This window comes from Streptopelia decaocto (assembly GCF_964273445.1).
Source record: "Streptopelia decaocto genome assembly, chromosome: 6".
Classification (NCBI taxonomy): Eukaryota; Metazoa; Chordata; class Aves; order Columbiformes; family Columbidae; genus Streptopelia; species Streptopelia decaocto.
The window spans coordinates 16,102,254-16,366,222 of NC_138660.1; the positions used below are offsets into that span (position 1 = coordinate 16,102,254).

Genomic DNA, 263,969 nt, shown 5'->3' on the forward strand with positions numbered 1-263,969 from the left:
AACGGGTTACTGCATGCCTTGGATACGTGCTTGTGTACCAGAGGAAGACTAACAAACGTTGCACTGTTGCTTGCATGGAATTATTGCCGATTTTTTTCATTTCTTTTTTCACTCCCAGGAGTGTTTTCTATTCATATTGTCTCTATAAGAATATTTAATCCTGCTTTGTTTAAATCAGTTTTTAAAAGAGGAAATGCTGAAAGCAAATACTTCTTAACTTTAGTACCTCCAGGTCGGGCTCGGTTTCTCGGGGCTGTATCCAGCACCCCCTCCTGCGAGCAGCGGCGGCCCCGCGGTGCCTCCCCGCGGGGCAGCGATGGGGGAAGCAGCGCGGCACCTGCTCGCCGCTACCCCCGTCTCTTTGTTTGCCAAGAGCTCCTTTGTTTCCCGGAAGGCCGGTGCGGAGCTGCTGCAGGGCCCGCTGAACACGGCAGGTCCCAGGTTTGCCGAGCAGGGGCCGGTAGCCCAGGCCCCGCTGCTGCCATGGGCTGGTTCCCGCAGCCGGTTCCCCGCGCCCCGGGAGAGATGTTGGCACCTGAGGCGGCCGAACCTGCGGCGGGGCTGAACTTTGCATCCTCAGGACACAGCTGCGCCAGCTCCTCTCAGATAAGCGGGACAGCCCGGCGAGGCCCGTGTCCGCAGACACCGCGGCGCCGCTCCGTGTATATAAACACCAATACAGGTACCTCACACCGACCGGCGCCGCCCCGCCTCAGCCCGCCCGTGAGGGCAGGTACGGTCAGCTGGAGCTGTCACCGGGCGCGAACCCCTCCCCGCTCCATGCCCGCAACGGGCAGCCGCCGTGGCCCTTCGGCGCGCCCCCCCCGCCCCATCCCCCGCCCCATTCCCCGCCGGGCTGCACCGGAGCGCGACGCCCGGGGCCCGTGCGGGGAAGCGACGGCCTCTCGTCTGGGCCAGCCACGCCCTTCCGCCCCGCCCACCCCGCCGTCGCCCCGTGGATTCGCGGGCGGCATGTGTACACACACGCGATCCAGCCAATAGCGCGGGGAGGGCGCCTGACCTCACGCGACGCGGCGGCCAATGGGCGCACCTGGCTGCCAGACGCCGCCAAGCTTGTGCGGGGGAGAGGGACTCGGTCAGAGCACGGCGCGGCGGCGGCGTGAGGCGGCGAGCGGGGCCGGGGCCGGGCCCGGGGGGTGGCGGCGGCTGCCGAGCTGGAGCCGGGGCTCGCGGACTGGCCCTGGTGGGCTCCCGTCTCCGGGGCCTCCTCGCGAGCGGCGGGTGCGCGGCGCCGGCCCGGCCGAGAGGCGTCGTCGGCGCGCGGGGCCGGGCGGAGCGGCTGGCTCCCTGCCGCGCGCCTGCCGAGGGACCGTCGCCGTCTCGTCGCCTCAGCGCCGCTCTCTAGGCCCGGCCTGCGCTGCCGCGCTCCCTCGCCCTCTTCTCTCGCCGCTGCCGGGCTTGCAGGTGAGCGGGGACCCGGGGGGCGGAGCGGGCGGGCGCCGTGGGACCGTGAGGAAGGGGCAGCGCGTTTCTTCCCGGCGAGCTGGGGCGCCGCTTTCCCCGCCCCGCACCCAGCGGCGTTTAACGGGCGCCGTGTGGCGACTCGGGTCTGTCGCCGGCCCCCGCCCTCGCCGTGCCGCGCGCGGGGCGGGCGGGGGATGCGGCGGCGGCTGCGGGCGCCTCCCGCGCCCCGGGAGGGAGCCGAGCCGCTGCCTGACACCTGCGGCGGCCGCGGGGCGGCGGCGTGCCCGGCTGGCGGTGACAGCCGCCCTGCGCGCCGCCGGTCACCCGCTCCTCCATTGTGGGGAGCGCGCCGGGCCTGAGCCGGCGCCGCCGCGGGTGTGCGAGGGGGCGGCCCCGGCTGCTGCCGCGGGGGCGCTGGGGCGGGAGGTAAAGTTCAGGAAGGGGCCGGGAGGCTCGCGGCCGCGCAGAGTGTGGCTGGGACTTGATAGCGTGGGGGTTGTGACTCACGGCTTCGCCGGGGGAGGGTTCGTCCGACAGCAATAACAACAAAACTTAATGGAATGCCTCTTCCTGCACCCGCCGAGTTACAGGCCTTACCTGGCTTCCAGCCGTAAAAGGATTCAACGGCAGAGGTGAATCCAAATATAAACACTGTCTTTCGAATTGAGACTACAAACAGTAGGAGGAAAATACGGAATAAGGAAACATCCCTGAAAGGTGGAAGAAAACCGCATCTGAAAGCGTGCTCCCTCGTCGAGTAAAGGCGGGATGCTGAGCCATATGTCAGAGCTTGTGCTGTTTTCCTCTCTGGAAAGGAATTTGGTTTTCATTTTCTCTCTAAATTTTTGAATTGACAGATAAAGTTAATAGTTTAAATTGATATACTGTGTAAAATTAAAAAAAAATTACTTGCTCAGTATTCATCATTTGGAAATCACTTATTTTCATTAGTACTTCTAACAGCTGATAGACTTTTTTTCAGCTACTATCACTGCTGTAGCTTAATTTTACTGACAAAACAGAACAAAACATTGGAGCTTGTGTGATGTTGGAACTAATTGCAACTTGGTATAATCTTTGATTAAAAATAATTTTATGCTAGTACAAAATTATGTTATTAAAAGAGAAATGAATACTTTTTTCTCTATGTCTTTACCCATCCCGAATAAATTTTAGTTCATTTGAATATATTATATCCTGTCTTATATACAAAGTGTATAATTTGTATACATGGGGAAAGACTCATGACAGATGACTGGTGTTATAGAACAAATGCAGAACTGTATTTCACAGCCCATATTTGTGCCAGTGCTATGTGTACTCAAAGATGTTTTGTACATAGTGAAGTACTGAATTTCAGGAACTTCTGTTCAAAATAGCATATTGGGTGCTAGCTACAGCACTTTGAAGAAACATGGAAGAGTAAGGAGAAGTTTGTGTTCTAGAAAAGACTTGGCAGGAGAGGTGGTCATAAGAGGAAATAAAGGACAGATTTTTCTCCTTTGAAAACTTTCTTGTTGTGAAGTGGGCCTAGTGCGTCTAGAAGAGAAAGGAGTTAAATGATTTAGTTCTATACTAAGGAAAGAACTGAAAATTATTAAATATTAGCAATATTGTCTCATGGGAGAATTTAAGAGTGATCTTATTTCACTGTCAAATCATTGGGCTTTCTTTTAACCACTTCCTGTTTATACAGAAATCACTGTTATAACACAATGAAAAGAAACAAAACCGTTTGACTTGTACTATATTGATGTAATTAATTTTACAGAAAACATGCACCACTGATAGGAATGCTCTTTATTGCTGCAGAGGGTTCTGACTGGCAACCTCACTGTTCAAAGTGATAAAGTACAGTTTTCAGTACAGCATCTTGACAGCAGCTACCCAGTGTAAAGGTGACAGGCCAGACAATTCAGCTGGGCAAAAGGCACAGTGCTGTTTGCAAGGGATGTCAATACTGCAGCAGGATTCTTGATCTTTGTCTGCTCTTGCATATGTTGGACACTACTGTAGGGGCCAAACATCTTGGTGTGGTAATAGCACACATATTACATCAAAGCTGTTAGTATAAATGCCTGTTGCGGGAGCTGAAAGACTAGGTATATGCTAGGAAATACTGTAAAAAGGTGCAGATGCAGTAGGGAGTGACAGTTTTACAACTTCCTGGTTTGATTCTTCATGTGCTTTTTGTAACATCCAGTAGTAGAATGAAAGTATTTGTCCCCGCTGTTTTTTGCCAGAGGGTGGGGCAGTAGTAAGGGATCTTATAGTTTCATTAATGGAACTTTTTTTCTGCTTTGTTTGATTTTCTTTGTGCAGTGATAGTTTCCAATACAGGTCTTTACAGGCTGTTTAAGTTTACTTTTATACTTTCCAATAGTAATGGCATAAAAATCAATCTAAACAAATCAAACTATATGCATATGATAGTTCAGTTTGCAGTCTACTATGTATTATAATACATGCTAATAATGTGTATCCTAATAAATGCATTAGTGGAATCTGTAACAAAAGCACAACTTTCTAGAATATTATATTTCTACTGAAATACGGAATAGTAATGAAATGAAAAGGTATGATGTTTGGAAATAACTTCTCCTAGATCTGCTATTCACTTAGTACTGTTAAAGAAATTCTTTGCCTTTCAGAACACACTTTCCAAAATCTACAGCATCCTGAAGCCACTTTAGAGAATATTTGTCTTTACTGAAACCTATAAAAATGTTTAGATTTTTGCAGCACTAACTTGGTGAGAGTGATTTATCCAGCTCACATTTAGTACTGGCTGCCACAATAGAGACTGCAACTAAGCTGGAAAAAGGTTAGCATTTGTTTTTGTTGGTATGCTTGGTTGTGAACTGCAGCAATACTGGTGTTGGCACATTTCATATTTTTCTGACTTAGTGACAACGTTTAAAAGAGAGGTAGAAGACAACTTGATATTGTTAACTTCCCAAATTGCTTCAGTGTGGATTGCGGAGGGGGCTCCCTTAGATGTATCTTTGAAGGCACTATCCAGAATTGTCATGGCACTGTGATCTTCCTGGTTTAGAGTCCTCAAGTTATTTTATAGACATAAACAGTCATGTTTTCCACAAAACTTCTAAATATGCTGGTAGTTAACATAGCTTCTAGAAATAATCCATTTTATAAAGGTGATGTTCCTTTTCTTTTGACTGGTTTTACATTATTTCAATGAGTGGGACATGCCCTGATGATCAGGTTTTATACTAACAGTAGTAAGAGGCAGCAGTCATGGTGGTTGAGATTATGCTTCTCCTGTTCTAGATAGCTGATTCTTTCCCAACAGTGAATGGAGTGCCTGTGTCCCAAATGTGATTTTTTTTCTAACTTCTATAGACCATTTGTGAATGTAAGTCTGGTCTTGCAGCTTTTTTTTTTTTTTTTTTTCTGTGGAAGTTAGGGCATGCTCCCCTGTTTGGCAAGTCAGGTTTCTCCTGTTTCATCAGGTTCCTGTTGCTGCCAGGTTTGTCTCAGTTTGGGCGGGAATAGCAAATGATTCAGTTCTGCCTTACAAGCTCTTTAGTTCTTTTGTTCAACAGAGTCCCTTACTAACCCTCTGTCAGGTGACTATGGTCTGTCAGGGTGCATGAAAAGGTTGCTTTGATAGGAACTCATAATCCGTTTCCCCATGGTAGGTGTTAGCAGGTACGTTCTGTGTGAATAAGTCTACCATTTTCATTCACTGCGTTGTTATTGGGGATTTCAGCCCAAGATGTAAGTGGAAAAGATCAAGAAAAATAAGGTAATGTGTTCAGAATGAAATTGGCAGGGTGCTACAGGTAAACACTGTCTTTAAGGCTATGAACTTTTTGTGAAGTTGTATAGTTGAATTTTCAACGTGGTAGCAGCTATTATAAAGATATTTGTGGGAATTAAAAGTCTTAAAGCAAATGTACCAGTATTTGCTCATTAAGGCTTGTGAATGCCAAAGCACTAAAATACTAAAAGTCACCTGTGAACCGTAACAGTCATCCAAGTATTAAACTTTTCCCACATGAGCAATACTTGTAATTATTAGAATAACTGCAATTGACCTGTAATAGAAAGTATAGCAATAACATGACCACTAATTATGAATGAGATTAGGAACTGCAAGTGAAAGTGAGCTTATATCCCCAGAGTGAAATCAAAAACCTTTGCATGCGTGGACTCTCCATTTATTGTAAGGAAAGGGGTAACTTTCACCTTCATTATAAACTTGACCTTGAGAGTGGAGAAATACATTTTTGCTCTCTTAAATGTGCAATCCAGTTGTTGTGAGCTTCAGTTTATTTAAAATTCACCTTGCAATTGCAAATACATTTAAACAATTTTTAGAAATCAATAGCTTCATCCATACAACTGATAAAATTTTAAGCTGTGTATTGATTCTTTATAACAACAGGCCTCTGCTGTCTGTCAAAACCAAATTATTCATCCTCCTTCTTGCCGTAAAAGGAACTGGTAAAGCTGTGATCTGAACACAAAACAGCCCACTTCTTCCTTATGGATTTTTAGAGCGTGCACGCGCCCTGGTGAACTCTTCAAAAGTATGGAGTAGTCTTCATACATACAAACCATATCCAACCTTTTGTCACATTTCAACCCATAAGTAAATTTTCAAAAGATCATACTTTTTTATTTTTTTTCAAAAAACAAGTCATGATGGGGTTCTGTAAATTAGACTAAACTGATCAAACAGCTTGCTAAATCTGAAGGGTTTGTCCTGTGCACAGCCCTAGATGGTCATCTGACCTGTCAGTGGGTTGCAGCATTTGGAGAAGTTTCTTATTCCTCCTTTTAACCCCATTGTTACTATTCTGACAGTATTCGAACTAAACTGGTTCACCAAGGGGGTCAGGTAAAAATGGGAAGGAATGGAAAATAGAAGTAAGGGCAAAGTGGAAGATCTCTCTTAGCAATGATAGCAGAGGTAGGATCTTGTATCAGTGCAACTTGTTTCATGGAATTGTACCCCTTAGGTAATTTTGTGTGTTGTAATCAGTACTTTAGAGCTTGTGTATCACTAGAAACATCCCTTTCTGCCTTTGTACTGAATTATAACTAAAGAAGTATGAAATTTTCTGTAACCTTTATTCTTCAGTGAATACTGTCATCGTCTTCAATCCATACAAGAGTAAATAATGGCTTTAAACTAGAAAAAAGCTTATAGCAAATTGTAAGAAAAATGAGGGAAATAGTTATTAAGTCTCTCTCCATCATCAAGTTCCTTTTCCCTGTATAACTTGGTGATCTTTAATTAAATGCTAACACAAAATTATCTTCAGTTCATTGGATGTTAAGATCCTTTCAGCCGCAGGGTGTAGACAAAAATGTACCTTGGCAGGATGATTAAACTGTTCTGTGTATTTGTCAATGTACTGATACTCTGGAAATCTTAAAAACTGAAAATTAAAACTCATTACAAGACCAGATTAATATCTAGAGCTTTCTCTGATGTATCATACAGTATATGAGCTGGTGGTAGCAAGAAGCTTGTTTGAAGTCTCAGTAGTCAAAAATATGCTCTTTTCAGCTGAGCTTCATTGAAAGAGGAGCTAATGTATAATTGGCAATGCACAAAGACTGTCTTCCCAAAATATTTTCAATTCATTCATATAGATCACTAAATTTTTTTCAAAAGTCAATCCACTGCTAAAATGAAATTTCCTAAGGCAAAAATATGTTTGTGAAAATAGAGTGTGCTCTTTACTCTGAAAGGAAAGTTGTACCTGCTTCTTTCCACTGAAGCAGTAGACTCTTAAATGTTTTGCCCTGTACAGTCGCCAGCTATGGAAAAAACCCTGGGCTAGAAACCCACTTAGAGAACAAAAGATGAGTTTCTAGAATAAATTGTCTACTGAAAGATCTGCAGTTAAATTTCTGTTAATTCCAAATGTACCCGTGCTGATAAAAGTTGTCTAATAAAACTCAAAAAGAAATTTTAGATCATACTTTTTAAAGTGCTGCATGTTATCCACTGTTTTGCTGTCAAGCCCTACGTACCTTATCTTGAATGACAGTAAGCTGGTTTGGGGAATTAAAAGAGCCTTCAAAGGTTCAAGTGCTTGGGAATTATTCCACATGTTTAATGTAGCGTCCTCCTTATTTGAGCAATAAGGGACATGCTTCACCACACTGATTTTTGAATAAGCTGTGAGTGCTGCTCCTATTCTTAGACGTTTAGTTTACCACTAGTACTCGCGTGACACTGGGCTTGTCTAAGAGTGTGTCTGAGAAACTGAGTCCCTTGAGGGAGGAATATATAGTTCCAGGTTGGTGGGATTTGGGTCTTGGCACTGTCAGGACTGGACAAGCAGGAGAACTTGAGGCTCAACAGTGGAGCTAAGCTCATGGAGACTTTGGACACCTGCATCTCAGGGAGAGTTTGATTACAGCTTTGGATTTTCTTCCTGTGTTGTGTGTTCTTGTCACTTGTACATCTACTCAGACCTATTTTCATCCCCAGAGATTCAAGATATTCAGTAGTCTACATCAACAGTGCTCTTACTAGTCATAATGTGTACAACAGTGAGAGTAAATATAGTAAGTAGTGGAAGTAATGGGGACGTAGCATTTGGGATCAAGTCCAAGAGTGTTGAAAGGGAACCAATGCCTTTGTTGCCTCAATATATGCTGCATGAGGCTCTTAAAGGGTCCTTTCCCCTGACGTGCTGTTAGCAAACCACAGTAAATGTTGGTTGTTCCTTATATAGTTTAAGTGATAGAGTTTATACTAATTGAGCTTGCATATAGGCCTTATCTGCTTTTCCAGGATTTTTTAGTGTAAACTTGAGTCATAATTACTGCTGTTGTCAGGAGGTGTCGGTTAATTTTTTCTGATGATACAGTGGCATTTTGCACAATCACAGCAACCTAGGAGAACCTGGTTAATTGTAGATACTTATTTGGTTTTGTTCCTTCTCATTTCTTGTGTGTCAGGTTGTTCCTCCAACCCACAGCCTTTCCAGTTAGGTTCAGGTGGTTATATCTTCCATTTTCATCTTGATTTAAAGCAGTCATGCTCATTTTGGTTTTGTGTCATGTAGCGGTGAAAACTGTACTTTGGATTCATAAGTTGCAGTCTTTTAAGTCATGGAAAAAAAGTAAATGATGAAGCTTTTAAAATTTTGTTTGAAACTCCCACTATCATTTAGCAGTCAAGTCACTTAGATTTTCTTCTTTGGTTTCTCTAATCACCTTGTCTATTATCTACTAGGGCTTTCATGAAGGCATACAGTTGTTCACAGTAAAAACTGGAAAAAAAATTGTAGTACCTGCAAGACCTCATCATGTACATCATGGTGAGAGTTCCTTTCAAATGTTTCCTAAGAGCTACTTTCTAATATTATTTTAAAAATAAAAATTACTGTTTGGTAGCTGAAGATGGTGACTTATTTCCCACTCTGTGTGTCAGACTCATTGGTTGGCTTTTGGAGTTCTTCAGTAAGTGACAAGCTGGATGTTATATGGGCATGGGTATTTCTGTCTTATGCAGTTTGTAGGCGAAGTTTATTTCTTGTATACATAAATAACTGATAAAACTGGGAGTAAGTCATCTGGAGAGGGCTCAGGAAAAAAGTTGACAAATCAATGGAATCTTCTTATAGAGGTGCAAAATCTGTAATTTAAATTTCAGATATTTGATAACAAAGTTGTATTTCTGTTTCTTGGGGTACCAATAAATTAATCTGACTAGTACATTAGTACATACAGATATTTTCACTAAAATTGGTCCTTTTAATCTCAATTGCTTCAAAAAGGAGTTGGATATTTAAATGTTTTTTAGGAACAAGATGGGGAAACACTTCTTGGGAGCAGGTGGATTTCTGATAAGTACTTTGTAATTTTGAAATTTTACTGGTCTGAAAACTGAGACACAGTGAAGCAACATAATGTGTAACAGGTGGTCTAATACGTGTAGATGCTGTACGTAAATTAGTGGCTTAAAACCGAGCTTGTACTGATTAATAAGGAATCTTTTTGTCACTGCTGTCTTCTGAAATCAGCCTTGTAGTGCCATAGCTGTAAAGTTAGTATTATGGAGAGGTGTCTGAAGAATATAAACTAGTTTCTGGTGGAAAGGCTGGTGTTACACGGGTTTCTTTTTCTTGAAATCGATGACACTTCATTTCCTCTTATCTGACCCACTTACTTGGAATAATTTTCACTTTGCACAACTCCTGATCAAGTAAATGAAAAAACACTCCTTGGTGATGATAAAAATCATTCTAGTATACTAAATTATGTCTACATTTTTTTCTATGTTCCTTGAAGACTTTTCATCATAACAGTTTAGGTGAATGTCCAATAGTGGTCTTAATTTGTAGATGTTTAATACCGATGTAATACCTGCCTTAATGACACTTTCTGTTGTGAAGTGGAAGTGGGAGAATCTTTGTGTGGTGCTGGTCTGCATGAAGGTTTGATATGTGAAGTACGATAAGAATTTGAGAAAGCTAAAGAAAACCAGGATAGGTTTGGTAAAGCTTAATTTTCAGGGACAGAAAATAGACTGTTATGGTACGGGGCTTTATTCTTTTTTACTATTAGGTTTTAGCCAATATATGTATCTTAAAGGGATAATTTAAAAATAATACTTTGGACCATAGAAAATAAACCTATGAAGGCATATGATCTTTTTCTGCAGATAACTGTTTTCTGTTTTGCATTGTTTCTTGTACTGGGATTCAGCTTCAGTATCGCTGAAAGATCAGAATATATCTGTCTTTTAACCTGTAATGAGAACAGGTAAGGATAAACACTCCTGTACTGTTTTGTTGTACCTAGAGCTTGATTATCTGGGCTTTTGTAAATTTAATGCCTAAACTGGCTTTTTAATGTCATTGGCATAAGTGATTAACAACATATGTTCGAGAAGAAACTACAGCTCAAAGTTTACAAAGTCAGATGGTTCAGTTGGCTCACTGTACTGTACAGTATTTGACCAAAAGGCAAAATTGTGGGAGTGCATTATAAACCAAGGCTTAGGTTATGAAGAGACAACCTTAGTTCTGATAAAGCAATCTTTGCATCTTGTGCTTCGGGCTCTAAACCTGTCTTTATGCAGCTTCATTTCAGCAGAAACCAGCTAAAGAACAAAAAGGTTGAGGTTTATGTTTCTCTATCTGTGTGGTGCAAGCTGTCAAACAGCAATTAGGAATGAAGAGAATCTCTATTTTGAGGCCATCTGTGTAGGTTCTTTTGTCTGAACCTGACAAGAGGTCATGGCAGATGGTGGGGTCACAAAGTCTGGCTTCTTGAGCTTGACAAAATGTGTTCATAAAGCTGGAAGAATACCAACTGTTCGGACTGGCTGAAGAGCATTGTAGCAAAGGACTGTGATAGTTTATGGACAATAGCTTCTGGACCACTAAACTTGACAGCAAAGCACTTAGTCAAAGATGAAACTAGTTTGCTTATCTGTAAACGGGTTAAAACTGCTTAGCAAATGTGTTCTTAACTGTGTTGTATTTGAGTAAAATACTTGTAAAACCTCTTAAAGCAAGAGAGGGAGGTCAAACTGCACCGTGAATTTTGTCTAGAGCTCCAGAGGATGTATTTGGACAGTTTGTGTGGAAGGAGGAGGAAGCTAGAAAAATAAAAGCCACATAGATCATAATTTTCAGACCCAATGCAAGTTTCGGTATTTGCTCTGAGTAATGACCACTGTAGCTTTATGGCTTTTCTGTGGCTCTTCTTCAGGTTTCAGGATTGCTACACAGATCCAGTAGCCCCTTTCCCCCAGCGTGTAAATAGATATCTCTTTGTAGTATCTTCTCTGAAGGCAGAGAAAAATGCTTCTTATTTTCTTGGATGTTTTGAAACTAAAACTTACAAGTTTTTATGGGAGAAAGTCTTAGCAAGCAGAATTGTGTAGTGTCCTCCACATGCTGGAGTAGCTGCTTAATTATGAATGCAATAAATTGAGGGACAAAGGAAGATAAATACAGCTCATTCAACAGGAAATGAAGAACACCTCTAAGTTGAATAAAATGTTTTTCCACTAACTCTGATAAGAGTGTAATTAATACATCTCAATAACCAAGAAATCTATTGAAACATCCTAGAATTGAAAATTCTTCTGGATTGTGCACTACTGTAGTGATGGTAGAGTTCCCCATTAGCTACACACACTACTGAAACAATTTTTGGCACTTTCCTAGAAGGGAGGTGAAGACACTGGCCATTCTCAAACTTTGTGTAGGTTAAAATACAGTGGAAAAGGCATTAATTGCACCCTACTTTTGTAGTTGGTGAGTTCTGCTGTAAATGTTTGTGACTCATATATGTTAACTAATTCACACATCTTCCGAAAGATTTTGCTGAATTGATTCCACACTTGAAAGTGTGAGCAGCTCTCCCTCTCTTATATATCCAAGTGCAATTTAGATGTCTTCTCTAGTCCATTTATTAACAGCAAGTAGTACTTGTAAAGTACTTTTGAACTACTTAAATGCTTTGTCAAGCTAATTCTGTCTTTAAAGTTGTTTGTGTTGCGTGCATTGATTTGTAAGTTGTTTTCTTCTGTTTTCGGTCTTCTGGAAGCTTTGATTTTAAAAAGAAGTCACTTTATATTTTTCAGTATATACCAAGGTGTTTGTCTTTTCCTGGAATTCTAATATAATAATTCTAATTACATGGCAATAATAAAAAGCCTGTAAATATTAAAAATATGAGTTTGAGCTGCAATTTTTTTCCTGGGTACATTTCATAGTTTATACACAGCAAACATTAATCCAGGAAAAATCATTGCATCACTGCATTTCCTACTTTTTATCAAGATCTTTGGATGTCTGCAGAGATGGAATTAGCAGCTTTCTCTGTTGTTGGAGGCTGAAGACATGATGTAGAGAATTAATTCACTTTGAGATTTTAGAGTTAATCTGCATTAGATGCAAATAATTGCATGGTTTTAATTACAAGACTTTAGTAATGTAAGTTTATAGAATCATAGAATAGATTGGCTTGGAAGAGACCTTCAAAGATCATCTTGTCCAACCCCCCTGCAATGAACAGGGACATCTTCAACTAGATCTTAGAAAGTTTGGCCGTATGTAAAGGTTATATAAAATTACATCTCTGCCTATTCCAAGAATATACATTTCTAGTATCTGCACAGAACCTGACTCTTGTGGTGATTGATTTTATCAAAAAGTAGGAAAAAAAAATCTGTCCTCTGGAAATGCAGGGTTTCAGATAGAGAGGTAACTGAAAATATATTTTAACTACAATCTTTTATTAACTTTCTTACAGGATGTTCATTTTAAAGATTCTGTGAAGATGAAAAGTGATATCTTATGGTTTTACGGAATTTGAAGCAACATTGTCTGACATGACGGCAAAAAATGTAAGTATAATTCTACAACATGTACTACTTTTTATATTGGCATGCTATCAGTCACCTCTGTCTTTCAGAATTTGAAGGTCTTTGTGTTTGATTTCTTATATTTGTCCATACAAGAAATCAAACACAAGGACCTTCATATTCAAAAATCTTGTCCGTTTTTTGTATACCACAAATGCATATCCCATCCTCTTCTGCAGTATTTTGGTAAATTTAAACTGATTAGAAACTCTTTAAGGATGTGGAGTTTACTCAGCTGTAGGTCAGGTTTATAACTGGGGCAATGCTTTATGCTGTTTCCTTCCTGATCCTTGTGGATCCCTTCAAACTGGAGATATTCTGTGATTCCTCTAACATTGCTCGAGACTTATCAAGTAGCTTCTCATTTTGTTGAAGCATCTCACCTTCACACCAGAGTAAAATCCTACTGAGTTTGAGTCAAGAAAGAACAGAAAGGCAGCATATTTCTTTACTAATGTTGGTACACTTCTTGGTTTCTAGAAGACTGAGCACCTTCCTGTTTGTTCATCTCCTGCATTAACAAGCCTGTAGTGTGGTGTCTAGAGGATCTATATTTGACTCCCCTATTCTGAGTTCTGAGAAAGCTTATGAAATGTCTAACATCCTGACCTTAATTTTCTTCCTAATTAGCTGTGCTTCCTGAGGTACACAATTTGTAGAGACTACAGTTCTGATTGAGCTTTGTGGTCAGTGAGTGACTTTGGGCCCTGGGCAGTTTACCTGTTGGCTGCCTCTGATAGGGCATCCTGCAGTCTAATTAAACCTGAACAGGTTTAGGAACGAACATGACTAAAGAAATACCCCAGAATAAAAAAGCACCAATATGAATCAATAGGGAAATGAAGGAGCTGAAGGTTCAGTTGTGAACAAGTTGCAGTACTGTCTTTGAAGATGTTCATGGGAATCATAATTCTTATCCTTTCTCTTGTAATGAGTTAAGACCCTTACATCTAACACTTGATATTTATTGCTGTGGCTCCTCTGTTCCTTCTCTGAATTGAAATTATCTTCTATTTGTGTTCTTCTATTTCTTGCAGAGGCAAGGGTCCTAGGAAGAAGATGATACTGTTACCTATTGTGCAAAGGCAGCAGTAGTATGATCCAAGAGTGCTGGCTCTTCCTCTTGACTTTGCAGTTGTAATGCCCTTTCAACACTATATGCTATGCAATTTACTAACCTTTCAAACCTCTATTTTAAAGATCTGCTCAAGAATATATTTTCAGTATAAGGAATCACAGTGACCTCTTACCACATGAGCTTTCCTTGCTGCCCAGGCACCTGGGGGGAACCATAGTAGAATGCTGCTGTTTTCCATATGGACCTGCTACCAAAACGCGATAAGAGACAGTTCTGCGTGTGTTTTCATGTCTTCCTCCTTTTTCCTCTGCTCAAATCGAGGAGTTCCCATTCACGTCCTCCCCAGCCCTGCTACATTGCCTCTGCACCGCTGCCATCTGTGGGGGAAAATGGAAAACAGAGAGGAAAATATGAGAGACTTGCTCTCTTTCAGAAGCAACTTCTGTCTACAACAACCAAAGCACTTGGGTGTGGCAGGAAAGAGCAAGTCTGATACAGACAACGTTTGACATAAATTGATGAACTAAATTGAGCATTCTTAGGGACTTGTTTACAGAAGCACATAACTTAGCTCATTTAGGCAGTTTTTTATGATCAGGGTAGTACAGCAACAATTATGTTGCTCCTGATGGTGAAAAAAATCTTAATAAAAGTATTTTCAAAAGAGTCTGTCACAATGCTGTGCACAGATTTTCTCCTTCAAAGATTTCTTGCTGAATACAAGCTTTCTAGTGGAACCAAGTGATTGGATGCTTCTAATAGGGATTTTTGTTGTTCTTGAATAGCTTTAGTGTTTTGTTACTACCATTTAATTTGCCTGCTATCAAATGATTCCCTAATTTGATATGACTAAAATTCTACAAGCAGCCCGAGCATATGTTCTCTTATTACTACATACATCTGTAAAATAAGGCAAATATTTGATTCTTGATTGAATGATTGGTTTTTCTTAACTTGGATACCTGAAACCTTTGTCCCAATTATTTACAGAAGTATTCAAATTTTATATTTTAAAAAGAGGTTTTGGATTATTTGGTTTAATTGCCTACTGAAGATCTCAGTTCCTCAGTGTTTATCACATCTTCCGTCTTGGAAGCAAAAGGAAACGCGTTGTTGAACAGAGGTTACCAAGGCGGTGTAAGCATAACGCTCTGAAACTGCAGAATACCTTCTCATTGCTGGCTGTTGCTGGGCCTGTCCCTGCTCAGCTGGGATCTGAGGGATTTGCCGTCTCTTCCCTCCCTCATCCAGGAACAGTGGTCTTGCGTTTTTCTATACAAACTCCACCTTCCTGTGCTTTGTGTACATGCCAAAATCTGAGATGCACCATTCTGTATATGATTTAAGTTCTCCATGTCTCTGGTGATTTACCCTTGGGGTAAATCAGGTTATCTCTCAAGACTAGGGAATGTATTTAAAATGCATCAATAGTCACATCTCCTCAGACCTGTAGGCCGTGCAGCTTAGTACTGAGAATACTGAACATCAGGCAGATTTCTGTTGTGTTATTGGTGGCAGCTGCTCTGTTTGACTTGGAGGGGACAGTGGCATACACTGTAATATCTAGAATGTCCTGCTTGGGTCATGTATAGAACCCTATCAGAATATTGAGGGGGTTTTTTAGGTAAGAACTTAGTTAAAATTAGAGTTTGTCTTGGATCCTTTGCTTTGAATCTCATGCTCTTGTTAGACTCTACTATCCATAGGATTATAATGTTTCAGAAATGCAGAACAGATTAATTTCATAATACTGTTAGTTGCATACTAAAAAACATAGAAAGTTTTATCATATTTTAAGACTTCAAAAATGTTTTGTTCAGGTTGGTGTGACTTCCACAAATGGAGACTTGAAAGGATTTATAGATCAGAACCAGAGTCCAACAAAAGGTAAGAGAATTCTATTTGTATACATAGAAAAGAAGCATACATTAAGACATTTCACTTTTCTTTTTCACATTCCTTTTTTAGATGAACTCCAATCTTTTATTATACTATGAAATCTGTTGTGTAATTGTGGTTTTACTGGGTTTAATTTTGAAAAATGCTGGACTGTTCTAGGTAAACCCACTGCTCTGCTGGTTTGCCTAATAACAGCAGAGTGCAGCCTGGATCTTTGAGGATGCTGTTTCAAACTGCAGGAGAATGCCTTGAAACACCTAACAAATCAGCTGTTGCTCTTTCTGTACTCATATACCTGCAGTCTCATTCTGTAAAATTAGTATCGCTGGATATAGTTAATGTAGGGGAAATTTTCTGGCTTTTTCACACTAAAAATGCATAATCAAAATGATTAATCATTTGACCCTTGTACTCTAAAATTACTTTCTCTGCTTTTTTTTCATTCACAGGCTTAACTTTCAAAATCTCTTTTCTCACCAAGTTTCTCCCCTGAACCATCTGGAGCAGTTACTCTGTTGCTGCTGTTGGAGTGTGCTTTTGATCAGACTCCATTTATCTTTCCCACTACGATATGTAGTGTCTATGCACTATTACCTTTGGATATTTTCCAAGTTTATTTTGCTAGAGACATTAATGCTCACAGGCCACTTAGGTATTGCTGTCTAATCTGTAAGTCTTTAAATACTGCTGCGTCACTTCTGCAGATTTTTAAATCTGAATTACCATTCCTAAATAGGTTGACAGGTTGTTTGGTTTATTTGTGGGTTCAGTTTTCTTATTGCTTTTTTGTTTCCTGTCCTTGTTATTGAATGCTGTGACTTTCTTGCTGTAGCTTTTTTTGATTCAGGCTATTTAGAATACTTCCAGTATTTTTTTTTATTCCTTGTACTGATGATGTCTGGGAAAAAGAAGCATTTGTAGTACCCAGTGTATCTAAATACAATACAGATTTACTAAGGAATTTCATCTTTTAAATGTGATGATTGCAGAATCAAAAGCACATACATGCCAATTTGTGTTCCTCATAAAAAGACTTGCTACCTAATTCTGAAGGGAACTAGATTTTTCTTTCTAGGTGCACCTAGAAGAAACATCACAGTGCTCAGCAGAGCATTAAGTCGGAATGTTGTTCACTTTGTTTGGTGAACAATTCCCATTCACCAGACAATTTACTTTCCTACATTTATTGCCTTTAACTCATAGGTAGCAGGCCTTTTTGGCTAAAGCATCTCCATTTGGAGCTTGTTTCTTCTGCTTGAAATGAATACTCACAGGATCTGGAAGGGAATGCCACATATGGATGGCTCTTGACTAATGGCCAGGCTACTCATCTAATGCCAGGGACCACTTGCTGTGAGGATGGTCATCAGGTACAATATATTAAGTAGTCCACACAGCACAGTCAGGATATCTCCTTTCTGAAAGTCATTTTCATTCACATTCTCAGTCCTTGACATGGTAGATTCTTATTGTTACAGTTGAAATTGTTCAGTTGTGGCAAGCTGGGCCGACTATGCTTCCTTTCCTTATCTGAAAGTACAGACTGGTGATTAAAATTATTCCTCTAGGAGACCTGCATTTTAATTCTCCCAGACAGAAAAAAATTGGCCCTGGTTCTCATTCTTTAGTAAATGAATACTCTTGGGTTACTGGATGCAAAAGGGGGGCTTCCTCTCATGTTTTGGAGAACAGAGATGATTTTTGCTGTTCTTAGCCTTGGGGACAGACCTGTATGTATCTGTTAGGCAAGTGTTCTTCTGAAGTTTTATCAGGGGTCCGTGTTTGGAGATACTCCTGGTGTGTCCCTTGCTAATAAGACTGACACACTCCTGGGTGTAGGCAGAACTTTGGTGCCTAATAAAGTTACTTGACAACAGCTAAGGCACTCCATTATTTAGGCAAAATCCTGGTTTAAGTGGCAAGATGCCTTTGTGGAGTTGCCCCATTCTGTTAACATTAAGTATAATAGTTCAAGTTAGTTCTCAAATGGGTATAATTAGGTTTGTGAATGAGTTAGATAGTGACAGTTCAGGTGTGGTTTTGGGGTGATTGTTTCAAGCTGTGAATGAATTAAATCAGACACACTGTAGCATTCATGTTGAAAAGTTGTACCTGTAATCAGAAGAATTTCAAATTTCACCTGGGAGAGAATCCCAGTCAATAAATTAAGCACTTGCAGTTTTGTAATCTTGTTCATATATATCACAGAAATGGAAAATCAAATATTTTCCTGCTGATTCCAAGTAGAGGGCACATCTGTATTGCCACTTGGTCACTTGTCCCATAAAGCCACCTCACCTGCCCTCTGTGCATCCACATGGATGTCTGTGGCTGTGAGCACTCCTTTCTAGGTTAAGGAGTAGTCTCAAAGCTACCTGATCTGCTGAATGTTGGAGATGCCTAGGTATGAAGCTGTGTAATATAATAAAGGTTTGCAATCAGACATTACTTGCAAAATCATTTTAGTATTCAAAGCCGCAGCTGCTTCTCAGCTGTAAATTCAGTGAGTTGTAGTGCCATTAGGTGAGCACTCCAACACACCTGAAATGAGTTAATTTGTTACCTTTTGCAATGCCAGGTAAAGGGACAGCTTGTCCTGAAGATTCTTTTGAACAAAATGACATATGTAAAGAACTCCAAATTTGAGAGCAACTGCAGATTTAAAAGATTTCTACTTGATGTGTGCAGTTGTGCAGAACAAGCTGAGGTGTGGTGGGCTGGGGCAGAGGAGCCATTGCTGCCCACCCTGCCAGCCACCCACCAGGGGAGGGCAGAACGGGACCTGCAGCCATACCGCTCCTGCTCTGGTAAAGCACCCTGTCCCTGGCACCAAGCAGTGTTGCTGCTGTGGGCTTTGTGCCTTGGCTTTGCTCCCATGGGGTACTGACATTTCTTGCCTCAAGACTCTGTAGCTTGAGCAAATTTCAACTCACTATGTTTCCAGGTGCTGCTGCCTTGGTTGTACTGCAGTGTGGGACTGGCTGAATTAAAATTGTCCGTCGGAATTTAGGAATATCAGCGTGAATGACAATATTTACAACTGCACAGATGTGCAAAAAGAGGCTTCGTTCGGGCAGGTTTGGGACCGCGCGTATGTGCTGCCCCGCGGGCGCCCCCCTGCAGCCTGGCCAAGCCCGTATTAGTGCCTGGCAGCGGAGTGGGCTGGCTGGGCAGCAGACAGTCTGCACAGCGTTATGGCAGACGGGCAGCTGAAATGTGCAGGCTGTGCATGGTATGGCAGAGGGTTGTGCTGCCGTCCAGGGGAACCTCCGCAGGCTGGAGAAATTCATCACTGCACCAGTGCAGGCTGTGGTGACTGGCTCTGCAGAAAGGGACCTGGGGGTGCTGGTAGGGAGTGAACTGACCATGAGCCAGCGATGGGCGCTAATGGTGCTCTGGGCTGCATGGGAGGAGTGTCTGACAGGAGGACAAGCCCCGCCACTCAGCCCTGGTGAGGCCCTGGGGTGCTGTGTCCTAAGAGACACAGACTCCATGGAGAGGGTCCAGCCAAGGGCCGTTGAGATCATGAAGGGACTGGAACATCTCTCACAGGAAAGGCTGAGAGAGCCAGGAGTGTTGTCTGAAGAAGAGAAGGCTCAGGGACGAACTTACCAATGTATATAAATACCTGAAGGGAAGGTGCATAGAGGATGGAGCCATGGGTTTTTCAGTGGTGCCCAGAGGCAAAGGACAGAGACTGAAATACAGGAGGTTTTGTCTGAACATCAGGAAACAGGTTTTTTTACTGTGAGAGTGACTGGCCACTGATACAGGTTGCCCAGGGAGATTGTGGAGTCTCCATCCTTGCAGATATTCAAAAGCCATCTGGGCATTGTTCTGCCAGCCTGCTTTGGCTGACCCTGCTTGAGCAGGCAGGTTGGACAAGATGACATCCAGAGGTCCCTCCCAACTGTTCTGTGTACAGATTCTTGTAACTTTGCTTGTTAAGTATGTATTTTACCAAGAATAGTTTGTTTAGGTTGGGAGGTGGTTTTTAGGTATGATTTAATGTTTTCATAAACTTAAAAAGTTGGGGTTTGATCAGAATTATTACAATTATGACAAAAACAACAGCAAAATCAGTACAAATGATCAGGAAGTCTTGTTTTTTTGGAAGAAAAATTCTTAACAGACTTTGAGCCAGAAACTCCCAATGAGAATTAGTTTCTCAAAAAAAACAAGACATCTCCTGTAACAAGGTTGTTTCTTTCAAAAATCATAGCTGCTGGTAGGAATAAGGAATAATACATCTGATATAAATGGAAAAAAATCTAGTAAGGATTAACTTGTATTTGATAGGTTGCATTTTTAATTGAACTGTTTCCAAGGTCTTGTTTTGGCATGCTTTACCTTATTTTAAAAGTACTTGACATACATGACCTGCAAGTAAGCGGTATTCCCAAAAGTAAATCAGATCAATTAAATACACAGAGAAGTCACCTGGACCATAAGCTTAATTTTCAATCGATAATGACTGAAAATTTAACTGTAAATTTGTAAATGCCTGTTTAAAAAAAAAAAAGTTATAGAGGTTTCTGAAACCATATTTTGTTATTTTTCATGGGGAATACTAGTGTGTAAAAAAATGAGTTTATTTCACAAGTTAACCACTCTGTTTGCCTCCTAAACAAATTCTACTGGCTGACTCAGTGTCTCTGTATCTGAGTGAAGACACTGGGTGCTGATCCACTTCTGTCTGTGAACAGTGAGCTGACAGTTATTAAACAGGGTGTGGAAGAAAGAAGCAATAGTTTTGAACTGGTTGGCTATGAGTGACATACTTGATTCTCATCTTAAAATGTATAATGTGGACTAACACAACAGTTTTGGTGAATTGCACTGTCCTTAGTTATTATTTTTTTATTTCTATATTCTTAAATTCTGTGAATGTACATGGTATTCTCTGCTCATTGCTGTGGAGGGAAAAGGGGGTCCAGCCCTGGACCACCAGTCTTGCACCAGGCTCCATGAGGGAGGATTCCTTAAGCAGATCCAAATTGCTTTGGGTGGGAATCTTAGATTTTAATACAACTTCACACTGAACTTTCTTTCAACATGTATTTTTATGTGCAGTACATAATTTTTACTAAGTCCTGGTAGGACTGATGGTTTAGAAAGTTCTCAATACACAGGACTGCCGTGTGCCTTCACTGGACCCTGGAACAGACTGAGCCAAAAAATAGCCCCTGATCCCCCTCGCCGAAGGAAAAGAGGGCAGGTTCACTGCATAGCTTGTGAGTGGGAATGAGCACTGGTCATGAGGTCTGCACAAACCAGTTTTAGTGTCAGTGTACTGAATATCTGACCAGGGCCTTAGGGGGATGATTGCTTGGGAGTTCATTGTGTGCTTGAAGAGATCTGCTAAAATGACCAAGACAACAGAATCAATGGGTTATTGATGGGCCCACACTTGGTACTTTGAGATTCTTACAGCTGTTAACTCCTATATATTTGTCTCAAAATGAACAGTAGAAGACTGAAAATGTACTGGTCAGTATAAGCCTGAAGTACACTGAAATATCATCTGCTCAGTTTTGCTTTTTCTTTTCTACAGATCTCTGATTTCATATATTTCTAGATATGTATGTACTTCTACAGACCTTATGGAATTTTAAAAGTTAGGTTTATAGCCTACTAAGTTTGTGCAATAAACAAATGAAGAAATGTAGCAAGAAAATATATGTATATTAATAGCATGTTAATAATTCAGTTTTTCTATGTGCTTTTATAATATTGTGTCCTGCTCTTGGAGATCAATTCATGTTTTAGCATAATAGAAGAGCCAGAGGAAACATCACATGTTATTGCAAAATACCCTAGTGGACTTCCGATACTTCACAACTCTGAACTGGGTTTTTTACCATCGGTTACCATCAGGTGTAGGCTGTATTATTTAAAATGGCTGTTTGTTGATACACTTTAAAAATGTGTGACTTTCCTTCAGAGCTCTGAATATGAAATCCAAATTACCAACACTTCCCTGGTGTTTTGTCTAAAAATTCAAATACTTGTTTTATGGATATACACATTTTGTATGACCCCAGCTGGTTCATCTGTGCTTCCCATCAGCTATGGTTTCCTTCAAACCAGCTGTGACAGATTCTATAGATTCTCCAGTTTACATTGTTTCTGATTATCTTTGCAACTAAGCTGCAGACCTAGCAGATTTGGTTATACAATTAAAAAAAAAATCACTAAAACTTCTTTAGCTTCATATTTGTATAGGAGTCCATGCTGTTTGTGTGAAGTTAAGCTATTTAGAGTACCACATAACGATTTAAAGTTAGTCTTGTGAAGTGGTTAGTTACTGTGTGCGTGTAAGCTAAGCACACAAGTACATAAACATGAATAACTTTGTTTTGTGACTGCCTGAAGCTGAACGTCATTTAAATTGAATTCTTCTCTCTGTGTGCAAGTACAACTATTTTGCAAATGCCAGAAAGAATAATAGTTATGTAGTATTCATTTTTTTCTAAATATGAAAGAAGAGCATTGCTGTTTTTTCTCCATGAGAAGCAACAACAGTGGTGACTGAGGGATGGAAAAATAATTCATGTAGAAGAAAAGTGCTTTTGTTCTAAGAGAAATAAGATAAATATATATATGTCCACTGACAGATTTTTATTTGGAATTTGCATCAGTGAAAAGCATGCTCAGTTTGTGGCGGTTTTGTATATATTGCAGTCAAAGCCTCTCTCTGAGAGCTGTGAGCAGGTTTCTTTCCCATGTGCTAGGTTTTCCATTGGTAAAATGGGAATAATGATGCTGACCTCCTTTGTGCTTTAAAAGTACTGCTGAGAAACATTATATAAGAATTGAGTATTATTATACAAATCATTCTAGTCTGATCCATCTCTGCTGACCTTTTTCATCCATGCAGTAAGATTACCGTGACTAGGAGGCTGACGGGTCTCATTGTGCTCAGCTTATCACTGTACACACTGCTGGTTTTCAGTGAAACAGTGTAATCTTTTTTTGTCCCCAAATGATGGCTGTTATTAAGATGTGGAATTTGATCATATTTAAAGCCTTTACAACTGCTATATGATAAAGTATAAGTAATTAGTTTGGTGAACACTGCTTTTTGAACACAGAAATCTGTTGAATATTTTTTAGGTGATCTAGAAACAATGTGACATCTACTTCCTCCTCCTGCTTTTTCTATGCTGTTTTATAAATAAGACTTGAAGAGATTGTTCCTGTTGATGCTTGTTGTTTTGTAACACTACCTTGCCAACAAAACATTAGAAATTACTAGTTCCTCAGCAAACAAAGGTGCGCTAACCTCAAAAATTGGTGTAACATACAGCTGGTCATCTGAGCAAACAAGTGCCTGCTCTCTGAGCCAGTTGTAGTTGGGTTTGGTGGTGCTCTCATTGCGCTGTGACAGGGCCTGCCAGCACCAGGTCTGCCCGTGACAGCTGTGTCCCTCGGACTCGGCTGCCCTGGGGCGAGGGCTGCAGGATGGGATGCTTTTGGAAGTTGGACTTCTCTGTTTCGAGGAGGGTGGTGACTCTGACTGCTAAATGTGTCTCTTCAGGTTGGGGTTCCGATGTGAGCTGTTTGGAAATGCATTAACTTTTTGCAGCAACTAACAGAACCAACTGTCGTGTTTGCTATGAAGAGAAATGGGAAGGTGGTGTTTCTACCATTCAATATTTGGAGAAGTTGAGGTCACATGAGTATCTGGACTATGACACTATTTTTGAAAAGAAACAAACAAACAGGAGGGAGGGAATGTTTTATTTGTAACTGATAAAACATTTTGTTTACAATTTTTTCAACTGTTGACAAACAAACAAAATGACCTCTTATTGTGAAAAAAATGGTTACTCTTCTGTCCACAGTGGATGACAGAGACTTCACTCAAAAACAGGTCCCTTTCCATCCTGTCTATGTTTAAAAGTTGGCACATTCACATACGTGTATTTAACCATAAAGAAATATAAAAGGAAGGATGAGGGCAGGGAAATGTTTATTTGAAAACTTAAACAACTCTTAAGATCATTTTGACACTGCTGCTGCCAAATGGGGATTTGTGTAAGGATTAGAATATGAGGATCTCCTTTACTGACAGTAACTCTAGCCAGAAAGACTTTTAAAGGTGTCATATGGAAGTGACTGTCTTTTTAAAAACTAGATCAAGTAATTTGAACAACCTTGTATTTACTGAAGTTGTCCTGTTGGTGACCATGTACATTAATCTAGGAAGCCTTTTAAATTAAGTGCAGCAGTAGCTCTTAATTAGTGTTTTTTCCAGGGCTGCTACAATGAATCTGGTGGTTGTGTGCGGCTTTGGCCATGGGTATTGTATTCTTAAGCTACAGTTTTCAGAGAGCCTGCATGTGTCTGCATGTCTATATACATACATATGTATGTTAAAAACTATTGCCCAGTGAAAATAGATTACAATCTACATGCCATGTGTTGAGAAAGGAGCAAACACTGTGCACAGCGATTGATGTGTATGTTTGACTGTGTGGCACAGTGGGTCTGACATGTCTCCATCTGGCACTGAGAAACGTGATGTGACGGTGCCTTGGGCCAGGAAGTGTCGCTGGGGACAACTCGGTGAGGTGGCTCTCTGGTAAGGGAACTGTAAGCCAAGAGCTGACATTTCTGAATTTCACTGCACTTTGCCTCTCACCTTATGTTGTTGGCACCAGAGAAAGTAACTTATTTCTTTTCTCTGGTAAGAAGAGGGACAAAGAGAAATAGTTTGAGAGCTGATCTCAGAGAAAAGGGGGTCAAAAGTTGCAGCTGCAGCAGAAAAGAGTAAAAATTCTACAGCAGTACTGGGAAGTGATGGGAACATCACTGATGACAACAGCCTGCAATGACAGGGGAGACTAGGTTTTGATGAGAATATGCCAGCACAGTTTAGAAAATCCTGGGCAAAATTCTGTGGCGGAAGTAAAATTGACAAGTAACTGGCCAGTTTTGAGAACTATTTTGAGCTCAAAATGTGAACACAGTGTATGTAAATCATGAATTACTGTTGTCTTGTGCACTCTGGCACTACCTCACGAAAAGTGTTTCCTAATAGAGCGAGGATTTACTGGGGGGGGTGGGGTTACAAGTGCATAGGTCTTATAAGTTCTTTTTTTCTGGGTGAGTTAGGTAACTGAATAAATTATTCAATTTATTGAATAAAGAATAAGCAAGCTTCTTCTGAAGATATTCTCAGATACAGATCTGCCTTTTGAAAAATTAATGTTAAGTAGTAGTGTTACTCAGATGCCAAAGGAATTTGCACAGAATGTTAGAACATCCTTGTCTCAACTTGTAAATATTTCTCATATCTCTTTGCATATGTCTACATCTTTTCTACTTCTGTGCTGTAGCTACAGAAGATCCTTTAAGTATTCTTTTTCTCTCAATTGCATTGCTTTTGCTTTGTATTACAGAGACATTACACTGAATTTGATTTTCCAGTTACCTCATGGCATAATATAGGTGTACTGAAATAAGAAAAGACAACAGTTCAGGACCAACTGAGAAAAGAAAAGTGGGCAGTGGAGAAGAACAGGTTATATGGGAAAAGACCAGAGAACAGAGATGTCAGACACCCCTGAGTCAGCTTGGGGCCATCTGGGCTGGGCTGAGTGTTGGCCAGGTCCTGTGGTAGGAGGACAGGGCAGGGCAGGGGTGAACTCTGGGCTCTGCGCTCTTCTGAAGGAACCTGTCACCTCAGATGCCTCCGTTTTCTGTTGGCTAGTGTTGGAGAGCATCAGTAGCTCTTCAGGAGCCAGTCCTTGTCCTGACAGCTCATGAGCACAGCTAGGCCCAAGATGACTGCACTGTGAGGCAGTGGTGGCTCTTCCTTATATTTGCCTCCAGACCCACCACTGTTCGTCTCCATTTTGAATAAATGGGGGGAGGCATTTGACTGATTGATTCCCAGCTCTCTTGCTTTGAAACTGTCATAGAAACAGGAGCTGCTGCCGCCACAGCGTCCATAGATAAGTGTGTTCACCACTTTGAGTGGCTTGTGTGCACCACTTTGAACACTTGTGGGCTAATGGTAGTGCTGTATGACAGTTTTGATTAAGACATTAAGTCTGAATAATCAAGGCCACAAGATAGGATGTGGAATAGAGGAGGAGCAGCAGCATTTGTGAGGCTCTCAGCGTAGAGGATGAGTTAGATCCGTAAGCAATCCAGGATCACAAAAACGGTGAATATCTTGGGATGAGAACATGCTGGGATGGCTGCCTTTATCTTGATGTCCAGTGTCCTGCTCCGTTACTTTAGCTAAAGCTGTAGAAGTGTCAGTTTAGTCCATCTGCTCAGCAATGGGCTGTGATATGCTTACTTCACTGGTGTTTGTAGAATACTTCAGGATAGTCAGATGAGGAATGATTGATACAATATTTTGTATACATGTATACAATATTTTTGTACACATGGTTATGATTATAAATGGAATTTGTATGCTGACTTTAATTTGAACTTTTAATGCTGAGGTATGGCAGGCTGTGTGTTCGTTGTCTTAGGCAAGAAGAAATTGTTTCTGGAAATAAAATACTAACATGTAATTTTAAAGGTGAACTAATGAAGGTGTAGTTTTGTGATGTGTCCTTGTGATGCCTGCTAAAAAGTCAGGAGGCTGCTATGTGAGAGTGTTGTTTGTATAAGACAAAAAAGCTAACCTGATTCCAAAATGTTAAAATGATGTGAGAATTAGCCAAAGCATTTTTCATAGGTAATAGGCAGTAATTTAAAACTCTCTTTTTACTGCTCTTTTTAGGTAATATTTCAATAATCACATTACCAGTTTCCAGCACCAACTCCCCAACTAAGATTTTGCCAAAAACCTTAGGACCAGTCAATGTGAATGTTGGACCCCAAATGGTAAGTTTTGTAACTTTGCTAATGCTAACTTGTAACTAGCTGTGCCACTTCCTGCTGATGTGCTAGGGACACATGACAAACAAGGTTGTGAGCTGTGCTGGGAACTTGCTGCTTGCTGCCGCAGCTGCAGGGCTGCGGTAGAGGCAGCTGGAGGGTCACGGTGAGTTTGGGGGGCCAGCAACGGCCCTGAGAGGCACCTGGGGGACAGCTGTCTTCTGGCTTGAGTGGCATTGAAACAACTTTGCCAGTTGACATTTTACCCATTACTCAAAAGTATACTAAGAAAAATAAATCTCATAAAGTATGTTATTGATACTCTCTGAATATTTTGAGTCATGTTCTCACCACTAAATCTTCAGCGTTGCCAGAGAGTAAATGTCTTGATGTGTCCCTAGAGATTTAACTTGTTGAAACTACTCTTCTTAAAACTGTCTTTTCCTGTGGATGGTAACTGTGTATGAGCATATATCGCCGTTCCAGGGATTTTAGATCTGATTTTGAGAAAAATTTTATTTTCTTTTTGTAGGCAATACAGTGAACTGGTTCTAGTAACCTGATGCCTCCTTGCCAAGCACTTAGTCTGAGTACAAGAACCATTTGATAGTTTTATAAATAATTGTGGTGGGTCCTTCTCACATCAGCAGTAATCACTGTTCTTCAATGGCTTTGATTCTGGTTGGACAGACAGGCCCAGCATTACAGCCACCCCCCAGCTGCTTTCTCCCTACCTGCAGCACTAGGCACTGCCTGGCTACCAGACAGTCGTGTTCCTCGGTGCATCAGTACTGATGCAAGTACTGCTGGAGCATGTCCTGTAGCATTCCACTGGAGTAGTTCTACTACAACATATGTATTTTGTGAGTGCAATAAATAATAGCCAAGAACAGGGGAGAGCAGTCAGTTAATGCAGTACCTACTCTTACGAGTGACTTCTCAGGGCCCTGCTTTTGGTTTAAATGAACCCTAGTTCATAGTTTAGGTGCTATAGCAGGTAGCAGTGCTAGAGCTACTGCATGGTGTGGACACGTATTATTTTATTTTATTTATTTTATTATTATTTTATTTTATTCTGCTGCTTTACAAAGATAGATCTGTATTGAGAAAACTTTTTTTTTATTGAAGAGCCATTAACACAGGCCTCCTAAGACATCCAGCATATGGCTGTGTTGTGTGCCAGACCATTGAAAAGTGAATGCTCACAAGTTCTCAGTAGTGGAAATGTTTGCACTCCTTTTGCATCACATCTGCACTAGAAAAATCCTGCTGCCTTGAGGGGCTTTTGCCTTTATTTAACCACTGTAGGTTACAGCCCTGTGGCTGCACCAGGTCCTTCAAACCAGCACACGGTCCTGGGGTCGGTGGGTGGGCTGCTGGCTGAGCAGTGACCATGGGGCTGGATCCCTTGGGGTACGGCTGTGCAAACAGTGAAATCAGCACCGTCTGCGGGCTGCATTCGGAAGTACGGGTGTGTGTTACAGTTGCTTTAGATTCAGTCCGTAGGTGTAAATCTAACAGCATAAGTATTACTGATAAAATGTTTGTGCTTAATTACAAGGATTTAACACATCCTACAGCTGCTCTATTTCCTAAATTAGGATGAGGTTTTATTTTTCTGGTCTATACTATGCACTGCATTTATGTGATTACTTCAGGCACACTGCAAAAATGTTTGCTGTTAAGATGGAATTAATCCTTTGCAAACACTCAGTGTAAGACTTCTTGTGAACGCAAACACTCAATAGTAAATGTAAAAGCGACACAAAAAAACCCCCACTGATTTGTACAGGTGTGACATCTGTGTCCCTGCAGCCCTGAAAGTGCAGCTGTGGCAGCAGCTGTGGGCAGAGGCTGCTGTGCAGGTGCAGGGGTCAGTCTGGGGAGCGGCAGCCGGGTGCCCCACTAGGTGGCACCAGGGGACAGAGGACATGGGACAGGCTGCTCTGGAAACAACCCAACTGATTGTGCCACCTCAGTTTGTTACTGCGGTCATCACAAGAAAATTGTGAGGAGATTGAACATAAAATACTCTTTTGATCAGTGATTTAGAGCAATGTGAAACCTCAGGGAGGGGGGATGTGGTGAAACACCATTTCAGCATGCAAAATGTTTAAAATCTTTTCTCCCTGACATGCGTCCACCATACGCTGACAGAATCGTATGCATATTGCAAATAAATGTTATTATAGTGTTGCAAGAAATGGATATAAAAAGTTGCTGGATTGATGTGTAATTGAAATATTGCATTACTGATTCTCACATACCACTGTAACATCAGTGCTGAACTTGAGCTTTAAAAAATTAATCATTCTGTCACAAAATGTTTCTGGCTTTAAGCCAATGTAGCAGTAAGTTGATGGAAGTCGATACCCTTCCTGTGCCTGCCTGCTGTGTGTAGAGCAGCCAGCCAGGGATCTTTTGTTCTTCAGTATCAATCAGAAAATATCTAACTTGTACCTGTGTTTTGGTTTTCCTAAATTTCTGTTTTCACTTGTTTCTGTCAAGCTATCCAGTTGCAAAAATAAATAAGATAAATTTATGTCTTTAAGATAAAAAATACATACCTGTCATCACAGTGTGGTTTCGGAAGGGATGTGAAATAATGCTCAGTGAGCTAAGGCAATGGGAAATTCTGCAGAGAGCATTTTTTGTACTTGTTTATACAATATTGATGGATACCAAATGAAGTATCTACCCTATACTTACATGGGTGTTGGGTGTTAAATTGTAAAAGAAACTACGAAGTTTAATACAGTAGGTATTCAAAATGTCACTAACAAATGGAGTGAAGTGAAACAACGTTGAAAAAAAAAAAGGCAAAAGGCATTGTCTAGGAAGCTTTTGTTTGAATCTTCCTATAACGGAATCAAAATAATTTAACTTGTGTTTTATTTTAATGATTAACTAATTCATACTGTTTCATTTTTAAATACTAAGTTCCTTATGGGACCTACTTTAAAGAATGAACTTAGATGTGATTTAAAAGTTGAGATCAAGTGTCTTAGTGGTAACAACCATTGTACATACGTACAGTTCACCAGGTTTGAATAAATGTAAATTCTGTCTGTACTGTACAGACTTTACATTTAACTCCTTAGGTACAATGTTGTACTATTAGCTTGCTGGAATGCCTTGAGATCTTGTGAATGCTAGAAACAGCAGGGAGTATTTTGCCTTTGGGGCCAAAGAGAGAAAATTGCAAGAGACAAATCCATTGGAAAGCAGGCTTTATTTATTACAGTGATCAATAGATTGCTTAGACCCTACTCTTTCAAATAAACAATTAGATGGATACAGATGCAGATCTGCCATACCTAGTAATTATTTCTGGTTTTCTAGATCTTGTCCATATGAATAATACAATAATATGGTACAAAAAGTCGAAAAATTCACAGCATTGTAATTACTTTAATGTGTGAAGAACTTCTGATGACATCTCTTGTGTGTATTTTGACTGCAACTTGCATCTGGTACAGAACTGTTATTTTTTCTCAGTACCATGGTTAATATGAATTTTGGGCTGTGGTAACCTCTGTTTTCTTTAAAGAGCTGTGTTTTTATTTCTAAATGTCATAGATCATAAGCACATCACAAAGACTGACCAATTCAGGGAGTGTTCTGATTGGAAGTCCGTATAACCAAGCTCCAACAATGGTCACACAGACACACATAACAGAAGCTTCTGGCTGGGTCCCAGGGTAAGATTTTTGTTTTATTTAAAGATGAGGATCTGTTCTGATTTTTTTTCCTTTATTTACACTGCTGTATCTATATGTTGGGTTACAGCTTCCAGTTCTTGCACAACTAAAAGGAGCGTGCTCTCTGGCCTATTATGCATTTTCAATGTCTGGAGCACGTCAGTGCAGAAGTACAAGCACCAGTCACAGTCACTGCCAACAAACAAAATTAAAACAGATTGTGAAGTTTCTTTGTGAAGTTGGAGATTCACAAATTCATGAGTCCTGTTAAAAGCAACCTATATTTTTTTAAGTTCATGGTATATCCAAGTAGCTTTGCTGTTGAGCATATCAGTGGGTGCCAACAGGGTAGGGACTGTCAAAAACATTTCATGAGGCATTTAAGAATAAATCTCTTATAGAAAATTTAAAATGTAATAAATGTTGTATTTTTATTACTATTTTACAGTAGCGACTAGTTTTCTTGGGGTTCTGAGGTACTCCAGAGTAACATGACTATCTTGTTCTCTTCTAAGGAAATCTGGTCTTTACAGTATTTCATTTTTTTTTAAATACCAGTACTGCTGAGCTATCTCAAGACACCTGTAGTGCTTTGTCTCTGAAAATTACAAAGTAATTTGTTTCTGTATCTGTGTGAATTTTTCTAAACAGGTGATCAATGTCATTAGTACCTTTTCAGTTTTAGAGATGGGAAAATGGAGCATATAGGACATGGCAGAAATGGGAGTATAATGTTTATACCTTGACTTTCTTCTTTCTGTGCTGTAAACAAGGACTGTCATAGGCTTTTACTTCCCAGTCAATATATTCCCACCATAGAGTGAATTTTTAATGATTATGTGTTTATCTCCTCAAATACCTTTTGAATCCCCTTAGTTCTGATTTTATTTGAAAAAGGAGTTGTCAAATATTACTTTGTTTCTGCAAATTTTGTGAAATGTGGAGGCCAGGCAGAAGTTCTTTCAGTGCCCAGAGGAGGCAAAAGCTGTAGTGTCTGTTCACAGCTTGCTACACCAGAGAATCAGAGCCCATTAGCCTTCTTAAACTTCATCCAAACCCAGGTGATGGAGATGCCCAGAGAGAAGCATAGTTGCAGTGCATCAACCACCCATCAAGGAGAAGCACCATCTCTCTGTTTGCATACTGGCAAAACTCTAGGCACAGTATTTCCAATGAGACTAACTATTGTTTTGCTGATAAAAAGGAGCAAGATGTTCTCCAAACTGACTGATCAGTGTTGATCCCTGCAGAAGTGCATACAATAGCTCGTATTTTCATCTGAAGATCAGAGGTGAGGAAGGGTCTGTGGTGTTGCTGAACTGAAGTGGCAAACCCTTGCTGAAAACAGTTCTAGAGGACTGCATGTCCAGACTCCTTGCTTCATCCATGGTTTACTCGTCTTCACTGATTCCAAATTGTTTCCAAAATCAAATGAGACGAGAGCATGTTCATTCACAGAGCTCCATACAACCTGTACCAGCCTGGCACGCTGAGCAGGGACAGCCAACTGTCCCCTCACCGCTGGGCCCCGCCCTCGTGGCTGCTTTCAGACCCCCGCGGCACAGCTGGAGCTGGTAAGGACCATGGACAGAGTCACAGATCCCCTGCTGCTGCCGAGAGCTGCCCATCGCCCAGCCAAACACATGCCGCTTGCCATCGGTTTTGTTCAGCGCCCTTCATAACGTCAGGTTTTTAGCTGCGTAAGTATCTGCTGTGAACCCTGGTTTTGAAACTGCAGGGTGACAACGTGAAGTAATTTACCAATGGCTCTCAAGCAATGTGCGTTGTATTGGCTGCAAGAATAAAATACAAGTTTGGAATGCAACTTCTGAAGTCTGCTTGCTGCAGCTAATAGACAGACCAACACAGAACCTAGCAGTGATTGGTGACTGCTACTCCTATGTGAAGTTCATGTCCACTGCTGCTTCAGAGTATCTCTCTTCAGCTCTGTATGCATCGGCTCTCATGTGAACTTGTTTAGTGTTTTTTGTTTAAAGATATGAAAACATTCAATGTCCTGAAATGTAGGATATAGCTTATGTGCTGTTTAAAGGCATTTTTCGTCCACATGGAGGAATTTTAAATAGGAATTTTTCAAAGGAGCTCAGCATCTCCTTTTTGATGGGATTTGGTTATTTAGGTCACATCAGCACTTTCTGTAGTTCCAGATGAAGTGGCTTCCCTAAAATCACACATGCAAAGCATGGTACAATTGAGACTAGAACACATCTGGCAGTGAGCTCAGATAACCTCCAAAGTCCGAACCACCTTCTCTGCAAGTTTGTCAAGCTGTGTGTGTGTGCGCTATTTTCTCCTTTCAGTAAACATGTAACAGCAAGCATTAATACCCAGCTAGGCCCCAAATACATTTCTTTTTTTTGGTCTGGATATATAATATTATTTTAATCTAAGTTTGAATTGTCTTTTCTTAGGGACAGAAAGCGGACTCGAGAATTTATAGAATCAGACTTTTCAGAAAGGTGAGTATTATTGAACGGTCATACCTGTTTTACTTCTTCAAATCTACCCTTCAGAGAGATTGGTTGCCAGTTCCCACTTTCAGCAGTTTTCACTCCTCCACGTAAAAGCCGTCTTGTATGTTATTCCTTGTAGTTATAATTGATTACTCTTTATTACTTCCTGAAAAATACATTTGCTGTTACTGATGAGTGGGAGCTGTGAAAAACAAACACATCTTCAGAAACAGGGTTGTTCTGCTTTTCTGTGTGACAAATACTTGTAAATAGATGATCTTTTCTTTGCTTCCAAAATTTCATTGAATGCATTCAAGGTGGTTTTATTTGTTTACCTATCAGGAGTTACGTTGAATAACTACATAGGAATTAGAAATGATAGTGTTTCTTTTAAACCTTCTGGTGTTCCTCTCCGCTCTTCCTTTTCTTCTGTCTTTCTTTCCAGTGTTCAGTTTTCTTAAATACATTCAAAATTTTGAAAAGCATTCTTGTATTTTAATGTTTTCCTTAGCTTGTTGACAGAACTAAGCCTTTTTCTGTAACATAATCAATCTCCCTGAAACATATTATCAAAGCAACTTGTAAAACAGTAATTTAAAACAAAACGAAACACAGAGCTAAGCTTTTTAAAGGCTTCTGTTAAAATATGCATCCAATTCTAGCTTGTGTGATAAAACAAATTGCTCCTGTTGTTTTCCATTGCCATTATGTAAGCTCCTGCTTTTCTGGAGAAAGAAAGTGACCTTGCTAGTTATTAACTCTGGCACCATAAAAACTAGTGAATATGTACTTACTCTCAGTATTAACTATATGATGGCACAGATATTAAACTTGGTGGCTAGGAGAAATAAGGTACCTTCTGCTTTTTTGTAAACAGAGATGTCTGAGTCTTTCTATTTTAAGCACAAACATGAGAGTTCCCTGGAAATCTGGCTTCCAGGCACATAAACACCCTGTGAGATTTTCCCCCCTCCCCTTTTTTTGGTTGCTCTTTTGCGAAACTACCTAGAGATCAATTAAAAATCAAGTTTCTTTAAGCATCTGCCGAGTAGCAAAGGGGAAGGGGCACCAGTATTGTTTTGTAAAAAACAAGAAACTGATTCCAAAAAGCAGAACAGTTTTATTTTTCGTTTAGGTAGTACATAGTGTCATGAGTCCTGATTCTCGTTGCAAAAGGCAGACATTTTGCTGTGGAACAAAGTAGCTTATTAACATTCAGTGTATTAAAATAATCGGTTTTGTCCTTCCAGTAAGAGAAGCAAAAAAGGAGATAAAAATGGGAAAGGCCTGAGGCATTTTTCAATGAAAGTGTGTGAAAAAGTTCAACGCAAAGGAACGACTTCATACAATGAAGTTGCTGATGAGCTGGTATCAGAATTCACAAATTCTACTAGCCACCCAGCTACAGATTCGGTAAGCAAATACGTGTTGAAATTTGTTATACCATTGTAAAATTGTCTGGTTTATCATGGAGTTCTGTCCCTCCAGTTTCTGCGCTGTCCTGCCACACTCCATACTTACCTTCACTTACTTAAGTACTACCCAAATATAAAGACTTACCCATTGAAATTTAAAAATACAGAATTAAAATGAAGAATTGAACTCCCTCTAAATTATACACAAAACAGAGAAGTCTGTGAAAATAATTCTCTTTTAAAAAAGGCTACTCTTGTACCCACCGTATGTGGTCTTGTCAGGCTTTTCAACTGTAACAGACCTGCCATGGAGGGAATTTGCTGTCCCGAGGCTTCAGGCAGACCTGAAGCTTCCATGTGCAACCAGACGTGCTCAGGTGGTGCCCAGGTAGCAACACAGGTGAGGGCACGATGTTTAACGCCACCAACTTGGACTGCAACCTTGGGGTTTTCATCTTCTACATATCTAGGATGTGCTCAGTGTTTTTTTTACCTCTTTGAATTCTTCTGTGGTAATTAATGCTCCACTGTTTTCTTAGCAGGCTTATGATCAGAAGAATATTAGACGGAGAGTTTACGATGCCCTTAATGTCCTGATGGCAATGAACATAATTTCAAAGGAGAAGAAGGAAATCAGATGGATCGGCCTTCCTACAAACTCTGCTCAGGAATGTCAGAATCTAGAGGTAAAGTGAAGTAGGTGGGGAATTCTGTACAGGTCACAGGTTGTGGTACTGGAGCTGCTCTACTTCAGACCAGACATTTTTCTCAATTTGAACCGGATTGGGTTTGATTCTTGCACACTATGAAAATGCAACTTTTGATATTTGAATAAACTGAAAGGATATGTTTATATATGCTTAGTTCAGTTCTGTTTAGCATACATTACATGAAGTTAAAAAAAAGCCTGTTTACCTTCCAAAATGGACATTCATCAATTCAAGGATTATTTTTAAGATTAAAGTCTGTAGTAGCCTGAATTAACCAGAAGAAAATAAAAATAATTTATGGTGCCGTTATGCTTACAAAATGGCATACATTTGAAAGCAGACCAATTTTCTATGTACGTCTGTACTTGGAAGTGCCATTCAAAGGAAATTAAACTCAGAAATAATTCCTGCTAGGATGTCAAATAGTAGTTATGAACTGACAGGGGAAAATGAAGTTTTACTTATTGGTTATTTCCATTGTTTTTCCAGCAGGCTAAGAGTTACTGTGTTTTTGCAGGGATGCCAGAATTTATGTGCACAAATGTTTGTCCTTCAGGCCAAATGCTCTATAAATAACAAGCGCAAGTTACTGTATTTACTGCAGAGTGCTGTAATGACTGTAAATACATCTTAATATGTATTACATTTGTGATACTTGTGACAGTAAATATCTCAAAAGGTAGGTGGGAGGCCTCTCCAGCACAGAATAATTTTTTGTGCAGGTTCATTTACATCAATTTTCTTTCTAACTGTGGTAAAAAAAAGCTTTTACTCCCCTTGTCCATTACAGCAACTTGGAAAATACATCCACCCAAGGAGTGAGCATATGTTCAATCATCATACTCTGGGAGTCTTTTTTTAAAAAGATTATGGATAAATTTTACATGCATTCATGTGAATGCATTATCTTTAGTATAGGTTATTGTTACAAATACAGAACTTGAATTTCATTGTGTCATCTACCACGATCATGGGCAGTTCACTGTTTCAGGCTCTAATTACATACGCACAAAATGGAAGCCAGGCATATTTCCTTAAAATGTTGCTTCATATGACGTAATAGAAGAGAATAGAAAATAAAGCTGCATTTTCATGGTTTCAAAATCAAAATTAATTTTGCTTTTAAAGCTGTATAAAGTGACAACTCTTCTTACAGTGTAATTTTATAATAAGATTACCAGGACAAAAATGAGAAATCAGTACAAAAACCTTGTTATATAGAAGCCATGTCTAAATTATATCTGTACTGTTTATTGGTTTTAAGAGTTACATATTTGACCTAGCAAAAAAAGTCATCTACTGTGCTCTGAAGGAAGCATTTTAAACATTTAAGTGTGTGGGGAGGGGAACCACCACAAAGCAACATTGTAAATAAAATAGGGGGGTTTAGGCCAGCTAAGTTTTAAAAGACTGCATCATATAGTTTCAGTGGTTGAATGAAAAGGTAATTATAAGAGCTTAAAATTTTGGGGAGCACTGATAAAGTGCTGGCACCAACAGGATGATGAGGAAAAATACTTTTTAAACGTTATGACTACTGTCTAATTCTTTAGTGTTGCCCCAGAACACTATTGGAAATCCTGTTGGTTGGCTGCATCTGCAGTGTCAGTAGGCACCTACTGACAGGACTGTTGCTGTCCCAGACACTGCAGACTTAGGTTGAAGATGGCTTCGCCCCCTAAACTGGCATTAACAACACTGTTGCAAGAAACTGATTCTGTGCTTATGTACAAAATGTTGCCTCTGCCCCCTTTTTGTTGCTGAAATCTTGTAAGTTTAACTGTATCTCAATGAGTAGTCCAAACAAAAAATGGAGGTCACTGGAAAGATGCAGGTGCTGATCCTGAGCCTGGTCTCCACACCTTGGTGTCTGGTAGCTTACAGCTGGAAGGGGACGTGCAGCGGAGGGCAGAAACAGGGAGAAACAAACAAAAAAAGACAAACATCACACACAAAAACAACCAGACAAAACCCCCCACACCAAACAGACAAACAAAAACATCCACAAAAGCAACCAACCAACACCAACCGCACAACCCAAAGCAGCTCCTCAAGCAAGTATTTAGTTTGGTGCTAATCAGCACTCAGCGCACAATACAAAAGAGGAATGGGTGAGCAAATAATACAGTCTCTTGTAATAATTGCATCTTTGCTGAAGTTAAAAATTGTTGACAAAGAAAGCAATTACAGTTTGCCAGACCTGTTTTATGGAGAAACTCATGTGAATATGCAATTAATCTGTTTGAAAAAATAATAAAACATACGACGAATGGGTAGGGTCAAAAAGACTTGTTTTATTTACTTACCATGCTATGGAATTCACCACCATTTACAATGCAAGCACGGTGTTCTGCACTGGTGCTAGCACACTGGTCTAGCTCTAAAGCCTGTGCAGTTTGACACAATGGAACATACAAGGTAACTAAGTAGTTATTTTGATGCATTTACATTTATTTTTTAAGATAGAAAAACAGAAGCGGATTGAAAGAATAAAACAGAAGAGAGCCCAACTACAAGAACTGCTGCTGCAGGTATATTTAATTTTAATTATTTTTATAATAGAAATCATCAAGTGCAGATCTGACACATTAGAACTTCTGAAGTTCTTTCTAGATTTGTTTAGCAGCTGTGATATACTATGGAGAAAGGTTTCACACTGGTGACCTTTCTAGATTCTAGTAGGGGGACCTCTTACCCTCACTTTCTGGTTCGTTTTTACCTCTTGTCAAACAGCATGCTGCATCTGCATGCCACCAGGTTCTGTGAGTGTCTGCTGAAGCTTGGTCAACATTAGTAGCAATGGGAGCAACTAACTCCTGAGTCCCTTTGTTGACTCCAGGTCCCCCCAGAGTTCCCTTCTCTACGTAGTTCTTAATGGAAAATGTCTCTTAAGTTTGTGTGTAACTCGTGTTTCTGGTGAGCTTTGCTAGTGCAAAGAGGAGGTCAGGCCACAATTTACTTTTTTACGGAAAATTACTGGAGGTATTGAGAGTTAGTAAATAAGAGTTATGTAGTTCCACTTGCTGGAAACATTGGTGTCTTTTACTGTCAGTGATCATTCTTTCTTTCTACAGCAAATAGCATTCAAAAATTTGGTACAAAGAAATCAGCAAAACGAACAACAAAATCAAGGCCCTCCAGCTTTGAACTCAACAATACAGCTGCCTTTCTTAATAGTCAACACTAGCAAAAGAACAGTTATAGACTGCAGCATATCAAGTGATAAGTGAGTATTTATGGAATCAATTTTTAGAATTCTATTTCTTTTGTGGACTGGAATTTTTCTTTGAACAAATGAGATAAGTTTTTCTAGTTTACTAATTATGTGTTTAAATTTGCTACTGTGACTTCAGGGGGGTGTTTTGTTTTGGTTTTTTGATATTTAATGCAACTGCAGTAGTGATAGGAATAAGCTTATCAACATTGCTTTACAGCCACTAGTTAAAACAGGCTGCCTTCCATTGTTGTAAAAGGTACTTGAGACTGACATTTCAAAGAGCATTTACTGCACAGAAGAGATAACTGAATCAAGTTAGATACTAGGACAGCACTAACTTTTAGTAAAGCCATGTGCTAGTGCTTCTGAATTCCTATTCCTCATATGCCATAAATGTATTTAGTCAGAAACACAAGGTGATTCATGTGATACAAAAGTAACATCCTAGAGGTGATAACAACTTTGAAAGTGTCTTTTAATAGCAAAAAGGTTATACCTAGCTCTTACAAGGGAAAAAAGGAAGGAAATTATATAGACATTTGAAATCTTGTCTTTGCAAGCAAATTGCTAATAATTGCACTCTTATCTTAATCTGAAGATCTTCCACTTAGGTACTTCTGGGTGCTTGTGGTGTTCATCCTGTGAAAATGTGGCTAAAAGTATGAGACACTGTTATGTTAACTCCAAATCAGATCACAACTAGTTTATTAGCTGAAAATAGCTGGCTTTGCTTTAATACTGTAGATTATACAGATTTCACTCTATGGCATACAAATCCCATACTGAACTTCAAGTCAATTAATAGACTGTCTCCAGTAAGCTAAGCACCAACATGGAAAAAAGCAATACTATTAAAAGTTGAATTTTTGTAGAAAATTAGACTGAAGTCAAATACATTCTGTGACAAAACATTTGAACATTCCCATCAGCACTGCAGTTCAGTAAGTTGGGAACTTTAGGATCAATATTGATTCGGCTTAACTATACTCTTTTATAGGCATGCTATTTAGTTTTTACTGCACTTTTGAACAGTGCTCTATATTTAGGTTTGAAGTTGTTAAGAAGGTGGACAATTTAATACTGAAACTTCAGAACTGCTGCTTTGAAGTTGTCAGAGATTAAACTGGCATTTGGGATCTAGAGAAGTGTAACATGCTTCTAAGATCTCAAATTGTAAGAAAACACTACTACTAGAAATAAGCACACCAAAGTTATTTAAGTTGTTGATATTTCAGTTTATATAACTGAGCTTCAGTATTACTGTCATCTGGAGATCATTAAGTGTACCACCCAAATTAAACAAGCTTTCCACTGCGGTTTTTATTCGTGCAACTGATTAGTGGCAGCAGCGATATACAGATAGTGCCAGAAACTGCTAGTGTTTAAACCACTGCTACATTGATCTGCTAAATAAGGCAGTTGGCAAAAGTGGTTACTCAGTTTGGAGAATTCACATTCTCTAGTATGTTGGAGAGTGTTTGCGCTGCCTAATCCCATCACTGGTCAAGTGGAGTGCTTGCCCTTCAGTTGCTTTCAACCTCAGTTAATAACTCACTGTTGTAATGGGCTTCCGTTTGCCTTTCTTCTGAAAAACAGTTATATAAACCATTGATTAGTCAGTATCTCTGATACAACAGCAGAAAGTCCCGTGAACAGATAAGCTCACAGCATTAGCCACTCAAATTTTATTTACAGAGGATCCTCCAGAACAAAATACTTGCTTGGAAAAAAAAGGTACATATCAGGGGGATTTAGCATCATGAGGAACATAAGCTTGTGTTTTCTAAGTTTTTTCCTATGCAAGAACAGGCTTTATTCAGCCAAAACAGAATGAAATTTCTCATGTGTGAAACAGAGAGGTTATTGGGCAAGTTTTGTTTAGAGTTTGAGAAGGCAGAGAGTGCCAAGCAACATACTGGGAATGACATTTCTGAAGCTGGAGTGAAGCACAGTCTTCAGAGAAGAATGAAGAAGTTAAAAATTATATTGAAAAGCTGAGGAACCTGAACAGAAAAAATGAATTTAGTGTATATGATGCTTCTATATAAATGCTCTAGGTCTTAAGAAAAGAAAGAAAAGGAAACAGAATACCTAGTTTTAAACACACATTCAGACAGAATAGAAGTATCAGAAATTAGAACATCTCTAACAGGAAATGCAGGTGATCTCGCCATTGGAGATACAATGCTATACATTACAGGAAACATGTAGGAAGTAGACCCTTGCACCCTTAGAGAAAGAATTACCTGCAAGAGCAGAAAATCTAGATTAAATTCATTGTTGATCAAATTTGCACTTAGCATGGGAAAGGGACGGGAACATTACCCAAACTTTGCATACACAGCACTGGCCTCTGGACGTAGCTTTAACAAAAGTTGATTTATCTGCGACAGCCAAAATAATGCTGCAAATTGTTAGGAAAAAAAAAAAAAAGGTAAGAAAGACCTACAATGTAAAACCAGGTATGTGCAGTCTTTTATATCTAGAATATTATATGCTGTCTTGTTCTTGGAAAGGGTATAGCATAATCAGGAGAGACACACAGGAGGGTATCAAGAAAGCCTGAAGGTATGAAAAGGCTTTCACAGAAGGACCACATGGACTCTTTGGCCTAGAAAGAAGACCCACTAGTGAGTTATCTTTTAAAGATCGTACCTCACGGATGGGTTGCTTTTCCAGGGATAAAGGTTTTGTCAGTAGAAAATGAGGTACTGAGAACTGGCTTGATATTGTAATCCGTGTACTAGTGCTGTCCAGGCTTTTAATAGCCTGTGATCACAGCATAAGGCCAGTCTAGATGCCTTCTTAAAGCTATATTAAGTTTATGTCACTATTTCCATTTTTATATGCAATGAAACACATTTTGAGAGCCCTGCAGCAGGAACGGTAGGTTGCAAACATACAGAACTCTGAACAGACTGCATTGCTAGCTGCATGCAAAAAAAGCCAAGTTCTACCAAGGTAAATAGGTCAGTTCACAGGAGGAGTGTTGCACAGTAGAAAAGAAGTGAAATGTAAAAGAAAGAAAAACAAAATAGTGATTTTGGTGACAGGGGTGCAGGTAACCTTTAAAAGTATTGGATTTAGTACAAGAGAAGGTTCATGTTCAGTAAGGCCTCCCTCTCCCCTTTGAATCTATTTAATGAGGTTGAAAATGTTAGACTTTCTTCCTGCAGTGGTGAAGTTACTTTAATTGAGAACGTGCCATTTTCAATCCTGCAGGCCTGCCAGTCACAGAAACAGAAGAGGAAAAGCAGTTGATTTTTTTTTCTTTTTTTGAGGACCCTTCACAGATAATGAATAATCTAGACACTAACCTCAGTGCGTTCCAAAAAAACAATAGAAGAAATATAGGCGAAAAAAGGCATAGTTGTGCTCTTTTCAAAACCATCTCACTTTGACTTTTTACATGCAGATTTGAATACCTCTTTAATTTCGACAACACTTTTGAGATTCACGATGACAGTGAGGTGCTGAAGAGAATGGGAATGTCCTTTGGGCTTGAGGCAGGCAAATGTTCAGCTGAGGACCTAAGAACTGCAAAGTCACTGGTGCCAAAAGCTTTAGAAGGCTACATCACAGGTAAGTTAGAGGAGACTTTTAAATATTGTTCCTGATCAAATCCATAATGTTAGTTAACAGAACAAAATTAATGATACTAACCTCCATAGGTGTGTGACATTTGAAATTTATGGGAGCCAGTAGGGTTTGTACAAAAATGAGTTATTTTAAAGTTAGTTTTGGAAGAACTATCACAGTTGTCCTGTAAACTTAATTAACACTGATTTATAACAACGAACTTCTGAGGGCGCTGCATTATGAAGAAGTTATTTCTTAAATAACTAAATTGACACTAAGAACAGATTTTCATGGGTTAGTATTAATTTTTAATAACTGTGGATGTGTGGAGGGGCAAACTGGAAGAAGGCAGCTCTTGCCAAGTTAGGGAAGAAAAGGAAAGAAAACGAGCATCTTGAAGTGGTTGAGTGTAATCCATAGGTGACCCAGCTGCGTTTGCACGTTACTCGCCTGAGGCAGGGTGAGCTCTGCTGGGAATTCTCCGCATCTCTGTCCAGGCAGACACGCCTCAGTGTACTCTCAGTCCGTGAGTGGTGAGCTCCACCATTGGGTGGTGGTACCCAATGAATTACTGAATACAGACCTTCATTTTTGAGACAAGTTGCCCTGACTTCTCTACTAACTAGGCTTTGGTCTTGTTTAAATTACAGTAGTATAAAACTGTGTCTTTCACAAAGGGAGGTTGGAAACTTTGACTTAATATTGGAAATGTTGGAAATATTTGACTTAATTTTTTAAAAACTTTCCTAAAGTTGACTCTCTTCTGTGGGCAACATTTAATCTTCAGGATATTTTAAATGCAGGGTTTATATTGGAAATAATATTTTGTTTTGGTAAGAAAAATATAGTTAAGTAGTCAGGAAACTGGACATGTTGGTTTGTGTTCTTGATTTTACTATGTGAGGGAATTAAGAATGAAACAGTTGCTTAACATTCATTATGTCAAAACACTGCTGGATATACATCAGAATTTAGTTACATTCACTGAAATTAGTACATTTTAAATACCTTAACATTTCAAACTACATCAAATGTGCTTATGTTTATCAACACTTGTTTGTGTTTTCCTGGTCACCTTGTCCCATGGGTTTTAAAACTAAGATTGCATATTTTAATTTCAGTCAATTTTGAAATTACACACCAAGTCTTTATAGGGCTGCACTGGTGCCAAAAAGAGAGGCTGGAAGACATCTTGATTTGTTCCTTGCAAGTTCATTCAACTAAAATGATTTACAACGTGATTTACTAACAATATAAAAAAGGGGAAAGGAGCAGAACCCACATCTCTCAATAGTGTTGCGATCTTCAAGTCACTTCATTGCTCCCATGTATCGAGGAGCAAACTAAGATTTCTATTTCATTTTAAATCTGCATTTATCTTCAGAGAAAAGGGTTTCCTTACATTTGCAATAGAACCCTGTGTCATTACATTATTACTGAGTAAAACCAGCTTTTAAAGATTAAGCAATAAAACTACATGGCTAAACTAGTGATTAGTAGTTCCTTTTAGTTTCTTTTGAAAAAAATTCAGCCACACCAATGTACTGCTGCTGGGGTTTTTTACTGAAAGCATTAAAGGCAAAACAACTGTGATGTTCCTGTGCAAGAGAGAAACAACTATTTATAGTACTTTGTTTCAAGGAAAATAGACAAAACCAGGTTCTAAGGTTGCATATTCTTCAGGAATGTTGTGATTAGGGTTATCTCCCTAGTTAGCAGACCAGCAGCCAGAAAGCTACCCAGAATATTCATCATAAGAAATGTATTGATTTTATTTTTTACTCAAAATGCATGGAGGCAAGTAATGTACTCTTCAGATATGGGTTACATCCAGCTGGTTCAGCCTCTGAAAGAAACGAGTCCAGAAGTATTGTTACTAGAGTATGTACATTTATTTTGAAGTTTTCTTCTCTCTGTTGCTTCCAACTTAATCTACATTTAAGAGTATGAATTGCATGGTAGATGTTCCTAGTGGTAGTAGCTGACAAATAAGAGAAACAGATTTAAATATTTGGCACAATATTTGAAAAGCCAGCATTTGCCTGGTTACATATTTTCGGTTAAGTATAACTCCTCATTTTAACCTTGGCAATCTTTATACACTGCATCTTACACTGCAAGAGTAGTGAAATGGAAGGCTCATCACCAGGTGTTAGAATTCATAGTTACCTTCACAGCTCTCCTGATAGCACTTCTAAGTCCATTAGCTTCCATTACTACCATACAAGGAAAGCAAATCAAGGTCTCTTATTTATTCACTGAGTAATTTTTTCAAAATTAAGATTAAAGTTCTCCCACACTTGCTGACTTCATTAACTCCACTGCTGTAGAAACCAGTCCTGTTCTAATATGTCTTAAGTAGGTAATTTCCTGTACAATGTTAGTCTGACTGTAGCCTAGTCATCTTTTTAGCAGATAGTTAATGACTTCCAAGCACTAACAACAGTTTGTATTGTAATGCTTGCCAACAGGACTGGAAAACAGTTGAAAGAATCCAAGACTAAACCAGTTCAGTAAAAGAAATTTAAAGTTGACAGAAAATCTTGGACCATCTCAGCTTTTAAAAAAGTAACTTGTGGTTGCATTAAACCTACCAAATAATTTGCTTGGAACTGCTGAACCGGTGTGTGCATCAGCACCTTACTAGTGGATTTTCTTTCCAGGAGGATCATGTGTTTTAGCCACTCTTCAAGTGCCCTAATTTGATAAAAATAGTGTCTTCTAGGCATTCTATAGGTTTCATGATGCCTTACCAAAAAAGTGTTAGGTTTTCTTAAAATAAATATTAAGTACTATATTGATATGATCCTCAGGTATCTGACTGCCGTCAAAATCAGCAGAAGCTTAGGCATATTAATACCATAAACAAAATTATATCTATGTAAAATGATGTTTGTAACACATTTTTCTGTTGCTCCATTCTCATAGTTGATGCAGACTTCTAAAACTGACATGATTTGATCTTGTTTCCCAGAAGGGAGCAGGAGTACAGAACACAGCAGCTTAACTATAACTTATACTAAAAGTTAACATTAGAGCGTTGCTTTAGCTAAATCGGTAATTCAGAAAAAAGTGATGGACACACAACAGACTGCACTGCAACCACAAGACTTGCCAGCTCTTACCATGGAAGGAGCAATGTTATTTCTAAGCACCAGATTAAGATGCCATCCCAGGGTCATACTCCTATTTACACATTGCTACCCATTTCTTCATTTTGACACAGTTACTTTCCTCTGCCCTCTTAATAAGCTGGTTCAGGATACAAAACTGCAGGCTCTTTATCTAGCAGATGAGTTTCTGATGATTTAGCATGTAGAACTATCTAGCTAAGGACTCAAACTAGAACAGTTCAAGTGTAAAGGAGGGCGGAAAGAAATATGGAACTGATTGAGATAAGCATAAACTCTAGTAGAACCATATCCAAGGAACATCCTGTGCCTTTTAAGCCATGCATATATAACCAGTATTTAATGCCAAACCAAGTCCTGCCTTCATCAGCTGAGTCTTCACTCCTAGAAAGGAGACTACAGATGACAAAAAGCAGGAAATAAAAGTCCTGAGGCACTAATAGGTGCAGTAACACCATCCCATTTGTGTGTATCCCACTAGGGCAGTGGGCAGAGAAAGTGGTGCAGTTTAGGACCTCTAGATTACACCACTTGTTATTTGTCCCTGCATGAAGAAGTGCTCTGTGATCTACCTGCATAACAAGCCTGGACTGGAAAGCAGGCTGGAGTTGGAACTGAAGAGATAAAGTATCCATTGAATGAATGCGCTCGTTCAGCTATCATCAGTAATCCTGTGCAGCACTTCCACTTTTGCATTAATGACTCAAGGCTAGTGTGGGTATTCCTTTACAGCCTTCTCATGTGAAGTACAAATCTCTACCAAGTATATCTCCTACAAGAAAAGTCTAGTTCATAACACGGATGCCACTCTTCAATTGGACTGTACCACCTTTGGAAGTTTTTCCAAGCTGCTGCCCCTGGTTCATCAGTGTAGCTGTTAGTAATTGCTCTGCTCTGCTAGAAGTAGTAAGGCTTCTCATTGTAGGCAGCCTTCTATTTTGACAGTCCTTTCCAGACAGCAAATGGCTTCTTAAACTCCCCAGCTTCCACAAACTTCCTCTTTGCCCTGGGTCCTCAGAGCCCTCTGCAAAATAAAATTTAGAAATGTAGGGCAACTAAAGTATAAAGCAGGGATGTGCATCTATGAACCTTCTTTCTGCCTTATGTGTAAAATCCACACTTTAGCTTGCTCTTCGAAAAAAACCAAAACACAACTGATTAGCTATTATCCCAAAATGCTAATAAAAGACGAGATTACTAGCAGTGACTTGTTATGCTTCTGGAATATTAAGCATGTACATACAGGTACACCCCTTCAAAAGACCAGGAAACAACACTGATACATCTCTAATCCACTTCATTAACATAAATACAACACAGACATTCCACCTGGTTTGGCCTCCTCCTGTGAAGACAGGAGACTGTCAGAACATGTTCTCTGTAAAAACAAACCCATATTTAGGGCAATCTTAATGAAAGCCATCCAGCTATGTCCATATTCAATTATTCTCATCTATTCCAGCCTCATAGATCACCCTAAAGCTGCCAGTATCTAGTGATTTGTGCCATGTTCAAAGCCTCTGCTAACAAGTCTCCACAGCACAAAACAAAGTAGCCTGTGAATCCCCATGGACAATGAGCCAATTTACGTGGCTGTGACAACCTCCTTAAAACAGTCCCTGTGCTAGGCATACACTGTCAAGAGAATACAAAGTTTAAGATTGTAGAAGGAAGAAAAACTTAAGTAACTACTGTAAACGCAATTATGCTGTCTTCTAGATATGTCTGCAGGATTTTCATGGATTAACCAAGGGTTACTTTCAAGCTCAGCACAAGCAGTTTCTCAGTTAGAGGTAGCAGGAGGCACTTCGGATGCTAAGTCAAGGTAAATAAAAATCTTTTTTTTTTATTCAACGATAGCAACATATGCTTGTGGTACTTTCAGTAACATCACTATTTCATACCCTTTACATGCAGGAAATGAGATGTTTTCTATTATCGTTAATTTTTGATTTTGAAAAAGTCTCTTATTCTGTCTTCCTTGATAATTATATTTAAAAGGTCAAATCAATATGCTTTGAGTTTTGAACACACTAGCTCTTTTGTATCTGTGTTTCAAAAGAACAGAATCACTTCCAAGCCTCTATTATTAAAAGCAGAGTTTTTCTGATTAACCTTGAGTTCCAGCCTGGGCATGAACTACAAACAGATAATTACATATGGGAAAAAGCCTGACAGTATAATACTTCCGAAGACTACAAAAGAATATTCAGTGTCCAAATGCACTACTGCCTAAGCTTTCATGAAAGATGTTTAGTCCACAGAGTCTAATAATAATTTTAAATTAAAAACTAACCAGCAAACAACCACCACCACCAAAAACCCAATCGAGGAAAAAACCCTCAACAACCATATGTTGCTCGGAATTTACACGTACCTTAAAAAATGGAAGGAAAGATTATTCTGGAACAGGTTCTTCGTCATGGCATTTAATAGCTTAATTTAATATTCCAAACATTTCTGTGTATTGACAAAAGTGTGATGGTTTCATTCTTTAAGCTTTCTTCAGCTTGAGCAATTCTACTAGTACCAAAAAAAAAGCCACACAATAACCTTTATGCAACTTTCCAATATTTTAGCAGTTTTCATGACTATTAGCTGTGTTACATGTAAGTCTTTTGGATTTTTCCTTGGTAGTAGCATTTACTTAACTAAAGGAAAAGCTGAGGCCAAAAAGAAAGCTTAAAACTTAATGAGAAATCCTCTAAACTTCAACATTTCTGTTGTTTTGATAGTGAGAATCCAGGGTTGTGTCTGGATGCTGAAGTGGCCTTAGCAACCGGGCAGATTCTTGCCCCTAGCAGCCAACAGTCCAGCAGCGCAACGTCACGCTACTCTGAGTCACGGGGAGAGACGCCATGCTCGTTCAATGATGAAGATGAAGAGGATGAAGATGAGGATTCTTCCTCCCCAGAATAAGGACAGTAGAAAATGGAATATACAAAATGCTGCTCATAAGTATTCTGAACAGGAGCTCCTGTTCGGATTTTACTTAAGTTTCTTGCCTTGGTTTCCACTGTATTCAGTGAAGCAAAATGGAAGCTTCAAAGCAGATTCATCCACAGCTGAAACTGAAAACTTTTTGTAACTGAACACAGAGCGACATGCAGACACAGAGCAAAGTGGGTTTTTATCAGCTCTAACCAAGGAAAAGAACAAAGGCCCTGGAGATTTGGCAAAGTAAACATCAAGTTCACATTTTCCATTTTGGGACATTCTGTCTCAAGTCTGTCTTGCCCTTACCTTTACCAGATGGTGAAGAAAACAGAGTCAGTCAACAAATGCCAATTCTTGCATTGTCTTTTGGCTGTGCTACCTTTAGAAAAAGGGAGAGAGAGCACACGAGAATGTGCTAAAATAGCTATTTAAAACTACCTTATATGAAAATTGTTCTAGGGAAAAGGGGCTGTTAGAATGTTTGCTTTTTTCTGTTCAACTTGCTGTATAGAAGATTCTTAAAGTAATATAAATTGCAAGTGATTAAATGAATCTCGAAATAGTCTAAATCCATTTTAGATACTCTAAAACACTAGGTATGTCTCTTTTGAAAGGTTCATATGTTCATTTATACTGCAGATCTAATTTATTATAAATAAGTGATTATTCTTAGCCATTATTAAACTGTCAGGATAAAAACAGCAGTATTCTCTGCACCAGCTTTTTTCAAGGAAAAAAAAGTTCAAAAATTGTATTTCTATATCATCGTGTATTCAGTATAGCTTCTCCTTTACTGTTCTAACTCTGTAATCCCTTTGATTTTATAGCATGTGTTGTTTTTTTTAAGAAGGCCTTTCTGTTCAGGATCTCAGGCAGCATGCTTTCAAGTGGTATTTTCAAATTCAGGGTGGGCAGGTCACATAACTCTCAAAGTCATAGGTTGAGGCTCTTACGAAAAAAATTACATTTCAACAACCCATCATTTCATGTTTGCATTCTTGTCAGCTTGGATTATGATAAACTAACTTGCTTCAGATGAACCCCTGTGGCACTCACCTTGATGTGCCTTTGAAAAACAGTAGTGTCCAAACCACTTCTTCAAATAATTTGTGGCAAAAATTGCACAACGAGAATCCCATTTGAACTGTTAAATTAGCCTTGCAACAGGAGGCTCCGTGTTCTGTAGTTAACATCACAGCCAATCATAAAGACCTTTAAAAAAAACAAACAAAAAAACAACCCAAAACCAAAGCAAAATACACTGTAGATGTACTCTTGCCATGGTGTTCTAACATCCAGTATTTTAACTAGTCTTGAAGTTAACTATTTTAATTAGGCAAATCCAGTTTAAAATAGTGATATTTCTTTTTAGTTTCTATACTGCATGTAAGTAGTTGACCTGCTGCTAAGTACCAGTGTGTTCGCTCTCAGAGGTCCGTGATGTTGGCTCTGTTATTTAGGTACGAGATCAGGCAGCGCTAATACTGTTATTTGCTTGAGCCGTGTACCCCTGGAGTGCTGTGGCCGTTCCTCCAGCGCAGTGTGGGGTACGTCCACGGGCAGTTTTACAGACAAACCTGCGCTCAGGCAGCAAGCCTGAGCTAGTGAGGTGAGCTGAGGCTCCAGCTGGAGGGCGCCCTGGCTGTTGCGCAGGAGTCAGCACACGCCTGGCTACCTATGGGACAGGTAAAACCGTGAGGAGTATACAAGCACACCTGCATGATTGCATTGAAAATTTAGAAACTTTTCACAGGTAGTTGGAACTCCTGCATTTGAGAGACAGGGCAGCACCATTATTTAGGTCCAGCTCTTGACTGAGCAAGTAGAGTCATCTTACACAAACAAGTTTCAAATGCACAAATTAAAAGAATTCTTACATGCCTACCGTGTTACTCACCCTCTGGGCAAGACTGTTAAGACTGTCCTGTGCTCACAGGCAACACCAGACTAAGGGATTTACACCACCTCACTTCAACCAAATCTGTAACACTACCTCTATAGGAAGAAAAGCTTTACAAATACAAAATAATAAATAATATTCTTGCTGAGTCAGTGCACTTGATTGATGTGGCTTACTTGTGAAATAAGAGGAGGAGAAGGTAACAGATTGTCCAGGCATATTACTATGGAATTATCAGCTTCATGAATGACATTTCATTTAAACAGATCATTGCTTTATTCTTAAAAACCCATTGTTTTCTTAAAAACTTTTCATCAGCATGTACTGGAGAAGGCAGATCAAAAATACCTGATACATGCAGGATCCTAAGGAACTCTTAAAGAGGGGAGTATTTTTAAAGTTATTATTTCCCCCTCCCCACCACATTAGGGGCACATTTAACTTTATACCTTCTTCAATAATAATATAGGAGCACATAACGTTTATTTAGACAGTTGAACCAACTCTTTAAGTTATTTTTCTGAAACTATGAAGTTGAATACAAAGGATAAAACAAGTTAGAACATTTCAAAGATACTTCAAAAGGAAATTATTTCCTTGGGATTCTTTGTGCCAAGTTCCAGTTGAGAATGAAGTGCAACTAAAGCACTGTAGTCTTGGGGTTACATTAAATTATGGGAACCAGGAGAATTTTAGGCCCTAAGCAGCCATGGTGGCTGGTGTATGATCTCAGGCAAGCCCTTCAATTATTCTTGTTGATCTTAGGTGACATATTGAAAGAATAAAACCAACAGGTACATGCAAGACCTCACAAAATGCAGCCGCTGCATCTGAATTGAGCTCTCACCAACTATGAGCAAAGGGACTGAGAATATTAAGCAACCACACAGCTCCCACTAAGCTAACGGCAGCAGCAGCAGGTACTTGCCGCAATTAAACGCTCATCAGCACGACTGGTTTTCCCATTCTCTGTTCAGTTACCATCAGCCCCTCGTGTCTCGTGCAACACTCGACATCCATTGGTATGAAACAGGTAGCAACTGGTACTAGATGGTATCTCTTCTTACAAGACAAAGTTCACATTTACATGCAGGTCATGTTTCTGAGTCTTGGAACACTATTCCATGCTTATACATTCAGAAGGCACCTGGCTGCAAGCAATGTAATACTGTGTGTAAATGCTTTACGTATATTGCAGTAAACAGCTTCATTTCTGGACTGACTTTATAGTGCCTGAAAAATCTAAATTTGACTTGGAAAAACATGTCAGCAGCACAAACTAGACAAAAAAAAAAAATTGATTGGGAGACTGCATTTTTCTGTTCTGTGGAAATCTGACATAATGTTTGTGGATTCGGGTATTTAAAATTGTACTAAGGTGTGCCAGTCTTCTCCTTTCAACTCTGGAATTAATGGCAATAATCCACCCAGTCTAAGAAAGTGTGTATATTTAAAAACTAATACCAGTTTAACTGAAGGCAGGATTTTAACTAACTTCATTAAACCTGGTACATGCCACACTGTAGACAACTCCATTTTGGCCAAGGGTTTTGGTTAGTTTGTTGAACTATAGCTTGAAAATACTCCACATCCTTTTGAGCTGCTGGAAACTGCTGAGTAAGCAGAACACCCCCAGAAGGACTTGTGCTGGTCAGCCAAGTCAGCCTCAAGTAACATCATGTAAAAAGGCCTAATAACCACATCTTAATTTTTAAGAAAAAGACCAAACCAACCAACAAGTTCATACATAAAATGCTTGAGTTTAGAATTCTACAGGTAAAGTTTTAAACATCAAGTGCTCGCTCTTCTGACCATATCCACCGTTTTAATTTAAGCACACAGCTGAAACTTAATCACATTTGAACACTGGGAAATACTCATTTTTATAATTAACTGGCTCTGTTCAGCTGAAAATATCCAGGCAGTTTATGGAGAAGACTGTCCTTTCGGGCAGTTAAAGGCATTTGGGGTTTGGATTCATTTAAAAACAAAGCTAGTAACCACAGGCTATGGTATATAGTAAACAAACAAAACAAGTTATTTTCTGACCAACCCAGCTAATTTATATCTTTTCATTACAAGACTCTCTCAGGGACATAAGTATTTTAAATAACCAGATAGAAAGAAGCTGAGAAAAGACTATATGAGCATTTTAAAGTTTTTATTTAAAATGTTCTAGTAATAGTCATACTTTGAGGTGCCATCCTTCTGCTTTACTACAAGCTTAATTAGTTTTAAAGAAATAAATGCTGCAGTTGAGTTACTCCAAGGCCCGGTCTAAACCTTCAGCCCGGGAAACGGTGCCTCTTGCAGCGTTACTGGTGGCCAGGGAAGAGGCTAAAGACTGTTCGTCTGTTTATGGAGTTTGGGTTTTATTTTAAATATGCTACTTCTTGAATTCTGACTTATGTCTAGAGGCAATATGCTAATAAATCATTTATAATTTCTGATTATCACAGATCTACTCTTGCAAGCATGTTAACAGCTCTAAATACTTATTTTTCCGCTGGCAGGTGTTCATATAACCAAATCCTGATACCATGAAAATTCCTGAAACTCTCATGCCTGAGACTTAACCAAGTTCCCAGATCAGCTGGTGCTGACGGTTCGGTGAGGAAACGCTCATAGAAGCAGCCCCAAAGTAACGACGGAAGGCGCTGGTTATTGCAGCTGCTCAGAGAGTGCATATTCATTATACATCTTTAATACTCCTGCCTTGTCTGGCCTACCCCAAAGATCAGCCAAAACCAACATTTCTTTTTGCTTACCTCTTTTTTGACAGTACCCAAGAATCCAACATTTAGGATATCCGCCTAAGCTGCAGGACACAAAAAATCCTTGCTCAAAATTGTGCAGAAGAAACACCTAACCGTCCAAATGCCAGGAGAAAGCCCTCACTTAGGAACAATAAGGAGCGAATGAATAACTTAATTTTTCCTTTCTCCAATAAGAGAAGCGGGCTGGCCTGGATCAGCTCAGGGTCTCTGTAAGAGGGCCGTGATTCCAAGCAGATACAGCAACCTCCCAGCAGCCCAGATGTGCAGCTCTTAGTATTGGCTACAGTAAGTGGCAACTACTTCATCTTCTGACTTCTCTAAATGCTGTTCTTAAATACCCAGTGCTTTCCAGGCCTAGGCAGTTTAGATATATCAACACCATGGGATAGCAGGATGCAGCTATGTAAAACTTCAATCCAGTTGTAGATATAAATCAAATTCATCTATGCAGTATATAGGAAGCTTTTTCCAAGACAAAATGGGTCTCTAAGTGTGAGTTCTTTTTAGCCTATTCTTATTATCCAGGCTGAAACAGAAATGAATCCCTAGCACTGTCTGGTTCTTGTGCCTTCCATGCAGCAGCAATGACACACCCGTAAGACCAAGGCAGCTCTAGAGGAAAAAACCACCACATATCCGGAGCCCTTCCCATTGACATCTTTAGGTCACATACAATTATTCTGAACAGCCACAAATGTTAAAACATTGACCATAAAAGATTAAGTCCACAAAATTGGTCTCTTTTTTTTTTGGTGGGTTTGTTAAATCCCCAATGTAAATTTAGCAATTAGTAGATTTGGTTACACTAATGAGAGATGAAGTGGATCTCCCAGAATTTCCCTCAAAAATCACCAGCTGAATCACAACCCATCACACAAGTTTCTGGCACACTCCCTGGTCCCTAAAGCCAGGCTGTATATATGAAAAATACTTCAGAGATTATATGCAAATGTTACGACACTGTATCTCACAAGCACCTACTGTGAAAAAATTAATCGTATTTTGAACCAACCTGTAAGCACACGGGTGTGAGTTCATCGTCATTCCTCAGCTCCTGGCTGCAGATAACGCCCTGGGCCCCCGTGGTGTCAGCAGTAACCCGTGCAGGCACCGTTTGTACACACTGCAAATCTGCTGCCGCTTCTGCCTGGTCTGGCAAGAGCCGGACCCCTGGCACGGAGCTGGCGCTGACGCGCGTGCGGCAAGACGGCAGGTCCAGCCGTCCATCTGTCCCCCCGCCACAGCAGCACTTTTTAAAATCTATACTCAGCATGGAAGCAAGTTCCTTTTTGTATTTAAAATGCAGAAACCACTTGAAGGTCCATTAACTTTTAGATTAATGGAGACTTTTTTTTTTTTTTAAGAGAACACAGAGAAAGCTACTTTATGACCTTGTTCAATGCTGAACTCAAAGGAGGGTTTGTAAATGTGGTAGGTGGGAAGAAAATAAGCACTGACAAATCCATTTTATGAGGATGCTAACTATATGGGATTGGAAGTTTAAATTAATTTTTTAATCCACTCTTATTCTCCCCCTCCCCCAACATACGTATTGGCACAAAGGGTCACACAAACACTTTGGCAGAAATTCTTCTCCCTTGTGCTTAACTCCCGAGTCTTTGGGAACGTCAAAGTTGCCCATTCATCTTTTAAACAACTTCCTGCATATTTTTGAGTTCTCCATAGATTAGTTTATAATTTAAAGGAAAGCAAAGTTTTATTTTTGCAGAAACACTGCTATTAAGCTACGCTGATTTTGTTTGTCCTGATCAAATAGTGTTAATTTCTACTACCACACTGTACATGGCTAGGAGTAGTGTAAAAAAGAATGTGGTAGTATTATATGTGCTTTAAACACTGACAAAGGTATAAAGAAAAATACATATACAAAGTTTTAATTTCCTAATAGGAACACTGGCATTAGCAAATAGTATATTTGAACGAATAGGAAATATTACTTTGAAGTAGCAGACACTTTGTAAATAAAAACTTGTTATTTTTATAATGGAAATTTTATAGAAGAAGCTATTTCTGTACACTCAGTTGATCCAATGTTTACTGAAAATGCTGCAAGTGTGAACTGTACATGGCAAAATGGGGGTGGGGAGCAGACAACGCTGACTGAAGTGAAAACTATGTACGCCCGGGAGAAAAACATCCAGCGGCCTGTGAGCAGGCATGTAAAACTTCATTGTACAAGAACTGAATAAAAGAATTTCAAGGCAACAGGATTGGGCTTGTGTTTGCAAAAAACATTGTGGAAAAAAGGCTGCTGAGAGTAAATGTTGACAGTATGTGTACCTCAGTACAAAAAAATAAATCCAACAACGGAATCTCCTACTTTTTGATTTAATGTCCAGAAAATATTGCATTCCTTGGTGTTTTGAAAAGAAATATAAAAATCTAGCACTTGCAGCCTCATTTGTTAGTTTACCGCTCTGAGAAACTTACTACATCATTACCCAGGGAAAGATGCTGGACTTCTGAAATCGTTACATTTTAACACAGTAACTCACAAAATGTTTAGGAATCTTACTGTCCCTATCTCAGCAAGACACGCACCCCATCTATACCTAAGAGAGGCCTCTGAAGAGCCAATCGATGTCACATCAAATCAAATGCACGTTTCACACAGGCTCTCTCATTCCGTTTCCTCAAAAGCCTGATGTCCTGCTACTGAAGAGGGGAGGGAGTTGAGAGCGTCTCCTCTGTGTGCCTCCCCCCTGTCCTGTGGACACCCTTCAAACACCTATGGGCTCTGAACTTACAGCCTTCCAACCGCCTTCCCATGTTTCGGTAGCAAGAATCCAAACAATAAGAACTATGGGGGCACTAAATACAGCCCCTCTTCATCATCTGTGTTGGTTTTCCAACTCTATGAAATATAAAAATGCCAAGTAATTTCACAGTGCTTGTTTTTCCCCACATGCACAGAAGACCCATGACTAAATATTTTGAATCTCAAGCCAACTGAAAGTAAAGGTTAAAAGACAATAGGAAACCACTTGGAGAACTGTAAATTATTTCTTGTGTAATAAATAGAAACTCCAGCACAGACCCCTTTCATTTAAAATGCATTGGCATATTTGGGAGGGCATTTTCATTAATAGATTTGGCAGATTCTAGTTAGCCCCAAATAACTATCTAAAACCTTGTTATGTGGGTTTTTTATGGGCAAGAAACACATCTGAAGGAATGAGAGGGTACAGACCTTATGTCAGTAATAAGGATGTCACTTATTTAAAATAAATTAAATTAAATTTTGTGTCGGTGCTACATAAGTTGCTACCAGGAGGATTCTGCAATACTGAGCTATGGTGAAACTGTCTGGAATAAATATTCTCCTCTAAAAAATCCAAAAGGACACTGTTTTGGTTTAAGTTACTTTGTTTCTTTGTGCTGTGTTTTTACCTGGTGATTCTGGTTAGAATTCCTTTGCCTGTCCAGTATGATAGCATCAAACACATAACTTTTTCTTCACATAACTCCGTATGTTTTCTACAATAAGAAATCAAGCAATGGTAACTGCTGCAGCATTGGGGTGCTCTGTGCTAACAATAACACCAGAAACATTAAGACAACAAGAAATCTTTTCCTTGGTTAAAAAAATAGCCTTTAAAATTCTATTTTGCTGAATTACAGACATTCTCTTAGAAAGCAAAAGGACCTCAAAACATTCAGGGAAACTAGAAACCCACCAAATTTGTGTAGGTTTATTATTCATTAAACTTTGTCTCAAGCCCAAGTGTAGGACAGGAGATAAATGTGCACACTAGTTCATTGTTCAGCCCGCTGTCACGAGTAACGTCCCTGGGTGCGTGTGACTCGTGTAGGTTGCTCCTGAGCGCGGCTCAGCGGTGCTGCCCTGCTCCCCGGCTTCTGCTTAGTACCAAATTGCTATTCCTTGTTCTTACTGGGTATCATTTAAAAGGCTCAAAAACCTAACACCACTGGGATTGTCGCCTTGCTGAAACCACCGTTCAAGGGTAACAAAACACAGCAAACCATTCCTATATATTTCACAGGATAAACAGTACTTCTGTCACAATGGCTAAAACAAGTCTGTCATAGTGAAAAAAACAAGTTGCTGAAGGGTCTGCATTCCTGCCTGCGAGCTCTTAGAGCTGCCACCCAGACAACAGATTGCAGGCTTGATCTTGCACACTGCGAGAATCCCTCAGCAGTCACACAGAGAACTCACAGACCCACGAACCATAACTGAAAGCCATTGTCCCTGGCGTGGCTGCGCAGGCAGTGACATAAAAACCTGCAACAATGAGATGACATCAAAAGGAAGAAGTGCTGGCAAGCAGAAGGGTTCATGTTCTTCCAGCATAAGGCAGCAGACAGAGCTACAAAATCGCAAAATTAGCTAAGCACCATTGTTTTACGATACATGAAACCATGAGACCAATACTCCTTTGGTTCAAATGACCTGTGCTAACCCAGGTTTTCATCATTATGACCTTAAAGTCCAGGTTATGCAGCAATGACAATACACAAATATTACACATAATTAATCTATCAGAATTAATTGTACATAATTTTTAAAATATTAAATAAAAATCCTGTTTAATACCATAGTAGGTAAAAAGCAGCAGACTACACCTTTCCAGCAGCTGCTGGTATAAACAAGTTATTTTTAATAAATAAGCACCACAAAGACAGATTTCTTGGCACACATAGGAATTAAAAAACATTTCAAATGAGTAAACCACACAAATGATGGGAAAACGTCGTAGCATTTACCTGCACAAAATTTAAGCCTCCGGCCTTCCAAAATAAAATTAAACAGCACTCAGAGCTCTGTAACAAGACTGGGCTGAGGGCACGGACAAGAACAAGCTCCTGCAAGGTAAGGCCGGGTGTGAACTCACCACAGCCACCTCACACACTGCAGTTGCCCATGTTGCACCCTACAGAAAGCTGCTCTGGGATAAAGGTGAGGGTTGTCGGCTTCTTTTAAGGGAAAAAAAAAAAAATAAGTGGAGCTTCCACTGTTGCCAGCATGTTTTAAGGCCACTCCTTAGTTAAGTATCAGAAAAAGAGGGGTTTGCATGTTCATGTCTGTTGTTAATAGACAGTTCTTGTGGTTTACATGTACTGTCACAGAACAACTTATGACCAGGCCAACCATATTATTCTCCTCTCCGAAAGCTGCATCCCTTTCTTTGGGATACATCGTGTATTTGGTTCTCCATGCTTTGTTGGTGTTCAGCGGTACGTGCTCACCAGCTCAGTCTGCTTTTTACAGCACCCGCTGCCCCAGAGCTCTGCAGGCTGACCGGGACCATGGACACACACAGAGGCAGCACAGGCTGCTGCCCCGGGCAGGCACGACACCTGCGCCGCACTGCAAACACGTGATACCGACACTCTCCTAGCACTTCCCAAGCTGGCTTTTTGCGCTCATTTCCCAGAAAGCACGGTCACATTTTGAGGTTTCACACCTGCCTTATCACTTACTTTGCACATCTTCCCCCACACCCGCAGACAATATGGTGGAAGCACACCACGTGGAACCATGGGCTGACCGCCTTCTCCTCTTTACAGCTCTACTAGACGCACACAGGCCCAGGCCTGCTCAGCCCCTCTGGGTGACCGAGGTGGCTGTTTGTCCCAGCCCGGGCCCAGCTGCCCGCCGCGGCCTGCCCGCTGTCCCCTTCCGCCCCCGCCACCTGCGCTCCCGCTCTGGAGGGCCCCTCGCACCCTCCACAACAGCCCACGGCCACTGCGCCAGAGCTGCCCCAAGCCCGCGCCTGCGCGGGAGCTCCTGCCCGGCCCAGCGGCCGGGGCACCCAAGGGTGGGTTTAACGTGTGGTTTTTTACCTTTTTTGGAGTCCGAGGTAACTTCTATTAAAAGTCAAGACAAAGGAGCGGTGGAGGAGGCTGCAGTGCGGTCTCTCGTCTCTCCAAGTGCTGGCGAGGCTGCCTGGGGGGAGCACCACTGCTGCCACAGCTGAGCACAATTGTGACTGAGTTTTGCAGTAACAAGAGACTTACTTGCATAGAACCCTCCTTATATGGGATTTAAATAGAACCAAAACCAGATGGCAAATAAAAGCTAAATCAGCCTTTTTACAAACATTCTAGATTTTTAAAGAATTTGGAATTAACAAAGCTTGACTGGAAACACCTCGTCACCTCACTGAATGCCTTAAAACCCATTTCACAGCAGCCTGCAACAGCAGAGCCCCCTCGCACAAGGGTCAGGTGTGTCTTTCTCCAGGTGATTTCAGCTGCCACTGATGGGGGGGGAAGAGTCAATTTTTATTACAAAATAACTAACAAAAAGTGGTCAAAATCCAGGGTTTCCAATAGATGCTTTAACCTATTCTCCTTTGAAAGCCTTCCACAGCAGTGCCTGAGAGTGGTCCCTGCATGGACTCCCTGACTGCATTTATGAAATCCGGGGCCTCTCACCATGAGGAAGAAATATTGTTACTTCAAAATTCAGAGTAATACAGAATAATTGACAGAATACATTAATATGAAATGTGTGAAATCTACATGGTATTAATTGGGTAAAAAATAAGTGATTCAGCTATACACCTAAATCTAATAGGCAGTGAACCTCACAAAATGAAAAACCTTAACTGCTTTAAATACATTGCAGAGTCAAAAAATACAAGCAGCTCTGGAGAATCTGCAGACAAACACTTCAAGATGGGAAAAGATTTCAGTGCTTGCAAAACAGCCTTTGAGGGAGACCTCTTTTTTTTTTTAGTTATAATAATCTTAACACTAAGATAACATTTCACATTACCATAACGAAGTAATTAAATATTATTACGAGTAAATTAACAAAATTGTAGAAGCAGCTGCTACACCTATCTGTAACAAGCTAACTTTGTATGAGATGTAGATGAGTACAGCTGCTGGCAGTCCGGCTAGCCCTTCTGATGCAAGCCCCTGGAAAGCCCAGGATTTTCATTGTTATTATTACTTTAGAACCTTCTCACCTTTGATATTTTCTCATCATCTCATCAGCATGACTAAAGGCAAGTTGGAAATATTCTAGGCGTATAAACTTTATTCATGTTCTGTCAAGATCATACCTACAGTTTTCTGACATCAGGCAATATAGTAAGACTATTAAATTAAGATTGAATGAGATAGATCTATCCTGTCTAGGGCCATCGCCAAGTAACTGAGTCAACTATATCAGAGCATTTATCAGATCAGTATCTGTTGGTCTTTGAGCAGCAAATGACCGGCAGAAGCTTTTCTCCCCGCAGACATCTCATCAGGTTTGTACCTTAACTGAGGACCCTTCCAGCCCATGTAACTGTGTGATTGTGTGTGTTCATAAATAATTGCAGAGTCCAAAGAATCCTTGCCAGACTCAGACATAGGTCTCATTAATTCATTCATAGAGGAGTACCCCTATTTCAAAACTTTGGAAAAATTTATCCATCAAATGGTATATTTTAGGACTAATAAACCATTCACAGTTAAAGCAAATATACTGCACTAAAAGAATTACAGCCAAATATGCCCGCTCTTATTGCTAATGGATATAATCCCACAAACTGGGAGTTTTTTCTTGTTTCTATTCAACTAGTTAAACTTGTGTTAGAAAAAAATATTAAAATATCAGTTGTAGTAAGAAAAAACAACAACAATAACAACAACAAAACAAACCACAAAACCAGAAGACTGCCCTGACCAGTGGTCAGACTTAAAACATACAAAAACTGAAGGTAAGTAGCCCACACTCTGTTCTCAATGCTGCCCAACGTGGTGAGGAGGTACAAGGGCATGGAAACAGAATGGGCCAAGAGACAAGGCTAACCAAGGGAGTCCGGCTTCATGGGTACAGGATGGACACACACCACAACAACAATACACACTGATGAGCTTTTGAAGGTGATACTACCTATTTCCAGAATTATTTTTTTCCTTCTCAACGTTTTTGTAACTCCATAAAGAAGGTAAAATACTAAATAAATTGGATACCTAGGCATGTGTTTCCATTCTGCGCTGAAGCAATGAAACAGTGCTTCAAAAGAGGGCAAACACGAGCACTGTGCTCTGCTCAGTGCTCAACAGGGCACACCAGTGTTCGACAGAAGAGCAATGGCTGCTCCCACGTGCACAAACGGCAGAGACTTCTACACTTGTCTCCACAAACTCCCATTGCTCACTATTAATCACCAGCAGCTTTTCAGTCAGCAGAAGAGCTATTATACGTTCTTAACTTTGCATGATTTTCACTGTGCTATATATGTTTGTTCTTAGGAGGAGCTTGGTAAGCAGGAAAACATAGAATCCATCTTCTGTGATCCAGAACAAGTTAAGGAGCCTTTTGCCTGAGCTCCCTGCAGACACGAACAATGTGAAACCTCTGACAAGCGCAGGCAGGCGACCCCAGCTCAGCAGACAGCAGGAACATGAACTCAAGGGGCAAAGACATCTCACGATTCCAACAGCCATTCATGTCCTAGGGAGATTTCAGAGAGCTCTCTTGTCGTGTTTTAAGTCATGGCTGCATTTCTGTTTGTCAGAGTGCATTTGCTAGTTGCACAGCCGAGGTTCTATATGCAAGTCAGCCTACAGCAGTTTCCAGTAATGGCAGCTTATGCAATTTTTGACCTACTTTAACGCATTGGGGCACTTGGAAACACGAGATCCACTGCAGCAGCTTTCTGCTTGACTGTGTTACACTGCAGCGGGAAGCAAGTCTTTAGACAAATACACCGATCCACTCAAATAGAGGTGACAAACAGACTTTGATTTTCAAGGTATGTGTCAAACCATTAGGAGCATCACCATACCTATTAGCTGGGGAGCTAAACACAACTACTAAAGGCAAGATAGCAAATAGAAGTATTCCCACCATTCATGAGAACTAATCTTTGAACAGCAGGAGAAGTAGCAAGAAAAAACTGGGATGATTATTCCTTAATTTTCTTTCACTCACATGAGAAACAGGACTCTGATACGGTGATTTTAAAAGTTATAAGACACATTCCACAATGTGTACCTTTCAAATTTGTAATCCAGTTAAGGTGCCGACCACAGTTATTTGAGTGTGCCCACAGACACTTGTCACCGCAAAGTTCAAGATCTACAGAGCGCCTTTTTTCAGAACAATTCTGGAAAGGTTTTGGGTTTTTTTTTGTCCTCCCCTTGTGCTGTTATTTAGACATTAGGAAACTTTCAAGCATGGCTGAAGAAACACAGTATACACCATCATCTGACTTGTATGTGTGGTTTGTGTTCCCCTGGTCAAAACAACTCTCTATTCTGATCTAGAGGTTTTATCACCTCCTCTGTCTTCTTTGGTCATTCTATATCCCACACTAATGGAATAGTGCTCTCTCAGGTTAAAATAATCTATAGAGACTTAGATATGATTTTGACATTAAAATCTCATGTACTTGATACCATACAATCTTGATAACTGATGGCTAATTTAACCCTATAGCACTTTTCCCATGCAGACAAAATAATTAAGTCCTTGTTTCTTTAATACATAGTTATCACTCTTTCCCTGCCATTCCAGTATAGTTTGTACCTTACTACTACACTGCCCCTAATGATCTTTCTTCTATTAATACTATTTTTATGAAATGCCTTGGCTTTAAGTGCAGATGTTAATGCTACAAGTAAACCCTTAAAACTACAGGCATTTTGGCATACGAATTTGGGGTCAGTTTACTTCTGTGTCACATTAAAGGGTTTTTATGTAATGAAGGCTGTTCTTCACTGTGTTGTGGTTTTGTATCATTTAGGATAACCAATAAAATTAAGAAGTGTTTCAGACTTCACCTGTAGGTTAATGCATCACCTTGAACCTCAGTGCAAACCCTTCTATGCCTACCAGCTTCACTCTCATCTTTCATTTGAAAATGGTTTAAGTGATAGAAGTCTCTATCTGTTCTACCCAACCCACAGAAGCATTACAAACTTTCCCTGCCCAGTCTACACTACATACTCCCTCCTTTTGTTAAGAGCTATTATGTTACCTTTGGGAAAAAGGTCTCCTCAATCCACAAGCATACAGAGCTACCAACCTAGATTGAGGGAACTACCTACAGGAACATTTCCCCTCTTTCAAAACTTACATTCTTCTGCCACACAACCTCCTTTCTCTTCCACAGCACAAGGGTCAAAAGTCTAAAGATGAGACCATGCTATGATGAACCTGAAGGTCTTGTCAACGCGACCACACTCCTCCAGTTCAGTATCAGGAGACAGTACTTGCTCTCAGCATGCAACATGTACATCAATGCACCATCCGCTGAAAGGACATATATATAAAACATTAAGTGAAGTAACCAAGATGCTCCAACCACCTGGAGCAATTTATCTGAATTCAGCTTTACTTTTTCAGAGGTAGATTTTTTTCTCTTCTTTTCTTACAAAGTCAAGAACCCGATTCGGATCAACAATTTTGTTTCACTTCCTTTAGCAGCTATCTTCTCTGTACTTTACGGGCTCATTACGCTGGGCTTTAGTCACCTGAAATGCTGAGGGTGGGGGACCAGGGGAGAAGTCTCAGAAAGCTCCTAACTTTACACCTGTGGCTATAGTTGGCTTTAACTGAATAGCTCAGTGCATTATTGAGCAGTTTGCTTAGGGATTTGTAGGGAACCAGAGGACAAATACTAAGCTGCTACTATACCTACTATCTCAAAAGAAGGCAGAGCCACGTGTGCAACTTTTCTTAAGGTTACAAATCATAGTCTACTCTGTGGATTTGTTTTAAACAAACATTTAAACCCATTAGGCTGAAATTTACTACCACTTGTAAGTAATGTTTAAAGTAAGCAATTTCTAAACCCAAACACATTTTGAGAGAAACTTAGAAAATTACAGATTCTTTACTAATTCTAGGCTAACCTCTCCCTAAAAGCCAAAAGGAACAAAAAGAAGTTAGGAGTTAACCAAAAACCATTCCTTACACTAAAACTCACCCAAGCTCTGATGCATTATGCTGCTTCTCATTCACAAGAACACTTAAAAAGTTCAGACAACTTGGTACTAAGTAACAGCCATTAAAATACTTAAAGTGTTAAGTAAATGCACCTCTCCCATTTGTAATTAGGAGTGAAGTGGCAGTTTCTGAAGTTAGAATCTACAGCCACAGCAGGTTTAAGATACCTTCTTAGGGACAATAAACCCTGGAGGAGTTACCACTGTAGGGGCTCTCTTGTGTCAGAAAAATAGAAGTAGCATTAATATGCTCACAAGTCACAAAATATTTAGGCACTTGAAGGACACATTTTTAGTTCATACAACTGTAAAGCCAATTTAAAAGATTATAATCCTCTCTAATGCATAATACACACACCTAAATATACTTTCTTAAATTAACCATGGGATTACATTTTTTGTTTCAAATACTTTGATACCTATCAGCCCTTTTAACGAATTGTTGCCAAATGCAGATTAAACTCTTAGCAATTCCCTTCAGTTAATGCAAAATCAAAATGAGGCGCTGCTTCCACAGCTACCTGCAATACTCACTGTTCAGAGTCGCACCACATAAAAAGATTCAAGTGCATGCTAGCAAACATAACTTTGCAATTCCCATTATTGGCTTCTTCAGTTGCTTGCCTGAGACAAAAAAAGTTTTACTTTTAGTCATGAATTATTAGAGCTGCTTGATCCAAACAAACTACGCACTGATATGCAAGCTTCTGATGACTCTACCGTTGCACTGATTTTGCATTAAGAATCAGAGTCACCAAACTAACAGACTTCAAATCATAATAACCTGCATCTTCAGCTTAGCTTTCCTCTGATTTTCTTCTCTCCCATTTAGACAGGAAGAAAAACCGTAGAAAGTGTCCTATAGAGGAACTCTGTACTAACAAAACAATGACAGTTAACTGCATATATTTTAACTAAAGGGCAACTGAACTACTGTAAAATCAAGTCTCTACAATGGGATCTTTGTCTAAAGCAACACTCACTTCATAGTCAGGTAAGTTCTAAGGTAAAAGAGGAGTCACATTTTTTGGGGTGTAGCCCAACACCTGTAACCAAACAGCCATCAGGATACAGACTCATTATGTGAAACAGCTGAGGTTAAAAGTTACTTCAACTATTTATCCCCCCAGCAGAGCTAATGCAACTAAAGCTTCCAATAAAGAGCAATATTCTTCAAAAGAAACAGGTAGAAAGCACAGTGGCCTCAGTGCACTTCCAAGTTTGCAACAACCAGTAGCAAAGGGAGACTAGAGTTCTACCTGTTGTAGGTGGACTTTCTTCTACTCTCAACAGGTACACAGCTAGATCTGACCTACAGGCAAAACTGAACTGTTGTTTCTGAACACACTTATGCCTTCAATATTCTATTAATACAATGCCAAAAAAACCCTATACGTCTAAATTAAAGACTTTTCATGGTACATGGTGTTTAAACAGAATGATTTCTTCTATACGAGAAAAAGCACTAGTTTTCAGGTATACTGACTAGAAACATATTAACATAAATTCATTAATGGGCTTCAGTAATTTTATGGTAGATTCAGCATGAATACTGACATGTTTTAACAAAGTGCCTAACTAGCAAGAAGATCAATGTTTCACTAGCAGGGAAATCACAGCTCTGAATAATTGCAAGAAGATAAACTTAACACTGAAGCTTCAATTATTCTGAAGTTTGGAAATCTATACTGAGAGCTGCCCACATACTCTTACTAGATGAATCTAGTATTTTTCAGTTCAGCCTTAAATTATAAATTAAGATATTTTTCTCCATCACAGGAAATCCATCTCATTTTGCAAGAAGACCAAAGTGTACTCTCTGTTTAAGTATGCAAAACTTCATGGTCAGCCTCAAACTCTATGTGCCTCATATCATCCAAAAGTTATGATGAATAAGCTTCACAGAGAGGTAGAAAAAAAATCCTGAAATAGGAAAATTTCAAGTTTAGTGCCAGGTTTCTGAAAATATTGCATTTAAAAACACTGTAGGAAATCAGTCAGCAGGGCTTGGTGCAGAGAAACATATTTTTCCTTTCCAAATCTCATACTGAGAGGGAGGCAGGGTGCAGAGGATAAAAAAAACCACAAACACAACAAAACACAACCCCCAGCTCTTGTCTTTGTACAGATTCACAACTCCTTTGGTCTACAACTCTTCCTTTTACTCTACATTTGCATCCAGACTTTTTCTTTTCTCTCTGTACTGCATGGGTGCTACTGAAGACATTTCAGTACAAAAGGAAAGGATGACTCTGTTTTTATTACTACTGTCCTAGAAGCAGCATGGTGCCCAGCAGGAAGGAACTGCAGGTCAGCGCTAAATGTCATCTATTCTCAAGGGATTATGTGATGTACTACGTGATCAGTGTAAATAAAACCTTCAGCTAATTTTGTCCTAACAGTCCTATTAACCCTGTGTGTGTGTTCATGTGTGGGGTGGCAGCGGGGCAGGGGCTCTGGCAAAGAGAAGGAGGTACCTCAGCTGAATTGGATGTAAGTAGGTTTTCATGGTGGTACGAAGCAACATCTGCAACCTCTGGAAATTCCACAATGTTTAGAAGTCCTTGTTCCAAACTCAAAGACAGTAAAAGTTATCCAATAAGACAAAGAAGTATTTACCAGTATAAAAGTTAAAACTCTTCAGGTTTCTGGTAAAGAGCTAGTAAATTTAATCTTTAATCATAATTTAAAATTAAGTCCAAGGAACCTTTACTGTAAATTTCACATAAAGAAAATAAATAATTTTATCACATCCTAATAGTCAATACACCTGTTTATAAATAACTACTAGATCATTTATTTACTCAAATGCTTAAGATACAGAAATAAAAATAAGGAAATAGTTCAATTTAATTCAATAGTTTAACACTAGACTCGTTACCCACATATATTTTGCATGCTAATTTTGATAACTGAACCCTTTCAAATTTTCTTCCCCCCGCCCCCCCAACTGATAATCCCTGTACGATTAAATTTAAAAAACCACACTTCTACGAAATCTAAGGAGAACAGGAGTTTATTGAGTTCTACCTGTCTGTAAAGTGCTGGTGAAGAGTTGCCATTTCATGCTTTGTCTATATAGATAAGTCGAAAGAGAAATCGTTGCAAAAATCAGCTCATTTGAAAACTGAGTGTTTCTCCAGAACTTCTTACCATTCCTAAGTGAACACAAACGTGAATTTTTTTTACATTAAGCTAGTCCTTTTCATTTTCAGATGCAACATCTACACTTTAAGTTCCCTCAGGACTATTAAAATACTTTCAGGCAGTATTAATATACAGAGAAGCAATTAGTCATATCTTCAAGAACCCAGGTATCCCAGCTCTAAAAGTGCATGATTTAAAACATTAGTAATGGAATATTTTGAAATAATATTCTTATTCAGTATTAATGCATGCTATTATTACAAAAGTACCCATTGCATATTGTAAGGAACAACAATTTTTCTTTTGTAGACAACAACAAAAAAGCATGCTGAGTGGTAACAGATCGGTACAAACCTATTTTTAATGAGGTTCAACACACTGTTTAAGTCCCATTAGGAGCAGCTTCTTCCAACTGTGCACCAGTGTGAGCTTGCACGCTTGTTGAAATTTTGCACTGATGTGCCTTACACTGGCCTCAAATATTTTCAAAGCATTAAGGGCATTAAGACTGGATCTTGAATTTTAGTAATCATTCAATTAATTCGTTTAAATAAAATATTAAAAAACACTGTAAGAATTAGGCATAAAAGCATGTCAACTAACAAATTTAGGCCTAATGAGCAGAACATACAGGTATTTACACAAATGCTGATTTGCTGTGGTCTTTAATATTAAGAAGGCATCGGAATGTGGACCATGCGCTAAAAAAAAAAAAAAAAAGACCAAACCAAACAAAAATCCTTGGGAAGAGCAATATAAACCCCATATCAGCGGGACTGCAGACGTTATAACCCAATACAATGGCTCAACTTGCTTTAATGCGAGTAGCAGTCATATATAAACCAGTCATTTGTAGTCATTTTAGCAACTGATTAATAAAAATACTTAAACTGCAAGTAATCCACTCCAAGTCACTAGGATATTTCTATAAAGCAGTTGATGACATCCATTTTCTACATAGATGATAAGAAAATACAAAGAATATCGAAGATGAAAGAGCAGACGAAGACATGAAGCATGTTAAAATGATGCAACGAAACAGATTATATAAATTAAACAGGAATGTTTAATCAGGACAATCCTTTATAATTTTTTTTAACAGGTTCTCCAGGAAATGTTTTAATTGGAAAATGAAAGCCTATTCACACAGTGAGGCTGTTTCTTTCAAGCAGCTCAGTTACACAACTGTTACCAGAACCCTAAACAATTTAAATTGTTGTATATTGATATTTCTGAACTAAATGTTTTAAAATATTGTTTAGATTTTATTTGTGCTCCACATATTGCAAGCAATTAACAACACGAAGAAAGATTCAATTCCTCAGCTAGAATACCAAACTCTATACCAAGTATTACATGTACACAATACTTGCACAGTGACAAGCACAAGAAAGTACTAGTTGAGAACTTACTTTCAGAAATCCATACTAAGTCTTAAAATCCATTTGAATTCTCCCATGCCATCCAGTCTACAATTTAAGGCATCTCCACACAGCCATCCATCCACCCACCCATTCCCATACACACAATTTACGTTGGAGGTGTTTACTCTTACAGAAGAATCACTATGTCAATCAGGTACCATTTATTATTTATACCTATAACTGTGTCAGCATTGAGATATGACAGTTAAACCAGTGTTAAATCAATACAATATTTACATAGCACAGCACATTAAGCTTCAGACACTCACTTGGGGGATAAAACCACATTTTAGAGCAGGACAAAGGTCACCATTATAATGTGTTTGAAAACAGCTATTTACAGGTCCCTATGACATAACTATAGTCTGTACACTGTTCCAACGGGGCAGGCAGAAGCAGGATAGGCAGTTATTTTGAGGGATTTTAAACATACGATTTGGAAGCATATTATTATGCTACCCTGAACGCCATAAACCACCTTAACATTCTCCAAGGTGGTCTCATATCCTAGAATGGCAGGTCCAGCTGATACAAAACAGACAACACAATATTTACTTTGAGGAGAATGTTTTACTCCTGCTATTCAGTCATCTGAACTTTGAAGGCAATTCGTCCCAGAAACTTGTCACGATCATCTTCATTTTTTAAATTAGGTGAGCCCAGGATCTTACACTCAATTGCTATTTCTTCTTTGGTACTGTTGGAGTTAATTGCTAGTTGAACAGCCACTAGAGGCTGTAAATAGTGAGCCTAGTAAACAGAAAGATGAGGAAAATGTTTGAGATACCAGAGTAAGTTAGCATTTAAATTAACATTTAATCCATCAGAACAGTTAAGAAAAAAGCTAATTAAGAACCCCAACTTCCAAAGCCCCATCTGACTCGGGTAAACATTTTTTTTTCCAAGTCAGACAGTCAGGTATGCATTCTGCATACTATTTCTTAATTAATACATTCAACATAAATTAAGTCACACACAGTATCTTCAAGAGGCATATGACTTTAACCCTTTAACCCTTTCTGGGTCCAATTTTTCTAGGAACTTCTACTTGAAACAGTCTCTGATATTACATTCTTCTTTCCTATCCACTCCATGTCTCTTCTGTTTGTTTTGTTCTGTTTTTGAACTGCTAATTTAAGTGGTGTTTTGCCAAAAGCATTATTCAACAAATACCAGTAAACTAGCTTCCCTTCTACCTATCCCATTTACTTGTTCAGCAACAACCTATTCTAAAATACATTATCTGTACGATAGCTTTATACAAAAACCTTTCCTTGAACATTCTGACAGTATCCTGGTGAATCATACTTGGTGGAACAATTACAAGTCTTGATTCTATTCCCTGTAACAAAAATTAAAATTTAAGAATGAATGCAAAATCAATTTTGCTTTTGTCAACCCAATATTATTTCTCAAGTCAAATTCAATTAGGAACTTGAATTCTCTTGTACAGTGCCTATGAATTAAATAAGAGCTTATTTATTACACCCTGCTAAAGCAGCATTTCATTCAATATTCATAAAGTATTTCTGTAATTTGTTTATAGTTTTTAGGTTAATACTGCTGACTGCCAATTAAGCAAAATTACTTATTTTCTTGGTCGAAATTCATATTAGCCAGCAGACTAAATATGAAAACAACAGAATTATGTAAGTATAAGGCTTAAATTTTAATTGAACAAAATTTTGGGCTAGATGCTTTTTTCTCACTAAGAGACTCCTTAATACAATTCTGTTATTTTTAGGCTATGTTCTCTACTTCTCTGCCAAAGCAAGCAATACAGAATACTTAAAGTCTCATTTACAAAGAATAATGGCATGAAAGCTGATGTGCTAAAATCTTTAATGTAAAGTACTGCTAAGAACTAGACTGAAGTAACTACTTTCCTTAGATGGCAATTCTACTAGATTAGAAATCCTCCTGTGCACCTATAAACTTCAAACCAGGAGGGGTGAATGCAGCTAGGTCAGTCACCCTCAAAATTCTCCAGTTGCTAGGGTGCTACCACATTTGAGGTACTGAGTTTTCTAAAAATCAGAAATAAAAATCTCGTGTTTCCTCCGAGAAGTCATCTCATCGCCATCATTTTCCAAATAGGTAAACAAATTTCTGTCTTTGAAGACACATGGACTTTTTCTCAATATAATATATGAGAGGAGGGGAGAAGATAATCAGCGTCCTCATTAAGCATTACAGATGATCTAAAAAGGTAACATTCCCTAAGTTAAGAGAGCTGGGTGCATTGTACTGAGCAGCAACAAGCAAATAACCATTCTGGTTACCGAACTGTAGATGTAAGTACATTTATGGCTCCTATCTTGGCACAAGAGCAGCAAGATTAGTTGAGTCCTCTTAACTCCTTTTTAGAATAAAGTAATGAAACAATTCCACACTGATTTAATACAAAAATTCTGTTGTACAGCCAAGAAATCAATCTAGTCTCTTGAGAACTGGTCAAATACATCAGTCTCTCAGAACTCTCTCCACAGGCTCTTCTTTTTCACATTATGCTAATGTTATGAGAATTGAGCATCACATAAGCAAGAATCCTTCAATCCACAGCCCCTATTCCACATGGCAAAGTGAACATGAAAGGACATTGAACCAAAATCTAAAAAAGTGAAGTTTTTCCTTAACCACCTAAGTCAAGCAAGGAATAGCACTGAGTTTTGCCTGATTATGTTACTCTCCTTTCATAATCTTCTGTCAGTACAGCAGCAAGACAGGAAATCTGTCAGGAAAGTTCTTCATCCCATCTTTGGTACAAACTACCTCCTGATGTCTCCAGGTCTGCTGATGCTGTACCCTGCATTTCTTAGGGAAGCAGTGCTCTCTTTCCCCATTCTTTCATTCCAAGAAGGGGATAGAGTATGTACTGACTCTGCCTGTTGGAGGCACAGGTTGAGCCTTTCTCTAATCTTTTATGTCTAAGAAAATGGATGGTTTACCAATTCAAAAAGTCTGCAACAAAATGGAAAACACAAAACTACCCATAGGAAACATGAAAGCAAATGTTGAAGAACAACAAACTCCTTCCTCGTTAGTAAAAGCCTTGAAAGGATAAAAAAAGGTTATGTGAACTGCTGCAAGTAAGTATGGAAAAATAACTGAGAAACAAATAATTTAGTACAAAAATCACTCTGGGGAAATTACAAGCCACCACTGTGGTACACTATAGATCTAATAGATGTACATGTTTAAAAAGTACTTCTCTCTTCAATGGTGAATAGTGAAGATGTTTATTAGACTAAATAACTTGGTCAATAAGAGGCAATGTAATTTTATATTTGACAGAAGGTAGAGATTTTCCCTGTGTAGTTATCACTAGTTGATGCAAGAAAAAAAATAACTAAATTCAAGTTTGAAAATAGATTTGAGTCTTAATTTTACATATTCTGTGTCCACAAAGTAATGAGCTTTTTTTTAAAAAAAACAACACTTAAGTGTTACCTAATTGAAGAACACTTATGTTAGAATACAATGAGGATAGATGGCACACAAAAAGAAAAACAAACATAAGAAAAAAAAGTAAAAACCCCTATATCTATCTGTTATAATACCTTGAAGTGCTTCTTCATAAAACAGAACAAATAGATAACATGGCCATAGAGTCACAAAGGAATATAATCAACAACACCATCATGAATTAAACTATACATAAACCCCAATGATTAACTATTACAAACTGTATTGTAATCCAAAGAACCAGTTTACTTTTCCTCCCTTTCCCTGCATTCCAAAAGATTCCGAAAAGATATCAGCAACCAAAAGCAGCAGGTGCCCTTAATACTGCTAGCATACAGCCTCCTCTTCACTATGACAATGCCCAGTTTATTTCCTTGTGTCTAGTAAAGCACATCTCTAATCTCATCAAGCACGGTGAAATTTCTGCAGTGTAATACTCCTCATGAGTACTTCATTACAAAGTTCAAACTTCAAAATCAATCTGATATTAGGAAGTGTAAACAGAAACAAATCATTTTCAAAATGAAGACCATCATTAAAGCATACTTACATGCAAGCTTTTCCCATAGTATGGAAAGTACATTAAGTCAATCAAGCCTTCAGGAGGAAAATAATTTATCTCAACCCTGCCTTCTTCCTGTGATTGGAGATAGCAACAAAATTAAAAGTTAACACCTGCTTGATAAAAATGAATACAAAATTAGAATTGTAACCCAACGATAAAGTGCAAGATCCCTAAAAAAAGGCAACTGAGTTACAAACTTATAGAACACCTTCCAAACCAGATTTATTTTTGACAAACAGTTACATGCTACATACATCTGCTACAGTAAAGATTATTACCAACAGTATTTAAATTAGTAATCAAGTCAAGACAGCTTGGCTTCACATTTCCCTTACGAGTCAAAGGAGAGGGGGGAAAAGGATACTCATTGCAATGAATAATTTAACAACAACCAAAAAGTCTCTTCTGTATAAGCTAAAATCCCATGTATCCACAAGCAAACCTGTATAGTTGGTGAAGTAACAGCACATCTTCATTTAAGTTAAAGCTGAATTTCTGTTTAAAGCCAGGTTTTTAAGCCTCTCAAATTCAGAACAATACAACTAGGAACTATAGCCCCTGCCTGCAACAGTGTACTGTTCACAACATTTGTTCAGCTAGCCTTGGAATACAGGCTACCTAAAGGGAAACCCAAGTTTAAAATGGTGATGTTACTAGAGTTTCTGTGTGCCATCCCACCTTAGAGGAACAATATACATATGCATGCCATATCACTAGACTTATACTCCCTAGCCATTTAATCCCAAATCTTGTAATAAGAAGCAGCTACCTACAAAGTTGCTGCCAGAATTCTGACTAAGGAGGCACCCAATCTGTAAGATATACAAAATACGTATATAAGATTGAGTTGTCCCAGACACAGGCTGTCAGCATAGCGATACACAGACACATCTCCCTATATACAATATTCCTCAGGACTGTATATCTCAAAGTATGGAAAATTACCACAAATTCAAAACAGAAAAAAATGCCCACATCTAGTGTAATTTTCTACAAGGTAAACATACCACCATGCTAAAGGAAAATGTCACTAAAACACTCCCCCTGAAATGGTAAATGTATCTTCAGAACATCACTGTTGGTTTGGTGTAATTCACAAGGTCAAAGTTTATTAGTAGCTTTTGTTGTTTTTTCTATACTAACATAGACAACAGCTGCAATTTGAAAAAGATACACTACAAAGTTCAGAAGACAACTGCAGTAATAGAACTAAGCAAAAATGGAACACAAAGATCAAAACATAGTAAAAGATAAACCACAGCTCAAGAATACCTTCTCCTCACCCCCTCAAAAGAACATACAATATGTTGTTTAGGAATGGCCACATTCTTGTTCCTCTAAATTATTGCAGTTTTTCAATTATGTTTATTAAGTATTTTGGAACTTGAGCTAGTAAATTTAATTACTAAGTAGAAATGTGTTGCTTTTCACCATTATTCTTTGTTTTATTTAAAGCTCATGCAGCTGAAAATACTCATATTTCAAATATATTTCTGAAATAATGGTTAAAAAAAAACAGAATACAGAATAACATAGGAAAGATAAATAGGAGCAGAGCTTTCTGGAGCAGCTAAACACAAGTCATGCATGCAGTTATAAATATATATGCATTAGGCTATCAATGCAACAGCAGAGAGATTCTAGGACATGCAACTGCCTGTGTCATGCAACTGCTGCAGGGTTTGGGGTTTTCTTTCATAATTAATTAATCCTAATTAACATCCCTACACATCTTTTTAAAACAAGCTACACCTAAACAAACCGCACTTTCTGAAGAGCTTCAAGAATCAGCCTGTGAGTGTCACTTTTTCCACAAAGATTTGCAGGTGGTCAGCAAATCTAAAAATCAAACCACTTAGCTGGACAGACAGCCTTCCACCTCACTTGCTGGGTCTTCATTAAGACCGTGTCTCAGAAAGAGTAATTTTGCAGATGTTAACACAGTGTACAAAGACCCAAGAAAAGAACTTGGGCAAGACTGGCTGTAACCATTTGAAAAGAAGAAATGGTATCCTTGCACAAGATAAAGAGTAGTATCCATTAGTAGAAACTGTAAAACTTCTCAGACTTCTGCCACAAAAAGTGAGGTAACTCAGATGCTGAGTATGTTGACAATAGCAAGGCACGTACTGTCATTAATACAGCCATTCTTCATCCTTGTAAACTAGAAGGCAATACCTAATAAAAAGTCAAGATGGTCACTAAACAGCAGAAATACAAGTATTTTGGAATTAAGGCTATTTGTCTTTTCTGTAGCTAAAAAAAATTTTAAAAAATATCACACATCAAATCTACATCTACAGTTTTTAGTAACGGCAGTTTTAACTTGAAAGAATACTGCTGGAAGATGTTCCAGAGCACATGAAATTGTGCACCCTCAGCCCCAAATAAATACCTGAAATGTTGATCTTCAGATTTATTGGAAATGCAAACCTTTTTTGGCTTGTTTCTCTTTGTCAAGATCCTCAAGACAGGTCAGTTCCTCCAGGGTGCACAAGGAAGAACCAGCTGTAACTAGTGTCTGACACTGCAAACACTTCCCTAATCTACAGAAATTTCAGTGATGACAGTTACCACCATGTGGGGACAAAGGGGAAAGCACTCCCAACTATTAAGGGTGCTGACTTCAAAATCATATATCTATCTAAAATTTTTCTATTTAAAACAAAGCCCATAGAACATGTGCAGGGAGAATAAAGAAGAATCACCTCACAGTAGAACACTTGAAGAATATAAATTTCCAAGTGAAAAACTTAAATGACGTTCCAGGTGGCAAAGACTGGCAGAACGCACAGACAGAAGCTATTAAACTTATTTTGTATTTGAGAGACTTGTCCTCTCAATTTAAAAAAAAAAAATAAAAATCATCTATTTAAAAGTCAGATTGTGTTAAGTCCAGGCAGACATTCATCCAAATTGCTCTCAATATATGTAAAATTCTAACTATCAAGAACCAAGAAATATTTAAAACACAGACGAAGGGGAAAGAAAAATTGGTAGACAGCAAATCTACAGGACTAAAAAAGGTCTGCTCTATAATGAAGTGAACACGAGAGGATTTCTGCTCTGTTCATTTATATCACTTTTTAAGCAAAACTAGCATCTGAGTGACAAAGATGAAACATTCCTCTTATAAAAGTTAAAATTACTAGCGAGTTGCATTCGTGCTATGAACTACACAAATATGCTCATATATTCTATGAAGCTAATATCCAGCACAGGGTTTATCTTCAGAAATGCGTGTCACCTGGATTCAAGTTTGCAGTACACCCTGAATTCTTTCAATCCGCAATTGCTGATAGCAACAAAGAAGAAAAAACAAACAAGAAAACCCCACGCCAACAGAACATACCAGTTAAAGACTAGGTAAACGCCCTGAATAAGAGAAGTAATAGAGAAGTACAAATGACCACTACACTTCAACTTCTGTTATGAGCTAGTATTTAGGGAACATTCTGATATGGTGGCAGACGATAAATTTGTCTGCAAAATGCACAGAAGCCTACTGGCTATCCTTCTGCACCTTTCCAGTGTGCACACAAGAGGGTCACAATTCACATCCTTGCATCAAAAAGATTAAGGAGAGTCACAAGATATTATTTCCAGGTAAGCATTCACCTTATCCACTACAGAAGAGGAAGAGACCATTACAGAGCAGATGTATCCTGACGAGTCGAAGAAATAAAAATGGAATTGGAGACAAGGCCTCATAAGCTGACACAAAGAACAGCAAAATCCTTGAAAGTATGAGTTTCAATAAACAAGGGGCATAACAGAAAGAAGAAGTTCTGTAAAAACAAAGCATAGACAAAAGGAGAAAATGAAAATGGTTGCTGCTGCTGCTTTGTTGTCAACAGCAAAGAATTAACTGTTACCAATACTTAAGCTTTCCTAAACAGGTAAATCAGTATGAGCTAGGGCAAGAATAGGCTAACTTAAGACACAAAAAGATGCATTCAAAGTGGCAAAGCCTGAATATTTTCCCTGAAAATCACTGAAAAACTAATAAGATTAATCATCTTAACATTTAAAAACACCACACTTGTGCAGATCAGACAAATTCTAACTGGATATGGTAAAAAGCAGTACTTTGTACTTAAAGAGGATGCAAGAAAATACATACTATAACATACAATACAATTTAAGTATCTCAAAGGGTAAAAAAAATAGCAAAAAATCCCACCATGGTCAACCAAGTTGTTATCAAACATTCTTTTTCTAGCAAAAATTACCTAAGAGGACAAGAAAAAGCATCGTCTGTGATTTGCCTAGTATAGCTTTTACCACTCTCATAAAGCATCCACACAAAAAAGCTGAAGAAATACAATCATCATAAAATAGGACTACCATCAGTATTTTATAAATCACTTGAACATTAGTTCTCAACACCTCACAAGGCATTTCAGGTAGAAATGAAGATGACTGTACTGGACCCTATTCAGTGTTTTCAATAATGAGTAAGCTCATTCACTGATGGCATCAAGCCAGCAGTGATTCAACACTTCAGAGAACTTGATCCCCTTAAAATGATCATGAAAAACCAGAGAGGGGGAGCCAAAAAGAACAATAAGAAATTGAAAGCTCTGAACCTCAAGAAATCATATATAAAAATACACACTGGGAAATAGCCAAAAGAAAGATCTAAGCAGTAAAATTATTAAAATAAAGACAAATGGCAAATTCACTTAGAGAGACATTACTACTTCTAATGTGATGACAGAGGGAAAAAAATCTGTCATTAACAACCTGCAGCTAGAGGCAAACTTCTGTCCAGTTTGGGACACCACATTATAAAAAATGATAAACTAGAGAAGTCAAAGAAGAAAGAGTCCTAGGAAAAGCAGAAGGAACTTAATTGCTTTATTCTAAAGAAATAAATAATTTCTCCAACAGAACAACATTTTTTTAAGCATGGACACAAAGAAATGAGTCTCAAGTAAGAGAAGGTATCACCCTTACTTGCAACAGACTGTCATGGGGAGAGCAAAGCTTTCAAAGACTCAAAAAAAATCAAGTATTAAAATTTATGCCTACCACAGGTACCTAGGATGAAGGCAGGATCTCTTACAGTATTCGTCTTGTTAATCACTGAAATTTTCCAGCCTACATTTTTATCAGTCACCTCAAACTAAAAGCCATGACTCCATCCCTTGCTTAAGCAACTAATTTATCAAGGCTTCCACTGCTCCCCAAGCAGTCTAGGAAAAATATGCAAAGGTCAAAGTAATTGTTACAGTTGCCATAAAACACTCTGTCTAAATGCACCAGTACACAACAAATATGCATAGATTAGCTCTTATTATACATAGTTTATACTTGATTTGAAGGCAATTTTTACTTGCACAGTAACGTTAGTTTCCACACTGTGTCTTACCCATCATTTATAAAATTGTCTAAGGTGCAGTTGCAGCATGAAGAAAAAAAAAAAAATAGGTTATGAAATGGGAAAATAAAACATAACTCAATAAATAAATAAACATGACCATAAATTACACGTATGCATTTTCCTTGAGTCTAAAGCAAGTCAGGTAGCTCAAATACATCACAAGATGAAAGAACAACAGCAATAAAAAATTATAAGTATACTGAAAAACTAAATACACTAAAACTAAAGTAGACAAAAAGTAGATGAAAACAAGAAAAAAAAAAGTAAAAAGTCTAACAAGAAAGGAAGAGAGTGAAATAAATGCTCTGATACAGTATATTACTTCACTTTTCATCCTATTCACAAGGCAAATTAACTACACACTTATTTCTTACATTCAGAACTGACCTTAGATGCACACTGTATATGTGGTTCTCCTTCAGGCTTTAATCCAATTATCTGAAGGAGAGAAAGTTAAAATATTTATAGGCTTTCTTCCCTCTTCCATTATTACACACTGAATTTGAACTTTTCCCCCACTTAAATAAGACAGAGCTCATATAGGGAGCAAATCTATATAGTGTCATTTTTATATGAAACCATTTTACACTAGGACTAATATTTAAAGCATTGTTAAGTCAAAGCTCAAATAGTTACAGTGGCCACAGAACAGACTATTTTCTTATTTTACATTCAGCATGTAACATTAATGGCTCAAACCAGTTTGCAGTTCAAGTAATGTATAACATCACTGAGAAATCAAATACTTGTTCATTCTGTAAAGCTTTCATCACCTTACACAGAATTACTGAATGCATGACATTCTAATTACACTTCTGGAAGGCACACATGAAATAAAACACACTTCACCTGCACAGTGTTTTAGAATCTGTTACACAGAATAGTAAGCAAAACCAAAGAGCACCGTACTCCTTAAAACAGGGTTTTCAGATATTCTGATGCAAGTATCAAAGCCAATTTTTGTAAGCATTAGAATGCTCAAAAAGCTCACTTCATTTTACCCTCTGAACCACGTGAATTGCTAGACATTTTGGTTAATTACACTATTCCAGAAATGCAAATGTCTTGAGAAGGAAACTGAACATGTATTTCAGTCCTTTTCTACAGTCATTTTTCATAAAGTGGTAGCTGGGAGCACTTATACTAAGAATTAAAAAAATAAATAAGCACATACTCTGTTCATTTTCACAAGCACGCAGGGAGTTCCTTTAGAGTATCCAAAGGTCTTATCTTCCTTTCCAGAGCATTGTCCAAGCTCAGAGAGGTTAAAACGACATGCCTTTTTAACAGCAACATCATTCTGATCAAAAATCCTTCCTGGTGTACAGTTTATGTTCTGGGATTGCTTTGAATCGTCGTATGCTATGAAACACAAATAGCTTGTAAATCAATGGTATAAAGCATTCAAGCAGTCAAAAACTGCAGAAGCCTATGTCTAATTTACAGTTGTTAACTTGTCTAGGAGTTTTCTCAAAGGACTATTCTCAGACCAGTATTTCTCTCATATCCACCTTAACCACTTTTTCAAAGTGGCACTGTACCTGAACGGAAGAATAAAGAGTATTAAAAAATAATTAATATTGCCCTGCTTTTCAAATTCTATCAATAACCACAACTACATTAATATCTGTACATAAACTAATTATGTATTCTAAATTAATAATGTGTTAAAATATAAACCGTCAAAGTTATTACTTGGAAACTAAACCAGTTTTCCCTTTGCATATGTTTTTTTATGAACACACAGGAAAACTTCTAAGAATTTCAATGACTAGTATTAAATTGCCTCTACATTTGCATCAGGCAGTATAACTGGTATTACACTAACATTACAAGTTGTTTCTCACTTTCTTGTGTTTCTCAAGTACACAGATAATCTATTTCTATTTAACATGTCTTGTGGTTTTGTTCCTCTCCCTTATGCCAAGCCCTCAGCTAAGTATAAACAAAGGAAAATGGAAAAAGGGTAATTAATTAAAGTTCATCCTCAATGCCAGAGACCAAAACCCACTGAACTGCAGGAGAGGTGGGTAATCATGAAATGCAGCATTCCGCCCAGGAACCCCGGGCAGAGCTCTTAAAGAAAAGCCTACTCATAGAAACTTCTAGTAGGCACCAAAGCTACGAATCCAGACAAAATCAAGTACAGCTTGTGTAGCTAACAAAGCAACTCAAGCACACAGCTGAGATTTTACAGCACGTCCTCAATTCTGACTTACAACTTTTGAGGAGTTAAACTTACTAATATTTTAAATTGACATCTGTATTTCTAGATTAAGTATACATACAGGCACATATATAAAATAATTTATGACTTAAACCAGTGATTTTGCCATCCTTCAGTCTTGTCCTGTGTTACCTTTACTCCATGGTCTAAATTCAGTGTTTTAATATTTCTGTCCCTAACTACTGTGTATCACGGTGAAAATTAATAAGCTGCAATTAATTTAATGTTTGTGTGCCTCATTTTTTGAACAGGAAAATGCTGAAGTTCTTAAGACCAAAGAATTCTCGTTGAGTTACCAAGTCATTTAGATGAAGCCTGATCAGTTAAGTCTTGATAAACTTTGCCTCCAAATACATGACCTATGTAATTTTACACTGAATTATTTTGGCATATGTAATTTCTACATCTTGTAGCATTTCAACAACCGTTTCACCAAAACATTGGACTGGGACCCAAAACTCTCCATTATGTACTCCACCATTCCTCATACTCAGGCTCCCTGCCCAATACAGGTATTGATACTTACCTTTTTCTGTAAAGTATATACTTCAATAACACACATGTCTAGAGCAAGCCTGAACTTGCATCAGTTTTCATTAGCAATTGGTAACTACAAGCAAAGAAGGAAACTAATGCACTCAGCATTGACTCCTGAATTACTTGGGCAGTTTTAAGTAACTTACTTACATTCAAGAAATTTTCTAAGTGTAGAAACATATTCTGCATAAGACTGGGCATCACTCTTGTTGAAGTAAAATTCCAGTGCAGTGTCTGGCTTTGGTGATATCATAAGTCCTTAAAGGGAAAAAGTGCAAGTAAAGATCTAAACAAACTTCTCTTCCCTACACCACTCTAACCTAGTCAAAAAACATATCCATAAATTGGAAAATACCTATCTGTAAAGAAACATCTATGTTACCTCTATATTCTACAGTACTGGAAGGCAGTTTGTGTTTGAAATCAGTTATCAAAATCAACATGACATGAATTAATACTTGAATTTAATCCAACATACAATTGCAGTTCACAAACCAAACCAAACCGATTAAGAATAGCAAAATCAGCAACCTAATCACTTTCAATGAAAGTACTTTACTGATTTACTTTCCACTTTCCATATTCAGCAAATTAAACTTAAAAAAAATAATTGAAAAAATACCAGAAACCATACCCAGAAAACCTCTAGTTAGAGCTGTGCTTCAAAACTTCAGGCAGTATAGAGTGAAGCTATGATTGTATTAATCTTTGTGTTGAAGGATGAAAAAGACTGATACTGAGATGGAATTCAGGCCCTTGATAGAGGTCAACTGTCCTTCTTCCCCGGATATGGGTAAAGAAAGGTACAGAGTTGCATCTTAGGGATTTGTTTTTAACAGACAAAAGCAAAGGGTACTTTGGCTGTAATACACACAGCCTTGTACCACCAGGAGCTGCCACTAACACAGACAGCTAATGCTACTATTACTCATCACAGCTTCAGCAGCAGATGAAATAGCACTACATCACCAGATACAGTAGAAGAAATTAAATCTGTTCAGAAAAAGGTGTATGATTGATTGCTTTATTCACAGTACCTTAAAATAACTCTTATTTAATTTAAATAATTAGACCAGATAAAAAGCCTGCAGTTGTGATTCACAGATGAGTGTCTATGCATCTGTCTCTTCAAGTACAGCTGAGAACTGACATTGCAGTTCCTTGAAAGAAAAAAAAAAAGAAAACAATAACAAACACCTTTTTAAAAATCAGATTAGTTTTCTTCTAAATTACAATGTTAAAATGGTTTGATCAACATCAAATTTGGCATAAGAGGAGAAGATGCAACTACAGTGGCAACTGTTAATAATTGTATCAGCCCAGGATGATACCATGTAGCTTCCTATTGTCTGGCAAAACCAATTAAAACTAGATTCCCAAATGAATAAAACTGAAGGCAGAAAACAAGATTCATCTCCCAAAATTAAAAAATAAAATCAGGCCTTCCTTATACAAAATAAAAATTTATGAAGATAAGACTACAGTGGGCAGCTAAAGTCAGATAAATTGTCATAATGTTGGATTCTTAATAGATCCTGTAGTTAATCAATCACAGTAAGCTTCAGGAAAGCATACATGAAGTGCAGTTAAGGAGCTCAGGTCTACTAAAGATTCACCTATAGATGACCAAGCTTTTCATCTGAAGGCAGAAGTTATTACAAACGTTTCAAATTGGGAAATAATAAAGGTATATACTAGAGATATAATTTAATGCTTTTTTTACTCTACCTTTTTGTAGGTTTCCAAATAAATCATAAATTCTTTGTGCATTAGCAGCAGTTAAATTCTTTCCAGGCAAGCCCCAACTAAACGCCTTAATGACTGAGAGTCCATATAAAACTACAAATACCACTTTTGGCTGCAAATTACTTTGCACCATTAGTCATCTTCTGGTCTCCACACTGAACTGGGATTCAACAAAATACAAGACAATTAGTAATGGGGCTGAAAGGGGTTTTACACAGGAATTTTGGGGCAGAAGAGATTGTTATTATCTATAGAATTATACCATAAATGAAGGACGTAGATGCTGTTTTTCAAAGTAATATGACAAAGTAACTAAACTAGTCATCAATGTATGAAACAATAATTTGAAGAGATTTATTGCTTCAGGGAAACTTCAAAAATATCCTAAGAGGAAGGGACTGCTCCAGTTCCAGTGGATCACCATCTGCCTAGAGACTACGGTGTAAATTCTACAGAAAAAAGCTCTTTGAAGGACTGATGCATAGACTGTAAGAGATTCAGGACGTGGGCTCTTCTACAGCAACAGAATTAGAAACTTCAACATAAGATCACACCTAGGATTGTAACAGAGATCACATTATACTCTAATTCCAAGAGGGATTTTTTTTAAAGAGGGGTTTAAATCATCTGGATTTGATTGACATCATTGTATCTCAGTGTACAATGCAAGTCAAATATTAATTATAAAATAAATCAACTATGAAAGTTCCAAGTATGTTTAACACAAGAATAAAACCTTTGACCTACGCCATCCAGGTTTTGTGTGTAGATTTTTTTTTTTATAATTTAAAGTTTTACAGCCAGGAACATGACATGTTTCACTGCAAGTGAAAAACGACAGAGTTAAAGAGAAACATTAAAACAGAAATAAGCAACTTTATTAACTTACATGTATGAATAATTAAACATATTGTTCTTAAAATATTAAGTCAGAAATGCTCTAAGTTCTTAAATTAAATACTAATTGTGGCATACCTACTTTTTTAAACAAATATCCCTTATGACTTATTTCAAACCAAAGGAAAATTAATACCCTAAACTGCAAGCGGCACAAGAGAAAAAAATGTCACTGAAGTCAAGTATTAAGTCTCAGCTACTCACAGCTCCATCCACTACCAAGGTTCTGACCACCACAAAGGAAATGGGGAGAAACAGTCAACTAAGCCACCTTATTTTTTTTTTTAAACTAAGCAAGTATTTATTATTATTATTTCCAGCATTCAACCCATTCTTAACTTGAAAAAACAGCATAAATCCTTAAGAATCCCTTATACGAAGAGGACACCTGTCAGAGAAGGCCTGAACACTATGTCAAAACAAATTATTTTCAGAATCCAGAGGATTTATCATGTTGGCCCAATTGCAACTTGCTGACACAAAGATAACTAGATTACTGTATTATCTTAAGTGTTGATGCAGCCGAAAGATGCTGGTTAATTTAAAGAGTTTGGAGATCAAAAAAAGGAAAAAGTATTTTTAAAAGTTATGGCATCTAACTTCCATCAACATTTTAATATTGCATAGCCATTTAATTTTGTTGTGTTTTAAACATAAACTTGGTCCATAAGCCAAGTTATTATAAAATTTGAGATACCAAATTTTTGTGTGGCCATCTAAGTTGCATATACAAATCAAAGCCTTGCACATTCTCCAGAAACAGTAACTAGAAAACACTAATCTCTTTGGTGTAGCTAAAGTATGCAGAAGCATCCTAAATCTTTCAGAGTGAAAATTCTTCATTTTTTTCCAATATTGAGATATAAGAAAGTACAATGTCAGATTTTTGTTATATATTTCAACAAATCTAAAAAAAAAAAAAAAAGAGGAAAAAAAAATACAATCATTTTATTATTTGTTTTTATTTATGCAGGTTTCTTCTTCTGTCACATATAACTCCTTGAAGCAGTCAACAGTGGGACTGCATGGGCAAGTACACAAAGGAAGCAGTAGTGCCAGAAAGCACTTTCAGTGGCAGCTACATGTTACATGGACTTAGTGTCATCATAAAATGGGACCTTCTCTCTTCAGTGGATCCATATGTAATATGACAACAACCTCTGGAACCCACAGACATTCCATGTCAATTGAAAGCTATCTAATACTATAACGAAAACTCTGGAAACACCTTTATGTCATAGACCTGCTCTTGAACAGATCACCCTCGTAATACAGCCTTCCTGTACTGTCTTCCAAGTATCAAATACCAAGCACGGGTGGCCTTCCAAGAGAACTGGTTTGTAGTATCTTTAAAGTAATTTTATTAAACTACAATCCCACTTCTACAACAGCACGCTGTGTGGGTGTGCAGGTAAAATTGCTGTCTATGTACATGACAAATTCAACTAAAAAGAGCTTAGAGAAAAAGCAGCAGAAGTTAGCATATACACACAAAAAGCTACTGACTGAATTTATGCTATAAATGTATGTAACATGCCTCACATCAAGTTTCACCTTTGAAACCTGTAAGTAATTGAATAATAATCAGTTTTCCATATGCAGTTCATACTTCAAACAAACTCTCAAACGAAACTTTGCTGTTAAACCCAACAGAGATTTATGAAAAAATAAATACACTGTTACCTGGACTAGAAATCCGGTCACGATATTTTGGTATATCACTGCTCAGTGTCTGAAGCATAACCCACATTGTGAATGTGAAGAGTGCTGCTAGGAAGCCATAAAATACCAGATAGAATAGGAGGATCAAACCTGTAAAGAAAAAGCTAAAATTACTATTTTGATTTCAGCTAATTCAATTACTCATCTTGAAAATCAAAATGGGAAATAAGCAATACGATCTTTGCTTGTGGTCTCCAAACCTAATCCCTTGCCATTCCTAATTGTAGTTATAAATCGATATGCCTTTAGCACACATACATACTGCACAATACAGAATAATCATAAAATCATAGAATGTCCTGAGTTGGAAGGGACCCACAAGGATCATCGAGTCCAAAATAATGCATGGAAAAACATTTTCTTCATACTTTCTGGCTCTTAAAATTTACAGGGTATTTTGGCATCTCTATTTTTGAGAGAAAAGCATTAAAAAACACTGTTTAGGCTACACAGGAAAGCTGACAAAGATGACTAAGTAGTCCATTAGAAAAAAAATAGCTTAACTTGTTTAAGGATGTTACAGTTTTGTCTACGGAAAGGAAGAGGTCACAGGGAAGATAAAAGAACTGAATGGAAAGATAAAATTACTACACTGGATGCAGAACAGGTAGAAAGCAATTGGTGCTTTAATAACATAGTTGACATTTGAGCAAACTCCACACAGAGCATTCATTCACATGTACATCTTGTTACAAGAGACTTCTCAAGGTGAAAATGCTTCTGCTGCATATTTTTGAAAACAAACCAAGCCTTCTATTCAGACATATCAAAAGTCTTTGCCTAACACAACCATCCGCTTTACTAGCCTATCCCTGGGACCCAGCAACATTCCTGGAATTCACCAATTACACAGATGTTACCGGCTTCAACTTGCCAGTTCCTTAAGGAAGAGCTCCTCCAGACCTGAGGAAACAGCCTGTGACAACACTGGACCTCTCCATCACTTTGCTGCAACAGATTGCTGAGTGAGAACACTACTTAAGAAAATAGCTTGAAAACTTACTGTGATTAAGTGTTTTTAATTTTCCCCTGGTCTCCCCCCTTTTCATTATGCATACACAGACATGCACTCCAGATACAGAGATCAGTCATTTACTGGAAAGAAAAGGTAACAGACAGGCCAAAGTTGAAAATCTCACACTAGAGATGATAGGGACTCAGATCAGCTGCAGTGTGTGAACTTTGAGCAGCTGAGACTTAAGGACACATGCATATACATTGTCAAAAAGAATGAGAGCTATACAAATAGGGAGGAATTCAGATGCTTGCACAGACAACCATCTTCAAAACCTTTCTAATTCAAAACCATAAGCAAACAATTATGCAAATCCAATTTTTATCAAATATTCTAGCTACAAGGCTGCTATCAGGAAGTCAAAGAGATATAACTCAAGTCAAGAAAAGCACATCAAAACCATTATGCAACATTCTACCACTGACACTTGGTTATATGAGAGAATAATGCACAGTATTTTTAACCCTTCCACAGAAAAGGAAAAATGAAAAGCAAAAATGACTGAACCCCAGTGATGACTGCTGTCCACTGGAAGATGACAGAAGAAAGCCTAATCCCTGGCTCCTGTCCCAGCCACTATGCTTGCATTTTGCACTGAAATATTTTCTAGTGTACTGACACCCCCAGTACTCTGTGACTGCTAAAGATGTAAGCACCTGTATTGCTTCTCCTGAAAGAATTCAGTGTACCTCTATTAAAATAATGATGTGGTTCCCAAATTATCTTTACTGTAAGTTTTCTGCAGCAATCAGCTGAATGCTACTGAATTTTGGGTTGATTTTAGTTTTCAATTTTACACATTGAGAAATTTACTTACCAATCTGCAATAATCTGAAAGTGATCAGCTACTTAAAATACATTTGGGAAACACTGAGATGTAAGATACAACACAGTGTTTAGAAGTTAAGCAGCAAAGTACGTGAATGCATGAACAAGCTTAGTGAACAAGACAGCTAGACACCTGTTATGAACTATTTCTAAGGCTATCTAGAAGCTGAAAAGGGCATATAAAAACAAATAGTGGAAATCTTAATCAACAAAAGCTATTATGGAAGTTGCATCTGTATTTGGCACCCAGCAATTTGCTTTACCTATAAGCTTACAATTGCTTTAACTGGATCCAAAACAGAGCAGTTATCTTTTGATTAATACCCAACGTATTTTGAGTATCAGAAACCCGACCAAACAAAAAAAGCTCCGTTGCAAAACCTTTGGTCAGTTCTTATTTTGATCCCTACAAGTAATCAACTACTGAACACACTTTCATCAATCTGGCTAAAAAGTACACTTTCCACCGAGACCAAGACATTAATCAATCAGTTCCAATAGAACAGAAAAAAAGTTTGGCATTTAAGACAAGTACCTTCTGTGGTAATTAGCATAAAAGCAAGAAAAGTTGGGCAAAACTTTTCCATTGAGCTATTTCAGAATACATCTGTATTTTCATTTCCGAAAGATTATGACTAACTTCACCAAGTTAAAAAAAAAAAATTATATATATATGTGTGTGTATATATATATAAAAATATATAAAATCCCTGTCCACTTGTTTATTACTGATGGGCATAACAGCACCATGGTGGTGCATGTCTAAGCAGACATAACCCTAAGCGTAGTACCGCTTTGGGCCAATACCACTGCAACATCTGCACTCCTGGTCTTGGCCCCATTTAGAAGCCCCCTGAAGAGCTGAGCCATGCCTGCTGCAGCTCTCCTACCCTGCCCCTCAGCCGAGGCCATGGTATCTACCCACCCACACAGCCTCTCTACTGAGAGGGGCAGGGGGCTGCTGGGGTCCCGCTCCCCTGCCAAGAGCTGCAGCGGGGCAGAACTGCAATGTCTAGGCAGTCCCTGAGGAGCCCTCATGCCCAGAGGGAGTGCCCATACCAGGGAAAATGAGAGGGACCCCAATGTCTAAAACACAGTCATCGACTCAATGGTGAAGACTGCAGTGTCAACAGTCCCCTCCCAGCAACATCATACCCAGCAGGGCTGCGGCAGTAACAAGGCTGGACAGACTTTCTATGCACAGCCCTGAAACACCACTAACCTCGCTGAGTCCAGCAAAGCTTGCACACACACATACACAGTTATTTTTAATCTTTATTTTAATACAGTTTGTACATACACTGCAGAACACTGACCACTCGACTAAATTGTCCCATTTGTGCTACTTTGCCACATGAAAACGAGGGAAAAACAAACAACAAAAACGCTCACTGCAAGATCCAACGGCCCCAAACTGCGTAAGCTGTTCTTTGTGAGTCTATTAGTATTAATTATCCTAAGCTAATTGCAGTGAACAAGCCATAACCTGTCAAGAAGCTCTGCCAAAATAACTTCACATAACGCTGGATTTCTTGTCAGGAAACAAGATGTACCCAAGTAACAGTGGAAAGCTATTCTCCACATTTAATCCAAGGAAAGTACAGCTACCACGCCTAACACGCAACTGAATTCAACCGTTGCAGAACATCTTGCTACACTAAACCCTTTGAGCCTCTCAGTCTGACACCAAAAGGTGTCACACAAGGAAAAATGTCAAAACCAAAATTCTGCATTACGGTTTTCCTAGCTGGTTGTTTTGGATTTTTTGTCTGTTTGCTTTTATTGTTTATTTTTCTTTGTTTGTTGTTTTGGTTTTGTTTGTTTAAATTCAGGTCACTGCAGTACCAAACCCCCTTCATATCCTAACCACTTTGATAAGCAAAAAATGCTACTTCTGAAGGAACATGTTGGTGCCATCGTTAATTTGAGTTCATTTGCATGAATCAAAACACTTCTCCACTATGTAAATTAGAATTTCTGACTCTGGTGAATGCAAAATATCACATACGTGGCCATCATTTCCACGACGAATAAAAGCTTTCCAAACTTTCCATGGCAGAAGTGATAAAAAGCATGCCAATCTGGCATAAACTGGGTTGGCAGTTCTACCTATATGTAATACACAGGTATCAATATAAACACTCTCAAAATAGACATGGAAGTAACTATTATACCTGCAACAATGAAAATGAAATGCCATCTTTAAGGTTTGTTGGACTGAAGGATACAGCTAAGCTTTCAAAAGAATATTCAGTAGGTCTGAATTTCCATCTACTTCAAGACAATGCCACCTCTACGTTGAACACCTTGACAAAACTAGCTTTACAGAAAGGCTTAAATAGGCTTGACATGACATCTAGTGTGACCATAAATGAAGTGCTGCTAGGCAGTATATTGCCTATTTTTTTTGCACAAATTATTTTGCTGTAACTTTGTGTAAAAAGAGATTACTGTCTGTACTGTAAGATGATGCACACATCCGAGTGTATAGTGAACATCCCATTACCATACTTTCCCGATGATCTGACTCAGTTCTTGCTATATTTCTAGGCAGGCACAGCACCCTGCCATTACAGAGACAGATGCTGGTCTCCCTTGTACTTAAAGGAAGGCCCCACATGGCAGTCTGCCAAGCTCTCCTTCCTTTGCCCTACTGAGTACACCCTGTGTGGAACCCCAGGGCCCATCCTCCTTCCCCATCACCTTTGCGAGGACTATTAGCACTCCCCACACCTTGCTGCTGAGAACACCATCAACTCCAATCATCAACAGTTTTTTCCAGTATCTTCTGCCTGTTTAATACAACAAATGATTATGCCAGATAACTAAAACCGTAAAGGTTTTGGTTTGGGGTTTTTTTTTTGAACGATTCATATTGAGTTATCCCTCAAGTCTGCAAAAGTAAAGTAGAAATCTCTCATTTTTTACAGCAAGAGGAGACTCGGTAGAGGGTTTTTGCCAAACTGTAAAAGGCAACACTTCATCAAGCTATAACAGGGAACATTCCCCTGTACATGACAAATTAGTACAGGAGCTGCTTGTGTTTGATCTTTTTACAAATCCTGGTGTAGAAATAGCAAATAAGGATGAGTACTCCAATGCTATAGCACTCAGACTCACAGAGAATCCCTGCCTTGCAGTTACAATTTACATAAGCCACCAGAACTGCCCCAGACAGGGCAAAACATGCACATACTGTGAATAATTATTTAACAGTTTCTTTACTGATTCTTTCTTATTTCTGTGTGGAAGCTGTCTTGAGACAAGAGAAATATGCACAGAAGAATCAGAGCCAACTGAATTCTTATCACACTGCCCCTGGAGACACCACACTGCTGGCAACCAGAGCTCTCTTCTCGTACCTTGCCTTTCAGAGGAGAGACCGACAACAAGCAAGTTGCAACAGTCAGTGAGCCTGCTCTAAGCCCTCATCAGTACCGCAGGGGCAGAAGTGAGACCAAACCCTGCATATTCTTCTGTGCGAACAGAGCCATGCAATCAGTGTTCTGAAATTAAAAAACAAAAACCACACTGAAAGCACACACCACCCCCCAAAACAGCCAAAGACTATAATTTACTTAATATATGTAATTAAATTTAAAAAGCACAATAAGTTAATAACAAAATGCCAGGACAAATAAATACCGATGAAAAAATAAATTGACAATGTATAGTGTTGCTGAACAGTCACCTCTTAACGTCCAAGCTAAGGAAAAGGTATATAGCACTAACCACATACCAATCACCTGAACGACTTTAAAACCCCTTTATTAATGAAGTAAAATTATTCAAACTGCTATCTAAGCCTATGCATACTTTCTCAATATGGAAAAACTTATTTTGTCAAGGGAGCTGGCTGTAGAAACTCGATTGCTAACTAAGTCATATCAATCTCAAGTGTTATCTATTGGCCTTGGACTAGCACAGACTAGTAACACTGCAACTTATCCTAATACGGTAAGTTTAAACAGAGAGCACTGTTTCAACTTCACTTTCTTTAAAAAGTTACAAGCTATTTCTAATAGTGCCCACAGTCTTTGCACTTGTCAGACTGGTGACCCCGTCAGACTCCTGCAATCCACACACCCGTTCATCCAGCCCACGCACTTCAGGAAACCTGCTTGTACAGAAAGATCACTAGACAACAGCATAGTGGAAATTTCCTCTCCCTTGCTATTCAACTGGCAGAGTAGCTCACAAGCTCTTATTTCCATCTGAATGGAGAACTCAAGTCAGAGCTAGGGCCCTCTCTTGACAGACAGGAGACACTGGCACGGCAAAGAAAGCACAGCCCATGCACAGTCTGCTCCAGGCTCCTCCTCACTATTTCAACATTAGTATTCATTGAGATTGTGTCAAGGCCAAGGATATATTGGCCTGTCCCTTTACACCACGCTGAGATTCTTGTTGGTTTTGTAAGCACAACTGTTAAATATCCCAACTACATCCAAGTTTTGGGAGGAGACGCTGCATTTTCTTAAGTCAGTAAATATGTCCCATGAGGACTGATGAAACATCCTAATATTAAGCATTTATACAACTGTTTAATATGAGAAAACATACTCAAAAAATCCAAATATTTTTATTGGAAGCAACAAGATTAGGATAACATGCTTTCCAGCTCAGAGGAAAGCAATGGGAAGACTACCTGAAAGTAGGAAAACAAACACTGCCTTCACAAGCTCCACTGGAGAACCTTCATTTAAAAGCATCATAAAAGATCCAAAAGCCCTGTGTTGGAGCAAATTTAGCATGATGACGTTCAATGATACGCAACAATCATTCTTTTGTAGACTATCTGGAATTGGTGCTCATGAACTTTTTGGCTGGCTTTAGGTTTTGCCTGGGGGTTTTTTGGTTGGTTTGGTTGGCTGGTTTTTGCTTTCCGCCTCTGATCCGCAGCTACCGTTTGGAAGTACAAAGGCGATTCGCGCTCATTCATTCTCGATTTCCTGCCGTGCTGGAGCGCGGGGGGCGGTGAGGGATGGATGCACCGATACGCACGCAGGCTGCCATCGCCCGGGAGCGATAAGCGCGGGGCGGGAGCCGGCCCCACACCTCCACGGCGGAAGCCCGTCACAGCCGCACCGAGGCGGCCCCCGGAGTCCCCCCGCCGCCCCCCCGCCGACCAGGCGGAGGAGGAGCCTGTGGGCCCAATTTGCTGCATTTGCGTACTGAGGCGGGAGGGTGAGTCAGCTCGGGACGCGCTCGCAGAAACTCCCCTTCTTCCCCCGACCCCCACCTGCTACGGGAGGCGCCCCCGCCCTCCCTCCCCCCCGCTGTCACGGCCGGAGCTATTTTTAGACCGGCGGGCGGCGGTCGTAACGGTTACCGAGGCGCGTGCGCCGCGTTCTCGCGAGCCGCCTCACCTGCCCAGGGCGGCCCCCGCATCCCGCCCCGCATCTCCGCGGGGGCCCTCCCGCTGCCGCCCGGCCCGCGCTCGGTCTCGCCCCCCGCCGCCCCTCGCCTTCGCCGGCGGCCCGGGGCGGCCCCCGCCTCCCCCGGCAGCCCTTACCCCAGCTCTTAGCCGTGCGCCCCAGGAACTCTCCGCTGTTGGGGTTGTAGACGAACTGCCGCCACTCGGCCATGCTCTGGCGGAAGGGCTTCTTCGCTTCCTTGGACATGGCGAGGCGAGAAGCGGCTGCGTCGCGCACCCCGGCGACAGAGCCTCGCAGGCAGAGAAAGCCGCAGCGAGCGCCCGCTCCCAACCGCTAAGTAACTGCCGCCGCGGCGCCCGGCGGGAGAGCGGGCGGGGGCGCAGCCTCCCAGGACCGGCCCAGCCGCACAGGACCGGCCCTCCCCGCCGCGAGGCGGGACTCGCCGCGACACCGTTCCGCCCTCGCCAGCCAATCCCTGTCCGCCGCGCGCCCGCCCCCTGGCGGCCCGCGCCCCGGCTGCGCGCTGGCACGAGGCGCTGCCTCGCGTCCGCGCCGGGTCCGCGTGCGGCGGCGGTTGGGGCCGGGGGCGCGCGGGGGCTGCGGGAGCCGCCGGTCTCACTCACTCCGCGGGGCGGGGGGGGACGGGGCGGAGGTGCGGGCGGCTGTGGCGCCCCGCCCGCGGTTCGGGGCCGCTTCGGGCCGGCAGCGCGCGGCTACGGCCGGCGGCGGCGAGACATGGCCATCTCTGGAGAGGGAGACGTGCCGCGCTGCGGATCGCGCCCTAAATGGCACCTGCGGCCCCCCCGCCCCGCTGCCTTCCGCCGGCACGCGGACAGCTCCGCCCGGGGTCTCGCCGCAGCCGCCCCGGAGAGCCCGGGGCGCCGCCGCCCAGCCCGGGGGCTCCGCTGGGCAGCCTGCCCGTGCTAAAGCGCTGCCGCTTTTTCCCTTCCCGGCCCCGCAATCGGTTATTGGTGACGCCGTTGTATACAGGATTGAACCGGTACCTGACCGTGCCTGTGTGGGGGCAGACACGCTGCTCTGCAGGAGACGTTGCTGAAGCACAACGGTGTTAAAAAATGCCAGAATAGGGAAAGGTTAACAAGCGTAATTCCCATCGCAGAACTTCCTTTAATTGTGCCACCATCCTGAAACCCTTGGTAAACGAACACACAACGTGTAAAAATGCGATAGAAGGTGTATTGACACTGCGACTTCTTTGAGCACAAGACTCAAAAACTCGTTTGCTACCACGCTCTTAAAGGTCAAAGTAAGAATAGCACAAAAAAAAAGCATTCTCCATCTCTCATCTGACAGCAGCGGAACAGACTCCATTTACTCTGGCGTGGATCGGGAGCTTAACTCCTTAAGCTCCCTCTTTCCGTGGAGCGGTGCCCGGTGCCCGCCGCGCACCGCCAGCCCAGCGCCCTGCGGGGGTCGCTTCAACGTGTTCTCCCGCATGTATTGCTCAACCAGTGTAAATAATCGAATGTCAATTAGAGATTTTGCAAAAGCTCAAGTGGAACAGGAGAGCTACTACATCAAACCCGTTCTTAAAACAGTCAATAAGCCAGCGACCAAAGCCAAGTGAAAAAGCTAATACAGACTGCATGTTAAAAATGTAAGAGCAACAATGTAATAAATGTATTGAACCAAAGGAATCAAGTATTTATCACTATGGTTAGTTTAAATCTTTATGATGTTTGCAGTGTTATTCATGCCAGAAAGCAGTAAATGTGAAGCATAAAATAGAATACCCCAATTTGCCTCCCGAATGCCTGATTCCAGTAGTCTCTTCTGTTTCAGTACATCATCTAAATCATTCTATTTGCTGTAAAATGACAGCAGAAAATAACATATCGCTCACTACTTACTCTGTGTCACACCGATCAGCTCATATATTCCTTTTCAGGCCAAAAGTAAGCCATCATCATTTTTCTTTTTTTTTTAAATCCCAGTTTATTCCCACAGGTATGCTGCACTCTTAAGGAGCAATATGTCAGCAAAATGTGCGTACAGCCACCTTTTTGGATGGGGCACCATATTGATTCAATAACATCAAAGTTTACTGGATACAAAGACTGGGGGAGTTAATACAGACTAAAAAAAATCAGATTGCCTCTAAGGAATAACCATGCCCTACATTATGCCAGGAGATTTCAACATTTAAATATATCCATATTTTAAAAACATTAAAGAAAATGTAAGCCAAAGTATTAGAGGAACTAGTATTATCCAGCAACCACTGAAATTGTTCCATGTGCTCGTCATAAAACACAGGAATCTTTTTGTGCTCTGCTCCAGTGTGTTCAGAGGCTCAGTTTGATTGTAATAACTATTGATTGTTTTAAACATCAGTGGTCTCATGCAGGCCAGGCTGACTTGGATGGAGTGGTGGATCCTCATCACCACTGAAAATCAAAAGTTTTTTGGCTCATGGACATAAAAACCCATTAGCCAGACATTGATCCCAGGTGAAATGATGGAGAGGTCCACCCATATTCCGGTCTTTGTTAATAAAAAATAATGAATGGCGACAGCAAGATCTGCTCTACAGTTAGCTGCCTTCACGGCGCAGTGTTTGCCAGCCTACAGCCCTTGCCACCTACGTGCTCCTGTGTGAAGGCAGCACCAGACACAGCGCAGGTCGGTGGCTCCCAGGGTGGGTGCCCCAGGACGTGGCCTCCCAGCCAGGGCACATCGCACCGCCCAGCCTGGGAACAGGGCAGGCCTGGGGGTGCTGGGGGCAGACAAGCCCAGCTCAGAGCCCAGGCTGGGACATCAGCCTGGAGTCGGGGTGCAGACCAGGAGGGCCATGGCCAGGCACAGCCAGGGCTGGAGCCCAGCACACCTCTGGTCCAGGGCAACTAAGGCCTATTCGTGCACTCAGAGCCATGAGGAGTAGGAACAAACATCTCAATTTTTAAAAATAATTAAATGCTGATAAAAACTAATTGCACTTCCATTTTAAATTTGGATTTCTCCAAGCTACTGATTTAGCACCATAAGACATTTTGATGCAAGCCACCTGATTTATACAGAAATAACTGGACTGAAAACTGGCTCACTGACATTTCAAAATGTAATTGTCAGTGGCAAGATATCAAAGAGTTGATGTGTTTCTAGCAGCATCCTTCAGGATGCTGATTCCTAAGCTGAAGGTATTTTGTGCGAGCCGTGTAGGTGGTCGTATAAAGTCTTTGCTGATAGAGTTTAGAAAGGATAGAAAGATCAATGTGCTCATTTGTTCAGCAAAGCACAGGTAATGCTGTGGCAAAAGCAACTAATGCAACCTAGCATGAATAAAAACTTGTCTTCTAGAAAGAAAATCTCTCTGTGCACATTGGTGAAGAAACATTACAAAAAAAGCTTGCACCTGCTTCTGATATTTACACTAGCAGGAAAATAGAAATACTAGTGATAGATCAAAGAATACTGGAAGGTGATCCAGGGAGCAGAAAACAACTAACTTACAATACATAGCTTCCACATTTCAGCTTATTCAGCTTCTGAAAGAAAAAAAATGACAAGAGACTGGATTACTTTGAATAGGTGCTTAAATATAGAAAAGAGATCTTGATAGTATGACCTTTTCAGCCTCACTGACGAAGGCAATGGTATCCATTTGCTGGAAGCTGTAGCTAGACAAACTTGATGTTGACATAAGGGCAGTTAAATATTTAAATAGTTTCTATCAGGAGAGATAGCAGTGCACCTTTGCTTGGGTTTTAAACATGAGATTAGATACACTTTTTAAAGACAAGTTTTAATTCAGCTTTGGAAGAAATCCAGTTGTGTGCAGATAGGCAGCAAGACTTTGCTAACCATCAGACAACGCTGCGATGCAACATTCTGGGTCAGAAGCACCATCATGTACCTGCAGACACCATCCAACCGTCTCTGCTGTCCACAGGGATTTTGCCCATTTTTGGTCAGATGGTTACAGAAATATTTAGTTGGATTTAGAGAGAAACGAAGGAGTGACACTGGTGGTTCTGAGTATGGATGTCTGATGACTGTCAGGTTTGGGGTCACTTTATCTCATCCACTGTTACAGTCTGGACTCATCGCCTCACAGACTAGGAGCGGTCCTCAGTTTACAATTTCCTGTTTCTCTAGGAAGGCAGTTTATCTACACAGCTGATCTTTGTAATGGTGTAATTGGTAATATATGTTTTCCAAAGCACAATAGGAAGAAAGCCACCTTGACTCACTATCAAGAAAGTATTGTATGATGATGATAAAAATGTAAACCATAGAACACAAAGAAACCCCAGATTTCTAAAATAGTAATTGTATAAAGATACCTGCTACGTTCTTTTTAGAAATTGTCATGGGCAACTCTGGGAGGAAAATAAAATATGTCAGGGAGCAAGATTGCTACAGTTTACAGTACAGATTGCAGTCCTTTAGCACAAGCTGAATTTCTTTTGTGTTGCCAAAGTGAATTTCACTTTGGCCCATTAGAGGATTCCTGATGACTAGAAAGCCACCCCCTTCTTTTCTAGTTTGGGTCTAGGGTGGACTGCAGTGAGACACAATTTTGGCATCACTTGGATGGCTCCCTGGGGCTGCTGTAACTTCCACAGGGGTCTGCCCAGTCTCATTTCAAAGCACCTTTTGAATTGCAAGAGATGTACACATAAGTTAGACCCAAATCTGCCTCTTTACCCCAAGCTAAGCTTTAAACTGGAATTAGAAAACACATGACAAACTCAGGAAGGAACAACTTCAAAAATATTATGACTGAGAAATACTTTCTACTTCATTGTACAAAATACCAAGAAGCATAAGACACACATTTTCATGAGAAAAAAAACCACAAAAGACTTCCCACTAAAAATGAAAAAGAAAATGTCTGTCATTGTGAGAGTAGAAAGACTACAGAAACAGTTCTTGTGTTTGGTAGTTTGCCAATGAATCAGAAAGGGCTGGTAAAAATGCATTCATTGTGCAGAGCCCCCTCACTCTTGAAAAAAACTCCTTTATTCACAGAGACACGATTCTACTCACATATAGCATGGCAACTCCTGTTAAGTCAATGGGAGTTGACTTGCATTACGTAGAGGAGACTTTTGCCCAGTTATTCAGCATTTGTTTACAGTAGGAAAAAGAGCCTCTAACTATTGTTGAAAACTATTTCACTGCTTATTTTTAATACAAAGGGCTCAAAGTGAGGAAAGTTCAATTTGTAGGAATTTCACTTCATCACTGTTAGGATCATTATCCATTTTATAATACATGCACTCAGAGTTAAGTTCCAAAATTTTTTCATAGACAAGCAAAAGAGCCTCTTAATTAAAGATGGTTTGAGGAGAGTTTATAAAAATAAACTCTATCTACCTGAATCGCTGAAGCATTTTTCTCCCATTTTGCACTCATACTTTGGAAACAGCAACTGAGTGAGGGACCTCAGGCACTGTTACTGACAAGGTCTGTCTACAGGAGACCAGTGAAGTATAATCCAAGGATCAAGGCAGAAGAAGGAGCTGGGCGAGACGGCTGGCATCAGTTGACGGTAACTCTGGGATGGGAGCAGACAGGGCAGGGGCAAATGGGAACGCACTAGGAAGAGAGGCTAAAGGGGGAAGACAAACAGGAAAGGCAGGTTGAGGAACTTGGGGCCAAAAATGAAGTTTAATGATGAAACTCACATTAATTGCCAAGTGCTGCTGAAGGATGTGGTCCCTCCTCTCCCTATTCCACTGTCCCTTCCAACCCTGGTTGTGATTTTTAACATTGGTGTTCATTTTACCCCAAGATGACCTGATTCAGAGCTGAACTGAAAGAAAGCGAATCCTATAATACAGGTTTAGTTCCCTGACGGCTCCCAGGGGAGAGCAGGGCAGGCGGCAGGAGGAACGGGACTGCCCCTTTCAGCGGCAGCCCACAATGAGATTGGCAGAACCACATCCTGAGTTCAGCAGGGGACTCGGGCAGCATGCCAAGGAGAAACCAGCACTGGCTGAGCCAGGAGACTGAGGCTGAAATGGAGAGTCTATGAAGACACAAAACCGTTGAAAAAATGATGTTGGAGGGAAGGAAAGGCCTGGAGAAGCAAGGTAAGACTTGGAAGGAAGAAGAGGGTGTGGGAAGCAACTGCAGGACACTCTGTTCCTGCTGGAGCACCATGTCCTGCCCTGAAACTACATTAGAAAATGCTAAGCTTCACTACCTCTTTACCACCAAATTTTGTGATGCTACTTATGAGCCAATGTGCAGATGTCATTGCCTTCTGTTACCATAGCAGATGACAATTTATTACCCTTATTGGTAATCAATCCATGCAACAGGCAAAACTCTGTTGCAGTAATCTAATCTTGTTGATAAAGGCAGGGGTATCATACCAACACAATGGTCTCATGATAGCACTGACATGTTTCTAGGTTGTTAAAAAATGGGAAAAGGAAAATATAACTAAGAAAAGGGGAAAGAAAGGAATTTTTAATACCTGTAAATTAGAAAAATCCTAGAAATACAGTTCATATAGGTTGGTTAATAAATGACTAAAGACAAGCAGGAAGGACTCATTATACAGGCAAACTTTTCCCCTAAAAATGATGCCTACAAAACCAAATAGCTTTGGAAGACAAATTTTCATTTAACTTTTCCCATTCTATATCTGGTATGTCTGTTTATACATCCATCACATGAAAGTGTTAATTTGTTTTCATTCATCTTCTGCATCTACATTTCCCTACTGATGTAAATTGGGTCTATAAGGTGCTGACAGCTTGTGCAGATGACTGTGAAATACAATAGCTTGCCCCTCTAATTTATTTAAATTCTACTGAGAAATCATTCCATGATGGGAACCAGTATTTTCAGTTTTCCCAGTCGAGACACTGATTCTCTTAGTGAACTTGAACAGATCATTTTTTAATTGTACCCTTATCAAGCCAGCTGGATAACTAAAGTAAAAAGCAGCTCTTCATTGCAAACCAATGCTATGCCTAAACTGTGCCTTCTGCGGTAAACAAACACGGGTGGGATGAACCCACTTTCCCCTGGGACCATCATCAGAGAGTCGAGCATTCCAAATGCATTTCAAAACCTAGAACATGGGTTCAAGTTTGGTCTTGAAAGACAATTTTGCTAATCCAGAAATTAACATGCTGGTTTTGCACAGAATAAAGGACCTTAAATATTTAGAAGCATATTATCATAGTGTTTTTAGAAGGGTCACTATTTTTTAAAACATATTGATTTACTTGTTCACTTCAAACAGACTAGATCTCAACTGTTATGTTTCTAAAACTCTGGTGGTTTACTTAATGAATGCTTCTGACTCATAAGGCCTATTATTAGTGCTTCTGAGCATACATTAGCTAAAAAAAAAAAATTACAGCAAGCTAGCATTTATGTACTGTTTAGGAGAAAGTTCACTGTATTATATAAACCATTGCTATGTAGTTCTCCCTTAACTGTTGAAAAATATATTGTAGCCTACTTGTTTTGGGTATGTGTGTATTCATACATACACTTTGGTGCTGGTGGCATCAAACTGAAATAATAAAAATATTTAAGCAGCTGGTGTACAGGAACAGCTCTTGACTAATGCATTCATCTGTAGTCATTTACTCACTCTTGGTGAATATTTCTGCCACTCCAGTAGAGCCACATTTGTTAAAAGGCTAAACACCTTCATCTCTCATTAACCACAACTTACATTGAAGATGCTCAGTGTTTTTTCAGTGAAGCCCTACATCCCTCTGTTCTTGACAGACACATTCGCAGGGAGTGTCTCTGTAGTGAGTACAATTGTGGAATGCCCACACAAAGTCACAAGACTCACAAATTGAGATAACGTTGACTTTTTATGTTACACAGTCCATCTGTTTATTTATATGATTTTGAAAGAGGAAGTTGGGAAAGAATGAGAGTCAGCATTTTTTTCTAGTCTGAATGTGTGGGAATTCCACCATTACTCTATTTTTGGTCTCACTTTTTTACAGCATTTTTAAAGATTATATTACCCTTACAGCAAATTGCTAAATAATTTTAAACTAAATTGTAACCTCTTTACAACTGATTTTTGTTGATTTTTAGCCATCCGCGGTTTTGAAAGAGCAGTTGATAAACTTTGTAGTCTATAATACAGTTTTATAAACAAATACCATAGGAATAGTATAAAAGAGGATCAGAGCTACACAGGATCCATATGTCTGTTTCTTTTGATTCTGGAGGCTCCTCTAGGTTTCATTCCTAGTGGCCCATTTTTGCAGAAGTGCAACCAATAAAGGTTTTAAATTATTTTAAAATAGTATTTTCCGATTTCTCTGACATTTGAACAAGCACACACAACAGGCCTCCCTTTCCATTGCTCCCTAATCATAATACAATCTAAAAACGTTCATTGTACATCCTACTGCCAGATGCAATCCTGTGAAGGACAACTGTACTTAAACCAGTACTTTTAACTGATCTCAATATACTTTAAGGGCACAGTGTTTACTACCAGATGATGGTAAAATACAAGTTTATAAATACACGGTGGCTCAGGGAAAGTTTTTTTCAGATTGATACTGCAGATAAAAACAACAAAAATCCACACTTAAGCGCTCATGTAAATAAAACTGCTGGGTGTTCTCCCCATGCTGTTCCCCTGTGCCCATATAGGAATGGAAGTATTTAAGTAGGAGGAACAAGAGTCAGTCCACTGAAAACATGAAAGAACACCATGTCAAAATGTAGCCTGTTCTAATCACAGAGCCTATGAGAAAATAAAATATTAAACTACAAAAAAAACCCCTGAGCATTAAAAAAGAGACTGAAATGTTCTACATCCCTTTATTGCAGTTCTCTGCTGCTGTAATTGTAATGGGTGCATTGTTGTTATACTATCTGTCTTAATTTTTTTATTTATTTACTGAATTGTTTGCTAACAGAAGAAAGATACGTTTGTTTGTAATAAAAGCTCATCTGCATAGATTTGTGCAATCATAATTGCACATTCTAACATTCAGTCCAAAGGTATGATTATATCTAAGATATCTATTTGTTAATAAATTTGGGGCCACAGAAACAGGGTTTTTAGTTTGTTTGTTTTTTAAATAATTCCATAATATGAATGAAACAAAGTACTTACACTCATCCTAAGGAACAAATCTAGTTGTGATTTCTGGCAGAAATCCCAATGGGGTTACCCTGTGTGGGAGATGATTTATGAAGCTGATGAAGGAACTGTACTTCACATGTTCTATGAAGACTAGTGCTGCATTCTTAGCATTTAAACACGTAGTCAGTCACCACACTAAAGACTCCTATAGTGTTAAGGCTGCTGTAAAGCTGCTGTCCTTGCACTTCATGTCGAGTTGGACTACTGAAATTTGGCACATAGAAAAAGGTTATTAAGAAGGTTATTAAGGGTTATTAGCCAATACTTCAGAGGAATGACCACTGTTGTCCTGTGTAACTATAGCAGAAAAATACAGAGTTAATCACATTTAGAACACTGAAGTCACTGAAGAGGAAGTGGTTCTTTGCACAAGCTGTTTCAAAGGACAGCAGGCAATGGATAAATATACCTAGCACAACGTATGCTATACAGCAAATTTCTCAAATCTATTATATATTGCCCAAAACAGTGTTCAAATAAATACTACATGTCTGCCTTAAATTTGACCATGAAATACGATTATACCTGTTCCCTCCCCTTTGGTAACTGTCAAGTGGTTGAGATGATCTCAATCAGAGCAGATTTTTTTGTTAGTATCCTAAGTCATTATGCCAATACACACACCGAAGTCTAGGTAGGGCAGCTATAGCGTATGTCTCATAAATATGCATTCTGTAATTTAAAACATTCTTAGAAGGAGGCTTGGTTTCAAGGTTTGATATTAAATTAGGCCTCTTCACTCAATCATCAACAATTCAAATGACCAAGATACAAGCCTGGTTCATCTTATCTACATATGGTGATCTACATCTACATACTCTTGAGTAAACTGGGAGACAAATAAGCCACAAATTGTTAAACAGACCTAAGAAATTCTGGATTTAGGGGAAGCCAGTGGGAATTCAGGTTTTGCGATAAGTGCCATTTCTGTAGTGGAAGGACACAAAACCTCATTTACAATCTCAGCCATTAACTTTGAAAAAGTTTGTATCTTTGTGCAACTTGAATTTCTTGCATTTGTTTACAAAGCTGTGAGTATTCTACTATTGTTATCATCATATTTCCATTTTCATTACGTTTGGGGCAGATTTCTTATCCTATGGTTAACACGCAGGTGGAAAAATAACACTGAAGACTTAATGATGGGGCAAAGATTTGTGTTTCTTTTACTAATTTGTTTCTGGCTTATGCATAGGTTCTACATGTCTATATTATCTAAATGATATAGACCGCGCTTTCCCTGACTCTGTGTGCAGCCTGTGTGGAGGGGGAGCATATGATTATGTAAATATAACAACCAGCTAAAATTGCATGTGAGATGTATTATGAAATATATTCCTGAACAGAGAAAGTTTAATTCCCAAAATTAATTTATCCATAATTCTTCAGCTGCAGTTTTTTCTTTTCTGTTTTAGTACATCCTCTGTTACTGGAGTTCCTGTTCAATAGCAGAGGTTAGTAGCATGAAAAATGCAGCAGGACTCATTTAAAATCGAAACCCGGGCAATAAATTCCCAACAATGAATGTCCTGAATAGTCAAATGTGATCTCCATTGCTAATGGTACAAAATCGTTGCCCAGTTTTAACGCTAGAATTGTAAACTGGGGGAAAAAAAAGTTTTCTAACTTGGTTCCTGTAATACAAACAAAGATAAAATCTCATTGTGACATTCACACTCTGCTGTTTCCTAGACATTTAATTTCCACTTCTTTTGGGTCAAATCATACATAATAAATCAGTTTCTAGAGACAATTAGCTGATTAAGATTCCTATTAATTAAAGAAGTCATTCTTTCATATTACTCATTTTTCTAAGTCTGTGTGCAGTTTGAGTCAAGTAGTGCTGGATTCATTGCACTTCTTCATTTGTTTTTAAACAACTTATTTCAGAATAAATCCTTTTGGCATCTGGAAATCCAAAGTTTTCCTTCACTAGAGCTCATGGCTGTTGCTCAAATAAGAAAAGAGGGCCTGTGTTTTTTCATAAGGGTATGTGCAGTCCTGAAGACATTTCCTACCATACCTAATTTTTTTTCCTATCTTTCTTTTTCATGACTTCTTCCTGCTCTAAGAAGGGCTGACACTAGGCACAAAGTAAATAAAAATGCTGCTGTCTGAACTTGAAGCAGCAAAACAGTCTTCAAAAAAATCCTTAGGGTATCACTTAGAATTTCACAGATAAGCATCTGTGACCACAGAGACTCTTGTAATAAGATTTTTTTAATTGAGTTCCACTGAGCGCATACACTGTGCTCTCAAGCTGTTCAAGTGTCTCCTTCTGTGGCTCCCTCCCCATTGCTTTGCTTCATTAATGAAATAAAAGCCCTTTAAGTTGACAAAAACATTTATGTTTTCACTAGAAACAAGAAACTATAGAAAGGGCCATGCAATACTCTTTAAATCGTACACTGAGCAACTGGTAAGTAAACCAGCCCTCTAGGGATGAGTACAGAAAATTTCACTGCAGTTAGCTTAGTATGCAGGGTTAAGCTACTGGCGTAGTTCTAGCTTTATGGTTATAGGATACATGAGTGTTTTTCAGTTATTGTTGGAAAAGAAATTAATTGCTTCTAAGCAGTCCAAATATTTTCATATTATCTGGGTGACCCAAAGATATATGTCAAAGTCTGAAACATTATCTCTTCATTCTCCTATTTATCAGTTTTGCTGGTAGAAGCATTAATTGCAGTCTGCTAGCTATATAAAAGAAAAAAACCAAACTAATAGAGGATTGTTCATTTGGTTTACTATAAATTAGAATGTATTTGCAAGGAAAAAATATTCAAACAGCATTTCCTCTCTTGCTATTGTAAAACAAAAATAAATCATTGTTCATTTAAAATAATAGCTTTCACAGAATGAGTCTATTTATTTCCTTACCGGAAGACTGCGGGAACAAAACACAATTAATGCATTTGCTGCCATTCTTGATTAAAATGAAGACTTAAAACCCTGTATATCCTGTTTTAAACTGATTTTAAACTGTTTATATATTTCAGATAATGTCAAGATCATGGTCATTTCAGAACAATAGTTTATAGTCTGAGGCAGAGGCTGTTCTGTGGATCTCAGAATAACAAATTCTGTGTCCATCCAGACAAAAACTGAAAACTGTTTGCTAATACAGCTCACGAATTACAACTTCCTCCCCTCACAAGTAAAAACTACCATAATTGTTTTGATTTATAATTCTCAAATTAAAAACTTTCCCTCTATTTTAGTTCTAAACTGAGGACTAAACAGATACCTGTAGCTGATTTATTCCTCAATTCATTAGTCTTGCATAAATTTAAACGGGACAAAAGGCTGAAGCGGTGTGCAGGATTTATTCTCTATTGCTACACAGAATATAATTTCATTACACGTTTGTTCTTTATTATTAGCATAATAAAACTAAAAACCTTGTTGTATGGTATCCATGGCCAGCCTTTGTCTTCAGACTTTACCGACCATCTTCATCTTTTCCTTCTCACTGAAAAAAAGAGTTGCAAAATATCTAAGAATTTGTGCTCCACATGTGCTTAGAGACTGCTCTGAAATCACTAGTACAAACACTAAAGATACAGTGTGAACTGCTTCACAGTCACAACTAACTCTCAGCTTTGAGGGAGGCCGACTTTCAGAACTGATGCATTCAGTTCACTTCAAAGGAGTTCAGTTTCTTAAATTGGGTAAATCCTGACATTTTTTAAAAGAACAAAATATACAGAATCCTGAAAATCAGGGTCATATTTTATTTACTAGCAAAGGCAGTTAAATAATTTCTGAGCAGTAGATCAACGTGCACAAAACCAGCACCTTTCATGAACTTAGAGGAAAAAAAAGTAAAATTTGGTTAGGAAGCACGTGAGGACGGCCCACACCTGAACTGTGTGGGCTTTCTGGTCCATATCCCAATCTGGATGTGAATCAGTCCTGCGCTAACCAGAGCAGGTTCTTCAGCATGGCCATCTGCAGAACCCGTTTCCCTCACTGCTCTGAGTTTTGCAGACAAGAAGAAGCTGTTTAAGGTGAGGAAGCTGTTTGTTGGCAGGAAAATAAACTCACTTGGTAAGAGGTCCAGAGGTTTCAATCTCTTGGCAAGAAATCAAACTTTTTCTCCCTTGTTTAAAACACTCGATCCACTATTTTCTGTACAAGGCATATGAAAAATTCTGAAGAGATTATCTATTTCTTTATTCCTTGCCCTGCCTGGAACTGGTAAAAATCTCTAGATGCAGTTGTGCAATACAGTCATAGAGAACAGCTGCCCACATTTCTTAAAATAGTGATTAGAAAATTGTTGCTTTTACTATTTATTAAATAAAACTAGAACTGAGTATCAATAGATGCATAAATATCTAATCATTACACAACCTTTTTACAGCCTCTCAGAGTTCATCCTTTTTAATGCAATACTTCAAACTTCAAGTTTTAATGCAGGTGTGCTGTGACAGCTCGTTAGTTTGACACCAGGTTCCAGATTTCAGCACTATCATTTCTCACTTTCAGTATGTTAGCGTGGGAAACCAAAAGTTTACATACTTGTACACAGTGTTGGCAGCACAGTTTAGCTATCTTAATTAAATATCCAGAATTAAGTCTTTGCCTTCATTCTGGGCAGCAATATATTTAAATCGGTCTCCTCAAACCTTACTTAAGATGAGTATTTATTTCTATGTGGTTGCTGATTAAAACAGCCTGCACCAGTGATAGTTTATTTACAGACATGTACAGTAATTGTACTAAGGAACTGACATGAGTTAAAATCAGCCCCTCACTGCTTGAGAAAATATTCCTTTAACTACATCCTAATTTTCAATATACGTTGATTTCATATTTTTCATCCTTTTGGACACCAGCCTTACTGATTAACTTGCTGATCTCTCATTCCGTTTTCAAGGTAGCTCTGTTTTTACCAACTCCATCACAGTTTTGTGGTCAAAAATAGTCTCTTCTCTGTTCACAGAAATGCATTCATATATCAAGTCAAATCAGGGAGAGTATAGAAGCCAGTCTGGAGGGAGGAAACAGACACCTTGTAAAGAACAAAAAGAAACATTTCCTGTATTCATCAGAATAAACTTATCCACCTAATGACTGTTTTCAAACCAGCTTCATAGTTCTTGCATAATTAGGATGGAAAAAAACAGATTTACACACAGATATAATGTTTGAGATTACTATTCTGTCGACTGTCCTTCTGTACAAGTTCAACAGAGTTTCCTCCTGTTGTTCACAATATCCTGTTGGTATTGTGTTTTGGGAATAGACGCAAAATTCTTTTTGGCTTGTTTGTAAATCAAGTATCTCTAGTTTATTACAGAGGAACAGGCTAAATTGGTAATTGGTGCTAGTGCTGCTTCTTTTTAATCATGATGTTCTTATTACTGGTAAAGACAAAAACGTCCATACTTCTGACTAAGAATTTAATTCCCTCATACGAGGAATCGCACACACGGGAATGCTTTAGGGGCCTCCCTGCCTGGTATTGTTGTGGACATTATCTCACCAGTTCCACTCTGATCATCCCTTTCTATCAAGAAGTAGCTCTACTGTCATTTCATCTAGAGGGGCCGTTTCTAACAGTCTGACTGACTCGACTCAGCACGTCATGCAACGTGACCTCTTTTTCACCGCTTTCATACACCTGAAGCCACCTCTGACATAGGTGCTGATGACGTGAGAAGCAGACTCAGGCCCTCAGAAGCAACCAGTGTGGTGATGTGCTCTGCTCCGTGTCCTCCTGAGAAGTCCAGGATATCAGAACGATTTATCTCTTTGTAGTTCCATCCATGTATTTCCACAGACTGACGTGTAAAACTAAGCGCTACAGATGAGCAATGTAGTTAAAAGAAAGCTTTCACCCCTGTTCAAAACGTGTTCTGTCAGAATAGTATATATTACTGTAGGAATGCTTGCAGACAAGACTGTTTAACAACAAACCTGTGCTTTCTTGCAGAAGACCTTTTGCCCCAGCAATTCAAAAGTCACGAGACGTGTCCAGCATATCCCACGTCAAGCTTGCATGGAGTCTTGAAAGGCAAACATAACTGGGCATTTCTGTACAATACTGTTTTCTTAAACAGTTATTCCACTATTGTTAACTGAACTACAAGTTATGACAACTGATATATCCATAGTCATCCCTTTGGCATTCTTTATAAAAACACAAGTCACAGAAACATTCATCATGAGGAACTCCCATCATAAGGACATGTATACAGTGTCATTCAGCCTTGCTGTATCTTTCCACTCTGTAAAATGTAACTGTCAGAACAACCTGAATGAATCGTATAGGTCAACATGGAGATTTGGTAAAGAACTCCTCTGATAAAACACATGTCAACATTAATTAGTCATGTTTAGCTTCAAGTAATGCTTGTGTGCAGAAGAACAATGAAAATTTTCTTTCTTCCTAAGTTATTCTACCAAACACTGCAGTAGCACCATGTTGGTGTGCATTAATCAGAAAACAAAACACTTGGAAGAAACTGGCTTACTAACAAAGCTCAGACATGGAAAAGCATGGATAAAGAGCACAAACAGGACAAGATAACTACTGCAGCAGACTGTGCTTGCACTTGGTCAACAGGAAAGGAGGAATTAACCACTGCAGCTGCGCCACAGTGCTCAGAGGGAAAGGAGCAGAACTGACACACCCAGAAGCCCTTTCAAAGAGACCAAATTTTTTTAAAATAGGATTCTCCCCCCCTCACCCCACTCTCCCAAAGCCTTTCACCACTTGGAGTAACACTGACTGAAAAGGTGTTGGCAGCTACTCTTTACAGCACCTTTTGTCTGTCTAAGCTACAGAACTAAGTTTCCCTGAAAGTTAAGTGGCTTCACTCAGAATTGTGCCAACCCTCTGGAGGTGACAGAAGATGGTACGGATGGGGGATAGATGTAAGAACAACATATTAATACCATGTCCTATAAAGGAAATGTATTTAAGAGAATGGTATGAATGGTGCCACCTACAGATGTCACCAGCTGTATTTCCCCATAGCTGTTGGTACTTGCATTGTAAGAGACGCAGTGACACCCCCTGTGTTCTTGCTCTTCCGCTTATCCAGGCAAGAGACACCTACAAGATTTCCGCTCCCTGAGGAACACTAAGTATTCATTCCCACGTTTGCAAATGCAGAGGGCTAACTGGGAAGAATTTTTCCACCAGCTCTGCTCAGGTTCAGACAGTTACATAAACGAAAGTCAAAGAAACACCAAAGAATGACTCCCTAAGAAACAAAATCTTTTGGTCTGCTTTTTAAATGAAATACTAGAGTTACTTACTGTAATTACGCAATATCTAATTATAAAACATCATATGCTTAATTGAATTTGTTTTCAGTTTCTGTCCATGCATTTCTTAATGTGTCTACGAAGCTCCCTAAGGCTACCAAACACACTCCATAAGCCACAATGACCTTTACCCATAAGACTACAAGTGGTAGGTCTCATACTATAAAAAGACAGTGATTTCTGCTATTCATACATTTCAAAATTGATGGGTTTGTCACTTGGGAAAAATGTATGCTTTGCTTTTAGAAAAAGTCCCAGAACTGCTAAGATTTTCAGCACTGCTGTGGTGCTATGAGCCATAGTTGCTGAGATCTTAATTTAAATCCTATTATAGAGAAAAAACACTGTGCATAATTAAAACATTTTTTACAATTCATTACCATGTAAATAGATGAAAGGAATTTAAATCTTTTGGTATTAAAAATCTAATGGTAAAAAGATACAAATTATTATCATAGCGTAAAAGAAGCAATTTATACTTTTATAAGTGACATGAGCATACTTACTTATCTTAGCCATAGATGTGGATATTCAGATCAGAAAAATGTTACATATATATCACCAAAAGCTATGAAAGCAATGTTTAAAAGACAGTATTATGAGCATTTTATTTCTAAAAGCCAATGCTGATATTAAAAGTATATAAAACCATGCATCTGCTGCTCTAACTAGAGATCTCATCTTAGTTCTTCCATTTTGCTTTCTGTATCAACATTTGTTTATGGTTGAAGAAATAACTATCTCAAGTATTATGTTGGCTAAGAGGTTCAACTCAATGTAAAGTTGCCTTCCCTGATCCTGATGCTTCTCAATAGCCTGGAAACTGCCCACAGCTTCCAATTCCTAAATCTATTTCATACTGGAATAGAAAAGTGAACTACTTGCTTCAATACAAGGTGTTTATTGACTAAATGCGTCTTTGCCATGAGACAACTGAAGGTATGTAGCTAGAGCTTTATTGCCACTGACAAATAAACTGTGAACAATGACTTCTTCAGGTTAATACTAAACCTCATTTTGTCCTCGGTGAAGATGGCAGGGTAATGGTTAAGGGCAACGGGGATGGTATCAAATAAAATGTGGACTTGGAAACTTTTCCTTTTATACCCTCTGTCCTGGTCTTGTTAAAAACAAGACCAGTTCCTCCTTTAGTGAATTTTTCTTTCAGCTAGGTTCTTCTTAGTAACTGCACTTTTCTGAAGTTGGATACATGTTTCACTAGACATAGCAATGGAATGCAATGTCGCTGATAAGAATGCACATCCTGTAAGCAAGGAGGGGTGAACTGAACAGGTGACTAAAACTGACCAACTAAGAATTCCATCTCATCCACGTCATACATCATATAAAGGTGGGAGATCACAAGCGTCTTGGCCCTCTTCAACTATGGCCGGCATCTGTGGAGGACCCTGTGAGCCGTCCCTGCAACCTGAGGCCCAGTGACAGACCTTGCATTCTTGAATCCAGCTCCGGTCCGCTGCGGAGTCTGACGCAGGACTCCCAGGTGCCCGCCCCGCAGCTGCTGGAGCCGCGTGCAGCCACTGCTGAGTGGCCGGGAATGTCAAGATAGGTTTTGTATATTTTGTATTATTTTCTCTATATTATTAGTAGCATTAGTAAAACATTTTTAATTTTTTCCAACTTGCAAGTTCTCTCTCTCTTTGCCCTCCTATTGCCTTTCCTTAGGGGGCTGAGGCTGTGGGGGGAATAGAGGGGGCTAACAAAGCATCTGCCACAGTTGATTGTTGCCCTGCAATCAAACCGTGACACCCTCCCAGTGCCAGCAGCCTTTCTGCAGTGTTCTCTAGGGCACTTTTAATTATGTTCTCATAAGAACAGATTTCAAGTAATTACAAATCTCACATTTCAGCCTTCTTTAGTTAAAATTATCAAGTAGTTCTAACAGCAGTACTAAGTAAAACAGGGCAGGAACGACAGCACCGTTAGCACAGTCACTGCAGAGCGGGCAGGGCTCTCGGTAACCTTTCACAGATGGCATTTAATGCAATAGAGTTCACAAATTAGTTTGTTATATTAAATTAACTCCTGAATGCATATTATCTGCCTGCAAAAGAGGCAGGCAAGTGAGACGCCACAAAGCTGGCAAAGGAGGACAAAGAGAGACAGCTAGAAGAAGAAAATAGCAGTTTCAAATTACCTAATTTTCTTTTGCCACAAGAACTTCAGTATCCCACAACCACAAGGTTATTTTCCTCCCACAGCTTTATCCTTCATTTTCTATCGTAAACATCAAATGACTTGGCAAATATATTTGACTCGGGCCCTAATCTTGCACACTTGCACATATGTTTAAGTTTACTCACAAGTAGCAGCATTGGCTGCAATCAGACAGTTCATCAAATGCACAAATCTTTTAGGATCACTGGCTTTGTCTTTTTTAAGATGAAGCAGGATTTTAAAATAACTTTGTTCCCAAAAGTTTAACAAGGAAATTTATAGCGGCAGAAGAAAAAGAACCAAGCATTTCACCAATTCCTTTAAAGAAGTTGAAATTAATTTTTAAAAGACTCACTGAAAATGCTAACAGAAATACAGAAATAATCTTTCCTCTGTTTTGCCTCTTCATAGTGCAAAACCAAATTGTCCATGTTCTGAAATAGAGAATTTTAGAAAATTAAAATTAATACTTTCAAGCTATCACATTTTTCTCTGTCACACACTGTGCCAAATTGTGCATTATCAGACTACTGATGTGCTGCTTTGAATGATTCATGGAACACTTAACATTACAGTATCTCCCTCATCCACATCCTGCTGGGTTTTATAGGCACTGTAACATTTCTAAAACTAAATAACCTAATGTTATGCACTTGTGATGTCCTGATTTCATAGACCTCAGTATTGCAATACATTTTGAAATATCCAGACTTGAAATACCGGATATAATAAGGGATATAAGATACTAACAAGATATTAAATTCTGGTTCTCTCTGTACAGAACCTCTTTCCATATAGGAACATGTATTGATACATACTGAAAAATCAGTTATGCACTAGATCATCTCCAGTCATTTCAGAGTACTGCTTCACGGCTCTGGAGCATTTGTATGCATTTGAGATGTATCAATCCAGGACAAAAGTCTGATGCCACTAGCACTAATAGGTCCTTGCTGTATTAAGGTGGGGGGGATTTTTTGGTTCACCCTTTTATTTTTTTTAATGTATATAATAAAGTTTTATGTGAGAGGTTTTTACAGATGGGAGCAATGAGAAATAAAATGACTGGATGTCAGCAGTGGAAGCACTCTCCGAAAACGCTGATGGAACCACATGGACTCTCTTTTCTCTCAACCTCCTCTGCTTTTCACAGTCTTTCAGGATCATCCTTCTCATTTAAAATCCCAAATCAGAATTCAGTTGATATTGTTTTAAATTATTTGACAGAAAGTCTCTCCTCAAAAGGCAGACAATTATATGCTTATGATTCATGAACAGAATTATCCACTAATCCTCAGTAACACTGTTCTTCATGATTTACACTTGAAAATTAAGTATATAAAGCACTGGAAAAGCAAATTTAAAAGGAAAAAAAGAAACAATTTTTTTTTCTACTTGGAACAATGTATTAACAATGTATTACTTATCTGTGACTAAATTACTTAAAGTATTTAAAGAGTTTCTGATTACTGCAACGTCTGGGATGAGCTATTAGATCATAAATAAACACTATGTTATGTATTGCGCGTGACAGACCCGACTATAGAAAACATATCAATTGGTTTTCCTCTTTTAAAAAAGATGTGCGAGTTCAACTCCAGTGTCCATATAAAAGAAGCCTTTGAGTTCAGTAGGGGGTTTGCTCTATGAAGAATAGGAAATAGGATATCAGCAGCCTCCAGGGCTCCGAGGAACGGAGCAGTTTCAACTTCTGCTTTAGTCAATGGAAATTATGGCTGGAGAGATGACAGTAAACAGCATGCAGAAATCAGTTGTAAAAGTTGTTCCAAACAACTACCACCTGTTTTCTTACCAGAGAAAATCAGTAGGATACAGCTCAAGAGCACTAAACTCCAGCAGTAGCAAGCATTCACAGAAATGTTTCCAAAAATACCAGGAAACCTGATATAAGTTTAAAATTGATTGTCAAAAAGAACATGTATTTACTTATAAATACATTTTCTTTTATATGGTATTATCACTTAAAAGAATACACTTAATAATAATAAATAGATGCTTTATTCAATCAAATTGGTGCAACCATATTCACTCTGTTAAAATCAACTTTGAAAAGAGTTTGATCCCATCGGTCCTATTTCCTAGTGATATGTAGAACCTTCTTTTACATTTTATGACAATTTGAACATATTACAATCAAACCACCAAAAAACTAACAAGTTAAGAAAACAACAGACAGACTGGCTAACCAATAACGCTTCGAGTTTGACACGGTATATATGAGCTCCACTGTCTAACTGAGAATATTACTTGAAAATTAAAAAAATCTTTCCTGAAAACTGTAGAACAAAGAGGAAATGTAAGTAGCAATAACAAGAAAATCAAAAGAAAACCAACAAATTATTGTATTCAAAATGGTGGTCAGCCATTTTCAAAAGCTGTTGCCTCTTCACTCTGTTATTGCTTTTTATATCTCAGAATTTCTATCATTCCAAATTTCTTTGAGAAATATGGTTCTTCATCTTGATAAATCTCCAATAAAACAAAAATATTATCTCCTTTGCTAGAGCAAAGGAAAATAATATAGTCTATACAGTTGGTGGTCCTACATAGCCTGTCAATGTCATGTTAGACTGTTCGGTTGTTCTTGAACAGATGCACCGATTTTCTGAAACAGTGTCAGAATATGGAAAGTTCTGAGGTGGTTTCTACTCCTTTTGTTAATGATGTGATATTTACAACAACAAACAAACTCCTGACTTAGCTTCACCTCCATTTGCGTATCCCCCGGAATCTACTCTGTTAGGATCATTCAGTTCTTCAAACAGTCCCGTTTCAATAATCTCTTCCTGCCAGGCTATAGGGACAGCACCTGTCGCAAACTTTTTGAAGAACTTCTTATCTTTGTCATCAAACTCAATTCCTCGTATTTCAGAGAAGTCAGCAATGTCTGCAACATCTTTGGCATAGACAACTGATGGATCTGGCACAAAAGGAGGGTCAATAAGGTTTGCCTCTAGCCTGTGGAAATTTATTGTTTTGAAGAAACTATGTTTTCTTGGGTCGTCACCTTCATTTCTGAAAAAAAGCAAAGTTTTGTTAATCAGTATGATGTTTTTCTCTCAGATAACAGATGTGCCTGTGGTGTATACATGGAAGTATTTTAAAGTAAGGAGATATATAGGTATAGTGCAATGCAACTCCTTTTTTCATAACCAAAGAACTCTGCATTGCACAATATAAGCAAAGCTGAGAAGCAAAAAACATCCTGATGCCATTATTCATTACTCCACCTGCCAGGGTTAATGAGTCTGGGAAGGTGCTGGGCAAGAGCCGCAGTGCTGCTTCTGGCAGCGCTCTGGTACACCCCTGTCCAAAGATACACTTCAACCAGAAACGAAGATGTGGCAGGATGGGGAGGAGATGTGTTGGGTTTACTGTCCAACAATGGAAGTCCAATGGTTGGCTCTATATTAACTAGGATAACAATATCCATGAATCTCTAAACTGGGGTACGCTGGGTTAACACATCTAGGGACTGACTCTGAGGAACAACAGTCTGACTAGGACACCGGTGACAAACAACATTTATCTTAATTCAAAGCAGTTATGCATTTATATGAAAAATCTCAGTTATGTTGCTCTAATAAACTCCCCATTTTAGTGAGTCTGTTCATTCAAATGAACTACTTTTATAAATTAACAAAGATTTTAAGCAAGAGATTAATAAATTATTACATTAGCAAAGGCATGTGTGCCACTGTTACAAACACAATCCTTTATTAATATTGTTAAAACCCAATAATAAAATCAAGAAATAATTGTAAATACATATTTATACATATGCACTTTTACATATGCACTGGTCTTGAAAACAGTAACGTCGAAAAAACACATTTGTCTGGTTTTTGGCCTCAGAAAATGGCAGTTGCTAACACGTTGCTTTTTTCTTTTCCCACCTCCTTACGAAATCATATACTTAGCCAAGTGTAAGTTCTCAAGTATTTTGAGATAATGTTCTATGAACAAAATGTAATGCAAACCTTCAGCAAGTCTTTTTCTCTTGACAAATGTACAGAAGCACCATATTACTTCTCCTGTTAGTTCTACTCATGTGACCACAGAAATCCTTCATGTTTCCAGACCTTAGACCACGCGTGCAGAACCGCTGCTCCCGCTCGGCCCTGCCGCCAGGTCCTCACGCGCTGTCCCGCTGTCCTTCCAGCCCACCCTGCTGCTCCCCAGGCACAGCTGGGATGAAACTACAGCTGCCCTTTTGAGCACCCTTGTTAGAAAGTTGTCATTTTGCGCCACTGCTGCCTGGTTCTGAGCAGGTCAGCACCAGCCACTAACCACTGCACATCACCATGACCAGGATCACAGAATCACAGAATCACAGAATCGACTGGGTTGGAAAAGACCTCAAAGATCATCGAGTCCAACCCTTGGTCCAACTCTAGTCCGTTTATTAGATCATGGCACTAAGTGCCATGTCCAATCTCAGTTTAAAAACCTCCAGGGACGGCGAGTCCACCACCTCCCTGGGCAGGCCATTCCAATGCCTGACCACTCTCTCTGTAAAGAATTTCTTTCTAATATCCAGCCTAAATTTCCCCTGGCAGAGTTTAAGCCCATGCCCCCTTGTCCTGTTGCTGACTGCCTGGGAGAAGAGACCAATCCCCACCTGGCTATAACTTCCCTTCAGGTAGTTATAGAGAGTGATGAGGTCACCTCTAAGCCTCCTCTTCTCTAGACTAAACAACCCCAGCTCCCTCAGCCTCTCCCCATAGGTCTTATGCTCAAGTCCCTTCACCAGTCTTGTTGCTCTTCTCTGGACTCGCTCCAGCACTTCAATGTCTTTCCTGAACTGAGGGGCCCAGAACTGAACACAATACTCCAGGTGTGGCCTCACCAATGCAGAGTACAGGGGAAGGATCACTTCCCTTGTCCTGCTGACCACGCTATTTTTGATACAGGACAGGATACCATTGGCCTTCTTGGCCACCTGGGCACACTGATGGCTCATGTTGAGCTTCCTGTCAATTAGTACCCCCAGGTCCCTTTCTGTCTGACTGCTCTCCAGCCACTCTGCGCCCAGCCTGTAGCGCTGCAGGGGGTTGTTGTGACCAAAGTGCAGCACCCGGCACTTGGCCTTATTGAACTTCATCCCATTGGAATCAGCCCATTTTTCCAGTCTGTCCAGATCCCTCTGCAGAGCCCTCCTGCCTTCCAGCAGGTCGACACTCCCTCCCAACTTGGTGTCATCAGCAAATTTGCTGATGATAGTCTCAATCCCTTCATCTAAATCGTCAATAAAGATGTTAAATAGGACTGGACCCAACACCGACCCCTGGGGAACACCACTAGTGACTGGCCGCCAGCTGGATGCAGCCCCATTCACCAGCACTCTCTGGGCCCGGCCCTCCAGCCAGTTCTTAACCCAGCGTAGAGTACACTTGTCCAAGCCATGGGCTACCAGCTTTTGCAGGAGTATATTATGGGAGACAGTGTCAAAGGCCTTGCTGAAGTCCAGATAGACCACATCCACAGCTTTCCCCTCATCCACCAGGTGAGTTACCTGATCATAAAAGGAGATCAGGTTGGTCAGACAGGACCTGCCTCTCCTAAACCCATGCTGGCTGGGTCTGATCCCTTGTCCATCCTGAAGGTGCTGTGTGATTCCATTCAGGATGATCTGCTCCATAACCCTGCCAGGCACTGAGGTCAGGCTGACAGGCCTGTAGTTGCCAGGGTCAGCTTTGCAGCCCTTTTTGTGGACTGGGGTAACATTGGCCAATTTCCAATCATATGGGACCTCCCCAGTGAGCCAGGACTGTTGGAAGATGATGGAGAGAGGCTTGGCAAGTTCTTCTGCTAGCTCCCTCATCACCCTAGGATGGATCCCATCTGGTCCCATTGACTTGTGAGGATCCAGATGGCTCAGTAAATCACCAACTATTTCCTCCTGGAATACAAGGGGCCTATTTGGGTTCCTATCTCTGTCAACCACCTCCAGACATGAGTTGTCCTGAGGGCCACCTGTCTTACTGGTAAAAACTGAGGCAAAGTAGGTATTAAGTACCTCAGCCTGAAGTACCTCAGCTACCTCACAGCCTGAAGAATGACAGATGCTCCCATTCAAGCACCCTGGGCAATGAAAAAATGATGTTTTCAACCCAAAGAGCCATATGAACACAATTATGAATGTATAGATTAAGCCAACAGGGATCATAACCTCTGCACGTATGTAGTCTTGCAAAATCATCTCCTAACTTAACTAGTTAGTGATAACCAAATTCCTGAGCAACCCTAGAGCCTGATGTCATTTATTTACATTCACTGTCAGTCTGAAGTAGGTTACAGTTGCTGTTCAAATTAGTGTCCTGGGACACTAGTAGTGCCAACAATCCTACTGGGCAGATGCACTCACAACAATTTCACTTTACTTTGGTTTTCCTTTCTGTAACATAGACCAAAAAGCACTATGAGCTGGTGAAGGTTCCAGAATGGATTGCTCCAGTGTTTCTCCTACTGATATGTTTTCTGACACCACCAAAACCATAAAAAGTTTGGAATCACAACGCTACAGGAATGCCATCTACTGGAACCAACAGAGGCATCTTCCAACCAGCAGGAGATGACCTTGAGCTCTTCCTGTGTGAACTGCACGTTTACATAACTTAAGTAGAAAGAGCAAATGAACCCATTTAAACTCTTGTCAATTTCGTATTCCTTCATCAAAAAAAAAAAACAACAAAACCACCACTTTATAGATCTGGGATTTGAGATGCCAATCCCAAAAAGCTTGAGTGGAGTTCGCCAGTGACACTGAGTCTTCAATAAAAGAGTGGAGTATTTTAAAAGGTCAGGTGTACAAAGTAAAGCTGTCCTTGAGCAGCTTTAACTTATGCAACAGGAACTTATGTAGATAACCCAAGGTCGTCTTGTCCTTCGTAGAATTACAGGGCTAATCTTTACATGAGGATGAGCTGTCCTGAATAGCATCACCCTGTTTAAAAGGTACACGCAGGTTTTTATTCTGCATCATGAGCTAGCATGGCATACGCCCTATACCTTCCTCCTCTAAGTACGGCAGATAGGAGTACCTCAAATAGCAGAACATTAAAAATAATACGTGCAATTACCTTTCTGTGTACATTTCTCCCACTGTTGAGAAAGAATGGAACAGTAAGGAGACAGAATGACTGTAAATTATTCCCTTGGCAAAGGGAATGTGCTTACAGTAAGTGAGTCGTCTGTTACTGGTTTTCCTTCAGACTTGCTGAATGAACTTGACCACGTCACTCAGAATGTCTAAATTTCATTTTCCCCTACTCTGAATTTTGTTTACTTCACAAAATGCTATAAGACCAAGTGTCTGCAAAGCATGCTGATTTTTAAGGTAGAACACACTCCACGTGGTTTTGTATTAAATTTGTTTTCCAAATAAGCTTTTAAAACATATTAAAATAATACAGATTTTGTATCAAACATACTCTATGTGCTGTTGAAAATATTTTTTTTCTGCAGCCTTGCAGAATTATTGTGAAAACTCATCAGGCACAAAGACTACGCGTCTTCATTTACCACTGGAATAATAAGAATATGCATATTAATGATGTATTATCTTTCACTAAAGGTAATTCTTTCAGACAAATATGTGACTAACATATTGCAAAACTATTCCACATTGTTAGGAAATTTAACTTCAGAAGACTGACTGTGCATTTTCATTAAGACCCCGCATCTATTTCACCTTTAGATTGGAAAAGCACCTGATATATATATTTGTATTCATAGGTGACTCAAATCATGGTGTATTCTAAAGACAAGTACTATGAATTTCCTATACCTTTTTTTACATTTTTATCACATTTCTTTTATTTTGTCTATATTGCAAATGTAGGTCCTCAATTTGTCTCATTAGAAATGCGCTAAATGATTTTATATATGTATATATACACACACAGACACATCAGAGGGATCAGACATATTACAAGTTAAATACCACAATGCTTAGACTTCCAATTTTCTTCTTATTGAACAGTTACTTGAAACTGTTAAGTCAGGGGCACATGCATCAGTCTTCACCAACCAACGCAACCTCTGAGGTCCCCCAAAATGTTTTACTTTATAGGAATTTGTGCCCAATATTCTTTTGCTCCCTTTTCTCCCTCGGCTGAGTTAGAAGAGTTAGAAAGACCAGAACCTGCACAAGATTTTTATTTTTAAGTACTTGAATAAAGCAGAGGGTTTAAGATCTCTTTAGTAAGAAGCCAATGATGCTGCCTCGCAAGTCAGATCTCTGCAGGGAAGGATCCACACTGCAGATTTGGATTTTTGCCCACGTCATTCCAGCAACTGATACAGCCTAAGATTCTGCATTCGGTCTGCAGTAGCACAGATGCGGGTATCTACTTGAAAATCCTTTCCCTTTAGGAAAGAAAATGCACAAGAAATGGGCTGCTCCTTTCTCCCAGAACTATATAAAGTCTGACTCCACAAAATATTATGCCAAGAAGGGAACTCAAAGTCTGGGGTGAGAATGGACAGTCACACTATTGCAACAGATTTCCTTATTTCCATATTACCTTCAAAACCTTCTACTAAAAGTAAAAGCGAAAATTCAGTACGATGTAGAAAGTAAAGATCTGACTTCATTTTTTTGTAATATGTAAAATAATAATACTGTTTGCAGCTTTAATTTGGCTTCTACTGGGTTTGAGAAGTAAGGCATACCTGCTTCCTAAACGATTCTCTGTTTTCTTGGCCAAAAACAGTCGGCAAATATCTTTCGCTTCCTCTGTAAAGTTGGCATGTTCAAATTTCACCTCATCTTCCAGAGTTCTTCTTTTAACTTCATCCTTCCCGACCTTTTCTTTGAAATCCTTAAATGGTGTTCGTGCAGCAATCATCTCATAAATACTACATCCCATAGCAAACCAGTCCACAGGATAGCTGTAATCTTCTTCCTTCAGGATTTCTGGAGCCATATAACCATTTGTCCCAGCCTATTGCAAACAGACAGATTTACTATACAATGTCAATAGTGAAATGTATACAATTAAACAGACTAGTCTGTAATTCTTCAAAAACATTAGTAATGCAATTTATATATTTTATATCTAGAAACTCTGTATAATTGTTGTATTTTTTTCTCTAGAAACTCTGAAGTGTAACTCTGTTTTAGCACATAGACTATTTCTGTCTTTAAACATCTCAGCATATGGGAAAACCATCTTAAATATGCTCTTCAAAGGGGAAATGCCTGTGCAATTTCTGCCTAAAAGTGGTTTCTTTTTAAATTAATGTTTAGCTTGCTTTCTTCTTCCATATTATTTTTTCCTGTTGAAGACAGTGCTGTTAGCTTTGTTCTGTAAACACACCTAGCAATGAATTTGAAAATATTTTTTAAAAGACAAAAAGTCAGACAATCACCCATTCTCTCCCTGTTCAGTGGTTCTAACTGGTGTGACACAGGGGTCTGCTGCCAATGAGAAAATTCTCATCAAGCCGGCAGCTGAGCTGCGTGAGGAGTTCTCACCCACATGCACTCCCTGTTGGTTTCTGGTAGGAATTACCATCATCAAGGGCCAAGAAAAACTCGTAAAACCACTTTAAGAAAGTAATCCTATGAAAATCATAATTAGTAAGTTACCATGCACTCAGATAAAGGAATGAGATCTTATTTCCTAACTGATAAAAGCTCTCTGAATAAAGGTTACAACTATACACAGCACTCATGGCCCCTTCTCCAGGAGAAGCGGTGACCGCTCTTTGAGAGGGGACTCTGCCTGTGCCATTCCCAGAGCCAGGCCGGCACGGTCCCTGTGGGACAGACCGCGCCGTGTCCCCAGCGGCCCCCGCTGCCCCTCTCCGGGGAGCCCGTTCACCTGGCAGGGAGCAGAGGAGGTCAGCGTCTCTACATACACGCTTTCTGCTGCAGTTACATGACTGAGCGTGTGAGATTTCCATCGAAACAACGTTCCCTCAGCTCACCCAACATTTCCTGCTGCATTTGATGCTGTATCTTAATTTATATATTTACCAGATGCAGCTACAGCGATAACTATGTTGGAAGTTGCTTGACCCTCTCATATTTTTTTGAAATACTGGGACTGAACTAGGTGTATCATCGTTTAAAATGAAAAATCAGGTTTGTGCAAAATCCTACTAGAGGTTATTCGAGATGGTCATCATTACTTCTACAGAACGCAAGTAGTGACAGAGATTGACTCCAAAGCAAAACAGTTAGAAAAAGGTCATTAAAGAGCTCATTTAGGCAAATTATATTTGTAAAAAACACAACAGATGAATTTTATTTTATGGGGGTTTGGGTAACTCTTCTAATTTTTGCAACTTCAGGCACAGTATTTCGAAGTTAGGTCTCTCTATAAACTTTAGTTTGTGCCACTACACATAAGCATATACTCTTCTGAAAACACTGTGTGCAAGAGGAGACATCTTAGCATCAATTACAACATAAGCCTCATGGGCAGAAAATTAAATCCAGTTTGTTTTCCCTCTTCATATTTGTTTTTACTTTTAGGGATCTAGACCAAAATCTTCCATTTGTTTGAAAACCAGAAATGAGATGAGAAGGAGAAAAGTAGGATTCAGGTTAAAAGTGAAAGAAAAGGTTAAACACAAACTCTTGTTTCCCTCGCTAAACCCACCACAGTGCAGAGGAGCCAGGCAGGTATTGCAGCAGCTGACATCATTCCACAGGTAATTTGTACTGTTTGTATTGAATTTCTCTAAGGGAAAGTTAATATTGAGAGATTCATAAAAATGTAATACTGTCAGGGTATGATTACTGCTTCAGAAAGGGGGACAAGTGCTCAAACACGGACCACAGAACCCAGATCGATCTGGTCTCAGAAAATCATGAAACCTGTAAGGGAGAGAAGGGGTTGAAAGCAGTAGAGAAATTTTGGTACAAAAGGATGCACACAAAGCTCATTGGGGGTTAGCGAACACAAATGCTAAATTGGCTTTTGGAATATTTTTTGTCTTTTTTTTTTTTTTTTCCTCTTCTGGGAAGCAATAAGCATTCTCATTTTTAGTGAGATGAAGCTGCGGCGCTAATGCCTTGAAGAACTGATGAGTCATAAAATCATCCCAGTGTACCCTGACAACACAGCATGGTCCTTCTGGTAAGACATTACTTTGCTGCAATTTGGCATCATCATCTGGGAACGGGATAAATCTGACACGGAGAAGTCAGAATTCGGCGATCATAAATATGTCTCAAGGCAGCTCCTTTCAGGTTGCTTCTCTTCCACCTGTGTTCTTTCTTCCACTGTTGTTTTTTCAAAAGAAATAGTTGCCAAGTAACTTCAGTCTCTCCCATGTGCATTTTCCATACAGCCTTCAGTAAGTCACACCACACAGAACATCATCGTGCTTTGACACAGCACTCGTGTTTCTCAACAACATAAAAAGCAAAACTATAACTGCTGCCCAAAAGACTCTAAGACCACAATTTAATAGAAAATAGAGATGGACCAACAGCTTCCCTTCAGTCTGAAGTGAAAGACTGTGGATGGGGTTACTGTCAAAAAGAATTAAACTTCAAAATTCAAAGTTAGTAGCACTGACATCTTTTGAGCTTTTATTGAGCTGATCCAGCTCCATCTGAGAGAACTTTAGAAAGATATATTGTTCCTCTGACATGTCAAACCATTCCAATCCAGAATTTTAAGAGAACTGCTTTTCTCATAGAATTTCACCAAAACTTGAACCTAACCTTAAAACAAAATTCTCCCAATCCTGAAGCTTTCCTACAATTCATAAGGAAGGAACAGGCTGACAAACATATATAAATATAAACCTAATCTCATAACCCCTGAGACTCAAAACTCACCTAAACATCACCATTTCATAGCAGAAACAGATTTCACAAACAGTCAGCAGTGATGTTTAAGGAGAAAGAAACACAAGCTGGGGGAAGAAACACACAAATCTCTGCAATCTTTCTCAAAACAGGAATTTGAAGAAAAGAGCTTAAATTTTAGCCTTTTCCATCTCTACATATGTGGAGCTTTGGCAAAATAATTCGGGAAAGAAGATGATAAAGCCATAAGCATTTGTTGTACTAGTGAACACACAAAAAAGGAATTATTCAGCATAACATCTTTCAAATGGAGATTTAATTCTATCTTTGGGGAGTACACAGCATTAGACAGAAGATAAAACCTAACACCCCTGCACTAATAATTATGGAGAACAAGAGGTCAAAACTCAGATTTCTCCTTTTTCAATTCTAAGTATGGATTACTGGTATGTCTATTGCACAAAAAATAATTAGGTTTGTATGATTTTGTACTTGTTTGCACTCTATACAATCCATAAGTAAATTCAGAAGTTGTGTATTAACTGGAAAACCCTTTCTTACTAGATCTTATTTTACATGGATAAATTTCACTCTGTTAATGGAAAGACGCAAATTTAAAAATCCACACTCAGAAAGCTGAATTCCTTGTTGTAAACCCTGCACTACTAGGGCATGCATTGCATTTCCACTGAGACCGAGCACATTATTTTCTTCTTTCCTGTAGGATTCCCGATAAGACCAGTAACCATTCGAACATTTGAGTTGACTACTCAAGTGATCTTATAGAGACACATAAACACATGGAATTACCCCTTCACTGATCTGGAAGTGTCTAATGGGACACAATAAAAAATATACCACAAAAGAGCCAAAGAGTGTTATGTTATCCCAACCTTTTTACAGAAGGCAGAAATGATAAATGCCGTGGCAGAGACACACAGTTTTCTGACGTGTAGTCAGTGCAACACTACCTAGTCTTTGCTTGGTTGCCATTTAATACTGTCTTTTGTGATGATGAGCAGGATGCCTTTACTTGCATATGCTGTTTGAAATATAGCCATTACATTTCAGCCAATTAAATTTTAATTGACTTGCTGTTGAAAAGGGTTCAAAGATTTATTTGTCCCTCTATTTGAGAACAACCCAAAACACAATCTTTCATTAATCCTCTAAAAGATGTAATGACCAAATGTTGTCTTTGGACACATTAGTGAAGAAGTTCTTTTAAGTGGAATTGTTGCTTTGAGTGTGGTTTGACAGGGCATAGTAGAAATTACTCATCTGAAAGCATACAAATGTTTACTTTGTGAAATGCGATCCTGCATAAATTTTTAAGAGATCACATAATATTTTAATTATACAAGATGTGGTCCTGAGAAGCACTAAGTGCACTCAGCTCGCAGCAAAGCCAGCAGGTACCCGTCAGACCACAGCTCCGAGCAGAGCGATGCCCACAGCGTAACTGCGCTCACATCCTGCTCAGACTGCGGTTCTGAGAAGGGCAAGTCCCTTGGACACACCGTTATCCCGGCTGCTGGCAGGTGCAGGGGAGAAGCGAACAGAACTCACGGGAGTTTGCATCAGCACAGAAACAGGCAAATGAGGAGAAACGGGATTTAGATCTCTCTACCTTTTCCCACAGATCTTTGCAAAACAAACTCAATTGATATCACAAACCAAACAGTAAAGCAAATCAGAATGACTATCTTTTGTTTGCCATGGCACAAGAACTGTTGAACAGAGGAAAAACAACAAGCTGAGTTTAGCTCTATCAGCTGTTTCCTGGGGCTCAGTCCTTCCTTCCTCCAAGGGGTGCCACTGCCTGCTTTGTTCTCCTGTCCAGCTGTTCCTCCGCTCCTTCAGCAATGGCCTCACCAGACCCTGCAGGAATGCAGAACAGACCACAGCAAAGCCCGCTCTGCGCACCAGCTAACGGGCCCGACATGCAGAGAAGAACAACCGATCTGTCTCTGTCACTCACTTCACAACGCTCATTTTTCTCCAAAGAGCCACTGCGAAGAGGATGCAGTGTAATTTAAATGATTCACACAGAACTGTCGCTCCTCCACACTTTCTCACCACATGTTCGTACACTAACAAGAAGCCAGTTGATCAAATGAACAAACAGCTATCTTTTAGAAGATAAAAATCAAATCTCATTAGGACAAAAGGCACCCTTGAAAAGTCTCACAGAATAAAGATCTGGGTATATTGTTAATGCTTGGCAAAGGGAAGGACCTTATGATGGGAAAACCCATCATAAATTGATGGGCTACTGACTCAGAAGAACACACGGAGGACTCCTCAGAGTACCGGGAAAAGATAATGAGAAAGACTATATAGGAGCCTAGAAACTACTGAAACCCACATGCTTACATAAAATTCAAGACCAAAGTTTTTTACATTTTCACAGATACATAATTTTAACAAGGAAAGCCGTGTGCCTTAAAAAAACCCACACAGATAAAAGCACAAAAGAGACAAAACAAATTTCCACTGTATTAAAAAAAAATTGCTTCTGGGTTCTGCTTCACTAACTGGAGCAGTAAAAATTTCCACAATAGGTTTTTATTTTTTTACACTTGAACCTCAGTAGTCATTAAAATCTCTGACTATTTCCCATCTATAATGTGGGAATAATACTATTTCAGAGATGTTTATGGTTTTACTATTTAATGACCACAGAGTATTCCATGAGCAATATTAACAAGGGAGAAAATTCTCCTTCTACTTAGCTCTGCATCTATGTTATGAAGCTCTTTATAACGAATGCAAACACAGCATCACAGCAGAACGCATAAGCAGCTTTCTAAAAAGAGGCCATCGGAGAAGAATTCTGAGTTCAGTGCCAAAGGCCCATGTGGCCAGTTTATGGTCTGTAAATTGGCAAAAAAAATTGATACACAGGGAAGACTAAGAACCTGGTATTGATACTTCTCTAACACTTTACAAACTCCGACCATTTGCAGTTGAAGGACTTCCAGATACATAAATGGTTTCTCTCAACAAAGTTCTCTTGAATCAATTGCCCATTTCCCCCCTTGAACCCAGATAAAGTTTTAGACACTACAAGAACTTTTGCAAAAGAGTCCTGCAGCTTTCCTACACACTGTGTTAAGAACCACCTCCATGTATTTTGAACCCACCACCCACCAGCTTTCTACCATCTCTAGAAACTTGGTAAGGAATCTTATTTTCTTGGGCCTTATAGTACATGCTATAGCATTAATTAACGGTCAGATTAAACTGAATGAAGAACACAGTTAAAAGTCATGCAAAGAGATCTGATGCTACCTCTTGATGGGCTTCCCAGACAGAAAAACTTGTCTCATGGGTGGCATGCCCCGTGTAGGAAAATCAGTTCATGGGTCACATTGCACTCGTAATTGTAGATGACTACAGTATCCTTTCTGCCATCGCCAAAACTGCAGGAGGCAGAAGGATCCCACAGAATCATTTCTGGCCCCTTCACTCTCATGATCATGGCATTCATAGTGGATTAGGCTGCATTCTGCAGAGCATTTGTTTCAGAGATTAAAAAAATCTGAAATGTCTGCCATGATGATGAACTTTGTAACAATTGTTTCAAAGTTTTTAAAAACAAAGTTCTGCTAGTAAAACATAGTTAATTTTATATGTTATACCTAAAAATGCATAGTGGTTTTGAAACTAAAATAGCAGCAAGTCACTGTAATGCTGAACAAATGAAGGGCTGTCATTTTTCAAAGTGTAAAGGAAGAGTAATTATTTTCAGAATCTTGTCCAACAAGGATGCCATGTGATAATGACCAAAGGTCAACAGGAGAATAGCTTGCCGAGTTATTTTTTATTTCACAAGTCTGAGCCCTCCTCCCGCTTCTCAACTGCCTTGAAATTAAGCTGCAAGTTTCAGGAACATCTAAATAGATTTCCTTCTGTTTTCCTAAGAAACAGAATCTTATAATAAACAAACATAGAGGAGGGCAAAAGGACGTTTTGGGTAAGATTTTAACCAAAACATGTTTTTCCTATAAAAATATTATGATGTCCTTCAAATATATAAAACATAGCACGGGAAACCTGTGAAGAAGCCTGAAGCCTCTGAAGATATGAATGTACTTTTATAAATACTACAAAATATGTTTGTCTTATTTTCCACAGTTATTATGTCAATATTTAAGCTCTCTGGCTCACGTGCATCTGCACACAAGTACTTCATAATTTACAAGCAACAGTTGCTTCGCACAAAAGCCATATCCAGTAAAGGCGGAAAGTTCTTCCCAAAATAAACAGCAAATATGCACTGACTTCTGGAAAAATTGAATTAAGCTCTCTGTATTTTGGTATGAGGGTACTGAACAGAAGAACACGCTCACTTTTCTCACAACCATTCTCAGGAAATTAAGTAGCATTAGTCATTTGGATAAGGGCAGGAGCATTTGACTCCCATACAATGAGCGAATTTTGAGTTGTACGAGAAAAAGTTGCAGAGATGTCATGAAAAAGGATGCCAGGTCAGACTGTTCAAGAGGAGAAACTGCGGACAGTTTCTGTCATATGCAAAAAGAACTAATTCCATAATCAATCAAGTGAATACATAACTAGACAAAACATTTTGCTTATGTGAAAGCCATCTTGGTCATCTCTCAGTTTCTCCTTGTTGCCTATTACAATTATATAAGACAAAGTGAATATCAACATTTCAAATGGCATAATTTTCAGATGCAGTCTAGCTTATGCATGGTATGGTCAACACATCAGAACAGATGCTACAGGCACATTTGTACAAATAGTCATAATGATATTTCCTCAAGTCCTGAATAATTATATTATCACTGGCAAAGACCCGATTTCTGTTCCCAGGGATGACAGTAAGAACTCAGCCTAAGTGTGAATAGACACATTTCTAGGTAGATGACGCAGATACGTGTATGTATCACGGGAAGTTCCCATATAATCCATGTTTGTTTCATGAAGAAAAACTACACTGTAAGTAGCTTTCAATTACCTTCTACTTCTTTTATTTCCAAGAGTGTTATTGTTCAAACTTGTGTGTGTGTGATTTCTCCATTCTAAAGCCAGCTAGCACTTCAGAAATACAAATTAGCACACCTTAGTGAAATTTAAGTTTTCTAAACTCTGTAATTATTACTCTACCAATTACTTACAAGTGCCTATATATGTGCAAAAATAACAGATGTTTCTACTTGCTGCTTTAGCAACTGAAAAGAAAGGGAGAAAACTGAGGCTGGGTATCCAACTCTTTCTAGAGCTTTGTTAGGAGCATTGCTTCTGTAAGCAGGTTATTTTTATTTACTATAGTTACAGGCAATTGGTATAGAGCGCACAAATATTCCTCAAAAGAAGTATACGTAATGCCATTACTTAAATTCTTCAATTACATAAGTATTAAGTCATCAGGTGCACAGTGCTTTTGCTGCGACATACACACATATTACCTTATAATAAGACCACATTAAAGTCACCCATCCAAAATTAAAAAAACCCTTCCACCCACAAATAAAATAATCTTTGGTTGGTAAACAGTACATAAGCATCAGCGTTTCATAGAAAACTTCATTGAAAACTTGGAAAATGTCTAAAACAGGAACTCGTTAACCAGCCTGCCACTTGTGCCATGTGATAACCTAATCACCTAACAGGATTTACAAAAGGGATTTATGGATCCTCCAGCCAACGTATGGGTGATGTGCATTTATTTAAGCGTAATAGGCTAGGAATTTTTTTGATGCTTTAAAGCAGAACAATTTTATCTTTAATGGTCTGTACACTCCTGAGAGGTGTACAAAACTTTCAAAATGAATTAAAATACTGTATTTTTTTTGCAATCTCTAATGAAATCAATACACAGATAAATCCATATATTATACACTATTCAACCCTACTGTTAAGGAATAGACTGTCTTAGCTTATTGAATTATTTGGTATAGTGCTTCTTACAGAACTTGTTTAGAACTGCTTATATAGAACTTGCTTAGCATAAGTAAGTTTGCTTGACATAACTTCTGCAAGCTGGGAACCTTTGAAGTTTCTGCTTTGTTAAGTAAAAAAGGCCTCAGAATCTTCCAGCTCAAAGATAAGGGGAGCTGCATCCCTGGAGATGGTAAAGGAACAGAACAGCACCTAACAGAAGACGAAACAGAGGAATGTTTTGGTTTGCTAAGAACTTATTTTTCTCCAGCTGCAGGTGCAAAACAGCAACTAAAGGTCAGGACTTTGACTGACAGCCCACCTGATGAAAATGAAGAGATCCAACGAAGAACAGGGAGACCCCAGGCTCTAATTTTGCAGTTGGCCCTGAGTGACACACAGGAGGCAGGAGCCTGGATTGTGGGGGTGTCATTGTCCAAGGGCACCAGCTCGAGCTGCTCTGTGCTGCAACTTGCAAATAAATTATTTAAAAATTTCTGGAATCCCTGCCTGGGTCTCCGCTACAGGAAACCCAGGGAAAAAAAAACTTCCTTAACACTGTATAAGGAATGATGAAAGTTGTCACATGATGTTTCAACTTCATAATATATAGAAAAAAAGAAAGAGACACAGAAAAAAAAAAGGCAGAAAACTGCTGCTTTGTTTCACTGTCTATGATGTAGTAAGAGACATTTTCATACCGGCATAGTTACAGTCAAACACACGAACATTTTTTCAGTAGGTGTGTATGGTCAGATGTTGGCTCTGCATTGTTTACTTGGCTCCTCCTGATACACAGAAGGTATGGAACAGATTTCTATTTTATTTTGCTTATTTACAAGGAAGATCCACTTAACAGCTGAAGAACTAGAGAGATCGTGAAAAGATTAGCACTCAGGAAGAAAAGCCTAAATTGCTGAGAGAGATTTTTGGACAGTTGTTGAAAAATCTTTAACTATTTTACTTTAGCATCTATTTAGGTCACATCTGCAGAAAACAATTTGGAGGAGAGCGCTGTGTTTTTAAAAAGGCACCAATCTCATCTTCATTTAAAAGTATGAGACTAAAACAGGATCTCCACACTCAGAATTAATACAATCACATAATAAAAGTAGCTTTACTGAATACAGGGGTAGCTGGCATTGTAGAAATCTGTTCAGTGTAAGGAAACTCAAGAAATTCAACAGATATTTCTCAGAAGAAAAACAAGAAATTAATGAAAGATCAAACAACCCAAGCTCACAAGCCTTCATGAGACAGCAGAAAAAGAAGTCACCTTTTTTTAATATATCGTCTTACGGTAAGACCACAATATAAGCAATTAAAAAATTATTTCTACCTTACATTTAACAAATAAGCTATCTTAATTCTTCAGAATATGTTAAGAATGGCTAAGTAAAATTTATCTTAACAGGTTAAATGAATTACCATTAACTGAACCAGAAAGCTAAACCATGGTTTCATTTGGTGCTAGGGATATTAGTTAATTACTTTCAGGCAGTACAGTGACTTATGCATATGATTAAAGCAAAGGTAGGCATTACTCTCATAGCGCAAGAGAACAGTATTTTAAGTGTGATACTGAGGAACCAGGTAATAAAAGAGGGTTACAAGGTTACAAGTCTTTAAAACCAGAACTGTTGGAGATATGAAGTTCAATACAGCAGAACATGCATCGAAACAGAAGAATTCATTGCAAATGGATAAATAAAATTAAAAGGTTTTATGCTATAGATCAGCAGAATTTTCCCTGTAATTAGTGACTGAAAATTGTGAGCCCTAAATCATCAGTTCGGACCACCGTCCAAAATCTAGGAACACCTCTATGGTGCCAGGTTCTTCACTGATACAACACTGATTTGGCCTGGATGATACACATTCCGCTTTAGCTTATAAAATTGCCCTTACAAAAATGTGTCCACAAAATGGTGCGACTATCAAATTCAATTTAATAAATCTGTCTTGGGGCCACACATCTTCTGGGGTGAAAAAACATCAGACCTATACAAATATCTTCTCTCAAGATTTTTTCCAAGTGATAACAGTTTGGTAGCCATACTCAAAAAGCATGCTATGATATACATTTTCTGCCAATTTTAAGTCACAATATAATTGTGACTAGGAAACAAAGAATAATTTAGCAGCACAAGTTTTATTGTATTACATAGGTACATGGTGAAGCTTAATGCAACAAATTCTGTAAAGGTGTTTTTAGGTCTTCATGTGTATGACATCACTATAAATAATAGTAATATCTAGCTCTTGTATATTTTTTGGTAGCAACTTTCAAATTACTCCAACAGGGTCAGTTTACAGAAATGTAAAATAATACCAGGAATTATTATTCATTTAACTCACTCAAAGTTATGACACATAAAATTAAAAACAAAACCAAAACTTTTTCTTCCTTCTCTTATTTCAGTTTCCTGTATGAATAGAACTGGCTTTAACAGAAACTCCTTGTAACACATTACAATCATGTAGTATGTTATTCACTGCAGCTTTTGCTCTATTAAAGGCACCCATATAATGGTGAATAGTGCTACTAAGAACAGTGGAAAAAACCCAGAAAAAGAATTATAACAACTTGATTACTTCAGCATAGAAAGTGAGGAGGAACACACAAGTAGCCTTGTCCACTGCTACTTTGAGATTCTACCCTAATCCAAACAGAAGTGATAGAAGTGGCTAGACATGATTCCTAAATACACTCTTTTTTGTTTGGTTGGTGGTTGGTTGGGGGTTTTGTTTGGTCGGTTTTTTGTTTTGTTGTTTTTTGGGAGGGTGTTTTATTGTTGTTCTGCCAAACTCCACAATATTTACAAGTAGTAAAAACTGCCCTTGGACAAAATGATTTTTTTTTTTCTACTCATAATAACTGCACCCATCTGTAACTTGCAAAACACAGTAAATTTTATAACTTTGAGTTCACTGATCAAAATGCTATCTTCACAAACAAAACATGCGTATTTCACATTTGTTCTATTTAAATACCTACCTCAGCTTTTAAAGAAACTGTATTTTCATATCTGAAACATAATGTAGTCTCATTTTAAAATTATTTCCTATCTAAAATCACATCAGTTTCCATATTTTCTTTCACTGAGAATTAAAGACACTCATAATACATATGGGTTAAATTTCCAGGAAAAAAATATATCCTTCAAACTACAAATTATTGTATTAAGTAACAACAACAAAAGACAATTCAAGTACAATGCAAAAAGGTCACTAGCAGGTCCTCTCTCTTCTACTGAATTTCTACCGAGTAACTTGAAACACTTGGGGAGTTTAACATAAGGCAGTTAAAACAGTTCATAATGTGGCTTACATTTCTCCATATTTTTGTTGTATTTCCGACACATTCGCTCGTTACATAGACCTTTAAGCTCCAGACACCTTGGGAGAAATACACTTTTTTCATGGTTAAGCTATATGAATACATCTTTCTTGTGCAAACCTCATGACATTATTACAAACCTGGGTTGGTCTGGGATGACCACAGCCACAGCCGCAGTGCTGCACAGTCTAACTCACACGGCAAAAACCAGTTGGTCATCCACCTCTTTTTTCCTACACATACATACAGGCATGTACACTTGCAAAACTCAAAGTCTGCTAACTTTTCCGGGAATTAATTTGTGGGGGCAGGAATGCTGGCAATGGTTTATTGTGCAGCACCATGAACACCTCCAATACAATCAGTAGTGTCACTTAAGAGTAAGCTGGAATAAACTGCATTCTTCTGGGAGCAGAAATTGAATACGGAAGGCGTCACAGTCATCTTTGACTGCTGCTCATTCTACCAACAATTAATTGGTTAAACCCCTGACTACGCACTATTGCTTAAGGCACAGTGCATCTGTGTTAGTCTCTCTAAAACTTTTGGTTCAAGAGTTTATCTTAAGAGAAACTATTTGATTCTACTGTTTCTGTGTAAGAGAAGTTGTTTTACTACATTTAGCGTCTAGAGAGTTAATTAACCAAATCTTCTTACCACCTGTCTCTTAGAATGGAATGATCACATAATGTCTTTAGCAAAGAACAAATCCTGGGGAGTTAAGTCCTGGATTCATAATGTATTAGAAATAGAACAGCTTCCCTTCCCACTGCCCATGTTCAATGAATTTGTACTCACCCTCTGAGTGATGCTTTTTCCGTCTTTGACTTGCACTGCCAAACCAAGATCTGACAGTCTGCAATTACCGTTATCATCCAGGAGGACGTTTTCCGGTTTCATGTCCCGGTACACAATCTTGATGGAATGGAGATGCAGAATCCCACAGGTGATCTGAGCTGAGTAATAGATGACCCTTTTCATTTCCAAACCCTTTTCTCCCACGTTGTAGATGTGATACTTCAGATCCCCTCCATTCATGAGGCTCATGACAAGACACAGGTGGCTTTTGCTCTCATAGGCATAAGCTAGTGTGACTATGAAAGGGCTGTTGACCTTCTCCAGGATCTCTTTCTCCAGTAGTGCCATCTTCTCTCCACCTTTCTTTTTCAATCTTTTCTTATCCAGTTTCTTGCAGGCATACATCTTGCCAGTATTTTTCACCTGGATGGCACAAACCTAGAGAAGCAAGATGTACAAGGAAAGGTAATGAAGGAATTTTACATATACAGACTCGAATATCAAATACCAATAGCCAGGAACTGAGGAATCACAGATGCCTATTAGTAGCTGGTAATGCTAACTTGTGTGGCAGAGCACATTAGCAGAGGAAATGTGCAAAAAAACAAGCATCCAAGCTATTATCTTCTGGACTAGTATATGGTAGACCTCATGCAAAGTTCTTGAGTACAACAGTAGACACATATTAGCAAAAAAAATGAACAAGAACCCATTCTCTGACCTTGACAATAAGCAACATATACAGCTTGCGTTAGTATAGCTAAGCTCTCTTCCATCTCAAGGAAAGGCAGCCTCATTCATATCGTGATTTGGGAATAGATCCTGATCTGTACTATTCCTTAAACTGCATCTAGGAATGATCTGGAGTGTGCGAGCTAGCAGAGGCTAACACAGTGCCAAGGAACAGATTAATAATAAACTAATGGACAGTCATGCAAGCTTTTATAAGCCTGCTTTTTTACTAGCATAGATAAAGAATATAAAATTTTGAAGAGTAATTCTTCACTAACAGGTGTCTGGAGCCTGTATCGCAAGCAAGATAGGTAACAAACCCAGCCTAATTTCTGGGAAATGGAAACTCTGAAGGAGCAAGTTTTGCAAAACCTTAGACAACTTCTTAATCCATTGCCAACTTCCTCTTTGCTAACCCACCTGCTCATACTGAAAGGGAAGGGATGACCAACATCTCTAAAAGTACAAATCTTACCTCTCCGAAGCCACCTTTGCCCAGCACTCGGAATTCATAGAAGTACTTCTCAGTTACCGGCTGCTTCTCAAAAACTTTCCATTGGATGAATTTGTCAAAGAGGGGGCTGGTCTGGAAGTCCTGGAAGGGCTTGTCTTTAAGGAAGGCTTTGGTTTCCTCCTTGGCCAGCTGTATGATATTCTCATAGTCTTTTGCGGTAGCTGCCTGGCATTTGCTGGCCAAGTCAGAGCTCATGAAAGCCAGATAGTTTTTAGAGCCTGTCTTAAGAAAACTTGTGACCATATTCTCCACGATACTGGTCTTGGCATTGTCCTCTGCTAACTCCCAGTTTGACACCTCATCCAGGAAGTCCTTAGCTACCAAATATTCTGGCACTGTCTCTAAGAAGTCTCTGAAGAATTTCTTGCCAATGGGCTGCTGCTCACAGATGCTGTCGTAATCAGCAACAACCGACTGTCTAACCTCTCCACACTGATCAATCTTCGGCAGTGAGAGGCTCCTACGTCTCTTTTGCATCTCCTTGGTGTCTCCGTCTCCACTCTTCCTTGCCTGCAGATAGGCTGTGTTGGCAATCAGGTTGTCGAGTCCCCCCATGTCACACATCCTGGCAAGCTCTTAGGGTGGCAGAGCCCAGCTGAGACAAAATGAGTAACTGGCCCAAGTGCTGTGCTGCAGGCGCCCTGCACTTCTTGCTAGTGGTGTGTGAGGGCTTCTGAAAAACACCAGAGAGACTAACTGCTTTTGCATTAAATACCTCTCAAGGATTTTCACTAAGTACCTTTGGGTATATGCACCATTTGTGGAAAGTGACTGGTAAGAGGTTTCTCTGTAAGGAGCTTTGAGTTTGCTATGTATAGCTGAGGGATGACATCCTAGGCAAACCTTCTCATGGCAGCACCAAACTCGCACGCAGTTCAGCTGGCATTTTTCAGAATGGGCCCTGATAACCTTTAAATGCACCAAGATCCCCCCTATATGCACTGTCCCTGGCTGCTGAGAGCATGCAGATTCTGTCTGCAGTACACGCACACTCCGAGCTGACTCCATAGGACAGCCTCATATCTCCCTCACTCAACACAGAGAACGCCAATGTAGCAACAATTACATAAGCTGGGATCTGATTTTTAAAAAAAGCTTTTACCACAATCTGCCACCCCTGAAACAGAAGCTGACATAGATGAACATGAGTCATTGAGCTTTAAATTATCACACAATTCAGTGCTTCGAGCACCTACTTTCAAAACTCAAGTAATACTCAACATCATTGACTCTGAGCTCCACAGACACGTCAGGAAAACCTTGATGCCTCATGTGGCTCTGTCTGAGCAGATTACATGCAGAGGCTAAGACCTGCTGCTGGTCTAAAAATAATGATCCCTATATATGAAACAACATATAGTTCTGACTTCATCTCCTACACACAGATAAAGGAAAAACACTTTGACTGATCAGCCAAATTTTGCATATGTTATTGTGGCCTCAGTTGATTCTCCCTGCTGAGCTTTATGACAGGAAGTGGCAGGACGAGACCATGGCAACAGCGTATGGCTGAGATGGCATCAACAAAGGGACAAAGCTGATTATAATCAAGTGAAGGCAAATTCCACCCGACTTCACTCACTGGCTGCATACCAGGATGTCTGTGCCTAATTTTTTTCCCAAAATAAAAATCACGTGTGGCACTTTCTAGGCTAAGCCCCCTTCTGCTGTGGGGTCATGTGATTTGGCTGCTAAAACTTGAAATATAAGGAAGGTATTATGGGAAGAGGAAAACCAGTTCCATGATTCTTCCAGTAGCAATGGGGTTAAGCTGTACTCCTGAGGTCAAGGTCAAGTTTCCTTTCTTTTTTTCGCTCCTGGAGCACGCAGAAGGGCTGAATCACAAACACTAAACATTACGAGTAACAACAGGCATTTCTCAGACTACCTACAGTAAGTGCTAAACCCTTCTTGGCTGTTTTTGTCACTCTACTACAATGCAGTATTTTGTGTTTACATGCTTAATCCTGCCTGCATTGATTCCATTTGACATATAACTCATGGTTATCCTCCACAAAATTACATTAGAGGTGTGAGTCTTTTTCTAGCTGTGATTGAGAGGTCCATCCATCCCAACTGCCACGTGTGCACGAGAACGTGGTGTACTCTAAAGCGGAGTATTTGGAAGTCTGGCTGGTACAGCAGTGGCTAACTCTGCCAGGTGAATGCAGGCACGGGGCAGGAGAAGGTTACACAAAGGGCTCAATAACACAGCCAGAGTGAGCAAAACGAAAAAAGTCAAAGGAAGAAATGCGGAATTCTGCCGGTGGCTTTCCTAAAAACTGTGCCCATGGCAACATATTCCTATAAAATCCTTGGCACAAAAAAGCAAGAAAGGATGTAGTAAAAGCTTCAATTTCAGGTCCTAAAATTCAGCAGGGTCTTTTTTACATTTAGCAAGAATGCCACCACAGCTCAGGCTTAGAGTAGCAGTATGAATAGCTGGTAGCTGGGGACCTATGGGTGAGCTCACACCAGCTAATGATATATTCATGTCTAAGCAAATCAAGAAAATACCTAATTTTTATGGCTTCCACATAAGAAAGACACGTTCACAGCTCCAAAAAATCATTCTGCTCTGTTAATTAGAATCTTTCCTGAGATCTACAGAACATAAACTTTCTTTAAAAGAACATAACTTCATAAAAAGCAAAATATGGCAATATGATGTTTGGACACATATTCATTACTCCAGTCACCTTCAAGAGAAGACTCTAGCTACATCTGCTGAATTATCCAAGTCTGCCCAACATTTATTGAACAGTGGAAAAAAAGTAGATCAGCATTCATCTGTTAGTTGAAGATGGCTATTTAATTTAGTATCACCTGCTGGCAAAACAGTATGTTTGGGTGAGAAGCAAAACTGGTTTTTTTGCATGTACAAGAGGTGAACAAATTCAGGACTAAAAATAGGTTCTCACTAAGAACCATGCTAATGGAATATCAGGGCATGATTTGGTACAGGAAAGAACTTCTGTGGTACAATGCTCATAGAAAGATTGGAATTAAGCTAATCTCTAAATCACAGAGAAAATATGCAAGACTTAAAATTCAGTACCTTGTTTTCTACATGAACCTCTAATTACCGGTCCACAAGACATATACCATACACAAACAGATATACACAAATATCAGCTGCTTTGATTTCAACATTAACTTTTCTAATACCTCATTTGTGTTAACAGCCATTTGAGCCAATAGTTTGGAAAACTTTCCTACAATCGTAATTCTCAGCTACTCATGTATGTGAAGTAAACTGAAAGCAGGGTGAAAATTACTTCACTACTTTCCATATTCACCTACAAGGCAAAGCAAACTGAAGAAGCCCTCTGATGGGACCAGCTGGAATTAAAAGACATTAAAGGATGGAGCCTGCAACCAAATTCAGGCAGAGAAAATAGGTGGTAGATAAGACACAAGTTTAACTTCTAGAGTCAAAAATTATTTCCACATCCAACCAGATTTTCTTTTGTGATCCTTTTAGGAAGAATCCTTTTACACAAACAGAAAAGCTAAGATGAAATACTCCACAACAACAATAAATGCTATAGGCTCCTCCGTACTACTGTAGGTCTGAAATCATCTGGGATAACAACTGATGAGATACACTGTAACAGTGACACAGAGGATTTTGTTTGTTTCAGTGTGTTATGAGACAAAAGCTATATTTTAAAAATTCAAAATATTTAAAAAACAAGATTACATGTATTAAACAAAACCACGGTAAACTCTGCATGTATGCTCGATGACACAAAGATTGCCACTGGAACTACTTCATACAGTGAAAATAAACTTATTTAAAAACAGTTAAAATAAACAGAACCAGACAAATACATCTGCTGAGAAATGTATTAATCCTAAACATTTACAATTATAATTTTGAAGTAAACGATGATATGCATATAATATTGCTTCAAGTTCACCCAGGTTTATTAACCATTTTATTAAGCCTGACTTTGTTACAGCCTTAAAGTAGTAATTCAACCGCTTTATTACATATATTAAAAAAAAAAACCCCACAGCATACACTCAGATTAATAGTAATTACTTTGCGTATTTAGGGAAAAGACAAAGTCAGAGGCAAGCACTTCAATATTTGTAAGAAAAAAATCACATGATTAATATAAAAACGATACATTGAGGATTTCCACAAAAATGAAACAATGCTCTCTCCCACTTCTAAAACACTGTAACCAATAAAATGACGATAAAGAAGTTTCTATTAGCTGAGTTTTCATGAAACCACAATTGAACAGTTTTCCTAGATATAATTAATACCTGCTTTCCTTGGGATATTCAAATTATAAGTTTTGTTTGTTTTCTATATTATTCAGCTAACCAGAGAGACAGTTTACACCATTAGTTAACTGATATCAAATACATGTTGCTATATCAAAAGTCTCTGGATTAAAAATACACGTCTCCATGATCTCTAACAGAAATATAAATTTAAAAATATTAATGTGGTTAAATTTTAACACTACAGTTGCAGAAATCATGTATAGAATATAATACAGCAACAGACAGAGATACAACAAAACATTTTCTGAAGTCATAAAGAAAACCTAAATTAGAAATGTTTAGTATAATGTGATGGAAAAAGCACATAGCAAATGCTTTACACACTATTAATTTTAGATTAAAAACCAGAATACTTTCTAAAAAACGCACCAACTCTGTTTTTGTACACAATATTACTTATAAAACAATTTATTTATTTATTTATCCTGACAGTAAACTATGCAGCCTATTAGACTTATGGGTAAGGTTGCCCATTGAAATGAATTTATTTATCTACACAGAAATATGAAATAAACTGTATTTAGGGTATAATCTTCATCACCCCACTGCTATGCTCCGATACAGTTAACACTCAAATTGTAACAGATATGTCTGTTAATGTAGTGTTTATCTTCTTTCAATTGTGAAAACGCCTGCAGCAAGACTGATCATTGCCCCCTCATACAGCAAAGAGCATACAACAAAACCACACTGTTCTTGTAGCAAATAAACTAAATAAGTCATGCCACGATTGACATGTTCTGTTCTTCTGTATGAGTATATAGCATAATACATACACTATTTCAAGAGGTTCAACAGGAAAAAAAAACACAAACAACTTCGAGTGTTTTTATTTGCCTATTCTCTGGACTACCCAGTCCTGCTGGCAGAGGGGACAGCGATTATTCTGTTTCACCCACAAGGACATGCAGCAGTTGTGGAAGGAGTGATTGCATTCTCCCCAAACCACTGAAAGAGAAGAAAGAACACGTTCCAGTCACACTCAGCTGTGCGATCAACACCTACAGGAAGGTCCTAACTATTGTTCTCAGATGTTCATAAAGACTGCAAGCCTTTGAGAAAAACGGGTCATCACTGAATCATCACTGAGACTGGATTATTACGGCCATTCTGATGACTGTCAGTTCTCTGTCAATCCTTCTACTAATTTCCAATTATGAAAAAAGAAATGCATATATTCTCATCTTCTTGTATAAAGTGACCCAGTTTTGTTAACGTATAAACACATTTATCCATTCTGTCTGGGAACTACCTAGGTTCCTCACTTTACCTTCCCCCGTACCAAAACCCAGCCGAAGCATTACTGACTTACTGTCATACAAGGGCAAATCACCAAATTCTCATCTGAAACGCAGTGTTCAAAGTTACATGGGTGATACCAAGGAGGTACTTTTGACACAGCAGATAGCCTCAAAATGAGATCTTACACCAGAAGTTATTCACAGACTACAATTGTTTCAACAAAACAGAAAGGGTTGTCTATTGTCCATCTACTCCTGAATAATATTAGAACTAGTAAGGAAAAAAAACAATAAATATTTTCCTTTTTGGAATACAAAGGTACCAATCAAAGAAGTGTTGCAAATTACACCTTTTTTCCTCTCTGACTATCTTAAATAGGACACTTAGAAAGCCAATTAAGACATCTGGAACCAGAAATTCCTGTTCTCACTTTAAAATACAATCAAAACCAACAGTGGATTAAGTTTGAGACAATATACTTCAAAACAGAAAGAACAAGAGCATTGAAGGTTTTACCTCCGGTTTAAAAGTTGGCTTGAAGGTTTAAAGCAAACTCTTTGAAACAATTTACACTATTTCTGATTTAATTATATCAGAATTAAGATCTGCTTTTGCATACACTGATATGCAATTGAAAATATGTTTATGTTTAAACAGCATTATAGCAAACTGAAATGTATCTACTTTTCAAATTAAAAGTGAACAAACAAGCAATTACCTCCACTATATCTGAATTAAGACTGGAAAAAATACAGCTTTCTAACCCTGACAAACTTTTATCTCAGAATAGATGACCTTCATTGGTGTTACCATTGTGTCTTCTGGCATGCATCTCGGAAGAAAAAAAAAAAAAGAGTAACCTTTTCCTACCCACTTCAGAAGTGAACATTATAATCTCCTCAAATACGGTCAGGGTGAAACTTAAACCTCTCAGCTGCATATGTGCTGACTGCAAATTTGAAACGATTTTGTTCTACAGCATGTCTTGAAGTGAAAACTAGTTTTATTAGTGCTCAAAAATAAAGACTAAAGTATTACTAATGTAAAAAGATGATACAATGTAGAATGAAACACCATTTTACTGTTGAGTATTAATAAAATCAGTATTCCCTCCAAACTTTAAAATGCACCCTACTGAGAGAAGCTTCAATTGAAAAACAAGCAAATGAAATCACTACATACCAACACAATCTTCTTGTTTGTTTTCAGCTTGACATCTAAGACAGGCATCTAAAAGTAAACAAGAACAAGACTCAATTTGATCCTCAGGATTCCATCTTAAGAATAGGTTTGTCAGAGGAAAATATAAACTTTAAAATCAAGTTATAAAGGTAAAAATCCTACAGTCTGATGTCTAGTTCAGTCCTTTACATTAAATAACCCCCTAACATTTTAAAATAGTGCACATGAACATGAAATATAAATTTGAAAGAGATCAGGACTCCAAACTGTCCAACAAGTTTTGTTTGTTTTCCATGGCTTTGGTATTTTCAGAACTTCTGCTGAAAAAAAGTCTTCTCCATTTTGTAGATATAACAACCAGCAGATTTGTGCCAAGGCACTCAGGCATATTAAGACCAGAGAAAGCACAAAGCCAAACCCTAATCACAGGCCTTTGTTTTTCACATGTCAGCATGTCCTTTTAAGGAAATCATTCACAATTTTGATTTTTTTTAGGCCGTACATCTCTCACCACAACACCCACCTCCTACTGCTTTTAATATAGTAGTTTTCGTTACTAAATACCTGCACATAATTTTCACAAGAGTTGCATACACATGCAAGCATATTGGTCAATTTGATAATATAAACAAATAAACACGGAACAATAACTAACTTTTAAATATCATCTTTATGCACTCCGGTCTGTGGCTATAGGACTGGATAGCAGGTTCAGGACTCAGTAAGATACAGAAGTGACAATTTCCAGGCTTAGTTCTGTGCCACACACGTACAGTGGAAAAATGCCTTTGTTTCTCCTTTGCCCCAACACAGACTGACTTAAACGTGCACATACCCTGCCCAATAGAAAGTGTTCAGCTATTATGGGAGCAAACACATCTTCATTCCCTCCAAAGAAAAGGTAATAGTTTAAACAAAAGTGTCCCGCAGGTTGGACCCAGCCAATGTGCCATTAGTTTGACCATATTTTCTTAGAAGACAGAAACATGTTGTGCTACAGAATTTAGGTTTGAGTATTGTTGCTTTCACTGTTAGATATGGACAGTACTTCTATTTTAGATTCACCTGCCCAGACATTCCTCATTTTCTCAGGCAAAGAACAACAAAGAGGACAGAAACTAATAAACTAGTAAATAGTTTCCTGTGGTCTTTTCCTGTAATTTGTATTTCCATAGCATCTAAGGGCCAAGCTGCAGGAAGATTCAGCCAAACTGCTTCAACTTGTACCATGGTATATTGCATCAGCCTCATCTGGGGTCATCTCAATAACACGGGGCATCAAGCTGTGGCAGACTAGTAGTCACAAAAGCAACTGTCCTGTCCTAGCCCCAAGACTGGCAGTTTCAGACAGAAGCAGCAGAGAGAGATGGAGACAGAAATCACTGCAACCATGGCAAGGTCAGCTGTCCCCACTCCCGCATCACAGCCCTGCAGGTGTCAGGCTGTGAGAGGTTCAGCAAATCCAAGTCAGTACTGCTGCAATCCTGCCCTTCCCAGCTAACACCTGCAGCTTTCCTTATTTCCCTTGTGCTTCTGTGATCCTTGAAGACCACGTTAGTTCAAGGAATTAAATGAGTAGAAAATTAAGCCTTGCAAAAAAAAAAAAAAAAATAAAAAAAAATCAATCAGACTAACTTTCAACAAGTGCCAGCTTAAGCCTGGCACTGCCTGCAACCTGAGGTTCCTGCAGACACAGCGGCTCTACGGGAGGCAGAGCAGGTCTGGCAGGGTCAACGTGAAATTGCTAAACTTGAGTCAAGAATGATCAAGTTTCACGTTCTAACAATGCGGTTTGTTCTCAAAAAATGGTTACCAGATTTTTCTGCTAGTTTCAGATGAAAAGTACTCCCTTAGTCTAGTTATGAAAAATTATACATGAAATTAAAAAAAAAAAAAACAAACCCTTTTATAAAAGCTCTGGATAAGATTTTATTCATTAGACTTCTCTATATTGCTCTTTACCGGCTAGCTAGCACAGGGAAATACATTCTTGAAATTATGGCTTATGTGACAGAAAAAGCCCATTTCATATTTCCAGGGTGATTGCTGTTCACTGTACAAAAGCAGACAATCTTCATAACATGCTTATCAAAGGTGGATCTCCCACCACTCCTGGACTGCACCTTTTTTCCTCTAGTATACCTTCCATGCATTTTCTGTTCCACAGAATATTCTCAGTAAAAACATGTATGAGAAATGACAGCATTGCATATTTTATCTCATTTCTGTTAAGCCAAAACCTGACTAGATTTGCAGCATCATGCTTCCTGGACCCACAAAAGCAAAGTGCTCTGGAGGAATTTTGGGTCATTTGTCCTGCCAGACTGTGCCAGGCCCAACTGAGAGAACAATCACGCCTGGGATGACTCAGCACAACAGTAAAAATTGGATATAGTGTAGAAGAAGAATGTAAAGAATTTTCAAAGATCCAAGATAAGTATCATATGTCAGAAAACAGTGATGCCAGTGAAAGATAAGGGTGCTTTCAAAGGGATTCTCCAGATTTCAAACCCAGGTAAACTAACACCTCGCTTTTCAATAGACTTTTCTGGAGGTTGTCTGTTAAATTGCACTAGTAAATAGAAGGCTTAAGTAGAAATGTTAAAGGCTAACAGACGAGACTGCAGAAAGCAGAGCCTTGGGCCCAGGGTCGGCCCACTTGACGATCGCGGCTCCCCAGCGGACAGGCCCAGGGCATCGGCCCCGCAGGCGCTCCGGCCTCCCCCGGCAGGAGGGCGGGGGGCGGTGTGCCAGAGGAGCCGCTCCGGCCGCTGTGCCAGCCCGAGCCGCGGGCACGGGCCTGGGCCGGCCTGCGCGTCCGCGGGCTCCGGCCCGGCGCTGCCTAGGCGGCGGGGCCCGCTCTCCGCTTCAGGAGCAGGCGCGGCCGAGGAAGAGGAGGCGCGGCGGCCGCCCCCCTCCTGCCGGAAACCGCGTCTCTCTCCTCCGCCCGCCGTGCGCGGGGAGGGCACGGCTGTGGGGCGCCGTCCGGCCCGCGGCTCCGCGCCGCTGAAGCGCAGGCGCCCCCTGTCCCGCAGCGGGGACGCGGCCATGGCGGCCGGGGCCCGTCGGCCGGTGCTTACCCATGACCTGCACTCGGCAAATGGCGCAGGTGTCGCACTCCACATCCCAGCTCCACATGGCCACCGCGTTCCACTTCTTCAGCGAGAACATCTTGTCGGGGGCGCCCGCCTTGGAGCCCGCAGAGCCCGGGTGCGAGTGGGGGGCGCCCGGCTCGTCCCCGTCCTCCGCATCGGCCATGGCGGAGGGGCGGGGACGCGGCGGCAGCGGCGGGCGGGCGGGCGGCAGCGCCCCCGCGCGGCGGCAGCGGGCGCTGCGGGAGCCGGCCGGCACAGCTCGGCGGCGGGAAACCTGAAAAGCTATTAATTAGAGGGGGTGATGAGCCGCCAGAGCGGCGTTTTCATCTGTCTGCTGCGGGGACAGCCACACTCCCACAGGACAGCTGCGGGGAGGGTGCACTGAAGTAAAGGGCGATAGCACTCGGGAAGTAAAAGCTAAAAGGGAATTTTAAAGTGGCTGAGTACATTAAAAAATAAAATATTTGCATATACAACTACATACATCTTAAAAAGTGGAGCTACAAAGTGTGGATAAGAGCAAATCTAAACAATATACATCATTACTTTAAAAACTAATGGAAACTTCCATCTATTTTCTAATCTTTACCCAAATAAAATATACAAAATGTACTTTTCCAACACAGTGCCCCGTCTCTTTAAGCCTACATTAAGATAAATTTGTTAAATAATGCTGATATTCATGTACAAATCAAACTTTAAAGATACAATGTTCTATTTAAAATCAGGACAAACAAATCAATGGAAATTATAAGAACTAAAATGAAAGTCCACCTTTATTTTCTCAAGACTTATCAGTATTTCATCTACACAAAAGTTCTCCTGTCACACTGCCAAATAGGTCAACTACATTCAGAATACCTGAATGTGCTCAACAAATTTTTGGTTTTGCAGTTTTAGCTACATACACAGCACTTATTTTTGTATGTAGTCTAGGACATTTCTGTGGAGGTGCACCCTGAAACATTAACCATCACAGAATGGCTGCTGGGGCTGGAAGGGACCTCTGGAGATCGTTTAGTCCAACCCACCTGCTAAAGCAGGTTCACCAGAGCAGATCGCACAGGAATGTGCCCAGGTGGGTTTGAGTGTCTCCAGAGCAGGAGGCTCCACAAGCTCTCCGGGCAGCCTGTTCCAGGGCTCTGGCACCCTCAAAATAGTTTTTCCTCATATTCAGATGGAACCTCCTGTGCTTCAGTCTGTGCCTGTTAACCTACCCCATCATACACCTTGAATGGGAAGGATCAACAAGACATCACAGATGTGCATGGACCACACTGGCTCACCATAGCTTATCCACCAAGCTAAAGGGGAAAAAAGTCTTCTCTAGCCCCAGATCTGACCCTTGTGCATGCACACATAAACACACCTTCCCTCCCTCCCTCCCCCCACCCTGCCTTTAATTTCTGATCAGTTCATCGCAATTTGTCAAGTCTCTGACCACACTGCAGAAACCTCAGTATATCCGCATTGATTTTGGTGGTTGGGCTGAACACTGAGCATCAGCTTGCAAAGCCAAATGACTTCAGTCACACTTATATTGCTGGCTGAGGCCAGATCTTAAATGTGAGTGAGTTCCCACTTGTTCCGTGGAAAAATCAGTTGGTGCTCTATGTATTAACCCACTCTTAGAAAAGTCATACAAACCAGAGTACTTATCTTTGCTGTTCTGTACTAGTACCAGTCCAGTTCTGGATCTACATCAGATTGTGGTGCTAAGCTTTTAAAGCTAGGCTGGATTACTGCTTACTAACTTCAGAAATGGTTCCTCTCTCTACCACTTAAAAAACCGTAATATCTAGACTCAGCAGAAACGTTGCTGAGTTGAGGTTTCAAAATACTAACTTCTTGTTTTTGCCAACTTTCCTTCAATAACAGTTGCTGCTGATTGTCACAGCTGGGTTCCATACGATTATGAAGGCACAGGAATGATAATGTGTAAGAATATGGTACATATAAGAGCACAGAATAAAAAATAAGATAATTTAAAGGAAAGACAGAGACAGGAACTGCATTTCTTAAACCCCTTTTACCATTCAAAGTATTATTCCATTCAGAAATGTAGTGCTCCTTGCAACAGAGTAAGTATAATTTATGTCTGTGTAATTCAGCTCTTAGATGTTAACAACAATAAGGTAATAGGTACAAAATTAATGTGAATTTTAAATTTTGTTTGAGAAAAAGCAATGCTGGAGAACTTGAATGTCAGGATCCCTAATCAAGCCTAGATTTTCTTTATGTTGAGGAACTAGAGAATCTTTATTTGTAGAACCACTGGAATGGTTCCTACCTTCGGTTATGCTGAATATCATCCATGTTAAAACACACACTGGTTTGATGCTCTAAGCATAAACTTATTTTCTGCTTGCCTGGTATAGCAGACTCGAGAAGGAAAGCAGCTCCAAGTCACTCTGTGGACCACGTATCAATCTCAGAATGAGTTACTGCACGCGTAGAAAAGGAGTACACGGTGCATTCATCCAGCTTTGCAAGCGCTGTAGCGTAACACAAAGTGTGAACAGAAATAAAAGCTTTTCACATGTACTCATGCACTTTTAAAACCAAGGAAAACTTTGTGCAAGATTTTTTAGTACATTTATGTATTTTAATAACACTTTAAATGCTTAAACAGGACACCTAGCAGATGCCAGATTGACATTGCTCATGAAGGCTGTTCCCTACATACAAAAGAGCATTATGAGAACTGTAGTGTGAGTTCTCCAGCTGTGGCTCACAGCTCCACCTGAACAGACTGGGCTGCCCTCACTGAGAGGAGAGGACGACCCCATCCTCCTGGAATTCCAACTCCCAACATGTTTCCCAACACTGGTAACAGAATAAATTATACACTTTGGCAGGGGGTTGCATGTTGTGCACCTTGGCCACAAAAATCTGGTCTTTGGTAATAAAGTAAAAGAATTAGTTCAATCACTTCAGTTATATTGTTCTTAAAGATCTCTTGTTTCTACATTAATCAACTATCAATTCAGAAGGACCTGTCTTTTCCTTGAAAACACGATTAAACAACACGTGAATAACATATTTTGCTCTTACCTCGGCTGATTCACACTTCTCTCAATCCACACTGTCCAATTCCCAACCTCGCAGAAGTCAGCCATGGAAGCAACAACTGTTGCCTTGATGTGACCGGGCCTCTGGTTTGGCCAGAGAGGATGCACCATATGTAGCTGGTAGGACACTCAAGCTACTACTATCGTTATGCTAATACAGCAGTGCGTGATGATAACATGGACTGTAGCAAATGTACTAAAAATCCCATGATCTCTAGTTCCCAATCAGAAAGAAATGTTATAATTAAACTACAATGAAAATATTTAGATGCAAAATTGCTTGTTTTTCCTTACTGTGGATGTATCTTACCAATATGCCTCTCAACAGCTATCAGGGAAAATTTGAAAAGATCAATGATACAAAGTTGAAGTAACTACTTTCTAGTCATAAAATGTCATTAACTTTGATAATTCAGTTATTTTTAACTCATTTTTTTTCTCTCCCTTAAAAACACCTCAAACCACACACACACTAAATACCAACCAAAAACCAAAACAAAACCCTTGTGGCACTTTGGAATCTGAATTACTGGGACTAGGCATAATCCAGAAAAGTTTTAAATTAAAACTGCTTTTTGTAAAACTTGGAAAGAAAATTAATACATAATTTTCCTTTGGTAACACATTGTATTTGTATACCTTTCACAAAGATGTTTGAATTTTGAATATATGTTACTAAAGTAAAAAAACTTTGAAATTTAGTTTCTGCTACGTCAAGTGTCAACTGCCTCTAAATAGAGATTTAAAAAAAGCCTGGTGTAGTCACTCTTAATTTACACAAATTGCCTTGTCATCTCTACTTTTTCTTCGCAGGGATTAGATGGAAACTGGATGCAATTCTCTTCAGTTCTAAGAGCTCATAAGACCAAACCACGATACAGATTATAATTATGTTTGGGTGCTATCAAAATGTTGCATGTTTGCTGTACACTTTGCAAATGCAGATACAAAACACACCGATTTTTAACCTGTAACCATTCCCTCAACTTAATTGCTTCATGATGCCATCAAGCAGTTTTTCCCAGCACAACTGAGAGGGGGGCAGCAAAACAAGTGGCTCAAATATGTAGGAACCGCTCTGGATCGCCATGGATAGAAAAAAGTTGGTAAAATACCAAACATAGTCATTACAACAATTAGGATCCCTTCCTTTATTCTCTCCTCACCTTCTCATGTGAGAAGCCATCAGGCACAACCAGCTCCTTTGCAGAGCATGTCAGTTCAAATGAGATGCAGCTATGAATTTATTCCAGAAGACTGGGAGAAGAGATTACCAATGTGAAACACTGTTTTCAGTATTAGCATGAAAGAGATGTTTTGAAAACTATTTGTTTCCAAGTAGAAAGGTCATAACTTTTGATTTGGTGATTTGTCTTGCCTGCTCTTATAAACAAAACTTGCATTTTTACAGTGCAGTGCCAGAGCTTCTATTAGCAGTGAAAGTTGCAGAGCAAATATGATACAGGTACCTTTAACTCTGTCTGTGTTGCTTTATAGAAATAAAATAATATGTTGCTTTATAGAAATAAAATAATAGTCTCCCAACTAGTAATTATTTTCTTGGCTATCTTATCACCTAAAAAGCTGTATAAAAAGTTTCAAGCCATGTTGGAGAAATACTGTCCTGTCACTCCAGAGTTCATCTGTTCCCTGCAGACACACACGACATTGAGGAGGTCACACATGGGAGAGTGGCACAAAATATGACAGCTCTTTAAGTGACTCTTCTCTATGTACTTTAACTGTAAATAAATATTTTTTCAGATTGGGCAGGGGAAGACTGCACTTGCTTATCTCATTCAGACTTTACTGAAAATGTTCCAAACTATCTAAATAGAGGAATTTGAAGTAAGCTCCTTTCAGTCCATCAAGTGATTGTTCCACTAGAATTACAGCTGCTCAGCCAATTGTGTGCTGTAGAACAGGGAAAAAACAACTTGCTTGGCAACTGTGAATGGGGATGTACCTAATAATAGGTAACCCAATTTGGAATAGTTTTATACTATACAATTTATAATCAATTAAATTTCTGCAATAATTTCACGATACAGATGCAGTGTAACTCATCAAGGATTGATTATGGATTCTTGTCGTCTCCATATCAAATAATACTCATTGAAAGCTCCAAGTGTTTGACACCCAACTTACACAATTGCCACAAGTTTTATTTTCATACTCCTAATACCATTTGAAATGAATATACAGATGCATCTTCACACCTTGTAAGAATATCTTCATTCTCCATGCACCTTTTAAAACTGAATATTGCACAGACAGTGGTTTGGAAGCATGTACAATGCCTTTCACAGATTTTCACAAATCTTTTGAGAATGGAGATGTCTGGAAATGACCTGACTTTTGTTCTTTTTTTTCTTTCTTCTTTTCTCTTACAACTTTGAGATATTTGTTATTTTTTTTCCACAGCTTGCTTACTCTGAAACATAGAATCGAAGATTATTTTTACTAATAACAAAACTGTTATGGAAATGTCAGTTTTATGATAATGCAAAGAACAGTTATGTAAGTGTGTGTGTATCTTGGCCAACTAATGCACGTGCTGGATTGTATTATTACACTTACTGTTTGTTCTGACAATAGACTAACATCTATCAGAACACTTAAGTACTATGTCAATTTATCTGCCAAAGAAAAGAATTTAAGCATAGTTCTGTACCAAAACTGTTTCTTAAACTCTAGATCATCTACTTCTCCACGCCATTTTACCAGTAGGAATACGTTAAGCAGGGCTATTAATGGCCAGTACTAATAAAACTGTTGTGGTTATAGCCGAGACCTGGGGAAGGGCAGAGAGTGGGGCTGCAATAAAGGCAGACAGCACAGGAACTAGTCTGGATCAGCACACTGGCTACCACCTGTGACAAAACCACCTGTAGGTGTTCTTAAGGTTTTACTGAAGTTGCCTAATGCAACTGCCAAAGTGGAAAATAGACTTCAATATTAATATGTACAGTTTCTGTGAAAGAGAAGCATGAAGCAGGCATCCAGAAATAATAAAAGGAAACCAAACCAGGCATTAGGGAAACATGGCATTTGTGGAGTAAATCACATACCATTTTTACACTGAGAGGATCCTGCTGGGAGACTGGAGTGAAGAAATCACAGAAATATATTGCTACCCAGAGTAGCAAATGGAGTTTAAAAAAAGTACATCCCACCATTTTCCCTATATTGCTGCACATATTAAGTCCAGGAATGAGTTCAAAGACCAAGAAGCACCAGGAATCCACATTCTTAAATACACTGTGCATTACTCACTCATTAAGTGAAACAAACAGACATCATGACACAGAATATATAGAAGTCAATGACCTTTGCATGGGAACCTTTCTGCTTTACTAGCAAAACCCTGTCTCACAAGAGACTAAATAGCTCCTGACTTCACTGAGCTGCTTTGAGTCTAAACCCCTGAAACTTCTCCGTTGTTCATACAACACCCAGAGTTATCCATCTTTCCTTCTGAAGCACAGATTTAAAGCCAATGACACAAAGACCTCAGACTACTTTATCAAATTCTACACTAGGTTCTTGTTCACTAAATGTTTTACTCTCTGGAGTGCAATTCAGCTATTATTGCTCCCCACCCTGGAGAGTGTGGATCTTCAAGTTAGCTTGTCTCATATTCCATTTATTTCTTTTTAATTAACTGTGAAGAAATAAGAATGTGTATTTTAACTGAGGCTAGCTGTTTGAGAACAGAAATGCATTCTGAACTGAAAGCAAATTATATTGTTTTGCTGTTATGAGGGGGCACACCCCTCCACCTATTTTGAAATATCAAAACTTCCTATAAATTTGTGAGGTAGTACGGTTTGCCTAAACAGTTTTAACATCCCATCACTGTTTGTATCCTGCCTACTATCAGGATAGACCCTATAAGCCACTGTTAGCAAATCCTGCCCTCCAATCCAAAAATCCGCCCCCCAAAAAAATACCAGCAAGAAAGGCCACATAGAACCCTGCCTTATGGAAGCTCCCTTTACTCACATGTTTAAACTACTGCACGGTATTGCATAGGTTCATCCTCTCCTCATTCACACTTGCAGACATTATATACTGTCTACCATGGCACTCAACACATTTTTTGACTTTGATCCACCTTTCTACTTTCAGATTTTGGCCAAGGTAGTGCCAGAACATATGCATGTACAGTTCAAGTATATATATAAATATTTTTTTTTAAAAGGGAAAAAAAATAAAAAAACCAAACCCATGTAAATGTTACACCATGACAGAATTATGTGACAGGGAAGACTTGACAGAAATCTGAACCAACTACTCAGGAGGAAGCTCGGTGAATTATTCTGGTTGTTAAAAAAGATCATTGTATGTTTTGTGTTTAAACAAGTTAAATCTTTTATGGAGTTTTTCAGCAGTACTGGAACTCCTCCTTGTATTTTGCCATTTGTACATCTTGATGCTTTATTTAAGATCTCTTATCCAGGACTAGGGTTCTTTCTGTGTCAATTTTTGGATACTTGTAAAAATCAATCAGGTAATCTGTAATGTATTTGGTCTAATTTATACTAGGGCATATCAGCCAGATTAGGAGAAAAGGTGAGAGATGGAAAGGTACATGACTAAATACAACTTGTGAGGTAAATTATAAGCTGTATTGCATCATTATCATGTGGAGAAAAAGTTCGTACAAATCCCTCAGCTTACACTGTCACCCTCTGGGGTGTCAGTTCGCGACTTGATTAAAATGACCAAATATTTGACAAAGCATTTTGCCTGCATCTGGCACCATTTAAATACTTTCTAGTTACAGAAACTACAGGGAAGTACTCCTTCCTCCTGGACTTAAAATGTGCATTGCTCTGCAATACATAGCACCTTGCCAGCCCTCAGTGAGGAAACGAGACTGCATTGTATATACTTAACCCTCTTTATTGTGTACTTTAAAGGTCTATGGATGAAAGATGCAACATAAATGCCAGGTCTGAGCATTATTGTAGATCACTTGATTTTTACAGGGCTGTGTCCCTGTAACTGATTTTATGTTTGTCACCTGCTTTTTGCTGTCTGACCAAGGCTTGTTGCTGTATCACCTAGCAACCACGTCATGGTGTTCAGGAAAAGCAGAGGCTAAGCAGGCGGTGTTAAACCCGTGGAGCTCCCAGCCAGCTCCTGAAGTAACCCTTGAATGGGCACGGTGCCTGCGTGCTGGTCTGGGAGCAAAACACTGCATGGACACCCGTCTGGCTGGCTCTGAAGCCTTCGGTTGTTAGATACACACAACGTCCCTCAAAACAACATTTCTCTCTGCTTCTTGACACGGTGGAGTTTGTCACTGAGACACTAACCTGGAGTAAAGCAGGGGATAATCCGCAATTTTTGAAAAATCAGAATGAAAATCTACTGCAACACTATTTCAAAGGGATCAGGTAAGAGATTTTTACCTTTAAGTCTTGAATTCAAGTCACATGGTAAATGTACTTTGTCTGTTCTACGATTCTCTCAGCTTTTTTCCCCTCTGTCAGTAGAGTGACCAAAAATAGAAGATGAAAGTGGGGAACAAAATCACAACCCCTTAAAGTAAACTAAATTGTCTGATTGGATTTAAAAAACCCCACCCATATAAATAATGCTTCTAAAATGAGAAGAAGGACTTATATCATCTTTTTGGTGATTTCATGGAACACTGTATTTAATAAGTTTTATGTGTGGCTGAATTTGTTATTTTCCATAAACTTTAATTAATGTAAATAATATTTTAAATGCAGTTCAGCAAGTTTGTCTAATTGCTTTTATTTTTTACAAAAACATTTTTACAAACCACATATAGTTCCTGGACACTGCAGCCACTGGATCTTTTTAAATCCCATTCTGATGGTTGAGCAACTGATTATAAATTTTTTGTCCCTGACCTAGGTACATGAAGTGACTTTTTAAACTAAGTAATTTAGCTAAATTAGTCTATATTCCCAGTTCTTACAGCTCTACCCTCAAACTCTGGATTTTTATTTTTTTTTTTTTTAAACAGCTGCCTAAAGTGCTGAATCTCAGGAACAAAGAATTCCAGCAGCAGTCTCATCACAGCTGAACACAGTAACACTTACTGCTACTACAGGATTTCTGGTTTATTTAATTTGCATAAATCATATAAACCTTAAATATGCTTCTGTAACTACTTCTAAGAACCTTAAGTAAATTAAATTGTATGCATTTGTCCATTCTACTGGAAGTTGTTCGTAACTTTTTCTAGGAGCTGTTGCTTATTGGCCTAATTTTTATTCCATATGGATGCTCTTTTAAAGGCAATACTGAATTAGTCCTTATCACATGTTGCAAACTTCTACTTCAAAATACATATAAATGAGCAGAAATTAAAAATAACATAATTTTCCATGTATTATCCTATTTACTACATATAGTCTACAGGTAGACTATATGAAGATAAATATATATAACTCAACTGTCTGTAGTCTATATACAGTTTCTCACTATAGTTACCTACATGTATGATGTGGGACAAAGATGTATCCAACTGTGTGAGAAACTAGCACACTGATTTCAAGGAATCCTCTAGCCACAGAGGTCTGACACATCTACGATGGCCAGCCTAGTCTGAAACTATGATACGTGCAGAGCCTGCAGATCTTAAATAGGAATGCCCTCTTTATGTCACGGTTTAGAGAAAACTCAGCGTAACTGAACGGTTAGGGAAGGCAGCATATTACCAGTGAAAAGAATAGATCACTCTGCTATAAACATCACAGAATTCTTACTGCAGCTTTTTTAATGACCGCAGGAAAAAATGCCTCCATACATCAAATTTTATCTTTAAATTCCTCTGCTTTCTGATCTCTACAAATGTGACCAAAACAAATGTCAGTTTGGGCATTAAGACAGCTTACCTCAGAATTCATCAAAATTAATTCCAAAATGGCTGGAAGGTTTGCACTGTAACTGCTAATAGGAGCTTCCATACCAGCAATAAAGGACAACAGGTCAGCTGTCTGTACAAAGAAATAAAAGATCTCAAGACATTAAAACATGCTTGTACAAAATTATCTCACTAAAAATGCTCGCGAGCACAGAAGGGGACAGCAGGTGGCAGAAAAAGTGCACAGATTACATAAAAAAGAAAGAAGATTGAGAAAATATTATCTTTTCCACATGCAATATATTTAAAATAGGTCTGACATATTATATACCAGCTGATACTGGTACACAGGACAGGTAATGAAAGACAAATCAGTAAGCAAGGAAAAATATTAGTTGTATGACACAAATAACACAGTACGAAATATTCTTCAATACATCAGACTAGTTGTTGCAAACATTTTAAAAACTGTCAAATTACTAAGGCTTCTGTGCGTGTTGTTATGCTAAATTATTAACTATCACTTCTCTCTCCAAACACCAATCTTAGTTAGACTGTAACAATGCTGCAGATGACTACGCAAGAGCCCTCAACTTACTTTTGTGGTTTGTTTTCTCCTGTCAACTAGACTTATCTCTTTATATCCAGCTCTTGTATGTTAACTCCCATTAATTTGGTCTTCATACAAATGCTAACATTTTTAAAAGTCACATCTCACAACAAACACATAGCATATCTCAAGTTTGGTGTAATTTATTTGTGAGTTACTCTCAAGCAATGTTACAAAACATTTTAATGTCCTGATAAGAAAATAAAATTTAAATAAAAATACATTCAACAATACATAATCATAATACAAGTTAAAAGTAAAGATAATTTACAATCCTAACAGAACTAAGTACTGAATAACATCATCTTTCTAGACTAATCAAAATGAAGGCAACTTTTATTATTAATCATCCTACTTGTACCTAATTAAATTCTAGAACATCTATTGCATTTTAAGATGTTATAAAATAAGGAATCGTAATGGTCATAAATATTCAATGGCCTTTGTTTTTTCCTAGATGTTTCTGTACCAAAGCAAAAAAGTGCATATTTTTAAAAACTTTGCAAGAGTATACAATTTAAGTTTTCATAAATTTGACTTTGAAAACAACAGAAAATGGCTTCCTAGGAACAGATAGTTTGCCACAGGGTTAATCCATATACAGCAAAACCTAACTTGGACACTCAACCACATTCAACTTTGTTTAATGGCAGCTTTTAATTAATGGCAATTAATCTGACCCACGTTACCTCGGCAAAACACATTTCTTGGCATTATTCCCTTCTCCTCCCCCCCATTTCAACTGTTGGCAGATAGAAGTCCCTTCGAATACATCAAATGTGTAAAAAAGGAAAAGGCAAAACACAGTTGAGGTGATTAAGTGATTGCAATGCTGCAGATGCTAGTACTGAATCCCAGATACTCTGAAATAGTTTGTCTGGTATTAAACCAAATAGCTACTCTAACAACTTTCATCCATTCAAAAAGAGATTTCAATCCTGTCTTGCCAACTTGCTTCTATTACAGAAAGCCTCCCTACAACAGCATCATAAATGTATAGTAATTTAAATAGCTGTTTCAAGCATTATGGATTTCTGTTCTATTTTTAATTTACATTCCTAATTAATTTGGCCAAATCATGATTGTAAAAAAAAAAACAAAAACAAAACAAAAACAAACAAACAAAAAAAATCAAACCCCAAAACACACCCAATATAACAACAACAAAAGATCCCACAGCAAATGCTCCAAAAATAAAAGTACCGCATACAGTTATTATTAACAATAATATTCCAAGGAGTACCATTGTATTTAATACTGATGAAGCAAAGTTACCACAGTAATACCTTTGCTTCTTCTTGGTTATATACATATATGTTCTTTCAGTATAAACCTAACTTCTCAGATGAAATGAGCAAAAATTAAAGTCAAGAATGCCAGTTTAAAATTGAGTTAATTGGCAAATATGAATCCATATAACTAAAGATACAAAAATATTCACTGAAGCATTGCTTAAAGACAAAACAATGTTGATCATTCAACTGATCATAACAAGCAGATACTACAAAGTATCTAAAAATAATCTGGGATAGTCCAGATATCTAAAGTGCTTTGAGTGATTATAATAGAAATTATTTATTAGATTTCTAGTCAAAAAGTGAGCTGGACCTAGCCATTACTTTTTATTAAAAAATAACAAGAAAAAAATCATACATTGGATGATATAAATTGATCAGTACTTAACCACAACCTGTTCACATTTAAATTTTTCTATCTGTAGGCAAACTTATTTAAAAAGAATGTTGCTACCCTGCACTTCTTTTTAGATTAAGAAAAAATACGTACCTTAAAAACATCCTAAAGAAAATACATAGTGGTCTAATGTCATGTCACTCCATATATTACTCACACCAAATGTAAACAAGAGGCACAACACAAGTTCCCTGATTTCTTCTTCAGTAAAAACATAACTAACACTGGTATCTGCTGTCCAGATTATTTGCAGCATACTGCATGATTTTGTAAGACTTCAGGTGTAGATAAATCAAGTCCTGACAACACCTAATACAAGAAAAAAAGTCAAATGAATTGAGTGTGAAGCTTCAGATCATTTCCATGTCATAGTATCTTGGGATTTCTATTTCAAGATCCATTATCAGCAGGGCAGGCACTCATGGTAAACTCATGTTTGCAGTGTATGCATTGAGAGATGTCATCCAACCAAATGCCATGTGGACTTTTTTCTATGAAAAAAAGCTTATTTGTTTAGAAAGTTCTTCCAATAAGACAACAATGGCAAAACGACATTTAGATTTATTCACACCTGTTACCTCAAGAACCTGGAACTTCAGGTTCTTCAGCAAAATGAGAATAAACCTTAAGACCAGATTTCCAAGTAAATATTTTGCTATTAAATATTAAATAGATTGTCAACGCAACTAGCTTTTGTGTTCATTCTTAAATACTTTGTAAAAATGCATATAATGGATTTTTAAAAAGAAAACAAACAAAACCAAAAACAAACACTCAAGAACATTTCCAGTTTCTCTTTCCATCCAAGTGTGCCTGTTTGCTTCGGTTAGGAAACCTTTCCAACAATCGGATTTTCTCTGGAAAAAAAAAGTAAATATTTTTAAGGTTAACACTTCCTTTCTAGTTCTCATCATACAATTTTATTTTTTTAAGCAAACCTATTTTCTGCATAATTTCTACCACTACTTGTGAAACTCCACGATTTGTGGAAAACCTCTAAATTGAAGTCAATTTCTCTTAACAACTCGGTTCAAATACTAAACTAGGCAAACCAAATTGGAGGTTGGACATCCTTTTTTTTCTGGTCAATCAAGACTTCCTGATGCAAAAAAGAAATCAGAAAACTTGCTAGTGGTGTTCCATAGGTATCAGCCAGGATTGAAGAGAACAAAAAGAACCTGTTCTGGAACACCAATGTACTTTAAAGGACAGATTTTTTTTTTTTTTTTAACTTCGCCAGAAGTAGTATCTATCATTGAGCATTGTAAGCAAATTACACACACTAAAAACACTGCATAAAATATATGTTTCTGCAGAGTAATTTTTACTGTTTTATATAACTTGATATTTTAATTACTTCTTAACTGAAATTAGAAATTTTGGAAAAAAAATAATCAGAAGGTCGGCAGACAGTGATAAATCTGGTGTGTGCTTCAGAAGTTAAGTTGCAAGGAAACGACAGAGTTGTTGCACCCGATTACGGGAATCTCAGCAGGAACACAGATTAATGCTATACCAGAGGAACTTCTTTTAACAACTGGTAAAAAACTGCATTACTACAAATTATGTACCTGATTTTCTCCACGTCTCTGCATTGCCTAAATCTACCTTTAGTTTAACTAACTGTACCTCAACAAGCCTGGCCTTGTTCTGCGATTTATTTTTTTCATACATTCATGTATGTCAAAAGTGTGCAAGATACTTACTCACTGCCATATTTAGCACTAGATGATCTCTTCATTTGATATTTTTCATGCCATTCATTCAGCTTTTCTACTGTATCTATTATCTGTTTAAGTGTATGAAAAGTTGCTACAGAATCTTCAATGGTGAAGTTAGAATAATCATCTGGTTCTTTCCGTGGACCTTGATAGACTGCTATACTTCCACAAGCCTCTACAAAAGTTACCACAATTATCCCAATTAGAATTTCAATAATTAACAAACAGATCTAACTCTTACGTAAACAGTGATTTTGAAATTCTGAAACGTAAAGTTACTCTAGGTGATACATAAAATGGATGAAGACAAAAGCAGGAGACACAGTATCAACTGGATGTATTTACAGATCTGTGGCTTATTCTCTGCTGGTTGCGTTCAGCACCTTGAGCATGTGGCTCTCTGCTGGTCACAGTAACAGAAGCCTAATGCATTCCTGCAACTCGACCATGCTCAACAGAATTTACTCCATAGTCAGGAAAGGGAGAGCAAAGACAGAAGAGCAACCAGCTATAGCTGCAGTCTCTCTGTTTAGACTGTTAAGATATTCCATATATGCAAATTCAATTAGAACAACATGCATACCTGATGTCTGCTGTCAAGAAACGACTCAAGAATGTCTGACACCAGAGGACTAAGACAACAAAAAAATAATCTGTGTCTCTTATTACTTTAAGGTAAATTCTTAAGACATCAAATTGATGTAATGGGCCTAAAGGATTAGACCTGAATAATATCAGTGTATTTCTTCTGAATTATTATTTAAGTACCTTCCAACTTCTGTAGTTTAGACATGTTGATAGTGAAAAGTGAGTAAATTCTTTCTGTCTCTCTGTCTCCATCAATCTCAATTTGAGTATCAGCAGGAACATCTCTAAAAGGTCAAAAAATAGACGGGTGGTCAATATAAGTCATTCTTGAAAGGTTTGAAAGTAAGTAAAACCCGACTGTTTTAATATACTTAGCCTTTCAATATGTCTATTGCTTACAAACAGCTTCACAATCTCTACACAAAATAGCATGTGTTCTGTAGAAACACGCATACACAGTTTTGAGAGCAATGAATACAGCGATCCTAAAAATCACTTTTTCCAACAGAATTTAGTATTCAGTATGTCAAGAGAAAAATATTTCAAAAAAAATCAAAGTAAGGTTAATTGTTCTTAAATGTCAGTTAAAAACCTCTTTTAAAATGTCAAAATCTACCATACTTATAACAAGAAGAGGACAAGATACATTCCTAAACCAGAAGAGTTAAAAAAAACCCAGAAAGACAAAACCAACCCAAAGTTATTTAGTAATGGGAATCTGTTGACAAACCTAATGTAAGAATGAACTGAATAACACAGAAAAACTATTATATATATTTTCACAAAGCTATCTTGTAAGACTTATACTGAATTTTAGAGGACTGAGATCTTTAGTCTGTAATTTATGCAATGCACCCAGTTAAGGAAAAAAAAAATTAAAAAGACCAGAAACATCATTCGCAGAAATCAGCAATTTAAAAAAGGCATTAATGCATTATAAGATGTTATTTGTTTTCCTGACATGCCTACAAAAAACAAATGATTTGTCAGAATCTACATCTAAGATTATTTAGCTGATTTTCCTAGTACGCTGTGTTTTAAAATACATGAGGTTAGAATCAAAAAGCAACTGTATAAACCAAGACAATGTCATTAGCGAGAGACAGACTTGCAGGCTGAGCCCTCTGCAGCAAGGTATTTAAATTATTTCATATAGGTGACCTAGGCGTGCCACGTTTCTGCATTCAACTTGGCATCTAAATTAACTTGAACTTTTAAATCTGTTATGCTGTGTGGAAATAAATTAACCATTCAGTAGTTACAATTTACAGACCAGACTGATTACCTTCACTTCACATGGTGGCTGACGAAGTAACAGACTTGGTAAAATCCATTCAAGTCAGGTCTTATTAGTAGGGCATGTTTTAGTAGCACAACTTGCTGAAGCAGACAGCAAAGCCTTGCCTTCAGATTATCAAGTTCAAGAGCAAATCATAGATATTATTTGTCCAACAAAACATATGTATTTTCATTTGAGAAGCAACTTACGCAGTACAACGAGCACAGCCCACCGTGTTCTCTATCGTAGCCTTGCAGCAAAGCCAGCTCCCATTCAGAAAAGCAGAAGGGTGGTAAAAACTAAGCCTCTTCTGGTTGCATCTCGTTACTCGGCAAAGAGCTTCTATCCACTCACTAGCTTCTACACAGTTATTTGCCTGGATGTAGAGCGGCTTTTCTCCATGTAGTACTTGAAACATCTGTAGAAGGAACACAACGTTATTCTGCTCAGGAGAAAAACTCCAGTTATTGAGCAACTTTGAATACATCAAAATAAGAGTTCAAAGCTCAGCCAATTCAACAAAACCAAATTAAGACAGAAAGTGCAACAAGGGAAAAAGGAAGACCTTTCACCTCTTTCGTTTTACTACATAGCCCTATTTAGGAGGAAAAAAAAAAGCTCCCTGTGTTCTGCCTACATTGTTTCTTCATCCAAAAAAGAATCAGAACACGATGCATTTTCTGTACTTTTCATTCACGTTTAAGTGTGATCTCATCTTTGTTTCCCAATAGTAACAGAAGACCCCCAGAAGTCTCTCCTTTAGCAATCCTCAGCCTAAGTAATAGCCCTTCTTTTATCACTGCCTCAGAATTTTGGATTAAAATAACCATAGAAATACTCATGTGTTATGAATGAGGCCATGAGCACAGACAACTGTCTTGGCTGACGAAGGTAGCGTAGGAAGTTCTCAAAGGGGGCAAATACAAATTGGGTAATACTACTTTTCTAGTAGAACATAACATAATACATACTACTAACACCTTATATAAAAGTGCTTCGTAATAAGGTCACAGTAGTTTTAACCTTCATTCCAGAAATTTGGAAAGGGGGGCTGAAGTCATAGAATCAGACAGAAAAGGTGCACAGATCCAAATCTCCAGGTTAAGTTCCACATTCAGAGTACTTGGAAATACTGCATACAGCTTTTTATTCCTGACCCAAAAAAGATTTTTTCTGAGGTGTTTAGTAATAGGGTTTCAGTAACTCTATAAGCTAATTACCATTTTATATTTAAAGAACACATCGATAATTACATATAAACTATCTTTTGACTCACATTTTTCTTGTTGAAGGAGTTCTCATCCAGTTTTTCTACTGCAAGGATGTTTTTGATTGGAATAGTGAAAATAGGTTCTTTATCTGTAAAAATTGCAAACAGATGAGTGAAGCATTTTAAAAAGAACCAATTTATAACCTCAGTGCACTGATTCTGTAGGTTAAGTTTTCAAAACGTGCATTTTTCTTACTGAGAAAATGTGCATGAATCATAGACAGAAGCATTTGGTAATCAGGTAACTAAAACAACATATGTACTTTAGGTAAAGAAAATTATGCATTTTAAAAAGAATAAATCAGATGCAAATACTTAGTAAATATTGAGAAAAAATAATTGCAAAATGAACATAATTTACCTTGCTGTTTGTGGTAGGTGAGTTCTCTACTTGTTAGACAGAACCACCGCTTCTTGAAATTCTTTTTACCGATCCGAGTCCTTCCCTGAGCTCTTTTGTACATTTCTCTGTAAAGACAGAATGAAATGAAATGCAACCATTAGTCTTCTGAAGAGCTTTCATAACCATTTCTGGAGACAACACATAATTGTTCATCATGCAGCAACAGTAAAAAATATTTAATTGTAGAGAAAAACAACAACAACAAAAATCTACTGGTTGTTCAAAAGAGATCCTCAAGACTACCTCCCAATATGGTGAATCCAGGGTTCCATAAACAGGAAAGGAGTTCAAAAAATATGCAATCCAGACTTTTGTTTGTAGCAGTAAATTTGGAGTAGGTACTTATATTCACATCTAGAACTCCACATTTTCCTAAAAGCAAGTAACGTATATCTAACTGCAAGATTCTCTCTTTCCTGCCACTTCCTACATGTGAATGTACTTGGCCATATCTTGATCAGAAACTGAATATAAATGGAATGACACTGAACAGGACTCAATAGCATGGTTGGACACAAACTTTAAGTACACTCATTAGCAACCTTTTTTTTTGAGCAACAGCCATGCATTTATAATACGGATTAGCTTCCCAATTGTTATAACTAAATGTTGATCCACCACAATTGTGTCCTTTCTTTAGTATCTCAATCAGAGGTACCCTTCTTCCTTGTTTGAACTTCGGACCATTGTTTCAAAGAAGAATCTTTACTTGCTATGAATCTGCTTCTTGGATAAATACAATTTTTTTTTCCCCCATAAATGTTTTTTAATTAATTCATCAGCTATTCTTGATCAACACGAAAAAGAAAGTTCGTCTCTTGGAGTGATTTGTACCTTAACTTTTATAAAAGCGTTCTATCATTTACTGGTAAGTATTCCAATTACAGGGTAAATTTTTCTCCTACATTAAAGGCAGAACATTTAGTTGCTTGTGCTTAAACCACATGCAAAGTATTTATAAATTAAATTAACATGCTCTTTTTAAAATACACTTCACGATCCTGAATAAACAATCACAGAGCACACACTGAATTGCAACAGGAATGCAGACAGGCTTTAATAGGTTTTAAGCTGCTTTAAAGCTTTTTTCTGAAGTATTTAAAAGATGAGTTACGAAATTTCACAGCTGTTGGTTTAAACTAATTCTGCAAACTAACAAAGAATTATCACAAATTACTAACATAATGATTTCTACAGTATATAAAACATTTTCATGAGCATTAATCTGACATTGGCATGAATGAAGAAAAAGTAAAATCAATTCTGTTTTGCACTATATAGATTCAAGATGTATTTACCCTTCTTTTAGATGCACTGGCTCACTCAGGCCACTGGGCTCTTTACTTTCAGTAGAGGAAACATCATCTAAGAACTTAAGGAAAAATACACAGGGAATATACACTATTCGGAAACAAAGAACAACCAAAAGCTATTTTGAAAATATATATGCACAGTTTCTCCCGTAACAGAACAAACACGTTATGCAACAGATGAAACAAAAATATATTGCAGGGACTTGGAACAATGTAACAAAGGATGCCTGTAGGCCACACAAGGTTTTTTAAATAATTTCCTAAACAGCAGATCTAATAAAGTCTGATTAAAAAAAAAATTATACTTTTTTTTCAAACTCAGTTAGCTTAGTCCACCATGTATAAATCTTGTGTATTTAACTGTAGTGGACTTTAAAAAAAAAATAGTCTGAAGTGGACCACAATTGCTCTTTTTCTCTCTAGTAGAAAATTGACCAGTAACACAGCCTTCTAACAATTCAGACTGATCAGATACATCAACGATTAAAAAAAAAAATCTAGTTGAAAGATACCTTTTTCACAGATTCAGTAAATTTTTCTTCTTGAAATGTTTTGAAAAACTCGCACATAAACGTCTCCTTGAAACTTGACTGAAAGAAAAGGTATATTGACATAAATAAACTTTTAAAGAACATTATCTATGAAATAAGAAAGAATTTTAGTAGTCTTACAAGTTTGCTTTTGGTCAAACTTCCCCAACTCCCCAAAGTCTGGATGGCCTTTGATATAAGAGTTAATGTTCTAGAAGTCTGAGCATCCTGAAATAAACAAAATTCAGAAGTCACATTTTTTCACAATTCCAAGTAAAACTTTGATTTAAAAATGAAAATATTACACAATGTAGTAAATGTGACATATGTTCATTCCTTTTCTTCTTATCCCAAAGAGAAGAAGCATATGCAAAATATTGTCCTCTATCAGCACTTGTGCTTTGTGAATATGTATACTTTAGAAGATGCTGCAGCATGTTCAGTATTTTACTCACTACCACTAGAATTTAATGTAGTACTTGGAAAAATATTTTTACCTACAAATCATCTTAAACCTTGTAACTCTTACTACACATCTAATACTTCTGAACTATTCAAAACTTAACGCTAAACATAACGAACAATTGCTGGACAAATGGCAGAAATTTTCATAATACGAAGCAAACTTGAAACTTGGCCTTTAAGGCTTTTGACCAATATATTTGCTATCTCACTGCTTGCATTTCAGTACAGGATTATAAACACCCACAGAAAGGGGCCTTGCTGTTTCCTTTAAAATGTTTAACCCTCGAGCAATAAAATCCTGTAAACTTTTTGCTTCATAAACTGGATAATGTCAAATGAATGAATCAGAATATGTTGATTTTTTTCTTTCAAGAGCACAACACACTTAATTAGATAAAATAAACTAATAAAGATGACTTCTAGAGCAGCAGATTTCATATCTATTCTGTATTTTATGTGAAAACAATACAATATTTTTGTCTTATCTCCATATTCCTATCTTTTAAGTTTATTTGGTCATGGTGTGTTTTTGTGTTTGGGTTTTTGTTTTTTAAATTCATATCTACCTGACAATTTGAAAACTGAAAATGGAAGATTTGGCAACCCACTGCAACTAGTTGAGTCCAGAATAGATACGTGGACTAATTATTGGATAACTCTAAAAAATAGATTTCCATTTGTGGTTTTAAAGTGACATCTGGATATTTAACTTCCACACTGAAAGTAACCAACGCAGTTTAGACATATGCCTTAAAGAACCCTCAGTCATGCTGCTGTTCTAACAAAGCAGCACATTCCCAAAAAAGGCACAGCATCTTTAATATCAATAGCTCTTCTGCATCATTTGAAAACACTTCATAAAGACTGAAAAATTTAACGCTTCAAGAACTGCAAATGTCTTAATTCCTCTAGCTTGAAAACTCAAGCTAGAGACATTCAATAAGCTTGTTTTCCCAGTTACAGACCCACTGAAGTAACTTATGCTTTCCCAGATAAACAGATCCAACAGTTATGAATAAAACAGAACAAAGCTTCACAAAACTTACTGGATGGTGAGGTCGTAAATGAAAAGTATGAGGTGAGACTACGGCTACAGCAAAGAAACGAAGAAACACAAAGCTGCTCACTGCAGAATACTGTACATGAGGGTCATCTGCAGAGAAAAACCATGAAATGTAACATGCACTAAACTTAACAGGAAATAATGAAGACAGTCAACATAAAAATCCTTATGAAGATAACATCAGAAGAGACATTTATATTTTAAAACAGAATAGAAATGGTACATGAAATGAGAAAGGTGACCATGGTAAGAGATGTTCTACTTATAATGGAGGGTTTATTTCTCTGAAAAGAAGTTCTGTTCTATAAAACTGGCTTATCAGCTCCACTACTAGGAATGATGAGATTATCGCAAGCATCTACATACAGAGTTAATTAAGTACAGCTGTATGCACGTTAAACCCAGAGAGAAAATACTGTAGGAGTTGCCTTTTAAGACTAAGGCTGTTGGGTTTATTCACCCATAAAGCCCAAAACAGATCAATTCAAATACATTAATGCTGCACAACAAATTCAGTCAACTCATATGAACAACTTTTAACTCAAATTCTGAGATCCATCATAAAACCATAGTGGTTTTGATGCTGTAAATGAGGATTTTCTCATGTAATATCATTTACACCTTTACACTAGGAAATATAGTGGGATCACATTCTTACTCCACTGACCATTTCAGTGTGATCTGTGGGGGAAGTTGGCTACTGCAAAAGGACTGGCTTAACTTGAGGAATTTATGGCATCACTTCCAGTGACAAAAGTGAATCAGAGAAAGGCTCCAGATTATGAGAAGTACGTTCTTCATTTGTAGCTTATTATATGACAGTTCAGATTTTAATTGACTGAAGGATAAGGGTATTTCAGGCCCACCACACTATTGCTATATTAAAACCATACTGAAAGAATAAAACAATTCTAATACTGGCCACATTACAAATGCATTAAATATTTTACATTTTCCATCCTCTCCAAAACTACCTGTAAGTAGTAAATCTATGGTTCTGGTAAAGCTATCTTCATAGAAGTTCTGAATGTACTAGTCATTATTAACACAGTTGCACTTCATGTAGTTAAGGTGCACATACCGAATTTATTTTCAAGTTTACATCTTGCTTCCTTAGAAGCAATGAAGAGATCAGCTCTTCCAAATTTTATGTCTCTTTCAAGTAAACCACTTCTTGTATTACTTTGTGCTTTTCTTCTATTATACTTTTGTTGGTGAGTTCTTATTTGCTGCTGTATTGCAATGTTTCTGGCTAGCTACATTTTCATATCAGAAAATACAAAACTCTTGCTGATTGACCACAAGGCTTTATTGTAAGTTACAGACTGACAGAAAAAACAAATGCCTGATTGTCAAGGTAAGAAGTTCAGGGCACAGCTTTGGACAAGGCAAGAATTTTAATAGTCCCCATAAGCTACGTAAGTTACATATTTCACTCCAAACACAATTTTCAAAAGTTTTTAGGGAACACTTACTTGGAAACCTTTTGGCAGCCAGATGCCTCAAAGAATAAAAAACATCACACATTAGGGTAGGACAACTTATACTTGACCGCACAATTTCACGGAATACTTTGTCTACATAATAGCGTAGATTTTCCTGCAATTATGAAAAAAGGTATTTTTTCAGACCATTATCTTTTGCATTTTTATGTTTTTTTCCTGAACAAAAACATAACACTACAGTTCTTTTCAAAACCCTGCCTGACTATTCAATTAGGTATTTTAGTACAATGCATATTTTTAAAAATGGCTTACTAGTGTTAAAAGATAGTTTAATTATATTCACTTACACTGAAGTATATAAGGAGTGTCTGGCAACATACAACTATCTATCAAAACCTATTCTTGCAACTTGATAACGACATGTTCCAAGGAAGAAGCACTTCCCATGCACACCCACTGAATATCAATTTAGTTTGTTGCAGCAATTATTGCCTTAAATGTCATCCTCTGGTAACAGGCAGATGGCAAGCAGAACTTCAATGAAAAGTGTTCAAGTCGTCCTAATTAGATACCTCATCACCTAGATGCTGACTACAGAACATCAGGAACCACAACACCCAACAAACTGGTAAGGAAGACTCATCTCTGTTCAGTTTCTTCCTCCCCCTCCCATTTTCCATTGGACTTTTCCTTTTTTGTTTTCATAAACAGGGATAAAAAAACACAACCTTTCTGTTTTTTGCTCTAGAATCAGAGAATTGCACTGCTATAGTAAGTTACTCATTTTCCATTACACAGAGCTGCTTTTTATAGTGTTTTCTATCAGATTTTGAGAAAATTGACATTAGAAAAAACAAATTCGGGAACTCACCATATTGATTTCTACGTTATCCCCTTCTCTTAATTTGATGGGATCTATTTCACAGGGTTTAGGAGACTCACATATCTGAAACAAACACACAGTTCGTTTTTTCAGACAGAGGGCATGGAAATGCACCAATTTAAAAGCAGATTATTTGCTACATTTAGGGATGAAACTCTAAATAGGTTCTAACTATCCATAATAGCATTCAATAATCATCCTCACTTTTGTGGGTGCCTTTTTATGTGGATCAGTTATATAAAGCATTTTGTGGGTAAATTCTGCAAGGTGTTAGAGGCTGAAGAAACTGTCATTGACTGTTTTAAAGCATCTGGAACATAATTAATAAAAAGCAGCTCCTCCCACTAAACGTAACCAATTATTACTCAATTTAATTTTCCTCTAGCATTCCCCGACCTGAGTGATTACTACCACATATGGAGCTGTAAGCAGAATGCTTGTCAAAGAGACAGGATACCCCAGGGGGGCTAAGTGTCCTGAAAAAAAATTCACTAGGATAACCTACCTCATCAATAACAGGTTTCAAAGTAACCTTTAGGTAGTGCTTCCCCACTATTTTCATCATTTCATCTACACACCGCGTTGCTAATGTGTTGCCTCTGAAGACTGTGTTTGCTTCTCTGTAAGAAAGTAATTTATTTCAACAGGATAAAAACAACAAGGTCAGTTACAAAATCTGATTAATACTTTCTCTTACTATTTTTTTTTAAATATTTGTTTCATATATTTCAGTCAGGAATTTCAGAATCTAGATATCCAGCTTGCAGTGGCACTCAGAAACAAAAGGGAATACACAACAATATTATTACAGCTACTACCAAAACCAAGAACATAAATAAAACCATAAGGAAAAGCCTAAGAAATTTTAGACAAAGGAAGTTATAATCCACTGCTGAATGTGAGAAAGAACAATTGAAGAAATGTCAAAAATAATGAAGACTTGTACCTCACTGATATACAATTCTTCAGTACTCCTGTTGAAAAAAGTCTTAGAGCTACAATAAACAGCATACTGCTACACTACACTGATAAACTCAGACACTTTAACCAAAACATCTTCAATCTAAGGTTACACTTTTTATTCATTACGGCTGTTGAAGAAAACAGAGTCAGCTGTGCTAAATAAATCTCTCTGGTCTGAGAGGTTTAGTTTAATCTCTGTTACAGTTCAATTATAATGGAAAAGAATGTGTGTACTAAAATGCAGTTCAGAAAATAACTTCCTGGGAGTCACCTCTTTCTACAGTTAAACTGTCTCACTTTATTTAAATGTGGAAATGAACCGTCCTGTGGTGACAAAATCCCTTCCAGATCTCCACAGGACATGACTCGGCACCTCAGTGGCCACTACTCAGGTCCACTTCATTTCTCTCCTAACCACAGAGCTGCAAATTCATAGGCCGTGCACTGCTGCTTGGAAACACTCCTGTGCTTGCTACTTTCAAGGAATGCAGGACAGGTCCTTACATCTTTGCAGAAGAAGCGTACTACCCCACATTTAAGTCACATACCAAAGGAAACAGGATAAGATTCTGAGCAATTTTTAAAACGTTAAGTACCAACCTAATGACCAGTAAAATTTGAAGAATGGCTAAATTGTGACATTTTGAAATAAAACCATATGCTCTTAGACACAACTCTGGACTGCCACCTTATGTTTAGCCGTATACTAGCTCCACGAAAATCACACAATCATTAACTCTGACTCCCGGCTTCAATAAACTAGCATTAAAATACGTATGTATTTAACCAGTATTACATAATGCGAGAAAGAAATACAACATGGTTAATTAGCAAGGTTGTATCATGAAGCCCTTTGAAACTTTAAGAATAATTCTAAAAGGTATGACATCATAAAACATGAAATACATACTGAGTGTCCTTTAGATCTAGTTCTGCCACTGCAGCAACAAATGGAACGAGCTTATGGTGGTGTAGCAACAACCGCACAAGAGGCAGAACAGCATCATACTTGTCTCGACAAACTTCACTCAGTATGTAGGCAGCAGATGCAGAAATTGGCTGTGAAAGAGTATGAAATCATAAGTGAAGTAGTTAACTGTTCTTCGTGTATTTGGCAAAGTACAGATCAAATCTAAAATGACTATAGACATAGCTTCTTAACAGTGTTTCAACATGGCAATTAAAAGTTTCCTTCCTACAGAAATACTTAACTGAAAACTAGTATTATCTACGCTACACTTGACATTTAAGAATGAAATTGAGCATCTCCTCACCCTTCTCATTCTCTCTAAAGCGCCAGAGTATGGCTTTGCCACAAATCCAAGTAAGAGGCAGTAAGCAATTGCTTTACTATGTTATATATCTTTATAGGACTTATAAAACTATGATCAGAGTACATTAAAATACAGTTCTTGCACTTGTAAAGACTCTGTCGCTGTTCTACAGTTGGGAACTTCCATACAAATACTGATCAAATTATTTCACTTAAGTAAAAAGACAGCTGCTGACTGTTGCTACCTACATACTCAGCTCTCCCTGAATTCCAGTGAAGCAGTATTTGAATACAGGCTAGCAAACCTTTTAGTCATGATCTGCTTCCTCTTTACCTTTATTCCCCTCTGCCAATATTTCACCAACAATTAAGTGAAAAAAGGCTATAAAAGGCCTAGGAATATAAAGCTTGGTTACTATAATTTGATCCTGGTTTCAATGTTGTGCTAATTATCTACCACACTTCGTCTTTGTCACTATGTCCACGTGAGAAGTTCTGTCACACTGATTAACATACTGGGGAAGACAGAAGCAATTCAGAAGAGGAATTAAAAATCAACTCTGAAGCAGACCATTTTTGGTGAAGGTGATTATCTGCCCCTTCAGTACAAATAATGGATCAGTGTCCCCAGAAAAACATTAAATCCAGGGGGGCAACAGCAGCCAGTGGGAAACCAGCAAGAAGAAAGTATTTTATCTCTTCCAGTCATACAGCACAGGTTATTTCACTGTCTTTGCTGGTTCTTCTAAGATAGGAAGAAAATCTTGGTAGTTTAGAGCCAAAGTAGATGCTCTGCAAGCTGCTCATCTCATTGTGATGGAAGTAATTCGTGCAAAGAAAAAGGAAATCCCTAGAAACGCATAATTCACATCGTCTCATACGGAATTGCATAATTAATTTTAAGTTTTCGTTTTAAAATACATTTTTAAAAGTACCTGAATATCTGATGATTTTAGCAGCAAGTTTCTTAAAGAAGTGTAGTATTCAGTTGGAAGCACACAGTCCTCAGTATAACAGATATTTAATCTAAGTGATCCCAAATCATCAGTTTTAGAAGACTTGTTTCCATTTTCTCTTGGTTGAAGTAAGTACCTGAAAGCAACACGACAATTCTAAAATAGATGCATATTTCATTAATTTGACTAATTCTACAATAAAGTATGACATTTAATTATTTCAGTATATATAAACTGAGTCTGAAAACTGGCAATAAAATTCACATAAAAACTTGAAATACAAAAGAAAAAAAAAAAAAGGAGCAACATTTAATGCACCTTTAGCACGTAATGAAACTTATGTATTTTCTCATATCTTTCCAAACAGTGAAACAGTTAGAAATTATGTTGGGCCTTTCATTTTACACTTATGTTGTATTTAAGGTGTTGAACATTGCAGTTGAAACAGTGTCAAGAATTTTAATGGTCTAGTCTGAAACCAGTAAAAACACATTAACAGGCTGCATTCCTGAGAAACATGTACTAAAGGAAAATAAAATTGTGCTTTTTTCCAACTCTCAACACAAAATATATTAAACAATCATTGGCTTTTGCTGTAGTTCAACAGGAGACGCAGCCATACAAACATTTTAACAGCTTTTAAGTAGTGTTGCAGTATAATTTTAACATTCAGCCCAACAAACTGATCATACCTTCAAATATTCTTTTACGGTCATTTATATTTGTACTTCTACAATCAGGAGATCAGGTTTTTATTTTATAATCAGATGCATTACCCTTGAAGGTATGCTAATATAAAGTAAAACTTATTTACAAGGAAAACCTCTACTCAACAGCATGACTCTTAGGTTTATTTTCCCAATATTTAGTACTAGTAATACTTTTTTTATCTGCTGTACTTCAGTTGTATTCAAAAACATTTTATGAAAATTAGTAATAGCATTAAAAGTAGTTATTGTTAATCACAGACCTGGTTTTGATAAGCAGATCATAACTGGATATGAGGATGTTCAATACAAAGTATGTCTACAAAGTATATTAGACACAAACCTCTCTATCAATGCTGCAAATGAACTGGAAACTAGTCAGTCCAATTCAAAAAGCTATATGAACACAACACACTGGTAATGAGCCCATGCTAATTAAACCTTTCTCTTAGCAGGTTGTTAGCGGAGGCATGTCATTATGTTAACATGGTCATAGAGCTTTTGATCAGTTCAGAGCACTGGCAGAACAAGACTGTCTGCAATACACCGTGTAAAAAAATAGAAAATACTGACACAAACATCTGTTATGTTTAGGGTCACATTCAAACACTAAGAATCAGAGTTCAACTTTGACACATCCAAGAGATGGAGCCTGAGGTGGGTAGGTGGAGCACAGCCATAATGGTTTCTGTCAAGATCTGTGTTCCATTTAGTTCCTATTTACCCACTTCTTTCCTATATGTTTTTTACATAGATATGCAAAGACTTCCTCCACTCTTTTCTCTGTACTGAAAGGCTCACTAAAAGCAGAATATTCTACACTTTGAGGTATTTGAATCTGATGTACTCATCAATTCCTGCTGCTAAGCATTTGGCACAATGACAGGGCTAGAGATTGCCTCCCGCCTGTGAGAACTTCAGAAGGGAGGTTGCTGCTATGCTAGGCAGAGGTCTTCGTTTTCTGAATTCCCTTCATACCTTACCCTTCCAGCTTTTAAACTGCTGTGCCTGCTCCCCTGAAATGGCATTGGGTTGGTTCCAGAAGATACTTTCTGAACCTCCCCAAGGAAGGAAGGAAAAAAAGCCATACTTAATGATTGTTTTTAAATAAACTGTTCATCAGTCATTCTGGAAGCCTGACTTCAGAATTTAATTCACGTGATGCAATTCTGAGAAGCTCTTGGTTTGCTGGTTAAGCTGAAAAGCATACACAGGTCACCAAAATCCAGCAAGCTGATTGAAAGGTTGTTATCTCAGTCTTTCCTTCTTCACTCTCCACACCTTCCCCCCAAACAGCCCAACTATTCTGTGGGAGTGGGTGAAGAGGAGAGCAAAACGCACCCTCTGGCGAGGTTGATTTATTTAGCAGCAAAACTCTTTGGAAAGACATTTTACCCAGACTAGAACAAGAAGACATATTTTAATGGATAGTTAGAACAAAACACATCCTTTTCAAGGGAAGATCTGCAAGACAGAAGCAAATTCAATTCTGAACCACCATTTCTTACCATGCTTGAAAGGAATCATTTCTTAACACCTTCACAGGAACTTTAATTTCTCCTAGAAACACATCTTGTACCAAATTTCCATTATTCCATAGGTCAACCCTGAAAATAAGAACATTGCTTATTTTTTCCTCCCAGAGAGGAATAAAAATCTAATTAACAATAACTGCCTTACAGCACTAATCCACATGCATGCAGGCAGAGAAATGTTAGAAATCTCACTCCATTCTAATTAAATCAAGAAGAATCAAACAGGTGGCATATTAACCCATAAAGAACAGATAAAGAAACAGTGAAAGTTAGACTCGCAGACCTTGCATCAGTAAATCAAAGTGATACTGGCAACGTATATGTATTCTGAGCAGTCTCCACCCCCAAAACTGTGCACACTTCTTCTCAGGTAATTCAAGTGAACTTCTTAACCAATACGTTTACATATCCCTATCTAATTGCTAGAATTTGGCACACTGCAATGCCACACCAACACATGCGCTTGTTTTTCCAAACAGCAGCTTGTATGCTTACAACCTCCAAAGGAATCACAGACTCCAGACATGCACCTTGGGTTTTTTCTATGACTTCTTACCTCTCTGACATTTCTGACAGACAGCAGTTGTTAAGAAGAACAAAAGAAATTAATACTGGATTTGTTGGGGCATGACTATTTTTCTAAATATATTTGCATCTATAATGAAATATACAATTCTAATTATGATATTCATGAAGCTAAGAGTTGAAAATGCACATACGAAGTTAGTTCTATAATATAATAGGTATTAAAACTAACCACTAAATTCTTCTGATGCATTGAAGACTTCTGAAGCCTTGAAGACCTTTTGTCACTCAGCAGATCTGGTGCATGTATGTGCATGAGCGCACTAAACAGATCGAGTACAGGGCTCTCAACTGTTCAAACTATACAGCGTAAGTACAGACAGGCCTGCTCTAAGGGTAACAGCAGAAAAGGGGAACGTACTTTGAAGTATTCTTAGCGTTTGCAAGGAAAAGATGCATCGCAAACGTCCCTCTAAGAAGCAATGCAAAAATTATTAAAATTTCATAAAAGAGGCTTTTCCCTCTACACTAGAAACCATGGACTAACATCAGGTGTGCTGGTTATCCTTCAGTACAAGTCCTATAATCAGTATTCTGCCCAAACTACTATACATTGATAGGACGTCCTCGTGCCTCTTTACTCACAGGCATAAGAAACAAATTTAGGCTGCAAAAATGCCCTACCACTATTTACTTTAAAACATTTTTTTAAAAAAAAAATCTCATCTTTGGTAAGAAACACACTGAAAAGTTTGAGTAATTTTATATGTTAGAAGGATCTTTCCTACAATTCTCTGGAGTTACACTAAAATAAAACATTTCTTTATTGTTTTGATGATAAAATATTATTATTTAATAATGATAAAATAAATTACTTTCTAATCTATGTAACTTACCTGACTTCTAGTTTCTCAATATCTTCTTCTTCTACCTGAAACTGGGACTTTTTGGTGTAACTGCTGGACCTGGTTACCTGGAAGTAATTCCTTCTATTAATACTTTTTACAATTTTATTATGAATATCAAATAACAAAGAAAACCCTGCCTCTTTAACATTGCTAAATAGTTACTGTTTCTTTTAAAAAGGAAAAAGTTCAATTCACCAAACATGAGAGCAGGTGAAAAATTGGTCAAGAAGGTTTCATGGTGGAGCCTGATGAGGCTAACTGATATTTAAGGAAATTATAGTACAGATCTATTAGGAAAATAAAAAAGGAAGTATGACATGAAACTGGAAATAATTTATTCGGTTTCAGTATGAGCCCAAATAAAGTATTAGTTAGTTCTGAGGTGTTTAAGGAAACAACAAATAAGAAGCCCACTCTTCTTGACTGAGTTTTATCACAATTACAACCTCTTATTTTAATTTTCCCCATTTTTTGACTGATTGCATTCTCAGTTTAACTCCAATACATCAGAAGTCATAAAGTTATTGGAGTGGCTTGGATCACATTTTTATCCTAATATACTTGCTAAGAAACTACACTCAGGATCTTGAGCAAGTCAACTGAAACATGCTTTAAGTTGATACTCTATACATCGGAATGGAACAACTTTTCTCATAAGTCCCACAGCAGGACCAGGATCTATATAAACACATTAAATTATAATCCGTTTGAGGCACATGTAATAGTTGTACTAATTCCAACCCTCAGCTGAACAGTATAGTATGCTTACGTGCAAACATGGTTTTTCTTATGGAGACAAATCGGATGAAAATTGAAACTCATAATTTGGTTACTATAGGGTAACTCATGTAGAACTGAAATAAAGTCCTAAATAATGAAAAAGTTTTTTAAACATAAAATAATGAAATTAGGCTTTATTGGGTATAATTGCTACTTCATTTTATTAAAGAAATAAATTGGGATTTTTTTAGCTCATTGTTCTTGAAAATATTTAAATTGAATTCCACGGGATACGTTAATTTTCTCTCAGAACTCCTGATGGCAACAGATGCACTATAAAGTGATTCAAGATAACAAATTACCTTCACATACATGCTTGTGAGGAAGTTCCTTTTCACATAGCAACTGAAGGTGAATGCTATTGTCTGGTAGTCCTCATAAAATTAAGTATGTGATTCTCTTCCATTTGAGAGGCTACTAAAAGCTCTTCAATTTGCTTGAAGAGACCTTCCTGCATTAGGTACTGCTATGCAGCTTGCTTAAAAATACTTGAAGGGTTGCATAAAACAGATAAACAGGCAGAATACCACACAAAAAGTTACCTCAAAATAAAATGTTTCGTTAAACTGCGGATTGCTTGTTTTCTTCTTTACTTTGGTCTTCTTTTGGTCATTCCTGTTCCAATGTGGTAAAATTTTTACCATAGACAACTTAAACACACAATTATAAAGACATTCTATTGTCAAGAAGGACCCATGCATTTAAGTTAAAACATTTTTTGTCGTTTTAGAAATCACTTTGATCAATGAAGAAAATATCAAACGAGTTCATCTTCACAATATAGTTTGAAAAGTTAAAATTGCAAGTGCTGTACCTAGTTAACTGTGCATCTGTCCAGCTCAAAGTTTCTATTTAATTTCACAAACAGGTATAAATTACATATATCAAGTAAAAGATATTACTGACTTCAAAGCATTTCAAACTTAAGTCTGCAGGCAATCTCCTTCCCACTGCTTGCAGGTTACAAGCACAGTTTTCCTCATCTTGTTCAACCACCAATTTCCTTTTTCCCACCCTCCTTTATCAGGGAAATACCCACGACTTCTCTACAGAGGGTTACACCAAGTAACTGAACCTTTTCTTTGGAAGGAACTGCTGCTAATGCTAGATACGAAGCAGCATACGGTCAAACAAAACAGTTGCTCCTCAGTCCCTTGTGTTTGTTTTTAGTTTTACACATTTTATAAAAGAATACAGTCTTATACAGTTAGTAAAGAGGAGATAGTATAAAGATTCTTTCTAAAAGAAACAAATAACAAAATGAGGGGGAAAAACAGATGACAGAGAAGAAAAACTGTCCTAAACATCAACTAACTGTTTTCATGCATTGGCCATATAAATATTTCAGTCATGGTACACAAGTCGCACACGCATGGGATTGGAAAATCTTAACGAGGAACTTCCGTCAGATTTGCACACATATATTTCTATACCAAGGGGTAAATATTTTGTGGGACCACCATTCACCTGGTTCCATCTGTACCACAGGACTAAAAAGGGAAATACATGTCAATTTACCTTCTTTGGCTATCAAAACCATGCTTCCTAGGTATAATGCTTAAATCTCTCTATTCCTCCTAAAAACCCCCAACTAATCAAGCCAAACAAAAAAAAAAGCCCCAACCAAACAAACACACAAAACAAAACAAACAAACACCCCACCAGGTCAAACCTTAAAAAAAAGTGATCATGTATTACCAAGGAGATAAAAAAAAGCCCCATTCACTCAGCGCTTACTCATGGACAATCCTTCCAAAGTCTTTAAAAAAATACAAGTTTACTACAAGCCGTTCTGCCTCTTTGCTCACAGCGGCAATTCTTCAGTACTGGAGAAAGTAGACTGACTAAGGTTTGATGTTGCAAAAAAATTAAAACCTGAAACCTAGCTTACTTTAGATGTTACTGGTGCAGGACTTGCAGATAGTGAATGCATGCGATATGGGATTTTTCTTCAATGGAAAACCCCAACAGTTACTCAGGATTACTGATCCAAAAACCAGGAGACATTTAAACCATGGGGACTTTGAATGCAGCATTCTGAAGGTGCTGGCATCAGAAAGGTCTCACCAGAGCCCCTACTCTTGCCTCCTCCCAATTGCTAGATATTTGCCACAAAGAAACTCTCACACTAAGAAAAACAGGAAACAGAGGAAGGCAAGTGAGCAATTGACTGTATCATCCCATACAGGAGTTTGAGAAGAATTCATAGCAAGTACAGTGCAGATAACAAGAGTTTGGTACAAAACTTGAGAAGAAAAAAAGAACTGAGTGACAAGTGGTTACTGACCAGTGCAGGCAATTCAGACAGACCAACCACTTTCACCATCTTCAGAGTACAGTAGGGAAGGTGAGAGTACAGTAACAATGGGAGACGTGATGTACGCAGGAAATATTTTAAGATTTTTCTATATTTTAAAGATTTTGCTCAAACTGTGACCTTCTTTTCCATGTCTAAGATTACAGCACTTTAGATTAAATAATTTTAAACCAAAATGTTACCTGGAAGGGCCCACAAGAGAGACTGTTGCGTAAGGGTCACAATTCTGTCCATTTATAAGAGGCAACCCATGGCACTCCTTTATGCTACAAGGAAAAAGCAGTCAATAGATCAGTGAAGCAATGTCTATCACTTAAAACAAATAAACCCAAGCAATCCTTTATTTTTAAAAATATTTTATTAAGTTCTACTGTATTACACATTGATATATATCTCAACCCAATGTAATGTATGTACATGAAGTAGAAGGTAACTACAGATCTCTGGACAGTAATACAAGGTCATACTCAAGTGTACAGTCAGACTTAGGGGGCTCTGTGAGAACAAAATTATTCGAATCGCTTCAATAAAAGCATTCCAGTATCACACATGCATGGAAAAATCCTAAGCAAAATGAACTATGTTAGGGAAAACTGCAGAATTCATTAACTTTAAAATTTGATTTCACAAGGCCCACAAAAAGCTATTTGATCTCATCTAAATAGCAGCAACTACATTTGGAAGGCATTAAAATGGACTCAAATATTTTATTTCAGCTGAACTACATTCTAAGTAAGGTAAGAAATGCGAAGTCATATCCTGAAAAGTTATTTAAAATTAATAATTCAAAACTATTAGTATATAGTCGTAGTATTTCTAAGCTCTATCCATACTATTCAGCCACAAAAAGAAAAATCACTTTTTCTTTGAAATAGTGTTTTATTTTCAAACTCTTTTGACAATAGTGCATGATCAGGGTTAAACAGACCTTTTAAAAATACTGTTTTCTTCCATAATTCATACAGTATTTTTAAGGTTGTGTTTAACAGGTACATAGGCACACTGTGCACCACTCCTGATGCAAAAAGGACAGGCTGGTTAGCAAGTAATGCTCCTGGGGACAGAGACACATTTGCTGGACCTTTTCTGAAGGCTTGCAATATTCTCAAACCACCACAGCAGCAACACCACTAAAGCAGAACTGGGTCAGCAAGCTGACTAACCTTCAGATGCTGCCCAAATACGGGTACTATGTAAAAACAGCTGGAATAACAAAAGTAAAGCAAAACAGTTTGCAAATTTACAGCAGAAACCAGGCTTTCTAGCAAAATGATGCTCTAATGTAGCCATGCAAAGTGTAGTACATATTAAGTCCGGAAATATTCAGCAGATTTTAGTTTCATAAACAAGACCCAAGTGATATCTGAATGTTATATTCCTGTTCTCACTTTTTAAATAATGTACTTCAGGAATTTAACTGAGTTAATATAAGCAAGTTTTGGTTGCTGTAATTTATCCAGTTTGAATGAAATCCAAAACCTATTATATGCAACTTAAGAAGAAAAAAATACTTTTCTGCTCTACATTCATATTAATAATCGAGTAAACATTCTAATACTTCAATGTGGAATATTAAGTCGTGCAGATCAAGTTAAAGTTACATAGCTGCAACAGTAGCTGCATGCTGTTAAGTGAACGTGTTCTTGTACTGTAGAAAAAACACTGTTAAAAGGATAATAAGATTTGCCAACTCAAACATTCACAAGTGGGTAAACAGCAGACACTAACACTCCCGTGCTGCCTCACAACCCCACCCTCTCTGGAGTATTCACAATTACAAACGAGATGGTATTTTCCCCCTCCAGAAGTCCCTTTGTCTTAGCCAGCTCAGGGAACATTGAGTGCTGAACCACTGCACAATCATTTGTTATTTTTCTTCCAGCTTTCAAGCATGTGGCCTTCAGCGTTTCAATAATTTTTGAATCACAATGTACCCTACAGTGATTTCAAACCCACTATTTCAAATGGGTTCTTGAAACATCCAGTTGTTTCATAAGCATTAATAGATTCCTCCTCCAACACACATGTGACGCAGAAGAGTGGCAACAAAATTAAACTGTCTAGACTTCTCAGTCATTTGGGGTATCTGATTTGGGGCACATAGAACTTGATCCTTTCAGACTATCAGGCACTTTGTAGCGCTTAACATCCTGTCTCTGTAGCTCCCAGAGATTTTTGGTTTCAGGTGTGAGTGCTGAGTGTACCTGTAAGTTAGTCTCAACTTGAATCTCACAGAAATTCATAGCAGATGGATCAAGTCCAACTTATCTGGATAGAATTCAACTATTTTTACAAGAACACCACAAGTTCTCTTCCTACAGCCTTTGTCTTGTTCAGCAAGCTCCAGGGTTTCTCCAGCAAACAGACATGCGCTGCAGTTTCTTTCCCTGTGTATGAAGTTTCTCACTCCTTCCCTGATCCCTGTATGAATGACCAGCATACTTGACACAATGATCTCATGGGAAAACGTGTATTAACATATCACCAAAAACGATCACCATGCCCTACTTTTGATTACAGAAATGGCTTGTTCCAGCCTCCCTGTCTTCTCAGAGCTTGACCACAACATGCACAAACTAAAGGACAGCTTGTTCACAATTTCCTGTAAGTTGAAAACATTTTGTTGACAACTACACAGCCTCGCTGCAGAACTAGAATCTCCAGATTCATCATACAGAACTGTCACTTCAGGCTGATTTCACGCTCCAGTCAGTCTCCCTGCGTAGGCAGTTCTACCATTCCCTTTTCATCTCCTGCCCAAGCCTCAGTTTCACTGCCCGCAAGCAAGGTCCTACCTAGGTTAGACAGCCTACTCTGTTCCAACACCTCACAAAACAAACAACACCTCAGTGCCCCTGATCATCAACTCCTAATATTTTCAAATCTTTCATTTTCAGACCAATCAGGCTCAAGATTTTATTCCAAATTTATCTCACCCTTCCATCTCTCACTCTAAGCTGGCCTGTCATGACCACCCCTGAACTCTCCAGTTACTGCCTGGAGTCTGCTTTAGACATTCATTGTCTGACAGCACCACTAAGCCAACCGAACTGCACTGAAACACACTCCTGCCTTGCATCTATCACCTATGGTGGTTCTGTTTACTAATCTTGCAGAAGGTGTTTAGGTTTTGAGCCTGTTTTCAGTCAGTTTGGCAACCTGAATTAACCTATTCACACAGAAGATGTCACAAGCTCCAAAGGCAGCTCAAGGCAAGCAGCCATTCCAGGTGCAAAGCCATTAAAATCAGCTCAGCACTATCAAACTGGATTGTTACTTCCTAGGGACTGAATTACTGCAGATTGTTTTAAGCAAGTAAACAAACAGCCTCCAGTAAACACGTTTAATTTTTTTTTGAGATGTTTGAAGTGGTTCAATTAGAGTAGACTTAACAGAAATGGAAAAGTGCACTGAAAAGTGCAGCCTCAACGATTCCACCAGCTAGCAAACCTCACAGAATGCTGCCCCTTCCCCATAGAATCATGCAAGTGCTACAACTGCAACCTTCTACAACACGAAAAAAACCCAAACGCAACACCAAAAAACCCAATGACAACAAACACACATTTTGACCAATCAAAAATGAAAATAACACTAAATATACACTCCTATCCTGACAACCACAATAAATATATTTCTACCATATCGTAAATATCTCAGCTTTGATAAATGATTTCATCTATCTAGGCTGGCACAAGCAATTTTCATTGAAAAGGTATAAATATGCATAGAGTTTAAAGAAGCAGACAGGAATTTAAAAGTCTTTCATATTTTTAATTACTACATCTTTACATAAAGCCTAAGCAATAGCTAACAGAAGGACTTTTGTTCTTTTCTCAAACTACTGATCAGTTATGGTACAGTATAAGAGATCTTTCAGTTTACATTAATTCTTGCTTCACATCTCAGTAGTTTGTTCTGCAAGAGGAGTTTCATACAGGAAATACGAGCCTTTCAGATACAACTGGCATATATTCAGCTCATCAGATGGAAATAAGTCCTTAAAAAGACACAGCCCGCAATAAACCCCTTCACTGATGGAGGGACTACCTCCACCATTCAAACTAACTGAAGTCCTCCAAGTGCAGAAACTAAATAACTCCAGCCATAAGGATTTGTGAACTTCATAAAAACTGTTACATTCCTTAGAGTGACTTCATGGGAGCAGATGAAGTATAAACAGGACAATAACCAACTGACAGGTCAATTTTAGATAGTATAGTGTATAATTTGTTAAGTAAAGTGCCAAAAAGGACAAGATGTAGCTGTAATAAGCTGCTTCTGGGCTTTTGAGTATTTGCATGGTAAATACATAAAACTGCTTCTTTCAGAGTTGAAGTCATGCTAAACACAGAGAAGGCAAGTCCTACCATCCAAAAGCCTAATTTGGCAAGAAACCGTTCAAGTATCATCTGTTTCAGCAACAGCAAATACGCAAACAATGGTCACACAAACTTTTTTTTACAGACTCTCCGAAAGGAACACTGCAAACGTATATTTTTAAAATGTGATACTATACATGCCATTGCGGTTTTAGAAAAAAAAAAAAAAAAAAAAAAAAAAAAAGCCAGCACTGTGCCAGCAGTTAACCTACTGCATTATCTTTTTCACCTCCTCATTCACACATTAGAAAAGGAAATAACTGGAATCGGAGACAAAAAAAAAATTAGTTCAAAAATGGTTTCCGGGTGTATCTACGTGAAATTTAACAGCAAGTTTCCAATTAATACAAAAATTACGTATAAAATCAGGGCCTAGCCCACTGTAAGTGGTCTCTAAGAGAGTCATTCAAAGAAAAATTAACTGTATGCTTGTATTTAAAAAGAAATAAAGTATAAGAGCTTCATTGATATAAGATAAGCAATTTCAAACCTTAAATTTACTTCCTCCAGGGAAATATGTATTTCAATATGTCTTTAGAATGCTCATACAACCTGAAAGACTCAGCTGGCTTTAGAAAATCCCACCTTAAGAAAACTCACCATTATTTTTTCTTCCCTCCTCTCCCAGCCCTGCACCTCCACACCAAGTGAGACCAGATCAGTCAGTTGTGGTGTATCTTGTACCACTTTTTGTCAACTTGAGCAAAAGAAGGAGACTTCCAGTTTTTAAGAAGGATTTTTTGCCCGTTATCCACAGTTTCACTGATATACATGTAGTTCATGATATATTAATATTTAATCTTCCACAAGCTTACATCCCTTATATAAAGTTGGAGAATAGAACCCTAATAAGGAACTAAATTAAAAACAAAAACCAGAAGGAGTTGGGTGGGGGATAGAGTACAAAAATAAACAAACATGAGGAATCGCATTCCTGGTTTCATTACATGACAACTGACCAACCCTTCAGTATATGCAGCAACACTTATCTTTCTAAAAATCACATGTTCTTTTCCCAACAACTTCTTGCTTGGAAAAGTTGGGTTTACTATACATACTACCATGAGAAACAAAGCCTTTGTCCCTCCCACACGAGCTGTAAGAGGCTAACATCATCGGCAGCTCTCTCTCATCCAAATCTTTAACTGCTTCCTACTGGAATGATCTTCAGTTTTTAAATCAATCCACATCATAAAACCCACCTAGCAGAACAGCAAAAAATGTTTCTATAACCATGTCTACAGAATCAAAATACTTAGAATCTGTATCCTAGTCAGCTCTACTCCTATCACTTCGGTTCAGCCACATAAAAAGCGAGGGGGGACTCCAGATAATGCTTAGAATCGTAGCCCTTTAATCACTTGCATTTAACACGATCTTTCCTCTTGTGTTGTGGCAGTTATAGCTACTACTTTACATCTTTGTTGAACTTCTAGGCTCTCAGGGAATACATGGTGGAAATCCATCAGAAACTTACCAATGCACAAAAGCCAGCCCAAGTGTCTAGAATTCTCTTATCCTACATAAAAATGTAACAGGTGAAGGTTTAAAAGCTTCCCTATCTCATTATGCTGAGAGATTGTTAATTTGGACATGAAGTAAAACATGGCTCTGAAAGGGAAGTATTATCGCCTGTATTTTAAGAATTTTTTTTTCCACTTTTTTTTTTTTCTGTGGCCAATACTTTTTCAGTTTTTGGACAGGTCAAGAAGAGGCAGAGACAGAAATATACATATACACCCACTCTTTGTCTTCTTTTACTCAATCACAGCTCTGCTGCTTCCTATCTTTCAGCTTTGTTAAAGGAGTTACTAATACAATGACTTCTCAGCACCTGGTGACTAACAAAACAGCAGTAAGTGCATCACTGACTAATTATCCTCAGAAATTTACAAAATAAGCAGACTTCTAAGGAGTTGAAATTTTCCATTAAAGAATCTAACACATCTTCTGTAAGTTCCTCATGCTTTATGATCAAATGGGTCCCAAAAATTCCCTCACATCCATTTCTATAATGCTATATCCAGTGAGAGATTTCTTATTTCTCATGCTCTCATGTGTACATCCAAAAATACATTTATGTACAGTATACTACTTATACAGCCATTTTTTTCAAGGCTATCAGCATGTGTGGTAAAATACTACTAAATATTTTTAGTTTAAGGAACTCTAGTGCATTTCATAATCTCAGACGAAGACAAAAGTACTGATGTAATACTGCAGCGTTTAACGCACAATCCTCTCCCACATGTCAGTGAGTCGGTGAATGCAGCAACCACTAAAGAACCCTGACTTCCTTTTGATCGTTTTTCTCCATCATAAAGAGATCCTAAGAGAGTGCACAGTGAGTAACCCACTTCCGACTCAAAAACTGCAATCTGCAACAGGAACTTTCTAAAGTAACCTTTCTTCATCATGAAAAAAACAAAAATATTTCAAAAATCGTAATTAAAAAATTAACTTAGACTGAAGTCCATGGATATATATAAAAAAATAAATTTAAAAACCCCAACATATATCAGAAAGTTAAATTGGGAATAAAATATAAAGTCAGAAAGCTCCAGACAGCTTTTGGTGGCGAATAGTCCACGGTGGAAAAGCCATTTTAATTCTGCCTTGTGCTACAAGTGGGATACATAAGTAAGAGCAGCAGGACTCCCAACCAACCAAGCTGCCACCCACTGTACAAACACATTCTAAATTCTCTTTAAGTTACAAATATACAAATATACATTAATGTACTGCAAGTTTCCATATCTTATCTGAACTATCAGCCTACAAGAGCCACGGAAGCACCACTAGTTTCACTGGTTCAGTTCTTTCACAGAACTACCTTCCCTTTCCATACCAAGCAACAGAAAAGCAAAAAGATTATTTTGCTACGTCTTGCTACAACTAAACTTCTCGTCTTGGTTTAGACAGTTGATTAAGACAAAAAGAATGTAATTTAAGCTTCATAATGAAAATTACATTAGCAAAATCGACATTGTAATGGTCCCCTCTGCTCCCTGGAGCTGATGAGAACATGAAGTCAGTGAGACAAATGGAAAACCACACACCATTTCTTCCCCTCATGGTTTTGCAATACAACCCATTCTTTCTCGCTAAATTCTCAGAGAAGATTAAAAAATTTTAAAAAGCCAAAAACCATCGCCTCACTCTCTGAATAAATATATAAGTTAATGAACAATATTGGAAAGCAAAATTAAAGAATCTTACTATGTTTTGAGTTTTTAATTCTTAATCTTCCTTTAGTCTTTATAATCCCCTAGTTTGTACACTTTTCTTCACCTGGCCTATCCCACAGTCTGTCAGAAGACAAGTGCAGAGGAGCCTTTATTTCTTTCTGAATCACTAAAAATAAAAAACTGAGGTAAGACTGGCTTGTCCTCCTGAACCTTACTCATGCTGAGAACATAAGGAAGAGTCACAAGAGAATGCTGCCAATCACTAAGCCTCTGCAGGTCATTGGTTTCCACTAGTCTGTTCAATGAGGGGAAACAGTCTCCCAGAAGCAAATAACATAGAAGGCTGACAGATTTCTTCCAAAATATAGGACAGGATTAGTTAGTTTCTAGAAAGACTGGTTTCTTCCAGTATGCCATTATCAGACAAACTTTTTATGAGTGTCAAAACATTTCTGTACAGTTGTATTTGCATTAGCTGCTTATCAATTTCAAGCCTTAAAGGTATTGCTTAATAATGAATAAAAAGCTGCAGAAATGACCGGTACATGTAGAATTTTAGTCTGCTGTGACTACCATCTATAAGCTGTACATTCAGAGTCCCAAAGCCAGCACACTGGATCATTATCAAATACAGCTCTAAGAGAAAGATTGCAAGAATACACACTGGTTAGTATCTTCCAATGTGTCTCATTCTGTGCTTTTTCTTTAATACTGCTGACATTTGTCTTTTATGAAATAACATATACCAAAATCTTATTGTTTCTATGAAGCTCTTTGACATGCTGTAATGACACTTCAGAGTCAAAATTAAGTTTGATAGTGAAAACTCCCAAAGTTGTCGCTAAGAAATTTTACTGAAATGTGGCAGTTATGCTGCTCCACAATGGCAATTCCTGTACTTTGTTTTCTAGAAAAACTCCTTATCATGGCTAACCACGAGACAGTAATTCTGAAGCAAAACTAAAAGTGGATTTTCACAAACCAAAATATTGCTACTGAAGAAGTTTCACACTGTTCCACAACTGCCAGCAGCTCAATTCTGTCAGTAACAGCAGTTTTGGGTATTCCTGTCTTTCTCACCAGGCCCAAGTCAATTGGAATTACAAGACACTGAACTAATGATACCAGACAGCCATGCTGAGTCCTAAAAAAAGGTGAGTGCTTTGGGAGCAACAGGGATGAGCAGTTGTGAAAAACTTGTGCAGGAGCTTCCTAAGCATACACGTATTCCCTCAGCAAGGTAGGCTCCAAGGAAAGTCATACAAAAAGTAAAATGTTGTTGGTACCAGCATGTGCAGACATTCAGTATTAAGAGAGACAAATCCTACCGTGATCTAAGAAACAACTAAATATTCAAGGATTAATGTATTTTCTTACTGTACTACTAGTTGCTGGCACACAGATCCATTATCTGTTATCAGTTCATTCAGTTTTAATTCAAGGTGAACTTTTCCCTGAAAAAAAACAAGAGAGAAACATAAATAGTATTAAAAGCCTTTATTTTTAAAGTAGTAATTAGAACAACAATATAGTTTATAGTTAGAAGCTATTTAAGGTAATTCCAATATATCCACTTTAAGCAAATATGTATTCTAAAGCACATATCCTGCAAGTGGAATGTAATGAATGCATTCGAACTTGGAGAGACAATGATAAAGAGAAGCATTATCCCCAACTGTAGACACCACATGAATTGGTCAAGTCTCCACAGATCTAACACATGCAAAAAATACTTCTTCCAGCTTGAGTAAGTACCAAGGACAAGAGTCCCTCTCAGCCTTTTTTGTCCTAAGCACAGGATGAAGCCTTGAACAAACAGTGAGCTTGTGAGCATTTCAGGAAAAAGTTCTAAAATGACCTTGGACTCTGAAGGCAGTCAGACATATTTAGAAAATTAGAATAGTATGCAGTAGCCATAACCAGTAACATTGAATACCCTGCTGTGAAATAGTGTCCATCCCGTCAGACTCAAGATCATTTAGAAATTTATTATGCATCCCAATGCAGCTTTCAACTGTCTCATGAAGTCTGCTGATGCACTCATGGAATAGCAAACACAACCAAAGGAGAGGAAAAGGTGGCAATAATTGCTAAACCTGGCTTCCTCCTTTTCTGTTTCTGAGACTGTAGGATGTATTAAGAGAAAGAATCCATAAATGATGGCACAGCGTCAATCAACTTCAGAACTCGGCAACGGCAAGACCACTCCACCCTTTCAATAAAAAGGCTCCAAAAACTCCAATATGCAACTTTCATGGCATGATCCAAATTTGGTACTACAACCTTGCTCCAAACATCTACTGCCTGAACAATACTGCTACTCCCTTCAGTGCCTGGCTATTTGCCATGGCTTTCACATCTAAGATAATCACACAGTAACACAGTCTTTCCTCTCAACCATATTCTCCTTAGTATTCTTGCAATTTGTCTATTTGCTAAATGGATCATCAGATGACAATGGTCTGTCCACAATTATGATTCTTAGGGTTGTGACCTGGAAGGTAATTTTAAAGTGCAGCAAACAAAACAAGATATAATATGAAGTATAGTTCTGCTGTACAACACTAACATGGAAGTAAAACCCTTAGCTGACCTTGCACATGTTTTCTAAAGTACTTATGTTTTCACATAAAACTGAAATGTTTTTATTGTAAATCCCCTGGGGCAAGGGCTGTGTTTCTCTCTATGTCACATGGGAAAATAAGTGAAGTTTCTTTTATACGGAAGTTTTAAATGTAACTCTTTTGGGATGCTTGCCAAGTGTTTTGCAAGCTGTTACTACATGCATTGAAACACAGGTACATTAAGAAAATATTTGTCAAGCAGAGAAACTCAATTACAAAAATAGATTCACAGGATAAAAACAGGATAGCAAGAAGCATGCCAACAGCCTTACAAGGCAAAGTTTTTGAATGACAAAGAAAAAGACAGCATTAGTAGTACTTACTGTAATAGCTGCCTTAACTAGTTTTAGTATGCAGACCTTGTGAATGCCCTGAACATCTTCCTTTTGCTTAAAAAAAAAATAATTAAACAAAAATCATCTGTTCTACACTGACCACCAGGAGTAAAATAGAAACTTTACTGCTCTTGAGGACCATCTATAGATGTAGTTTATCCAAAACTCAGCACCATGATGGCTACAGTAACATGGCTCTAAGTAAATATTCCCCTTACATGTATGGAGAGTTTTGAGTATGTTTTCATTGTTTTGTTTGTTGAGAGCAGCACGATGACTTCCTGAAGTGGCTGGTCTGCAGATCTATATCAGAACTTCCAACATAATATGCAACCAGGTTTTAAATGTGGTTGTACGGGTTGTTTTTAGATCAAAAAATAAAGAGAAATCAGGCATTCTTATACAATAAATAAGCAGCACACATACACTTAATCTGTAGATCTCAGGGTTGTTCAAAGACAGGTAGGTACCATTTACACTTCACAATCAGTTTTCACACACTGACTAGAGAAAGATGGAGCTGTTGATTATGTGGCCAAGATTCACATAATAAAGGAGTCGAAACCAGAGTGTCCAAATCACCAACTTAGACTTCATAACTACAAAAGGAATTTAATTCAACACTTTAGTTTTTACTATTACTACTGCATTTTAACTCTGTATTTTAAGAGGTTTTTTCTCCCTGTTTATATATATTTTTCTCACTGTTTATATATTTTGATCTTTTCTACCTTATAAGATAGTACAAGTATCTATAATAAATACAAGTTTTCTACAGCTCTTAAGTGGAACCTGGGCTAGGAGCTGTATTTAAAATTTTTATGCCTACAGGTGCTCATATACTGTGCCCACATTCCATATACTGCTCTGACAAATTTCTTGGAAAAAGGAAGCAGGACAGAGGAGAAACCTACCCAAATGCCCTAACTCAAGGAAAGACTATCGCAAAGAACGCACACCTTAGCAGAAAAGGTCATCCTTTACTGGAAGTGTCAGGCAGGACAGGGCTCTACAAGTCCCAGCCACAGAAAAGTATCAAATAGAGCTTACATCCCACTGTGAGCTACAAAGCCATGGAAAATTATTTATTTTTATTTCCAATACATAATAAATTGCTGAATTTTATTAATGGAATATTATAATTGAATTTTCATACTTACTCATAGTATTGTGACAAAAAGTAATATTTAATTCAATACATTATGACTGAGAAAAAATTATAGCAAGCATAACAATATTTAAGTCAAAGCAGAAACTGCATTTCACTTTATATTCGAAAAAGACTTTCTAGAACAGTAAGACTGATTAGATGGAAGAATTAGAAGAACAGTGAGACAACTTGCAGTTGGACCAGCTGATCTGTAGGTCATTTCCAGCTGACTATTCTATTATAGTCCATTCTAAGTGAACCAGGACCGATTTCCAAGATAAAAGAAAGTGGTGTTTGGATGTTTTGAAAATGGATTTTCATGTAAAGCAATCACATGCCCTCCTAGATACCTAACAGCTGCATGCTAAGCTTACAGCTCAGAGATGATTAATCCTGGAAAATAACACGTTTGGGGTTTTTTTGAGAATTCTGTGCACATTCACCTCTTGCAAAAGTAGACAAGATTCTCCCTAACCAGAAGGGCTTCCGAGTTACTAGAAAAATACAAACACTCCCAAGTCCAAGACTTCTGCCCTTAGCCAAGTTATTAGATTTTAATATTTTTTTCAAATTTGCCTGTCACAGCAACAAGGCTAAAAGATACTCAAGAATACTCTTCTGTTTTCTTCTTCAAACCAAAAAGAGAACAGCTAAAACTTTTAGAGCCATCTCATTTTTACATATTACTAGGACAATCCTGTCAGAAGAACCTGAACCACAGACCAAAATACAACTCTGAAGTGCAAGTTATTTGATACTGAATGCAGAAAGTATTTCAAAATACAATAAATGGGCACAGAACAAGTACCTCCACTTTTGGAGACTTTAACCATTTCATGTAACATAATCAGTCATAATTTCACCAAAACTGACTAAAAAATCAAAATTATCTAGTAGTTTCCTAAATTATCCACCTGTCTCAAGCACATAGCTCTTTTGCACCAAATATTTTAGATATCAAAATACTGTTAGGTCATTTCCCAAACAGTTGCTTCAAGTCTTCTGCCAGTTTTAAGAATAACGGGGAACAATACAGCCAGCTTAGAAATGCCGAATATGCATTATTCTCTAATCAAGCTGAAAGACACAACTGTCTCACAAGAATTAGACAGATGCTAACTTCTATCTGCCACAGCTCAATATAAACTTCTACCAGTATACGCACTCATATATATTTAATTTTTAAAATGTAAATGTGTAATTTAATAGTTACCTGAACCTCTGAATTAGAATCAACAGGTTGAAGCATAAACCAGTTCTCTTTTCCTGTGTAGTTGCATAGATCTTCTTTTTTGATGGACACCTTTCCTGGGGGAAAAGAGGGAAGAGGGAGAGAGAAGAATAAATACCACTTTCATCTGAATAAGGCAAATATTTAAATAGATTTTAAGTTTGATTTTTGTTTAAACTCTCTTTTACATTTTTTTTTTCAAGCTCATGATACTGTATGAAAAGCTTATGGAAACAAGGAACATGATGCGTAAGTGAAGCAGAAAAACAGCTTATATAAAGCCAAATTAAGTTAATTAAGATGTGTTATCTTGGATATCACTAAAACTAAGATCAGGCAAAAAGAACAGACTTGTGGCTGGAAATAATACAATAAAGATATGAGAGAACAGTAATGGTGTTGAAGAATGTTTAAATAGGAAACGGAAGGTAGATGCCTTTTACTCTTCTGATTGCTATTTGGAAAGCTGTTATTATACCAAATTATCTGGCATCCTGGTGCAAATTATTTCCTTCCTCAGTTCAAGTAACGTGAAGCCTTCTTCCACAGTAGACTGTTAGAAGTCTATAGCAACTATATCCAAACAGCAGCTGCAACAGAGCCATTATGTAGTGGGGGGCAAGGAAGGGAAAATCCACCCCCTGTAAAAGCATTTTGTGGCAATTTATAAGTTACAAAGTTACAGGTTGCACTGACAGAGACAAAAAGTTACCTATAAATAGTGTTAAGAATTATTCCACAATTGCAATTACTGTGGAATTATTCCACAACTCATTCTTTAAAGACCTACAGATAGGAACAATTATTTAAATATTCCAATGAAATGGAAGTGGAGAAAAACCAAATAGAATTTTAGAAAAATGTATTGAGACAATAATTATAAGACTATAAGATGTCCTATTAGCCTAAAAAAATAAACATTTTAGTAGAATAAAGGAAGGAAACAAAATCCTCCTTTAAAAACTTTAAAGGAACGTTTAGTTTAAATGCACAATATACTGTTTTTAAAAATACATCACTTCAACAACTCTATGATACTGAAAATAAGCAAATGTTATGCAAGATGTAGATGGTATCCCAGAACTTACCTATACGCAGGTCTTTTTGTAAAACACTCTTATCATACATGTAGAAGGACAACCACTGGAATGGTCTTGGAATCTCAAAGTAAAACTCTTCCCCAAAATAAGGGCTGAAAAAAAAAGACAAAGTTAAAATAGAAAAACACTTTACGTAATTTATACAGAAGACAAACACTGAAATGCTACATTTTTTACTCCAGTCACAGACCTTGGCTTTTAGACCTATACTTATCTGGCATCAAAACTATCCACATCATTTCATTACAAGAACATACAATAACACTGCAAGCTAAAACTACTGGAAATTATTTTGGTTGGTTCTCTACCCATCACAAATGACTTCCTGAGACACTCAAGTTTAATATTTCTCATTTTTTCATTCAGTACATGATTAAATTACATTAAAACACAATTTATTAATTACTTCACTAACTGACATTTGTTTAGCTCTAACTCCTGTGTCAAATTTGATGCTCAAAGATTCAGACCTGTAAACACCCATAAGCATTAACAACTAAAACAGAGCAGTGAAAAAGAGGAGCATTAATCTCAAATACACAGGTTCTCCTGCATGCTGAAATGGTCACATTTCTCCACCTAACAAAGTCAAATATAATGTTTACAGCTCATTCTCCTTAACTGCCATTTGCAGAGTCCTCAACATAACAAGACTTCGGGTTCCTCTATGACAGACACATTTCACACAGTGTGTTAGTATCTTCACTCAAGGAATTTATATGTCCATTAAACTTAATGAGTACTTATGGATGCAATCATACCCAGCAGTCAGAACACTGTATTCCAAAAGACTGAAAAAAATCACAATGTCATTTGTGTCACTGCAAGCTGTGAATTCTGAAAATCAAGTGTATCCACAAAAAAAACAACCCTGCTACTTTGGAACTACTGGATTCTTCCAGACTTCAAATACTCTCAATTGCAATGGGTTAACATCACCAGAGAAAAGTTCGTAGCTTCATTAAACTAATTTTAGCCTCTGCTTGCTTTCTACAGGAAAGTACTGTGATGACACACCAAACCCAGAAACAAAGTTGTTAGTTGTTGGTTTTTGTTTGTTTCCCAGTAAAGTACCTTTCTGGCACTGTATTGCTACAATCCTTTATTAGACAAACACAAATGAGCTTATGTTTGGGACAATCAGTTCATAGAAATACCTACCCAAAAGGGTATCAGGAAGAACAGGATATCATCCCTACTCTATTCCCTTCAAAATAATTACATAAAACCCACCAAATGCTTAAGAAGCAATGATTCATTAAATAATTTAAAAATAAAAGCTGATAACTAACTTTAAAAGTGGGGAAACACACAGGTGAAAAATCTAGCATTCCAAATGTCAAGAACCAATTTCTAGAAACAAAAGCTTTAACTGCAGGAATTAATTATAAGGAATTTCACAAGTAAAAATGTTTCTTTTGTTCAAACACAAATCTTTTACTATAGGCTTCAAAGCAGACAAATCGGTATTAGCCTTTGGAGTACAGTGAGAAATAATTTAAGAATTCTCAGTTGAAACATTTCATTGTGGTTTTTCAGCCTCTCACTTTTTTTTTTTTTGGTCACAGACAACCAATTCAGCTTTGATTTCAAGGGCTGGGTTGTTCTTGTCACCACCACCACTAAAGGTATAAGTTCATGAGCATTACCTTTAGCAGAGGTGCAGCCCTAAGCAGCCTCAATTTCCTTATTACTTTGGCTGCAGGTTTTAATTGTATTGACACAATGACTCAGACCAAAAAAAGATGAAACAAAGATTTATTTTACACTTGAGTCAATTTCATTATATAGGTGCCCTAACAGCTATATAATAATAGCTGCACCAGTACAAACAAAGAGATATTAATAGCCAGGCACTGGTATCAAGGGAAACTCTGCTACTAACTCAGCATCAGTCAGACATCCTAAGAGGATCGCTGGAGTACAATATACATCAACAACTGCAGATCGCTAAGTGTTAAGTACCTATTCTTGCTGGATCTAGCCACTTACAATCAGATAATTAGTCTGTGACAGAGACTATAAGCAGAGACTCCCAAAAACCTATTTAGCAGCCACATCCAATGGCTAAAGAGAGCAAACTTCACAAGAACCATCAGCCAGTAACAATCATTATTTTGACCTCAACAGTACAAGAAATCTCAGATTTGGCAAGAAAAAACAGGTCAATAGTATGAGCATAAATAGAAGGTAATGCATTGTTGTATTCATGTTGATAAGTATTTCTTTACCTGGATTAACACTACTGCCTTATAAACCACTTGTTGATTATTCTTCAGCAAAGTATAAGGCAAAGAGAGAATATTTAAGGGGAAGAATACAAAGGATTAGTAAATAAATTCTTAAGTGGATATAGAACTGGCTGAAGGAGTAAAATATGTTATACCAATGAGGAACAATTAAAATGTAGAACTTACTCAACCTGTTCCTCAGGGATTCAGTCAGTTTAGTACTTTAATTTGTGACTTTGATGAAACAACTTTAAAAGACTGTGGTGGATACAAAATTAGAAGATGGTGCTAATTCAAAGGAACACCAGACTGTTATACAGGAAGAACTGGATTACAGTAATACAGGAGATTAAATTTGAATGAGTGACATATTCCTTTGTTCTTCCCTTCCTTGTTACATTTAACTGGCAGTTCTACAATGTCCATTGACCAATGCACCTAGAGCTACCATTTGATAAAAGCAACGGTTACAGCAACAAATAATTAATTTTTGCTATAACCTTGCATTCACATGAGGTTCAGTTTGAAAAATATAAACTTAATTTAGTTTAAATAAAATAATGCAACACACACATACTGCAACCCCTCCACGACCCAATTCTTCACATTTGACCACAGATATCTGAGGAGGCCCATGGATTTTCTTTAAGCTTTCCAAGAGAAAAAAATTTCTTTCTTCAGAAGCCACAGAAAACCCACATCATGCCAAAAAATATTTATTGAGTCATATTCAAAATACCCTTCTTTCACTTCAGTATTAATTCATGGCTTTATAACTTTGAAAAGTCATTTCTTTCACATTTGCACTCTAACAATAAGCCCAGTAGCAGTGGAAGCTCAAACCTATCTGCACATTTTAAAAATACATTTCTTCATTAGTTTTCAGTCACTGTAGTCAAAGATCATTTTAATTCTAGTGCTAACTACTTCCACAGATATTTGGCTAGCTGATATTTATAGAATACAATTTAGATTACAGCTAGTATAAATTTGCAACTCAATATGGTGACAAAAAGAAACTGTGAATTACATGTATAAGAAAAAGCAAGCAAATAAAAGAAAACAATTAAATTCTAAGTTATATTTATGACTACAATTATCCTGTGCTACACTTTACTGAAAAGCAAATTATAAAGTTTTCAGACTAATAAGAGATCAGAGCTTTCATCCTCCCTTTCAGTACCTCTAGGTTAGTACAGTATTCTAGCTCAACACAGTAATAAGCAGCAAGATGGTATAATCAAGTTTCTGGAACAAGTGCCAGCCTTCCTAACTGCATACACACTAGTAATCAAGTATAAGCATGCAACTCCAGTTGCTGCTTATACAGGATGACTTATTTCATTACATCTCATAGAGTTTGTACGGAACCCTACTTATGTTTCGAATCTAATTTAACGCAGCCATAATGCAGAGGATGAAGGAGTTCCCTATGTAGTGAGTGGAGACAATGGCACCTACAGGCAAAGAGTGATCCAGAACACTGACTTTTAACTCCTAATAAAATGTTCTCAGCTGAAAATTCTCAATTTGAGGGGAAGGAGGTGCATGTGTGTCACTTAAAACCCATCCCCCAACTGTTGTTTTGTTACAGTGATACTTTTCTTCCTTTCCTCTCTAAAGTACTAATGGCATCGTTTCCATTTAAACAAGTTTCAGATAAAACTTCAGTACTATTTAAAACAATTTTGATCTATCTAAGGTGATGTATTTTATCAAATGTTTTACTATGCAGTTAATACTTATTATCAGGTGGTAAAAGTAGACAAATTCAATCATTTTTAAACTGAATATAATAAAAACATCTGTGTAAACATTAAATATAACAGGTCTTGTTTCTAAGTATAGTAGCAACTTTCAGGGTTTCAATTATTAACATGTCAAATATCAGACAGCAAAGTCTGTTGGGCTCCCCTTCACTCATCAAACTACTGTCTATCTGAAGGCAAAATTTTCAGTTTCTGCTTTATTAATAGAGTCTGTTCAATATTCTTCTCTAAAGGATTATTCAGCAGAGTTTGTTTTGGTAATTGATCTCAATTTCAGCCAGTTAAATTCTAAAAGTTTTCTGGATCTCACTATAGCAGTTACAGATCAGGAGGATGAGCAATGTATTTCTTCCTGATTGCATGTATATCATGTCTACTTTTCATACAAAAGCATAAAGAGGCTATAAAATGATGTTTTGAAAATGTAAAATTCCCTATTTAAACTTGTCATATGAGAAGTATCTTGTTCTTTACCTGGAAACATCCAGAGATGGCTCAAAGATCAGACACTAATAATAGAACCACTGGAAACAATAAGAATCAGGAAAATTTTCAAAAGTTTGAACAGGCTTTCTGGGTTTTAAGAAGGTGGTTTAATGCCTCCTCCAGGTAACAAACTGTCACTCAGATATTCTGAGCAATGCAGCTGCAACAATGCTACATTGTGGGTCACTAGTGAATTTAAAGCTTTGAGACATAAAAGGACCTACACTGCTGCACCTATGTTATCATGACTCTTTTGTTCGATTGTTTTAAGGCTCTAAGACAGAAGCACAATCTACCACTAAGCACTGCTTAGGCAGGCAAAGCAAGCCATGCTGTGCCAGTACAGCTTATAGTGCCCAAAACAAGAATTTCAGGAGAGAAGGAAGCCTATTCAGGGGGACATGCAACAGTGCACAAAACTCATACATGGAAAAGTTCCAGTTCCTTCATTCTAGAAACAGGTTTTACAAGACCGACACTAAAAGCAAAATTCCACTAATACAGACCAACATGTCAGAAGCAGGAAATAACATGGAGAACAACTACCAAGCAGATCGCTTTCCCTTGAAAACAACCTGGCAAGAAAAATAACATTACGCTGCCCAATGGTACAGAAAAAAGTAATAGTGAAATACGTTTTAGCATGCTTCATTTTTAAAACCACTGTTCTACTCACCAGCCTCGATTTTGTCCTATTTCAACTACTCTCATGATTTACACATTGCTGTAACATTTCTGAGTAGTTGCCACAAGTCAGCTTTCAATTGAAAGAGGTACAAGCAAAACCACATGCACATTGATACATATCTTGTTTTTAATCTGAACTGAGGCAGTCCTGCTTATCATCTCCATTGAAAAATTAAGCTTACCTTAAAGATTTTTCAACTACTTGTGTACGGAAAACTTCTTCTTGGTCCAAGTTTATGGTACAGAAAAAGTCTCTCATTTTGTTGGGTACTAAGTGTTTGGCGTCATCTGTAAATAAATAAAAAAAAAAAAAGACTGTAAATATTGAGGGGGAGAAACCCACAAAGTATTAGGCATAAGAATTTTACAGTTTTAATGCATGTCCAAAATTTACTTTTCCATTCAGTTAGCACACATTTCCACATTTGTTTTCGATTCACAAGATCCAACAGCGAGCAGGAATTGCTCCATCCTGCTCCACCAGAAATGAGAGCCAACAGGAGCAGGACGGCGCTGACTCATGGCCACTGCTTCCTGCAGCACCTGCACTTTCCCTAGAGAGGGCTCCTCTTGGGCTTGACCCCGAGCAGCTTGCTAAATCTGAGAAGCTCACAGCCTGAGGTGATACAGCACGAGGTCATAAGACCAAGACATAATCTGGCTGAGCTATTGTTCACTTCATATTTTCTCTGCAAATGTTTTGGCTAAAGGAAGCTGATTAATAAGAACTTACTGATCAAATCTTTATTTCATTTCCCACAATGAACAGCTGATTTTAAGTTGACTGATATATTCTCAAAGGTTCAGCTATAAGCACTGTCTATTTCTTTCTAACTGTCCAGTCTAGTAGAAAACAGAAAATCACCTACTGACTAGATGCAACATGCATAAGAACAAGTAGAAAAGGAAGTTTCTAATGAGACAGGATGATTGCCAACACAGGAATACAAAGATTTGCTGCGTATTGAGTCTAAGCCGCTGCAATAACACAGGCTTGACACCAGACAGCCCGTTAGAAAATGGTTACTTTCAAGTAGTTACAGCTAAAAAAACCCAAGTCCCAATGTTCAAATGGGAAAGCTCTTCCAAAATCTGAACGCCAAAGATATCTACATTTATTTACAGCAACACTGTCCTTTAGCTTAAACAGTTATTTCCCACTGGATATTTCCTTCCCTTCTTGATGTTTTTGAAGACCACAGACGCTTTTCACCTTTCATTCTGCTAAAAGAAACAAGACAAGCTTTTCTGATACTCTCACATGAGAGGCTCCTAATCAGTAAGTAGCCACTGTCTGTCCCTGTTCCACTTTAATTGTTATATAATATTAAACACAGGCAACCAGAACTATACTCTGCATTAGTTCTTAACCAGGACCTTTTACAGTAGCGTTCATCCTTACCCACTACTGGAAATTCCTCTCCCAAAGAAACTTGGAATCAACCTTATCTAAACTTTTTATAAGGTATTAAAAAGTAATAGGACGAAAACTACATCAAAGTACTGAGTTTTAATTACGTCTGTATAACATAACACCTCCACTTTCAAAGACCACAGCTTGAAACTGTATTTGAAGTGTCATACATATGTTTCTTTTTTAAAAACCTGCATCTATGAAGTACAGTGGAATAAGCTTTATTGCCTATGCTGTTAAGATGTAAAATCAGAATTTTGTTTTCTCTGTCTCTTTTCTCCAGCCCCCCTCCATTTTTTTCAGATAGATAATTACAGTCTTGGAAGTTAAGTAAGTAATGCCTGGTGCTGGAAAGGCTACCACAACTGTGTCTGAACGGTGACAGTTTAACGGGGACAGAGACTGAACTTCGCGCATTTTCTGAGTCTGGGAACATACATGGATGGAAAGAATGAACAGATGCTTAAGTAACTTCTACAGTTAAAACTTGTGCTCTCTGAAGTGTCAATGAGCTTTTCATCAGTTTGGGTGTGGGAGAGGAGGAAGTCTACATATTATTTTTAAACACCACACGATGTTGACAGATTGAGACGGAACATTACTTCAAAAAAATCTATTTTAATAAAACATACCAAAAAAAACCCAAAAAAACAAAAATAAAGAGGTCAGTAGTTCCCAGAGACTTCTGATACTGTAGTTTGTCAAGAACTGAATATATCAGTTGTTCCTGATAAGAAAATCTGTTTTTTAGTTAATACTCTATAGGTAAAAATAGGATGGTGAAGCTAAGGTAAAAATAGGATGGTGAAGATAAGGTAAAAATAGGATGGTGAAGCTAAAGTATTTAAGATATAACATTACATAAATGGCACTGTAAAGGCACTGTACAGTGCACTTTGAAAGTAAATCACAATTACTATAGCTTTGTGTTTTCTTAGAGTAAAAATGAAATATTTCTACATAATTCACAATTTTTATTTCTATTATACTGCAGACTTTCAGTATGAATAGAAAATTTATACCCAAGGGAATAGAAAAAATACAAGTTTTGATTTTCTAATGAGATTAAAAACTTTATTTTGTAGCCCAAGTGTTTAGCTTTAAGGCACACACAAATCTATTGAGTTTTTGGGAGGAAGCGGGGATGATTCTCAGTTCTGAGTTAAAAATAACCTCAGAGAACTTGTCAGGTGAAGTACACGAGATTTCATATCTTTCCAAACACCTCTTAATATCTGTGACTGTGGGGGACTTTTCAGCTATGTAGTGATCCAATTCAGAATTCCAAGCAGCTTCTTAAGCAACAAAAATGTACAAGTCTCTGACTGATTACACTGCTTCACTTTTCCCTCAAAAACCTAAGGCTATAATGGTTGCATAAAAATCAAGTAAGAACAACACCAGATACCTGCTCAAAAGTTTAGATTTTCAGTGCATTCATCGAGTATGCAATTCTGAATTCTGAAGACCACACATATTTCACTCTTCAAAGGATGCAAAGGAAAAAAGTTAAGAAGTGAGAGAAGCATATTGAGGAAATACACACCAGTGTTTTCCAAGAGTTTGTTTAGGAAGTGGAGGTAGTATGAATGGTTAGTCAGAAGCACTAAATGAAGTTGCTTTGGGGAGAAAAATTAAACACATTTTAGATCTAACTGTGGAACTACATTTCAAGACTCTTCACAGAGGCCGCCATTTAAAACTACATAGTGTGATACTTAAACTTGCCCTATAAATGGTGAAATGTGCAAGTGATGAAACAGCAGGAATAACTTATTTATTTTGTATCAACCACATCAATTCACCAGTTTTGGTCACCAGACTAACATAGACCAGAAATTATTTTCAAATGACACAGTTAGTAGCCTAATTCAATAGGGAAACCATGAAATGCATCACTGAAATAATAAACATCAACCTTTTTATTTTGAAAATATAGAAGTTCACAATTGCAATTAGTTACCTGACTTATAAACTAACTAACTTTATTGCCACTCAGCCACTTTGGGAAAATAGCAAAAAAATAACGTCAGTAATTTAAAAAACAAAAGAAAACACCATGCTTTGGCCAATGATGCATATTGGTTTGGCTTTAAAATATTTAGAAAATATTGTTTAGGTTCTCTATATAAATACCTAGTAAAATCTCACTTCAGGATAAGATTAGATCAAACAAAAGCGAAAATCTGCAATGATAATAAAAACTCAAGTGTTAGAGCAATAGGAATTCAGGTGTACAACTTTTAACAAATTCAAACTCTCCATATTATTTTAATTTATGAGTTAGTAATAACAGAGCTAATAATAGCAGTGGAGCAACCTATCAAATTCAATGGTTCTGTCAAACTTCTTTGTCTGCACAGCATTTATTAAATGTAGACACTACACGAAAATATCAAGTTAAAGCTTGTTCATTGTTAACAGTTTATCAGAAACTGAGCAAAAGCCAGAGGTGGGATACATCAATGCTATTAGCTATATCCTCTGTTCAGTCAAAGTACGCAATTAGCGTACGCCCTCCAACAGGGACTGCAAACGAAGAAATTCAGAAGACATTAAGGCACAAAAACTCCAAAGTATTCACTTCACAGGACTGAACATATCATATAGCAACAATGAGATTCACTCCAGGAGCACGGCACAATCTGAGATAACCACGCAGTGCTAACAACTCAGTGCAACAAGTCTGGAAAAGAACGTGTCCTGAATTTTGTCAAATGAGCTCTAGGAGACCACAGAGACATCTTCCAAGTGCTCCACCAACACAGGTTTCAGGAAACTCACTAAAACCCAAAACAAATAAAATCACTTACCACCTTAAAACATACTACTGTATGTCATAAAGGGAAAAGAGAAGCTAGATATACAGCTTAAAACACTACACTATGAGATATGCCTAAATCGACATCCTATTCACGTACCATTGTAAAGTGCTTTTGTCATTACTATGACAGAGAAAATAGAGCCACCAATACAAAAGAGTTGTCATAAAGAAAAGAGAGGCCTTCAGTGAGTTTCTGGTGGAAATCTGCTGAAGTGTAATGCCATATTTTCAAAAAAACATTATGGGATCTTAAGCTGGTAAGACCAATTCACCTTGCCTCTTGAGAACAGGAGGCAGGAGACTGGCTGTAAACGCCGGTAAACCAAAAAACAGAGTACCAGGGACTGCACGTTTTCCTCCTCCGTTTTTTCACTGCTAGGTATGTAATAGCAACTTAAGCCACCTTCAAGTATATACCCCAATGCTAAACCTGTAGTGATGATTTGTATAACATCACTAACTTTAAATTTTACCATCTATTTGTGTATTATAAAACAACAATCTAAATAAGAGCTTACTACAGATGGTGTTTTCTATACATGTAGAATTACACAGAACTGACACTACCTCATTAAAACTACCGCACTCTCTCGTACAACACATATAAAATAAGTCAGTGTCAAGTCTTGTAGCAGCTTAAATGCCAACAAAGCTTAGACGCAGAAATGTATTCCACTTCTAAGAAACATGTTACAAGGGATTCTTACAGACTATGCACATTAACTTCCCAAAGTGAGGTCTGCTGTTGCTAAACCCTCCAGATCCAGAAGAATGACATAATTACATTTGGCTATTACTGTTCATTCAGAGTGTTTTCCCCTAAAAAAACACATTAGTAAAATACTAGCAAGAAGTGAAAATAAAACAGTATGTGCTGCGCAAAGAAGCCAAGAGCGCATCTAGGGATCTGATGGTTTACAAGTTTCCACAGTATAACTACCTCGTCTTTTTTTTTTTAAACAATGGGTTTGTTTTGTTAGAATAAACAAGTTGGTTTTTGAAGAGGTTTTGACACTGTTTTAAGACACGTCTCCTATCACAACTATTACTTCCACTCATTTTATAAATGGGCTCCTACAGTTCTTACAGGGTCCATCTTTGGCAACCAACTTCTCATGTATTTCCTAGGAAGCAGGTCATAGTTCTTGGTTTACTATCACTTTTGCCAGGTAAATGAACATTCAAAGTTACAATAGAACTGCAGGCTCAATCCAGAACACATAAATGGGACACTAAAATTAGTTTCGATGTAAGCCTCAAGACATTTTGGGGTTTGTCTTTTAATGCTTAATGGAAGAGCTTTATCAGGTTCAAGCATCACAACATGTAAAATTCTTTGAATGTTGTGCTCTCCAGTATTCACAAAAACTTTATGATATAAGTTAGGAAGCAGAGTTGTGTCAACAAATAAGTTAGCTTCAGTCATAACTGCCTTAGTTTCAAAATTAACAGCTTTTTCTCTTTAAAGGCAAGCTGGTATGTATTATTTCTGTGGTAATTGCTACCAACACAAGATCTCAGGTAAGCGTGTGTTCAGCCTTGCCTACTCAGCAGGCAATCACTCTCTTTATCGTTAACATTGGAACAGTTGTAGCTCCATGCAGCCTCCTGTTTTCATGACCTAGTCTTCTATTTACTGAAGACACATTCAAGTCTATACTGCCTTACAATATCTAAGTAAACACGACTCCATTCCTCCACCAAGTCTAGTCCTTCAAAAGATTTTCACAACCGGTTCTCAGTCCCAGCGCCATGCCCAATTCAACTTGTTTTGCTTCATTCTCAAAAAAGTCGATCGGCTGCGTGAGAAAGGAAATAAACGGGTTGCATCTGAATGGTATGAATGTGTTTCGATACCTCTCAGGAAGCCGCTGCACATCCTGTTTCTCCCGTGCTCCGGAGCGCTCCCCGGCCCCACGCCGTGCTGCCCTCCCCGGCCCCTCCTCCCCAGCTCATCCCTCGGTTTCCCACGTTACTGAGTGTACAGGTATTTTTAGTCAGCACTTCCTAACCACCAAAATAAAGTCACCAGCCTCTCTTTGCCTCCGTCTCACTCGCACACACGCTACACAAAGAAACAGAAGCATTAATGACCGTTTCCAGAACAGCACTCTACCACCAACTTCCTGCACATCAATAATTTCGCAATTTCTGCTTGACAAACAGACTCCGATGCCCGAGGTCTGGACGGGAGGGGGCATTTTTGCCCGCCCGCCGACTCAAGGAAGCCCTCGGAGCAGCGAGCGCTCCCCAGCGCCTCCGGGGTTCCAACGGCCCCGCCGCATCCCGCCCTCCCGCCCGGCCCCGGGGCCGCGCCGACCCCGGCCCTCCCGGCCCCGCCAGCACGTGCCGGCCGCGCCCGCCACACAGCCCCTTCCCGGCGCCGCCTCCGCGCGGCCCCGGCCCCCCAGGCTCTATCTCCTCGCCGCCCGGCCCGGGGACAACGCCGCGAGGAGCAGCCGTCCCTCAGCGCCCCCCGCCCCGCGCGCCACGGCCCCAACGGCCGTGGCGCGAGCGTCCGCCCGTCCCGCCGCGGGGCGGGAGAGGGAACGGCCACCTGAGCGCGGCGGCCCCGGGCGCCCGCCCGGCCCTGCCCAACCCGCCGCAGCCCGCGCCGGGCACCGCGCCGTACTTACAGATCTTCCCGCGGAGGTTCTGCAACACCCGCACCTCGTCGCCGCCGTCCCCGGCCGCCATCGCGCCAGCGCCGCCGCCTGCGCAGTGCGGTGCGCCGCAGGGGGAAGGGAGCGGCGCGGCCCCGCCACACACCCGCGAGCCGCCCCGCCCCCGCTGGCCACCGCCCTCGGGGGCACCAGAGACCGAGGAGCGGCGGGGGGCGGTGGGGCGCATGCGCGCTGACTCCCGCCTCCCAGCAGGCCTTTGCGCGGCGGTTCCGCCCTCGCTGTGTCCGGGGCTCGGCCCGGGCAGCTCCGGTCGACAGGCCCGGCCCGGGGGGGTCTTGCTGTTCTGTTCCCGCCTCCCGCGGTGCTCGGTGGTGTCGGCTGCTTCTGCAGCTTCACCGCTCCCTGCCTGAGATTGAGGCACGTTAAGTGCCTGTATTACCGTGTCAACGCATTAAACGGCAGAAACGAGTGTCAGAGCCGGTGGCTTTGATTTGTAGTCCGCTGGGTACCTGCTTCAGTGCAAAGCTGCGACGGCTTTTGTCGAATCTTCTCCTGCTGTGTCTTGTTTGCGTTGGCCGGCTCGGCCATGTCAGAAATGCCATAAAACAAGGAGGAAATGGTTCGGCTTCCAGTGCTGCCCAAGAAAGCACGTGCTGTGGCTGGAACGGGCGATGCTTTGCTCACTGGAGCCCGCAGACACCTGAAGGAGTTAGCAGCTCATAGAGCAGCTCGCCTTCACCAAGAATTGCCTCATATTTTATACCGACATTTATTGAAGATACAGATCCTGATGTGAAACTCTGGGGTCTTGCACCTGGAGCTGGCGCCGGTCCCACACGGGTGGTGGGTGCCTGTCTGAGCTCTACAACCCACCAGCCGCCAGCGGTGGGGGCCTGGCCAGTTTGGTGACACTCAGGTGTGCACATCAGCATCCAGGCCCTGTAGGCAGCGTCTGGTGGCAGCCTTTAGTGACCGACATACCCTAAAACAGCGGTAGTTCAGCAGGCTAAAAAACTGTTTTAGGAAGCAGTAGAGGCCTAGGAAGCCCTCTTCAGTCTGTCCTTCTATTATAGCAAAGGGAAGCTTGGAAAGTGTCAGGTCAGCATCTGTCATTTGTTTCTAATTGAAATCCCCTGCTGTGATGCTCTGACCATTTATTTCTCCTGCAAAAATCTTGCTATTATTAAAGATAGAGCATCAAGCCTTGTAATCTGATCATCAGGCACTGCTAGGCCTCATTCCTTGGTGGCTTTTCCTATAGCCCTTTGGCAGTGGTGAAGTTCTTTCCTCAAGCCCATGCTCCACATCATGGTTGGGGAGCACAGGGACACGTTTAAAGGTGGCGGGAAAGGGGTTGGTGCGGAATAAGCTGCTTCATCACAGCAGTAATGGGTGTATTTGTGTGCATGCAAACCGCAAATCCACACAAAGGCGCGAATTTGCATAAGCTGAATGTTAACCTGTTAGAAATGAGAGATTCTTCTACAGCACAAGTGGAGGTTGCTATTTTCTGCGGCTGGCTATCCAGCCTGGCTGCCCTGGTGAACTGAGGCAGTGGTAAACCAGGCAGTGTCAGCGCTTCGGTCTGAGAAACAGGGTAGCACTCTGAGAATGAAGACATAGGCTTAAACTGTGGGTTGCAACAATTCAGAGGTTAGATTGTGTGACTAGTTCTTCCCTACTATCTCGAAAGTTATGATTACAGTTGGAGTTTACTGTTTAACTTAGCATCAGCTTCCTTCAAAGCACAGGCCTCCTATTGACGTTATCAATGCAACTTCTGGTTTTGCCAATGTCCCTGGCACTCCATTTTGTTTTAATCTAACATGCTATATTCAGAATACTGTTTCAATTGCATTATTTTCATTTTCGGCCTCTCTTAAAGTTACATTTTAGGAGCATCTCCATGACAGGTAAGTCTGTTCAGCTAAGGATATAGTTAGGACAAACACTGGTGTGCTAACTCTCAAACTTAGGGGAAAGATTTCCTGTTTAACCATGAGGATGTAAGTAGGAGATCTTCTGCAATAGCCTTTTGTGTCTGCCCAGATGTTGAATTGTCAGTGATAATTGCTATATTAAGGAAGTTTAGGAGAAATAAAAATGATGATGACCTTTAGTGGCTTACTTCATATGCTTCTGCCTGTAGTTTAGCTGTCATGTTAGCTGCTTTCACAGAAGACAGCAGTATCGTTCAGTGTATTTGTTCTAATTTTGGATATGTCATAAAGGAGGATTAACTAACATCTTGTTTAGATGCACAGACTTGGGATAAGCCACCTGTCTTTTTAATTATCATTTGAAATAGAGAAAAATGTATTTGTTATATGTGGCAAACTTTCATGGTTTTGTTTAGTTATACATCTCTCGTGAGGATCATCCCAAAATGACCAGCATAATTTAGCTTATATTTAATTTTTAATGTAAGTTACAGGCTAGTGACACCTAGCTGAAGTGGGAAGTACTTTGAATATATGTAATCTTCTATTTTGTATGTAACTTCCTATTTCCTTATGCAATTATATTTGCATTCTGAACTATGTTTCTTGACAGTAGTCCCAAAAGATTTGGAGTACAGTGTGTAAAATACACAATCTATACTCACAAGGTTACTATCAGAATTGAAAAGATTTTTGAAGTGTCAGTTTCAGGTCCTCGTGCAAACATGTTTAGGATGTTGCAAAATACTAAACGCAGTTCACCTATCTTCCCAGTCCTTTAAGATCCAGAGCAGGCAGTTCTGTTCACCTCAGTGCTGTGCCAGGAGATACCATCACTGCCCTTGAGCTCTGGTGTGTTCTCAATTCCCTGCTTTAACATTTGGTAACTACATTGCTTAATCTTCTAACAAAATAGCTATTAGAAGATACATATCTCTGGATCGTATAGATTATGAGTATTAACATAATTTAAAAAATTGAGAGACTTACAGAAAAATAGGAAGATGTTATTTTAATTAAGGAAAAACAGAGTTATAATCACTCTTTCTAAAAATAAAATTAGACTCTTTATCAATCCTTAACATCTGCATTTAATATTTTCTTCTAAACAAAAATACAGATGTGATTATGTAGCAAATTACAGTCTTTGACAACGTATAGTATTTACCTTCTCTTACACTTACTTTAATTCTAATTTGGTCATTAATACTTGACTCATTACTGCAACATGTTACTTGTAGTAAAAGTGCCACAATTGAATTATAAACATGACATTGCCATCTTAAAACTGCTTTGCTATAAACTGTAGAGAATATACAGAGTTACAAAGTCGTGTTTTTATCAAAATATACAAACCCCCCCCCAAGCCTAACACAAGCTATTGATATTTTTTCTTATGAACTATACAGTTATATAAAATATTTGTAAAATTATCTTTATATTTATAAATATTCTACCTTATTTGCTTTGGTCTATAATTATCATCATACAAGTCCACTTAGAAGATATCTTTGTGTACTTCCTTTGAAACATCATTGTACTTTCTTGTGTTTATTCTTCTGTTATCCTTATTTAAATGGAACCAAAGCTGCCATGAAACCAACATTTCTCAAGGGGTTCATAGCCATCACCAATGATAGAATAAATAAGTGGACTATATTATTACTTCAATCAATACTGTACTATCATTTCAATTGTAGTTTTATTCTACCCAAGCTATAGTTTCTTTTAAAATATTCAAGAGGACAAAGTAAACAAACTGTGTACCATATTTGCACAGACAATGAAGTTCAGGATCACTAACCTTTGTCCTGACTTAATTTTTTAACACTTCATAGAGATGAACATACATGACTAATTGGAAATGCAGATACAGTACAACAGAGCCCTACCATATAAACTGCAACCTGTACACAAACACTCTTTGACTTTTTAAAAATTTCTTAAAATGAATCACATCTTCATGAAATAATTTCAACTGTAATATTTTGGTGATGTCTTTCAGAAGCCTGTTCTCCCGATTCTTCGCAAACTGTGAAGCTGCAAGGCTCACCGCGACCCTCCGGTGTGGCAGGTGAGGGAGGCCGAAGGGCTAACTCTTCTTCCTCCAGCAACCCCTTCCAGGCATCTCAGCTGCAGCCCCGCTGTGCCGGGGATCACCGAGAAGGGATGGATGGTTAGATGTTGTATTTAAGGCATGGGGATGGCAGGGAACCCCCCAAACTGGCCCCGGCCCTGTTTATACAGAGGGGCTGCCTCAAGGACATATATGAAAGCAAGAATCTGAGTATTTACCTACTCCTCCCAAAATCAAAGTATTTATGAGGAGTTGCTGTGTCACTTCTGTCCAGACATTATTCCAGGATAAGGAGGAAGACTCTGGCTAAACCTCCTCTTCTGCTGCTGAGAATGGTATTTCTAAAATACAGGAGCTGCAGACCCACCAGGAGGTGGACGTTTACATACAGGATTTCTTTAAGCTAGGCTGTTTCATGAGAACAGTTTTCTTTAGACAAATGCACCTGAACAGCTCTACCAGGCCACTGACATTGGGATTTATGCAGTTTGGAAGACTGGCTAGTGTGAGTTACACTGAATCTTTATTAAATGTCTCGGAGATATCATAAATCTGGAATACTTTCCATACAAGCACTCAGACTTAATGGTTATTATGGTAACTGCAAAATAGAATATGGAAAGGAAAAGAGGTTTAAGCCCCTAAATATGTTTTGTAAATGTTGAGTTACAGAAAAGCACGCCAGAACTCAACTGTACTTCAGCATACGCAAGCTCATGAAACATTTCCCACCTTGACTTTAGAATACATTAGGTTACAATTAATTTGTTTATAGACACATTATTTTTGTTAAAAAATGCAATATATGGTTTCTGCAGCAAAAATTCCTTCTGCAGAGTACACTGTAAACCTACATATTTACTTTACCCAGAATGACTCTGACTCCAAACCAGCACTGTAAAACAGTTCAGTGAGTAGTTTCCTGTAATGCTTAGTAGAAGGGTTTTGGTTGGTCATTTTTTTTTTTTCCTTTTTTCTGTTTCTCTCTCTACATGTTAGAAGTCTATTGTGGCAAAAGTATTTTGGGTCTTTCACATGAAGTTTGTATTATTGCAAATGCTAGTTTTTCCTTTCTGTGTTACTTGGAATAAATTTGATCTTAGTAAATGATAGTCATTTGAATGGAGACTTCTCCTCGTTCAATGCATCTCTGTTTTCTCCAACATGGTTTTGGATTTTTCTTCTCTTTTGCACAACTGTCACTCAAAGTATAACTTCTGGAGTTACATTTTGTATATTTTTTACTTCACTTCCTTCTGAGCCAAGGAAATGTGGATTTTCCAGAAGTTTAGTGCTTTCATTGCAAAACTGTTGTTTTCTATCTTTTGGACCTGGACTTTTGAACAGATGTTTTTTCTGGTGCATTCCCAGAGCAGCTGCTGTCTTGCAAATTTTAGGGCACTGAAAACAAGCGTACCCTTTTCCATTATGCTCACGTACATGCCTTTGCTCATGATTCCTTTTGGTAGAAAGGTACAAGAAGCTCTGAAAGCAGAACTGACAGTGGTAGCGTTTTTCTCCAGTATGAATTCTTTCATGTATTTTCAGTGTTTCATTTAAAGTGAACGCCTTATTACAGTATTTGCAGACAAAGTCTTTGACACCCAGGTGAATACGTTCATGTTTCTGTAGGTTTCCAGGAACTGAGAAACATTTACCACAGGTTTTACAAGTGTGGGGCTTTTCCCCAGTGTGACACCTCATATGCATTTTTAAAGTGGATGGACTTTGAAATTGTTTTTGGCATAATTCACAAATGTAAGGCTTTGAAGCAGCTACATGCCAGTGTACGTGTTCTTGAATTTCTGCAGTGGAAGACTGATCTCTTTCGCAGAGCTCGCAATGCAGATTGGGCATTTCTGTGTTCTCTTCTTGACTCATCACCTTTTCCTCAGGAGCATTCCTGAGCACATACTCCCGACTGCTTGTGTTGTGGCTCTCTGTAATGGTGTTCTTGCTTCCGTGCTTTCTCCTCCACTTGGTCTTTTTCATCTTTCTCAGCTGTTTGGATTTCTTTTTTGGTTTGTAATTATAATAGGGTCTCCAGGGTTTATCACTCGAGTCCTGGTCACTTACGTCATCACACATTTCTGTCAGTTCCAGGCATTCTGAGCTATAGAGCCTAGACGGGCTTCTTTCTTTCATCTCCATTTCTGATTCCTCAATTAGATTGTCCTGTTTGGACTCATGTTTAGATTTTCTGCCCCTTTTACAAAACAGCTTAGATCCCAATATATGTCTTTTTACAATAGCCTCATTACCAATTTTTACTGTTATTTGACAAAGAGGCGCAACATTGCTGTCAGTAGATGTTCCAGGTAAGGCAGGCTTTGCAATGTATGTTTCAGTTTTACTCGATTCTTGTGCAGTAGTTGTTGTTTTGCTAGATGAACCTCCAGATCCTGTGACGTGCTGAGGATCCTCAGTTGCTTCTGCTCTGTTGCACAGCAGTGTTTTCTTTTTCTCCTTGATAGTTTTTGATTTTGCAATGCACTTCCCATAATTATCTGACCCATATTTACAGTCATCCCTTACAGACTGGCTAGGTAGATTATTTGAAGATTCCGATTTACTGTTTTCTAAAGAAGTTACTGTTTTACCGTGCATTATTACTGATGAAATTCTGCTACTGTGCATTATAACAGAGGGCGCAGAACTGCTGTAACTGATGACAGAGGTTGAGTTTTCATTCACATTAGGTAAAGATGGAACTGAGGAATCACACTCCTGAGAAGCAGAGTCATTTGCAGCAGTGGAAACTCTTTTTTCAGCTGTGTAAAAGTCTTTTCGCAGGTCAGAATTTAAGACACCCACTCCCCAAGAGGAAGAATTCTGAGTATTTGTGGAAGATGCTGTATCATTACACGAAGTTGTATCCAAGGGAAGCGTTCTGTTGTTTGCTATTATATTACTTTGAAAATTCAGTGGTGGTAGCTCAGAGCTAAGAGAACTCGGAATGAAACAGTTAGTAGAAGGAGTTTCATTAACCTGGCTGCTTGTTTGAACATTTTCATAGGAAGAATTTCGGTAGGACTTATAAGGTAGTCGCCTGCATTTCATAGGTAGGAGTCGATAAAGTTTGTACGGGTACATACTTGGTTTTAAGCCTCCGTTGGCTGTCTTTTTATTTACTGAGAGACGATGGTCAATTGCATGGAAAGACTTCTGGTGATTTTTTAGTATGTAGTAAGTCATAAAAGTCTCCAGACAGAAAATGCACTGATACCGTCTTTCTCCAGTGTGCCAGATCTCATGTCTGGTGCGATACTCAGCTAATGCGAACACTTTATTGCAGTAGTGACAAGGATATGTTCTTCTCCACGAGTGCACATTTGCATGCCTTCGAAGGCTAGACAGTGTTACATAACTACGCTTGCAAACGATGCAAGTATATAATATCTGCCCATCCACGACTTTAACCAAATGATCTGTTTCTGGTAAAGTGCAGTTTGCATTAGAATAATCAGTGATGCTGTTTTCAGACAACAGAGGCTCTGTGTTTGCATATGAACTTCCATTCCTTCCGTCCGTAGCAGTATAGTTATCTGCAAAATTTTGTTCATTTCCATTGTTAACCGATAAGCTACTCGATCTCATGCAGACTTGTTCATGACTTTCCAGTATATTTAGACTTGCAAATTGTTTGCTGCAGTATTTGCATACAAAAGTTTCCTGACGCTCTGAATGGAGCTGAAGATGAGTACTGAGTAACGCCCTCTCATTGAATGATTTTCCACAACAGTTACAATTGTAGACAGGTGGAACAACAGTTGCCACTGATCCAGAGCCATTAGCAGAACTGTTTTCCTCTTCTCTGGATAAATGGAAGTGTCCTGCTTTATTCTGAGGTTTTGGAAAGGAAATTATTGTCTGATCAGCAACTGCTTCATGTTGGGCTTCTGTAGTGGTTACTGTAGAGGCTGGTACTTTTGATGTAGCCGATCCAGTACCCTGGGGCTTGAAGGCCGTCTTAGGAGTACTGCATGCTTGTTTTCCCGGCTGAACGAGTGGTGTGGCTTGGGGATTTTCATAGTGGTCTTCACCCGTCTTGCACGAAGGGCTGCTGTCCTGTGCAGGAAAAGGTGTTCCTTGGAAACTGTCTGCCCCGGAAGAAACCGCATAGGAGTGTTCAGCCAGGGTGCTGGCTGGCTCAGCATCCTTGCCAGCGTTGCTTCTGTCGAGGCTGACATTGGGAGCTTGTGCTGTCTCAGATGCCTTTTTAAAGCTGGCCCTCAGATCGAGTGGAGAAAACAAACTGTTTTCCGTTTCAAAAATTGAGAACGCATTTGTAATTCGTGGTCCATTTGTCACTGCAGAGTCTTCATGTCTCTTTTCATGTTTTTCCTCCTTGACAGCCCCTTTTTCACTAATGCAGTATGCATAGGGGCAAGGGGAACTTGAAAAATTAGCATCTGTAAGATCTTCTAGAAATGATATTCCCAGTTTTTTCCCTGCAGCTGCAAGGTCCGTTACAGTTTCCTGCCTCTTAACTACTACTGTGGAACTGTAGATGTAATTCAGTATTTCTGTAAACACTTCAGCTTTCAGATCATCCAACTCCAGTACGTGACCTGAAATACAGATAGTACGACTCCAAAAAATGTTTTTAAAGTAAAGGCTTGAAGCTGCCAGCACATTACTATGGGCTTTAAATTTAGTATCTTCCACAATTATGGTGACATCACATAAAATACCCCGAATGCGCTGTTCATTTAAAATAGAAAGTACAGTGTCACTGTGGAAATCATCCTTGAGATCCTTTGAATGGGACATGACTGTCATCTACAAGAAAAAAAAAAAAAAGAAAGAATGTTAATATATTTAGCAGGCATTTTTCATCCATTTCAGTTACAGATCCAGTTGATAGTTCTTATTCATTTTATATAAATTTTTAATTCATTAACATTTAAATTTTAAGAATGAGTAAAATTTTGTCATAGCATTTCAAGTTGAAGTCACCTTAGGCCGACGCATGCCAGCAACACTGCAGGGACCTACGCGCAGCTCAAGGACACGTGAACACCGGCAGCTCCTCGGCAGGAGGCAGCAGATCCATGCCCCCCATGCCTCTCGCTGGGCATCGTAGACACCTGCCCTCCTTGTGCCCGCAGGTGCACCTGCCCAGTTCCCACTGAAAATGAGTCGCGGAACCCCTGAGGTAACTCCCTGGGGCACGGGGGGTGTTTGGTGGGCACTGCGGGGAAGGCTGAATTGCTGCGGTCCTGTGGATACTGAGAATTTTGTTTTCTGGGGCTGTTAGTCAGGAAATGACTTTACAACACAACTGCATGTGATCCCCTTGCCAAGTTGATATTTGAAACAGGGATCAAAGATCCTATGCAATAAAGTGTCAGTTACAGGATAAGGCTTTATGAACAAATGAATGCATGAGCAACACAATTTTGTAAACAATAGCGGAGCACCTACAACACTCTTCAGGTAAACAGAACATTATTTTTAAAATAGTGATTGAATTTAATTAGATAAATAGTTTACGCTTACTTTAAAATGACTGAAAAAATTATAAGTAACTGAATTTATAAATTCAGTGAGTAAAACAAGTAGGGAGTAATAGAACATTTTTCTTCAGTTATAGTTTAGATTTATAGTGTTCACACTTTATAATATGATAGTGTGTTCTTAATTTCTACCAAATAATGAGATTTAATTGCAATAGTAAATACCATTAAATAACCACTAATTTCTAATAATGAGGTTTAATGCTGACAAAAAATGTTTATATTAGCCAGGTTGTTACTGTATGAATATACTGGTTTATTTAATTGAGATAAAAGATGCAAAATAGAATGAAAAGTAACTGGAAAAACTGATTAATTTGACAGTGTATCTGGAGAAAATCTCTCAACCAGGTTTTTTTTTGTTTTGTACAAATTCAGATCTTTACCATACAATGAGGTTTGTCTCTTTTTTTTCCCCACCTCTGAGTAGTGCTTTCAACTACTACTGCCCATTTCTGACTTCAGATCATGACGAGATAGTTGTCCTACTGGCACTTACCAATCACTGCACTGGAACTTGGAATCAAAATGCATCTTAAACAAAATGACCAGCTACAGGTATTTTGTAAGAGAAGTTAAAATAATACCACATGGTAGTGCTCTATTAAGTTAGAAATACCTTCTAAACATTCCATCTACAGCTCCAAATGTAAATGTTAAGCTTGAAAATGTTTGTGATGACCCTTAGCCTCAAAGAGTTTACATTAAAAATGCCAATATATTTATTCAGATAGCTTTGATCCAAACGGTGAAATGAAGGTTTGACCCATATTCACTAAGCAAACAGCAATGGCCATTTAGAACACATTGGTGCTTTCATCCAAGGTATTTGGGAGCTTTCTTGAAAACAGGGTCTTTTTCACAAAGTAATATGAGACAGACACTCTTGCTGCAGGTAATCTAGTTACACTGTGGACACTATCACAAATCCATCAACTACCTCACTGCAAATCAAATTATACAAAAAACGATGCCAACCTTACTGTGAAGACAAACACAATGTGCTCAAAATCATAGTTTCTCATGTCTTTGTTTATTACACCTATTTGGCTCAAAGTAAGAGATATTTATTCATTTGGAATGGTAACCTGAAATTCACAGCAGTTCGGTATGGTTATCTCCTTTGGTTCGGTATCTGAAAACCCAGATACAATTATCGATAGTTTCTAGGATGTCAAATCTCCTACCAAAAGAACACTGACAAAACACTTTTATTCAAGTAAGTAGCCACTATCCCATAATTGATTCTTTTTTTCTCATTGACAATGTCCAAGATTACATCTAACTTGCTCATGTGATGTGGTATTAGAAACCAACTGTCAGGCATCAGAAACATTTCACAAGAGGAGCTATTGATAGAGCTATTTCCTGGGCATAGGAAATAAATGATGTCAACTCTACCTCCCAGTCAACTGCCCCATAGGAACTTGCCTGTGTTTTTTCTGTTTCTTTATTGGAGACAGCTGGTTTTAGTTCAAAGACGCATCATCTGACAGAGTGTTGGCTAAATATATCAGACTGCTACTTCTATACTAAGAGGCATTTATAAGCAAGGCCTACAAAGCCAAGTGCTTTTAGTAGAAGTCTTACTATTCAACTAGTTATTTCAAAATCTACCCTCCCAACGAGAAAAGTGAATATTTTCAATTTCTGCTTTCAGGTACCTAGATTGCCAGTTTTTGTAGTCCTGGATATTTTGGTATGCTCAGTAAAACACTGAACTAGACTCCTTGTGTAAAGATAGTAGAAACTATCATTTGCTATTCGGACTTCTTTTTTTTTTCATGTGTGCTAAGCCTTCTGTTACATGTCTCATTGGAAAGTTATACAGAAAAAATCCAGAGCGAACTGATCATAGAATCACAGAATGTCCTGAGTTGGAAGGGACCCACAGAATCGTCAGGTCCAACTCCTGTCCCTGCACAGGACACCCCACAGTTCACACTGTGTGTCTGAGGGCTTGTCCAGTCTCTTCTTGAACACTGTCAGGCTTGGGGCCGTGACACCTCCCCGGGGAGCCTGTTCCAGTGTCCACCACACTCTGGGGAAAGAAGAACCTTTTCCTCATGTCCAACCTGAACCTGCTCTGGCACATCTTCCTGCCTGATTTTCAGAGCCAACACTTCTTGCTTCTCTGTCTCAACTTGTGCATTCCCAAAATAGTTCATTTATTCACACGTGTAATGATTCTCTACTGCCTCTTATTCTACCTGTCTTGCTTCCTGCATTTGTGAAAAATGTTTCTGAAATGCTATAAAATCAGAATCCTCTACCTAGCACACACATAAATTGAATATTTTAGGAGTATTTTACATTCTATTTGCAGTTCATACTGCAAAAGGAAAACCTGCTCTTCAGTTTCCAAGGGAGCTCTACTGAGACCAAGATACATAGAGATCAAACTTTTCTGATGTATTATTATTATTAAATTTTTTCATTAAAATGCTGGAAAATCCATTTGGAATGTTACTATTCTTCTGTATTATCTTTATTATAGAATTATAGAAGAAATTCTAGTATTTATATATGTTGCCCAAAAGATATGTCAGTATCATTTAACCTATTAAATGTCAGCAAAACTCTTTTGGCACAAATACTTTTGTTATTTCGATACTTTTTACTCTCAATCCAGGCATAAATAGTTTATTAGGAATCTGGACAGTACCTTTGTAACAGCTTAATAGTCTGTGGTGCACCTACAGATAACTTTAGCTTCTGAACAGCAGGATTTTGGATGGGGAGTTACCTTACTATTTGCAGATTTTCTGCAAAAACAATAACAGACTTAACCTGTAATTAAAAGTTGTTTAATCACTTTGAGAAATAAGATTTAAATATTCATCTGAAACCTAAGTGTAATGGTCAGTGGGTTGATTAAACTATAATGTTACCTTTTCTGACATCAATAGAATACCCGGACAACAGTCATAAGTGAAAATAAGTTATATTAAAGGTTAAAGGAAAGATCAGACATTGACGCATCCAAACACAAATTTGACTACTTATGCCTCACAGATGACACTGCTAAGGATAAACACTAGAGCAGCCAGCTCTACGTGGACACTGCCAAGGGAAAAAGCTGTTTTTATATTAACATTATTTGAAAGTAAACAAAGAGATCACAAGTTTTACTAGCCAATGAATCCAAATATAACAAGTATTACAATTTTTACTGCCAAAGAAGAACTGTAGAAATCTAGGAATACCCTTTTTAAACTTTGCAATCCACTGCCAGGCAAGTAAGTGTACTCCATTGCATATGAGGAGAGATTCCACTTCGGCCACCTAAATTTGAAGGATAAGACAGCGGCATCATCAACAACAACAAAACCAAACCAAACCAAACCAAACAAATAGAGCTAGTGGCTAGTACCCACACAAAATAAAATTAAAATTAAAATATCCAGCAAGATACTTGTAATAACAGTTCTCTCTGTTTTCTTATTCCACACATTTCTATTGGGATTTTAAAGACACTACTATTTTCTGATACTTATCAACATGACGCTAAGGAAACATGTTTGCTCCATAAATCTTCTGAATGTTTGGTTTCACTCCACCCTATTAACGCACTTTGAAGGCTCTCTCTGTTTTGTCTCTTTGCCCAACTGAGAAACATTCATCTGTATCTAACTCTCCTACAGGGCGCTGTTTTGTTCTTGAGCAGAAATAGGGCCAGACGTCACGAACAAAGGCAAAACAAAAACCCAAGCACACAGCCCTCCCCCAGCCCTGCTACCTTGGTCCTTGCCCACCCAGGAACCTGCTGTCCAACCATCACTTTTACCACGCTAGCTCAGTGTTTTCTGGAATCGCTTCCCCAGTCCCATCTGGCTCTGCCGGCTGCCTCGGCCGCGCTCCCTCCTCGCAACCTCAGGCGAGCGGGGAAGTTTTAATGATGTCTAATTATATTTAACGGCTTGCAGTGGCTTGCAGCTTAGCACTCCACTCTACATAGCTATGCATTATTTCTAAAAGTACATTTATAATTTTTCTGGTTTAGACTCCCTGCTCACATCCTTCTATATTAATATTTATATTTGTCACAGCCTCATGAGCATTATAGGCTTTAAATCCTTTTTATCAGCCTCGCACTGTTTCTTCTAACTTCTAATTCAGACAGCTGGGGGGAATTCAGTGTACGAATATTACATTGTTATTATTAGCAGATCTCTGAAGCCACCAGATGACCCATTCTTTCAGAGCTGTAATTCTTTCCTAATGTCAGCATCCCAAAGTAATTCTCTCACTTCCAACTTTACACTTTCTACGATTGTTTCTTGCTACACGGAAAAGAGCCTTGACAACCAGGGCAGGCTCAATGCTTTCAATCCAGGGAAAAGCAAAGCGAGTCCTGTCGCTGCAACAGGGCCCCCTGCAACTGACCCGGCTCCTAAAATCATATTTAAAATCAACACACTTCCCGCTGCAGGTCGGGTTCTTTCCCTTCGGGAAGGTTTCACCTCTCGCCCATGTCCCCGCCGCAGGTCCGGGCCTGGGCTGGGAGCCGGAGCAGCAGCCGGGAGGCCCCGCGGCCTCCTCGCCCGTTCGCCCACACGGTGGAGCCGGACACGCAGGAACCGCCCCGGGCCCTCTCCCCGGTAAAGCCAAACACGAAACGAAGGCTTTTGCAGCCACATCAAACGTGAGCCGCCCTGCGGAGCTCAAGGGCGATCGTCTCCTCATCCTGCACGAACCGCACCCGGCACAAGCCCCTGACGCGGCCCGTTAAGGTCGGTGCGCCTGTCCGGCTCCGAGCGGAGCCCGGGACACCGAACCTCCGCACCCGCCGCCGGGCAGGCGCTTCCTGTTTATGGGCGGCAACTACGCTCCGCAGCGCAGCTCAGCCGCGCAAGCAACGCACGTTCCCCTGCAGCGTGACTCTCCCTGGCGGCAGCAGCGCCGCTTACGCACCGTTACACTCGAATGCAGCGCAACTCACTGTGTCTGCGCTGCCCGGCGGGAGCACCATGTCTGGGTGTCTGTGGCCGGGCGGAAGCCGACACCGCCGCTCGGCGTGACGGCGCGCGGGGGGCGCGGGCGCGGGGTGACGTGACAGGTGCCGGCTTCCTGGCGGCGCGCGGCCCGTAAGGCGGCCGGACGGCGCGGGCGCCATTTTGCTGCGATCGGTCGCGGCGAATTGTGAGCCGCGGGCTGAGCTCGGCGCCCGGGCCCGGCCTGGCCTGGCCTGGCCTGGCCTGCTCGCTGCCGCGCTGCTCTTCGCTTGTCTATGTACAGCAAATGTTTGTACTTTAACACAGCTAGCTAGGGTAGTTAGCGTTTCAGCCAAGTCATTTCCATGTAAGTTTAGAAGGAGCAAATGTTCCCTGTATCCAGCCCCTTGCTCCGTGGTCATCAGTGCAGTTTTGTCCACAGCATTCAGAATTTCTCTGTAGCCTAACAAAGGATTTTGGTGGCCTTGCTCTCCTTCAGAGCTTTTCCTGTAGAAGGAACTGAAGCATTTATGGAGCTGAACCTCCGTGCATAACTTCTGCAACTTCCCGCTGAGAAGGAGAGATTAACTATTCCCTTGAAAAAATATCTGAAATAAATAATCTTCTAATACTGAAGTATAGTCACATTTGCCTTCTTACATGATTATATTAATTATCTCTTTTTAAGAATATGCAGAAATTAGTACAGTATCATAAGGATTTTTTACCTTAAGCAGTAGTCTTATTCTCTTATTTTGTTTTTTTCAGATCAGTTACTGCCTCAGGAAACTAGTGCAACTATACTATTAGTGCTTCATAAGCCCTAGCAAATGCTTACCTAGATAATGAAGGAATTAGCTTGATTTCATTTAGCCAGATGCTCCATATATTGAGTACAGCCTTCCCAGATACATTCTCTCCCTCTGCCTCTCACTTTAAACAGAAAAACCTGTTTTCCCAGGTACTTGGAATGAGGAAGCAAAGGGAAAAATTGGGCTTTGAACAGGTGGAAAACACTTAGAAAAATGGACAGGACAATTTGCTTTTTGTTAAAGCTTGCTTGAAAATACTAATTTTGCCCAATGCTAATCTGAGTTTATTTTTACAACCTATTTTGTATGAGCTTTTATTGGACTGTTACTTCATTTTAAAACCTCAAGCCTATGCATTAGAAGCACTGAATAGTAGGAACTGCTTCATTTTAGGAAAAAAAAAAAATCCAGAAGCATGAACTATTCATCGTCACCATTGATGGGCCTGGAAGTCAGAACTTTGCTAGAGCCCCTTCATGATAAATGCTGCTTATCATCTGAGGAAACTATTTAATATCAACATAAGCTATGCAATCTATTATAAGGATGGAAGATCTTTCCAGCGTTCTGTCTGGGAACTACCATATGCTTTCCTGGTTGTTTAATATATATGGAAAGAAATGTGTTCATCATTTTAGTTGTCATATTGTCATAATTTCAGTGACCTATATATTCTGCTTTCACTATTTTACACGATCTACATTAAAAGATTATCTTAGAAATACTGAACATCTCTGTGGAGAGCTTAATTACTGCTCCTGCATCACCAGAATTATAATCAATAAGTTCACCTACCGAATCAATGAGTATCTTTTTATTTTAGGACTCTATGCTATCCAAAGTGAACCATCTTTCATCTCCTGACAAGCTGAGCTGTTCTCAGGAGCTGTTTACCAGCAGCTATGGGAGGTGGAACACGGAGCTGAAGAACACAGCGGTGTCGATTGCAAAAGCAAAGTGTGTCCCAAAGTTTTCACAACCTTGTTTTTTATTCCAACCTACATAACTGAGAAATGAAGTTTTGTACTCACATGTAGGTTACTTCTGATCTTGGACTTTGTCTATTGCTTATTTACTATTGTTTCTTTATTATTTTTTAGGTGTGTATATACATATTAATATATATTAATGACGATTTCTGACATAAGTGGCACAAGAAGTATTTGTCACAAATGTGTTGTCAGTAACAATGCATTCATATGGATTAAATTAAACTTGTTGTAATCTTTTAAAAGAAAAAAATGCATTACTGAACAACAATAAATAGAAGCATCTTTTTAGGTTGCATGAAACAAATTTGAGGAAGATTAGGTGATGAATTCCCCCTAAATCTTAATTAAAATTTATTATTTTAAATGGCTTTGAAAATCAGATGCATGACCATCATTTGTATGGCAGATACCCCCGATGTGGAGACATTAATTAATTAGTACTTGATCATTTGATGCTCTGGTAGTCTTAATATCTATAGACAATATAACAGATTTGGAGAAAACTGCCTCGTTTTTTCTTTTTTTTTTTTTTTAATTTATAGGGTGTTTTCATAAGGCAACTTCAGAACTTCTGCTCATCCACTACAAAAATAATCACCTCTTCTGTGACTAATACTGTAACTGAAGTTATTAATTTCCATAGATATATGATTTGATCATTTGACCTTTTTGGAATTTACAGTCTCATCAGCTTCTTGTGTATTAAAAATAAGTAAGAAATTCTTTATAAGACCGTCTTGGCTGCACCCAAGATTTTACATTCTCATGATAATGTTTCATGTAAAACCAATTGCTTGCAAAGAAAATGGAGGAACTGGTGCTGCAGTCAGACCTGTGTGACTGGACGGCATTGGTAACCGTGCGAAGTCAGACAGGATTTTCTGTATCTGCAGTCCTGATTTCAGAGTCCTGATCTCTATCAACACAAATGATAGAGTTTAAAAATAGCAATCTTGCTAGTGTATGTGTACCAATTCCCATTAAACGTGTAAGCGATTGCACATAACATCACACAATTATTATGTTCTTTTTAAATAGAAGTCCAAGTAGTTTAGCCTTGGATTACTTATATGGTAAAATTGCAAGATACAGAGAAAATTGTCAGCAAACTTCTTTAAAATGTATAAAACACTTCCAAGGTTACTTAAGTGGTGATGTTTGGATGCTTTGCTGAAGTCTGATAATCTCACTCCTGCAGCTCATGCCATGTGTTATTCTTTCCTTAAGAGTATTTCAGACTGCCTAGAAAAATGTTCCAATGTTCCTCTCTAGTCAAGCAGTTTCGGTTCTTACACAGCAGGAAACAACATATATAGCACTACCGACTCTTGCAAGCTCCTCATGAGTGACAGGATTTTGGCCAGGGCTTGGCTGGTTTCCTTCTCAGTGCCTGTCCATGAGAACAAGGCCTGGCTGGAGCGGCTGCTTCACTGCTCTCCCTGCCAAGGCCCGAGCCGCCAGCGCTGCTGCTGACCTCAGCTCCTCTGCGCCCTCAGGCAGACCAGCACTTCGCTCACAGCTGGGGTGTGAGAAGGACCCCGCAGCCCAAAGTGCTTCACTCCTCTTTCTGTTACATGAGCAAGGGAAAGACTTCCTTGGTGTAACCCTTCTGCTCTCCTCCAGCATCAAGGAGACGGGAGAGGAGCGCGGTTACAGAGCCCCAGCAGCTGCCTGCGCCTCCAGGTCTGGCGCACGGGAGTCCGGCAGAACTCACTTGGCTGTCAAACTGTGCAAGCTGTACCTGTGCACCAAAGGCAGCCTTTCTCCAAGGTATGTTAACTCCTGAGAATTTAGGCATGGCCTAATCTGAGTCCCAGTAACACTAAACAGAACGCATACAAGCAATTTTTAAAGATGTAACTATACCTTCGCCTCTTCAGCAGTCTAAAAAAGAAAATGAAGCAACAATAGCTGACATAAATCCAAATAATTCTTTTGCACAAAATATAAAAGTTCATGTTGTGCTGCTACTAAGAATCAGCTGAGTTTACATCTTGCTAGCTCTGAACAAGATCAGTATTATTTTCCATTTAAGTCTCATCTTTTAATGTGCTGCTGACAAGCCACTTTCTGGCCTCCTACGCTTCTGGGACACATCACAGTCCTGAGCTAGTACAGATCAATTGCAATCATGAAGCTATGTTTACAGACAGAATGACAACAACTGACATTTTTCTGTTGTTATCTGTTGTCAAATGTAGTAATTTACACATTTGAATAGATTTAAACAAAAGTAGCAAATTAAACAATTTTTGTTCTTTTTGAACAATTATTCTGTGGTAGTCTGCTTCCCATTCATTTATCAGAAAGGCAAAATAAAAGTAGTTGAACCCAGCCTCTCATTTTTCAAATTTTCAGAGGAAAGATCCTTTGAATATCTGAACCGACATGCACAGGAGCAGCCACTGAGCCACTTACTCAGTGATGGCTGTTCTGCGCAGGCAGGTGTGCGGGGCCAGCCCAGGCACCATTCTCACCCTGCACTACAGCTGATGCAGCAAATCATGCTACACTGAAAACAGAGCTAAATCCCTTCCCCTGCAAACACTTGATTTAGTTGGTCTGCTAGAGGCTGGACGCAGCCATTTTGAAAGCTAGAACTGGTCTCCAAGCTAATTGGCCACCACTGATGTCCAATATTCCTTAAAATATTGCAAAATATTTTAATGGTTTTACTGTTAGATTGATGAACTTTAGCATGCCAAAAACAATGAACAAGTGATAGCTATTACTCTGAAGCATCACTTTAGTGATTTATTATGAGAACTTATTGGACACACAATAACTATGGCTGTATGCTCCTAAATATTCTTCTGCTCCATTTTGCACTGACCCAACTGGCCCAGCCCAAGCCCTACTCCTCCTCTTCCATCCTGCTGCACATTTCCAACCTAAAAGCTCCCGCAGGGGCTCTGCTCATGCAGTGAAGGACTGTAGCAAAGGCAGGTGGCAGCTGGCAGTAAGAAGAAAATATCGATGGCTCCAGCTCTGGTTTGAGCTGCGTGCTCTGCCACCAGCGTGAGCCGCCCCAGCACAAATCCTGCCTGAGAGTGAGCTCGGCTCAGATGGGAGCAACAAATAATAAAAAGAAAAAACAGCTGACTTGCATCTCCTCAATAATTTCCTGGACTCCTATTCACTCAAAAGCCTTAATAGTATCGTAGCATGAGATGTAGATAACAACATTGTTTATGGTTCAAGATAATGAAAAGATTTGTGTGATACTATTCGAGCCATCTGTAATCAATAGTAGATTCTGGTATACTTGACTGTTGAGAGTCATGGAAATGTTTAGCATTGTCAGGATAATCTTTATTTGCTAAATCTCATTGTTATGTATGAAGCCAAAAAAGTCAATGGGAATCTTTTCATTGATTTCAAGGGGCTTTTAATTAGGCTGCTGGTCACGTAAACAATTTATCAGATTACACCAACTGAATTTAAGTCAGGATTTGCAGATTCCCACTTCTGTCTTTTTAATCATTAGCATTTTAGACTTATTTCTTAGACCTATCATCTTGGGATAAAAATTAACCAAAATGGCTGTATGCACCTTTCATTTTGTATACAAATTAATACCTTAAAAAGAAAGGCCAAAAATAACCTGTACATAAACTTACTGAAGTCAGTAAACAAATTTGTCAAAACTGATCTTATGTGTCTGAGCTTCTTTTAAATCCAGGAATATAAACCATACTGTAGAAACACTTGCACAGAAAGCCTCGAGTGCTGCCTAAATGCTACATCCAAATCTTGATCTGAAAGTCCATGAACAGCTGCCATTTTGACTTCTATGGCTTTTTCTCCCCTTCCCCGCCTTTTTCTGTTGTTAACTGTTAAAGACAACACTTGGTCCTGTCTCTTTGCCTGGATACATTGGATAGCATGAGAGTGCTACAACTAACACCAGTTTAATTTTTATTTAGTGGCACTATTTTGTCACGGTGTAAAACAGTATAATCCCACCTGCTTCTGATGCTGGTACAAGATACAAATTTAGAATGCCTGAGCATTTCTGAAAGACGCTGTAAACCTTCATTTCCAGCCGTTTTTTGTTGTCGTAAAGCAGTGCTTTAACTATTCAGAATCTTAAAGAAAGATTTCAGTTTGCAGACCAAGCCTACCATGCTAATTTTATCCGTTTATTGCAAGTCCAATTTAAAGTGCAATGAAAAGAAAAAATCACAAGAGATATTTCCATTGAAAACATGAGGTTTTTAGGTTAAAACCTTTGAATATTAAGAATCCACATTGGGCCATCCCCAGAAATCTTTTTATATGGTGATTATCAAGATGCATGCATTATAGTGAGCACATGGTATGTAAATGCATTGGGCTGCTTAATAAGCATTCACTGACACACATCTGCAGCTTTGCTAATGTACCTTTTATTCGTATGTGGTTGCCAAGGAAACAGGTTATGGCCCAGTATTCTACCTAAAATATACCAAGCAAGTGTTCTATAATAATTTACTTAAAATAGGTACAACTTAGATTTCGTAGCCTATTGCTTCTGTAAGTCCAGGTAACCTGAATTTATCTAATTTTAATGTTTCACTAATTAGTTTAAACTACCAATGCCATCTTATTGTCTCTAAAAATCCATTACCATTTTCTGTGTCATACAATATTATGTTGTAAAAGTAAACTCAAACACAGAAGATGTTTTGCGATGTTCTAGAAATTGAAGAGGGTAGTGGGTGTTTCGTGGTGGTGTGGTTGGTTGTTCTGCGTTTTTTTGTTGGTTTTTTGTGGGTATTTTTGTTTGTTTGCTTTGTTTATTTTTTTAATTTGGTTCCTTATCTTACATTCTGCCTGGTAGCCTTAATTACTTATTCCTACTTAGAGATACCACAGCATTAGTGACTATGATGCAACAAACTGTTTCCTACAGAAATTTGTGCAAATAGTGCCGCCGATATCAATGAAACTACTCCCTTTCTGTAACGCAAATTATACTCTATGATACAAATAACCACCTTCAAAATCAATGAATTAATCAGGATTTCACAGATTGTTTCATTCAATACATACATATCTCAAATCTAAACCACAGATACCAGACATATTTATTTTAACCAAGATGATTATTGCGCATTCACAGTACGAAGAAAGGAAACTGCTAATATTTGAAAACACCATGCAAAAGGTAACACTCTCATTTTGAAATATCTGAATTATTTATCACAATACTACACTTGAATTTACAAAGTATTCTTTGCATCTGACAATTCAAGAGGTTTTGTCATACATCTGATTACAGTCATGTATAAAGGTAGAGATTAGATGAACTATATACAGCTTAACCAAAACAACAATATTAGAAAAGGGCATTGGCACCAAGAGTTCCTCTGTACAGCACAGATTTGTAACAAACACCAGTGACTGGATCCGGAGTTAACATTCTGGCAAGCTCAGGAGGTTTGCTTGCCTGCCAATGCGTTTGGTTTGTACAGATCACTGGAGGCTGTAACAACCTGTTTCAAAGATCTCTTCTGCCTGATTTTGTTTATCCAACCTCTATGGCAATAACAATCCAGCAGGAGCTGGAAAAATCCAGCAATATTGACATCAGAATAGAGCAATGTGGAACCACAGTGAGAACAGCTCTTGAATGATTATTAAAAACGTAGAACTTTAACTCTCATGCAGTGGCTTTTAAATGTTAAATATTTTAGCACTATTTCGATGTGAGTTTCAAAGAGGTTTCAGCTTGCTGTAATCACCCCATAAACTTACCCACCTAAAATTAGGCTGTTCTTCTGTTACAGTCTTTTAGAAGTGGTATCGACAGGTATTTTCGGCAAAACCATCTCAGTAATTTTGTGAACTCTGTGGCTACTGTGTGTTGGCCTGCAAAGAGAAAATCCAAATGTAATGTCTAAATTATTAGACAAGTATTAATTTCTAGATACATTGTGTAATTCATCAGAATTGTCCCTGGAGTGCTGTAGGACTCCAAATGTACATCTGAGAGGCTTACAACACACCAGCAACACAAACAATACCGTTAAGAAAACCATTGTGAATGCTGCTTCGGTCTGCACTGTTTTATTATGATTTAACCTGTGTAGTACAGACTGGACATAATGTTTCATAATATATTCTAGACAGAAATGTAAGGACATTCTCAAGTTTAAAATCATTTTTTGTTGGGGTCTCTGGAAAAATTAGACTAAAACCCATCCTTAGCTCTACTTCCTTCCTCCATCTCAGCTGTATCCAAATTATTCCTCACACATTTACCTAATAAGACATCCAAAAAATGGAGCCTACACAGCTTCCTCGGTTAGTCTGCTCCTGAGTTTCACAAGGTAAAGTCAGTGGAAAACAAGTGTATTTTAAGGTTAGCTTCTCAATTTGCCAGATTAGAAAACAAATGATGGTACAGGGAGAAAGAATCATCATTACTAGTCAGCTCCCCTGACTCCACATAAACTGCTGAAACCAATTACAAGTTCTCCTTCATCTTAACAGCCTCCATGTTTTCTTGCAGGCCTTTCAAAAGGCCTTTTCTTTCTTCTCTTTCCACTCTGCTGCTTTTCTTGTTATGTCTTTTGTCACAGATATCATCACAGTATCTGTGATTGTGACATTTCTAGGCAACTTATTTCTCTGGAATATACTTCCTGTATCTTTCTGCTTAAATGATTATTCATGGTTGTCAAACATCCTGATTTTATGTTATTATCTATCAAGCATCCTAATAAGGTTATCGTGTTAACAGTGTAAAAATCATTCAGAATGGGGCTTTGTTTCAAAGATACTAAACAAATTTCAGTTGTTGCATAGAGCAACTGCAAAATCTTACAGATAAGGCCTTATGGCTCAGCTGACAGACATTTTTATAGCAGCAATTAAGAATACGTAGTTCCATCTTCCATTTGCAAATATACCATATACTTTTATAAATAACGTTATACAGCAAATACAGGATCCATTACTTTGGCTTTAAAAGGTAAGAAGGTGAGCTCATTTTTTTGTTGGTTAATCTGAGTACCTTTTTAGTGTATATTGATTTGAATAAGTATTCTGTAGCTCACATCTGCCCATAACAAAGGCCACACTGATAGAAAATTGCAGTAAGCCATTATTATTACTTCAAATACCAATGAAGTCATATTCACAAATTACTATGGTGAATGGGAAGCTTAAACATTTGGAGGAAACCAGCAGTAAAAGATCTTATTGAAGCTAAAAAATTCCCAAACTTGAATTCCCATACTAGAATTCAAATGTGATATTATACATAATAAAGGCTTTTTACAACATAATCAAGCAATTCACATAATAAAATACAACAGACATTAGATGTCCCAAAAGGGTTAACTGGTACCTGTTCATCACTACCAGAGCCTTTCTCATATTCTGACAAATATTATCTGAACACAATGTCACACCGAGGGACCTGCAGTTTCAAATCAAAATGAAGTTTGGAGGCAGAAGTAACCTTAATCCAGCAGATCATTGACAAGCAAGTAGGAGTGTCCGAGTGAATGATTTTTAGTTTGATTTCATTTTTTACTCGTTCTTTGTACATATTTTCTGTTAGGAAGAAATGGAATTTGTCTGGATAAAAGAACACATTTAAATTATAAAAGGGAGGAGTCAGTAGCAACAATTAGCCTTCTATGATAAAACTGAAAAAAAACCCAACAAACCCAGGCCCTCATAACAATAACGTTATGCTTTCCACAGCTCCAGGCTGTGCTGGAGGTGTGGAAAACCGCACCTGTCCTGTGTGCCCCAGTGAGCCCCCTTGGCCAAAGAGAATGAAATGGATGGATGGCGTTTATACAACATTTCTGATGGCACCTTTGGCCATAGCATTCTGACACTCTGCATGAGCTGGGTGTAACTACCATTAAACTACATCCAGCTACCCACGTATAATAGTCAAACTGGAAACAGCTTGCTAATTACTAGACTTCTCTTTAATAAATAAATCAGTTTCTTTAGCTAGAAGAAATTACCATTCACGGGCTGCTAACATGTTTTTCCAGACTCATAAAAGCACTTCAGTATAGTCATATTAATTACAAGAGGATTGCACCCCCTAACAAAAGGGCAAATTTGCAAATGGATTTAAAACCACCATAGCGAAGCATGCTCATGTAACGGGGCTACACTTTCTTTAAATGCCTTGAGTGGGTGTGTTTGAACACAAAGACATAATAAAGACAGTTTATTGCTAAGAGCCCCATCTTTTCTAAAGATAAATATCAGCGGTGATAAACAGATTGCTTCTACATAGTGTTTGCTCAGCAACTTCCGTTAAAAAAAACAGTCAAGAAATAAACAAAGAAATTCAGTTTTGATCACTACATGTAATGGCACACCCCATATTAACATTTCAGACAGGAAAATAATCAGAAGCAAGCTACTGGAGAGAAATTAAATTACAGAAAAATGCAAACTTTTATATGTCACTTGAGAGATGCTGTTTATTACGTTTTCAGTTCTGCTGCTTTAGCTGGAACAGGGGAATATTGCACTGCATCAAACTAATCTTGTAATTATGAATCAAATGGTTTTATTATCATTATTAAGCATTATTATCATTATTAAGCCTATCAAGACAGATGACAAGACATATTCCTGAACAGTTATACCCTGTTTATGTGTAATGCACTGAACTGATATATTTAGAAATAAATGAGAATTAGTTTGATATTACTGACACTGTCAAGGCTATTATTGATAATTGGCTGTACTCCTAAATACCTCGTCTGCATTTATTTTCAGTGCTGGGTCCTTATCCACGCAAAATATACTTAGTCATTTTAAAGTCCAGGACGTGAAAGGAAAATGGCCACCCTGCTGCAGAAGTCTCATTGCAGTAGTGAGAATTTCTCAAGTCGTATACAAAGGAGATTCACAGGGAGATACTCTACGTTATAAGCCCAGTGGAGACATTTAATAACATATGATTCTGCATAAGCAGTTAACCTGTGGTACACCCAAGCTTTGACTTTACTGATTTTGTTAAAAATACTAGCTAAAAATAGAAATAAGGAATTATAATACTTAAATTTTGCAACATCTGTAAGGTCTGCAAATTACCGCAGACCACAAGTGAGCTTATTCTATAAAGGGTTGATTAAGATCCAACAGAAGTTCTTTTCCAGTATTTTTAAACACAGTTCTTTGCCTGGACTTCAGAATGGGTCCACTATTTAAAGAAAGGTTTATTAGCATTACTGTGGCTGAATTCAGCAAAGGTGAAACAAGGTTTAAACATACTTCTGATTCTCTACATTTCTCAGCTGCTAAACATTACAGTGATCCTTTTATACTCGTGATAATGAAACCATCACTTTATATACACACAGTACAAACCTTGACCTACATGCAAGACTAGGCTAAATTAAAAAAAGAACCCGGGATACGTTTCTGGAAACAACCAATTCAAAACAGGAATAAAACAGTTTTTTGCTGTGCACAGCTTTACAAACGTGGCATCATTTAAGAAATGATAGCCGCATGGAAACATAAAATGAGATCAGATTCTCATTTAGAACTGAAAGGAAACAACTGCAAAATTTCCATTTGCATTGTGATATTGCTATTAAAGAGAATAACATCTTTCTACATCTCTACTAGTGCACCTTTTAAAAGGATCTGGTTGCCAAGGAAACTGATTCTGGCCCAATATTAATCTGAAACAAATATATTACAAAAGTTGGTGTAAGTAATGCAATACTCGTAATTATTTTTATCCTTAATGCTCAAATGAATGTTTTGGTACCTCAGGCTGTGAAGTTTTTATTTCATAACCTGTTTTGTGTGAAGTAAAACACACTTCAGTAAACTGATACTCAGTTTAAGCTGACAGGGCCATCTATATCAATCTCTCTCTTAAAAGCCCTTCTACCTTAAAATAAAAAAAAAATACAGCAGGTTTATGTTTGTAGCTAATACTGAAAATATAAGCATTAAAGCATATTAATCTTTGTTTAAGATTTCGCACAAAACACAAAACCGCTTACGACAGAATTTAAATAATTTTCATTTTTCTTATCTACCTCAATTTTTATTTTTGCATTTTAGCTGCAAGCTTAGTAATGCTTGTAGTCAGCTTTAAAATGTAATTGAATCAATAGTGTTTTCAAAAATTCTTTTGTTGCATAAGCGTTGCCACGCCCTTAGTACATATGATTATTTTAACAGACATGATTGCTCTACTTTCACAATAGATTTTCAAAAAACAGATAAGAACAATTGTCATGCCAGTATGTGAAGCTAACAATTTCATATTAGGCTGTTTTCATTAACAGTTTAATACATTTTTTTAACTGAAAGCTACATTCCAAAGCCCATTTCATGTTCCTTCAACACTGACCAAGAAATCAGTAAAACATGCAAATCTCAACCTACCTGCGTGTACCACTTAGTGCAGTGTTAGCATGGCAGTGCACCCAGCCATTTTTATGTAAAGCGATGGAGATAAGTTCTATTCTTGGTCTTCTTGATAATTTTTTAGAAGCAGTTGTCAAAATTCAGATGGGAAGCAGCTCGAATAGACCGTGATCAGGAAAACCGAGTTTATCAATAGAGAAAGCAGGAGTGGGGGAAAAAGATGTCCTCATCCAAGGTTTTCTGAAACTGCAACACAAGGTTGTTTTCTTTTTTTTTCCTCCTCCTCAGAGGGTTCAAAGCTTGAAGCTGACCACTGCAAAGGCCACTTGTCACATTTACTGAAAATCAGCCTATTGCTATCGCAGCTGAAAATATAAACTTGACAACCAAAGCCCATTGCACAACGTGAACTGCGTAAGAGTTAAAAATAGATTTGACGTGCCTCCTACCTGCATAATAAATATGTAAGTTTCAAGTGCTTTAATTCGATATTCACATTAATTAACAATACAATATACATTATTTAAACTACAGTAAACGCAAGAAGAAAAAGGGTGACACCATCTGGAAGCACAGTTTGCCTTTTTTCTTTTTTTTTTCTTCCTTTCCAAGGGCTAATAATGTGGTTTGAACGTGATGACAAGCTAACAGCTCACCACACTGCAAATGAAAAAAGAATTCTTAAGGTGATGCCCAAATATCTAAGCCTGTAATGAAGCACAAACCAGTCTTCGCTACTGCATGACATGGCACACAGACCATTTACATACCCACATTTGAGATACTAGGCACAGTATAATGAATTCAATACACAGCATGCACACAGCACAAGCAACGTTAATCCTGCCTGCCATTTTAGGCTTGCAGGAGTAAGATACATACTGCAGCACAGCTCTGGGAAGGGAGGAGGCAAGGGACAGCTCACCTTAAATGCAGTATCTGATTAATGTTGTAAGTGACATTGCGTATCAGCTACAGAGTCTTGGTTCAACTGGGTGGGAGGGAACAAAGAAAATTGTCATCAACTGGTGATGCAAGATGAGCTCCAGTCACTAACACTGTTAGCAAACTCCAAATGCTACAGTGATACAGTAGTAGGCATTTCAAATTCTTATCAAAATCTGCCTGTGCAATGGCTGAGTCCGCCTGCCGAGGAAAACAAAACCATCTTCTTGCTTATTGGAGAGACGCTGGATTGACTACAGTAACATCCTCTTGATGCAGGAAGATTTCACGTCGCACGTATTAAATCCTGGGTGCATTTGCTGTGCTTTCCTAATTTTTAAGACTCAGAATTCAAAAATAAAATAAAAAGACAATGCTAGCAAAAAGAGCATAAATAAAGGTCTAATGTCCATACAAATAAAACCTTTCTTTTTCTTTCCTTTCTGTTTCCTCTGGTTTACAGTCCATCAAAATCCTGAGCGGTATTGACAAACCACACGAGCGCAGGGTCTGACTGCATGATCAGCTGTCTGTGTCTATGCTACACCCTGTTAACCACAAGCAGTGTTAGAGCTAAATATATCTGCAATGCAGAAACGGTAGGTGCTACGTGGTATACAATTCTGATTAATTCTAAAACATTGTTCTATCCTCAGATACAATAAAGAAAAGAAAATGTGGTGCTGCTCTCTGTCAGGCACGGTATCTGCCAGACTTACAGAGCATAAAAGCTATCCTTAGTATACTGACCTAGATAGCACTAAGAAGACTTAAGCAGCGTACGAGCATACTCACTGTCAAAGCAAGGAAAACGAAACAATGATTGTTTAATCAAACTGAAAGCAACAACTCCCTACCACAGTATGAATCCCAAAATGCTACGTACTGTATATGCACATCTCATGTTATTGGAAGATGCAAAGCTCCTTTTTTTTTTTTCTCTCTCTTCTCTCTCCTCGGAGGCTTTTCTTAGCTACGGTTGCACAATGACATTCTGACATCATGGAGGTCAATGCAGATACTGAAGTGCTGTTGTCTCTAAGAAAAAAATAATTTTGAAATATTAAACCACAGCTGCATAAATAGTAATAATAATTAAAAATTTCACATCACCTACTTAATATCTTTCTTTCTCTTACCTTCTGAGATTAATAGCGTGCACATTTTTCAGCTGCATACGTTAAATTGGTATCACCCTCTGCAGAGACTGCAAGAGTAATAGTGGGAAATAGATTTTTATAAGTAAGTCTTTAAAAGGTTTATTTTCTGGAAACCTTCAAAATAAAATATTATGCGTGTATCATCAAAAACATAGAGAGAAAAAGCATTAAAACCTGCTAATCTGATTTTTTTTTTAATGCCTAATAAGCAAAACGGGCTTATTTTCATTGTCACTGTGTCTCCAAAGGGAGAATGAGAGAACCACGCCGCCATTTATGATAACTTGAATTACCTTCCCAGAAGGCGAAACCATCAGGTGAGGTAAAACAAACCCTCAGATCTACCTGTTCAGAGAGCAGAATCCCACACACACTATTTCAGTGACTTCTCACAGCTTCTTATCTCTCTACCCGTAGATACGGCAAGCTGATACCCAACACATGAACAGAATTGTGAAGATTGATGTCTTAGCTCTGAAAATATTTCACTGAAAGATTTCTTTAGGTAAATATTGTTTACCATATGAATAAGTGAATATAAATGGTTTCTGGCCGACTGCTGAAATAAATAGATCCTTGTGAGGCCAGATCTGTACAGAGAAGCGCTATCTTTCATTTGACCTGCCAATACAACTGAGAAATAAAGCAGCTAAATTTTCAACCACACACTCTTTTTCTAGGTAACTGTGTACACTATGATTTTTTTTTTCTAAAATAGTACCTGGTTTTAAAAGTGAAAACTAATAGCCAGTACTGCATTAAATCAGAAAACGTTTCACAGCAATAACTAGACTGCTGTATGTACATATTCACTCCGTGTAAAAAATAGGCAATCTGATTTTGCTTTTTTTCCCTTCTTCTTTGTTTTTTGAAGATTAAATAGATATCTATTTAATTTGGATGTTTTTCTTTGGGAAGTAATTTGGCATTTTGTTCTCTTTCATTTTAAAGGCTGGGAACGAGATGATCCTAACAGTCAGTGCTTTAAAATATTCAGAATCCCCTTCCATAAATAGCACATCTGTCACACAGAAAGGGAACGCAGCCAGCAGAAAGGCAGAGCAGACCAGCAAAAACAACTGCTATTCCAATACATGATTACAAAATAAGTTAGGATTTTAGCAACCCTTTGTTTGGATTGTTTGTTTTGAGCTTTTTAAACTAAGAGCTGCCTGACTATATACATGCCACCATATATCAACCTTAAATTAAGACTGTTAAATATGGATTAATTTTGAGGGTTTTTTAATGTTAATCTCTTAGCCAAATGTATACTATTGAGCTAGTCATGCCCTGTTTAAAACCATGGCAAAGCTCCTAGATTTCAAGAAGGGAAGATTTGGGCCTTATCTAGCAGTCTGTTAGGTTTATGAGAAAGTATATTAACTACAATTTGGGAACCAAGAGGTAGGTTTGTTTAAAGACAATGATTTTCAGCAAAAGACAGATTTCAGTGGAGTCTCACAACAAATATATCCCTTCCTGCATTCTTGAGGTTAGCATTCTCATTCTCCCAGAGAAATGCTGTTCTGGGAGAGACACAGCAAGGTACTTGGGGTTGCGTGATTTAGGAAATATTAAAAGCCTGCTGGCAGTGAACGCAGCAGAGGAATAAACATCTCAGAGTGAACAGCGGAATGAGCTTGTCCGAATCCTTTTGCATACCTCTTGCTTTAATGGGCCATTTTCAGTGCTTAGTATAATAATATTTTTCCAGGCTTAGATTTGCAATGATTTTGCTTCAGACTCAACATATCAGTCCAGAAATCATGTTCTAGGCCCTCCTAGATACATTCGTGATACATGGCATACTAAATAAATAAGTTCATAAAATTCCGCTTGTAGGTTGCACAGATAGGCCTAAATTTTCAAGGTAGAGATATATTCACCCTGTATGATATTCCTCAGTCAGAAACTTGGATTTAAGCTCTAACTTACTTTGTGCCCAAACTGTTACAGTCTCAAGGCACTGGCACTCCTGATTCTTGACTACAAAATTCCCAGCTCCTGCTAGGTCAGGACTACCTCAGCCCATGCTGTCAGTTCTTTATTCAATCTGTTTAGACTATTTCAGTATCCTTGCTGGATCTCACAGGCCATTTGTGCTGTAACCTTTCCCACTTTCAAGCTTCCTACTTGTAAACATGCTTCTTCTTCCTCTATTTATCACCACTTGAGGGCAACAACATCTGATCTCTCCTAACATACTACAGCTTATCAAAATTGGTGAGGAATGAGAAGTCCCAACGTCACTTTGTATTGCAGCCTCCACCTTGTGGTACGTAGTTCCTTAGAGGAAAAGTCCTAGTCCTCCAGATTGATCATTTGGAGCAAAATGAAATAGGGTGTGGAAAGAAAGACTCCTGTAAAGTGCCTAAAACTGCATTGACTTTTGTCTGAAAGTATTGCCACACCTTGTCATCCTAAGAAGGAAATCCATGAGGGCAGTATGGTAGCCTGGGAGCTTTGCCAAGGACCAAACTTGTAGCAGTAAATATCTGGAAGATGACAAGCAGACCTTGAGAAAAAAGTGACAAACAGTTTCAGTTTTATATGGAGCAGCTTACTTCTGTCTTTATTCAACACAGGCCCAAGCAAGACCAAGAGAATAAATTGTCCCTCTAGCTATAGAGGACACCCTGGATGTGAGAGTTATGCTTAACAATATATAAATGAATGCACAGACATACATACACTTGGGTTCATTCCCACCTCAGTACTTACTTTTTTCTTTTAACTGTTCAGTAAATGAGCAACATACAGAAAACAAAGGATAGAATCAAACCCAACCCTCAAGAAACCACAGTCAGCTGTTCTGTGATACCACCCCCTGCAAAGCAATGACAAGGGGACATGAAGCTGGGAATCCAGGGTGGGTGTTTCCAAAAGTACATACCAGAACCAGCTCCACACTTTCAAGAAACCTGCTCTTGGAACGACTGTTTCGGCCTCTGAATTTCACTGCATCAATTACATTTGTTTCTTCATTTCTTTACTGCTACTGCAAAAAACACATGGTTGATGAACAGTCAGTTTGAAATTAGAGTTATTTTGGAAAAGAAAAAACACACCCTTGGTCATGAACTAAATCCTCTGACCTAACACTCATGTTCAAGAAAGCACCGATATACCCAGGTATTCAGGCTAGCAATGAACTCTCTGGCCAAATGCCTTCCACTGAAAATCCTACTGCTCACTACATGACTTAGAAGCTACTTTCTTCAGTACTGAAGCCTCAGCTAGTTGTTTTTGGGCTGTAGAAAACAAGGGTGGGGAAGGAAAAAAAGGACTCATAGAACCTCAACATTTCACCTTTCTAGAGCCAAAGTAAAGTACTTTCATGCCTGATCCAGCTAACGTGCCCTGGACTTCCATTTGTATACACATCCAGGTCAAGCTGCCCCAAGGATACAGATTCATTTCTGACAGTTCTCACAGGCTTTCCCGCAATTCCGTCTGTGTCTCTGCATGGCTAAACAAAGTCTTCCATTATTTGCTGGGACAGAAAACAGTTGGTCTTAGTTATACCTATACTTGATTTACATACCTTCATTTTTGATTGCAACACTCAAATAAACAGGTCATAAAAAATAATATAGTGGTCTAAGATACAAGTTCAAACTCCTGCTGTTCCTGTTAGATGGGGATGTTTTTCAGCACTGCTGAATTAAAAGCAGAGCTGCTTTTAAAGGCAATTCCTCTTATAAAAGGCAAATACTGAGATTCTACAAAAATAGCAAATACCTGAATATTATGAAATGTATTCTGATATACTGCATTGTATCAATGTGTGATGAATCTGTGTTATGAAAAAGCATGGGCCTGTCTAAACTGAAGAATCACAGACAAGTCATGTATTAAGATATATTGAGGTGCTGTATATACTTTTTTTCTGAAAAATTTCTAACAGCCACTTATAGTGTAGTACTCTATAAATTGTAGAATCTTTACAGATTAGAACACCTGGGATTCACTCTAAACAAATTGCAAAGAGAATTTGTTTAAAAACTGTCAATCCATCCATAGAATCTGAAGAAAGTGATGCCTTTATAGATATTTACACTCACTTTACAGGTTGTATTTCTATATTTTCTGTGTAACATGACACTCAAAATAGTCCTAACAAGTGGCTTTGTCTTGCTTTTTCCCTGAATAGTGCTTTAATTACTGATGAGCTCAGTCTCTCCCTCTACTTATACCTCCTAAGGCACTATTTGCTTTCTAAAGTGCTGCCAGACACTATGCCAAAGGTTTCAAATTCCTGTCTCCTATCACTCCCAGCTAATTTACCTGAGTAGTGAATTCAGGTATTGTATTTTTACTCTATTGTTATCAATTTTATTTTTCTCTGTACTAAATGGCACAACTTGCTTGACATCTATACCTGCTATTTTCCTGTGCCTCCCTCATGTTGATCAGCACTTCCATGTTCACATCGCCTATTTCTTCTCCTCCAGTTTTAAGGGGAAGACTTTTCATTTAGAGAATAACAGACTCAAGATTTGCTATGGAAAAAAGCTTCACTTAGTCACATAAAATCCTGGAGAGAGATACAGACAAATCATACTTATTAATACTGGACAGTAGCCAAGGCGGGCAATAAGAATTAGGTTGAAAACCAGTAAGTTTCTCAGAGCAGTCAACATAAAATGTATTATTTGCAAAAGAAAGCTCAGAAGTAAGTCAGCAGAAAATTTCCTTTTATAAACTCCTAATTAAAGTTACTTCTGAAACATATGACTTTAAGCAGGATCAGTTTTGTGGACATGGTCTATCTCAATTATTGAAATTTTTTCCATAAAGTTTGAGTAGAAACTATTCAGCTATTTTGAAGAACAGACAGGATGAGAATAACACACATTTCTCATTATTAAAAATATTAAGACATCAATTTTGAATAATACAAGAACCAAAACAAGCAGGGATAGGAAGCTGAAGTATGTCAGAAGATAAAATGATTTAGAAGTTCCAAGAAAAGTGTTTCAAATTTGATAAAATCAAATGTCACATAATAGGACAGAGAAATCTCACTTCTCATGTGTATAGATACTGTTTCACAGCTCCAAACAGTCAAACAAATGTAGAACTAAAGCAACAAAAAACCTCCAACATTTCAAGCTTACTTGCTCAAGCTCAGCTACCCATTATGCTGCAAAGCGTGGGCTGCCCTTTGGGGCCAGCAGATCTGCTCAAACCATCTCTCCCAGCCTGTCCAGTTGTGCAGCTTGCGCCTTCCTTTTCCATCTGCTCCTGACAAACAGGAGTTCTAAGCCTCCGTCCTCCACCTGTTAACCTGGTGTATGTAACCAAAACACCAGGGCATTAAATGAACCCAGATGACTGATGTTTTCCTCCAATGGTGCAGATCGAGATTTGTCTACTATCACTCTCTGACACTGCCATCATTTCCATGGTTAAGGACTGTTTATATTCCCAACTATACAGGTACCTCATTTTAAGAAAGCTGTTCTACAAATTGCAGCTCTCTGAAGTCTGAACTAGTTCAGCCAGAACTGAGGTCACTGTAAATGAGGCTCTGCTTTAAAAAGGCCTTTAGTCCTAGATCACTTATGAAATGACATCATTTCTTTCATACAAACTCCGCAGCTCTTCCATGTTTCAAAATTGAAACTGTTCTTCTGATGGTATGAATGAGTCAGGAAGAGAAACTGGCGTACTAACAGAAAGTTGTATCCCTTATGAATTGCAATGAAATTTTAGGACTAAAGCTAGTGAGCAACGGTAGTGCTTTGTTAGAGTGCAGTTGTACAAAAGGATCTATTGACAATAATAATACACTTTTACAGCATGTTTTATCCAACAATCTCAGAGATCATTACAAACATTAATTGAGCCTAACTATAGCCTGTGATAAATTACTATTATTATGCTAATTTTATGGATGGAAAGAGAAAAAGACAGAGAGGTTAAGTGATTCACTCATGAACGGAACCCAGAACCACATGCACAACTGGGCTATCCCAACAAAGAACAACCTCTGTCAGACAACTGGAAGTGGGATTATACAAAGTTTCCAAAACCATGGTATAATTACTCTGAGGAAGTGCTCACCAGACAGGGAAATAGTGTTACTGTGGAGTAACAGCAGGTAAATTTATTACATTTGTTATTTTATTTTGTAATTCTTGGGCCTTTCCAGGATCATTCATAACCAGTAAGAAATTCTTGGTGCTTCTGTTGGTTTACTCTGGTGCAAATCTACACATGGAGGATATTTTAAGTAATAGCTATTAGGCCTGAATCAATCATCCATGTTGTACAAAAGAGGTACAACGGTTTCATCTTTACCAAGCACCAGGGACTTTATTCCAGACAAAAATAAACCTTAGTCTTTCTTCCACCCTTGATACCATTCATTACTTGCTCCTTGCTTACACTGGCAGTTTGTTTCACATGCCTGCTTGGTTTTACTACCCTTTAGGCTGCCCTTTCAATGATTCCTAATATGTACAAGATATTTGATAAATTCTGGAACTGCAGAAGTTTCTAGAATACCACAATCTTTATGCAAACAACAAATAATTTTAATTAAGTCCTCAACAAATTCCTCAATATTAACGGCAGAAGAAAGCAAATGTTCTCCTATAAATATCCAATTAGTATCAAGTAATTTATGAAATGTATTTTTCCCCTACAACATACTGAATACTGCTTGTGAAGCTGCATGTTGAGCCAGATCAGCTCACCAGTTCAACTGAAAACTAACTCTCTTTTGGTAAGGTTGTTTCTGGTTATATTAGTGAGCTCATCTATCTCACGACGCTGCTCTATAAACACTAGAACCAGGGCTATGGAGACAGCTGGAGCATGTGGCTTAGGGCTGAGAATCAATGGATGGTGGCAGTGTGGTCTAAGTGGGGTCTCTGCCGCTTCTGAAACTACACCCAGAGTTTTCTGGAATAGCTTAGGTATGGATTTTTATACTGCAATTACCTCCTAACTTCAGAGCAGGTATATTGCAAATATCGCTGCTCACTGACATAATTACAGAATTGATTCTGTAAGTTAAGTTATTTTTAAAATTAATATAGCTCTGCTAGATGGTCTACAGGCAGCTGGACTAGATGATTGTTGTAGGTCCCTTCCAAGTGAAATATTCTATTCTATTGTATTATATTCTATTCTACAGACACAGCTGTGGATGTACTTATATTTGCCCAGAAGTGCTAGAGGACACTCCCTGTTTCAAAGAGAATAGTCTGGAGAAGAAACATTAAAATAAAGGAGAACCAGGCACAAGCAAGAAGAAAGGAAAAAGGAAACAATGTATTTTTTAAAAAATCAGAGCTTGCTTTGTCTTTCCACACCCTGTGTAATAATCCAGCAATGGAATGCAAGTTAACATTCATGGTTTTTTAAACAATAGCCTTTGTGTTCCAAACCACACTGACAAAGCAGAACAATCCAAGCAAAACATGCTCACAAATCTTTTGCCAGCAACGTGCTAACCAGCTTTGTTGGAAACATCTAACGCTGCGAGTGAATCTGTTTTGGAAAGTAATTATCTAAGTTCAACTTCTCTTTCCTCAGCTGAGAATCTATTTCCTTCTTTCTCAAGCTGAATTTCAATCTGTTACATCACTGCAAATTCAGTGAAGTCAACATGGTGCTACTATACATGCTACTGAAGTTCTAGGCCTAGGAAGCCAGGCCGAACATATACCAGTAAGAGCAGAACTTGGTTTTCAGGATCTCTGTTATCAATGAAAAATGCACTGAAAAGCACACTGCAGCACTGTCAGAGACCACACTGCTCACTGTGCTTGCAAATACAGAAAACAAGATGTATCACCAAAACCTATCACCTTTTGATTTGAAGACACTGACAGAGAATACTCATGATTTACATGATGCCAGATTTACTTCAGAGTATTATAGAAACACTGAAAGATGGAAATATATATAAAAGCATGGTTTCTCCTGAAATATCTAAAATTTGGAAAACTAATCCCATGATTGCAGTTACTGCTGGCATATGTCAGCTCCTGCGGAAGAGAACGTATCTGCTGGTCTATTAAACTGCTGTCTGGCCTGTGCTCTAGTTAGACCCAAGGATTGTTTTAATCGGCATGTGTAAAATCTCCCAACCTGTCTTCACATGTGGGCAAAACCACATTGCCTGAGAGCGCTTCCTGGAACTGGTGCTGAAAAGCTTTGCAGGACAGTAGAACGTTTGTAGTGAAGGCAAGCTCAGAGGTACACTCCAAGGTGTTTCTGTCTATATTCTCAGAAATGATAACGTGTCAACAGCCATCATCAATCTGAAATCCTCTGTAGAAATAGTCAGAAGACATCCTCTCCATTAACAATGGAGAATATATTAATATAACTAGCAATAACTATATGTGGCATATAGTTTTCTCCCATTTCAAGCCTGTGGTTACTCACTGTGGGAAGGTGGGTTGGCTGCTTCTGCTGATTGAGCTTCTCTGCTGCTATGAAATGGAGCAATGTTTGGACAAATGCAGAAGAAGAGCTAAAGCATAAAAATGCAACAAAGCAAAAGTAGCAATTTGAGAACTCTCATATGGGATAAGGGGGAAAAGTCAGATATTAGGTGCATGCCTCATTAGATGTTGCCTACTTGACAAAAATTCCACTGGCATTACCACTTATTTTCATTAGGAGGAGCTCTATTGGAGAAAAGGACTTGATGCTTCTGGAATGTTTACCATCTTGTTTAATATAACTTGCTGAGCATATTTGTTTGAAAAAGTCTGTGGTTGCCTTAGCTTGTGTTCTATAACCACCTTACTAATGATTAAACTATGCAAAAATATGCTATTACTTAAAGGTTTATCCACTGGAATTAAATTTAAGTGTAAACTCTGCCTTTAAAAGATACTCAAATGACTATGGTTATAACAGCCACCATAAATCTACACTAGCGCCCGAACTTAGGACCATCTGCCCCAAGGGCTATAGCCCCAAAGAAGCCATAGGAAGAGAACTCCTTTGTGGTATCTAGGACATAAAAGACTTTTTGCCAAGACACTCAGAAGAGAGACCCCCTCAATCACTCTACTTGTGTTACGGAAATTCTGTAGAGATCACAGTTTCCACCACTATTCAGGTTTCAATTTGCAGTTATTCTAAATCTGGTGCTGTAACTGCAGTGATACCCAGAACGGACTGCTTTGTACTGCGTTACTCCAGCCTTCAAACAGACAGTACCTTTTTCTGTCGATTAGCTTGGACTTTCCCCAGCTCCCTATAGCAGAACTCTTTGCACCTTCTCTCCTCCCCTGTTTCAACACTGTACATAACAGGATGAAATGAGAAAAGCAGCAAGATTTAGATTTATTTACGGTGAAAAAGGAAATTAATAATTAAACCCCACATATTGGGTGTTTGATTTTCTAGCATTTGTCTAACATATTTTTTAACTTCCATTGCTAATGTGGACTTCTGGTATCATTATATCATTTGTTTTCATATTTTTACACAGCATTTCAGTGATGCTGAAATGCCTACATCTCTAGAATACATGTATAGTAGGTGTGAACGTATACTTCAGAGCTCATGTGTTGTTTCTCACGCCCTGTGATGTTCTCTTCACTGAAGCCGAGGTTTAAACTAGCTCTTGGGAGCAGGCAGTCCCCAGTGGTCTGAGAGGCTGCCTGGTGCAGCCCAGCACCCGCCAGGGCGGCCGTACACGGGCAGCAGCCAGCAGCGCTTGGCGGGCAGCTCAGCAGCAGCACCGGGGCTCAGCTTACACACAAACCTCAGGCCATTTTTCTCCAAGTCATTACTTGGATACCATTCTCTCAGTTTACACTACACTGGGAGGCAGGAAACAGTTTTTCCTCCATCATACCTAAAATTCAGGGCTCACTACAAGTGGCAAAGTGGATCTCATTATGAGCTAGCTTTAGTTTTCAGTTCCTGTGGAAACTGTACTGTACTTATGATGATATTAAGCTAAAATAAACGCCAAGCTGAAAACAACTTATCTGCTGCCTGATCACGGAAGAAATTGGCAAGTGGTTGGGCTCATACTTCCTCATTTTTTTGTACTTTCGGTTTCAGTGGAGGATCTCATTGGTTCATCTAAACTCACTGCTAAATAAGCAGTTTTCTTCCTCTCTTTTTCATCTGCTTGTTAGATCTGCAAAAGTAGGATCACATACACAAGGCCACTGTTTTCAAATTTAAATGTCACAAGTTAAGCATGTAGTGAGTCATAGAGTAATGCACCAGGTACTGAAATTTTATCCTTAAGTACAGGGTAACTTTTCTTCCTCATCACAGAATCGTGGGTTAGGATTCTGGGATCCTATTATTAGGAAGAATATTATATTATTTTAAAATTTATTTATTTACAAATATTTTTTCCCTTTCATAGGTGTATATCAAAGCTAAAAGCAAGCATACACTAAAAAGTTAAACAATAAAAGGCAAGTGAACTCCGGATTCGCTTTCCTTTAGTTTTATAATAATTCAAGAGCTGATATTTCCTTTTCTGGTGTACGTACCCATGAAACGGGTCTCTTGGGGTTGACAATGCTGGAAAATATTTCAACAAAAATTAGTCTAGTTTTTCAAATTTCTATGTCTAGGTAGCCTCCCTAAAAATAAAACACCAAAGATTTTATTAGCTTTACCTTACTCCAAAAGGCAGCCTCTAGACTTTTCAGGGGATATAGTGAATGTGGAAAAGCAAGAGGTAAAAAATATGCATGTCCTTCCCCTAAGTACAGCTACTTTTAGAGGACAAGAACAATGTTATCAGCCTTGTTAGTTCAAGAACTCATTGCTTTGAATAAATAGGATTCACATTCCAAATATTTATGCATTTCAGAATTCAATGGTAAAAGGGAAAAATTCACAAAAACTGCTGGTTCACTAAAATCCTAATAAAAATTCATTGTTCTAAATGTAATGAATATAGATGAAATAGTGTACATATTTCAAATATTAAAACCAATTCAGATTCTTGATTCTGCAAGTTGATTTTGCATTTGGAAAGGCTGTGATGCCAACTTCTTTTACTGCTTTTATTTTCCTGTCTCACAATAGTTACCTGAAGCTGGATTCTACTGTCTTCTCTACAATCAACACTTCTACTACAGCCCAGTGAAAGTAGGCTTCCATTTCTTTTAAAATAAATCCTGGTTTAGATCTCTTTTGGCAAACCTGTAGCATTCTCACATGCCAGCTCACACTCAGTCTTCTGCTCAATCTTGTTTCATAGTAAGCTTCTTAGTAGTACGGCCATAATAACAAGGGTCTGAAAATTGTTAAAGTCAAAGAGTTCAACTTCATTTAAGCTCCAGCCAGTGTCATAAAAACACTTTGTGCAGGAGTATCCGAGCCTTTCTTTATTTTACAGTGCTGATGATTGTACTTTCTTAGAAGGAGGAAGAGCTAGGGTTTTACATCTAGGATCAGTCACCTCACTTGGTAAATTAAATAGCTGCTATGTCATCACCGTTTGCCATGTGGTGGGAAGCACACCAAATTGTTGCCTGTTGGATAGCTTGGTTTGCAGCTCTTTGTTTCACTGACCATAAACCACAGGGTTAAAGCACAATGCAAACAACAAAACAAGAAAGGCTGATAAATGTAAAATAGTGTTATCAGGGTGTCTTCCAACAGCTGTTATCAGAAGTAGCAGAAAGTGCAAACGCATGAATAATGATAGTTTTTCTGGCCTTTTTATTTGAGCTATTTAAATGGCCACCATGCTTTCCTTCTCTGCAGAAGAGCCAGTAGCTGACTACAATTATGACTGTAAGAACTACAATTAAAACAATTCCAGCTGTTCTGGCAAAAGCAGCTCCAAGCATAGTTGGCCAAGGAGGTTCCATTTTGAATACATCATCTGGTCTTTCTTTTCATGCCTTCTGTTAGTAATAGGCACGTAGCTTTAATCTTTGCTGTAATACAAGCACAAAAGATAACTTGGTGTTTCACGGAGTGTATCAGTGGTAAATATTGCAAAGGTCAGCATATGGAGCAGGGCACTGGTTAAGTGCCATCAAAGTAAAAGGTCTTCTCCCACTTGCTACTTGTACACCAAAGGTTACCCAGATTACCAGTTGTGGAGTTCTCACATCAAGTATTTGTGCTGTGTAACAGATGGCACCAAGGTCACAGAAAAGGGAAAACAGAGGAGGTGACGGCACAGGAGAAAAATATTGAGCTCTCTTCATTTGAAAGCATTTTCAAACTGTCTTTGGTATTAGCAACCTAACTGAAGTAATAAAAATGAAAGCAACTGTATAAAGGAATGTTTTTACTACTTTTTCTATATGCTGTGATACTGAGCATTTTCCTTCTGATGAATTACTGAGCATGTTTATGATCTTTAAAACCAGCTCCCAGGTTCTGTAAACAAACAAAATCCACAAAGATATCATAATTTGTACAGTGAGCTTGATGCTATTTTCCCCTCAACCACAAGCTATTCACAGTAAGAGAGCTTTGCACCACACATTTGTTAGCTGATTTTACTAGTATATGTGATATATTGGTTTTCATGGTTGAAAGAATATTGTACCAGAACCTGTAAAACATAACCTTAACTGTGTCTTTCTGATGGCCATTTAGCAGAAAGATGAACATAGAGAGTATGGAAATTAAAAGTCCCCTCATCGTAAAAAGCACCATTTTTCATAGCTAGACTGATTCATTTGATGCTATTTCATAGGGCAAAGCAAGGAACAAACAAATAAAGAGAATAAGCTGCTCACTGAGCCTTCTTGATGGTCCCTCAAGTGGCAGATGGGTAGTGCAGAGTCACCTCTTCCTGCCTACCTGTTACCGCTAATGCATCAGCTCAGAGTTGCAGCTCCAAAGCTTCAAACTGGTCCCCACAGACCAGCTGCTGGTTTTACTGGGGCTCTGTGCAGCCATACAGCTTCAGTTCAACAGTGTCAATACCAGCATCTGGGGCTATTTTTAAAATGCACTGCATTGTCACAAATCGGCCTTCTGGTCTCCTACTGTAATCTATTTAGCAAGTGGAGCATTTAGCTACTTCAGCCATAAAAAATATGTATACTAATATATATACACACAGCAGGCACTCTATCTTCCATTTATTGTGTAGAAGGATGAACTAATTGAAAGTGTGTACTAAATAAGAAGAAAACTGTCATAGTTTTTGCTAGAATATGCAGAATACACATAGTAAAATCAAACCATTGTCTCCTGTGGTTGTCAGGGGCTCTAGAAAGTCAACTTTATATGTGCATAACTAACTACCGCTTTGCTTAGTCATTCATCTGTCAGCCGGTCATTTTGTATGTATGGGCAAAAGTAAAACGTAGCTTAGGGGTCTCACCTGCAGTTTAGATTGGTATGCCGATTTAGATCAGTACCCAGGCATATGATACAATTTCAATTTATGAATTTTCACAGCTCTTGCAACAGAGTCATGGGGCCTGTTCATGCAAGTCGTTACCCACAAGACATTCAAGCATGGCTTCGTGCCCAGTGTGGGCAGCAGCTCTGTGCTGTCTGAAGTGTTCCTAGTTGGCATTTAACAGGAACTTCAGGAGGTAGTCTCCAAAATCAGAATGATCTTTAACTGGGAATGATCAAAATCAATTTGTCTTCCTGCAGTGAATCTTTTGTGATAGATACAAACAGATTCAATACAGACACTCAGCATTATTATATTACAGCAAAACTTTCACACACTACGTATCCTTATACTACCTGTCAGTTAGAAATTCATAGAGTATTTTCACCTATCGTATCTATGTCACTCTTTGCAAAAGTGAAATTTTTTTTGTTTAAAAAATGCAAGACCGAATGCACAGTCTGGGAAGGCAGAGCCTCCTTTGATGTAGCCTATCAGCGCTTCCCCAGGATTTTCACTGGAAACTTGAGACTTGAGGCACTGAGATGGAAACAAGGGTTTGTTTTCATCTGCCACAAAGGAAGTCACTGTCTGTTGCTTGACTGGCTTTACACCAGTGTGACTGTATTAGTTTAATAGCAATTATGTGTGGCTAAGAAATACTGAAACAAAGCCCCACAGGTTTTACTTGTCTGGCTGAAGAAACAGGATTTCTGAGCTGCCGAAGTCTTAAGCCGCCTTTGAGCTGTCCTCATTTGGTGGACTATTCAGCTACCAAAATAACCAAGAGTTGCGTCGGTGTCATCCTGGCAGACACTGAGACATAGATCACCCTAATTTAGCAGTTTCTCTAACATTTCATGGGTTTCACCACAAGAATTCAGGACATTTTGTAAGGTCTAGATTGCATATCACTCAATGCCACACTTAATACCTTTCTAGGATATTCCAGGAATTTTTTTCTAGGAATATTCTGTTCTTTTAGGAAATATGCTGCACCCTCTGCCATAGTTGAAGGAATTTCCTGCTACAGAAGTCTTCATCTTGCAGATTTTCCAAAATTATAAAAGCTTAAAAAATGTTTTCTAAGATTCCTCTCTGAAATTTTATAAAAATCCCTCTTCCACCCAAGTAGCATAGAAAAAAAAAATTAAGAGCTTTTGGTATTTTTCTTATGGCATGAATGGTATAGACTATTTAATTGCATGTAGTTCACCTCACCTGACCCTTCAGCCAGCTCAAACACCTCAAAGACAAGCCTTCAAAGCCATTTCAAAATTTTCTAAGAAATGCATAAAAATATTTTAGAAATAAATCCTCTTAAATAGCAGAATATAAAAAGTAATAGGAGAAGGAACAGGGAGAATAATAGTCCATGGGAAACAGGTTGAGTGATTCTTACAAGGTCATGGCACTCACTAAGGTCAGTATAGATGAGCAAGATGGAAGGTGTGACTGAACAAGCGTCCCTCCTACATCAGCACTACCCATTTTCAGTGCACATTACTCACTTTTGCATATGAGATTGGATCATTGCTGGTTTTATGGAGTACTATGACCTTCCATTTGTCCAGGGAGATTCAAGAGGGCATCTTCTAAGGGCTGTAGAAATAAATACATATAAATAACAATATCACTGAAAAATTAATTAAAATTCCTTCCTGGGACTCTCTTCATCAGTTTAGAGAATCTCAAATGTATACGGTGAATTTTAACTGTGGATGAAAAACATAAGTGGCCTGGAAAATGTGGGTGAAACAACCACAAAACCTCCGTATTTTTGATCCAGATTTTGGTTCCAAGCCTCGGAATGACAACTGCCTTTCCCCCAAAGAAGACATCTATGAAAGTCCTAAAAATTTAGCTGGAGCATGCCTTGTGTTGTTTATGTCCACTACCAGCTGCAAGCTGGTATCCTGTGTAGGAAACAGCGTTCAGCAAGAAGGGATAATCTACACCAGAATATTTTGTATAATGACGAGGGCGCTGGGTACAATATGTCTACCATCTTCTCTGACTTGCCCTCAAAAGCTCTTCCTTTGCTCAGGCCTCCAAGTTCTGCAGACAGAATTTCCTTTTCTGGTTCCTCATGCTGAGCATACCTTGTAGCTATCTCCATCCACAGTATGGGCTGAATCTGATATTACTACAACGCAATACATTTTGTTGATATTTCTCAGACAGGGCTTGTGACTTGAAAGGGGCTGTAACATGCTTTCAGCAAGCTGCCAGCACACTTGCCAGCTTTGGGCTTTTTTTGGATATAATTATTAATATATGAAATTGAGGTCATAAAATTATTCTGGTTGATGGAACACATGGAACACATCTGAGAAACTGGTTTATTGCTACTTCTGAGAAAAAAAAAACCCAAACCACACACTAGGTAAATGCTGCTTATTACCACCATGAGTGGTATTGCAATTACTAGTATTCCACTTATCAATATCGAAAGCTATGGGCAGAGAGCATGGGGGTGCTACATCTGCCAAGTTATGGTCCAACTGCAGATTATCAGGATACTGTTACTACAAGCTGTCCTCTCCAGGTGGCAGTGAGCAAAAACTGCAAAAGCAGTAAGGAGAATTGCCACAGCACAAAACCTTTAGCTATCAATCTACAAGAAACTGCTACCAACATTAAACTAGCAACAAGAAGCAACAACATGCAAGTTAGATGGGTACGTGCTGAGACAGTGAGCAGGCGCTTTCATAGCATCGCGCATTTGGGGTACGCTGTAACTGAGGTTTGCTACGTGTGCTGCAAACCCAGGAAGTGCCATTTGCACCTCCTTGTGCCAGAAACTGCATGAGTCAGATCCTCAAAGCTTCAATTTTAGCTTTGCTTCTGCCTCCTCATTGTTCTGACTAATACGATGTTATCATAACCAGCTCACTGTGGTAAAAACCAGCTGCAGAGCCTCTAGGTCACAGCCAGGCTTGCGCTGGTGTCAAAGCTAAAAAACACCCCCAGTTTTCAGTGGAGCAGCTGCAGACCACTCCAGCTCAGTGTAAGCAAAGAAGTCATTAACTGCACGGCGAAACACATAAATCAAGGTACACTTAACAATACAACACACTGTACTGCTATCAAAGCCTCAGAAGTCATTAGCATCTCAAGCTTGAGGCATCAAATTTGAAACACCTTAAAAAGGCCAGAAGTTCAAAAGGAACTAAGCAAATAGACATAAGACTTCCAAAATATTAAAAAACTAATAACTCCCCAAACCAAGAAACTTAAAATAGGCAGCAACTTGAAATGCAAATCTAGCTCTCTAAACATAAGGAAAAAAATCCAGAAAAATATTCTGCGTCATTTAGGCCCCAGGTCTGCACATTGCAGGATTAGTGTCATATGTGTTGTTATGGACTTGGTCTTGTCTAATAGATGATAATGAAACATCTTTCTGAGGCTCTCTATATAAAGACTTGCTGGCAATTTTCATAGTCAGCATACACATTTACAGTACCCAGGCTTCTTTCCAATTTATTTCGCTATTTACTGTAAATAAAGTATTTCATAAAAGTTTGTTTTTTATCAGTGGGTAGGACTTTGTTTTCTGTTTATAAATGAACTTCAGCAAGTGGTGAATGAAACTGAGGGTGAAATTAATTAAAATAATTTAACATTTGAAAGATTTAGTAACAGTTTCCTTTCCCCGTGCTCTCCCACTGAAACCATGACTTGGCAACTGGGTGATGACTCTTCTCCTTCTGATCTTGTGTAGGTAAAACCTTGGTCCGACAAATTATATTGTGAGATCAGTTATCTAAAACTGCCTGGACGTGCTCTCTGGCAGAATCAGGCCAAGGGACTCGATGCTGATGCTGCAAAAAGTAATGAAGGTTTGAAGTTGGCTTTTGACAGAGTATGATTAGATTTGGTTCTGTAAAGATGCTGTAACAATGGAAAAGGAAGATGCCATCATTTACCAGTCTTATTAGTCAGTCCATGTGTTTTTCTCAAAAAGTGAGGATAAAGTCAACGGTGAAACCCAGAATCTTCCCCACCTCCGCAGAACTGCAGGGAAAAAGACCAAGGTAATTTAGCTTTGACACAAAGGTCAGACATACGCTTTCTGTACTATATTCTATCCTCTCAGAATACTGCAGCTGAAAGAAAATAACCTTCCTTTCTAACAGATGTCGGGTGCTTTTCAAGAAATACCGAAGCCTTCGATAGTTTTCTGTGCCTGACGTGAACACGAGATTCTAAGGTTTACTGCATGCAATTTGTAACCTCCTCAGAGGCCCAGGATTATCTGCTTTACCCGCCTATCAAGCACTGCCTGCTTTTTGGGTCAAAGAGTCATCAAAATGGGGTCAGAGGACGAGCTCATTATTTCCAGGCTTTTCAGCAGTCTGCTCTGAGTGTGTCTCTTGGCTTCTCCGTGACGTAAATGGCATTGTTTGTGAAACAATATGATTATAATGATTTGTGAAGCGCTATGAATTGTGCATGCTAAAGATACTCAACAAGCATTAACAGCTGTTCTTTAGTGCAAAAAATTTTTATAAAATTCCAAGGACATAGACTAATTATTTGTTGAACAGTAAACTTTTTCTATAATGGCCTTAAATTAACTATCAAAACTTCAATGAATTGGGAGTACCTGTGAGAAAAATTAGTATAGGAATTAAAAAATATTTTTAATCAAGTTTGCTCCAGCTGAAGTAGCAACATTTTAGAGGGAGTTTGGTTAAAGAAATAGTGCATCCTCACCAAATAATTCAACAATATTTTCAGAAACCGCAACATGTCTGATTCCAGTGTGACCGGCCATCACGCCACTAATTTAATTGGCGTCACTCCTGATTCACACCAGACCGAAGACTCTGGTGTGTCACAGCAGCATTTGACGTACCTGACTGAGCTGCTGTTTTACCCGTGACGAAACAAGGTTAAAGATGCGCCAAATCCTGGCTTGTACAGCACCGACCCACCGGCCGTGAAGGTAAAAGCCCCCAACTAACCACAAATCCCCCCCCGCTCCCGCCCCCTCATGGCCGCCCGGCCACCAACAGCGCCCCCTGGCGTGGCGGGCGGGCGGGCGCCGCCGATCGTTGTCCTGCGGCGCGCGGGGGCGGCGGGTCCGCCATGTCCGGGAGCCCCCACGGGCCTCACCCGGCACAGCCACGGGAAACAGGCGGGGAAACGAGTGAGCGGAGGCGCAGAAACCTCATTATTTTTAGGGACAGTAAAATGTAGTGGTGACTGCTCATTCCAGGAAGCCTCATTAATGCTAATTATAGCTTCTCATTACGGTCTCATTACATTGCTGTTAAGAAATAAATTAAAAAATACAAACTCAGGGAACTGCCAGATCAGTAATGAAATGAGCTAAATAAAGTACGTGTGTTTTTAAAGAAAAGGTCTGCAATATTTAACTTGAAAACAAAAGACAGTGGACCTGAACATACCAAGAGCCTGCAATAATCGTCATCTCCAAGTTAGGAGCATATTAATTGGGTGAAAAACCATTTCAGAACATGAACATAAAGTGTTTCCAAAATGATGCTTATAAAGGTTAATGAGCATTTCCTTAAGACATAAAAAATAAAGTTGTATGAAAATAATATTTGCATTCCCTATTGATGCAACTCCACAGATGATCAGCTGATGTAAATTAGTGAATATTTAACGTTATTTTTTCCATTTTGTGTGTGTGGTGCCACTTCAGCTGTGGCCGTCGCAGCAGCAGCAGGAACGTCTCCAAACATCTGCCAGGTCCTTCGAGAACCACCGACCAGTGGAGCTGGAGACTCCATTTTGAAACCACGGAGAAGTGAACAACTGACTTCAAATTCCCCAGGAGCCGATGCTTAGTCTCTCACAAATAATAATCTTTATTACATTCTTGTTACACTAAAGGGAAAGGAATACAGCATTTTGGAAAACATAACCAACAAATACAGGCTGGTGTGTGTGTTGACATTGCTACGTTGTCCTGGCCAGCAATCTATGTCCCTTTCACACTTTGCTCCCCTGCTTTTTGTTCTCTGTTGCCCTCCCTAAAACACCGCACAAACTAACTGAGCCATAAATAGTTTGTCGAATTCCAGAGCCTGGGGTGCGTTTACGCCTGCCGCTCTCTGTGGGGACGGAAGCGCAGAGCTGCTGCCGCAGCCACAGCAGCCCCAGCTCCCACATTCCCCCGTCCCGCCGTTTCCTCTCCTCCGTGACGGAGGAGTTTTGCAAGTACAGACAGAGTCTGGGGGCCAGAGTAGCATTTCTGAAGAGCATTCCACCATCTCTTCTGTATCATCTCTTAGTGCGCTGTTCCAACCCACTCTGCGTGTTTCTGTGCTACTTACAGCAATTAAACCTGGAGTGACACATTGCACCGCAGTCCTTGGAGTCACTCCCCCGTACAAAAAAAATAAAAGCTTTTCCTTCTTCCTAAGAGATCCACTTTCTGCTGGTACTTGAGTGCGACAGCGGCAACCCAGAACTGTCACCCAACACTTCTCATTAAGTAGCTTTGTTACCCTTTAGTAACTTGGCAAGAACAACAAATACACAAACTCAAATTAAAATGCTCCCAGTGACACACTCAGTGCAAGGCAGTGATTTGCGGGTAGAGAAAGCCCCTCTCCCTAAAAACTGGAGGCTGTGAAGTTGCCTACACGCACGTCGTCTTTCAAATTCCCTTGGACTGACAGCTTCTCCACCGACCTGTGTGAAGTTTGGCATTACAAGAGGAAGGTAAAGAAAAATACTAATAGAGAAAGTGAGGTAATAAAAACACAAAATAGAAGGAGTACGAGAATTTCCTTAAGACATAAAAAATAAAGTTGTATGAAAATAATATTTGCATTCCCTATTGATGCAACTCCACAGATGATCAACTGATTTAAATTAGTGAACATTTAGCATGCTAAAAAGTATGCTAAGAAGAGTATGCTAAAAAGTATGCTAAAAAGACGTTAAAAGTATGCTAAAAAGAAGCTCAGCAGCAGAATAAGAAAACAAACTTTCCACTGAAAACAGTAACAGGGATCTAGCCAAGAAACAATGATCTTGTTATATTTTGGAAAATAGAAGTGCAGTAATTATAGGCACATCTTGTTTTATCAGTAATATAGAAGTATTTTCTACTACACTAATTATGGCCTTAGTCCTGTAAATCATTACTTACATAAGCAGTTTGTACTTACAACAAATACCAAGATGTTTATGCTGTTCTCTAAAAATTTGTTTATTAAGAGACTGAAACAAACCAGTAGATTGTACCATCTAATTTTGAAATAAGCATGGATACACATTGCATCCAAGTATTGTGGCAGTTTCTTTCATCTGGTAAGGTGAACACCACAAATGCTGAAAACATTTGTAATAAAATAAAAAGTTTATCATTTAGGCACATGCTTTTTAAACTGAGGATCAGTGTGGCAAATACTAACATGCAAGATGCTCCTGTGTTCAACATTAAGCACTCTGTATTTTACTTTTGAGATTAAGAGTTATTTTTAATCTTAACTGCTAGGCCTTTATTGCTAATTTAAATCACGTCTAGATATCTGTGAATATTTCTACACATAAATACTTTACAATTCATATCATTAAGGATCACTTTAAAACTGGCACACTTGCAGAAAAAATAGTAATAAGAAAATATCTCTTATTACACTGACAGAACATTAATGTTATACATTAAACACAAATTACAGTATATCTTGTTCAGAAAAGCTTTCTATTTCTGATAGTATTAGTTGATGGTTTACACATGCAAAAACGAAAATAAAACTATTTTATTATTCTCCACTAGAGGGAGAGAGAGCACATTTTGTTGCTAGGCAGATTCTGAAAACAATTTCTTTCTACATCATTTTAAGCAGTATTGTGGAATTTGGGGGCAAAAAAAGAGAACAATTTAGTTCATTATATTACCAAATATGAAGCAATTTCTAAAATATTAAAGCCCTGAAATCTAAAATTTCATTGCTGTTAGGTTACTTTCTGCGATCATTAGGACAGGACAATGAATACAGATAATTTAGTTTCATATGAACAGTCAACCACGGCTCAATTAATTTTTTTTTACTTCTATTTACCATAAACACCGTGTTGATTTCTTTGGGCATGGATGGCAACATATTGATTAAAAAATCTAAAATAATTAGCAAAAGTAACAGAAATTGTCTTATTGAAAAAAACTGTTAGTAATTTGACAATGAAACAAAATGACCTATATTGTACTTTCCATTCTGTATCGAATGGGAACCATTCTTACAGGTGGTGTGCGGGTTTTGTTTCTTGCTTAGAAATCCGAGCATTAATGCAGGCCTGCCACCAAACAGCTCACCCTCGATCTCAGAAGCTCCGAGAAGTCTTACCTCCCCAAAATCCAATTTGACAGTAACTGCCCAGAATTTGTGTATATTTCCTTTTCATATAAAAATCTCCATGATCCAGACCATATCCACACAAAGGTGGATATGGCCCTTTTAGTCCCAGGGTCTCTTGATCCTGTTGGTTTGCAGTTTTCTGTATGGTAAGAAAACAAGCGATAGTGATCTGTGTGCCCCACGCAGCACGTGGGAACTACTCCAGCTGACCAAAGCATGAGATGCTCCGTCTGGCTGTAGAGGCGACTGAACGAGACCAAATTCCTGATGCCTGTAATGCCTTTTGGAAAGCGGGCATGGGATGCCCAGAACCTGTGGGACTGCCAGGGACAGCACATAACCACAGGTTGAAAGGCTGACTTCACTTAGAGCTCACTGGAGAAATGCACTGCAGAATGTGTACGAAGAAATGTTCTGGGAGGGATCATATGTAGATTGGCATAGCTATGATGTAGCACTGAAAGTTTAATTGACTTTGAAAAGTTGCAAATATTTCTTTACATACTGAGATATGAACAAACTAAGGACAAGGCAACAATTGCTTAGTTTTTCCTCATATTGATTTCAAAGGAAACCCTCTGTTTATCGCTGAAGAATGAGAACTTAACATGGAAACATAACCCAGGCCTTAATATAAAGGTTTGAATTTCAGTTTGAAGTTTACAAAATGTTAACAAAGAAAAGAAACATAAGATAGATTTATATTCTGCACTCCTCTTTGTATTTATTTAAAGTTTCTAAAGATTTTGAGGCAGTTTAATCAAGATTGAAAAGTGACAGTCCAAGGATTACATTCCTTTTCCCTATCTCTGTTTAGGGAAAACTGCGGCTATTGAAAAATACGAGCGCTACATAGACTAATATTTAAAACAAACAACAAAAACCAACAAACGAACACAAAACAAGCAAGTGACATGGGAACAGTGACCAAGACAGAAGTAATGACGCTATTTTTGACGCATAAGTCAGCTTTTGTACAAATAGTTCTGGCTGAACTCTCACAGTGATCTCTGTTACAGGATCTCTGGGTTTTGTTGGCCTACTGCAGATCAGTTACACTCTGGCCTTCCAAAACAGCCCATGCAGCTGCAGAGAGCAAGACAGCAGCGAAGCCCGGAGCAGTGAGAACACCCTGGCAGCTTCCTGCAGCCTGAGAGCATCTGGTTCTGATGCAGACGACCTTATGAGATTTGACCCACTAATCGCACAATGCCATTTAGCTGTGAACTGAATAAGTCACCTTCTGTAACTTGGCGAAAATATTTACAGCTCTTGCTCCAGTGGAGGACAGTGTCTATCTCTCCTACTACCTCTAATCATTGTTTACTTGCTCTGTTCTCATGAATCATAATTGCAGTCCTTATTTAAACATAAGGACTTTTCTGAAGATACTGCTTTGGGATTTTATACACATCAAGTTATTAAAATGTTGATGTTAGTATTTCATAAAAGCTATGATATTTCATGAACTGCTTATGAAAGAAAATGCAATACCTTGGCAGCGGTGCTATGGAGAATAAAAAGAGAAACAGAAAAGAAAATCACACAGTTCAAACCATTTCAGACGAACTCAAGCACAAATACTGTTTTATAGAATATTTTCAGAATGTTTACAGATTAGGAGATTCTTTTGACCAAAGAGCCTGCCAAGATAAGCAAAAAGGAAATTACAGAACAAAGGTAGCAATATATTTAAAACACTATGCTTAATCTGCAATAACCCCAAAGTTGTTGGTTTAGACAAGATATATGCAAAACATTTACTTTGTACCCACTGGAGTAAAATACTGCAAGAGTGAAAATTTAGAAAGCTACTGATCACAGATTAATACTATGATTTGAACGCCACAGTCTGAAGGATGCAACCCTGGTACCACTGAAATCAATAATTTATATTAAGTAGTTGAGTGTTAATTTGATCTCACTGGAAATTGCAGTGAATTGGGCATCTTTGCAACAGATGCAACCCATGACCAAGTCATACAGTTCTCACTGAATACTCTGAGATTTCTTAGACACAGAGGTTTCACCCTGACGAGGAAGTGACTGCAGCACAACTCTGAGTCATATCAAAGGGCCCCTGAGTTCTTTCTCCTGGTACGGTACTTCTGATGTTTAACTACCTGCTACCACACCCTTATGCTCACACGTTTTAAACCAGAAAAGCAAGTTATCAGCATGTGCAAAACATGTTAGTGTTACAACAGCACTTAAGACTAGTAGAATTTTTTTGATAAGGTAGTTTATTTTACCCTCTCAATATGCAACTCGGATTGCCAATGTGCAGGGCTCAAATTAAGTAGTGCTGCAAAAAAGGGACTGATTTATAACATCTTCCTTTGTTTCGTGAGCATGTGCCATTTCTCCTGTGCTGTGACTTTTTGAAGCCGGGATTTAACTATAAGGAGTCACAGAACATCTGTTTCCCACTGGCTTCTTGATCTACAACCTAGAAACCCAGGTTTGCTGTTGCCACCACCCCTGAAGGGCTTATGAGTATGTGGATGGCAGCAGTTCAGTTCAGAAGCAGAAGCCACTCTACCTACTCCTACCCATCCAATGTCCCCTGCCAGCTCTTGAGGCTTCTCCTTCAGCTTTGTGTCTTTTTCCCACTCACTCTTCCCCTTCATTTGTGCCGCACTCCCCTTCCCTGTGGCAGGAAGAACATGGCCCCAGCTGTTTCACATGTGTGAAACAGCAATATTCAGTTTTGCCGATGAAATCTCTAATGTGGGTCTTGACAAGGCACTGATGAAATAGCCGTGCCCCTCTTCAGCATCCCTGTCTGCTGAGGACCTTTTAATACACTTCAGGACACTTTTGGACGTGGTGTCCCTGAAGGATCTAAGAAAACTGGACAGGACCTCCTGATCCCTCTCATATCTGTAGCTGCTATAATACATCAGCTCTTGGAGATGGAAGAAAGAGAAAAGACAAGTGGTTATTGTCCAAATGGAAATCTCCATGCCAGCAATGATAAAAATGTTGCTTTTTCTTCCACTTTTGAGTTCATTCCCATGGTCTATGCTGAGTCTTGCGTGAACTTGAAGATAGCAAGTTACTTCATTCTTTCCCACTTAGGTAGGACTCTGCAGCTATCATGGGAGGAGGCAGGGGAACTGCCGAAAATGTCCATACTTGCTTGGGGTATTCATTGAGGATGTTGTTTTGTGGTAAATCCACCAAAGATACCATGGATTCTCTTCAGAAAGGCAGTGGGAAAAACAAGAAAATATGCATTATTTCTGTTTGGCAGTCTGGAGTTTCCAAAATGAAGAAGAACCACAAGCTTTTCAGCTTTTAGGGAATCATAAGAAAGCTGTACTACTGTGCAGTCTCTATGCCAAATTAAAAAAAATAGAGGTTTTGTTTGTTTGTTTGTTTGTTATTTTTTTTCCCTTTTTTAACCCAGGACCTCTTCCAAATATACAGAATTCTTCGGTAACCTGAAGAGGTTACTAAAAGAAGAGGAGGTGAATTCTTTAAATACCATAAATTATCTTCCTTTTTAACAATAACTGTGTAGCAAAAACTGACTCGGCTATTTGGTGATACTTAGCACTGGTTAAAGTTCAGGGCTCAAACAAAACTAGAAGCAAGATGCTTTTTCTGCTCTGTACCTTGATGCTGCAGCAACCAAGCTGTTATTTCAAAACTTTACTTCCTTATCAATTACTGTGGTGTTACCATTTCTTGGGAAGTAGTGTGGTGACTTAATGAGAGCTTTAGGGAGGAGAGTGATCAGCACTGCAGCAGTAGCAGAGGAAAAGTGCTGGGAAGCCAAATCAGCACTTTATATTTTCATCAATACACATTTTCAGAGGGCTGAGCAGTCTGTAAGCTCTCCAGCACAGCTGCCATTTTGAGCAATAGGGAATAAGCAAGCAGTTAAAGCCCAAGGTGAGGAAAAAGCTGAGGCGTATGGACTGGATGAATAAATTGCTAGGTTGATTGCTAGGTTGACACTGGATGGACTGCTGGACTTGAAGGGTAGTCATCAATGGGCTGATGTTTAGTTGGTGGCCAGTGCAAGCAGAACACTCTGGGGTCAATACTGGGACCAGTATTGATCATTACCTTCATTGTAACTTGGATGATACAGGATGCACCTGCAGCAGATTTTCAGTCAATACTTATAAGTGGTTGGTTCTCAAACCAAACAGTGGAGCTTCAGTTGGGAGGACTTTGAGAAACTTAAAAATTGGGTCAACAGAAACCTTGTGAAGTTTAACAAGGAGTGCAAACTTTGCACATGGGGCTGAATAGTGCTGGGCACCAGTGCAGGCTGCCTAGGCAGCAGCCCACCTGAAAAGCATGTCTCTGTCACAGTGGACACTAAGGTGAATTTGAGCCAACAGGATGTTTTCATTCTGAATAATGTGAACCATATACCGAGCTACATTAGGAAGGGAGCATGGACAGGAGATGAATAGAAATTATTATCCCCCCTTATTCAGTGCTAGTGAGTCCACACCTGGGATAATGTGCCTTGTTTTGGGTTCCCCAGTTCTAGAAGGATATCAAGAAACAGGAGAGGGGCTTGCAGATGGCTGATGAGATGGCAAGTGGCCTACAGCACATGACTTGTGAAGACATGTTGAAGAAGTTGGGCTTGGTAGCCTGGCAAAGAAGAAACTAAGGGGAGATCCAGTAACCATCTACAGCTACCTGAAGGAGACTGGCAAAGATCATTGAGCAAATGGCAAAACAAGGAGCAAAGGCCACAAACTGAGGCACTGGAGTTGTGACTGGGTGCATGTGATTGTGCATGGGTGGTGCTGCACAGGAACATACTGCTCAGAAAGGCCAAGGAGTGTCTATCCTTGAAGGCTTTCAAGGGCAGGTTAGGCAAAACCACGGCTAACTTGAAATGCCACAGGTATTCTATGACTGTAAAAGTCTAAGCCACCACAGAGACCCTCTGACAGTCACCAAAAAATTGAGTTACCAACTCCTTCTACTCCTGCCTTTCTCCGTCTCTCTGCTCTTCTCTCCCTTTAAGTTATATTACAACATAAAATTACCATCATGTTTAAGGGACTAGTAAAAAGTCCTTCCTCTTCAGTTGGGGTTACTCTGCTTGCCATCCAACCATTTTATACAGTTACGATTTCTAAGGCACCAGGGTCTGTCAGACTTTGATTACATCTTATTTTACTGGATCAGACACCTTATACACCACTGCTAAAAACTATGAACTGCTTCTGATACCATAGAATTGTCCTTCCCATTCTTACAAAATGGACTTTTTTTTCCTGTCTGAACATAATTTGTAACGTTGCTGCTAGCCTGTCCAATTTAGTGGTTAAAATTAATATACCTCATACACACTCATCTTCCCGGGAGACAACATAAATCCACAATGACATATGAACCAGAACTGCTGAAGCAGTATGACACAACTAAGTGAATTCTCCATCAGATCAAACTGTGAAAACAGAATCTCTGTTAGCACAAGGATTTAAGCACACAGGTGGCATCTCAAATAGTAGAGGGAACATGGGTTAATAGCCGATCAAACAAATATATTTTAAATATTGTGTGACTAGTCATCCCACAATCCCAGTAAATCAATTTCCGTGGCAGGTTTAATCAAGTATGTTAGCATGTTAGATGATTCACAAATCAAAATGTATGTGTGTCAAGCTTGGGTAATAATAGTAGTCAACAAACAACAAGTTTGAAGTGTCAAGTCCCTAGCACTAAACCTTTTAAGGAACCAGATGCCAGCGAAAAAGCTAATGCCAAAGTTAAAATATAGGATGCAAATGCGCATACAGTGTTTGGCACAGTATTGCAAAATACAAAGTAATTGGGAATGTGTACACATTTGCAATGCAATACTATAATATTTTAAAATGGGAACTCTAGTTTTGTTTATAGAGGAGAAGTAAATGAACCCAATCACAAGTCTCTGACATTAATCTAGTTGTTTATTCTGGAAAAGGATTATCTTTTTAAGACTACAATGCCAAGTAGTTTATGTAAAGGCTGAAGCATATTGTCATAGCAATAGGCCATAGTCTGCCACACACTTGAACCAAAACCAGATAAAAGTGTTTCAAATTGATACATTTGATGGACTAGATATATAATGGAACAGAAGATTAAACTTTTATGAAAAAATGGGTGAGATTTGCATATGTAAACAGCATATAGCTCAAAGAGTATGGTCAAATAAAAACGTAGAAAAAATATATTAAAAGCCCCAAAGATGTATTTTTGAAATCCCCCAAAAGAATTCTTTTTTAGCAGACTCTGAACCACTGTGTTATGCATATAGACAGCACATACACCACCATTAAAACATTAAGGTGTCTCCTTATTTTGTCTTCTCTTCAACTACTTTTTGCATCTTCTTGAAAAGCTGTTATTTATGCTACTCAGTGCACTGCTCCAGGACACCAAGATTCTCTGATAATGAAAAGTTTTGCACAGTGGCATGCAATCAGTTTAGCCTGGGCAAATTCACTGCCAATAGTCAAAGCAATGTATTGCAGACCGTGTACCTCATTAATGTCAGCCTATTCAGAAACATACAATTGCTTTGAAAAACTAAGAGTGTATTTCTGCCATTCTTCTCCTAAGGGAGGAATATTTTTGAAGCTTATTTATTGCACACATAAGGTACTATACAATGAAGCTTCCAAGCTTCACTGTCAGGGTGGTTTGGCTACATAAATTCAACCAGCCGCTCTGAAGTAAACATAATCCAACAGCTATTAAAATCTAGATACTGGCTGCTTGCGCACCCCCCCTACTTTTTTTTTTTTTTTTTTGGTTTATATCCTCTAACTCTCTCAGATGTAAATTTCCGGCGATAACCTGTGCAGCAATAAACTTCATTCAGCCACAAGAGTGTGCCTGTGAGAGGACTGCAAATCTCCGCCAAACCAGAATTAGCCGGTATCGCAGGAATGAAAGAGCGTGGAGATTTGAAATTGCAGGGAATGGAGACAAGGCGGTGCAGAAGAGGAGCTGCCCGCGGGGCAAGAGGCCCACGACCGCTGCCAGACTGCTGCACAAAATAAGCCCCGGGGCGGCGAGCAGGGGCGAGGCTGAGCCGGCGCGGGCGGCTGAGCGGGGCCGGGCGCAGGTGGCCAGGAGCCTGCGGCAGCTCTGGGAACCGGAGCAGCGCCGCACGTTCGGCTGACAGCGGGGGCTCGGCGCCGTGCCGGGCTGGAGCGGCGGCGCTGGCGGCGCGGTGAGTAGCCCGGGAGAAGCCGGGAGCTGCCGCATGGTACCGGTACCGGCACCGGCAACGTGCAGTAGCCGCACCGCCTGCAGCAGAGGCGGGCCGGGCCGGGCCGGCGCGGTGCAGCGGGACCGGGGCGCGGGGCTGCCCGGGGTCGGCGGGAGGCGGCGGCGACCCCTCCGTGCCGCGGCGGACTGGGAGCACCGCCGCAGCGGGGTAACTCGCGGTCATCTTTTGTGCTCCGGCGGGCGGGCGGGCGGCGCCTGCAGCCGCCCCGTCCTCCCAAACGCCGCCCTGCCGCCGCAGCCCCGCGAGCAGGGGAGGCGGCTGCGCCCGAGCCCGCGTCCCCGCCCCTGCTCGGCGGACACCGCGACAGGAGTTGGGCCCCTGGCAGCTCGGGGGGTGGCAGCCCTCTCCGTCTGAGCGGGGTTCTTCATAGATGAGCTTGACTTGAATGCTGGGGAAGGCGTGACGTGTAGAGCTCCCCAATTTATTGTCTTGGGGAGTGCCGGGTAACGTACGGCTCTCCCACCTTCGGGCTGCTCCGGTAACAGCCTGTAACCGTTTCCAAAATAGATACAAATTGCCCATTCCCTTGGCACCAAGGGGAGAAAAATATTTTCTGAGCCTGTGCCCACCGCCCCCGGGGACGCGGGAGCACTCGTGGGTCACTGAGAGCAGTACCGAGGGCAGCAACCGGCTCTGGAAACAACTGCCATCGACTTGATGCAAACCTGTGACCCTGGCAGTGAGCTTAGCGCTTTAAGTGTTTAATTTCCCTGATTTTCTCTTCCTTGCTGTGCATGCACAGTTACGCACTGTCGCTCTAGTCCACAGAAGTGACCAGTACGCACCTCTCCCGTGATGCTATTAACTGAAGTGTTTGATGTATGGGCAAGTTGGAGTTAGACTACCAAATCTTATGAAACCCAAAATAAACTATATTTTTAACAATGTTTTTTCTGCATGTCTTCAGAAGACAAATAATTGTATGTGGCATGTTTACTAGGAATACTGTGAAGCAAAACTCATTAATATTTATAGTACATTTATGAGATATCCATTCAGAGTGCCTTTAAAGTATGATTTTATTCTATACTTTTTAGCACAGAGGCAATCAGGTACTGGAAGAGGTTACCCAAGTATATGTAAATTATTAATCATGGACTTTTTATATCAAGATCAGATGGTTTTTGATGATCCAGTTCAACTACAAGCTAGAGAGCCATAACTCCACTGATGGTACAGGGAACTTTAGTGTTTTGCTTCTAACTTTGGTCTTCTGACAGCACCTGCATTTGTCTCTAAAATAGCTCATGAGTCAGATTTTCAGAAAAGCTCAGCATCTTTGTGGACACTAATGTTTGGGCCAGTTTTCTAAGAGCTCTGCAAAGCGTGTGTGCACACAATGTAAAAAGCTTTTCTGAAAAAAATTCTAGTCCTTCCCCATCTGATCAAACAAGAATTAAGATTTTCCTGCCTGTAAATGCAATCCCTGTGAGCCCCTTCTGAGGGGCTGTGTTCAAACAGTGGGTGGCAGTGGGTTCTGCGCTGCCATTCCCATTGGGGAAGCGTGGCTGGCTTCACGGATCGGCTGCTGTCATTTTCATTGCAGTTTCTTTTGGATTTCATAATTGCAAAGAGCCCGTTGGGCTTCTCTGCCTTCCATGATAGCGTTCTTGGCAGTGCTGTGGTGTGGGAGGGAGGCTGAAGGCAGGTAAGTGCGTTTCTCCTGGGTGCCATAGGCCACAGGGTGATGAGTCAGTAGTGGGGAGAGGATCCAGAGATCCAGTCCTTGCTTTGTCCAGAGCCTGAGAGTTTGTGCACTTATGGGAAATGACCTTCCCTGCTTTTGAGTGTATTCACTCTGAGCTTGTGACACTAGTGGAAAATTGGTAGTTTAAAAGTAATAATAAGCAAAAATCCTGTTCAAAGGGAAAATATTTTCAGGAGATTTGTGGGGGTTGATGCACACATAACATTAACTTGCATCTACTCAATCTAAGCCAGTTCTGTCAGTACAGGTGCAAAGATAAGTGTCATACCTTTGTATCTCAATGCCAATTATTTTTGCTTTAAATAATTAAAAATGTATTAAAAAACCATATGTATTTCCTATCCAAAGACAAAAATTTTTGTATTAAGTATCAGTATTGAGGTGCACTCAAAACCAGTCAAAAGCATGAAAGAGAAAGGTGAGGCTTCACATTTAATCCTGACTCTGAGTCTTCACTTACATAATTTTCATAGAATTTTGTATTCTATTATCTAAGATGTACTGTAATATCCATTATACATTTTCATTAATCTTACACAGAGCATGTATAACAGCTTGCAATTTTCCTTTATTCTGCCACTTCTCATTATTTCCCATTACCATGATTATTCACTATCTTTATTACCTTTATGCAGTTAGTATTGCTCTCTCTTGTGAGTGGGCTGAATCCTCCATAAGTATCATATAAGCTACATCAACGGGGGACTGAGCTCCAAGTACATTAATAGGAAATAGTTGAGATGTCATCTTTAAGACCTAACTTCTGTAGAGGAAGGATGAAGTATAATTTTGACTAAGGCTATCCCAGGCTGTCCTATGTTCAAGAAAAGTCTGCACCACTGCATGGCTCTGACTTGCTCCCTGCTCTTCTTTCCCTCACCATGTGTCCAGTCCTGCCTCAGACACCCTGCAGGGCCTCTGGAAAGACCTGTAAGCATAATCCCCCTTCTCTCTGCCTCTTGATTTGGAAATAAAAAGCCAGTAAGTAATTTCAGTATGTGTTTCCACTGGTACCCAGGTGTAAACTCATCAGTTGGTCCCAGTTTATCTGCTCATGCAGCAGGTGTTAAATGTGCACAGTTCTTGTTTATCCTCACTGTGTCACCAATACTTTCCATGGCCGCATTAGGGCTAGTGGCAACGTAGTCAATAAAGAGTATCCATCTATGAAAAATTTGATAAAAGAAGTACAGCATATTTTAGCTCCAGTTCACTGTACGAGGCAAATCAGCGTGCTTCTGGAGGAACCTACATATTCAAGCTACACATAATTACCTGTGCTGCAAATAAGGCATATGTGGCACTTTCCTATGAAGGTAACTTACCCAGCAGGCAGCTTGCAGAGGTTACGTGTATGGGCAGGTGTTCACTGTTGTCTGTGAAAGAAATGGTAGCTCTGACCAATCAGCTCTGACTCTGTCTACGCAATAGTATGAAATACTTCAAGGCCTTCTCTTTATGTTTATCTAGGAATAAGAAAAAAGCAGGATAGTTTGGAAAGGTAATCACTTGAGAAGCAAAATGTACTCATTATTTAAAGACAAGAGCCAAAATTTTCAGTTAGTACAGAATCTGAGTTACTCCATTCACCCCCAGTTTTCAGCAGTGAGGAGCCAGCCCTGCGGCACTCCTGAGGGCTCGAAGAACGCATAAAGAACTTTTTAAAACATCTTTTGGTAACTTTCTTGTCTCTTTTGACTGTTGTGAAGCTGTTGTCTCTTTTTATTTCTCCGGAGAAGAAAGGAAGACAAAAAATTACTATCTCTGGTAATTTGTTATCATTATATTTCTAGTCTCCATGGAAACTGATGTGGTACTCCTCAGTCGGGTAGCATTTCAACATGTTGCAGCAGAAATCAGATGGAGGGAAGACAGGGTTCTGCACCTTGCCTGTTTATCAATTAAAAATGGTTTTGAAATTATTTTCATGTTGTGTTGCAATCTTCACTTAGAGCAACAATGGAAGAAATCAGAGCAATCAAATTAATGTGCTGTGGCTCAATCCTACGTACACCTATGCACATAACTCTGCCACACAGTTTGATTCTGATAGGCATTTACATTAATTTGGAAGAATTCTTTGGTTTTAGTAGGATTATATGGATTAATACTGTGGAAACTGAAAGCATAATAGCAAACTGTTTGTCAAGTTGTCTCTAATAAAAA

At 38.8% G+C, this 263,969-nt stretch overlaps 6 protein-coding genes across 15 annotated transcripts; 1 reads left to right on the plus strand and 5 right to left on the minus strand.

Annotated features, from left to right (window-relative positions):
* Nucleotides 1-1,077: 1,077 nt before the first annotated feature.
* On the plus strand, nucleotides 1,078-52,141 carry TFDP2 (transcription factor Dp-2). 3 transcript variants are annotated; one of them, XM_082055060.1, is made up of 13 exons: nucleotides 1,078-1,425; nucleotides 12,688-12,781; nucleotides 15,698-15,764; nucleotides 26,527-26,630; nucleotides 30,204-30,325; nucleotides 32,758-32,805; nucleotides 34,050-34,212; nucleotides 34,754-34,900; nucleotides 37,387-37,455; nucleotides 37,999-38,150; nucleotides 41,557-41,723; nucleotides 46,571-46,676; nucleotides 47,587-52,141. In XM_082055060.1, exons 2-13 carry the CDS (start codon nucleotides 12,767-12,769, stop codon nucleotides 47,768-47,770), a joined length of 1,344 nt encoding a protein of 447 aa, XP_081911186.1. In that variant the 5' UTR covers nucleotides 1,078-1,425; nucleotides 12,688-12,766; the 3' UTR covers nucleotides 47,771-52,141. The 3 variants fall into 3 exon arrangements, with proteins under 3 accessions (XP_081911186.1, XP_081911187.1, XP_081911188.1); XM_082055061.1 differs by having other exon boundaries at nucleotides 34,757-34,900; XM_082055062.1 differs by lacking the exons at nucleotides 46,571-46,676; nucleotides 47,587-52,141 and adding an exon at nucleotides 45,333-46,541.
* A 15,455-nt stretch (nucleotides 52,142-67,596) lies between these two features.
* On the minus strand, nucleotides 67,597-92,256 carry ATP1B3 (ATPase Na+/K+ transporting subunit beta 3). Its single transcript, XM_082057025.1, has 7 exons — nucleotides 91,881-92,256; nucleotides 84,484-84,612; nucleotides 80,308-80,415; nucleotides 78,568-78,755; nucleotides 77,781-77,831; nucleotides 71,993-72,079; nucleotides 67,597-68,727 (listed from the first exon to the last, which is right to left on the minus strand). The coding sequence occupies exons 1-7, from the start codon at nucleotides 91,987-91,989 to the stop codon at nucleotides 68,557-68,559; spliced, it is 843 nt and encodes a 280-aa protein (XP_081913151.1). The 5' UTR covers nucleotides 91,990-92,256; the 3' UTR covers nucleotides 67,597-68,556.
* A 19,949-nt stretch (nucleotides 92,257-112,205) lies between these two features.
* On the minus strand, nucleotides 112,206-137,160 carry GRK7 (G protein-coupled receptor kinase 7). Its single transcript, XM_082055006.1, has 4 exons — nucleotides 133,367-137,160; nucleotides 132,160-132,597; nucleotides 119,015-119,286; nucleotides 112,206-113,353 (listed from the first exon to the last, which is right to left on the minus strand). Exons 1-4 carry the CDS (start codon nucleotides 133,967-133,969, stop codon nucleotides 113,011-113,013), a joined length of 1,656 nt encoding a protein of 551 aa, XP_081911132.1. The 5' UTR covers nucleotides 133,970-137,160; the 3' UTR covers nucleotides 112,206-113,010.
* A 157-nt stretch (nucleotides 137,161-137,317) lies between these two features.
* Nucleotides 137,318-143,435, minus strand: RNF7 (ring finger protein 7). 2 transcript variants are annotated; one of them, XM_082055008.1, is made up of 3 exons: nucleotides 143,219-143,435; nucleotides 140,132-140,179; nucleotides 137,318-138,655 (listed from the first exon to the last, which is right to left on the minus strand). In XM_082055008.1, the coding sequence occupies exons 1-3, from the start codon at nucleotides 143,387-143,389 to the stop codon at nucleotides 138,599-138,601; spliced, it is 276 nt and encodes a 91-aa protein (XP_081911134.1). In that variant the 5' UTR covers nucleotides 143,390-143,435; the 3' UTR covers nucleotides 137,318-138,598. The 2 variants fall into 2 exon arrangements, with proteins under 2 accessions (XP_081911134.1, XP_081911133.1); XM_082055007.1 differs by having other exon boundaries at nucleotides 143,212-143,429.
* Nucleotides 143,436-153,881: 10,446 nt separating this feature from the next.
* Nucleotides 153,882-202,639, minus strand: RASA2 (RAS p21 protein activator 2). The gene is made up of 24 exons (XM_082054928.1): nucleotides 202,428-202,639; nucleotides 195,736-195,841; nucleotides 190,369-190,472; nucleotides 189,263-189,357; nucleotides 185,318-185,394; nucleotides 176,553-176,636; nucleotides 174,596-174,668; nucleotides 173,262-173,338; nucleotides 171,814-171,912; nucleotides 169,578-169,734; nucleotides 168,280-168,428; nucleotides 166,912-167,026; nucleotides 166,395-166,469; nucleotides 165,554-165,677; nucleotides 164,062-164,168; nucleotides 162,692-162,778; nucleotides 162,533-162,610; nucleotides 162,006-162,079; nucleotides 160,666-160,772; nucleotides 160,311-160,393; nucleotides 159,244-159,452; nucleotides 157,936-158,039; nucleotides 157,153-157,342; nucleotides 153,882-156,303 (listed from the first exon to the last, which is right to left on the minus strand). Exons 1-24 carry the CDS (start codon nucleotides 202,486-202,488, stop codon nucleotides 156,273-156,275), a joined length of 2,466 nt encoding a protein of 821 aa, XP_081911054.1. The 5' UTR covers nucleotides 202,489-202,639; the 3' UTR covers nucleotides 153,882-156,272.
* A 2,710-nt stretch (nucleotides 202,640-205,349) lies between these two features.
* Nucleotides 205,350-230,506, minus strand: ZBTB38 (zinc finger and BTB domain containing 38). 7 transcript variants are annotated; one of them, XM_082055572.1, is made up of 5 exons: nucleotides 229,974-230,506; nucleotides 229,067-229,708; nucleotides 226,026-226,234; nucleotides 224,433-224,542; nucleotides 205,350-211,214 (listed from the first exon to the last, which is right to left on the minus strand). In XM_082055572.1, exon 5 carries the CDS (start codon nucleotides 211,212-211,214, stop codon nucleotides 207,636-207,638), a length of 3,579 nt encoding a protein of 1,192 aa, XP_081911698.1. In that variant the 5' UTR covers nucleotides 224,433-224,542; nucleotides 226,026-226,234; nucleotides 229,067-229,708; nucleotides 229,974-230,506; the 3' UTR covers nucleotides 205,350-207,635. The 7 variants fall into 7 exon arrangements, with proteins under 7 accessions (XP_081911698.1, XP_081911699.1, XP_081911694.1 ...); XM_082055573.1 differs by lacking the exon at nucleotides 226,026-226,234 and having other exon boundaries at nucleotides 229,974-230,033; XM_082055568.1 differs by lacking the exons at nucleotides 224,433-224,542; nucleotides 226,026-226,234; nucleotides 229,067-229,708; nucleotides 229,974-230,506 and adding exons at nucleotides 215,158-215,236; nucleotides 216,866-217,017.
* Between the last annotated feature and the right edge of the window lie 33,463 nt (nucleotides 230,507-263,969).

What these genes read in the sequence shown, in the direction of transcription:
- ZBTB38 (XM_082055568.1), bottom strand. Translation starts at nt 215,205, where the DNA reads ATGGAGTACACTTACTTGCCTGGCAGTGGATTGCAAAGTTTAAAAAGG. An exon ending in GATTGCAAAGTTTAAAAAGG is followed by an intron (nt 211,215 to 215,157) that starts GTATTCCTAGAT and finishes TTTTTCTTGTAG; the next exon opens with ATGACAGTCATGTCCCATTC.
- RNF7 (XM_082055007.1), bottom strand. Translation starts at nt 143,389, where the DNA reads ATGGCCGATGCGGAGGACGGGGACGAGCCGGGCGCCCCCCACTCGCAC. An exon ending in TTGCCGAGTGCAGGTCATGG is followed by an intron (nt 140,180 to 143,211) that starts GTAAGCACCGGC and finishes GTTTACTTTTAG; the next exon opens with ATGCCTGTCTTAGATGTCAA. An exon ending in CAAACAAGAAGATTGTGTTG is followed by an intron (nt 138,656 to 140,131) that starts GTATGTAGTGAT and finishes CTTCTCTTTCAG; the next exon opens with TGGTTTGGGGAGAATGCAAT.
- RASA2 (XM_082054928.1), bottom strand. Translation starts at nt 202,488, where the DNA reads ATGGCGGCCGGGGACGGCGGCGACGAGGTGCGGGTGTTGCAGAACCTC. An exon ending in TAAACTACAGAAGTTGGAAG is followed by an intron (nt 157,343 to 157,935) that starts GTACTTAAATAA and finishes TAACTTTTGTAG; the next exon opens with AGGCTTGTGGAAGTATAGCA. An exon ending in AGTGCTAAATATGGCAGTGA is followed by an intron (nt 156,304 to 157,152) that starts GTAAGTATCTTG and finishes TTTTTTTTCCAG; the next exon opens with AGAAAATCCGATTGTTGGAA.
- ATP1B3 (XM_082057025.1), bottom strand. Translation starts at nt 91,989, where the DNA reads ATGTCCAAGGAAGCGAAGAAGCCCTTCCGCCAGAGCATGGCCGAGTGG. An exon ending in TGACCGGATTTCTAGTCCAG is followed by an intron (nt 80,416 to 84,483) that starts GTAACAGTGTAT and finishes TTTCCCTTTAAG; the next exon opens with GACTTATGATATCACCAAAG. An exon ending in ATATACAGTGTGCATCTAAG is followed by an intron (nt 72,080 to 77,780) that starts GTCAGTTCTGAA and finishes CTCCAATCACAG; the next exon opens with GAAGAAGGCAGGGTTGAGAT.
- GRK7 (XM_082055006.1), bottom strand. Translation starts at nt 133,969, where the DNA reads ATGTGTGACATGGGGGGACTCGACAACCTGATTGCCAACACAGCCTAT. An exon ending in GAAAAAGCATCACTCAGAGG is followed by an intron (nt 119,287 to 132,159) that starts GTGAGTACAAAT and finishes TGTTTGCAATAG; the next exon opens with GCTGGGACAAATGGTTATAT. An exon ending in GAGAATCGTTTAGGAAGCAG is followed by an intron (nt 113,354 to 119,014) that starts GTATGCCTTACT and finishes GCTTTTTTTCAG; the next exon opens with AAATGAAGGTGACGACCCAA.
- TFDP2 (XM_082055060.1), top strand. An exon ending in TACAAGAACTGCTGCTGCAG is followed by an intron (nt 37,456 to 37,998) that starts GTATATTTAATT and finishes TTCTTTCTACAG; the next exon opens with CAAATAGCATTCAAAAATTT. An exon ending in TGCAGCATATCAAGTGATAA is followed by an intron (nt 38,151 to 41,556) that starts GTGAGTATTTAT and finishes TTTTACATGCAG; the next exon opens with ATTTGAATACCTCTTTAATT.